Below are 276,799 nucleotides of genomic sequence, written 5' to 3'. Positions count from 1 at the left end.
GTTCTGCATCTTGGGCAGTTGTTTGTTCCACTGGAAAAGAAGGTAGTGTCAACAACCAGACTTACTGTAGATGTCTTTCTGTTGCAGTGAAATGCAAATTTTAGAGATCTTTAGATATATTGGTCATTTAAAACATATCTGTGTAAAATGCTCTTTCTTTCATCTGCTCCTGTTGTTTATTCTCTGGTGAAATCCAGTTATGATGGAGTGAGATCAGTCTTTTAGTAAAGATTCTATTCAATGATTTTCTTTTTGCTGGAAAAGGCAGCAAATGCTGTAGAATACAGTGTACTTTATATTTGTTCTGTAACTACTTTGTTCTGCGCTTGCTTATTACAGTAAAATACTTTATGTAGGCAAGGGGAGTTGTGAGACTGCAGTTTGCCTGCCCCTGGGAGGGTGTTAACTGGGGTGCAGCACCCAGGGAATGTGCCTGTGTGTTTCTAGGGTAGGTTTCCACCAGTTAGCTCAGAGAGCAGCTGGAAGAGCTCGTGTTGTCAGCGCCCACCTGTGCAGCTGTCCCCCAAATGTCACTAGAGATGAGCTTTTCACCTGTATTAAGTGATGTTTAGGTGTGTGTCTCACCAAGTTTATTTGCTTACCATAGTTCCCTTAGTGTGATAGCTGACTGTCTCCTTTTTCCTGTGAATAAACTCCTTGTATCCTGGCTCGGCAGGGAATGGCAGTTTCCCCTCTGGAAGGGTTGGAAGCAGAGGCACAGGCAGCATTAGTCGTGTTTATGCTGTACTGACCACTGCAGGAAATGGAAACTAGTTCTGGACTGATAGTTTGCCCACTGGCTTATTCCTCACACAGTAAACAAGAGTGATCCAGTCTCTTTGGCAGAGAGTTCCCAAACCTGTCCTTTTGCTGTGTGTTTTCACTCTCTCCCTGTGCTCCCCCATGGATGTGAGTGTGCATTTCTGTGTGTCTGGATCTGCATGCAGGAGGAAGCATGTGTCGTCCCACACAGCTCTGGTGGTGGCAGCTTCTCCAGGACAAAGTTGGGGAGTTAGTTTGAACCCTCCTCTTAGCAAGATTTAGCTTGTCAGCTATCCATCGAGGAAATACTCCTGAATATAATGTTCTGGGGAGTAACTGTCTGCTTATGATCAGGAAGAGGAACTGGGTGATCTTAATTAAGCAAATACTAAAAGCAAGCAGAAAATTGTTTGCTTTACAAATGAAGAGCCTTGTTACAAATCCACCTATATAGTAAATACCTGAGAGAAGGTTGGACTGGGGCCAACGCTTTATTGGGAGAAAGAGTATTTACTTGTGGTGGCTGAAACTTCAGCTATGCTGATAATGCTTTTATCCTGTTTTTATAGATTGCTGCTAAAATTGGAGATATTCCTCACTTGAATAATTCTACAACACTTGTGGACCCCTCAGTCTACGGTTATGGAGTGCAGAAACGACCCCTGGATGATGGAGGTAAGCTGGCTGTGATTAGTCAGTCTTGTGGATGCAGCTCCTGAAATTCATCTGTGGAGTCAGTTGTCTATTTTAAGGATGGAAAATGCATCTTTCTGTGTATAGAAATTTTATACAAGGTGCCCTGTGTTGTTTACTCTTACCTAGATAGCACAGTGTTCTTAGGCATTAGTGTTAATGTGAAGCAATTCTTTGTTAGTTCATGACCTTTGGGAAACAGCAAACAGTGTAATTTAAATCTTGGTCTATGGGAGTTGAGGGAGGGAGGAGGATTTGCTTATTGGGCCTGTGCTGGAGCCCACCTACAGAGTACCAGGTGTACACAGTACATGCTCTTCCCTGATGACCCTTCTTTTCTGAGTGCAGGTAATGTGTAGGGACAGTATTACACATGTTCCTTTCCATCTGTGACAACAGTCACAGCCCAGGAGCTGAGTTGCTGTCAAGTTCTGGTTGCTTTGTACATGAGTTCTAAGGAAAAAAGGTACTTATGTAAGATGATGCAAGCTGGAAGGAAACCTCCTGTATTAGATTAGCTTTCTCCATTATTATTTGAGAATTCTAAAATCTCTGAAGAATTTAAAATTGGTCCCAGCCAAAGGATAGTTTATTGCATGGACATAGCTGGTAACTGTCATAAGTCAATATTGTATGAATTGTTACAGTTTTAAAATAAGCCACTAGTTTCTTATCTTTGGTGGGATCAATGAAAATATTAGAACAAGAGTTTTTTAGGTTTTATAAATCTAATGATATGCATTGTTACAAGAAGTGTTTAAACTGTATTATCTGCTGCTCTGTAGATGCAAAGAGCTCACCTTTCTTTGTGAAGAAATAAAAAGCATGTCTATGTCTTCCTTTTGCTATTTCCTCTGGTATTTTTCCTGGCACTCATAGCCCTGCAGGGTGATTCTCTCCCCCATGGATATGTTCAGGAGTACTGAGGAGATAGGCAAAGCTGCTGCCTAGCACTTCATTTTGAAAAGAATTTTTTTCTATCTGATACAAAGGCTGAAAATAACTGCATGTCTGCTTCTCAGTCTGAAAAAACGTGCTGGAGCATGGGGAGAAGTTTCTTTCATGTGGAGCCTCTGGCTTGCTAACATTTACTGTTTTCTGAACACATGCCACCACCCACTTCTGTTCTCTGCTCTTGGCTCTATTTGAGCAACAGGTTGCTGCTGCTCCTTTGGTTTGGGGTTTCAGGAGAGAACGGATTCATCTGGGTGAGCCCCCATGCTTTGTATCTTGGACTGGAGTATCCTTTTGTTGAGAAGCCAGAGGTCTGGCATTGCTGGTGTGTGCTGGTTCTGCAGGAGAAGGTGCTGGGCTGTCACAGGCTTGGCAGTGTTGGGGAATGCTGAACAGCTCTGAGCTGTGCCTGAATAGCTTAGGGACGTGGCTGTGTGTGAAAAAGAATAAAAATAGCCTTCTAGGAACCAGTCATTCACAACATTTGTCCCGCTTGTGTCTTTCATTGATCAGACTGAACTGGGAGAGCTGACCTCTTGACAAAATGGGTTTTAGGAACTTGTAACACGTGAAATGGTCGTAGTGCTGTAGTGACAGGTTAGACTTTGTACTTAAACTTGTACTGACGAGCCCTAGAACTTGGTGAGCCTTGTTTGTGTTGACACAGACCGTGTCAATACAGTAGCAATCTGGGCTATAAACGTGCCTTACTGCTGGTTTCTTGTGCTGTGGTAGATAACTCCATGGAGCGGGTATTGTTCCTGGGAGAGCCTCTCAGAGTGGCTATTCCTGACTCCTGGATCAGCAGTTGTTCTGCTCACCCTATACTCAGCACTGGACCTTGTCTGTAACTGTTTTTAAAGGAGCTCCAATGCTGTGTTTGCCCTTGGGTTGCTCATATACATCTGTATATGACTTTGTCCAGCTCCCTTCCCAGAAATCTGATCTGTGAGATCTTCGAGGAGAAGAGAAGTGACTGAAGTAATATTTTAAAGGGCTGGAATTTGACAAAGAAGCGGGAATTGTCCGGGTAGGGCTAAGGGTTGTAGCACTTCTTTCAGCTTGGGTCATGTTGGGTTTTGTTTCTAATGGTATGAATAAGTCATGTACTGAGATGCAGCTGTGTGATGAGTTCCCTCCTACAAGTGGAATCCTCCTGTGCTGTTCTTTACCTGCAGCCTGGCAGAGCAACTCCTGAAGCTGTGGGTGCTTCTTGCTGTGTATCTCTTTGTGGTGTGATCCATATCTTAGTCTTGGGCTACCTGCTCTTGCTGCCATGTAATTAAATGTCTATAATGCAGCTTTAGCTTTAAACATCTGGAAGATGGAAGTTGCTTTTAATAGGACGCTTTAATTAGGAAAGCACTTCTATTTGGATGATTTTTTTAATTCTCTGTTAGCTGCAAACAAGGGGTGTTGGGATTGCATGCCCACGCTTTTCTCATTTTCTGCTTGTCTGTGAACCACAGTTTGGAGATGTTGTCAAGAAGTGATTGTTACACATGCTCTAGAAATGTTAGTGTGTGGATTTGGATACATTCTGCTGCTCTGGATGAGCTGGAAACAAATCTGGTGGGAAATTTACCCCTGTATACTGCATGCTCACAGCTGAGTGCAGGTCTCACTGCTTCCTTATCCCCATACAGCTCTTAGGAAATTAATGCTGTTCTTAATACTGCTGAAAAAATTGTCTCCAGAGGAAATATTTAAGGTGACAGGAAAACTGTCTGTCTTTCAGGACAATCTAATTCTTCCTGTCTGTTTTTGTAAACAGCTGCTGCTGTGGCTGCCTGATGCCACCTTAGGAAGTGGTCTTAAGACAGGTGTCAGTGCATTGATCCAAACAAATTCAGCAGCTTTTAAAGCATTTCCAGGAAAAACAGATTTGTCGTAGTGTTGGAAACCAGGATGTGTGGGTGCCTTCTGCACTTCCCTTAACATAACCCTCATCTGAACTGTGGAGCAGCGGGATCAACCCTGGTAACCTGGCTCACTGGTGTTAGATGGAGCTTGAGACTGATTATTTCTCTTTTCCCTGGCTTCTTTATTTCCCCTTTCTGGAAACAACTTGGAAGTAATCTTGCAAACAGCTGTAGTGCAGAGAAGAGATCAGGTTTATTTGTACTGCTCCCGGGAAGTCACAGCAGGCATTTCTGTGGCCACTTGCAGGGGTTAATGTTTCTCAGCAAAGGTGAGCAGTAGGGACAGGTGAGTCTGACCTGCAGAGAGACCTGGTGGCACTTTGCCTGTGGCTGCTGCTGAGGACACACCCCAGCCCTCCTGTAAAGGGCCAACTGCTGCCTCTGGCCTCCATTCTAATTAATAGGTCCCTCTAATTACCAGCACAGATTAATAAGTTGGTTTAATGCTAAATAACCTTTAAAGAAGCAGCCTCCTTTTGTTCAAAGGAAGCAGGGATCTAGTCTGCTGCAAAGAGACTGATGGACAGAATGTTACCCTTTGTTTGCCCTGCTTTGGGCTGCTTTAAAGGAGCGTCCTGTTAGATCCATAGGATTAAGCAGCAGCATGGCAGCTGAAGGCTGGGGCATCCTTTGAGTCTGGGAAAACAAAGGTGAGAGACCTTGGAGAAGCCTCATAGCCCTTCATTCCACTCTTCTCCCCAAGCTCCTGTGGTACATCCAGATCTGAAGACGACCCGCTCTGGTGTAATAAAACTTGGTTGTAGTAGAACCAAGGGGCTCAAACACAACGTGATCCTGCTGTACAAAGTACTTTATTCTTCCAGCATGTTTTCAGTGAAAATAGTGGTAGGCAGAAGGGAATTTTATTCCTGTCTTACTGCTGAAGAAAGTCAGTACTGATGCTCTTTGACACATCTGCAGCAGCAGTAGGACCAGGGCAAAAGTCCAGATCTCTTGGCAAAAGATTTAGTTTAATACACAAAATACCACTGTTCAAAATTGTAACTTTATGGATGGCCACTTTTTTAAAAAAGGTGGTTTAAGGGAGGGGAAAAAAACCTCCAAAGATTTACAGTGAAGTCAGCCACAAAAATTATTAGAGTTTGCCTATTTAATTAAAGAAAAACCTAGCAATATTTAACGATGGAGAATTAGGGTAACTATCTTTGCAGCTTTCTAAAATTTATGATGATCCCATTTTGGCTCAAAAGTATGAAAAGCAGCCCTGTTCCACTGCTCTCCAGGAGATGTGTTGCTCTGATTTTATTCTAGCCATGAAGATATTCCTGAAGAGATTGTATATTCCCATCGTGCACATTAATTTAGTGGGAGGCACTGCTCTGTTTTGTGGGGCGGAAGAAAAATCCGCATTTGTTTTGAGTGTCTGTTAGGTAGAATTCAGTTAAGGTGAAGCGTAAAGCAGAATGAAGAGTTATCAACCAGCAGGTGCCATTAATAGGAAATTGTGCTGATTTTATTCAGTATTTTTCCTTATTTGCAGTAAAATGACTGCAGTTACAGTTAAATTGTACTGAATAGATGTAAAAGGGGGAAATACATATGTGGTTTGTCAGAGTTCAGCCCCCTCCTTGGTGTGAAGGGAGACGGTGGGATGGTGCATCAGCTTTCGATATTGTGGCTGCCCCAGCTCTGCCTCTCTATTAGGCCCTGTTTTTCAGAGAAAAATGGGCATGTTGGAGAAGGAATGGACCTTTAGGTTGTTGGAACTGGGAGCCACATCATTTCCCCCCCCACCACCAAAACAGAGAGAAATCATAACTGACTTGAAGTAAATCATTTCCATTTCTCTCCATTTGCTTTTGATCTCAGTTTTTCGAGAAGTTACCTGTAGACTGTGGAAGGAATGGTCTCTCACATAAGTTATTGTGGCATCATTTTTTCATACTAATTAGCATGAATAAATATATAATAAACATGCATTAAGGCTGGTATCTCCCTGTGAGGGTGAATAGCTTACTCTGGTTGGATAGTACTCAGAATGGGTTGGAGAGACATTGTTACCTACATCTAAAGCATTAATTCCTTGACCAATTTAACTTCCTGTGCTTGTACAGGTTTCCCCTCGAAGTTGTCTTTTTCAAGTGTAGGATTGTGTTACAAAATGAAGGCTCTTCCCTTCCTTGCGTGAACTTGGGGAGTTGATTATAGGATGTGTATCTGTCTCATAATTTGTGGGCAGCGGCTGCAGTGGAACAGATTGCTAAGAGAGCTGTTCTGGTGAATTGAAATGCGAAGTGGAGATTTAAATACAGCCTTTGCAGAGTTAAAACCACTCTTTCTGGCATCTTGATAATGAGTGGCCTTGGCTGTGGCAACCCCACACTACACCAATACCACCAGACCTACTGCGTGGAGCTGAAATATTCTGAGTGCAGTTTGGAGCAAGATTCTGAGTTTGGTTGTGTTTGCTCAGCTCTGTGGTAGGAGCTTATCAGCCAGAGCAAATATTCCCCATTACATCACCCACCTTTTTCAACTGCAATATTCATAGTTATCAAATTAGAGCTTTTTATGTTCGGGGTGAGAATATGCAAAGACAAATCTAAGGGAGTCAATAATGCAGGAGTTGTCTTATTGCTGAGCTGGGGAAAGTAATAAAACAGACTGTCGATATTTGGTCCTGAACTATTATGGGGGTATTGACATGCGGCAGAAATACACTGTTGACTCTCTTTGTCTATTTTCTTTGAGTAAAGTGTTTGGCCACAAACTTGATGCATTTTTCTACCGGATTTAGAGAGCGTGGGATGCATCCACTTTCTATCCCTGCCAGCTGATTGCCAATTTATTTCAGGTCAAAGAATGTGCAGTTTGCTGCAAGGTAGTTTGAAACAGCATCTTTATTATCACAGCTCACATATTGGCCAGTTTCATTTGTTTTGTTCCCTGTGCCCTCCAGGCATGCAATATAATCTTTCAGCTGGTTGTTAGCACCAAATGGTCTGGTTTTTAGCTGGTTTGCTGCAGGCAAAGTCCAGTAGGAAGCCCAGCAGGGCTCGTGTTCCCACTTTGCATGAGTTGGTCTAATGATATTTTCCCTATTAACATTTGGAAGAAAGATCTAATCTGTTGGGGTTGGGGCAGAAGTCTGTCTGAGGGTTGTCAGTAGGGAGATAACTTGTAATCATAGATGGACCAGCAGCTAACATGGCAGAAATGCCTGGAATTTGTTCAGGAACATGTGTTTTGTTGGGTTGAAACACTGTTTGGGTGCCACGAGGTTACTTAACAGCCCTATTCCTTTAACAGGTCTCCGTGTAAGTGGGCTCCATGGAGCACAGATCAGAGACACAGAGAGAAGTATGTGCCAGCCGTGTCTGATGCTTGGACTGAGGGAATCTCTGAGGCTGCTTGGCTTTTATTCTTTAATACACACTGGTCTTCGAATTTCTCTCCCTCCTCCTCCCTCCCCGCCTTTTCCCTTTTTTTTTTTTTACTGCTTTGGGCTTAATTTGGGAAGGGGGGAGGTCAGTTGCAGGGATTTGGATTTGGGCAGGCAGGATTTTCTCCCATGACTCTCAGCATGGGGAGACGCAGATCAATTCCCTCTCCTGTGTTCAGCTGGACACTGGGCTATGGTGTGTGTTGATCAAGAAATCCCCTCCTGTTTTGTACCACATAACGCATTCATTTCAGCCACTGAACTTAAATTACTGTTTTGCTTTTCTTTCTTTTTTGATGAAACGGTAAGAACTCTTTTTCTGTAGGGATGAAGTTAGTTTATCCGTGCTAATGCTTTGATTTTTTTCCCTTTTTTCTCTCTCTGCCACAGTAGGTAACCAGTTAGGGGCCCTGGTACATCAAAGGTAAGCAGTGGGTTACGTTTTATTATTTATTGATCAATTCTAATTGTTTATTGATCCACCATCTGTAGTAGTGTTAGGAAGTCAGAGGTTGAGAATGTGGAAAAACTGTCAGCTTGGGTTTTCTCCAGCCTGGGTTGTTTGTTCTGATGAAAAAAAGAGGAGTTTATGTGAAAGTTGGATTTGGTCCCTGCAAATCTGCAGGACTGAAAAAAATAAATTCTCTCTCTTTTTCCTTCCCCTGCCCTGGCAGGGGGCAAGAAAGAAAAAGTAAAAAAGGTCTGGCGTTTTGGCAAAAGGTGGAAGTATCAAACAGACACGTGTTATTGTTGGTGTTATTACTATTTAGTACTGTTGGTGTAATATGACCTGGGATGACACCTTTGTCAAAGATGGTTTGGGAAGACTGAAGCAAGTATGAGTTGTCATCCAGCATGTCTCAGCATCCAATAAAAATGTAAAATTCTCAGTTTTTCTCAAATCCTGATCTTGAGGAGTTGTCTGTGTTGTTTTGAATGGAGGAACATTTCTAAAGCTGAGTTAGCCCAAAGGTGAATAGTAGTGCATTTCCATCCTAACCAGCTGTTTGGGGCCTCAGCAGAAGGGACAAACAATGTGCATGAAGGCTGTAGAACCTGAAATTTTTAATGGTTAAGTTAAAGCTAGTGTCTGACTAGAGCAGCCTAGAAAAGTGTGGGCAGTGCGTGTACTTTATCTGCAACTTAGCTAATCAAGTCTCGTGTATTTTATAGCTTCCCTTACTGATCTTAAGCAAAAAGATGGGAAGATTTTAATATACCTCACCACAAAACCTGCATTGAACTTACTGTGCTGGTGTTTTATTGCTTTTGAGATTGCTGAACAAATTGTATATAATGCATGTTTTCAAATTCTATATTCATGGTGTTGTGTTTTCTACAAAACAGAAACAGCTAAACAAAAAAGCAATCCAAGTTAATTCCTTTCTATTTGGCTATGGTCAGGTCTTAGGAAACTGCTTTGAGTGCTCTGTTTTGGGGCAGGCACATTGAAAATGTCCAAAGAGCAATAGGTATGGAAGTCTTGAGATAATAAGAATTCAGAGAATAATCGAAGACAATTTTTATGAATTCCAAGGAGAAGAATGATAAGGGCAAGCAGGCAAAAAAAGAATCCCAAACACCAAACCTGTGACTGCCAGAAAGGGGTGTTCATGTCAGGACTGGCTTTGGTTGGTGTCTCTTGGGAGGAGAATATCTGGAAGCGTAGACACTGCTGCTTGGGAGGTCCAGGCTCAATGATAAGGAAACTGGTTTGGTTTTTTTTTTTTTGTTAAATCTGTCTGGAGCAAAAATGACAAAAAGAACTTTTTCCATCAGCTTCATTCAAGATACCAGAGGTAGACTGGACATGGATCCAGCATAGGAGGAATTGTGTGACCATGAGAGGTCCCTTCCAAAACAAATGATTTTGACAGTGATGTGCTCTTACTTGTGTTTGCAGAATCCCTGTCCTGAGCCCAGGCTCCATGGCAGGGATGTAGTTTCTTCCAAATTGTTCTTTGTAATGAAAATTTGATGGGGTTTTCTTCCTTTTTTTTTTGTTTTAGGGCTGTAATAACAGAAGAGTTCAAAGTGCCTGATAAAATGGTTGGATTTAGTAAGTACCTTGGATGCTTTTGATGCTTCTCAGTGTGTTTCCTGTGCAGGAATGCTGTTGATTCTGACACAAGTTTTTGTGCTTACTAGCCTTGGATAAGCCTTGTTTAATGCTGTCTTCATGGGGAACAGAGGATCTGTGTTTAAAATCCAGATGCAAACTTCATGGAAAAGCTCAATGTCCCAGTAATAAGAACAAGAATGTCTGCTACAAGTTACTGGGCATTTTAGTGATTTTCTCAAGTCAAAAGTGAATTTATTTCCCTACATTGTAACATTTTACTTTGAGTATGCAAAACTGTGGAAGTTGAGGAAGGAAAACAACATTTAAATGTTAAAATATGAGTTGACTAAAGGCAAGTTAAACAGAATTTTAAATTTCCTATACATTTGCTGCAGGGAAACGCAACCAGACGAGAGTTTTTCCTAGATTTGCATTCCTGGTACTGTTTTCTTTCAAGCTTGATCCTAATTTCTGTCTTCCTCTTAATGATCATTACTCTTGCTTTCAGTGGCACCTCCTGCTGATGTGTTACTGCAGTGATTGCATAGACACTTCTACTGCTGGGTCTCTGTGTATCCCTTCCAATTTGATATATGGAAAGTAAAGAGGAAAATAACAGGCCGTGGTAATTACCCCATAGTGCGCCAAGTTTTGTTCTGACTCTAAAGACACTGCAAGACTGTAACTCAAATTCCTGCAAAGGAAAGGCTCCCTCCTCTCCTGCCAGACCTCTTCATTTACCAGTCCTGGTGCTACACATGGAGGATGTTGGCCCTGGGAGAGGGGAGCTTGCAGGCATCACCTCTGTGTTAAATCTCACCCCGGTTCAGATACAGGGGGATGCCACCCCACAGCTGAGATGCTTCTTTGGGAGCACCCTGAGCCAGGAATACCTGTTTGGCTTTACAGCTTTGCTGTTTTTGCAGTCTGGGAAAGGTAGAAATGGTAATTGGTGTGGTCTGTGCTCTGCATGTCTTGTTGTGAGACAGTGATGTATCAACTCTGAGAGTTAAGGGAGATAGATATTTGTGTTCACTGGGGGTTGATAGAGCATTTCAGGATGTGGCTCTGTCTGAGTGCAGACAGCCAAATAGCATGTCCATTCAAAAATGGCAGTAAAATAGGAATTATAAAGAAACAAGTCTTTGCCTTTTTTAGTACCCAAAATAACTGGTTTATTGGTTCAGGCTGAACAAGGTGTACTTAAATTACTCTCCCAGCATCACCCAGACTAGTGCCTTATTTCTTTCATACTTATTTCTTTCCATTCCACTGCAAGACAGGCTTTTTTGTTTTGTTTTTCTAAGCAAATAGAACAACTTTCCGCAGTATTTCAGTGTTTTTCTGCTATGATAAATTTGGATGCCTCTTCTGCAATCGTGGAGTCAAACTGTTCCTTTATAGACAGCTGCACCAAAGTAAAAGGGGGAAGGTGCTCTGCAGTTTCCAGGAAAAACAGTTTGTTCTGATGCTTGTTGAACTCATTTCAGTAATCGGCAGGGGAGGAGAACAGATCTCACGGATTCAGATAGAGTCTGGCTGCAAAATTCAAATTGCTCCAGGTAAGACTCTCTTTGTGTGGTGGGTGAACAGGTTTTAATGTCAAAGGGTGTTGTGTCCATTAGATCAGGCAATTCCCATGCTCACAGTGTGTTATCACCATTAACATGGATACAGACAGGCATGGGAGAGCTGTTGTTGGACCCACCTCCCAACCAGGGTAGAAAACAGGTCTGTCAGGTGGTTTGGGGAATGGAACATTGAGGGAACTGGCTTTAACCAACAGATGGTTGCAGAGCAAATGGGCAATCTGTGTTGTGCTTGGACCTGAAGCTGTTGAGTTTTCTCACTTTGCTCAGCTCTGTGGTTTGCATCTGACTGGCTTGATCAGCTCCAGCTCCTGGCAGAAGACATTTCAGGAGGGTTGGCAACAGCTCTCCATACAGCTTGCTTTGCATCATAAAAATGAGACCATTCATCCAAATGGGATCATTGGTGCCAGTTTGCTTTGGGGAAGACTGGGCTGCAGTGCTGTACAGGGAACTGTTGATCAATGTTATCTGAGTTTTTACCCCTCCCTTTAATTGGTGGGGAAGGCTTTAAAAGAATGCAGACATCCAGTAAATAATTTAAAATATGTTGATCCTGGATGTCTTTGAATTCTTTAGCATGCTGTGTGCAGGTGGGTGGTGCTTCCATTGGTGCTTCATGGTCACTGAAATAGCTGCCACATTTTTAATTCCATGTGTCACAAGTTTTCTTCTTGTTTCCTTTACAGACAGTGGTGGGATGCCCGAGAGGCCCTGTGTACTCACTGGGACACCAGAGAGCATTGAGTGAGTTCTGATTTAGTTTCTCTCCTTTTTCCTTCTTTCTCTTCTCCCTAATGCTGTGCTCTGTCAGTGGTGCTACTTGGTTATTAGCCACACCAGCAAATGTTGGCCTAGAGAAACTTGAGGGTCTCTGGAGCATAGAACCTCTTGGTCTGATGCTTTAAACTGTGCACCTCAAAGGCTTTTTTTCCACTTGCAGTTTGAATCCTCTGCAGAAATTTCCTTGGAATTCCCCTCCGCAGGGTGAGGTTGCTCTTAGGGCACCTAGGATGCAGTTTTGTAACTGCAGCTTTCCAGGATACTGAGCTAAGCTGTTGAAGGGCACTTCTCTTCTCCCCTTCGCTTCCCTACTCCTATTGAGATGAGCATCCTTCCAGCTGAAGAAGGGCTGCATGAGGCCTCTAAAGCCTGTGGGTGCCACTCCAGGATACCCTGGAGGTGTTGGTGTTGTTGCAGAGCAGCATGAGGCCCACTGGGTGCTTGTCTCTGCATCGCTGCCAACAAGAAGCAAAGGACTGAACCCAAGTCTTGATTCTGCTCCTTGCATGGTAGAGACACTTGGCCAGCCAGCAGGGATTTCTATCTTTAGACCTATAGAAACTTTAGGGACAGTGTTTCCTCCCTCCCCCTTCCCAGGAGCTGAGTTTGAGACTCTCACAAACCAGTTGAGGACCTCCTGCTGGAACTGGATCCAGGATCCTCAGGCTTACAGGAACACACTTAACATATGGAGCTGCTCTTTCTCTCCCCAGCCTTTGGGTAGGTGGGTTTTTTAAAATCCATCTGGAAATCTTTGAGTTGCATTTGAAAATACATGGGTGCAAAGACTGTCTCTCTAAAGAGAAGACACTCATCATTCTTCCATTCCTAAAGAGATCTAAGGGTACTTAAATCTCCTTATTCTACCATAATACTGCAAGCAGTGAGCCAGAATAAATACAATTGGCAAACTCACATTATAGGGCAGGCAGTGTATTCTTGCTGATATTGAAGTGGCTTTCTCCCTTTAGCAAAGGATATTTAAGAACAAGAGCAAAATAGTAAAAAGCTGGGATGCCTCATGAGATCAGTTGGGGGAAAATGGGGGAGAGGTGTAGTTAAGACTTTGTGGTTCTGAAATAAGCAGTTAAATGTACTCGTGTCCAAGGCTGTCTTTAAATAAAATATGAGTAAATTTTAAAAGTGACACTGTTCAGTTTGTGAAACAGAACGTGGACATGGAATTAAGTGAAATTTAATTTACTTTTGTGGTCAAATTCTTGACAAATTGGTTGTTTGAACTGTTCAGGCTACTTGTAGAAAAATAAAATAAAGTCAGGAAACCATTTTAGATGTCAGACTTCTTTGAGAAGGGTTTTGTGAGAAATGTTTTCATTAGTTATATCCAGTGACAAACTAATAGGCTTAATTTCTGAGTGACCCCTTCTCATCTGAAATATGTTGTGTATTAACTGTTGTGGTCTCTATACTGTCACTAAAAGAGCTTTGCACCAAATATGAAGGTAGATGAATAAAACCTTTTAAAACTTTTCCAGAATATTTGAAGCAGGCTTCCAGAAATTCCACCTTTTCCCTTTTGTTGTGAGAAAGTCAAGGGCAAGCAGTGTTCTGCTCTGAGTGCAGCTTCAGAGCACCACCCCCTGAGCTGCCTTGGGGGAATGTCTGCTTCAAGGGATGACTTTGTACTGGTTCTTCAAATCTCTAGAGAGAAGTCAGTTGTCCTTAAGGTGCCTGATGGTGTGAAGTGGAGAGAGGGGAAGATGCTGCATTAGGCTGAACAGGGAACCAGTGAATTTCTTCTGCTTTCAGAAGGGTTGTGGGACAAGGGCAGGAATGGGATGTGCTGGTATAGGAGTCTTCAAGATGAAGGGAAACCCTGTCAGTTACCTCTGACATGCTAAAGATTTTAGAGAAGGGATCTTTAATCTCCCAAATGCTTCTTTGTGTGTCTCTTCTCACCAGGAGTAGAAGAACCCAGTCTTTCACTGGTGGCTGCTGCAGTATCCCTGCCTCGCTTCGCGGTGTAGCTTCAGCACCTACTGCTTGGAGCAGAGGCTGTGTTAGGACAGTGTTCTGGTGCTGCTGGTAAGAGCAGGTAGAGAAGAGCAAAGCAGTTGCCTGTGACTGACCAGAGAATGGTTAATCCATGGGCTGTGTTAGTATCAGAGCAGTGTGTGTTTTTTTGTCTTGACCAAGAAGGAGAACAGAGATTGAGTTTTATTATTGTATATGTGCTAGAAAAGTTAAAACCTAGAGCATCTTCATTCAAAGCACCCCAAATGTAGTTCAACTATTGTCCTTAACTTCCCAAGAGGTCAGAGCATGCTGCTGCTCTTCCTTTTCTCTTCCCCTTTCAAAAATCAAACTGCTTATAAGTAATCATGATAGGGGAAAATAGACATCAAAGAGTTAAAAAAAAAAAAAAAGGCAAACATTGTGCTGACTATGGTTTCCTCCATCTTTCCACTTCTCCTCTCCCCGATCGCTTTCCATTCCGATGGTTCCTGGTCTCTTGGTCACGTGGAGCAATGTTGTCTAATGGTTGTTTCCCTCGATTCTTTTCCAAAGACAAGCAAAACGGCTACTGGGGCAGATTGTAGATCGCTGTCGGAATGGACCTGGTTTTCACAACGATGTTGATGGCAACAGTACCATTCAGGAGATTTTGATCCCGGCATCCAAAGTGGGTCTAGTCATCGGCAAAGGAGGTGAAACAATAAAACAGTTGCAGGTGCGCAAGATGCATTTCCTTTAGGGCTCTCTTCCCTACTGCAGCTTCTCTAGATCCACTGGAACAGGCTGAAGTGGAGAGCCTTGAATGCTCTAACCTTCTCCAGCAGGGACTGCTCTTCTGCCTTTGGAGATTGGACTCAAATCCAATCTTGTGTTACAAAATCAGTGTGGCCCCAGCTACACAAGTAGTGGAGTTTTGCCAGAACAGTGACAGAAACCCATGTGCTGTAGATAACACTTGGTGTGTGCTGTTCAGGAGGGGATCCCTGTAGCCAAGGAAGGGCCACGTCTGCTCTGCTCTGCAGTATTTTTAATGCCAGCCATGCTGTTGTAGAGTGCTCTGCTTCTCTTTTGTTGCTGATCTGTGGTAAAGCTGCCATGTGTCATCTTTTTTTCTCATCCCACCCCTTTCTAATTAAGTGTTGTGTTATGTATAAACTGTGTTCCTGGATGTTCTTTATTCCTCCATCTGGTACAAGTTTTTAAAGAGTAGAGGGTTTTAGCAAAACATCTAGGTTAAAAATGGAGGAGTTTTGAGTGCCCTGATTAGACCTCTGTCACATAGTTTGGAGGCTGGTCACTTAATAACTGTTATGTGCAGACAGCTACAGATTTTGGAGAGGGCTGGAAAGTCAGTTGTCACGGTGGAGAGGGTTTTCCTTGCAAGGATTTCAGCTATTTGAGAACCTCAGGAGCAGCACAATTTCTGGCAGTCCTTTACACTCTAGGACTGTTCCTGAATTTGTGCATTCTGTAACGGTGCTGGTTTGACCTTCATAATGTTTAGTGTCCAAAATACAGTCCCTTGTTTTAGGGACTCTGCTTAGAAAAGTGCTCTGTGCTTTTTCTTCAGGAGCGAACAGGTGTGAAAATGATTATGATCCAAGATGGTCCTTTGCCTACTGGAGCAGATAAACCTCTCCGAATTACTGGAGATGCATTTAAAGTACAGGTATGTAACAAAAGCAAAGTGGTTTCCCAAGAGAACTGAGGAGAAATTTAAACCTGAGTGTATTTGTGAGCATCTAATGGAGTCAAATCTGACTGTAAATGTAATAATCTTTCCCGGTTTTGTTTGTTCTGTAAGGTTGAGTAGAGCAAGTTAAAACACCAGAGTAGTTTGTTTTACAGCATAACTTAGGAGCTGTCACTCCACATAAATATTGCACATGGGTAGGAGTAGAGATGATGAGGAGGGTTCGGAGAAAGTAGCTTTGAAATGCTTTCCAGCCTGTGTGGCAAAACATGAGAGCTCTGTGTCACTCGAGCAAATGGGTTCTTAGTGACTGTCTGAATCACACATCTGAGACAGGGAACCTTTCACAAAACTACCTCAGACAGCCAATCGACGCAGGTAATTAAAAACCAATCCCACAACAACTCCTGAAACCAAGGGGTTTGCTTAATATTGGTACCTCAGTCTCCTTGTGTCAGGGTTCTGCAGATGTGGATGAACCTGCGGTTCGGAGAAAACCCCCCATCAGCTGGAGACTGGGGGATTGCAGCGTGATGGGAGCGCCTGAATTCGAGCATTAAAGTTCAGCCATGGCATGTTCCACTTCTCAGCAAGTGCCTTTCATACCTTGCTAAGTATTAAATCTAGCTTAGCATTCCTGTCTCCAATAAAAGTAGTTCTGTTTCATACGATCTCCCTGTCTTGGGGTGACTTTATGATGTGTATCCCACATCGCTGCCCTATGCCCAGAAATTAATTCTTGTGCCTTTCTATGCCTTTAAACTGAGCCTGAGAGGAGGAAGGAAAAACTGAGCAAAACTTTCTCAAAGCAGGTTGCAGCTTGTTCAGGGTCACACAGAGATAGCAACTTTTTTTTCCAGCCAGCTTTCAGCCAGTTGTTCAGTTTCTTTTCCTCCAGAGAGAGACTGAGAGTTGAACTTTTTTTCCTTCCCTGGAATTTTGGATTTTTTCCCTTTTTCTGTGGATTACTTCAATATCAGAACACATCGGGAGGACTTTCCACTGGGCACAGAGGGCCTGGCCCTGGGCCAAGCCCCAGCTCCAAGGAGACCAAAGGGAGGACTTGAACACTTTCCCAGGTTTTTTCTTCACAGCAAAAGATTTTATTATTTAGCATTATTTTCCTTTTCCCGTGTGTTTGTTAAATAAATAGTTTTTATCTCTTACTTTCCTTCGAGGAAAATTTATTTTTCCTGAACCTGGTGGGGGAGGGGTGGTTGTGCCTTCTCTCAGAGGATATATCTCTAAATTTGACCAAACCAGAACACTCCCTAATCATAAATTGCTGCAACAGCTGATGTTGCTCAGGGATAGTGTTTGGGTTGTATTTTTCAAAAAACTCTTATTGCAAGTTTTAGAGTTAGGGGTTTCCCCCCCCCCCCATTTTTACTGTGGAGGTATAGCTGTGCAAAAGGAGTTTAATGACAGTCTGGCTACTTCTAACCAAATCATACTCTCAGTGCTGCCACTTCCCAGGTGGCTTCTGCCTTGCAAGATTTGCTGTTGTCACGTCTTCCATTCAAGGAAATATGGAGACTGCACAGGCTGGAAGATCTTTGAGTCACTTAAAGCTGAGCACACTTAGGAAGCGTTTTAAGAAGTGTGATGAATCCTTGGGTTTGGTGGGATTCTGTGGATGCTGCTCTTAACTCCCTCAAATCCCCATGAAATCTCTCCATCACCCTTATTTCTGTCTTGGCATCTCTGAAATGTCTTTGAGTTGTTTCTTTCCATTAAAAATACCTTGAGGACATGGAAAATATGTAAAAATGAAAGGAGAGAGATTCACCACCACCCTCAAGCTTGGAAATATAACCAAAAGCTTGACTGGTAGTAGAGAGAAAAAAATGCTTGGGTTTGCCATGTAGGCTTTTTTTATTTTGTTGGTGACTACTGTTGGCTAATTTCCAGGGTATACTTTCACTAGCTGGGCTACATGCAGGCTTGTGCATGGCCTTGAGTGCTGCCAGTAGGTAGGAGAAATATTCATTTGTCTCAGAAAATGTCTTGCTGGATTGCTGCAGACTTGGGCTTAACTTCTGAGAGTCAGTAAGCTCAGTGCTGCCCAGCACCTCCTTGGTATGTGCTCTGTAGCTCTTAGTGGACATGATCTCTGCCATGCTACCAACAGCTTCTACCTTACTGTATTGATTTCAGTTCTATCCAGTAGGGAAGGGTCTTCACTTCCTTTAATTCCAAAAAAAAAAGAAAAGATATTTTAAAAGTTAAAGGGCCTTTTTGAAAGACTGGAGGAAGCAATTGCACCCGAGAAACTGCCACCTTGTGCACCTGGCAGGTTTTGGCAGACATGGAAGATGCCATCAAGAACAGGCTGTGGTAAAAGAAATCCTAAATCAGACCGCTGTTCGCGTTCAGCAGGTGGAGATCCCTCTGCCTGAAGCCTGAGCGTTACCCGCTGTTGAGGCCCTAACACCAGGAGGGCAAGCAGAATAATTTGAAGCTAACTGTAACTTCTTTCCCCATGTAGCAAGCGAGGGAAATGGTACTGGAGATCATCCGAGAGAAAGATCAGGCAGACTTCCGAGGCGTACGCAGTGATTTCAGTGCTAGAATGGGAGGAGGCAGCATAGAGGTACGTTTCCTTCACAGTACTCTGCTAACCTCCCTGTGGGATGGGTAGTGGGGGGAGTCATCCAATTGCACTTGTAACCTGTAAGCTGCTTTTTAAATGCATTGTGTTCTTTTGCCAGAAGAATTGAGTCTGGCTCTGCAAAGAGGAGGAGTTCTCCTGGACTCCCAGATGGCACTTTATAATTGTCTTTTTTAAGCTGCATTCTTGTAGTGCAGAGTTCATTTAGTGGGGAAGGAATTTGTGGCCACTTGTTTGTTTTTCTCAAACAATGCTGTTCTATAGCCTGGAGCTGCCTAACATGGCCCGTCCTCAACGTTAAGAGCATCTCCTTGTAAAATCAGAGTCATTCAGTCTAGTTCTCTGCACTTTCATACTCCTTTGCCTTTCCCATCAGGTCTCTGTGCCCAGGTTTGCTGTTGGAATTGTGATAGGAAGAAATGGAGAAATGATCAAAAAGATTCAGAATGATGCTGGAGTTAGGATTCAATTTAAACCAGGTTTGTGTGAGGATGGAGAGCTGTTGCTTTCTGACCAGTGTTCCACTTTTGGGTTCCAGCAGCCAGGCTTTCCTCATTTACAGGTGCATTGTGTCTCTTTCTGAAACCCATTTAAATATGATGTGCTGCCTCCTCATGCACTTCCTGGTTTTCAGAGAGTAAGATTATATACAGCTCATTTGCAAACATTAGATGTCACAACAGTCATGTCTTGAGTGGTAATTACAGATAAATAAAATAACAGAAATCTTTTATTTCCTGTTAAAGAATTCTCCTTCAGGACATTAAAGCCTTTGGGGATCAGGAGTTGATTAATTCTGAGTAACTTTCTCTGGGTCCTTGGCTGTCTGATCACCTATCAAAGCTGCCTTTTTCCTCTTAAAATTATATCAGTCTCTTTCATGGATTTTTGACATTTGAAAGTGTTTCCTTTTGAGTGTCATTCCCTCTGCAGTGTGGGCTGGGTTTTGCCTTCTTTCAGTCCAGGGAAGAGGGGCTGAAGGTGGAGGGAAGCGGTAGCTCCTGGGATAGTTCTGTGGTGTGAAAACGCTGCCAGCAGTGGCGGTGCTGGAAGGAAGCTCTTGTTGGCGAGTGGATGTTTTCTGCTTTTAATTTAGTCTTTGCCACCTCTCTCCACAGATGATGGGATTAGCTCTGAAAGAGTCGCACAGGTCATGGGGCTCCCCGATCGGTGTCAGCACGCAGCACACATCATCAGTGAGCTCATCCTCACGGCACAGGTGGGTTCTGGAAGTGCTTTTTGGGAATGCAGGCTGCATGCAGGCAGCTGGATGGAGGGATGGAGCCATCTTCTGAAAAGCAGCAGTGTTCAATTTTCCCCTGGTAGGCCACACATGCTGCTGCCCAGAGCTGCTAGATTTGAGGTTTGTTTGTTTATGGTGGAAAGTTCTTTTAATGTAATGTCAACTAACTGAGCTGTGGGAAGGTCTTCTATTCCCAGGCCTATGAGGCCTCATTACAGCTCCACATCTATCTGCTCTTTAGTTGTTGTTGTTTGGAAACAGTGATGTGATGGAATGGAGTCCATCAGCATCAGTGACTGGAGGCTCTGCTTAGACAGCAGAGCATTGCCAGCGCTCAGTGGTGCCTCTTCTTCAGACTCCAGTCCTCTGGTCTGGTGGAGGCACAGGAAGGTGATGAGTGCTCAGGCATTGTGTCACTGTGCTCTTAAGACACACCAACATACTGCATTACACAAGAGCAGGAAGTACAAAGCTGAAGTACTAGGGCAGGCTCTGGAAGGAGGTTGTATATTCCCTTTGTAGTATGAGAAATGAAAACTTTAGGCCATTTCAGAAACCTGAATGTAATTTGTCCAATGAGGTCCATAATTTGTCCATCTTGATATCTCTTCTTGCCCCAATACCTGGTTTGAAAACTTGATTTCATAATTTGCTGTAATAATTTACTTAAATGTGATAGCCTCTGACTGCCCATGGCATTTGGAGAAATCACTTAGTTAAAGGACATACCTATTTTGGGTGTCTTTGAACTTAAAAGCTTCCTTTGGACGTTTTGGAAAATGTGCATTTCTGCTGAATAATTCCAGCAGGAGGACACTTGAAAGGGTTTGAAAGCAACTTTCCTGTCTGTCAGTGCCAAGATACATTGTTTGCTCTAAAGAGAGCCCCCATCACAAACTGAAAGTTCTTTAGTCCTTTAGATGCTTATTTATAGGTTTATTTCAGCAGATGTAAAGGCATGCATTTAAAAATACAAATATCTTCCTGAATCAGGAAGGCAGCTGTAACCTACATTACTTCAAAACCTTGAATATGAAACTGAGGTTCAGGAATATCTCAATTCAATGCCATTGATTATGAGGCAGTTTAACTTACCTTGCTTTATTTTGTTTTTAATGTGCATTGGGGCCAGCACAAAAATACTGATACACATGTTTTGCCTTCTAAGGAACGAGATGGCTTTGGAAGCTTGGCTGTTGCCCGAGGAAGAGGTCGTGGCCGTGGAGACTGGAGTGTTGGAACACCTGGGGGCATGCAGGAAATCACCTACACTGTTCCAGCTGACAAGTGTGGCCTTGTTATAGGCAAAGGTGGGTTTGGTGACTCCAAATATCACAGCTTGCAATCCTCCTATCTCAGGATGGTCATGTTCTTGCTGCTTTACAGTGAGCTTTGGGGTTTTCTGTGATTGTAGGTGTTTAGTGCCCGGTGAATGCAGCATAGGAATAAGCTGTAAGCGCTTGTGGTTGTTTTCTTTGTGGTGTTCTCACTCATAATTGTACTCTCCAGGCCGTTGTTCACAAGCTGTAAGAGAGGCTCTTAATGCAGAGCTGTCAAATAAGCTTGTTATAACAAGCAGCTGGCTGAGAAAAGGCAGGTTCGTTTGTGGATTCTTTTTACAGAGAATTCGTTTGAAGGATGGTGTATCGGGGACAAGCAGAACAGTCATTTCATCGTGCTGGATTTCTGTGAGTGCTGTGTGAGGAAATGGAAGGTCTCTGAGTGTGGTAATAACAGTAGGTGCTTCCAACCACGTACCTGAAGTGTGTGATGAAGGAAGTAGGAGGATTTGTCTGTCTCTGTGCTGGCACCTGACCTGGCACAGCAGCCTGGTGCACCTTGTGCCACTTGGCTGAGTATGTTCACTGCCATGGAGGCCCCTTGGCTGCCTGGCCAGTGGGGATCTCTCCATGCTAAGGAGATTGATGAGGAGTCATCCTCTCAACCAGGACAACCCCATGATGGTTATGAAACTGAGCATCAGCAGCAGACTCAGTTTGTCAGAGAGCAGGAGCTGCTCGTGGGGCTGTGGTAGGACTTTGGGTAGAGCCGGGAGCAGACAAGCTCTCTAGCTCTGAACTGCTGCGATGTGTCTGAGCTAATGCACTGACCTATCAAAGGTGGTGCTTCATTTTTCTATCTGCTTATTTCAGAATGAATGACATATGCCTGGACCAGTATTTAAGTAATCACAGTTGGCTTTCAGCCTCAGCAGAGAATAGACAAGGAATAGATAAGCTACAGCAGAAAAGGAGGCAGAGACCTGAGGGCATTGGGCCAAGTTTCAGTGGCTTTGAGTGTTCCGGGCAGGAGGGAGCTTGTGGTGAGACTTGTTGTGGCCTCTTTCCCTGCTGCACATCCCTGCTGTTCCCTGCCATGTGCCTGTCCCCACAGCACCCTGACCTCCTGCCCAGGGACCCGGGCAGGTCAGCCCTGCATCTGCAATTGTTTTCAGATGTTGTTTTTTGCCACAAGCCTGTTCACAAACCTGACAACTTATTTCAGTATGAAAAACCACCTGCTTTCCCCATTATGCAGAAATTGCAATGATTATGCTTGTCCTCACTGAACAGTCCAGTTGGCCAAAAGATCAAGCAAAGTAAATTTTAAGCCCACGAGTGAGACTTATATGTACAGAAAAATCAAATTATAATGAAACTTTATTGCTGTATCCATTAGTCATCTTTATTAAAGGATCAGAAAAGGTCACTTGTTGTTCAGCAGTGCACTGAAGTGGAGCATTTGTGACTACAGAGAGCACTGTGTGCTGAAAAGATAAATGCAGGTAGTGGAGTGAATGTCCCAGCATTCAAGTGCAGGGCCTGGCACAGCCTCACTGGGGGGTGAAGGGTGGCTTTTTACCTTTGTTTCCACAACAGCAAAATCGGGATTCTTACTTGGCCAGATCAGAAGCTTTCTGGAGTGACTAATTACTAGTTGTATGGTGATTTGAGTGCTGTAGCATTGTAATACCACCTTGTAATCGGTGTTCTCACAGTGCCTGTGCTCTTAGGCTGTTGCAGCCTTCACTTTTGTCAAGTGAGTGATGGCTGTAGCATTGCCTTTTGGGGTCTGGACCAGCATGGATGTGCTACACTCTCCACACACTGATTCAAGACAGGCAGTTCTTGTTATTTCCTCCCCCTCATGGGACACTGCAGGGCAGAGGGGATCTTAGTGGGGTTTTCTTAACAGTGACCAGTTACAAAACCTTTGCTCTCCCTGACAGTTTCTGAGCAGTTTCCAGCTGTTGGGTGTTTTTCCTTGCTGTGATACAGGATGGGGCTGTTGGCCTTCCCTGTAAAATTTGGCTGAGGCCTCTGGGCCATCAGCTTGGTCTTGAGATCAGCACCCAAGCAAAGGGTGCTGACCCAAGTGCCTTGGGCACCCAGATGTGGTGTGTGTGATCTGACCTGGTAACTGCTGCTGTGCTCGCAGCTTCTCATGACCACTCAAGAAGCAGGAAAAAGAGGGAGGCTGGGAAGTTTCTCAGCTCAATTTCTGCAGCATACGTGATTGAAGATCTAGTGCCCTTTTCTTGTGGACATCGCAGCTTGGGAGCATGAGCTTTTAGGAGCCGGTGGGGCTCCCTGCGGATCCTGCGCGTGGCTTTTTCCTCTAGAGGGTGGGTAGGTGCAGCTTTTCTTTCCCAAAGGCCCTGAGGAAGGGTGGAGGCGAGCGCCATACACATGTCAAACTCTGTCTGTGTTTGGTGGTGCTTGGAAACAGCCGCCGCCTCCCTGGGCCCCCCTGGATTTCCATGATAAATACGGCAATCCTGACAGATACCGCGGCCGGCCTGGCTCTTGTCAGCTCGGCCTTTGAGCAGGTTTGATTAATTGCTTTAGGATTTCACGTCCAGCCGGGAGGCCACTCCTGGATCGCTCCTGCCCCCCATCAGGTGGAATAATGGAGCGGGATGAATGCTCTATAGACAGCCACCATGTGCTGAGCGGGTCACCTCACCGTGGGGAAGAGAACTCCTTCCGGCACCGGCGGCTGCGTCACGGCATTTGCATGCTCTGGAGGCTGGGTTGGGGTAGCTTGGGTGGGAGGGAGCACTTTGACATGTACCAGGCTGCAGGGTGAAGAGGACAAGGGCACTGAGTCCTTCTGGTGTGGGGGTAGGAGCTTGCAGTCTCCCACCAAACCTGGAGAGGCAGCTGACTTAATTCTGCCGTGTGGGGTAGGAGGGACCTGCTGTAGAAGCAGGCCTAACAACCACAGGCTTGGTGCTGAATGCTAAATGGGGCAATGATTTGAAATCTGTATTCTCCTTGCTTCCAGTTTGAGAATGCTTCGATTTTTAATCCCCTTTTGGAAGGAGAAACTAGTCTGCAGTGCAAGTAGCAACCTCTGGTTGTGCCTCTGTCACCCAGTAAAGAAGTTGTGCCATTCCTTCAAATTGTGTTGCCTGAAAGGGTCCTCTGTTTTCACAAAGCAGATGAAATGGCTGTTGATTCAGATCTCACCTCGATATGTAAAAACCAGAGCTTCGAACAAATCTGCATCAGACAAAAGCATGACACAAAAAAACCCCCTTGGTTTTGAAACTTCATCTTACTCCTTTCCCATGCTTGACTGAAAGTAAGTGGGTTGGCTTTTGGCTGCACAGTACAATCCCTGTTGTCTGCCCAGGGATGTGACATGATTATCTTTTGTTAAATGCATCTTCAAAAATTCATTTAGAAAGAGTTAATTGCCCTTTGGCAACTTTTCCTCCTCCCTTCCCCAAGAAGGCTTTAAAATGTTAAAAAGGTCATGAGTCCATTACAATGAAATGAACAAGTGTCTGCAACATCCACAGTTTGTTTTGAAGTTGTGCTGGATGTATAGAGATGGAAATGTGAGCAAAATTGAGGCGTTTATTTTTGGAGATTCTTTTTAATGAAAACCAAACAAGAATCTCTGGTTCATTTCCTTTGCTCTCTGTCCTGCTTGCTGTCTATCCTTTGAGCTGGTGATTTTTTGGTTTTAATTTAAAAGTTGTAAAACCCCTTCCTTCCCCACACCCTTTAATTTCTCCAGTTGAGTGGAGCTGGTCTGTAAGTTGTGTGAGCTTCCAAAAGAAGAATTGAACCATTGTAACATTGGCTGAGGCTTTTGTTAAGCAAATTTCATGAAGAGACCGGGACCTAGCAGGTCTTGAGGAAATCAGATCCACTTTGACTGGCCCTGCTGCATCCTGCTGGAAGCACTCCTGTGCTCTTGTGCATCCAGATGGCAAACGAGCCAGACATGTTCACTGCATGCACAGCTAACTCTGAAATAGCAGGAGACAGCCTGGAATCGTGTGCTGCCATGGCTGTGGAGGGATGTGTGGCTGCAGGGTGAATAGGAAGCCTTGTAAGCAGAGGCTGCTTTAAGGCAATAAACCTGATAGGTTTATCAAACAGCACATGTTTGGGAGAAGGCTTGAGCTTTGTTATGTGGCTGGTGGCTTTTTGCCTTAGTGATGGAAAAAAAGAAGAAAAGCCAGCATGTTTAGATTGCAGGTGACCTTCATTTCTTGGAGGATTTGAACAGCTGTGCAAGAACAACAGAATTCAGTCAGTGCAGGTTTTGCATCTGTTTTATCAAAGCGTATCCCAGTCATGCTGCAGCTTGTTGGGAGCCTGGCAGTGGGCACATAGCGGGGCTTGTGTGTTCTTTAAGCAGCATCATCCTTGACCCCGAAAACTCTTACAGTAGCTCAAGGTTTCAGGTTATGTTTGTGAGGTAGATTAAAGGAGCAGCATGAGCTCACGTACTGTGGTTTCTTTTGCTGTTGCCATCCTCAGCCCACCTCTCCCGAGGCACACAGAAGGTAGCTGAAACTGTAACCCATTCCCAGGACCTGACTTTGATATGGTTTTATGGCAAGAGATGCTGAATATCCCTCCTTATGTCTTGGCTTTCTTCTCAGGTGGCGAGAACATCAAAAGCATAAACCAGCAGTCGGGAGCGCACGTGGAGCTGCAGAGAAACCCACCCCCGAACACAGATCCTGGCGTACGAATATTCACAATCAGAGGGGTTCCCCAGCAAATCGAGCTCGCTAGACATCTCATAGATGAGAAAGTTGGTGTAAGTTCCATCTCTGCTCTCTTGCTCTGTCCCTTTTGGTGTAAGTTCCATCTCTGCTCTCCTGCTCCGTCCCTCTCAGACGTGCTGTTGTCACTCTTGGGTACGTGTAGGCCTGGACTCACAGGATGGCACAGAACATGCGTGTTTGCATTATTCAGCTTCAAAACCATTTGCCTCTTATCAGCTGGCTTGAGCTTGATGGCCCTCCAGCATCCATTGGGCTAATTTTTGCTGTGGTCCCAGAAGGATTTGACTGTTGACATAATGCTGGGTAGTGTATACAGCTATATGAGAGGGAAGAACAGCAATATAAGGTATGAAAAGGCTGTCAAAGGAGATTTTTGAAAGGAAGACAATAGTGTCGCTGTGTGAGAATAACCCAGTCCTGGCAGCATTGTCCTGAAAGTAAAACGCTCGACTCCTTGTTCAGTAAGTTCAGGATGACTTATCTTACACTTAACACAGTGCTGTGGTATTGAAGCTTAATAATGTCAGGCTGCAGTACTTACTACTGAATGGGGAAGAGTTTGGTAAAAAAGTATGGAAAATACTGAACTGGGGCATGGCAAAGCTGCCTTTGTGCTGAATTGCTTGAGAGGAGAAGGCTTGATACCAGCTTCAGGATCCATGTGTCCCAGGCTGTCTTCTCTCCTTTCTTACTACTCGTAGTAGCTGCCTCCACCCTGTACTTGGAGCTAGCATTAAATATTTGTGGATTCTGTGACAGGGTACCAGCATGAGTGGACCTGGAGGATTTGGTCAAAGTCCGTTCAGCCAAGCACCTGCTACACCTCATCAAAAGTAAGCTGCTGCACCTCCTCACCCGTGGGCTGGGGGGAATGGCTGGGAGCTAGAAAGTGCTGGGAGAAGGGTGGAGGGCCCTGAAAGGGTGGGGTATGAGTGGAGCCTTTTCAAGATTGAGCACTCAGAAGCAAAAGCAAGTGAGCTCAATCGTTTAAGCTTGACTACAGGAAAGATTTCATCTATTAAATAATAAAGCAGGTAGGTATTGGCATCTCCAAAATTCCTGTCTCTAGTGCAGTGAGAGCATGGGAAGAAGCCTGAGCTGCACAGAGCACAAGGAGTACTGTTCATTGTGATGTATCTTCACCTTGGCTTCATGAACAGACTGATACCAAGGCAGGACATAACAGTTCACACCTGCACAGCTTTCCTTTTGCTCCCGTGTTCACCTCTTTGCTCAGCAGCTGCTGACTATAAGTGACAACTTCTCTTCTCTGGGCAGCTTCATGTCTCTGGCCTGGTAAGTATTTTATTGTCTACTTGAGCATGGCTTTTTGTCCTCTGCAGTGGTCCTCAGGCGTTCATGACGCAGGGCTGGGGCAGTACCTACCAGACATGGCAGCAGCCTGGACAACAAGTCCCAAGTAAGTGCCAGGACCTGGGCTGGAGAAGGGTTGGTGTTCCTGCTGCTTTGTGCCTGCAAAGGGCAAGTTCACCCATGAGACCACGTGTGTGAAAACAGCAGAATGGTTTCCTGAGCAGAAGAGGTGTGTGGAGGCATGTGGTGGTGTTTGAGCTCAGAACAAGCTGAAGGCCTTGGAAAACTTTTGCTTTTTATGTGCTTAACTGCTTATTGCCTCTTTCTGCTCTTTGGGTAGAAACTTGGTCCTTGCTGTCTGTTCCTCTCTAACAAAAGCATTCCTGCCTCCAGCTCTCTTCTCCCAGGATTCTCCAGGCAAGCACTTGCCAACCACACTTCGCCCTAGTAGGCACACTATTGGTGCTGAGCTCTCCCATCTCTTTGTTCTTGACCTTATCACTTATTGCTTATTTTCTTATTTAATTGTTCCTTATGAGCTTTTCTTGCTGTTCAAATTCCAGACTGATGTAATGACTGGGGAAGGGGATGCAGGAAATAGAAGGAAGGTTAGGCAGGGCTCCTGTACTGGTCATTTTTTCCTGAAAGCCTCTTGAGTCAAAATTGAGCAGTTTAGAATGGGGAGTCACCTTTTCAGAATAATTCAAGTAGTAAATGCTGGTGGTGATGGCTGTAGCTGCATCATCCTGTGTCTCCAGCAGCCAGAGGAATGGTTTGCCCTAAACAGAGCAGATTCATGTCTGCTTGGTAATCTCAAAGCTCACATGGTGGTGGTAATGTCCAAAGGACACTTGCAGTCACAATTTTTCAAGAAATATGAATTTTTAAATGGTCTGGTCTCATGAAACTAAAGCTAAGCACCAAAAGGTATGTGGGGGGATAATTTTAAAAGGGGAGTTAATGGCAGATGCTTTTCCCTGCTAAGGCTGATTTAGCAATGAAGTAGATAATGAACTTTGGTATAAATTTCCTCTCTTGGAAGTGCCTGAGGTAGAAGAATCATTGGAGGGACAATGCCTGCAATTGCACTTGTGATTCCCTGTAACACTAATCACCTTTGAGTGTTTATGAAATTGTGAATATGTGAAATTTGGAAATCTCAGTGCTGCTTTGTTAACTTGGTGCACTTCTGAAATGTGTGCTGTGGTGGCACATGGGAAGCTTGCACAGGAAGTGTGTGTTAAACTCTGGATGAGTCCTGCCTCTTAGCAATTCCAGTCTAGAAATGATGAGTTTTCCTTTGAGCGCTAGGGGTCTTGGAGAACGTCAGGAGTTGTTCTGTTTTCAGCGCATTAAAATGCAGTGGTGGGCTTCAATGGACTTTTCTTCTGTACAGGAGTGGAATGGTGTGGTACTGGAGAAGAGTATGTTCTCATTAACTTGTTTTATACAGGAAAAATTGTTATTCTACTCCTTTCCTTTGCACGCCAAGCGCTCTCCTCTTCCCTGAGCTTTGGGAAACAGAGCAGTCAGTGCAGCAGGGAAAGCTCCACAAAAAAAAATTTAACTTTTATCTCCCATGGAGCCTTGGAATAAATGCTTACAAAGCTGCATTGCTCTTTGCCTTGCAAGATGCCTTTAGAAACTCACCTTGGTAACTTAACTTTGTTCTCAGCTTCCTGAAACATCCCCTCATGCTGACTAGCAGTCACTGGGGAAAGAAAAATCTCCCTTCCTGCAGCAGATAATCATGTCTCAGGCTCACCCCTCCTGGCTTTGGAGCCTGGTGTAGGAAGCACAGCCCCCTTGAGCCCCCTGATGAGCAATAATGCAGCTCATACCCCAGTGATGACAGTTTTGCACTGTCAGGTTTCAGCTGGCTCCCAAAAACCCTTGGAGCTTCCTGCCTTGTCATTGTCCTTCCCCTGTGTGGCTTTAGTCCCACACTGCTGTCTTTTGGAGGCAGATGTTTTATTTCTGCTGTTGAGTGTGATGGAGAATATTGGCTCCCTAGTTCCGTGTGTGCTTAGGATGCTCCCTCTTGCTGTTTGTAGCCAGGCACACTGAAGGCAGGCTGGGTGAGGAGAGAGGACACACACATAACGCTTTCAGAACCTTCACCACTCTCCTCGGCTGCAGCGGTGCCCAGGCAGCCCAGGTGGAGCTCACCAAGGCATAGGAGGATTATTGTAAGAAATAGGTAAATACCTGCTTTTGCGCTTCTTAGTTGGAAAACAGCCTTGTGCAGGGTCCCTTGCCCGAGTGCTGCAGCCTGTGTGTGACAGCTCTGTCAGCCCCGTCACAGCGCCGGCGTCCCGGGGACAGCCTCGAGTGCCCTCCTTGTGGGAGGAGGGGCAGACCCCCACCCCCTACACATGTATTTAGATTTTAATTACTTCCCCCATCTTAAATAAATTAACTGGCTGGGGAAACATTTTGCTGTGAAATGCATTTAGCTGCGTGTCCTTTCAGCCTGCTGCGGACTGTAATTCTCCGAGAAGAAAAGGCATTGAAGGAGGTCCTTTGTTGGCATTAGCAGGTGGACAGTTGAGGCAGCCTTGACCTCTGCCAGAAAAGGTCCTGACTTGCAGCGTTGGTCAAGTCTTTTAACCCGCTTTTATGCCCCTGGACAGGACACTGCTGCCCTGTTCCCTCCACCCACTTCACACTTGCAGTGTATTATTTTCCCCCTTCCCCCCACTTCAAAGCCCCCCTTAGGCTGGCGTCGGGGCCAGGCTGCGCATGGAGCTGGGATGGGATGGGAAGAGCTCTGCTCCACGCGTGTCCTCTGTCCTTGCCTGCTCTCCTTGTCTGCAGTGGCTCGTGCTCCCCACTCCTGCTGTGCCTCTCTGCCGTTCCCAGCTGCTGTATTTGCTGCTTGTTTGTCGTGTGTCTCACTGAGGGCTCTGTGCTCCCACTGGGATCCAGGGAAGCGTGGGAAGAGCAGGTATCCTTCCTCTGTCCCGGCTGGCCAGGCTCTCCCTGCAGGAACCCTTAGATGTGCTAGGTTGAAGGTATCTTAGTGCTTCAAAGATGGGGAGTCTGTGCTAGATGGAGCCCGAGGTTTGGGATCTGTGAGCTGACACTGGCACTGCTTCCCTTGGAGCAGCGTAGGAGCCTGGAGATGACACCGCGAGCCAGCCATGGCTGTTTGGGGATGCTGTGGCTGCCTCTCCAGTGATGCCTGGGGTGTGTGCTGCGGGCAATGAGGCTGGCTGTGCCCTGTGCAGGGCTCATGGCACCTTGAGGAGCCGGGAGCAGAGAGGCAGGTCATGCCACTGGAGGCTCGCGTGTGGATGGGCACTGCCCACAGGGGTCCCTCAGCTCTGCTCCACTGAGGAGAGTGGGGGTGAAGGATGCAGTCCCTGACAAACAAGTGAGGTGACTGAAAACACGGCCATCCCCTTGGCAGCTCTGTGGAGGTGACAGGTCTCAGCTGTGTCAGGTGTCCCAGCTCTCCTGCACTCAATGCAAGCAGTCTGAGAGCCCAGGGTGGCTGATTGCAGACTGGGCAGTTCCCAGCCACATGCTTTGGCTTGAGCAGGTCCCAGCAGGGTGACATTTGGCTTCATGCCCTTCAGCAGATGAGGTGAAATCAGGAACTCAAGCTTTTTCTCAGCTTCTCCTGAACTGAAGATGCCCAACACTGTAGAAAGGTGGAAGCTGAAGTGTCAAGTCTGGGCAGCTGGGGTAGACCCAGGGCCTGTCTAGTGGAAAGGTAGATGTCACTGGCTGGAAACTGTCACCTGTTCCATACTGACGTGCCCCTTGTTGTCATCTTTGCACAGGCCAACAGAGCCAGCAGCAGAACAGCCATCCCGATTACAGCAAAGCATGGGAGGAGTATTTCAAAAAACAGAGTGAGTGAAACAGGCGTATTGGAGATGAATCAGCTCTTGTTACAAGGAGTTCACTCTAATCCGATGACTTGCATCTCCATCCCTGCCATTTTTAGTTTCCAGTCCTTTCCAGATCCCCTTTGGTGCTGTCCTGTTGGTGATGGTGCATGTAGTGCTCCCACGGAAAGCTCTCGGTTGTGCTGTCGCGCCTCGGGAGAGCTGCTCCCGCTGAGCCCCGGTCCCCTCGTGCCCACGCTTGCAGCCAGCCTGCCTGGGGAAGCACCGAGCATGCAGGAACTGATGCTGGCAAAATCCAGAAAGCTGGAGCTGGGTTGTGAGAGGAAAGTCACAGGCCTGGCTCTCCCCACTGTGTTACAGGGCGCATGATCCCGACCTCTGGACCTGCTTTGACATGGTGCTGCTGGAGGCTTTGGGCCTTTGAGGATGAGGGGTGTGCAGGCTGTCAGCCTGTCCCTGTAGCTGCAGGAACGCTCTGGGTGCTTTCTGCCTGCTCTTGGCTTGTCCCTCACAGTCCAGCTTGGAGCCCGTCCTGCTGTCCCACGCAGCAGAGCTGGTGTTGCTCTGTCAGGTGTCTGCAGCAGCCGGAATGGGGCTGGCTCTTCTGTAAGCTTGACAAAAGGAGATCCTAAGCCCAGGCTTGGGCTTCTGGAATTGCTTATCTCTGCCTTTTTTCTTCCTTCCCCGCAGGTCATGCTGCCAGTGCTGCTTCTCAGGCAAGTTCTCAGCCGGACTACACGATGGCTTGGGCAGAGTATTACCGACAGCAGGCTGCCTACTACGGGCAGACACTAGGGCAGGCTCAGGCTCACAGCCAGGTCTGTATTCACCTTCCCCGAACCCCTCTGCTCCTTCTCTTGGGGAACTGGGTATATTTGCCTTGCTCTGGTGGGGGACTCTCCTTCAGGTTCACATGGTGAAGCAGAGATGTTTTGTGGCTGAGGAAGTGATCACAGAAGCGTTACCTCAACATCAGTCTTATGTTCCTGTCCAGGGTGGGTGAGGGTTTTTTGGGAGCGGACTGGGAGGTTCTTTGTTTCTTCTGGGAGCCTTTCCTTATAGTTACAGTTATTCCCAGGCAGTTGTTTGACTTGGGGGAATTAAAGTAAAAGGAATGATGAAGCCAAGCTGGTGAGGCAGCACAGCACAGGACTGTGAGCGCAGGCTTTTCCTTTTCTCGTGCTGGGACGGGAGCTGTGTGCTCACCAGCTCCCTGTCCTGAAAGAGACCAAAACTGTTGAAAAATGCTTTGGAGTAAAATCTCCCCTCAGCTGTCGCTCAGCTCACCAGAGAGTTGTGTGAGATCTATCCTGATCACACTTGGTGCTTTCCCGAGCACCGGCTCTGCGGGGCAAACAATGCGGCGAAAGGCAAAGCACCCGGGCACCTTGCTGTGGTCTGACACTTGTCCCCACTGCTCCACATTTAGCTCTGGCTCCCAGGAGCAGAGGCTGCTGTGGATGCTGGCCCCCAGCAGCTGCTCTCGGCTCACACCAGCGAGGTGGAGCCGGGTGCCGGTGCCGGCGCTCGCCGCGGGCGCTGGCCAAGTGTGACCTGGACGCGGTGATAAAAGGGCTTCTCTTCATTCCTCCCCAAGTCTGCTCCGCTGCAAAGAGGGATCTTGTTTGGTGAGGGGCAGGAGAGCTCTGGGACAGCGTTAGGGCAGAGGGCTCCGATGGCAGCTCGGAGCATCCTTTGAGCTCTGTTTCCCACTCCGCTGCAGTGGGGACAGACCTGTGTCGGGGGAGGAGGGCTCGGCAGCTTTGATAATTTGCTGCTGCTCAGTAACTTCTCCTTTTCTCCCCTCTCTCTTTCCAGGAGCAGTAGAACAAGGTCCTCGTGGCAATTTTTTTTCCTTGGAATTGTTGTGGAAGAAAACCTTTTTGTAACAGAGGTTTCTAGATTTGCAACATTTTGATGAAGACTTTTCTGTTTGTGGAACACTAGCTGTAGGATAATCTATACTGAACTTTTCTAAGAATCAGGAACAATTAGTAATGTACTAAACGTATGGACATGCTGGTAATTTTGTTTCCAAATTTATATTAAAACAAAACCTCCGGGATTCTTTTTGGAGAGAAGCCAGAGAATTTGCAGGCACCAAAACGCACCCCAGAGCTGTGACATTTCAATATGTGGGTTTTTTGTGTGGTTTTTTTTTTTTTTCCTTTTAATTTTCGATCTTTTCTGTTGGAACAGAAAGAGTGGCTTGGAAGTCTTAGGTGGTATGTAACAAATCTTAAAAAGAAAAAAAAATTTAAACAGTATTTAAATATTCTTAAATATGTAAATTCATTAAATGTTTTACTTCTAATTTCTTGTATCTTGGCTGTCTTTGATTTTATTGCATTTTTAAAAAACTGAACTATGATATGTATTGTAATTAATGATATGATTTCTGTATTTGAAACAGTTACTGTTTGCAAGTTCGGGGGGGGCATTTTGTAGGGTTTGTATAATTTCTAGAGTCTAAAGGGGTAATATAAAAACGTGTTAATTTTTTTTAGCAATACATTTTTTCATGTCTCCATTGCTAGTTGCATTTATGTATCTAAGACCTCCAAGCTTGTTAAAAAAAAGAAAAAACAAAAAAAAAAAGAAAAAGAAAAGAAAAAAAAACTTCTTCTATGCTCTCAGAAATATAAATACTGTTATTTTTAATATTAAAATGAATCTGCTATTAGTACCTTTAACAAACACTGTGGAACATAAAACCATATAAAAGGTAGTAACTATTTTTTAATTCCAAGGTGTTTTTTGCTTTTTTGTTTCTTTTAAATATTTTCTTATCTAATATTTGTCAAATTACCTAGAGAAATAAATGAATCTAGTATTAACCACAGTATGCGCTAAATAATTTTGATTTAATAAAAGGGATAATATGATTTCTGATGTTTACTGTAGTGTTTCTTGTACAGATAACAGTGTATTTTTAAAGGAAAAACGGAATTGAAGCTATTTTTTCTTGCATTTTTAATTGCCCTGCGGGACATTCCGTTTTTAAATGTACTGAATTTACTGTTCTTGGGTTCTTTCCTTATTTTTCCTTATGCTTGAAATGTCTAACTATAAAGAACCGCGATTGGATAATGTTGAGCATGGTGTTTTAAAAAAAAAAAAAAAGTGTTCTTTTTATTTGACTGACAGTTGCATTTTACACTTCTATATAATAAAATTTCCACAAGGTGTCTTGTGGGTGAAGTATTTCCCGTCTCCTGGACTCCATTGTTCCCTCTCCGCAGATCCCGGCTCCTCGCGCCGCGTCCTGGGGCGTTTGGGGTGATCACTGTGGGCAGCACCAGCCTTAATTCCGGAGAAACCGTGTCACTGTCACATCCTGCTGCTGCTGTGACACCGAGGATCCCCATGGAAGTCTCTGTGCTTGTCGCTGTTTGGGCCAGGAAGATTCGTGTTAACACCGGGAAGTTTCCTCTGCAGCCCTGTAAAGGTTTTATTGCTGAGGAGTTTGCAGCCCCTGGTTTTAATACTCTGGACTTGTTGCTCTTCCCCAGCTTTGTGGCTGAATCCATGCAGGATCCCTCCCTGCAAGGGGGTCACTGGAGCAGCACCCACTGGGAGAGGGATGGGAGGGACGTGGCTCCAGCCATTATCAGATGTGTTAAGGGCATTAACCTTTAGTTGTGCCCAGGCCAAGTTTGCCAATAACTGGAGCCCCTTTCTTGTAAAATGTGGGTTTTGAGCTCCTCCAACCTAAGGCAGCTCCATCCCCTGCTCCCAGGCAGCTGCGGGGGGTTATGACGGGGGAAGGGAGGAAAGAAGATCCCATCTGCAAAGCCAGGAGTGGGAGGCACGTTGAGAGCCGGAAGAAAAGGAGATGTAGCATCTCTAAATATACCTCCAGAGAATCAAGAGAGACATTGAAAGATGGGATAGTAAAAGCCACTTGGAAAGAGGGGAGAGGGGGGAAAAAATGGCTGGAGGAGGGCATAAAGGCTGCTGATGGGAATTGGGAGCGGGCATTACCGAGAAGACTTCCTTCTAATTCATCTTCCAAGCTCTGTGCCAAAACAGCATTTGGCATGGTTCACAGGGAGCAATTGTGTGATAATGAACCCTAAGGTGTCCCTTAATTGAAGACTGAGGATTACAGATTGTGCCAATAGTCGTAAATGGCGCAGGATTGTGGGAGGATGCATTTTCTTAAATGTATCTGTAAGTACAGATGAGTGAGTCTCCCCAGTGAAATGCCCGTACTATAAATTATGGAAATATCTCTTTCTGATGCAACCTTTTATTGAGGGGGTGGGGCAGCAGCACAAGAAATAGTTTGCAAGCCTTTGAAATTTGGCCTGTCATTAAGATGGTGCCTGCAAAGCTGAGGTTTCATCAGCAGTCTGGTGTCCTGGAAGGATGAAGTGCTTGAAACGTTCCCAAGTTCACCAATTTGTTTTCCATTATTGCTGCCTGCTCAGGGCGGAGAGGCCATGGTTGTTGAACTGTTGTGAGTCCATGACGGGCTGGAGAGGGGCAGGGTTTGAGGCAGAGATGCCTCAGCACTTCATGAGGAGCTGGTGGCCCCTGGCCTCCTGGCTCCTCCAGCCCTGCTGCCTTCCTGGTCTCTGTCCATCCAGGCAGTCCTGGGACTGGTCTGATGGTCAGTCCCACCCCAGGGCTGGACAGGCCCCCTCACTTTTCAGTCTGGGGTCTGCAGGCAGCTCCTCGTGTCCCCTGGCTCAGGTGTGTGGTGCAGCCCAGAAGATGCTGTGGTGCCTTCAAAGCCAAGTCCTGGTGTCGAGGAGGGGAACCGAATCTCCTGCTCAGCTCTGGGCAAATTTAACCGCCAGTAATGTGGGTTAAGCCCTGGCTGCACTGGGTTTTGAGGCAGGAAGGGTTTGTCTGTCCCTTTGGCAGGAACTGGACGCTGCATGGAGCAGGAGCAGTCCCTGAGGGCTGTGCAGGAGCTGGCAGGTGGGACATGTTTGGGACCTCAGGGTCCGTGAACGGCGATGGGGATGGTGCAGCCATTTCCTCCTCACACGGAGCCAGAGCCCAGCACGAGGCCGTGCCAGGACAGCATCCTGACGGGCAGTGAGGTGATCCCATGAGAAGACCTTCAGTTTGGGGAAGGCTTGGCCCTCCAGAGTGTGACATTTGGGAAGAGAGAAACTGGAGTCAACGGCCCCGGCAGGAGGTGTCCAGCCCCTGTTCTTCCCTACTTTGACAAAGAGTGCTCCTTCCCTCAGTCACTTTCCGGAGTCCTTGGCTCAGGCACACGATGGCTCTGCTCCCCCCAGAATTAATCCATCTCAGGTCTATCCAGCAGCACAGCTTTGCTGGGTGTGTGTGGGTGTCTGGACCGTGTCCCACAGGACTCCCCAAGCTGGCAGCACCCACCCCCCTCTGCAGGCAGAGCCTGAATCCTGAGCAGACATTTTTGTGGTACTTCTGCAAACCCTTTCTGAGCAGCAGCCCTAAAAACCCCGTTGCTAAAGCATCTCACTGAGTCCAAGATGACCCTGATGCTCTCCCGTGCTCTATATTCAGTGAGCCTGAACAGGTAAGGCTCTTTTAGTAGTGGGAGACTTTGAGATGTCTAAAATACTTTCTTTAATTTTGCATGATTTGAGAACGAACTACATTATGGCCATTACAAGTTAGACTGAAATGACTGTTGAAAGAGACAAGAAGATGTGGGACCATTTTTTTTCCCATTCTCCAAGTATTAAATATTTAATTGCATTAAAGGAATGGTGTGTTTACAGTAATGGGCAGCGTGGTCAGGGCGAGAGCTCCTGGTGTTTAACATGGAGCTTTCCAACGGGATGTGGATGTTCACAAGGTCCCACCTGCACTGCTGCTTCTCCCCTAAACTCACCTGGTTCCTCCCACTCTCAGGGGGATTTTCAGGGCTGTTGGTGTTTGTAGGATTGTGGCACAGGGTGAGGAATTGGGATCTTGCAGTGTCAGTGTGTCCTGTCAAGCAGCACATGGGTGTTTATTCCATGCAGGGAGCTCTTTATCCTTCAATTGGCTGGTTTGGAGGTTTTTTCGCTGGATTTGCTGTGGGTAGCAGCAGCGCAGGGTAGCCATGGCAGACAGTGCTTCTCTGTTCTCATGAGGCTGGAAAAGACACAAAAGAAACTTTCCAGAACTTTTAATGATAGAAATTAGTGTTATGTGATGTTAAGATGAGTTGAAAGAGCCACAGCTCCCTAGTTTAGGGAGTCCTAGGAGGAGATGGTGGACCTCAGAGCTGAGGGCAGTGGGAGGGCAGAGAGCCCCATCCTTGTCTGGGTGGCTCCTCAGTGGGTGCTGGAGATGGAGGAAGATGGCAGAGGGGAACCAGCCATCCCTGCGATGAAGGATTTGCAGCAGTGGATGCCCTAGTCTGCCCTGCCACTTCCCTCCAGGTCTGGGGCACCATATTCAAGGCAGGTGACCCAAAAGAGCATCTCTGGGGGTGATATGGGGGCAGGTACCAACAGCCCCCCAGATTATCTTCCCACCCTGCCCCTTGTCACTTGAGGAAATCCTATTTCAAGGCCGCTCTAATGAAGCCTCTGATCTCTGCAGAGCCCGGCTTGCTCCCCTTTAATCCCGGCCGGGCCGGGGTGCAGGTGCCGCGGTCCCGGGGATTAGACGGTCCCTGCCCTTTATGGGAGCCGTCAGTCAGCGCGGCCGTGCCCGGTGAGCCACACGGGGCTCCTTGCTCGGATCATTCGCCAGGCAATATTAAACTTTGCTGCCGCGGGGTCATTCCACGGGGGAGGCTGGAGCTGCTGCTCTGTTTGTTCTGGGGGAAATAGGGCTGGTGAAGGGCAGGAGCGGCGGGAGGACTCCACAGCCCCGCGCCGGGGTCACCTGTCTGCCGGGCAGCCCCGTTCCCGTCACCCAACCCTGTCCTCCACCTCGCCTGTGGGGCCTCCTCCGGGCTGCCAGGGCTCGTCCGGCCCCGCGGCCCCGGCCCTGGCGACGCTGCCCAGCCGTGGACCGGGGAAGGTGTGGCTGGATGCTGAGATCCTGGTCCTGCCCAGCCTTAGCTGCCATCTCCCGCAGCCGGCTCCTGCAATGCCCCCGCTGCAGCCCGTGGGTTTGGCAGCTGCTGGAGAGGCACGGCCAGCGTGGCCCTGGCTGTGGGGAGCAGAGCAGGGCAGGAGGAGCAGTGGGGCTCACACACCCCCACACACACCCCCCACACAGTCCCCCCTTGGGCACCTCTCCCGGCTGATGTCTCAGCGCAGTCACCACTCCGGGTCACAGCTGGATTGGAGCTGGTGCTGCAGGAGGGACGGGATGTGGGACAGACGCCGGTGGGATGTGACTGTCCCGTCCCCAGGTCACTGACAGCAGGGAGGAAAAGGCGCAGAGATTTTCCTGTCTTTGCAGTCCACATCCCCCCTCTCTCCCTCCGGCCACCCCGTGCCACCTGCCCCTGTAGCCGAGCCGCGGCACCGCGGAGGTGGCCGAGGAGTCGCCACCGCGATTCGCCACAACCGTGTTCCCCTTCGAGGCCGCTCGGACTCAGCTGGGAAGGTGGTTTTCTTCCTCTTGCTCTTACGTGCCGTGACACCCTCGCAGAAATAATCCTGGAAATAAGACTTAACGGGCAGGAAGGGGGGGGAGAAAGGCAAGAAAGCGAGAGAGAGCGGAGGGGAGAGCGCTCAGCATCTCTGCTCGGCTCCGCGGCCTCCCGCAGAGTGAAATGGAGGCAAATAATGCCCTAAAGCTCCTTCCCCGAGCAGTGCAATCAGCCCGCGGCTCCGAGGAGCTGCCGTGCCCAGGGCCGGGAGGGTCACGGCTTCACCGCACCAAACCCTCCCTGCCCGGAGCCGCTGGGCACCGCCGAGGGGCCGGCAGTGCTCGGGGGCACCCGAACCTTCCCCACCGCTCCCGGCGCCCTCGGAGGGCAGCAGGGACACATCAGCAGTGCTCGGTTTGGAGGGAAACAAGGGGCCGTTCAGCTTCATCCATGGATGTGGCACCTTGGGGACGGTCACTCTCTTCCTTTTTGCCCCTGGGGAGGTGGCAGCGCATTCCCCTCACCACGCACCTGCCTGTGCCCTGTGCTGGCACAGGGATGGGGGATGCTGAGGGCCGCCCTGAAGCAAGGGGTGCACACCTCCCCGGTGTCCCAGCCCAGACACGGCCCCTCTAGCCCATGATGAAGCTCCCCGAGTGATGATGCAGGGGTGCTGCATGGGGTGGGTGAAGGCGCAGGTGTTCCCCTATAGAGGGAACATGTGAAGGATCCACCGGACCCCTCAGCCCAGGCTCACCCTGGGCATTGCCTTGTCCTCCTGCACTCCCTGCTCCGCCGGTGGGAGCGTTCCCGGGCGCAGGTAACATTTGGGCACATTCCCATAACCGAGTGTCACCAACTGCTGCGGCGGCAGGGCCGGAGTCCCTCTCCAGTGCTGCTGTTTGCTTTGCAGCCTCCTTAGCCCCCATTGAGGCTTTTCAGCTCCGGCCCCTTCAGGGGGTTTAAGTAGGTAAAACCTGAGGAAGAGGCTATTTTCCTCCCTCCCTTTTGAGCCCTGCCTTGTGCCCAAAAGGCCCCCTTGTTTCACGCGTGCCAGTCACCTGGCTGGGCCCCCAGCCCCTTTCTCTCCCAGCCTCCCTTTTCTTTCTCCTTTCTCTCTTTTGACTTTTCCAGGAGCCCTCGCTCTCCAAACGAGCTTCAGATTGGATCCAGATTGAGGTCCCTTTGTCTTTCAAGGGTTGTACTAAGCTAATTAAATGTGATCCCAACAAATAAACGCAGATCTCCCCATTACATTCAGGCCTGCCTTTCAGGCAGCACCGGGCGGCCCCTCGCCCCCGCCCGCTCTGCGCAGGGTCCCCCTCATTGAGTCCTGGCCATTGAAAGCACTGCCAGGATTTCTTTTGTGCCGGGGGTCTCCGAGCCCTTTTTCCATCAGAAAAGACCCCCAAACAGCAGCTCGGCCTTTGTGAGTTTGCAAGCAAACGCCAAAGAAAAGCCCCCTGAATGCTTTAATAAATGACACATTTAGCAACTTCGGAGGCGCCTGGCTCCTGCGGCAGCCGCAGGGGTGCGATGATCCCTCCTGCCCCGGCTCCCCCGGCTCCCGCAGGGGTGCGATGATCCCTCCTGCCCCCCTTTCCCTCCGGCTCCCGGGGCATTTGCAGCCCGTGGAGGCGCAGGAGTTGCGGCCGGAGCAGCTGACCGCCTCAGCTCCCAGCCCGGCTCTCCGCCGTCCCGCTTTGCCGGCGCTCGGGGGGCGCACGGAGCAGGTGATGGAGTCGGCCGGGCCGCCCTGCGCCGGCACCGGGCACCGGGGCACCGGGCAGCGGGCGGGGCGCGGCGGGGCAGCGGGGGCCAGGCGGCTTTTGAACTCAGACCCCACGGTCCCTTCGCCTCGTATTAGCGCTGGCAAATCCAAAATCGTTTTTAATGACACATACCACCCCCCCCCCCCCACCCCCCCCCCCAACCCACCCCGGACCGGGGGCTGCGCTGGACTTTTCTCAGCTCAACTAATATCTTTTTAATGACTTTGGGAGGGGGCAGAGCCCGGCTCTGCCCTAGAGCCTGGATTGCTCCAAACAGATGTTGGGGCAGAGGGAGGGGGATGCACTTCCCTGCCAGGGACTTTCTTCTAAAGTTCAAACGAGAGGGGAGCTTTCAATCACCGCTAAAAATGTATTTCTCCCCATTGAACAATGGGCTCCTTTCTGCGCCCGGGGGGACTCGGCTGCGATCGCGTTTCTGCTGCCGGAGAGGAGAAACCTCCGGTTTTAGGACAAGAAAAACTCAGCTTCGAAAAGAGCTCTTCCCTGCGCCGGTTATTTTCGTAGCTCTGCATCCCTCCTTCATTCACCCTCTACGGAAAAGAAAATTAAAATATTACAAAATTGTGCTAACGAAGCACTTATCCTCCTTCCGATCTGCAGCCCTTCCCCGCCGCACAGGAGCCGCCGCAGATCTTTGCAGTGAAGCCGGGCAGTGAATGCAGGGTTTGAGGAACGAATCGCGGCTGCACCGGCCCGGGGCAGCGGCGGCTCCATCCCCGCATCCCGGCTCCATCCCCGGCGGCCCCACAAGAGTTAAATTTTAAAGCAAATCAAATTCCCATTGGCCACTGTATATTATCTCAGCAGTCTTCATTTGATACCTCTTTAATACAGAAAGGAGCTTTTCAAACCCCTTTTCTCTCTTTTCTCCCCGCCACTCTTTAATAGCAATAAATGTTCAACTGCAATAACTATAAATCAATCTCCGCTCTGTTCAAATCCTATTCATGCGAAGAGCTGGAAGAGGGGAGAGAGCTCCCCCCCGCCCCCCAAAAAGCAGCTGCTGGGCTCTAATCTCCTTTCTTGCACTGTCATTCACCCTCATTTTTCCTCCATCACCCCATCCCTGCAATCTTTTCTTGTTTTGCTTTTCTTTTCTCTCTTTGCTGCATTATGATCCCATGTCTCCCCTCATCAGACCCCAACCTTGTCCAGATCCTGACCATCCCCTTGTAGGCTGTGAAAGAAAAGAAGAGTCCATGGATGTCAAATTGGTCTCAAAAAGACCATGAAAGATTGATTTGCTCCACTTTTCTTCTGCCTGACATTATTTCTGAGGGTCCTGAATGGGAAACCAGAAAGTCTGGGACTGGAATAAAGATGTTCTCTCTGTAAGGGGGAGACGGGGGGGAAAAATGCCCATTTACTCCTGGCCCATCAACCCTGCAAAACAGAGCAAAAGAAAAGAGGACTGTGGCTATTCAGAGTCAGACCAATATGTACACCTCCCAACAATATGCCAATATACTGAGGGCTTCTCTATTAACACCCATGAATATTAAAGTGCTCACTAAACGCTCAGAAGGAACTTTGGGAATATACACATGAAAATACAAGCAGCATTGTGAGGGGCTCAGAACAATGGGGCGGCGATAATGGCCCTTCTCTATTAACAGCCATGAATATTAAACTTGTTTCCTCTTAAATGTTAAAAAGGAGGGATAGCTGCGATATTAAAAAAGAGAAATGAAGAGCGAGGGGGGGCGGGGGGCACACAGCAAAGCACCTTCCTAGGACCGGGAAGAAGCTTTGGGAAACAGCTGGGGATATTTAAAACCACACAGAAAATGGAAGAATTTTTTTTCCACCTTTTTCTATCACTCCCCCCCGCACCCCCGATCCCCCGCAGCCGGGAGCGAGGTTCAGCGCAGTCCGCACCAGAGCCGCAGGGGGTTCAAGAGCATCTATTATTTTTTGTCCCGGGATAACTTGAAGGTTTTCCTGGGGGGAAAAAAAAAAAAGGCAATCCGAGGGCTGGCTTGCCTCGGCGGCTAAACGGAGCCGGTGTTTGGAACCTTTCCACCTGATGCGTTATGTTTAGCAAGGCTGAAATATTCTGATGGCTCCTCTAGCCAAAGTCCAGAAAAAGAAAATAAACTTATTTTTTACGCTTATTAAACCCCAAACCAATCCCTGGCAGGTTGTTAACCTCCCCTTTCCAGGACAGCGCTGCCTCTCGCCGGGCAAAGATCCGAAGTAAGCGCAGGTTTGGGTGCGTTCCTGATATCTGCGTTGCTTCTTGATTGGATTAATAGAAATAATTGCACATGGGTTGTAACATCATTTCACCCAGGCCAGAAGACACGCCACAGCTTCACCCTATAAGACACCCACCCAGGGGATAGGGTGGGGATTTGGGCTGTGCTTAGCTGCTGCTCCGGGCACGGTGAGACTCGGCGGGGCTTCCCGGGACTCCGGGGTTCGGGAACCGGCCTTTGAGCGCCTGAGGATTTTGGGGGCCCAGCCTTCTTCCCCCAGCCCTTTACAGCCCCTCGTCCCCATGAAAATCAAAAGAACAAGGCTAAGGAGAGGGCTCTAAGCTCCGACACAGCAGGACTGGGTTTAAATCCGGGAAAGATTAACCCTTTGCTGAGCCGGCAAAGCTCGGGTCCGGAGGGAGCGCTGGGTTTGGGGGCACCGCTCTGATGCCACCTTGCTGGGGAGCAGTGGTGGCTGCGGGGCTCCTGGGCTCGTCAAGGCGGGGATGGGCGCCGTGGCTGTCCGGGGAATGTCTTCGGGTGTGGGGACGGGGGCCATGCGGCGGCAGAGCCCCGGAGATACTGCAGCCTGCCCCGGGTTCGGGGTCTGGCCCTGGGGGGGACACGGCACGACATGGTTGCTATTGCAAGTAGACGGGGGATCCACGAGCTGTCCTCGGGCATCCCTGGGCACAATTCTCACAGGGATGTGGGGCTGGGGACCTGCCGGGCTGGCGGCGGCAGCCAGGTGAGCCCTGTCCTGGGGTCAAGCGGGGATCAACCCCAGGAGCGCGTCCCACCCGCCCCATGCTTGGGGACCCTCTCTTGGATTTTGGGGGAGCAGCGCCGGAGCCTCCCGGTGCTGCCGGTCCTGGCCGGGAAAGCCGGGGATGCGAGGGGCAGCGGGGAGCCGAGCACGGTCGGAGCCAACTGCGGGAGCCTCGGCTCGTTCCCCCAGGGCCGCAAGGGCCAAACTCCGGAGAGCACCGGGAGCTGTCGGGCTCGGGGCCGCCGATTTCGTTGTGGTGCTCAACGGCCCTAAAGCGCAGCGTTTCAGCCCCCAAAACGAGCGCGGGGGCCAAGTGGGGAGCGGGACCATGCCCGAGGGTGCGCCTCGTCCGTGGGACACTGGCGGGGGCATTTCTGCCCGTTCCGCTGCTGTTCTGCCGTGCCCGGGGGCAGGTGCCTGGGTTTGGGTTTGGCCGGGCCGGGAGGTGCGGGGGGCCGAGCCGGTGCGTGTATGTTTGTATATGTGTGTGTGTATGTGTGTATACGTGTGTGTGTGTGTGTGCGCTCGCCGTGTCCCTCCCTCTCTCCAGCCACCCCACCCCCGGGAGGGGAGGGAAGGAGGAGATGGTGGGGGGGGCTCCGACGGCTCGCCTCGCTCCGGCAGCCCCAGTCTCTCCGCCAACGTCAGGGAGGTCATTAATAACCAATTAGGAGGGTCAATGAAGCTCATATATAGCCGGGCGGGAGCCGCCGAGCCGAACGGAGCCCAGCCCGCCGCCCACCGCCCGCCGCGCCCGGCCCCGTCGCGCTCGGCCCCGCCGCCTCGCCCCCATGATGGGCTCGGTGCTGCCCGCCGAGGCCCTGGTCCTCAAGCCCGGGCTGAAGCCGCAGGGGCTCTCGCTGGCCGAGGTGATCACCTCCGACATCCTGCACAGCTTCCTCTACGGCCGCTGGAGAAACGTCCTGGGCGAGCAGCTCTTCGAGGAGAAGAACAGCCCCAAGACCGCCTTCACGGCCGAAGTCCTGGCTCAGTCCTTCTCCGGAGGTGAGTGACCCCCCCGGACCCTCCCCGATCCCCCCGGTTTTCCCCATCGGCCCCGGGCCGGCTCCCGGTGCCCGGCGGCGGGATGCGGTCCAGGCGCCCCGCTCGCCCCGGGCGTGGGACTGGGGAAAAAGGGCTTTAAATTCATTTGGTTAACTTGGGCTTGACCTGAGAAAGTTCCCACTTAAACCGCGGGCTGGGGGGGCCGGGGCCGTCCCGCATTCAGCCGCTCGGGACAATATCTTTTCTCTCGCCCCGGCATCGCCGGGGCGTCCCGGCTCCCTTTTCCCCCTCTCGGATTTCTGTTCCTCTCTTAATTTACCATGAAGGCTAATTCCATTTCCATTCACGATATGTCAACCATCTCATCTCCCCATTTTGTAAGAGGAATTCCTGGGCCCTTTTAAACAAGCCCTCGCGCCATTCAGGCACAATGTACCGCTACAGCATTCCTAAAGGACTAATGAATTTAGAATTAGCAATTTCTTTCTAGTTGAGTTTAATGAATGCAGATCACTTTAACAGCATGACAAATTGCTGGATGGGCCGAAATAGACACCATTTAACCTCCTTTCCCAGCCCCGCTCCCTCGCCCAGCCCGGGATGCTTTTCCCAGGTACCTCCTCAATGCCCCGGGGAAACCTTGTACCGCTTTGTGGGAGCCCGGCTGGGCGTTTAAAAGGCTCAGCCCCGGGGTCTGGGCTGGGGCGGGGGTTGGGAGGGGTCCCCGCCGCCCCCGGTCTCCCCCTCTCTCCCCCACCTCGGTCCCTTTCTGAGCCGTCTCCCCCCTCGCAGAGGTGCAGAAGCTCTCCAGCCTGGTGCTGCCGTCGGAAGTGATAATCGCCCAGAGCTCCATCCCCGGGGAAGGGCTCGGCATCTTCTCCAAGACCTGGATCAAGGCTGGCACAGAGATGGGGCCGTTCACGGGCAGGGTCATTTCCCCCGAGCATGTGGACCTGTGCAAGAACAACAACCTCATGTGGGAGGTAACGAGCCCCCTGAACCCCGAGACTGGAGTGGTTTGGCAAAAAGCAGGGACGGGCGCTGGGGATCTGTGCCGTGCTTGTGCACCTTCAGGCACCATCCTTGTGCCTCAGTTTCCCCACTCATGCAAATATCTGGGCAGGTGGGTTTAGGAACCCCTTGCAGGAGAAGGATGAGGTTTCCTCAGACCTCGGGTGCAGCCAGCCTATAGAAGAGCCCCGAAATGCTGTTGTTCATGTCCCATACAGCCGGATCACACCCTGCCCTGCCCATCCCTGTCCGACTGGTTGCTGCCCACACTGGCCACAGTGGGCAAAACCAGCTCTACCCTGTCCCCTGCTCCCTGCTTTGCCCCAGCCCTGGTGAGGTTAACCACGAACAAAACTGTGGGGTTTGGGGGGGGATCTGAGATGCCAGAACGTTGTGCACAGCCAATTTTTTGTTTCCTATTTTTTCGTTTGTTTGACTCAGACTTGCACTTCTTAACTATTTTTAATTACTATTATAATTTCATGCCTAATAGAAACTTGTCTCATCTTTCCTGCCACCCTGCAAAGCATCTTTCCAGGCCTGGCAGGCCCCTCCACCCAAGGCATTGTACCACTCCCAAGGCAGGTGCAGGATGATGAACAGCCCCTTCCTCTGGGGCTGAGTTGCTGGTGGGGCTCTGATGAGAAGGGAGATTGGAAGGGAGCTGGGTTATCCAGGGAGATAGGGGCTGACAGGACCAGCCATGCCAGTGAGAGCAGGGCGCATTTCTCAGCCCCGCTGCAGAATCACAGTCCGGCACCACAAGCAGGAAGGGTTCGGCATCTCCCGGCTGCTGTCAGGGTCTCAGCCCTGAGGCTGTGCTGGCTTTGAGCTTGTCCCTGTCCAGGCTTTATCCCAAAGGCAGGGGGTGGAGGGGCTCAGCCCACTGTGGGCAGCATCACTACCAAGTGCTCTCTCCCTTCGCAGGTGTTCAACGAGGACGGCACGGTGCGGTACTTCATTGACGCCAGCCAGGAGGATCACCGCAGCTGGATGACCTACATCAAATGTGCACGGAACGAGCAGGAGCAGAACCTTGAGGTGGTCCAGATCGGGAACAACATCTTCTACAAGGCCATTGAGGTAAGTGGGGCTGAAGGGCAGCTGGGCATCTGCAATAGAGGAGCAGGGTGGTGGGATCCCTCACCCTACAGACTTTTTCTCCCTTGTTCTTTGGGCTGTTGGTGGAGTGTCTGTGGAAGGACATGGCAGTTTTTCCATCCTTGGCACTCAGATCCATCAGGAGAGGTTGAAACCACAAGGAAGGGCCATTGCACAGGCTTCAGAGAGTAGTAAAGATCCCTTCTCCTCTCTGTTCCCTTTCTGTGGGCTCATGGAGTGATGTGTGTTAAACAGAGGGAGAATAGATCTTCGTTTGGGGTGCAAAGCATGAAAAGAGCTGCAATTCTGGCCCAGATGGGGCTTTGGACAAGGACAGGGGTTAGATGCTCTATTGAAAAAGCACGATCTTGTGCAGAACCTGCTTCTTTATAGCAGGGTAAAGTTTGGGGGGTTCTGTGAAACCCAGGTGCTGAGCACAGGCTGAACCTGACTCTACACTGCTTTGCCTGGACATCACGCTCCGGCTGTGCAGGGAGCAGGGAGCCATGGAGCGGGCAGGGAGTGGTGCTGGTGCAGTTGTGCCTTGGGCTTTACACTGCGGGGAAGGGACTCTTCCTGCCCCCCTTATCCATGTGCTCCTGTATGAAGTGCTGGTTGGTGCTGGCGTGGCACTGGAGCAGGTACAGGGTCCCAGGGATGGCAAGGCTGCCATGCAGCGGGGTGATGGCTGAAGGACGCTCACAGCTCCCTACAGGAGACTCTGGGATGGAGGTGGGTGACTGGCTCCCCAGCATTACTGATGACACGTGCCTACATATTGATGACAGTGCCAGAGCAGGGCGATGGTGGGGACCAGCCCTGCTTGTGTGCAGTGTCCCCATAACCCAATGCTATTGCAGGTGGAGAAAGGTGATGGCTTAGGGAGATGTCCTTGTGTAGCAGCTTTGGCTTTAAGAGTCACAAGAGGGAACATCCCAGACCTGCACTGTGGGATTGTCCCCCTCCAGTATTGGGTTCAGAGTCTCACCGGAGGAGCGTTTGCAGCTGGGAGAGGGTGTCAGCCGGGAACAACCACGAGTGCCTGCTGGTTCCATGGGCACGGGCAGCTCTCTGGATCTATCCAGGTAGTGCTCCTGCACTGGCTTACAGAGCAGCACAAATTCAAATGCTCCATGGCACAGGACCACAACCCAACCTGCACTGAGTGAGCAGGGCTGGGTTAGGGATTGCTGCAGTTGGTTGGGAAAGGTGAATGGGTGGGTAGGAAGAGGATCAGATATTCTCTCCTGCTGCAGGAGGGTCCTGTGTCACCCTTGGGCTCTGCCACCTTTCCCAAGAGCTCCACACACTTCCCTCCTGTTTTCATGCTGATCACCCCTTCAGCTGTTCCCAGTTTAAGACCTGATATTCCTGTGGGCAGCTGTGCCTGTTGTGACAGCACCTTAAGTGGTTTTTATTACTGTTCTTAACTTACGCAAGTAAATAAAATAGTTCCAGGTAGCCGTGGTGTGATTAGGAACACAGCTGTGGATTTTACACCTTGTGCAGGCACAGATGAGGGGGTGAGTGAGTGAATATTTGGGTATAGCCATGATCCATCTGTGGGCTTGTTCCTGAGGCTGAAGCAGCGAGCAGCGGAGCAGGATGAGTTTAATTCCCTTGGCGTAAGCAGTGAATTTGAGATGCTGAGAGTGCTGAACCCCAAATGATGTGTGGGAGGAGGTGGGCATGAAGGATCCCTGCTGTCACACTGCTCCTCAAGCTCAGCAGGGCACGCACACACCGACCTGAACTTAGCACTGCCCTGCTCAGCACCACAGGTGTCCGTGTGCAGCCATTGTCACCCTCCATCCCCTACCAGTCCTGGTGGCTTCCCCACCTCCTGTCCCCCTGTACAGCCTCCTGCCCCTGCCTGCCGTGCCCTGGGCACAGTGGGCACAGTGAGCTCCCTGGTTCCTACTGCTCTGCACCCACCTCTGCTGCACCAGGGCTCCAGCAAAGCATCTCTTTGGATGCCTTTCTCACCTACCTGCCAAAAAAATCAAATTTATTTGGTGCTTTTTTCCCCTATTTGCCTTTAATATTTTAATGTGTTTTGCCTGTTCCTGCCCTTATTTGCTGATTTGTTTTTCCCGTCCTCTTTCTCAGCAATACCAAGTTGCTGCTGCTGGGAAATAAACTGAGGGCAGAAAGTTTTGGCCTTTGATCTGAAGGCCACAAGATTTCTGGGGGGCAATTTGAATTTGCTTTGGGATGTGTGCACATGGGTGATCACCTGCTGCTGATGTGGCTGCAGCAGCTTCAGCAGAATAAAACACACACATATATGCATCCATGCAGATTGTTTTATACTTTCAGCAATATTTTATTTGCTTGTATTAAAAGTGACTAATTTTCTGTTAAGAGCAAATAGCACCAAGAAACAGTGTCATCAATTTGGGATGCAAAAGGATATCAGCTTCCTCTGCCTCCCAAATTCCTCCTCTGCAGCCCCAGTGATGTCTTTATGCAGATGAACAAAGATATGAAGCTAAATTCCTATTAATTTCAGATGCCTAAAATTTAATACATTTTCAGTGTTGAGGTGATTGAACTTCGGATCTGTGTTTCATGTGGATGTTGTTTTACTTGGATCTAGCATGCTTAGTGTACAGAAATGCAGGACATTCCTATTTCTAAATTAGGTTCTTAACAGTAGGGACTGCTAGGGAAAATCCGTATTTTTTTATAAAGTGATGTTGTTATTAGTGTTGTTTGAACTGGTCTGAGAGGATCCATCTTCCCAGCCACGGCTGCTGCAGGAGGGGAGCCTTGAGCGGCGTTTCCTGGTCGCTCACCTCGGCCATGCGGGAACATGACAGAACAGCAGGGACAGGAGAAGTGCCATCGCTTCAGGGAAATGGGAGAGTGGATGATGCAAAACCCCTGCCCTGGTCCTGTAGCTGTCCTTGGGCTCTTGCAGGCACTGCAGCTTTGGTGTGGGATATAAACAGCATTTCACACCTGAGTCATGGTCTCTTATAGCAGCCCCGAGCTCTCCTCTGCTCTGCGGGCTGATGAGCCCTTTGCTGGTGGATCTGCATTTCCATCTTCTAAAATCAGCCCCGGCAGGGGTGGGTGGGAGATGCTGCCTGTGCCCTGCAGCAGGAGGCTGCTGATGGTTCCATCCAAGGACAAAATGCTCTGCTGGAGTCCTGAGCTGGGGCTGCGTGTCCCAGGTCCCTGCTTTGGTCTCTGCCACTCATGCTGGTTGTGGCTCCACAAATAATTTATTTCTCCGTGTCTCTGTGTTCTGCCCTGTCCTGGTCTCCCCAAGCTGCTGGGACCTCTGGGTCCTGCACTCCAGAGACCCCAGATCGGTCCCTGTGCTCTGGAGCTTCATATTTGTCCATCACCCTGTTTGTGTCCCAGCTTGGGGGAGAGCCTGGAGTGGGTTTGTGCTGGTGCTGGGTGGTGTTGAACTGTGCCACCACCTCCCGTGCTGCATGCTGAGCTGTTCTGTGCCTGCGTGGGGGTGTTGAGGACTGCTGGCAGGTCCCAGATGGCAGCAGGGTCTCACAGAAATGGGGCACAGCCAGGGTAGATCTGAATGGATCAGCACAGGAATGGATGTTCATCACCCCCCCAACAACCCTGTCTTTATCTCTCTTTCTAGATGATTCCTCCAGACCAAGAGCTGCTGGTCTGGTACGGGAACTCCCACAACACCTTCCTGGGCATCCCAGGTGTGCCGGGGCTAGAAGAGGAGCAGAAGAAGAACAAACATGGTAGGTAACAAGGGTGCAACATCCCTGCCTGTTCACCCTGTGCCCAGCTCTGAGGCCGTAGGGCGGGCACAAGGCAGGGACATCCCAGGGGTATGTCAGACATCTCAGTTGTCTGTGGACAAGCACAGGGCTATGACATGATCCATACAGCTTGAGCAGGCCCTCAGTAATTCAGGATGATGCCTCCAGGCCAGTTTACCCACGGCTGTTGTTGGTGGGGTGTCTGGCAGTTGCTGCCTGACCCAGCCAGGCAGGGAGGAGCAGCGCAGGGTGTGAATGGAAGGCAGCCCCAACACTCTGTGAAACACCAAGTGGATGCAGCTTCTACATCCCCACTCTGCATTTAAGGGACCTTAACCACCAACACAGGAGGCTTTTCTCTCCTTGGGCCTTCGCTCTCCGCTTGTCTCAGTGACTCCCTGAGGTGCTTCTCTGCGGCACAGCACAGCTCAGGCTGTGTTTGGAGCCACTTCTGTGCTCCCTGACCCTACTCCCCACTCTGAAAGAGCCACGTCTGAGCCCAGCAGAGTGAGGAGAGAAGCTGGGACCAGTGCAGGGGCTGGACAGCATGGTTGGGGGTTCCTGAGAGTGCCTACACCCACCCCCTCCAGCTCTGCTGCAGTCCAGGCAGGAGAAAATTGGTCTTGTGTCCATCTATAAGGGATTCATTCCGCTCAGCTTGAATGCTCCCCTTACCTAAATCTGGGTGAGCCCATTCCTAGCACTGGCTGCATCCCAAAATCCTAAGAGCCAGCCTGGATGTCAGTCTGCTCAAGATAGGTGACCTCAGCAGCAGGGAGCCAGCAGGAAGGCACTGGGGGCTTTCCAGGGCACCCAGCACGCCAGGGCCTTGGGGTGGGGCGAGCTGCTGTGCTGCAGGGCAGTGCCTGACTGTCGCCTATCATCCCCAGAGGATTTCCATGCGGTGGAGACGGGGGCCAGCACGACGGGGCGGATGCGCTGCGTCATCTGCCACCGCGGCTTCAACTCCCGCAGCAACCTGCGCTCCCACATGCGCATCCACACCCTGGACAAGCCCTTCGTGTGCCGCTTCTGCAACCGCCGCTTCAGCCAGTCCTCCACCCTCCGCAACCACGTCCGCTTGCACACGGGCGAGCGGCCCTACAAGTGCCAGGTTTGCCAAAGTGCCTATTCCCAGCTCGCAGGGCTGCGGGCACACCAGAAAAGCGCCCGCCACCGGCCCCCCAACGCCTCCCTGCAGGCCCATTCGCCCGCCCTGCCCGTGCCCCATCCCGCCTCCCTGGCCCATCACATCCCCACCATGGTGCTGTGAAGCCCTGGTGCGGCAGCAGGATTTGGGACAGCAAAGACTGGTGCTGAGACACGCGATGAACTGGCGGGGTGGCCCTTGGCTGAGCTGGGGGGGCAGAGGCAGAGCTGCTTTGTGTCTCGGAGGGGTGTTGGGCTGTTTTTGGGCATCACTGACTGTGCAGGTACAGCAGGAGGGGAACCCCCAGCTCTGCAGTTGAGTCGTGCGGGATCATCCCCAGGGAGATGGGGCACAGGGTGGGCTGGTGGCCCCTGGGGTTGGCAGGGGAAAAGGGACTCAGCGGGATGTCCTGTGTGGGCTTGCCAGTGCACTGGGGAAGGACTGGGGCAGCTGAAAAGCTGGGCCTAGGTGAGTCACATCTGGGTTTTACAGATAAATTGGTGGAAAGAAACATTGCTCTTATCCCTCCTCCTCTGCTCCAGCAGACACATGCCCCATGGAAAAGCTGGCACAGCCCTGATGTGGCCATGCCTGTCATGCCTGTTTGCCCCAGGAGAGGCTTTGGCCCTGGTGGCTCCTTTCAAGGGACACCTTTCCCTCCTTGGGAGCCCCGAGTTAGTGAACATTTGCATTTTCTCCCACCCGAGCCCCCTCTGCCTGGCCTGCTCCAGCCCAAGCCCTGCACTGGGGTCTGTCACCGCTCCAAGCAATGCCGTGGGCAGAGGGGACACAGTGCCAGCTGGGAATAACCATCCACAGGCAGGTTTTGCGGGAATCCTGAGCTCTGCCAGGCTGTGCCTGTTCCAGCCCTGGCAGCATTTCTCCCCATCCCTTTCCCAGCTGTGAAGGAACATTTTGGTTGGAACTGCTACTGCCCTCTGGGGACAGAGAAAACCTGTCCCCGGGCCAGCTCTGTCCCCAAGGACAACTCTAAGCGCCCTCTGGAGTCCCCATACTCCGGAGGAAGGCTGTGTATCATAAATCTTAAAAGAAGGTATTCCAATATTAATTATAAGTCTAAGATGTATAAAGTTCTCACAAACCGTGTTCTACTTCCAGAAGAAAATAAACAAAAACAAAAGAAAAAAACCCCCAAAACTGTCACTTTAACTTTGTAAATATTTATGTAAACATTATTTACAAGACTTTGATATTATATATTATTTGATTGTATATGTACACAGTGTAAATACATTTGTACCTCTCTTGTATTCTAAATAAAAATTACTTGGAACATTTATCATTTAGAAAAGGGAGAGCTTTATATTATGTGCCAGGGGAAGGATGTGGTTATTGGGGTGAGTGAAGGTCTTAATTAACACAATAATCTGTGAGTGAGATGTGGTGTCATCTGCGGGACCAGGAAGTGCATCTGGGAGGGGGAAAAACCCCAGGTTTTGGCTAAAGAAGCCCCTTTTCAGGTCTGAAAGCTGGGGTAAGTGCTGGCTCACTCCGAAGCAGGTGGTATCTACAGATTCCACCCTGCCAGCCCCTACTCTTGTGAACTTGTACAGTCGCTCTTTGAAGCCACAGCTATTGCTATCCTTCGATACATTCCATGAATTAGCGCCCATATTTTGGCTGTGATGGGATACAGGTGCAAGCCCTGCTGGAAGGAAGCGACACATTTGCTGACGGTCATCGCTGACTGCTTTTCCCGTGGTGTTTCCACCGCAGCTCTGGGAGCCGAATCGGTGCTTGAATTAAATGGGTAAAACTTTTCAACGGATTTATCAGCTCCTGCTGGCAAAGCTCCGCCGAGGGGAAGGGGTCAATCCGGAGTCTCGCGGGGATGTTAAAGCCAAGCGTGAGCACCGGCCAGCTGGGGAGGGCAGCAGATGACTGCCCTCAGGGGGACACCTTGTGTGAGGGGCACCCCAAACTGGGGGTGCTGCTCCCCGCCTTGACCCACAGCACTGCAGCCCGGCCCGGGCTGTGGGGCCCGGTGAACCCCGGGGCAGGCCCGCCGGGTCCTCCCGGTTTGCCGGGCGGGGTCTGGGGGAGCGGGTCACCGCCAGCGGCTGCCCGAAGGGTGCTGCACCCTGCCCATACTAAAGATGGCCGAGGTGCCCTTGGGCCCCAACGGGGCGAAGCCCGCGAGTCCCCTCCCTGCCAGGAACAAACATGGCTGCCCAGTCACCGCCCCCCACTGCCCTCACTCAAGATGGCGGCGCCCGAGCCCTCAGGCGCGCTCTCGCCAGCAGCCATCATGGCTGGCGGAAGGCGCGTGCGGCGGGGTCAAGATGGCGGCAGTCACCATGAGGCTGCCGGCCCTCCGCGCGCCCGTGGACTCCGGCGCGCCCCGGGGCGGCGAGAAGCACCTGGTGGCACCGGGGGACACGATCACCACGGACACGGGATATATGAGGTGCGGGCAGCGGCGGAGGGGAGGCGTCGGCGGCGTGGCGCGGCTTCGGGCTGTCCTTAGGTAGCTGCTCTCTCTCCCCAGGGGCCACGGTACTTATGTGGAGGACGACAAGCTGATCGCCTCGGTGGCCGGCGTGGTGGAGAGAGTGAACAAGCTGGTGTGCGTCAGGGCGCTGAAGGCCAGGTGAGCGCGGCCGCGGCGGGTGCGGGCCGGCGGCGTGGCCTGGCTCGGCAGCGTGAGGTGTGTGACCGCCGCTCTCTCTGCCAGGTACAACGGCGAGATCGGCGACATCGTGGTCGGGAGGATTACGGAGGTAAAGCCCGGTGTTTGCCGCGGTGCCGTGGAGGAGGAGGAGAGTGGTCGTGGCTCAGTCCGACCCAAAGAGTTTCCCGGGCTCCTAAAACGCTGATACACATCAGTGTCCCTGCGCAGGGTACTGGGAGCGCGTGGATTTTAACCGCGATGAGGCTGGAAGAAGGCAGCAGAGATGTCCCCTTCTGCAGCTTAGTGAGCTGCAGCTCCCATTCCGTTTTTGAGTGTGTACCAATAGGTTTTGGGGTTTTTTTTCCCCCTTAGGTTCAGCAGAAGCGATGGAAAGTGGAAACGAATTCCAGGCTGGATTCAGTCCTGTTGCTGTCGTCTATAAATTTACCTGGTGGGGAGCTGGTGAGTGTAGCTGGTTGTGTTTTACATGGCATCTTAAGGTCCCCCACAATGAGCTACTGATGGTTGTTTTCTCATTCTGGGCTCCATGTAACTTTTCTTGTGATGTTTCAGAGAAGGAAATCAGCGGAAGATGAGCTTGCGATGAGGGACTACCTGCAGGAAGGGGATCTCATCAGTGTATCCTTCTGCTGCTCCCATTGACAGAACAGCCAAGGGTATGGGAAGAACAGGCAGAGTTTGGCTGGCCTGGCTGGGGGGTGAGAGCTGTGCCAGGGTGGCACTGGGCAGCCTTAGGGACCCTGTTTCCTTAAGTGGCACCAACAGGCAGAGGTCCAGTCTATATTTTCTGATGGGGCTGTATCGCTGCACACCCGGAGCCTGAAATACGGGAAGGTGAGTTGTTCCAAAGCCCTTGATCCTGGGATAATTCTGCACCAGCTGACTTGTATAAGGCCATTTGGAGGCTTTTTAAAGAAAAGAGCTCTCGAGTAGAGCAGGATGTTGCTATAACCCATTCCTGTAGGATAGGAAGACTCTCAGCTCCTATGTGGGAGCACCAAGCAGTTTCCCTGAAGTAGAGGAGGTGTCCTTGTGTTGCCCTTTGAGCCACTGCTCTCCCTGTCCACAGTTCCAGCCTGCTAGTCCTGTTTCCCCCACTAGCCACTTGGGAATTAAATCCTGGGGAGAAATCTCCTCACTCCTCTTCTGCTGGCTGTTGCCCCTGTGACTTGTTCCTCTCCCCAGGGCTCTATTTTAGGCTTTACGCAGTTGGCATTTATCTCTGGTTTTGTGCATTGATATAAGCCAAGGGGCCGTTGGAGCGTAGGCTGCAGTTTGGGATTACCAGACCAAGGGTATTAGCACTTAAAAGATGAAAGGGAAGTGTGCTTATTGCACAGAGGGTGAAGGACAGTGATTGGATTACGAGGGAAAGTGTTCTGCTAAATTGGGCCTCTGACTCCTCATTTTTCTGCAGGGATGGTTGATGTGTAGTTACGATCAAGATATTATGAACATCCGTGCTAAGCACTTAGAGTATTCTTTGTCTTCAAAGGGCTGCACAGGCATTAGCTAATCCTCCCAGCGCTCCCAGAGGCAGGCAGGTTTTATATTCACTGTTTCACAGGAAAAGGTGTTAAAAAAGAGTGGTTCCTAGGCCAGGAATGGAGTGTGTATCAGTGACACGGTGTGGTCTGTTGTGGCTCATGATGTCTCTCATGCTGAGCCTCGTGGTCTCCTCTCCAGCTTGCCCAGGGTGTGCTGGTTCAGGTCTCTCCCTCCCTTGTGAAACGCCAGAAGACTCATTTCCATGACCTGCCCTGTGGTGCATCCGTGATCCTCGGCAACAATGGCTTCATCTGGATCTACCCAACTCCAGAGCAGAAAGATGACGAGGCTGGAGGCTACACCACCAATTTGGAGGTGAGTGTTCAGGGAAGGTGAGCCTTCTCTTACCAGTGATGGTTTTTAGTCTGACATAGTCAGAGGCATATAAGTAAGCTGAGACTTTCAGGATCTTGTGTTAGGTTCACAGCAAGGCTTTTTTACTTGCATTATTTCCCTGTACCTTCATCCTTTTTCCTCTGTCCTTCCTCAGCCAGTTCCCTTGTCTGACCGGGAGGTGATCTCACGGCTCCGAAATTGCATCATGGCTCTGGTCACTCACAAGATGATGCTCTTTGACACCAGCATCCTGTATTGCTATGAAGCATCCCTTCCTCATCAGGTACAGGAACCAGTGGTGTTTATTCCACACTGAGGGGAGGGAACAGAAAGGCTGCATCAATTGCTGCTGAAGTCAGAGTTTCCTTTGAGTTTCCAAAGCATCCTGTAGTAAGTGACAGTATGAGCTCTCCCCTTCTGCATAACATAAATTGCCTTGCACAATTTCAGGGATTGTTTGAAGAGTTCTGCTTCTGGCAGAGTCTAACTATTCCTATAGAGAGATCAGCCCCTTTTTTGATAGATGTTGTGTATCCCTTGCTGGGATTATGGACCCTTTAATTCCTGTGAAAACACTTCTAAATTTAGCATTGTGTCAGGGTACAGTGCATTTTATGAAGCAATGAAAAAGTAAATGTCATGTATTGTACAGAGAGCAGTCTCATGTCTGTATCCATATCCTGCTCTGCTGGAAGGCTGCCTCCATTTGACCTCTTGCTGTACAGCTTTTCACTGTGATTCCTGCCATCACAATCACAGGGAATTCTCTTCCCATAAATAAATGAGATCTGAATTGTCTTCTGCTTTCATTCCCAATGAGGCATTCTTTTGAAGTATAATTGTGTTTAAGTCATCTCTGCCCTTCCCAAATACAGTGTGTGTCCTCTAGGGAAGATAAGGAGGGTTAGTAGCTGCTCCTTTGATTTTCTTTGGTCTCTGTAAGAATTCCCGATTGGCAAAGTTGATTTTGCCTTGGACCCTCTGCCATAGGTCTTTTTTCACCACAACCCTCTAAACTCCCTTGCTGGTCACTGCCGTGTATCAGGGGACTTTTGTCTCCCCACAGAGTGTGCAAAAGTAGTAGTTGCTTCCTGTTGCTAATACTGCTCTTCTTTCCACTGCAGATCAAGGACATTCTCAAACCAGAGGTGACAGAGGAGATCGTTCTGGAAGCTCGACAGAGGTTGCTGGATTTGGAGGGATAGGGCACAAGGCCAGAAGCAGTCATTTGAAATCCCAGCATGGCAGCTTTGATTCTCAGTATTATATGGTTTTTTTCAGTGTTCTAGTCCCCAACATTCATTCCACACTTCAGAAACCACCAAAATTCCTCACTCCTAGGATATCTCCTGTGTCCTTTTAGTACACAGTAGTACTTAAGTACCATAGCCTTTTAGTGCAATGGCTTGAAAAATTGATATCTGGCCTTTAAAAATATGCAGATGCAACTGGGACATGTCTCCTAGCACCTGTTGCTGTGTCTAGTGCCCCAGAACTTTGTGCAGAATAACAGAGAGGAAGGGATACATTTTGTGATGTTTCTCTCTCCCCAAAAGATGATTTGGATTCTAATTTACTTGTGATACAGATCTGCCAGTCTGTCCCCTGACTGAGAGCCCTTGTTTTTAAGAATGTAGATCCAGGCACAGGTGTTTAGAGAACAGGAGTATCCACACCCTTGCTGACCATAGTTTGGGTCTGGCTGTTCATGGCTTGAATGTCTCAGGGGTATGAGATGGGATGTGGCTGTCGCTGTCCATATGATCCAGGAGCTGTGCACAAGCAGTGTCCTGGTTTGTGTGTATCCTGCTGGGGGTTTTTTTATGCCTGATGTGGTGAGCTCCTGAGGAGGCACCAGTATTGTTTTGTATTAAGTATTTTACATTTCAGTAAATTTTTTGAAACAAATCAGTCCTTCAGCAGTGTGTGCATTGGCTTGGTTTTGGTCTAGCTTGAGAGCTATGGTTGGCTCAAATTTCCTTGTGCCAGGACACCTGGAATGGTTATACGGTCTTATCTCCCCTTCAGCTGCTGCCCTTCATTCCAGCAGGACTTGACCGTCCTCTTCAGCCCTTACAGCGTTCCTCTGTAAGGATTGCCTGGTGGTGTTCACAGTGGCTTTCCAAGCATTGCCTCCCTGCAGGATCCCTGGGAGAGGTGAGTCAAGCAGAGGTGACTGGAGGATGACGGGGAGCCCAGTATGACACTGGTGAAGATCTTCAGGCCAGTGTAAGGGATGGACATGTGAACCAGGTGTTGGCAGGCAGTCAGTCACGTTCTCTGTGCAGAATGTGAGGATTTCCCTGAAGCATCCTCTCAGCTCTAGGTGCCATATTAGAGCTGTTGTGTTCTCTATAGTATCTATTTGTATTGCAAATACATCCTTCCACCACAGCACTGTAATTCTTAAAAAGGATGATAAAACTTCTGCCCCAATTGTCCGTGAAAACAACTGCACGTTGCAAATTTGCACTCTTGCCTCAGGCACAAGGGAAAATCCTTTACTCGGTGTTTTCCTGGGAACTAGGAATTCCCTTCGTTGTTGTCCTTCCAGCTCGGGCTGCTTTCCCTGGGGTCCCGAGCAGGCACTAGATGGCACCTTTGGATCGCGTTTGTGGCACTTCCCTTCACCAGCAGCTCCGCCTCGCTGCTCTGCCAAACAGCAGGGCCTGGACGGCTGCCACCAGCGCTGCTGCCCAAATCCTAAAGCATAATGGGGCTAAGGACAAGCAAGGACATGGCTAATCCGTTCTGCTGCTGCACAACTGCCCGTGCTGCCTCTGAAAATAGTACTGAACTTGTTGGGGGTATTGCTGGAATGCTCCACAAAAGACCTGGGAATTGTTATTTTTGCATTTTAAGAGGATTCCCTAATAAGTGTTGCAACAATCACATCCTCAGGATGACTTGGGAAATTTGAAAACCAAAGCTTGGTGGTGACTTTCAGGTCTCCATGAGGCTGCTGGTAGCCACCTAACCTACACCAGCATGGACAAGACTGGTTCAAAAAGGCTAAAAAAGCTTTAACAGTCTGCATCCTTTACTTAGAAAAGTACTTTCCCCCCTCCCCCCACCCCTACCCAATTGCTGTAGTTTAGCAGCTGTTTATCTTATTACCACATGGTAAGATTCACATGGGGAGATTCAGGGATTTCTACTGAAAAACAATTCAAGATTTGGACTGCTTCAGTTCTGAGCTTTCTGATTCCTCCTGCTTGCTGTAGCATTCCTGTTGTTTTGGCATTAATGATGTGTTAAATGGGGGAAGTATGTGACTCATCCAGTTCCCTTATTCCTGAATACCTGGCATTTTTGTTTTTAAACCCAAGAAGAGCACCAGCTGGTGAGGTTTGGTTATGGATCTTTCCTGATGGGCGGGAACCAAAGGTCTCAGTATTTTCCCCCGTGACCATGAAAGGTAATTACTGATCTTTCCACATTCAGCCAGTGCTGTGCCAAGACCTAAATTCTGTAACAAGGCTTCAGCAAGGTCATTGCTGGCAGTTCCTGCAACCCTATCCAGGACAGCTCTGCAAACCAGCAGGTAACAACAAGCCAGCAACAGCAGTGTCCCCTTGAATTCTTGAAATAGTCTGTGGGATTTTGCTGGGCAACTTCTAAGCAGGAAGGGTGAAAATGAAGAAACTATGGCTTCTCTGGTTTGGAAAAAAAAAAAAAAAGTAGTTGAAAGCAGCAGTGGGGAAAACCTAGTAAATGTTCATTTTTATACGGGGAGCTAAAAGGCCCGTGCAGGCATTAAAACAGCTCAGACCAACTTGATTTCTTTATTAAACAGTCTGACACTGTTTGTAAAGCAGCTGTAGCACCTCCTGTGCTGCTTACTCCAGGGTTAACACATGGTGCAGATGTGCTCAGAAGTTGAGTTAGTAGCTAGTTCCCTTGCTGGTGAGTGTTGCCTGTAGGAATGAGAACACAGCATCACTCATCTGCAAAAATAATTTTCTTGTTTCTTGGTGCCAGTGTTCATGTACTAATAGGAAGAATTCCTTTACTCCTAGGAATAACCACTGGGGTTTTAAATTTGTGCTAATGGGTTATTAATCCAATTACTGCTGCTTATTGCATTACTTCTGTCTCATCCGTGCACAGTTTTGCTGTTCAGCTGAGAATGGTACAAATAAAAAGCTTTGAGCAGACCTGAGAAGAGACTGAAATCCCACTGAGATTAGAGACATCTTGAAACGGTTGTCTCAGGTTCCTGAGGACTGTTAATTAACATGCTAAGTTTTATTATTTGGTGAAGAGGTTGAAGCTTTTAAGGTATTGTTATGAAGAAAACGTCACTGCAGCTGCTGGGTGAAGTATACCACACTTAATGGGAGGTAAACAGAAAAAGTACTGAAGTATCTCTTAGGAAAAAAAAATCATACATTGTACACAGGCTTGATTGAAAAAACATTCTGTCGTTTTTTTTATTTATTCTGGATTCACACAACTTTTCTGTCTCTGTCTTCTCTGACAATTTCTGAATCTACTGGGCAACTTCCAAGTTTAACATGAGACAACCATGTTCACAAAAACTGGCAGCAGGGTTGGGGACAGCAAATGTAATACCCTTCAGGAAGGGGAAGAAGGCAGGTATCTTGCTGTGACATTTGGGAGTGACCAGCTGACTCATCTGCCTGCGTATTGTCCCACATTAACTACAGCAGTGCTCTGGGAAACAGGAAATGCTTTTGGAGAAACTGCTGAGTGGAAAGAGGCTGGGAACTGCTGGCAAAGAACCTGCCCCACTTTGCTGCTTATGCTTGCACAGCATCGGAAGGAGTAACTGCCTGCTGGCCTTAATGACAAACTCACCTGGTCTGTTAAATAAAAAGTAAATGCATTCATCTGCACAGATCTCAGGTGAGCCAGGGAAGAGCATAGTTACAGCCTGTACCATCCACAGCACATCCCTGGAGGTGTTCAAGGAGCAACCTGATCTAGTGGAAGATGTCCCTGCCTGTGGCAGGGGGGTGGAACACGATGGCCTTTAGGGTCCTTTCCAACCCAAACAGTTCTGTGATTCTATGAAGTCCAGCATATTTGCAATTACTTTTGCTTAATTTGGTGAAGGTTTTCTGAATATCGTGGACTCATGGTTGTCTTCTGGAGTTTACTCTGCTTCAGCCCTGCCGTGGTAGGAGAGATTATCCAGGATGCTCCAGTCAGACCCAAAAGAGAATAACTTCTTCAGTGAAGAATGGTTGGTACCGGGTTTTGTAACAAATTTCTCTTGTGCTGCTTGGCCTGTGCTGACAGACAACTTCATTTCCTCACTTTACTTCAATCCATGGGAGCTGAGCAGGGGGTTAGATCACCTCGGTGAGAGGCTGATCTCCATTACTGAGATAAACCTGGAGAAATTCTGCGGAGTTCAAGAGATGTGACCCTGGATTTGTCTCAGCACGATGTATCAGAATTTCTCTCTCCTGTGTGTGTGCAGCACAAACAGCCTCAGTACCTGCAAATTGAGCCATTGATGGAGAAATCCAATGGAAATGGTTTGAGCTCAGTCTCCTGACTAAGAATTAGTGATGTAGGAGCAGCCTGGCACAGCAGAGGTGGAAGATCCTGCAGGGCTGTATGAAGTGCTACATTTTGGATGCTATTGTTAGAAGATGAAAAATAAGGTCTGCCAGAGACCTTGAATATGGCGTAGGAGACATGGAGTGTGTTTGGATTTGTCACAAGGGAGGAGTCAGCATAAACAAGCTGCTCTGTGTCCTGATGGTTGCCCTGAGCAGGAGGCTACAGCACAGAATTGCAATTGTGTGTTCTCCTGTTGTCGAGTGGGAGCAACCACAGACCTTTGACCAAAACACCTTGACCTCAAGCTGCTGCCTTGACCCTCTTCTATCCCCAAGGTGAACTGGAGAATGTATGAAAAACTAAATATCTTCAGCACCACCATCTGCTCTTTAGCTTAGGGAACTCTCAGTGCATGCTGAAGGATTCAGGAGTTTACCTCCACCTTTGTACCAAATGGTGCACAAAAATAGGTCAATAAAATATTTTTTTTAATTGTCACATTCACTGGCCTCAATGGCTGGTTTTGGTATCGAGTTCTGCATATGCTGACAGCATTAATAAGGAAGTGAAGTCCTTTGTGCAAGCAGGGTGACAGATTCCTGGCTGTGGGAAAGCTGATGGCTGTGCACAGAGCTGATCCAGTAAGGATCTTTTCTTCCCTGTCCATCTCTGCAAGCATCCAGGGTCCGGAGCTGGCCAGGGGCTGTGAGACGCCTGCAGAGCCAGATCGGTCGGAAAACAACTTGGGTGGCCTTTGTAAAGTGGTAGAGAATTTCACTTGAGCTTTTTGGGGCCTTATCTGGCTTCAATTTTCCTCACCTTCCCCTTCATGCTCTCTCCATCCACCTCTCCTTCCCCTTAGACCCCTGCATGGCACCCTCATGACTTCACTTTGGAAGTCATGAGGGACTTTTATCTCCCCCAGCCCCATTCCCTCATCTCTCCCCTCGCTGCCTCCTCATGGCTCACCTTACCCTCCTCTTCCCCCCCATTTCTCACTGACCCCCAACCCCTGCTCAGTCCCTCACTCCCCTCAGAGGTTTTTTTTCACAAAACCACAGATTAGTTGGGGTTGGAAGGGACCTCTGGAGATCAAGGCAGGGTCATCTGGAGCAGGTGACACAGGAATGTGCCCAGGTGGGTTTGGAATGTCTCCAGAGAGGGGGACTCCACGCCCTCCCCGGGCACCTGTTCCAGAGCTCTGCCACCCTCAACCTAAAGAAGTTCTTCCTCATGTTGAGGGGAAACTTCTCGTGTTTTAGTTTATGGCCATTGCTCCTCATCCTGTCACCAGGCACTACTGAAGAGAGTCTGGCACCATCCTCGGACATGCCGCGGATATTTACATGGATTGATGAGATCCCCTCTCAGTCTTCACTTCTCCAGACTAACCCGGCCCAGCTCTCGCAGTGTCTCCTTATGAGAGAGATGCTCCAGCCCCCAAATCCTCTCTGTGCCCTCCGCAGGACCCTCTCCAGCAGCTCCTTGCCCATCTCGTCCTGAGGCGCCCAGCACTGGGCACAGCACTCCAGATGTGCCTCACCAGGGCCGAGTAAAGGGAGGATCCCCTCCCTCGCCCTGCCGGCCACGCTCCACAGAGGCTTCTCCCCGGGAACCCTCCCCGCTGCCCTTCCCCGCCCGGCCGGTCCCTGGAGCCGGGAGCTGGGCCAGGATCAGGCAGCGCCGGGCGGGAGGCGGGGGCGGTGGAGGAGGAGGGGCCGGAAGGGGATGTGACCGCCCGCCCGCCGGCCCGGGGGTTCCGGGATCTCCCTCGCCGCCTCCGCCGCCCCCCGCCAGTCCCGCAGCCCCGGGGTACCCGCGGCCCTTCGCCCCGCTCCTCCCGCCCGGCCCCGCTCCCGCCGCCGCCCGCCCGCCCGGGGATGCGGCCGGCGAGGTCCCCCCCGCCTGCCCTGGCCCGGCTGCTGGGCAGGAACCGGCCTCCCGGAGCTCCCCGGCCTCGCAGCCCCGCGCCCGGCTCCGCCTGAGGCAGCGGGCACGGGGCGCCGGCCCGGCCGCCCCAGCGCTGCTCCGACGCCGCCATGGCCCCGCCGGGCCCCCCGGCCCCGAGGTAGCGGCGGTGGAAGGAGCCGAAGCCCGGTGACCGAGGAGCCCCCGTCCCATCCCCGCTCACCAGGGAGCGTTCGGAGCCCACCCGGAGCTGCTGCTGCTTCGCCTGGAGAGCTGACATGGTTCCAGCGCACCTGGCCCTGCTGGACTTCAGCGCTACTTGAAGCCAAATCCGTGGCTCTTTGGCCTTTGCTAACTCAATGCTATGCAAAAGAAAAGGAGGAAAAAAAAAGAAACCTTGACACTGGTTGTGGTGGGAATGGCTGTTCCCTGCCCTGGGTGAGCCTATGTGTGGTTTCTTGCTTGTGAGATGAACTAATTCTCCTTTACCCGGTGGAAGATACACTACAGATGGCAACCTGAAACTTTGGTAATGCTTGGTCATTGCTGAGCGGTTGGAACTTTTACTCGGTTTTTTTTGCATAAAGTCACCTAAGGAGCCTTGTTGCTGTCTTCAGGAGCATTGAAGGAATTTGTCTGTCTTAATTCTTCACCTCAAGTGACTTTATCCCACCGTGAGTGCGGCCAGTGCACCCACCTAAATACCTTCTCCTTCAAAATTCCTTCCCAGCCTGGAAGATCAGGGATCACAGACTTCTTCAAAAACTTCTCGTCCTGGGAAAGGCTGCCCAGAGTTACTTTATGGGGCAGCAGCCTGGAAAAGTTCTTGGGGACCAAAGGAGGCCAAGTCTGCCTGCCCTGCACTTCATCAAAGGAGCAGGGAAGAAGGAGTCATCGAGGCATGCGGGCCCACACTGCAACGTCTTCGTGGAACATGGTGAGAAGTTTGAATTGGTATTTGGTTTAATTTGGGTTTGCTGAGCTAGGTACAATACTGATTTATTCAAGACCACAGAGCAGATACAGATGCAGACATGTACTTTATGAAAGTCTTGTTTTCTTTCCCTTCCTGCTTAATGCAACTCTTCTGTGATTGTTTATTAAGAAAATACTTGGGTCAGATTGCCTGAAACCTAAGGTGAGGTTATTGTACAGCTAAAAGTGAAATGCAAGGAAGTAACTTTTTAACGATGTACAAGTATCTCATTTCTGCCTTGGTTATGTCCTGGTTTGCAGTCTGGGAAAGTGTTTGATCCTTTTTGAATTGTCTGTGTCATGGTACAGACCAGTCTCAGCCAGTGGTGATGCTGTGGTCAGTGACAGGTGTTCTTTAATTATCTTTACCGAAGAGACTTTGCTACTTGGAAGGGAAAAAACCCCTTATTTTGGAAAGCTTGTGAACTTACTGCTGTTGTGAAAAGAGTTTCTTGTTGCATTTGGAGCACCTTTGTTTAGTGATTTCTCATAGCTGGTTAAACCTTCATCTGTGCTGTGATGGATTGAAGTGCTAGAGGCCAAAAATTTGGGGTAGAGCAACCCTGTCACTTGCTGCAAAGTATGAGGGGAGTTCAGAATCTTAGAAAAGAAGCCAGATGAAAAACTCAGTGGGACTCAGAGGTATATTTGGTGACTGCATCAAATATTTTCTTCCTTAAACAAACAAACAACAACAACAAAACAAAACAAAAAACCAAAAACACCAACTGCCCCCCAACCCCAAATAACAAAAAACAAACAAAAAACCACCCTGAAAACAAAGAAATTGTAAACTGAAGGGATCTCTACAGAAGTGAGGTGCAGAAATGCATTGTTTTGCTGAAACTCTCTGCAGTAATCCTTGCATTTGCACAACACTTTTTTAATTCTAATGTTCTTGGAGATGATGTGCTGCTGGCCGCTGTCTTTGGCTGGAGAATGTGATTTTGACAAAGCTTCTGCAACAGTTTTGTCCTGCAGAGGAGGTTTATCTGTGAACAAAACAAAACTGCATCTGTAATCTTCATATAACTAAAAATTGAAATATTTGCTGTGTCTGAGAACAGAATCTAGTTACAGGAAAAGTTTTGGTTTGTTCTTACTTTTAAGGGCTTTGCTTTCAAACTTTTTCTCATTCTGTGTTTCTAGAAGGGCCCAAGAAATTCTCTGCAGTGTTCAACAAACACACAGAGATCCCGTGTTTGTACTGCTCTGCTGAAATACTGTTTTGAGTTACTTTAATGTTTTATTTTCCCCCACAATCTCTGTGTGCTGAGGAACTTGAGGTAATTAAGGGAAGGTTAGAGAGTATAAAGGCCGACTTGGCCCTCTGATGTTAAACCTGCTGCTGGATTTTTCCTTGCTTTCAGTCCTGTGATATACCCACTCCTCCACCCCCAGTTCCGTTCCTGCTTTTCCTACTTTGGACAGAGTTTCAAGGTCAGATGAGATACAGCCAGAGCACTAGCTGCAAGCAATACAATATTCTTAGTCCTTTTGGTGTTTTGCTGTAGCAGAAGAGCCAGAAACGCTCCTTTTTGATCATCTAACAGCAATAGGCAGATGGTAACTTCTTGCCAGTGTGACCTGAGGTCAGCAGATCCCAGCACATTCACGAGGAAAAATGGCATCTCTAATGTCCGTGTGCCATATGTCCACGAGAGACCGTGGTGTCTTGATTTAGAAAAGAATAAACTTGAAAGAGGACATCAGGGCTAAGACATCTGTTAAGAGAACTGCAAAAGATCAGCCTCGCTTATACACATGAGGAAAAGTTTCTTCCTTTGAGTGGATGAAAAGGTTCTTCCAAGTCCTGGCAGTAGAAGGCAGTACCACCATTTTTTATTTAGCTCTCTTTTGAATTTGGGCTGCTCCTGTCCTGAAAAATGCTATATTAAAATATCTGGACAAATTAAGAGGGGAAGAAAGTTCATTTTAGGAAGCTCTTCCTTTTCCTCTCAGTAGTTTGTCTTTGAAATACATAGACTGACATACTTTATAATTAATGAACAGATCAGTATTTAATGCCTTCAGTTCTGTTGAGATAATGTGCCATGGGCTGTTGTTCATAAAAATAAAATTGGTGTTTTTTCAGGGCTTAAATATTTGCACGTTTGCCTTTCAGTACTGTCATCACACAGTTTCTTCTAAACACCAGACACTGTATCTGGCCTCTCTGTCACACTGTGAGTACTAGTCTGTCCCAAGAAAATCGTGTTTCTGGCTTTTTGTGACTAAGAAATGCTTAAGGAGAAATTCCATGGTGGGCCACTTAACCCCCTAGAGACAGGTGAATTCTTAAATGTACTTGTCTGAAGTTCTTGTGTATTAAAGCCCATGATAAAACAAACAAAAGAAGTGGAACTTTTGGTGGCAGGGCTCTCCTTTTAGGGTTGTGTTTTTATAAAGGTATTCATGATCCTGTTTTGGTGAGACCACTACCTGCAAAGTCCTAGTGAGGCTCATTCAGCAGGCACTTAGTGGAAGGTCTGGACTGCTTCAGATTTTAGCTGAAAGGGTTAGTGAATATTATCAGGTACTAACTGCGTAAGGCAAAATAACTTTCAGGAAAGTAATTCCATTTCTCGGTCGTCGCACTCTCCGTAGCACCCAAAGCAACACACTGAGAGGCTTCTGAAAAGCCAAGGAGGCAACTGGCCAGAAATCAGCTCTGCTGGTGCTCAAATGCTCTGTGAGAATAATGCAGAAAGGCTCTAAATTTTGTCATGAGCTGACAATTGAGGAGTGCCTTAAGGGGAAAAAAGTAATCTATGGGCAAGTTTTGGTCTTCTCTCTTTGTGCTGTTACTTTCCCCACGGAGGGTGTTTTACAAGCTGGAGTTCATGCTCGTGTCGTTACCCGGGGCAGCAGAGTAGCCCTTGCTGGGATTTTACAAATTTTACCCTGCAGATTACTCCAGCTCACATTTTGCTTGCAAGCTTGAACTTGAGAGGAATTATAAAGGCAAAGTTTGCTTCTTTCTCTCTGCTTTGCTTGGTGAGAAATGAGTTTATAGTCACTGCTTTTTGGGAATATCCAGCTGAAAGAAAAGCTGTGGTCAGTAGAGACAGTTAATGGGAAAGACTTTGTCAGTGCACCTTGAAATTTGCACACTAGTGTATCCTGTGCCTTTCCAGAACGTTAATTTCGGCAAAACTCAAACTTCTGAAAAGAAAGGTGTGTTCCCACAGGGCTCAGCTCTGGTCCCAGAGTAGGCAGGAGTTGACTGGAGTGACTGGCAAACACCACACCTTCTCTGACTGTCATGTGGAGGTGTTGCTGCACTGAATGATGAGCAGATTCCCTGAAGCATCTTGGCTGAACAGTATCTCCAAGCAAAAGCAGCACTTGAAGGCTTAAAAAATGAAGTCTAATCATTACATATGTCATGCTAAGGTGAGGAAGAAACTGATAAAGCACTCAGACAAAAATGGCCTTTTCATAGTCTTTCATAGTGATAAAATGTGGTCTTAGAGTTTCTCTTCCAGCAGGTGAGTGATAGGGAAGCTTAAATGAGCTGTTTACCTCACTGTAAAGAGAGATAAACTGCAGAACTGGGTCCATTTTTTTATACCTTTAGTGCTGAATATAGCTGAAGTCAGCCAACTACAGTCTCTGTCATATTAGATCTGAACTCTTTTTCTTACAAGGGTGCTGAAAGTTTCACTGCTTTAATTAGGAAGCAATTGTGCAAAATGGATCCATAGCACCAGCTTGCCACAGCTGCCAGTTGGAGATGTGCCCTATACAGTTCAGTGTGGGGAAAAACCTCAACAATTAAAAGTACCCTTTCCTACATTATTGATTAAAAGTAAAATTTTAAGGGTCTATGTTTAATAATATATCTTGTTTTATGCTGTTAAATTTCATGTTTCAAGTGTTTGAATTGTGAAAGCAAATAAATTACATTATAATCAGTTCCAACCATATCCTGGGCTCATCCCACAGTGTGGGCAGCAGGGCAAGGGGGGAGATTCTCCCCCCTCTACTCCATTGTGCTGATACTGCACCTGCAGTGCTGTCTCCAGCATGGGAAGGACATGGACCTGTTGGAAAGAGTCCAGAGAAAGCCATGGAGATGCTCCAGGGGTTGGAGCCCCTCTGCTCTGGAGATAGGTGGGAGAGCTGGAGGTGTTCAGAGCCTCAGAGAAGGCTCCAGGAAGACCTTACAGCCCCTTCCAGTGCCTAAACAGGCTCCAAGAGAACTGGAGAGGGACTTTGGACAAGGGCCTGGAGTGACAGGACAAGGGGAAATGGCTTCAAACTGATAGAGGGTAGATTAGATATAGAGAAGAAATTCTGCCCTGTGAGGGTGGGGAGGCCCTGGCACAGGGTGCCCAGAGAAGCTGTGGCTGCCCCTGGATCCCTGGAAGTGTCCAAGGCCAGGATGGATGGGGCTCTGAGCAATCTGGGGTAGTGGAGGGTGTCCCTGCCCATGGCAGGGTTTTGGAACAAGATCATCTTCAAGGTCTGATTTTTGTACTCATTATCCTTTATCCTACAAGCGAGCTCAATATGTATTCGTTATATGCAATATACATTTATTAGATAGTCAATTGCCCATACATGGAAATGATTTAAATGAGATTCCTTCCATACTAGAACTGTTTCTTCAAACCCATGTACTTAAACCCCTCTGCATTTATCTCTTTCCATTGTACCTCAGGGCATTTTTATACTTTGTCTCTGCTTCACCAACTGCAAAACCTGAGACTTCAAAGAAACTGCTTTACTACTGTGGACTCCACTTTAGACCATTCACCTGAAATTGGATTGTTAACACTGGCCTAATTGGAATCCATTTTTTAGAGTCTGCCTTCAGTATTTCAGGTCTTCGTTCTGAACTGACAAAACTTTCTTCATTGTTAGGCTGGAGATTTGGCAGCTCCCAAATTTCAATTTCCATCTCTATTAGGAGAGACTTATCCCTGGCTTTTGGGATCATTGCTTCTGTATCCAACTTCACTGTGCCTCAGTATTAGCCTGGTTAATGCTGACATCTGCTGCATGCCGAATGCAGATTTGTTTATGGCCTCTGACTATATCCCTTTTCATGATAAAAAACGCTTGCTGTATTTTTGACTGCTCCAATTATCAAATACCACTAGGTTTTGCTAAGAAGCTCCTCCACAAAACTTGATCTGTGGTTGGAATATGTTTGGAAAGAGACATAAGACTTTCTAAACTGCTTTTCCACAAACCGAGGTGGATGATGATGATGATGATGGGGAAAGGCTAATCCCTTTCCTGGGCAAAAGCAGTTCTGTTTTGTGCACTGACTAATCTTTGATAACTTGCCATATTTAAGCAGTTGATCTCCTTCATGACAAATAGGTAGCAGTTGCTCATATGCCAGGCTTTCATGAACAGATTATGCTAGTTCTGCTTCTTATTTACAATTTTTAACGGGGAAGGCTATGGTAGGAAATCAGGACAGGGAGGCAAGAGAAAGCTGCAGGGTGTTAGAATAGAAATCTTTCCTTGTAGGTGATCATCTCTTCAGCACACCTCAACATTTACCATCAAGCTCGCAGTATTTTACATTGAAAAGTTTAAATCTTAAGCTTGAAAGTGTGAAGTTGACACAGTCCTGTTGCTGAGAGTTGACAATCCTGAATTTCATCCCTGGTGCTCTCAGGGTCAGGCTCTGTGGCATGTGGCAAATCATGAGGGTGCAGAAAGGTGAAAGTGGCCTTGGAAAGTCCTGTGCTGTTGACTGTCACTTCAAGGTGGGGATGCTGATGGGTTGTGCCTTGGAACAACAGGGATGTGTTTCCAGCTGTGCTTGTAGGGAACTGTGGTAAAGCAGACAAGAAATAATGGGATAGCGTTTTGATAGCCCTGGTATGGATGGGACTGTAACCAGTGCCTTGGCAGGTGCCAGGTGAGGAGTGCTCTTAGCTGACATCAGGCAGGGGTGGTGCAGGGCTGCAGGAGTTAGTCCAGCTCTTAACACCCAGCTGATACCAGTGTTGTGGTCAGTAAAGTTCATAGCACCCTGCCTTGAGTTTTGGGCCCTGTTTGGAGTATTTTAGCATCACCAGGACATTCCTGCAGCTCCCTCAGTGTACTTGATCCACCCTGTAAAGTTTAAAACCTGGATGACCATGGTACTGTGTGGGTGGACATTGGGTGTGTTGCAGGTGCCATCTCTTTCAGCTGTATAAAACACTCTGATTTGCATTTACAGAGACTGAAGGAAGTGTCTGAAATGCTAATGGCCTTCTGGAGTTACTGTTGCAGATGGACTTTGCTTTCTTTTCTTTGTCGGGGGAAGGGGCTGCCTTCTCTCTGCTGTGTCTGTTAAGAGCTGTGTGAGGAGCACCGGTGTCTGCACCCAGCAGCGCTCAGCCATGCTGTGCCATTCTTGTGAGAAGTAGTTAGTCTCCTTAGAAAAGGTCTGTTGTGAATCCCAGAAGTCCATTGCTGTAGGAATATCCAGAGCAGTTCCAGCAGAAGCAAGAGGGACTCTTGTTTCTTTGCTTCTGTGACTCTCTCATCAGTCAGCTCTTACTCTGCTCTATGTTGATTGAAGATCGATCTAAACAATCTGTAGAGGTTATTAATCTGCTTGCCAGAGTGTCCGTTTAATTGGTTTAAGGAGGATTCTTGGGCAAAAAGGTAATGAACATTCAATTTTAGTGAGTAAAGCTGCCTAAGGCAATGTCTTTCCTTAGTTCTTAACTAAATTAGTTCTTACTTAGATCTTAGTTCTTAACTTTGGCCTTTCTTTAAAGTTCTGTGTTTAATGCGAGCATTGCACTTAGATATTAAGTATAAATTTTTGTGAAATGGCTGGAAGTTTCATCATGCTCATGGCAAGATTTGATATAATTCTGCTAAAATGGTGTGTTGTGCTCTGGGAGGAATCCCTTTCCACACATCTCCTTGTAATGCCGGGACAAGTGTGTCCTGAATACCAGCTTGCTTTAGTTTTTGCTTAAGTACTTTCTGAAATTAGTGTTGAAATTAGATTTAGGGGTTTTTTTTGTGTGTGTTGTTTTTCTTTTTTCCCAGCATTTTTTCCTGGCTGTTACCAGCTGGGTTGTGAAAAGCAGGAGCTTGCTTTTATGCAGAGTGATTGCTGCTAATTTACATGGACGTAAGCGAGCTCATCATTCTTTCATGAGTGAGGAGACTGCCTGATTTATGTTGTGTCATCTCTGAGCACTGTTTTTACCTAATGAATAGAGTTTCACAACAGATTATTAATCATTAAGACTTTGGTTTCATTGTGTGTATTAAAGAATCAATATTGCTACACGTCACCTGCCTTGGGAAGCTGCTTATCCATTAGCGACGCTTTTCTAAGGCATTCTGGTGCATTTATCATTTCAGCTGACTTTTCCTACCTTATTCCTGCCACATCTTCCTGGGGCCTGAGCTGTGTCCAGTCTGCCTCTCTGTAGATTCCTCCTTTGAAGTGCTGTCTGAGCAGTAGCAAGTGTTTTTTAGTCCAGTCTCTCCTTAGAGCTCATGAAATAGTAAAAGGCTCAATGTTCCTCTGCTGTGGTTTGCACTCCATATTTGCATCAAAGAGGGAGTGATGGCCTCAGAAACTGGGAATAATGTGGGATGAAGACTTTATTGAATTACATACTCTGCTGCCTGTTAAATGCCTGGGGTTTGGATGGCAAGGCTTGCTGGAGGACAGGATTCCCCCGTTTGCTGACCTGCTGTTTGTTCCCTGTCCAATGTCCATCTCTGCTGGAAGTACAGAGTGACCTGGGCATGTTCCCTGTGTTTCCCGTCACGCTGACGCTGTAGAGGAGGAAATTTCACTTGCTCTGCGCATCCAGAATCTACCAAAACACACACACATGAGCTCTGTCAGGTTTTATAGTGACCCCAGTGAGCTAATCTCCTGCCAATCCACACCTGGGGGAACTGATGGCTATTTCACGGACTTTTTTTGTGTGTGTGTGTTCCCAAAATAAACAAGGTTGTTTTTCCAGAGGCTGAATGTGTGAAATGGTAGTGGGATAAAGACATGGAAACTTTAAATAGGAAATTCTTTGGGCTTTCAGGAAATGTTTGCTATGTCATTCATGTTCAAGTTGCCCAAATTCAAAGGCTGCTTGTTAGGTTCTGCCTCATTTGACATACCTGATGAAGGGCTGTTCCCAAGTTCTCAGTTCCTGGACTGACCACAGAGAGTTATCACAGGGCTGTTATGCAGTAAACACAACTGTTTTCACTTGGATTTTTGTGAATAAAACTATTTAATTAGTTTAAAGTGTTTAAAATTATTTACTTAATTAAAATGTAAGGTTTATTACAAAGGTGTAAAGCAAATGAAATTGTCATTTGGGGCACTGGCCACCAGATGTCTTCTGTGACTCTTCACTAACTTGCTCTGATTAAAACAATCCCTGCAGTGAGAAGCATCTTGGAAATGAGCAAAAGTTTAATGGTGAGCACCAGGGTCAGAAGTGACAACCGTGGGTTTCAGAAATTGTGGCTGTCAAGTCTTTTTAGATACTATTAGAACCTGTAATCTTTGTGTGCTTGCTTGCTGATGAAAAAAAAGGTTGGTAGGTGATGTTTGCTTTCACTGTTAATGGGAAAATCTTGCTCCCTCATCTCCTCAAGCTCCATTTCAGCCCGTTCTTTGTTTCAAAAAAAAAAAAAAAAGAGAAATAGTTTTCAGTTCTGCATTCCTTTTCACTTATTGATATCTTCTGCATTTGATCTAATACCCCTACTTCTTTTGTTATGCTGCACTGACTTTTTTAAAACAGAAATACTTTCCTAATATTAATATTAAATATTAGATTCCTCTTGGTTTAGAAACTGATTTGGTAAATCTTCTTGTAGCATTGAGTTCAGCATTTGTGAACGTGAGCTTTTGCTGGCAAGGATGCTGAGGGAATATCTGGAAACAAATTCAGTCTGTGACAGTTATTTACACAGTTGGTGTTGTCTGAATGTCAGAATTGCTCTCACAGAGCTAATTGTGGAGTTAAATTGTTATGAAGTCTTAACAATGCTTACAAAAGCAAAGCTGTAATCTAGTAATACTCTATTTTACTCAAATCTCTTTTGTGTGGGAGAATTTTATAATAACGAAGATGATTTAGTGTATCTAGCAAAATAGTTTAAGCTATAAATATGTATGTGCAAATTGGGCTTTATTTTTATTATTTTTATTGGCTCTAAGTTCTTTTCATTCCTTATGTAAGTCTGACTACACGTAATGTTCATTTAAAAACGATGTCCCATTTTAGCTTGAATAACTGGAACAGCTATTAGAGCTATTGTTGTCTGGCTACATCTCATGTTTGCAAATAACTTAGGAAAGCTCAAAAGAAAAATTTTGAATGAATGCCAAGCTGTTATTTCTTCTTTAATATATTTAGCTGGATAGATAAGAAGCTGCATTTAAAAGTCTCTGCAGCCAAACCTTTACTTCTTACGAGACTTATTGATGGATTGCACTAAATGTGTTTGCTATATACATTCTTTTTTTTTCTCAATGTGGAGCTATTTAATAGAAAATAGATGTCCTTTACAGGAAATGAACTGGAGGGAAGACAAGGCTCTTCCCATCATTTGATACTGTTGATGTTCATATAGAAGCTGCAATTTCCCTGGGCTCTGCAGATTGTCTGTTGTGTCTAAATAGTGCCTCCCACACTGAGGTTTGGATGTCAAGGTGCTATCATGTTTCAGGTATTAAGTAGTAATTATTGTTATGAGGTGATCACATTAGACAGTGTAAGTGTTGCTCAACCTTTCAAATTCCATGTCATTAGGAAAAAAAAAATGTGTTGGGGAAGCTTCAGTCTAATTTAGCCCTCACTGTGAGAACTGCTGGTGGGTTTTACCTTGCTCTGCTGAAAAGTGGGGGTAGAACAGGCTTTTTATGACCACAGGTACACCACCAGGTGTGGTGTGGGTTGTTGTGCTTGCTAAATACAACTTGGAGACATAATCTGGGAGTTAATTGTGGACTTGCTGCAGCAGTGGGTCTGGAGAGGGCCAAATCCTGAAGGCTGTGGCTGGTTAGCAAAACACTCAGCTACCTCTTAAGCGGGTAATATTTTGAGCCAACCAAAAGGATGAATTAGAATAAGAAAGGTTGGATTTTTGGAGGCAAATGCTAGCTTGAAATGTTAATGTAATCATCTTGGTGACTGCAGTTTTGCCTCTGCAAAGCAAAGGCAGTGCATGACATTTCATTGAAGACCTGCTGCAATGTTGATAAGCTGACCTCTCCTGAGAGGAATTGTGAACTTCACTGAGCAGCAGTGTGACTTTGTAATTGTGGTTAAAAACACAGGATTTGAAAAACATTAAATGAAAATAGATCAGTGCTGCATTTATTATCAGGTAAGGATTCAAAGAACCGTGAAATGTTAACTTGAAATATTTACATTCCATTCATAGGAATAGGTAGCACAAATCCAGTGAAGTGTTTTTGTTCTAATTTGTTAACTTGGGTTACTTTTCCCCAGAAAAGTGAGTATTGCATTGTGTTGGCCATGCCCACATCATTTAGTCCTGCATAACTACAGAGGCATTAAAAACATCGAGGTGAAAGACACAGACCAACAGAGCAGTCGCTTTCCAGCTCAGACATCTATGTCATCTGCAGCGTTCCCAAATTAGGAAGTGGTGGGCTTCAGCAGGACTCTGGAGCAGGATGATGTGGAGCCCCTGGAATGAGACACACTTCATGGCCATGGACAGTCTTGAGTCAGCCGGTGCTGAGGGTGCCTCGTCACCCCGGTGCCCATGAGTCGCGGCGGCGGAACTTTGTCTGCCGGGAGATAAAGGGTGGATGTTGTGGCTGAAATGGGGAGATGGCTGGTGAGCCACTTCTGAAATAACTACATGGTATGGTAGCCACAGTGCTTGGTTGGGCTGAACTATTTTGGCCATTCTACCTTTAAATTGCTCCATGGATGTCACAGCTTTTAAAATTCCAGCTGTAGAAGGACGGCGGCTCTTCTGTGGTTATGAGGCTTTCATCTGCTGAAGTCGTATTTCAGAAAGTTGATGTGCTGCTTGTGAAATGCTCCCCTAAGGCAAACAAGCCCTTTGGGGAGGGGGACTGAGGGCTGGAGTGAATCAGACAGGCATTTTACATTTCAATTATTAATATAGTACTTTTTATGATTCTCAAATTGGAATTGCTAGCAGCTGAATTTTAAAAATGTACTAACTTCTAAAATTTTTAGGAGTAAAACTAACCCTGTGCAAGTAAAGGTGCTGTTTTCTACTCCAAGACCTCTTTACTACAGTCTTACACAATCACACTTGGATTTGAATTCTCTTTGTCTTGCTGCAGTGTGTTCTGCCGGTATCCGTGGTCAGCCATGTGGAGGTGTCAATTTGTGCAGGATCCATAAGGGATGAGTCCAGGGGAGCTCTGCAGCCTCCTCTGGAGAGTAAGGTCTTACCTGACAGGACTCACTCAAAAGGTAATTGCAGGGTGCATTCCTGACTTGTAACCAAATTCTGAATTATTTAAAATGGATCCAGATAAGCAGTGCTATTAAAAATCATCATCACAAGGATGCTGAATGCAAAGCTGAACAAATGGATTTCTTTTGACTGCAACAAACTGGATTTGAGTATATTGGACATTTCTCCTTGTGCCTCTCTCCCCATCAAAAAAAGTGTTTAAAAAAACCAATCTGAGTGCAATACTTCAGGCAAAAAAGGGGTGGAGGAGGAGGTCTGTGGGAGAGCTTTTGCTAAGTTCTGTCAGTGCACCTACACCTTGACTCCAAGGTGGGCCAAGCTGTGTGAATGCAGCTCCTGCCCAAACAAAGCCCTGCTGGAGCCAGGCATGTTGGAATTCACCTCCTCATGCCATGCAGCACTTCCCACTCCTCTGGAGTACGAACCACCCGTCTTGACTCTTGGTTTCAGAGGCTGACATGTCAATCTGAGCATACAAGGTTTGCAGCTGTGGTGAGGGAATTGCTTTTAGCCCGGGATCATACCTGGGATGTTTTATGAAGCTTTGGCTTGAGGAGCTGGCCTTGCCAGGGGTTGGCCTGGGGGTGTTTTATGAGATGCACAAGTAAAAGCAGATAACAGGGATGGGGGAGGAGAGCTATGGAAATGTTCACGGCTTCTCCCGGGCTCTTCTGCCGCTTCCTGCTGCGGGGGTGGCTGCGAGCCAGCCTGGGTGACAGAGCTCCTGTTATTGTGAGACCACAGATAAACCACGACCGGGGCCTTGGATCCTGCTTTCCCTTGTGCCACCTCCACTTTTCCTCCCACATCTGGCTCTTGCACACAGTTGCGGTGTGCTACCAAACGCAGACCAAATAATACAGAAAGAAAAGCAGCTTTTTCTTCTCTCCCAACATCAGTGTTATGTTGCGAAGAATAATTGAGATTTTTTTCAATAATTTCTCCTCAGTGCTGGGATTGTCCTTGGATATATAAAATGTATATTTTCAGGCTGGGTAATTGAGGTTTGTGTAGGGAGTGATTCCAGGGGTGCACAGGTGCTGAGGCAGATGAAATGCTGTGTTATTCCTTGCAGCAGGGAACAGCATCACGGGTAGTTAACAAGTACCTGCTTGGATTGTTCCTAAGTCAAAACCAGATCCTTCATCTTTATGTTCTTTATCATCATAAAGCTGCAACTTCTTGCTCTGTAACCCATATAAACTGGTTGTAAGATTTCTTCGTAGGAGGGGAAGAGGGTTAAAAGTGTGGAAGTGCTTGAAGGTCCTCAGAGGTGGAATAGTTTGTGTTTGCTGGTTTAAATTGGAAGCTCTGCCTTTTGTACAGGTATTGATGCCAAAATAGAATGCTGTGCACGTTTATTTGGCTTTGATTTATTCATTGGAGTGGGGGAAGATTAAACTGTTCCTGGATAATGCTCTCTAGTAGATGCCTATCCTATAGCCACCCAAATTTGATCCTTTTTGATCCTTCAAAAATCTGTGTTGTATATCCCCTGATATTTCACTCATCTTGTAACTGCTCACCTTTTGTCTTCCAGTGTGCTAAAGCTGATTATTTTTATTTGTTTTGATTATTTTGGGGTTGTTTGTTGTTGGTTTTCTTTGTCTCTATCCATTTGTTGCTTTTTCTCTTGGAGAAACAACTGTCCATTTTCAAATTGGATGCTCTTGCAGGTTGAGTGATTCCTTTGTATTGTGTAAGACTATGGAAATCCTGCTGTTGAGCTGAAGCAACTGAAATCCTTGTTTAGAAAAGAAAGTACTAATTTCTTACTGCCTCCTAGAAAAGCTGTTGGCCTGCTCCTGCAGGTGACCTGCCAAGGATTTAACAAAGAAAAACTGGATTTTATCCTTTTTTCCCTGGCTTTAAGATAGTTAAAGCTGGCATGAAAAATGGTGGTTTTCTGAGAGGGGCTTTGTCTTCCCAAAGCAGCAAAAAAGAGCAAACCTAATCTTGTTTTTCTTCTCAGGTCAGCTTTTAAATTCTTGGATATATTAGCTTACTATTGAAAATAGTATTTCTTTTTCTGCCCCCTTAAGTAAAGGGAGATGGCTGCTTTGCCCACTCAAATCGATATTTTGGCATCTTTCTGTACTTATTCCTTCTTGCTGCATTTTGGGAGGATAGTCCTTAGAGATTGGCAGTGTCCTTTTTGGGACAGCTGGACTTGAAAGGCCGGTGGCACTTGGGTAAAGTGTCATCCAGACATCCCTGACATCCCTGCTCTCCTCTCCCACCACAGCCTGTGACCCTTGAGCTATTGATCACTGCTTCTGTAATTATAATTGGTGTAACTCCTGAACAGCCTGATGGTAGAGAACACTTTTGCAGTCTCTAAGGTGCAAAATACCCCTCCAACAGCTCAGTGGAACCAGAAAATCAGACTTGTTCTTGGGAAACTTTTAGCTTTCTTGATGAGATGGATCAAAGTTTTTAGCCAAACTCATCTGTATGACTGGATCCCTCTGTCTGAACGAAGCCTGAAGGATTATGTGGACAGGAGGCTGTTGTGAGTTATAACGAGAAGCTTTGTTTTGAAAACCGGTGTTTTTCTCCTACATTGCAATTACAGGGGATGGGGCTTAGATTTCCACTTTGTTCTCACCAGTTGTTGAGGCCTGACCTGGAGCTTGCCAGGAGGCTGGTGGTGTGATTGCAGCACTTTGGAGCAGGACAGGCACTGGGGACTTCCAGTTCAGACACTTTTTCTCATCCAGCCTGCAGATTTTTATCTCCTTTAACAAACAGACGTAGAAATTGAAGAAACAATGCACAGGTTCATGTCTTGGCAATATCTCTTCTTCCATGAACCCTGACCAACACAGCAACGGGAAAGAAGAAACATAATTGTAGCAAAATGTTACACGTGTCTCCTTCAATCTTCAAAGCCTGTATTTGAGGGAAAATTGTATTTCTGGACTCAATAGTCCAGAAACATTGTCCTTCCATTTCCTCTACATTGTCTCTTTCCTACAAATATTATTTTCATAAGATGCAGTCTGAATTAATGCCTTTTTTTTATATGTCTTTTTTGTGTCATAAAATAACCATTCCAGCTGAGATCGAGTTCATCCTTCAGCATCCATATTCAAAGGAAAAGTCTTAAGGATTATCAAAAAGCTAAAGCTGGAGGAGGCCATCTTGCCTTCATGATCCTTCGGGCTTTGAGATTTTGGTTCGGAGCACTTGGTATTTTTTTTACCTCATGTCTGGGGACATTTTATCATCCTCCTCTTTCCTGTTCCAAGCAATTACCATTTATTTTATCTTCAAGCAGCAGCCTGTGGCAATAAATTTTAGGAAATTCCTTCCCGCCCTTTATTAAGCCCTACATAATAGCTTCCACTACTCACTCATACATTCATTAGGAAGAATTAAACGAGTGCTGGCGCCCATTAGCAGAGCATTTAATAACCTCTCCAAGGGAAGGTGCAGCAGATTGGAATAAATGAACAGGACCAAAAACAAATGAAATAACTTCATAGAATATGCTCAACTAATTCGTTCTTAAAAAAACTGCTTATTTACATGAACGTAGCACTTCAAAAGGTGTCGGTTTGAAACCCCTGGCAGAGGAGTCCCTGAAGATCTACAGGCAGTGACAGTGAGAGCGTGGGTGTGGTGCCTGAGGGAAGGATTCTGGCCATTTTAGGGAGAGAAAGGGCATTTTAGTGTGTCCTGCCCACTTCCCCAGCTGCTGATGCTGTCTGCAAGGCTGATGGCTGTGCTTATTGACTGTATTGACTACATCTGTCCTGTAGGAGCTGGGCCATACCTAATAGCTCATCTCATCTGGTAGCAGCCACACCACACTTCTTGGATGCCTGTGATGGCTGATCCCTGTCAGGATGGGCTATGGGAAAATCAGACCTCGTACCAGTAAGGAAATTACCCTTCCTCCATTGGTGCTTAGCTATTGTTTTAAAGAGGATTCACACTCAGCCGACAGTTGGCATAGGAGAGATCAGAGTCTGAATACCCCTAAGTGGCTTTTCCAGAATAAAGATAATATTGGAGGTATTGCTGTAGGGAATTTCCTTAGGAAATCTCAACTTGAAAAGCACTGGGACTACAGATAGACCTGGAGCTGCACATTACAGGAAGAGTTTTGCTGCTAGTTCTAGTACTTTCCGTTGTTTGACAGTATTTTAATTTTTATGTGTATGGTTTGATCAGTGCAGACGAAGGAAAGTTGCTGGGACTCATGTGGATCCAAGTGTTGTTTTGCTGGATATGCATTTCCTCTTGTCTTGGTGGAAAACAAACAGAGCTTTAAGATCTACTCCTGCGTGTAACTCGTGATAGCTCCGTACCCTGGTGTAAAACAAACACTGTACCCACGGTGGACTCGCAGTGTCACAGTAAATGTCTCTCAGCCATGCTCAGCAGCCTTTCCTCCTCCAGAATCTGATACTGACATGTTGTTTTCACACACTTCAAAGCTTCAGACTGATTTTCTCTTGGAAAAAAAGAAAAATTCTAGTAAATAAACCAAATGAAAATTCTACAGTTGCAGTTTTTATGGCTAACGTTTCTTAACAGCAGTGCTGACAACCTTAATTTCATTTTGCTGTTACCTGTTTTGGAGACAAAAATGTCATTGTTCAAATGTAATTCAGGTCTTGTAGATGACAGATTGTTTTCAGATTTTGTGTTGTTGGATTTTTTTCTGGAGTCATTTCTGGTCTCATTTGAGGAGCTCAACGAGTTGAAAATGGTGACACAGTAATTGCTGTTATTGAACCACAGATGCAGTTTAAGACTTTTACCTGGATCACTACATTTGATTGATATTTTAATTTGGTTTTCTGGCAGATGAAAGATAATGAGAATCAGTTTGCAGTTGGAAATATTTGCACTGGAGAATTCCTAATTTTTTTTTAATTATTGCTTTTTCCCTGCTTATAGTACATGTGCAAGTTTCCTGTTTGAGACCCTTCATTATATTTCAAGCATCAACAGTATCTGAATGGAAGGAATCTGCACAAATCATTTCAATATGCTGCTAATACACTCAGAATATATTTTTCTAGTCTCTGTGCTGGATAATAGCTTGGATAACAGCTTTCAGACACGTAAATAACATTGCAGAGAGATGGTGCAGACTCTTTAATGGATAAACGTATTTATGAACCTGGTTATTTGCATTGCTTTTTAAATGGGCTGATCACACTTCATCTGAGGGAAGAAGTAACTTGGGTAGATTTTGAGCAGATTGGTTTTGGCTCTGTCTCCTGCTGTGATCGGTGGACAATGAAGTGTTACTTAGGGCAGGACTGAGCCTGCAGAAGAGCAGGGCGAAATGCTGCTGATGAGCTGATTTATTCCTGTGGGGTCACTCCCCTGCTAGTAAATAGCAGCGTTGGTAATTCTTGCTATTTTCTTGCAAGTTTGCAGTATTTCCTAGTTGAGCCCTGGCTGCTGGATAGAGGCAGTAAAAGCACTGATCACAACCATCCAGCAGCGCTCCCTCCATCTCCAGCTTTTCCTTCTCCCCCACTGTTTTCCTTGTGGTGCCAGTTGGTGGTACTGGAGGAGATTTCTTTCCATTTTAATTACTCTGGAAGCTTTTGTCCCGGATTTGAGAAACTTTCCTAAAGGCACAATGTAGATTGCAAATGGTTGCCCTCATGCTAATATAAGCTAAAAATTGTAATAATATCTTTATTGCCTTGGAACAATTCCCTGATCCTTCCGTCCTCTCGAGCGACAGAAGCCATTCAGCGCTGTGACATTTGATCAGGAGTTCAGGCGGAGCGGCAGCTTGCTAATGGATTTCTGATTGTTCTCCTGGTCCATTCTCCTGATGAATGGTGCTCTGGAAGTCTGGGGAGCTGATAGAAACGCTCTGCCATCATGTCATTACCTGGGAGAGGACAAGAGCAGGTTTCCTCTCCTGTCCCCATGGCTTGCTCTCCTACTCAATTAGAGAGAGAGAGAGAGAGGAGCCGGCTCCCTGTTCGAAGCTGAAATTAGTTTTACAGCTTATATTAGATCTGGGCAACTGGTGGAATCCCTGTTTGCTCTGGGGAGGCTTGAGCAGGCTTTCCTACGGCTGTTTCACTCTGTGAATGCCTTAAAGCACTGCTGTTGCAGAGCTGCATGATGTAGAGCTGTTTGTGGGAGGTGTGTTTTGGGTTGGGGGGGTTTCTCTGCCTCCTGGACAAAACACCTTTTTATGCCAGACCTCTCCATTTCAGGCCAGGGAAGCCACGTCTGTCTGGGGTCAACGTGCAGGGTCCCTCTGCAGAACTGCCTTCAATAGGGCTTTTATGCAGGGAGTTCTTAAATGTGCTGTGAGTGTTGGTTTAGTAACTCAGGGTATATGGGTTTGGGATGTCTACTTGAGGGCTTGTGGGTGCTAGTGGGAAAATTCAGGGTGATCTCTTTATTCCAGTTGTTACAGGACAGCAAGCATCTTGAAAATAAAATAACAGTGTAGAAAGAAAAGTTTATTCTTAGGAATGATTAATTAAAATGCTCTTATTGAGTTAAAATCAGCATCTGTGGCCCCTTTATCATCCCCAAGAACCTGAACCAGCTCATTCTTTTCCCTTGAAGGATTGATTCCCTTCTGACAACTCCCAGAGAGCCACAAAAGGGAATTTTGGGCTTTGTAATTAAGATATCCTGAGTTATTTCTGATTTGTCAATATGACTGATGAAAGGGGTTGTGCATTTCCTTTCCTTTCACTGATACACTCTTGCACGTGGAGGCATTTTGGGGGTTCTGTGGGCGTCGGTCTGCGGAGTGCCAGTCTACAGACTTTACTGCTGGAGCAGTGGCACAGCTCTGCCTGGGGAGATCCCCTTCAGGCTGTGCACTCACATGTTTTGTTTTCTGGAAAACTCCAGGCTAATTCCGGCTGGGGTGTTGAGCCTGTTGAAGATAGCTGGTGACAAACGGTATTGTAACAGACCTACATAATAAACATTAATAATGCCTTGCAGGATGTTTTATTCCCATGCATCTGAGAAATACCTGCTGAGTGATCTAGCTCATATTTCAGTAGATATTCATCACCCCCCCTGCCCCCACCAGTTTTAGAAAAAGTAACTAATGAACTGTTGGCTTAGCTCAGTTTTGTGGCTTAGAGGTTCAGGCCGTACAATTCTTTCTGTCACAATCTCATTATATCCCACAGCTGCCTCTGGCCTAGTTCAGATGAACAGTATTAGCTTGTATTTAACCCCACACCCTGTGTGCATAGGCTGTGCTGCCTTTGCCTTGCACAGGTGAGTTGTACCAAGGTAAATCCTTTCCCTGCAGGCAGCTGTCCCTAGGGAGAGCTGATGGGCAGTACAGAAGTGACCCATGATCCATGGGTTTTCAGGAGCAATTTTGATTGGACTCATCTTTTTGTGAGGAGAACATAGTTTTCTCAGGACATGCTGTCTTTTCATAGGATTTTGAAATGGTGCTCCCATAGTTCTAAGAAGCTTTTAAGCAAGATCTTCCTACTTCTCTAGGAAGGAGAAGGCCAGTTTATCCTCCTCTCTTTCTATTACTCACTTGTTTTGACTGGTATTATTGCTCTTCCTGATTTTTTTTTTCCTGTTTCCATGATCTTTCTGGCTCTTTGATTTCCTGCAAACTGCTCATGGATCAGTTTCAAAGCCATCAAATACTGACCTCCTGGGCTCCTCACAGGAGAGCCAGTGTTCAGGCCACAATACCTGACGGTGTCACATTGCCCAGTCCTGTTCCTGCTGAGATGTGCAGCTGGAGCTCCCCTCTCTGCCCTTTTGTTTGACTCCTCCATAAAAGCAAGTTGATTATTTCAACTTGTAATAGTTACACCCCTGTCCTGTGGACAGGCTAATACCAGGTATCTGCACAGGCTTCCATTATCACTTCATTCATAGTGCAGAAAATGTGAAGAAATGTGTGGGGGTTTTTTCCTGTCAATCTGTAGTACTTTGGTTTAGTAACTGGTTTGGGGCCTTGTTTGCTGTTTGAACTACTCCATTTGGGTTTTTAGCGTTTTTTGAAAGCGTGCCATCAGAACAGCATAGTCAAATGTTTCAAAACGTTCCCCATTACGTAGAGAATAATCACTGTGCCAGAACCACCAGGAATCTTTCTTATCATACATGTTTTTTTTTCTTTGATTACGGTCTTGCTGAAAGACAGTGTTTAGGCAAACATTCCTCTTTGTGTTCCCTGGGATGGGCTGTCAGTTTGTTAGGCTTCCAGCAGTCCTGTTTATTCACGTGTGCCTTTGGAAGAGTTGCGACACAGCAGGCCCATTTTGCCTTTGTTCAGTGCTAAACAATTAGAAAATAATTTATGGCTTTGCTTTTGCTTTTGAATCTCCTAAGAAAATGATGGCATATTCTTACCCCAAGAGCTACAGTGCTGAGCTCTTTGCATGAGAGAGAAGCTGTTCCTCATCTGTGTTGGCACAGCATTGGGGCACTCTGCTGATGATTGGGCTATTTGGCTGTTACTTAAAATTAAATGAATAATGAATTTTCCCATTCATCCAGAACCGGGTAAGTGTTAGAAGTGATGTATGTGTTAGATCCCTGCCTGGGAGCAGCAGTGTGACTGAAGAATCAAATGCAGTTCGGGGAGGCTGGAGTATCCATGAATGTGTGGGATCATTACTACTTTAGGGTCCATCTGCCCCCCGCTAGCGGGTAGTTGCTGTGTCTAACAAGCAATTGAGGTTTTATCCTAACCCAGTAAAACAATTCTGTTGTGTGTATGGAATTAGCACCTAGGCTTATTGATCATCTAAAAGCATTATCTTGGGCTGTTTAACCTGTTGAAGGTTAATTAAAAATAGGAATGGCCAGCATAGGGACCTGATTGTTAATCTGAGTATGACTGTGCAGAAGTTAGTTCTTTATGCACTGAAATTGGTTTATAAGCCTTTTCTAGATTGCTTTCCCTCCGCCCCCTGCTCTGTGCCTGGCATTTTTTTCCCAGCTTGACATAAATATTTGGCTAAGGCTAAAGGGATGAACAGAATTGCATACTATCAGCAGAATTAGAGGGGGGAAAAAGGTTATTCTGCCGATCAAATCATGCGCTGGGTAGAGCGAAGACTTGACTTAATGCGTCTTATTGTATTTGGCATATGCTAAGCAGGATGAGGATCCAGTGGGTGCAGGTCATCGCCCACTGCCAGTTTCCCAGGCTTTGGGAGAGCCCTCCATCCAGGAGTTTCAGCGAGCTGCGGGCTGGAACGAGCGGCATGTGTCGGTACCCCGCTCTGCAATGTGACCTCTGCTGCATTCCCCAGGCTCATTCCTGGCATAACTTGGCTTCTCCATCCCCACCCCCTGTCCTGGCTGGTTCATGGTCAGGCTGGAGAACCATGGTAACCCCAGAACCAGACTCAAGGCCTGCTTAACTGTGTGCTTGGAGCCTAGAGACCAGCTCAGGGCCTGAGCCCACCACGACACAGCAGGAATGCTGTGTCAGGAGGGGATGGCACCTAGAAAAGACTCATCCTGTGACTGATGTGCTGAACCAGCTAGCCAGCACTGCTGTCCTAGCAACACAGCCTGCCAAGCTTTAGACGTGTGCAGTCTTCACCATGCAAAGATACTTAACCTTGTTAAGGGTAGGGTAACCTCTTCTAAAGTAATTTAAACAGAAAAAGAAACCTGTAATGCTGGAGTAAGTGTAAATTACTGGGTTATGTGTCTGTATGTGTGACCTTTGGATTATAGCAAAGTGTCTAACAGGCAAGACCTTTTGCCTTGGGTTTTCTTCTAGAGTGTGCTCATCAGACTGAGAACAGCTGCTGGTATGAGATATAATTAAGGTTTAATTGGTGATGTCCATTAGGAGAATAGAGTAAGGAACACTGGGAGAAAATAAAGAGAATAAACTGTGAAGGTTGAAAAGAAGAAGAAAGTTTAAAGAATACTAAACTGAGAAATGGGAGCTGATGCAATATTGGTGCAATGGAGGAGCAAAAGAAAGGGCTGAGGAGCCACACTGGAGCCAGAGGGCATTAGAACAGCTGAGCTGGCAGAGCAGATCTCAGAAGTACAATTGCCTGAATTATTCTGGGATGGAAGAGAAGAGGAGCTGAGGAACATCAGGGCATGAATTTGAAGAGCTTGGAAGTGAAAATCAGTGGGTTTTAGATGACAGAAGTATAAATGTTGAAGGGCAAGAGGCCAGTTGGGATGAAGCGATGAAGTGGGAAGGTCTTTTGCTGGAGAGCCCTGCAGTTCTTGGAGAATGGATTGTAATGGTTCTGCCCCAATGGATGGGAGTGGGTGTTGAATTGCTAGCAAAATGCCTTTTCTCCAAAATATCATTGTTAATCTCTTTTAGTGTCAGTGCTGTGTTCAAATAGGAGTTTACAGCCCTTGCTTTTGTCTTGTCAGTGCTTCGGGGGGGAGGGTGGTTGTTTATGTCAAGCACATTTGCAGTGGCACAAGAGAGGTGAATTGCTCTTCCAGTGGTTGGTGCCCCTGCTGCTGCTTGGGGACAAGGCCACCAAACATCACAAATCAAAAGCTCTGCAGCCATTCCAATGCTCCAGAGCCCTGCTTAGCAGACCAGTTTATCCTGGTGGAATTGCAGGGGTGAGAAAACCTGAGGGAGAACTCCCTACCTTCCTTGTGGCTCTGCAGGAACAAAGGCATCAGGAAATGCATTGGATTGTCCTTGGCTGTGTAGGGAGTGGGATGAATTGAAGGCTGATGGCCATTATGGATTGCCTGGGATGTTTTGCCCTATAAATTCTAGCCAAAATGAAAATAGCTCCTTTAAACAAAATAGTCAGGCAGGCTCTAAACATCCCCTTCAGTTTCCTTACTTTTATATTACTTGCCTAAGTAAGTTTGAAATTCTGCTGTTGAAAATGGAAAACTGCACATTGGCAGTTTCCACTGAATTTTCTAATTGTGAGCATGTGCACTCAGTGCCTTCAGATTTTCATCACGCCCTTTAGCAGGGTTGCTTCAAACTCTTTATGGAGGGAAGTGCCTTTTCCTAAGAACAGGGGAATGTTTGAAATGTTGAGAACAGATTTAATATCTTTTGATGAGAAGGTTAGCCTGGTGCTTAGAGCAAAGTCCTGGGAGCTGTAAAAGTGCAGGGCTATTACGCCAGCGGAGCCAACTGACTTTCCTCTCTGTATGACCTCCAGCAAGTCCTCAGACCTCTTTGCATATCATTCAACCCAGCTGGAAAACTTAAGTAAACAGCAGGAACCTTGCTGCAAGCCAGAAGCCTCGACTGACTGAGTTATTCTGGGGAAATGGACTAAATTGTGAATTAGAATCAGGTAAACAACATGTAGATTGAATTGCTTTAAAGAGAAAATAATTTTGTAAATGTCCGAAACTGCTTTAATTTGGCTTAGTTTGAGCGTGTGGAGTGATTGCTTTGTCCTACTTTACAGCAAAGGAAAAAAAACAATCTACTTGCAGTTTCTGTTTTCATCAGACTGTTTACAGAGTCTGTAGAAATAGAGTTAATCAATATTTCTATCAGACACATGCTTGGGCTCTATGCCACACGCACACATTTTTAAACCCTTCAATCTTGTATCATTTATGGAGATGATATTGTCAGAAATAGTACTGTAAATAATTTATTCTGCTGCCAGTGCTTTTTTAAAGGTCTCTAGGCATGAGGCAAGATTTCCTTCAGGAGCTGTAAAGCTTCCAGATCAGTTTGCTATGGCAGGAGGATTTATTTTTTTGAGAGAGACAAGAAGGATGGTGGAAATGATGGGTTATTTCAGGGCGTGGCTGGCGGCTGTTTCTTTTGCATCATTTTTGGGATCTAGAATAGAGCAATTAGTAAAGTGGAATCATTGTTTTGTGGGTTCTGTGGCACGAGTTGGGTTCCTTGGTGCTCCCAGCCTCCTGAATCCACAGATGTCCCTGTCTGTGTCAATGCCCTGGAGTGTGGGTCTGATGGGTTCCCTGTGGCTGTGGCAGCCAACTCCGGTGCTGGAAGCAGCCAAGGGGCAGCTAAACCGACCTGTTTTCAGCCCTGGCATGCAGGTGTGTTGTGCTGTAACAAATACCAGGCTTCATTCAGCCTGGCAGACTGTGTTTTTCACTGCATTGCGCAGCCACAGCAGAAGCACAGAGACTCCAGTTTGCAGATCTGATGTTTTCCTCTCTCAGGTGATGCTGTTTTTAACTACGCTGTCAGTTGCAGAAGAAATGTGGCACCATCTTCTCTTTGTTCAGAGCAATTCCTTTGTGGGCGGCTGGTGAATCCAGCAGCTGGTGAATCCTTTGCAGCTGGGCCTGCCAGCCTGGAACAGAAGATGGAAATCTGTCAAACTTCTGTAACTTCTGAGAGACGGGAAACTTTGTTGATTGAAGAGAAAACCCTATAGCGGGCCTAAATAAACATCAGCTTTGTGCTGGGAGGCTTGCAAGAAAGTCACTACCTCCAATTTACTCTTGAAGGTCTTCCCAGATCTTTAACACTGTTTTGGATTTCTGGGTAACGAATAGAGAGTGCAGAGAAAATTCCATGTTAACTCAGTTTACTCCCCAAATAAACTAGAAGGTAAGTTTCTAACAGGAAAGCAGGCACAGGTAGCCTAAATTATCTCCAAGCTTCAGGACTTGATGACCCTTATGGGTCCCTTCCAACTCAGAGTATTCTGTGATTCTGTTATTTGCTGCAAGTTTAGACCCAGAGAGCTGATGTAGCTTTAATGATGGTGCATCAAAGCTCTTTCTAAAGCACTGGCAGCAGTTGTCAAGAGACTACTTGGGTATCATGTGCTCCATCAGTGTGCTCTGATGGTCTCTGTTCTCTGGATATAGTCTGTATATAAGCAGTAACCCATGAAAATTGGTTGTTGTTGATGTAAATCTTGGTGGTTCTTGGCAATGCCCTTCCCTGTCTTTATTCACCTTCAGTTACATGTAGAGAGATCACAACTTCAAATGAATTAAGATCATAAGCAACTTAAAAGAGAAACAGTGGCGTTTTTGCTGGGAGGAGTAACAAAAAGCACAGCCTGGCTACTGTTTTAGTGCAGATGGCTACTTACAGGTATGGGATGAAACAAATCGATCCTGTACTTCCTATACGGATCACAGTGTGCCTGATGCAGCTGAGGAGTCTTCCATCCCTGTGGGCACAATGGTTTTGCCAGCAGCTTCACCAGCCAGGCTCCAGCTTGATTAATAGATGAATCCTCAAATGCCTGCTTTGCGTAGATGTATGTACTCTTAAAAATTGCCTTTTGTAGTGCTTTGGGAAAACACTAAGTATAATAGTTAAAAATAACTTGTATCACTTCATGTCAGGTATAAAACATTGCATTTTGACTCAAACTGCAGATTAAAGTGGGAGGCTGTGTCTTTCCTTCTTTTTGTTTTACAGCCCCCAGGGTGGCTGTTTCACATGAAACAGTGTCATCAGGCTTTGTTGTCAGTGATTTTTGTGCTTCAAAGGAAAGGATCAGAAACTGAATCTACCAGTTTTTATACTGAATGAACAAACCTCGCAGTATTTGAAGTTTCCTTCCGAGATAATTTTTTTTTTTCCATGGCTTATTTTGGTTTAGTTGCACGACCTATCCTGACATTTCCCTCAGTGTGCTGAGATGTCTTGGGACAGTGGATTTTTGGTTGTCTTGCTCCAGCTGATGGTGTGTTTGCAGCTCTGCTGACCTTGTGCAGCCGTTCGGAGCTCTGCCACTTGGTGACAGTCTTTTAAAATAAAATCATCACCACTAAAGGAAGGTTTGAGCTCAACTGACCAGTGTGTGTTTCTCCACAGCAAATCTCAGAGTAAAGGAGGATGCAGTTCAGGGATTTGTTTGCATGTGAAATAGAGTGCAGGGGTTCAGCTCCTCAATGCCAGTTTACTCTAAATACCATGTTATCAGTTCTCATTAAATCACTCCCTGGAATATCATGTGCTGGTGGGACTTTTTTGTGGAGCAGTCAAACGCGGTAAATGGCAGGTCTCCATCACTGCAATGTGTCTCAGGTTGTCACCAGGGGTGACACATATCCACACGTTCACACCTTGTGAGCAGTGTCTTAAAGGCTGTTCAGGCCATGCTGCTCATCTTTCCATGCAAAGGCACAATCCTGGTGCTGGTGAGGTTTTTGCTAATTTATTCTAGACAGTGAATTTGTTAGCTGGCCTTTTTTCAAGTGAAGAAAATATGTTTCAGGCAGGTTTCCTGGGTAGTGTCTGCATGGTAGCTGGTCCACACCTAATAACTGATAGCCAAATTTAACCCAGGAATAGAGGGAGAAGCAGGGAAAGCTCATCTGTCAATCTTCCTGCACAGTAGAAGCTGGTGAGACCAGCATATATACTGTACCGGACTAATCACAGAATATCTTCATTGAATCATTCCACTTTATCTTCTCTTTCCATTCAAATCTGGCAAAATTCTCCCAGAATGTCAGAGCAGTAGAATAAAATAAAAAATTAAGTTTGCTCTTTTTGTGCTGCTCTACGGCAACACTTTGCCTGTTGAAACATTCATGAACCCATCCAGTATTAAGTTATTTTAGTGGATTTCATGCTGCTGGTGCCAGGAGAACCTTTCTAGCAGCGATAGTCCTGAAGCAAATCAGTAATCTCAAGAATTTTGGATCAATTTTCTTGGGTTCTGAAATCTGGTGTGCTGCAAAGTGAGATAATTTGTGTTGTGTTCAGTTCAGAGCAGAATTGCAGAGGTGCCCAGTAAAGTCAAAGCGCTAGTGATTTTCACAGAATTATGGAATTGCTGAGGTTGGAAAAGCCCTCCAGGATCAAGTGCAACCATTAACCCTGCACTGCCAAGGCCACAACTGTCCCTTTTAGTGGTTCTTTCATTAATTTGCAGCTCTATTGCAGGATTATAAAACAGACAGAAAGAAAACCTGGTAAAGGCTAGTTTCCTCTAGAATAAACCAGCTTAATGGGATTGCTGAAGGCAACAGAGAGATTTTGATGTTGGGCCTGCTCCTCACCTAATGCAACCTTCGATTAAAACATTACAGTGTTTTGATTAAACATTACAGTGGAAGTTTCCTTGTTGCATTTTGCTTGTTTCTTAAATTCCCAGGGCAGGAACATTGGTGTTGTAGAAAATGATTTTCCATTTTCAGCATCATGATACCTCAGAGCTGTTTCTGAGCTCGGGGAGTACAGGTACCTGCACAGCACTGGCTCGGATGAGCGAGATTTCCCTGAGCTGAGGGCTGGACACAGGTGAGCAGGGGAAATCTGGCTTCTGGAACCACGACAGCAGTCCTCTTATGTTTCCATCTTGCTCAGTTCCAGGCAAAAAGTCATTCCCAAGACAAACTCTGAGGGATACTTGTTTTTGTGCAACCTGAGCTGCAGCAGCCTGTCCTGGTGGTGTGGGTGTCTGCTGTCTGTCTCTGACACCGGACAGCAGTCTCTCTAAGCCGTCTTTCTGTCTCCAGCAGCAGTAGATCCTCTGTCTGGGCAGAGGATCCTATCTGCAGTGCTGCCTCAGCTGCTGCTTTCAAACAGTGTCAGATCTCGCCTTCTGATTCTTAATGGTCTGGAGAGGATGGAAGGGGGAGGAGAGGGCAGAAATCTTCCATATTCCTGATTTTGACATGGCAGCAGTGGTAGAGCTTGGTTTTCATGCTCTGTGTTTAAGGCAGGGTGTGGTTCCCTTCTGTAAATTCTCTGATGCAAAGAGAAACACTCAGAAAATACATCTTTATTACTGCAGGTGTAGGATGCTTTAGGGTTACCTTGTCAAGCTCCAAGTTTCCAGCATAATACAGTGTATTTCTCAGAGCTGTGGATCAGCAGCACCAAGGGTCTGACCCTCTTTCAGTAGGCTGGTACCTAGTTTTGGATTGTGTAAGTCATTAGTTTGGAACACGTGGCACAGAACTATAGCCAGAGGACAATATACTGGATTATTTAGATAGCTTGATGTGCCAGGGAGATGAATTTTGACTCCATTCCTTTCAATCTTGCTCATACACTGAAGGAGCAGGGGAGCAGCTTCAGCAGCTCAAAGCTGGCCTGCTCCAGCTGCCCCAGAAGAGCTCTTGGTTGTGTCAACACCAGAGACTCAGCTCTCTTGGAACCCAGGTCACGAAGGATAGCATGAGGCCATTTTTTCTGAGTTCTTCCCCTTTTCTGCAATTCCTGAAACATTAATCAGCCTTTTTGAAATAACTGCCATCGTTTTCCAACCAGGGGTGTCCATGAAGCAGCGCTCCGTCGCTGGCCACGATGACACTGCTTGGCACGAGTGGCTGCCAGGTGAGTGAAAGTTGATCTGGAGCTGTGGAGTGAGTGGAAATAATGTGGCCTGGGACATGTGTATGCAATTTGTGCAGATGATTCAAGTGAGAGCCATGGCAACTGAGATAAACAGAGGGAAAGATAGTGGAAAACCAGCAGTGGTTTCATTTTAATAGCACAGCCTTGATTCCAGAGAGCTCAGATGTTTACTAGAAGAGCTCCATCTTCCTGCATCTCTTCCTTCCCACCACCCCCATTGCTCTGCATGCACTTAGTCATGAGATCAGATGGCTGCTTGGATGAAGCACTGCAGGCCAAATTCCACTGATCCTACTTGAGCAAAAAGCCATCACCTGTCTTCAAATACAGGCTGCAGAATTTCTCTCCCTGTTGGCACACCTGTGATTCAAAGGACCCTCATAAAAATGCATCTCAGAGCTTCCCATGAAACAAAACGCACTTTCTGAAAGTGTTGCAGATTATTTGACCTAGTACTGAGCTTGGGATGTGCTTTTCTTAGAGGTAAAACTATTGGGCAAAATCAAAGCCTCTGCTGTGCAAAGGTAATGTCTAGAATGGAAAGAGTGGAGTGGAGCACACCAGGATTAAAGCACACCACTGCTGCTCTTCCCATGTGAAGTCAGAGTGAAGCTGGCTGATCTGGGGCTGTTGAATAACAAACAGCTCTTGAGAAGATCAAGTCCAACTTCCATGCCAGGCCTCCATCGCGTGCTTGGCAGCGGGGCCGTGCTAGTGTGTGGGCTTTGGGCAAGAGAAACCTCAGGCTGCAAGTGGAAACAACCCAGCGAGAGCAGCAGGCGCCTTGTGCTGTTCCGCCGGGAGAGGATTGGGAACGAGGACCTGAGTTCTGTCTCCAAGTAAATGATCCTGTGCTTGCTGCCCGCGGTTGTGTAATCTGGCATAGGGCTGCATTTTGGGTATGCTTATCCCAAATCCACCCCCCAGGGGAGCTGCTGGTGATTCACCTCTCTGAATCATAATTCCTGACACTTTTCTAATTGCTGTCCTTAGTGCGTCCTTGGTTCATGGGCTGCCAATCCAGTCTGATTGGAAGAAAAGAGCTTTCAAGCAGTTTAAAAGTTTGCCAAATTCCTACACCAATGCATTAATCCCACATCAGGACTCTGTGGCTCATTTCTCTGTTGCTTTGAGTGAACCAGGAGACGCAAAAAAATTAGAAAAAAAAATTTAGTTAGCTGTAGAAATGTGATAAATGACCAGTAACTTGATAGTGAGCAAAAGCATTCCTTGTGTGCAGTTTTCAGTTCACAGTTTGTAAAACCGAGTGTGTTTTTCTGATAGAAAATCTGCTCTTTTTGTTAAGAACTGGCAGGATCCTCACTCCTCTGTCTTTCCAAGATAGTGCAAATACTAATTTAAAAATCTATATCTAAATAAAGTTGTTTGCATATATTAACACTAGATATCTTTTTCACATGTGGTTCAACATAAAGCTCCCAATGTCTGTACAGAGAATGCAAAGCTCTGTGTGCTTTTTTTTTTTAACGAATGACTGAAAATAAGGATTAAAGCAAGTTTTGCAGGTACCCTCCAAGTCCTCGTTTTGCAGTAGTAATGGAGCCAGGGCTGTGGTTTCTGAACTCTTGGCCCACGTGAAGCCATCCTGCACTTCTTAGCACGTACATGTTCTGGTCCTGCTGCCTGCTCTTCTCCTGGCGTCTCCAAGCTCCTCATCTGCTCCATATTCTTAGGCTCAGATATTGCAGTGTTTGTGATAACACGTGTTACTCTGCAGTGTGAGGAAATGAATGGCAGGTGCTCCCTGCAAGGCAGGAATCAGGAACCCTCTGGTAGGGAAAGGCTTTTCACATTCTGCTCTAGAGAGTGAAGTGTGAACAGGTTTGTCTTAGACATTTATCTTCCTTAACTTGGCTTGAATGGAATGAGCAGGCTCTCCAGCAAGAAGGCCTTTTCTCTAAGATGTGTGTTACCGATGTTAGTGGAGATGATAAAACAAGACACCCATCTTTCTCTCTAAATTTGTTCTCCACTTCATTATCCAGTTTTACATTTTTATGTCACTTCCAGTTCTCTTATCATGGTGAAATCTTTCACAGTGGATAAAAGCCGAAGGCTACAAGCAAGAAACCAGAATTTTTCAGCTGCCTTTGCTATCAAGCTGCAAACATCAGTCAGAAGTCCAGTGTTTATTTTGCTTTTGTTACCATTCCTGTATAAAAAAAAAATGTACATAAAAGGGCTGTTTGCTGACTTGCAGTGACTGGGAGAACACAAAGAGCTGAGTGAAGGGATTCAGAAGGAAGAGAAACAGAGTTCAGTCTTGAGTCATGGAAAATGCTTTTCCCAATCCAGTGTTTTTTGCATGCATCTCTCCCCATGGTGGTTTCAGGTCTCTTCACAGAGTCCACCCAAAAGCACGTATGCTTAACCTGTTGGAGTGTTCCCTAAACATTCCCTTCTGGAATAGATTTTCTTTTCTTTTACCTGCCTGCCCTTGCTGGGAAGATAGAACTGCAAAGGTGGGAATCAGCTTGGAAAATTTAAGTGTCATTTTAAATTTTCAGGGTGCTTTGAAAGGGTGCAGCTTGAGAGCAGAAGTTTGCACTCAATAATAGAGCTAGAACTACAAGCCCATGGGAGTAGGGGCAGAGCTAGATGGGTCAGAGGAAGTGGTGAACCAGTGCTTGTAGGTGTTCTGTCAGGACCAAAATATTTTCCACAGGATTCAGAGTGGAAACTTAAGCTTTCCTAGAAGTATTCCCAGGGAGAAGTGCCAGTGATTAATCCATTTGCAATAAGGATAGGAACCGAAGTTTGCCCCCTGCTTCGTGAGGTGATGCCTGCTCAGGAAGAACACCTAATTTTCATGGTTCTTTGGTGGCCACTTTCTGCCTGGAAATGTTTGGAGCCTGTTTTGAAGCCGTGCAGAAGAGCATGCTTGCGTCATCCCGAAAATGCAGTGAGTCAGTGGAGTCCTGAGGGAGCTGTAACAGCTCGAACAGAAACTTGGAAAACGAAATGGGGATGGATTTAAAGATACAGCATTTGTGGCTGCTGCTCTCTTCAGAGATGGTCTGCACTCATTGAAGGCATTGGTGAGGAAGGGGTTCAGGTTTGCTGCTGTAAAATACAAGTGGAGCTTTATGAGTGATCCACCCGGGACAGGGTGTGGAACTGGAAGAGGGTGTTAAGCAAGTTCTCCTTGCCATTATACTCAGTAATTTGGTATTCAGGGAATCTCCATGAATTCTTCATTGATATGTGTATTTTGGTATGTTAATGAATAACTTATGGGGAGGGACAGGAAGGAAGGTGGGGGCAGCCTCTTGGTTTGGCCCCCACTCATCCTTTTCCTTAACGTTTTCAACCGCCTTCAGATTTGGGATGGTTTCCACAGCATTACGAGCTGCGTGTTGCTGCAGTGCAGCTGTGTTGGGATTGCTCTTGGCCCAGCTCATCTGGCCCAGGAGATGCCCCAGGTCCTGTCAGAGAACCCTGCGTGGTTTGTAAGGATGTACCCAGGTCCTTGCTGAGCTGTGTCACCACCATGGGGAAGTTTGCTGTCAGTGGATGCTGCTCTTTCTCTGTGTCCACCCCCAGCTAGACAAAGGAGACATGGTATACCTCCTTCCTTCAAACCCAATAGTGATCCACAGCAGGACATTTCAGGGATTAGGTGTACCCTCCTTAAAGTGCTTTCAGTTCCTGCTGTAGATAAAACAGCCAAGGTCTGTCATGACCATGTTGGTGTGCTGGTTGTTTTATTTGAAAGCTTTCAGGGGTGTGAACCACTGTAGTGTTTGGGTGCCTCAAACCCAAAGTTGAATTAATCTTTATGGTCTGTTTCTGGAGGGAAAAAATACAAAGAAAAGAGGGAAAATGGCCTAGCATGGAAGTCAAAGACAGTGTCTTATGCTTCATATATTTCCTATTGGTTCTGCTTCAGAATTGAGAGCCCGTTTTCCTCATTTATCAGGCCAGCAGAACAAAGCTGTTCCTCCCAGCAGAGGTAGTAGAACACAGTAAAAAGTCCTGAAAAATCTCCCCTCCAGGTAGGCTCTTTCCCTGCTGGGACAGAGTAACTTCAGGTGCTGAAGTTTGTTGGTTTATCTGAGCAGGGCAGGGTAGGAGGCATCAAAGCAAGCAGGCCCTTTACAGGCAAGATGAACTTCCAGAGTGACTTTTCTGTAAATAAAAGAATGAGCTTCTGGAGAGGATGAAGAAAAATGAGAAAACCTGGCTTTTGCCATTCATTTGGGTTTTTTTGAGCAGGAGCAGCTCAGTCGCTGGGCTCCCTCAGAGCTATTCTGACACTTTATTATCAAGAACATAAAAGCATTTTGTGACTGTGATGTGTATGCGATGTGTATGCACCTCAGCACTACAGTTTAGCTGTTTTATTCAGACCAGGAAAGCTTCATTAGTTCGTGTTGATTGAAGAGTGATACGGTTCCCAGCCATCCTAATGCAAATCGATGACTCATTTATATCTTAGAGTTGAATTTAAATTTCTATAAAATATTAGGCTTAGGCAAGTAATTGCATTACAGTTTTGCAACTTCTGTGGAAAATCTATTTTTTTTTTTTACACCTGAGGCCATATTTCAAACCTGTGACCTCATTCTCATAAAGCAAAGCTATTTCATTACATCATAGCTGTGCAATTTGACTTCTGATAACTGGCATATACATTTATGTTGGATCCATTAAATACTTGTCCACTTAAAGAGCTGGCAGGCATTAACATGTTAGCATGTAAATATTAATTTAAAAAAATTAGAAATTGGTATTCTTTTGGCCTTCTTGCTAGCAGTTTTGTTGAAAACAAATGAATGTTAGTTTTCCCTTCCATCATCATCCTTCTTGGTTTCCAGAAAAAATGATTAATGAGCTTTTGCCTTTGCAGCTGCAACATTTGATTGCAGTCTGACTTCACTAGTGATGAATACGGAAATATTTCTGCAGTTAATTGGATGTTATCAAATCCACAGCAGGTGACTAAGGCCATACTCAGATGTAGTTGTTGCAATAAGCAGGATCTTTGAGGGCAGGTTTCCCTCCATGGCACTTTCCCCCTTTGAACAGTGATACCAGTTCACACTTTATATTAAATAAATACTTGATGAGGAGCTTAGTGTCCAAGATCTGCTCCGTTCCCTTTGCTTTGAGGCACCGAGGTTCCCCAGCTGCTCTGATTAAAGTTCAGGTAAGTTGGATGGATTTAGGGTGGGAAAGGATCAACATGTATTTGAAACAGTACAATGTGTCAGTCTCATACAAGATGCCCATTTATAGGCTCCACATAAATGTCGAATATTTTAGTTTAGTATTTATCCTTAGCAATGGCCAACCGTCTTTGAATCCCCCTGAGTTCCAGCACTAGTGCTTCCTGCTGAAACGACTTAAAACACATCTTTGGTGCCTCTGCAGCTTTAAATTGCCTTTTTTTTTTTTTTTTCCTTCTCTGAGCCTCTTCTGTCACCTCTGTTTTGCCAGCAAGTCTTGTGAAAGCAGCATCCCTTGTGATTCAGATCAAATGACTGTCTGGCAGCTGGATGAGGACCCTTCTGTGGGGAGCAATCCAGGGCCATGGATGGCCAGACCCCCACCCTGGACCCCTCACTGCTTGGGGAGAGGATGCTCTGTACATGGGATTCAGCAAACCTTTCTCCCAGCATGTTGGGAGAGGGTAGCACCAAGATTAACAGGAATAATTTCTTGGCACCGTCAGCTTGGGAGCTGCGGAGTTAAATTCCTTCCTCAAGCTTTGACCCCGTGGTAACACCTCCACCACACTGATTATTCATGTTAAAAACAAAAACAACAAAGGGATAATTGCCCAAATTTTGTAAAATGGCTATTTCTGCACATTCAGCCTCAGATGGCGTTTGACCCTTAATACAGATGGTTTCACTTAATGTATTTTGTTTAAACAATCCCTGTTCCTGGAAGTGGTTTCAGAATAGGCTGTTCCTCATTGCTGTTCATGTTTGCTTTTTCTTATGATATTATAAGAAGCTGGAAGAGAGTGGATTCAGAAAAGGGCAATAATCAGTGTTCACAGGCATTTGTGGAAGCCTTTGTATTTTCCAATTAACATGATGTTGACTCCTCAAGCTTTCAAGACTGAAGTGGTTTGGAGCACTTTTGTCCTCAGGCTGTCGAGCTCACTGTGCTTCTGTTACTCCTCTGTCTGTGCTAGGAGACCCCAGGGAGGCCCAGCACATTTATGTGGAACAGCTTGTCACCTGGGATACCTGGTTTTCCTCTCAGGATAGGCTTCTTGGTGCTCCAACACATGAAAACCTCCTTTCTCTTGGATGCAAACAAAGTGTTTCTCTGCAAGGGGAGAAAAAATGGTCTGTTGTGCTTGGAACTATCTCCTTTTCATGTCTGCTGGAATTTCTACATGTGCAGACATTTCGCAGGTGGTGCGGGGTGTGTTGGTGATGCCGAGCACGCCCTGGGTGAGCTGTGAAAAGCCTCCCTCAAGTTCAACGTCAGGAATCTTAAAATCCTGCCCTGTGCCACAGCCACGAGGCAGCCCCACTTGATGGAAAGAATGTGAGTGCCCTTGAAGTACATGAGAAGTGTGGTTTATAAGCTGGAAGTTGGTGTATTGGGTGTGTTACTGAATGTTTCACATTCATGCAGTACCTTCTAACAGTGGCTCCTGAGGCTGGGACTTGATTTGTAGTTTGTAGATTTGTAGTAGTTACATTTGGAAAAAAAATAGAGATGCAAGTCAGGTAATTGTTTATCCACAGTGATAGGAGAAATCTAAAGAAGAGTTGGAACTAAAATCATAGCATGTCTATTCATAGCATGAAGCAGAATAGTTAATTTTCCCTTATTTTATTTCTTTATTTTTCCTAAAAGTATTTTTTTCTTAAAATCCAGGCCCTGCTTGAGGGGTTGACAGTGTAAGCAAAAGGGACCCAAGCCATCATCAGGTCTTTCCAAAACAATAACCTGCTAATCCTCCCAGTGACCTTGTGATGTCCTTTATAAACACTTCAGGCAGAATTAAAAAATGAGAGATCACATGGTCTCTGGGGTTTTTCCATTTTATAAATGGTGTGTTACATGGCTTAAAATCCTTTTATGTCACCTCCTCAATATCCTCTACTGTCCATGCAGTGCCTTTGCTTCATCCCCCTTGACTCCAAAGCTGCTGAAGATTTCTGGTCCTGATTCTTTCTATGAATGTTCCTCTGCTTTGAGATTAATTTTAAAATAGGTTCTCCTGGCACCCTGACTGCTGTGCATGTGGGAGGGAGGGATTAGAGGAACACAGCAGCTCTTTCACCATCTGAAAATCCTCTGGTCACTCTGGACTTGCAAAGACTGAGCTGAACCAAGGAAAGGAGGAAATCAGGATGTGTGGCCTAACAAAAACCAGTTTGTTGACTTTTGCTCTGGGTATTCTCACCTGATGTCAGTTCAAGCCAAGAGCCTTCCTTCTCCTATATGTTCCAGGCTGCTTTTGCTAGTTCACTAATTTTTAGTCTTTATTCTTGTAATAACTCAGTATGACATCTCTAACTTGGCTGGGCAGGCAGAGGAACTTGCATATCACTGGCATCAGACCTCAGTATGGACTGGCAATCAATGAGAAATAGGAAAAGTCATGAATTAAACTACAGAGTTGTGGTGTCTTCTATCTAGAACTTTATGGAACAACCCCTGAATCAGGAGAGGCTTAGAGTGGAGCTGCAGAGGACACTTCTTACTCCAGAGGGCTTCTCACCAAGCTGTGTTTTCAAGGACTGTTGTCTGTATTGCAGCACTGCTGCATATCTGGGTATCTGTCAGCTCTCTAGGAATTTGAGGCACTGCATTCCCTAGATCCAGGCTGGAGTGCAGCCAGTTACTCAAGGCTGGATGAAAAACTTCCATTTCAGGTGGAAGCACATCTCCCAGCACTGAATAACTGTGGTCTATTTGAGGGTCTCTGAATGATTGATGAAGTCTATCTATAGCTGGTCCAGTTCTATATTCACATTTATTTCTTTGGGATTTGTTTGTAGCTCTCTCAGTAGGAAAGGTTGCTATGATTAAGCTGTTTATACAACTTGTCAATACAGATGGTTTACTCAGCATTTTGAATTAAGGAACAGCTTTGCTGGCCCCCTCATGATGCCAGCACTGTTACTTGTGTGAACATACACTGATGAGAGTCTTCACATTCTTGAACTGGGTCACCACATGGTTGTGTGAGCAGCAGTGCCAGCAAAAGGGAGAAGATGGGAAAGGTGGGACCGAGGCACTCTGTGTTTAGCTGGGGTTAACTGGCTGAGGACCCTCACTCTGTGTCAGCAGGATTTCTTCCCAGCTCGTCTCAGTGTTTGTAGCACTTGCCTGCTTCCTGCCCTGCTGCTCCATTGTGCAAGTTTTCAGAGCACTCACAGGTATTTTAGTTTTGTGTTTGTTTGTTTAAATATTTGTGGACATCCTCAAGATCCTCTTCTTTCCCTGAACAGTGAAGTGACTCAGCTGAGCCTGACATCAGAGAAGTGTCTAGCTCACCCTTTGGAGCGTGGTGGGATGGCTTGGAGGGTGCCAGTGGTTGTTATTCCTTGATACTTGGCACTTCTCCCTATTTTCTGTCTGGTATGTGGGTAGACAGAATCAGCTGGAAACCTCAGGCTACATGTAACATACCTGCTCTGGCAATGGCTGTGATTAATGATGGGCAGGTAAAGAGGGAGTGAATAGAAAGGAACTTTGGGGGTTACTGGAGACCAGTAGCACTGATTTCTTTTTTACACCTTCCTTTATCTTTCCACTTTTGCCTGGAAAGGCAGAAAACATACAGAGGTAGTGCACAGTCCCATGTCATTTTCTAAATCTCTATTCAGTTATGACAAGCATGATTAAGCATACCAAAAAACCTCATCCTGAAAGGGCTCAGCTTAATAACTTTTGCCCCTTATGAATTCAGCATCAGTCTTTTGCTTTGTCTTAATGGTGCAACCTAGGGAGAATGTTCCCTAGCTCTTCCAAAAAAATCCAAATTAAAGTGCTTCTTTCAATGTGTTTTTATGTTTGGGAATTGGAAAAGAGCATTCAACCTTTGTGAGAGTTCAGCACTTGAACTGCATCCATTTATGCTCACCAGTGCATGAGCAAATTAGAGACCTCTTCCTGCATCCCTGCTCCAGTTCGACCAGGACAGAAGTGTATATATACATTTTACTTTTGTCTTTCCTCATGGTGAAGTAGCTCATTTCTGTCTGAAGTTTCTTCCTGTCGGCCCCAGCCTTCTCAGGAAAAAATATGGTCCTGCCTTTACGTCAAAGTCCCAGCAGGATTCTTAAAACTTCTTATATTGTGTCCTGACAACAAAATAAAATGCTGAACTGTTTGGAGAGAACCATTGCTGCAGGCAGTTCTAATTAACTGGAAGCTTTTCCTTTCTGGGAGTATATATTTAATTTCTTACTCTGGGAATAATAAGCAATTAGTGCTATGGAGCACTAGGCACTTACCTGCACATCTGAGGGAGGCTGAGAGTAGATCCTGAGGGTGGATAAATAGTGTAATTCAAATCAAGTGACTGTAGATGGCTTTATATAGTGGGTTTTATGCTTATATGGATGCTTTTTTATTTCTATAGTTATAAAGGGTTTCTACTACTTTCTCAAAATAATATGTATTCTCCTGTGGATGAATTAGTGACACCTGGAATTCCTGAACAGAAGGCACTGGCATTTGGGGATTTGGGTTGGGTTTCTGAGGGTTTTTCCTTGGTTTAAAAAAAAATTTAAAAGAAGAGAAAAAAGCACACTCATTGCAGTGTCAAAATATCTGTACATTGTAAAGGTTTCTGCCCATTGATATTGATAGTGTTCAAAGGCACTTACTGTCTAGGATTAGATCCCTAGAGAAAAATGATCTCTGCAATTGAATTTATCCTATTCTCCTGTTGCTGTGTGCGTGTGTTACTTGAAATTTTCTGCAATTCACTAAATTATGATAATCTTTGCTGAATTCAGTGCTGGAAAAGCTTAGCTGAGTGAGGACAGAAATGATGTGTGGCTGGGAAGGGAACCTTCACCTGCCCTGAAATGGCTGTGGAAATGTTAATACTGCTGTGAGACCTCCTTTGTGCGATCAACTTCAAGGCAAAGGAGTTGAATTGCTACGAGGTTTGATGGACTATTTGTTTATTTGTGCATTATTATTTCCTCTGCGTGGCTTTTAGCCCTTTGCTTTTCAAGTACTTTGGTGATTCCCACACTTGTGGCAGCGGCAAAGCGTGCAGGCCACGTCCATAGATCTGTGCCCCAGCCTAAACTCTCCAGCTGGGAGAGAAAATGCAGCACAACCACTTTGCCTGGGTGGGGAGAGCCAGCAGGAGAAAGGAGTTCCAGCTGGTCCCATCACTGGAATTCAACAGCTGATGCACAGAAGGTTTTCCACGTTGGCCCGTGCTCAGGGGCTCAGGACAGGTCAGTGTTCCCGCAGTGGGAATGGCGAGGTGCGGGCATGGATCAGGCGTGTGTTTACAGCCAGCCCTGGATAAACCTCTCCTCCTTCATGTTCCTCCTAATCCCCGCTGGGTCTCATGCGGCAGTGGTTCAGTAATACTTGTTTTCTTTTCTTCTTCTCCCCTTCCACCCCCTCCTCATGTGTAATTTGATCTCCGAGGCCTGCTCTTCTGCTTTGGCAGATTTTTCAGCTCTTGAATGGAAGAAATTAACCACTTAGTTACTGCCAGGACTAACCCCTGTTCACTGGTCTGTTCACTGGTCCCTCTGGCTCTTCCTGCGGATGTACTTGGACTTACACAAGAAAAGCCCACAAAGTCATCAGCCCTGAGCTCCCCATTTTAACCTCTTCTTTCACCTTTACTTTTTCATCTGCATTTCCTTGCCTTTTCATTTACAAGAGATACGGAAATGCTCCCACTCAAGATCTGAGTCAGTATTTGGCAAAGATATTTCTCTAAAATTTATTTGCTGATCCTTTCCAAGCATGTATGTTTTCTGATTGTGTCCTGGCTGTCTGTGATCTCTCTCTTCCCTGGGCTGGCAGAAAATACTGAACTTCAGCAGGATCCCTAAACTGATGGAATTCTACCTATTGCACAGGAACTTCCAGTCCCTGCTCACTCTTTTGCAACCTTAATAAACTGCCTGGACAATGGCAGTTCAGTCATTATAGTCAGTAGGCATTTATGCAATTTTTGTATCTTTAAGGCACGCTGCTATTTTTTTCAGATCTGAAAAGTGCAAGAAGCTTCTTTTTTTCTCTTTTCTTGCAGATGTTTCAAAAAACATTCAGTGGAAGAGGCCCAAAACTTTTTCAGTGATGTGTGATGAGCCTCTTTGGACTTGAATTTAACCTTGCAGGCTTCCAATGCTAATACTCCAAGCAATTCCCAGCGGAGCTCATGACCCGTCTTGTGTTTTCACATGAGTACAGTGAATACAGATCACCATTGCAGGAATTTAATAGTTTGTGAAGACAGATCACCACTGAAGGAATTTAGTAGTACCTTCTGCCTTGTTACTACCTTAAAAAAATAAGGATTCTGCTCTGTTGCTTGAAAGGAATTTCAAACAGTTGAACATCCCATCTCTGAAATCCCACCACTTCCCAGCCGCCTCCTTCGCTCATGAAAATTGCAAATAACAAACATCTGTTAAATCAAGGAGAAAAACCAACAAATGCACATGTTTTATTGCAAAATCCTTGGCCTTTCTGTTGATGTGTACAGTGGACTTTTTGTAACCTGGCTTTTCTTGGTTTTTCTGAAGTTTCTACTTATGAGAGTGGGACTTCGTAAGTCCAAGTACCAGAAGTGTTTAATATCTCCCTGTACGTGCAGATACCTCTCTGTGCTCTTGCAGGGCCTTTCATGCTGTTCTGAACGGTGACCGAAAGAAGAAAAACACTCTTTGCCCTCAGGTGTTAACTTGCCTTTGTTCAAATCCATGTGTGGGGTTTTTTTATTTTATTTACAATAATACCTATTGTAGAATGGTCAGAGTAGTAGCAAGAGGCTTTTGTTTTTAACATGCTGTTTTAACTAGCTGTTGTAAACATGTCAGCTGGATCTCGAGAAGAGCTTAAACAGGAAGGTAGAACAGCAGTCTGTAAAAATGTTTTGTGTGTGAATTGGAAAAGGAGAGACCAAGGTTTCTACATAAAAAGCTGGAAGAGAGATGCTGGCAGCACTGGTGGAGTGGTTCTGAGTTAGGGCAGTGGTAGAGAAAGGCTGGCATTTACACACATCTCTGGCACAAAGGTTCATCTGGGCAGAGTGGTTTTTCTGGGTGTGCATTCCTAATGCCAGTGGTATTATGGATTCCTAGAGCTCACCAAGTAAGTGGTAGTTGGAGATCCCTCAGTATTGTGGTCACTTGGGCTTTCTCTTGAGGTGTGTGTGGACACACTTGGAGAGTTTTACTGGGCTGATGTAGAGCACATTCTGTGTGAAAACACCAGCAAGGACTTTTCTCACCCTCTGCTCATTACGTGGCAGATATTACAAATAAATCCCAAATGTCATTGCCTTCTTGGGTAGTTTGTTTGCTGTCATAGCCCAGCAAGTGAAGAATTTTGGAGTATCCTGGAAGACTTGTTTTCACTTGTCCTTTGGCGTAGCTACAAGGTGTCTGAACAATCAGTTAAGACTAAGAGGTGACTGACTCAGGAGACAGTTGCTTAAATCTGAGGTGGTTTTTAACTGGCTGGGTGTGGGATGTGCACTCACCTCTAAGCCTGTCAATCTTGGACTCACCTTCTGCTGTGCTTTCTTTGGCAGAAGGAATTTCTCTACCATAACAAAGCTCTCACAACTCAACGTGCTCGACTCACTGAAGTTGTTGCATTCACTGCAAACAGCTCTACAAGACTCCACCAGAGTTTTTGTGCTGCACATGCCAAAAAGGTAGAGTTTCGTAGCCAGGATTTTAAAGCTGCTAGTCCTCTCTATCTGACAACACTATCTTCCCAAGCCTTTGGCACTTCGTGTCTAAGAGCGGATGAAGCTGTTTAATGGTAGAGGATCTGAAAACCCAAAGGAAAACTGGAACCTGTCAGACAAAGCAGGACTAGCCCCCAGGAAAACAGGCAATGTTGCTGTCGGATCAAAGCCCAGCTTTGTTACAGCCTCATCTGTAGCACGTGCTGCGGTCATTCATGGATTTCAACATAGGCTTCTTTGATCATTTGCATATACACATGCACATATTTTTTATCAGGTAATGGTGTGAGGATGTGTTATTCCACTATGTGAAAAATGCCATCAGAAGAGAGCTGTGTAGCATGGGAGCGTTCTGTGGCATGGACCTATTTTTAATCCTAAAGAAAGTGACCTATGAATGCCCCAAATCACATGTAGTCTTACCACTTACTACGAAAAATGCATCTCATAAATTATGTGATTTGACTTTTTTTTTGCTCCAGAGACAAAAGAACTGTTTTACAGCTGACACTGAGTTAGTCTTTATGACCTGTGGGGAAATTCTCAACTGCATTTATAGAAGAGAAAGATAAGGACAGGTAACTTAATTGTAAGCAAAAATTTGCTCTTTTTATGGCATGCTCCTTTACTCCTTTGCTTTAACCACTGGTTTGCGATATTTCTATTTCAAGTGACTTTTTCCATCCCAAATCAGCTGAATGTGCCTATCAAAAAATGCCCAGCCTTTGGGACTTGAAACTCTGTTAACTTTCCATGTTTCAGAAAAGAATTTGAAAACAAAATTAAGCTCAGATTTTAAATGGGTGACGAACACTCAAGCTGTTTTTAATGGTATCGCAACAAAATTCACTCCAGCTGCTAACACGTGGGATCATGCCAAAACTCACTTTCTGTTCATGGAGTCCAGTCCTTTCGCTGCTGCTGTCGTGTGTGTGTGATCATTCTCTTTTGGAAAAAAATCTGTCCTCAAATTCTGGGTAGCATTAAGAACGTAAAGAATAAAATATCTGCCTGCTAGAAGCAGCTCAAACAAAGGCCATTGGCTAAATAGGTTTATGCTCTTGTAGGAGCATGAACAATAAAGGCTAATGGATACTGGATTGCATTAGTGAGAGCAGAGCCAGCAGGTCGAGGGAAGTGATTATTTCCCTCTTTTTGGCTCTTGTGAAGCCACATCTGGAGCTCCTTCCCCTGTAGCAGATGCCGAGACCCTGGAGGGGAGCCTGGCAGGGGCTGGAGCCGGCGGTGCCCCCCGGGTCTGAGGGAGCTGCCTTGGCCTGGTCGGGAGAGAGGGGATGGAAGGGGTCCCAGTGCTTTCATAAGCACCCAACTGGTGGCTAGGAAGACTCTTCTCAGAGGTGCACACAGCAAGAGGAGGAGAAGCAACAATTAAAACTAGCAACAAGGCAAAGCTTGGTAGGAATGAGAGGATAAGAAGTGTTTAACTGCCGAGCAGATTCGGTTAAAGTTTAGCTGCATAGAGCCTGGAAAATCCTGATGTAGAGAGATAGCCTCCCTCTGAGCAGGAGCTGGAACTGGAGACTTTCTGAGCCTTCTCCCAACCAAATTGTTTTGCCATTCTGCAGCAGAGAGCCTGAGTCAAAGGTTTCATCAGTCGCCGTAGTCCAGAAATCTGCACACGTTTCACGACTGATCTTATTCTAAGATGTGTATATGACAAACAAATGTGAGAGGGATTAATAGCTGGCAGCAGTAAGAGTGGCAGATGTTGTGTGACACTACCAATACGGCTTTTATTTCTGTATCACCAGTTAATTTCATGGCATTCAGGAAAGGCAGAGGGTATTTGCTCAAAGTATTTACAGCTCAGTTTGCCATGACACAAAAGAGGAAACGTTGAAGGATGATGTTTGTAGCACAGGGACCACACAAGCGTGCCTGCCTGGAAGCATAAAGGGAATTAACTTGTTTATCTATAGAGGAAGTTATCTCGGATAGCTCTTTGTGTTTAACTCCCCAAGTGGATGTGTTTCTCCTACACTGAGGTTCTTCTGCAAGTGGGTTAATTTAATTTGAGATGAGGCATTCTTCTTCAGGAATAAGAACCCCAGGAGTTCATCACAAATGTAATCCGCATTAATTCTGCTGGCACTCATTGTATTAACCTTAATTATAATGGGTGGGTGGTGTTCATGGGGGGCAGCCTTTGTACTGCCAGGGAATGCTTTGGGGATTCTGTGTTCCTACAGCTGCAGGAGAAGTGGGATAGGGATGGGGATGCTCGTCACGTGGAAAAGAAGTTGCGTCCAAGATGCTTGGTCTGCTCTTAAAACCTCATTTCATCCCAGTTCCCTAAACATGACACTGGGCTGAAGCACGTGAGGACCGAGATCCTCCGGTGATTTGTGTAACCTTTCTCCTCCAAATCTGTGTTTAACTCCTCCTTTTTTTCTTTCTGTTTTTTTTCCCTCCCCCAGTACAGTTGCACACAAGTTCCCTGTTAGGCTGGCAAGGAACAAGTCGATAGGTGTTGGTTTCTCTTAAAACTCTGGTGCTTCCATAAAACAGAAATTCTCCAGAAGTGGGGAGAGGGTGGGGAGAACTGTATTGTTGTCTTCCCAATGTCCATGCAGGCTGCCAGCAGTGGGGATGGGATCTGGAGCCTCAGCTCTTTGCTGAACTGTCTGAATTGAGGAAATGTTGAAGTTCTCTACCTGCTTTCTGGTGTATTGAATGGGAATATTCATGTTTTCTGAGAAAAGTGTGAAAGCACTTTGAACATCATGCTGTCATTACTGTTATTTCTTTGCTAGAAATGTGACTTGTGGTATTAAAAAAAAAAAAAAAAAAGCAAATGCTCTTATTGCAGTTCAATATGGGTTGAGAGATCAAGGATTTTTTTCCCAGCTGTCTTTCATGTTTTCATCCCATGGATCAGAAGACTGAGGCAAAATGATGCTGTAAAATAATGTTTAAAAAGTCTGAGCAATGTTTGCTGTTTCGGAGGCACAGACCTCAGATGCTGGAAGCATGCAGAGTTTCCCCTAAAGTATTCAATGTTTGAAAATGTTGGAGGGCAAAAGACCATGAGCACTAGTCAGTAACCTTGCCAAAATAAACTGTCAGATGTGAAGGCAAGTTTTCAGGGACAAAAACGAAGATTTGGTGCTCTGTTGACTCTGTGTGTGACACACCAGGGACTCCACACGTCGCGGTGTGGTTTGTGCTGGGATCAGCTTCCCAGGCCGTTTTCCCCAGGCTCTATGTTTTGTGCCCGTAATGAGCTCTGCACCCTTGAGCACCTCTTGCTCCAAGTAGCAAAAGCACCCCAAGCTTTGGGAGGTAAAAGAGGATTTTTGAGTGGAAAGAATGCAGTTGTATACATACCCAACATGCTATCTCCTTTAGAGAGAGACAGATGGATGGATAGATGGATAGATGGATTATATATATAACAAAAATGATGGTTGTTTTAAACAGGCACACACAATAATGCCAGAAAACAATCTATAAAAAATGCATAACCAGAGAGCATTAACTGGCGTGTAGTCTTGAGAAACATGCAGGGGAAGGGCACAGTTTGTAGGGGAAAAGAAGAGTTGGTAGTGGGAGAGCGAGAACTTCTGGGCCCGTGTGCCAGAGGAGCAGCGTCCTCCGTGTGTAACCGCATGAGCCGAAACCTGAATCCCTGTGCCTGTAATTAGCGCAGAGATGCTAAGACAGGATCCCTGGGAAGGAGCTGCATCTCCCCCGCCGTTTTTGAGCCGGGCTACAAATGGGCATCGCTCTCGGGTTGCCTCTCCCCGCTGCAGGCGCGGTGTTTGAACAGCCCCTTAATGGGCTGTGAAATGACGCGCTTTGAAGACTTCGCCGAGCGCCCGCGGTTCCTTGGGCGGCACGGCCGCGCACAAAGCGCCAGCGCGGCGGCGTCGCGCCTCCATCCCGCCTTTTCCGCGCTTTCCCGAACCTGTTGGTTCCCCCCTCGGCCTCCGCGGCGCTGGGAGAGGCGCAGGCAGGAGGAGGTTAAGGAGCGAGGGCGTTGCTGGCTGCCTGATGTCATGGAGGCCGGCGGCGGCTGAGGGGCCCTTTGTTGGCAGCGGAGCCCCAGCAGCGCCCGGCGGCTGCCGCGCACGGCCGGCACCACTGACTCTGCCCAACTTGGTTGGCTTCGCTTTTTCCCTTCTTTCTGCTTTTATTCTTTTTTCTTTTATTTTTTTTCCCCCTCCCTTCCTCTCTCTCCCGCCAAAAGAGTTGGGAAGGAGGGAAGATGGCTGGAGTTAACTCCCCGGGAGAGGAGGTGCGGGGCCCCTGGATTTTCCGCCTCTCGGGCTCGCCCTTGTAATGCTTTGCGGAGCGCTGGATTTCGTCGAATATTCCTGGATATTTTGTTTTAGGCTTCTCCTGGATATGTTTTAGACTTCTCCTGGACTTTTTAGACTTTTACCGGATCTTTTTAGATTTTTTTTTTTTAAATTTAGACTTCCAACGGATAATTCCACACAGAAGAAGCTGAAGGAGGGGGGGAAGGGAAACCAGACAGCCGAAGCCAAACTCTAACAAATGAAAATGTTGGAGATTTGCTTGAAATTGGTGGGTTGCAAATCGAAGAAGGGGCTTTCCTCCTCCTCTAGCTGCTACCTGGAAGGTGAGTACCCACAGGGGCCGGGGTTGGGACGTGCTCCCGGGGGCACAACCCGATCACATCACCACCATCCCGGACACGAGTTTTATCCCTCGACTGCAAGCTGGGGCCAGGTTTGGGGGGATGTTTGGAACTGGCCAGGTTCAGGCTGGGCTTTCCCGTGCGGGGGTGAAAAACCGAGCGGTGTCGGCGGCGTGCGGACCCAGGTGCCTTTCATTAATGCAGTTACAGAGGGAGCGCGGCTCTACCATTTATGGTTGTAAAATGTCAAGTGATCTTATTGCCGAGCCCATAAACAAATCCCTATCTTCAGGCCTCAGCTTTATTTTTTTTTTTTTTTTTTCTGGGGGGGGGTGGGGTGGGGTGGGGGAATCGTCCTTATTTTGGACGTGAAAAAACCCAACTCCATACTCAAGAAGAAAATTTAGATGAGTCCATCGGTAAAATATTTTCAGCGTGCGTTAATACGTAGTGCCTTGGTCCATTTTGGATATCCCCCTTCTTAGTGTGCTTTCCACAGGCATTTATTTGACCAAATTTTCTTGCATGTTTGCTTTTAAAAAGTGATTTTTGAGTCACACCCGTGGTTACTTGTAGACGCTATGATGTTAAACATATGGGCTCAGCTGGTTTGGATGGAAAGCCTGGGCGACAGAGGCACCGCGCTGGGCGAGGGGACTTGGGGCTGAGGTCTTGCTTGGCGTGACCTCAGGCAAGATCTTCACCCTGACGTGGCTTCATACCCTGCCTGTGGAACAGCGTTGTGGTCCCTCTGTTCAGCCCCTTTGCAGCATTCCCAGGGCTGTGTCCATCCCACTGGTCCGGGCTCCTTCAACTCCTTTTGTGTTGCTGGATGTTGTTTCAGTAAAAATAATCCTCTTGCCAGGAGGACCGTGCTAACTCATCAAATCAGAGGCACGAAAGGCAGCAGCTGATTTCCAGGGGCCTATCGCAAGTTGCTGTTGCTCGACTCTCAAATACTCAGTGCAGAAACGGCCCTCGGAAATTCAGTAAGTTAGGAATCTCAAAATCTACAAATGGCTGCTCATGGCAAACTCACTTGAAGAAGTTTTGGATCAAGAGTCTGTATTTATTGGATACATTCAGTGACTCTGAGGAATTTTATGTTCTCTAAAATCAAAGAACAGTTTCCAGAGGACTTTTTCTGCTTACTTAAAGTTTCAGAAACCAAATGGTGGGCAGATGCATGAGTAATTTTGATGTTTTTATATGACTGAATTCTTCTGTGATCTTTTGAGTGTACAAAACCTCTGTCTGTGTCCCCTGCCTCTGGTATTGCTCAGGCTGTGTGTTGAGAAGGAGCTCCAAGCTGTTCTGGGCCTCCTGTCTGTGCTGCTGGATCTTTCAACACAGCCCTGGGAGAACAGGCAGAGCATCTGGGGCCTCATTTCCCTCTGCAGAAATGAATGTTAAAGGATGATGTTACAAGGGTGTTGCCCTGACTCTTTTTGCAAGTTTTCTCTTTTGTGTTCATTACAACCACTCCCCCCCATCCCAATTTGCAATGCAGTTGCATAATAGGATTAGAGCATGGTTTGACTTGGCCGTATAGGCAGTATGAGTTAAGAACGTTGGACACAATTAATATTGTAGTATTTCCACCTTTTGCTTCCCTGAGACTGTGGTTGCATTTTTTTTTTTTATGATGGAATGGGAAATGCACGTTGAAACCACTTTTAAACGATCTCTCGAAGTAGCTCAGTCTCACTTCTCAGCTCAGCATGGGGCAAACCGAAAGGCAGTGTCAAGAGTGGGTGTTAAAAGTGTACAAATGTGGCAACTGCAAATTTAATGTGGCAGTCAGGTCATAGACAGCCCAGAACCCCCATAACTGATTGGTGAACTCCTGGAGAGTATCTGAGAGAGATACTCATCTGAGAAAAAAGAAGTTTAAAAAAGTAGGATTTTCTGTTACTCCTTTCTAAAGCTGAATGTATTCTTAGGCCACTTTCTTATAAATATTACTATGAAGTTGAAATCGTTGTTGAGGACTCCTCCAAAAGAATGGTGGTGGCTTGTCCCAAACTTCTGAATTCCAAAAGCACAAGTGAAATCCATTTGCTTGTGTTGCCCTTAAGAATGTAACAAGTTTTGACATACGGATTTGTTATTTTAAGCTTGGCAGATCATGAGAAGGGGACAGGGTTGTGTCAAGGGTCAGAAACTCCAGATCATTGCTCCTGGATCCCTGTGAACAGCCTGTGATGGCCAGTTCATTTCCATGCACATCACTCAGCCTCTGTGAAGCTTCTGAAAGAATTAATGAGATGGTGGTGATATCATTGGAGGATTTAACTCTGCTGTTGTTATCTTAATTGTATGGAAAGCTGTAAGTTTCTTTACTATAATAGATCAGGAAACCTTAAACATAATGGCTTAAAGGCTGAAAGGTCCATTAGGTGCTTGGAAAACCAGTTGCAGCCAGGGGAATAGCTGAAATTTTACTTAATTCCTTATTTTTGTGTTTATATGTTAACAAAAACAATTCAGTTCTTGATTCTTGATTGATGAATAGCATGGGATATAGCAAAATCAAGTCTATTTGTTGTGTTTTTAAACACACTTTTTGAGACTACTGTTCTGAGTCTGGATTTGGTGTAAGGCACATGTGTAGGTGTACATGTCCTTTGACCAGGTAATCAGAAATGTGGTTTTTCTTTTCATGGTGGTCCCTTCTGAAAGGCTTTTATGCTCTGTTAGTTTGCAGGAACGAGGGTTGTTGGGAGATGCTCTGTGTGTGGTGTGGAGGGCTGGCAGGTGCTATGGCCCGTAGCCATGTGCTGCTGTGCAAGGGCAGACTGTCTTGCTCCCTGAAAAGGCTGAAATCTTCTCTTAAGTTGATCAAAAATAAGTTCAAACTGCTTCTTACAATGACTGAGTTTTCATATGGGTGTTTGAGCTGGGCATTTCTTTGCCCTCATTTCTATTCCCACTAGTAAATATTATTTTAAAATGTGACAGATCTGAATTTCTCTCATCTGCCTTCTCCTTTCTGCCTTTGCCAAAGTGAATAATTCCTCACCCACTTCACACCAAGAAAGGGTAAAGAGTAGAAGGGAAGAGGCAGAGCGAGTACTGCTGCCAATCTGATCAGGAAAACAGAACGTGTCCATGTCCCAAATAGGGGCTGAAATAGTCTTGCTGCCTTTTTGGGCTTGGCTCTATCACTGAAAGGCAAAAGCTTTGTTTAAAACCTGTCAGTGTTCTCTGTGAAGTTTAAAAAAAAAACATTTTGGGTACACTAGTAAAGTCCTTTTGTTTTCTCACTGAAAAGACTCCTGTCCTGCCAGCTGTCAGACTGGCTTTCCTTTTTTTTTAATTTGGTTTTTTTAGCATGTCTTCTTACAGCTAGAGTACACAAGCCTGGGGAGGAGCAGCAACCTGTAGCCATTTCCCTGTTCCTGGAGAGGGATTTTTGTAATGCATTTGGGCACATATTAAGCCAGACCTAAATCAGCAGCACAGCAACTCATCTGCCCCAGTGTCACTGGGATCAGCAGGCAGGGCTTTGGTCACCCTGTTAGGGAGAGAAAATGCATAAACCTGGAGTTGCTGCCTCCCTTCTGTTTGTTTCCTCTCTTCCTTGACTGTTTTCTGCTCCTCACCTCATGGCCTCTCATCTACCACCACTCAGTAGAATTCTTGCTATTATACACATTTCTGGCTTCGTAGTGGCTTCTTAGTTCTGTGCTTGTTCCAGTGTTTTTTATTTGTTCCATCGTTACTAAAAAATCTGGCTGATGGTGCTTGCTATGGTTTCCCATGGGATGTGGTTAGGAAAGGATTATCATTTCACAGGAAAAGTTGTAACTGTTTTCAGACCTAAAACAGATCATCCACAGTCATGTCAGTCTTCCCTGAGCAGTCTGTGGGGCTGCTTTGTAAAAGAAGGGAATATAACAGTAAATCTTGATGATTCTTGCTTGGTGCTTTCCCTGCCCAGGGCTCAGAATTGGGCACACTTCCCTACTTCTGCTGCTTTAGTAAGGAAACAAAACCAAAAGCTATAAAAGTGAAGTTGTCAGAAATACTGACGTGTCACTGAAGTTCACTTGAATCTGATTACTCTTCTCCCTTCCTCTCCCAGAGGTTATTGTCTAAGGTCAGGCAGAACTTAGTGGCAGATCTAGGAAGAAAGTTCAAATTTCTGCCATTCCAGTCCATCCATCTACAACTGTGATTAGCTGGCTGGAGAAAGTGGAGAAACACTAAGGGGTTATAAATGGAACAAACTCAGTGAATAAGCTCAGGTAGAGCTTGCAGGTCTGTGTAAGAGTGAACTTGCAGAAGAATCCAACAAAACAACCTGCAAACAAGCCAACAAAACAAAAAACAACAGTAAAACCTCTGAGATGATGGAATCATCATTTGGAGGAGTGGGAGATGCCACATCACCAGGGGTGCTCAGACAAGATTCAACACTGCAGTTGGCTTGTGAGGGTCTGTTTGAGCCTGGACAATCCAGCAGGAGCCATGAGTGCCCTTGTTCTCTCACGCTGGCATTCAGCAGTCTTGGTGTTTGGTACTTGGAACACTGGAAATTCCTGGTGTCCATGTGGAGGGAGCACAGCCTGTCTGCAGGAGGAAGGTGCCTCGCTTGCAGGAGGGGGAAAAGGGCAGCACAGCTGGGGAGACTGGCCCAGCTCAGGGGAATGGGGTTGGTTGGAAGAGGCTGGATCAGTTTCTGCACTACTTAATCTCTATATATAAATACTCAATGTTTAAAAAGTGGTGTTTATCCTCATGCTGGCTCTAAGAAGGTGGACTTTACAAGTGTCAGCCAATAGCAGGAAAACCAGCAATTGCCATTGTTGCAGAAGGGTCTGTGGCCTGGGCTGTGCAGTGGGTGATGGGAGAGGCTGAGCCTGATCTCACAAAAGGGATGGATCTGAAATAAATCACAAAACCTTGCTTCTTTTGGAAAGATCTGGTTTACAGGTTCTTTAATTTTATTTTTAAATCCATATTCCATCAGTCATAGGGAATCCGTGAGGGCCACTAAGGAAAAATACTGGAACAGAGAGGCAGCTGCTCCATCCTATATGCTCAGAGTCAGGAACATTTGGAAGTATTAAATCTGCATTGCTATTTGCCATTTATCATAATTTCTTCTGGGGGAAAAGAATAGTAGAGGGACTGTAGAGGAAGGAGAAGGCTTAGGTGGCATGTGCTGTGCTTCCAAAGAGATTACTGGATGTGTTCTGCACTCCCTTGCTCTACAAACCTTGTGGAAAAAATGCCAGCACAGTTTGTAAGCCCACAGGATGTTTGTTTTGTAGGGAGACAGGAGGTCTCCTCAATTCCCTCGGGACTGCCTCACAGTCAGCTATGGAGTGGCCCAGTGTAATTCTGTACTCCTGCCTGTTTTCCAACCCTTCCCTTACGTTGTGAAGGAAATCTGCTTGCGTTGATCTAGACCAGAATTGTTCATATCTGAGAACTTCTCGCACAGCTCCTAACAATGATTCATGGCTTTGTATGAACAGTAATGAGCAGGAGATAGTTACACTTACGAAACCTTCTAGTGTATAAACATAAATACCTTCCAGTAAAAACTTAATTTGGGGGGGAAATGATGACATTCTTATGGCTAATGCCTCAAAATACAAGCTGCTGTTGTTTTATATCAAATTCCGCACTGCTTTAATTAAGAGTCATCATTTAGTTGGTGTTAGTGGAGAACTGAATTACAGTGCTGCTTTAGGACTCCTATCAGGAACCCAGGTGTCATCCAGAGCACGGCATGATCAGAGTAATAAATTGCAGCCTTGCTGGGTTGCAGCACAAGACAAAGTGGATGTGTGGAAGGAACGACAGCTCAGCGATAACAGATTGAATTACGCTCGCTTCCTGCCCCATCGCCGTGCCAGGATGGCCTCCTGTAGGTACAGCAGCCAGGCTGATTTATTAGGAGGAATCTGGCCCACTGAAGATCTCAGCAGTGCTGTAAAATTGTAGTTAAAACCAGCAGTAGGAGGTGAAGAAGCTGCGTGTTGAAAAAGACCCTCAATATGTAGGAATAGCAACGTCTAATTCCTGCTCTGAAGGACTGGAATGTCTGGGCAGATTTGCTGGAGAATCGCTCAGAGGGATAAACGCTGCTGACAGCCGGCTGTACGTGGCTCCCAGATGGATATGTCCTGTCTGCTTCTCTCGCTTCATGGTTTTGTGTCCTCAGTCTGCTGACAGTCTCCTCTTGGGGCCCAGACCTTTAAAAGTGTGTTTTGTCACGGTCTATCAAGCTTCTGCTGCACTTGGGTCACCACAATTCTGCTCTTTCCTTTACGCTCTGCTCCGTGTTGACTCAGGGCCTCGTCCTCCCTTTCTGGACACTCCTCAAGCGTCATTCACCACCTTCCCCACCCCAGTTCTTAACTTGGGGTTCCTGCCTTCTGGAAAAACCAGCCCCACTCAGCCCAAGAGTTGTGTTTGGCATCTCCCCATCGTGCTCTCCTGCATGGCACGTTCACACACAGTGTGCACCTCTGTTGGGATACCTGTGGCTGCACGGGAGGGTCAGACTGGGAGAGACAGAGGGTATAAGCATCTTCTGATTTCACTGGAGGACCAGTGTGGTTTTCCAGCTTAGCAAGTTGTCATTTGTGTATTTAACAGCCCTTGCTCTTGCCGGTCCTTGGTTTTGCAGGTGTTGCCACTGAGTCAGTGTCTGTAGGAATGTCATCGAGCAAAACCAGCCTTCCCTGACTCCTGTACTGCAGCTCGTGGGTGTTGTTGGCGGCTGGCACGGTGTTGTCTCACAGCTGAATCGAAGCACATACCTTGGCATCCGTGTGTAATGAGTCAGTCCCAGCCTCGCCGCAGCCTGGGCATGAGAGAGGGATTCTTGTGGAGTGCTTGGCTTTGCTCCCACATCCCCATCCCTGTCTGTGCCTGAGCCATCCTCTGCTGGGCTGCAATCACACTGGAGTTGGAGGGGAGCCTTCCTTGGATTTCCTGCCTTCCTGTAGAATCAGTGCCCTGTGTGGGAGTCACTTTCCTTTCTATCGGAGGTTACGGTCCATCCCACGGAGCAGCGAGTGCTGGTTTGTCCTGTATTTGGGGGAGAGCATCACAGCATTGCTCCTTGCTGGGGTTGTGTATCTGCCACTTGCAGCTCTGCTGTCTGTTCGTTCCAGGTGTTCACTGATGGTGTAACTCCTTGGAGTATCTCCAGTCACTGCAGTGCCCTGTGTTTGATAAGGGAGCTTAATGGGCTTGACAGGATCAAAGCGTTTTCATGGTAAAATGATTATAGCTTAATTTCTGAAAGTGGATTTTCTGTTTCTTTTCTCATTGTCACTCTTGAGGGAAACCCAGGCTATTAAAATACATTCTTCTGCAGGACACAGGAAGAGGAAGCCAGGATGAAGGTGCTTCAAAATAACCACCCAACACACCACAACTTTTTCTGATTGTGGAATCATTTAGAAAGTGGAATACTTAACTGCCCTGATTCACTATGGAAATATATCTCCCTACAGTTACAGTTTAGCTAGGAAAACAGCCCCAGCAGTGTCTGTATGTGCTATTTTGCTCACATTTGTCATATATATTTTCCAAAGAATACAGTAGTACTCACGTACATAAATAACCACCCAGAGAGCCTTTACCAGTAGTCACCTGACCAACACATTGAGGATGCCAGATTGTCTTTGGGTAAATAGTGGCCACCACTACTATTTGCACTTTCACTATCAACGATAATAGATAATATTAGAAAATAATGTGTATTGTTAGGATTTGTAGGGTTGAATTTGGGGGGGTTGGTGGCGTTTTTTTTTTGGCATTTCTCCATTAGGAACTTTGGACACATCCACACTAAACTTCCATGCCTTTTCTGGTGTCACTTGCATCAGTTCTTCACTGGTTTACTGGCACAGCTTATACTGGATTTCCAGGCCAAACAAACAGTAGCATTAAAACCATATTTTGATGGGATTGCATCTGTATAGCAGCACAGTGCTACTGAGTATTGCAGGTATAAAAAGAGTACTGTGCTCCCAGGTGACCTGACAGTGTAGGAAACACTTGGCATGGGATTTCTCTGTCCAGAGCCCTGTTGGGAGAGGAGGGATTCAGCAGATGGGGGCTGATGCTGTATAATGGAGGGCAGTCTGTGGCACAAGGGGCTGGTGTGACAGTGCCGTGTTTCCTGTCCCCAGAGCCGTGCTGACGCAATGGTTTGTGTGCAACACTGTGACCTCACTCAACAAACTCATCCAGATGGAGAATGACCCTTCAAAATACAAGTTTCACAACTTATTGTCCTGGCTCTGTGCCAGCACAGTCAGGCATGGTGCTGCTAGCACATCTGGGGGTGGCGTGTATCTGGAGCATTTCTGCTCCAAACTCTAGAATCATGCTCCAAAGGGAAGGACTTGCAGGAACAACTGTAGTAAAATTCCCTGATGTATTTGGACTTGCCTGATACTTACTGAATGTTACATGCCTAATGTGCTCCAGTATACAAAAAACCTTGGAGGTTGGTTTTTACTCACCTGTAAAGCTCAGTTTTCAGGAATCTCTGTCTTTGGAGGTATCTCAGGGTTCTTAAAAATGTAGAAGTATGCTCAACACTGCTCTGGTTTGAGAGTGATGGGCAGGAGAGAGGGCAACAAAAAAGACACTGCCTTGTCCTCAAATAAGAGAAATGATTAAAAATACTATGAAGAACAGAAAGACCTAACTCCTTCTTAAATACCATGTCTTACAAATCTCACTCTGCTTGGCTCCATCTGCTGCACATTCTGGCCATTTCATTTATAGGATAATTAAGGGATTTACCTTTTAAAGGTCCTGGGTTTGTTTTCAAATCTAACCATTCCAGCAGTTAGGTGTGAGCCAAAGGATTTACAGGCAGCAAACAGCCTACGTGAGCTGCATTGACTGGAGGGATGGAGAGGGGCTTTCCTTCTCCTGCATGTCCTGGGAGGCAGGAGCTGGGGGCTCTGGCAAGGCTGGGGACAGCTCTGGAACTAGAGCATCCTGCCTGTGTGGCAGGAGATCTGCATTAAGGCACTGTCCATATCTCTCCTCTGACGCACGAGGAGCACACGTGTCATGAAACAATGCAACTTAGAAAGTCAGAGTGCGTGGGTTGGCCAGATGGCTTTTATCAGCCAAAATGAACCTGCTTTTTCCTTTCTCTCCCTCTTTCTCCTCCAGAAGCCCTTCAGAGACCGGTAGTGTCAGACTTTGAGCCGCAGGGTCTGAGCGAAGCAGCTCGCTGGAACTCCAAGGAAAACCTTCTGTCCTGCCCTAGTGAGAATGACCCCCATCTCTTTGTTGCACTGTATGATTTTGTGGCGAGTGGGGACAACACTCTCAGCATAACTAAAGGTAAGGTCACTGGCCAGAATTCCACGGGGAGTGTGGGAGAAGGTGTAGGAAGGAGAGTCGCTGTGAAATAATTAAGTTTTACACCAAACCCCGTGGAATTTTTTTTACTATGGGAAATCATCTTAAACAAATACAAATATTTCACAAAGTTGTAACCTTTTTAAAGGTTATAACTGTCTCTTTTTATTGCATTGGGCAAAAAACTGTCTGTCAAAACTAAAGTCTCCATTTGGAGCAAAAATTTGAACTGAGAAAGTAACCTAAGCTGACTTTGGAGGCTGGCCTCTTATTTTCACAGTTCTCCAAAACACAGTCCCTGTATGAAAAATGGCTGTACAGATATAAGGACCAGAAGGATTGAGTAAGAAAACACTGTATGTACGCCAAGTCACATCTACTTACCTTCCTAATTGAAATTATTTTTTTATTGTTTATCCACTCCAGTTCTTTCCTAGCTCCAACAAGCCAACTCAATTCAAACAAAATTTGCTTGATTCATTTTTTAAACTTGAGCAGTATTGGAGCTGGTGCAGAACTGCAGGAGAGCCTAAAAATCTGAAGTGTGTGACTTTATTTGGCTTGGAGAGGTCCACTCAAGCTTGAAGAGAAACACATGCTCCCTGCTGAGTCAGATACCTATTCTTATAGGAGATTATTTACGCAGAAAGAACCTATCTTTGTCCTCAGCTCCTGGCCTTGCCATGCCTAAACACATTTTCTTTTTCTCAAGGTGAAAAGCTCCGTGTGCTGGGCTACAACCACAATGGGGAGTGGTGCGAGGCACAGACCAAGAACGGGCAGGGCTGGGTCCCCAGCAACTACATCACCCCGGTGAACAGCTTGGAGAAGCACTCCTGGTATCACGGGCCGGTGTCACGGAACGCTGCCGAGTACCTCCTGAGCAGCGGCATCAACGGCAGCTTCCTGGTGCGGGAGAGCGAGAGCAGCCCCGGCCAGAGATCCATCTCCCTGCGCTACGAGGGAAGGGTCTACCACTACAGGATCAACACTGCCTCCGACGGCAAGGTAGGCTCCAGGCTGTGCAAACCTTGCTGGGGTACTTGGCCTGCACCAGGTCAAGCAGTAGCAATCGAACTGAGTGGTTTTGAACTCTGGTCACGGGGCTCGTCATCTCTAGTTACAGTAGACTGTGAGATTCCGACGTGGCTGGGGCAAAGCAGTTGTATTCCTTTAGCAAACTGTGTAATACAGAGTAGTAGTAAAGCACTTTCAGGGAGAAAATAGTAGAGTTAAATTAGAGCAGAATCTAATAGATCACTAATAAGAGATTCTGGGAATTCTTGTCTCCTGTGTTCAAAAGATAATCTCTTTGACTGCCAAATCAGAAAAGCCAGCACCTGTTGCTAATAATCCTGTAAATATTAGGGACAAAATGCTTTCTGAGCTATTCTGCAGTATTTTTAACTACTGTTTTGATTTCTCTACAGTATTTCAGCGTGATCATTGGAGACGGGTAGGCACTTTCACTTTTATATGGGCTTTGTCCCCAGTTCCTTCATTTTTTCCCTAGATTGTTGTGTGCTGTAGCAGTGTGGCAATGCTGTGCTTTGTGGATGCTGCAGAGAAATGTTAGCATAAAAGTGTAGTTTTCCACAGATTTTTGTTTTAATTTCATGGAAACATTTCTACTGGCATTGGATTTCGGAAAACGTTGTTTTTTAACAAATCTATTTTAAGCAGTGTCTCTTTAGATCCTGTGCAGAAGTTGACGTGTGGGTCTGGAGCATGGCTGCTGAGGCTCTTCTTGCCAGCATCTAATAGATGACAGATTCTGTGCCATTACATTTCTTCAAAAGAAAAAAATAAAAGTAATCAAGTATAGTAGCAGCCCACTGTGCCCAATTTTCCCTTGTCCTATGAGAGCTTTACTCTTCTTACAGCAATGCTGACAGCAGGATCTTTAGTATGAAAATACGGAGAACCAGTACACCGTGTTTCCTGTTTATCAGACTCAGCACTCTAAGACCTCCAATGAGATAACCAGATTTTATTCAGTGATGAAATACTTTTTGTCTGCTTTAGCAAATGGATTGTAACTGAGACAATTCTGACCATGTTATTTAAGGCAACATATTTCCAACTTAGGGTGCTTTGATTCTTCCTTTTCCCTCCCATGTAGACACTCTCTGTGGTCAGCATCAGATCTGTGAAGTGCTGACATGCAGCATACTTGAAGGACTGCATGGCAATCTAGAATATTATTCCTCCTCCTGTCTGTGTAGTGGATATTCCTTCTATTCCCATAGATGCTGGCAGATGAGCAGTGCTCACATGTGAACGTTTTGAACTGAAGGCTCCTTGGGTTGGTGTAAATAAGCATGTGTCCGTGAGGAGATAGCACATGTTCTCCATTTGAGCTGTAACAGGGTTTGGCATATGAAGGCTTTCATCCCAGCAGAGCTGTTTTTATCCCAGAAAAACAGTTCTGCAGAGCTCCAGTAATCCATTCAGGCCTGTGTTAGCCAGGTTAACTGTTCATTTTCCACAAAGTTGCTTGCATTAGTGTTTTTGAGAAAAAGTGCAGGTTGGAACAATTCACTAAAGCAGATCTGCAGCTCATGGTAGTTGGAAATACAAAATTGAGCAGCAGGGGTGACCGAGACCTGTGGCTTTTGGGCATTGCAGGATCAAGCAAAGGGGTAGCCACAGTCTTGCTGATGCTGTGCCAAGTGCCAGCATCCCTGCAGAAGGGGCAGTTTGCCACGTCCATGCATCATGTGCTGCAGTTCTCAGCCTGGCGTGTTAAACCTCATCGGTTTCAATTTGCGTTAACGAGCAGGGCAGGGAATTGCGACATCTTAGCAGCAGATGTGTGGCTGGGCTGGGGACTCTGTGCTCTTCCAGCACCCTGTCCCTGGCTGTCAAAGCTGAGGAGCTGGGAAGAGAAACAGCCAATATCCCTGTTTGTCCCTCTGCGGAATGGAGGCTGCTGGAGCTGGTCCTGCGCTGAGCTGCTCGTGTCGCACTCTGTTTATTATCGGCTTCGCAGCAGATCATGGCTGTGCTGGGGGAGAGCTCTTACCTTCACTGCCCTGAGCACCTGGGGCCCTCCCAGCCTGCTGTATCATTAGTCAGCCTGTCCAGGGAATTTAATATCTCCCTGTGCTGCAGTAAGGATGAATGGCTTTGGTGGGATCATATCCTGTGCCTGGCAGAACACGCTTCGGGAGAAAGAGGTATTAGAGAAACATGGAGAGCAGCTGCTGCTCGGTATGGTGGTGTGTCCTGCATTGCAAAGCCTTACCCAGACTTTTTCCTGGGGGAAGATTGAAGGGACTAGAAACAGAGCAGAGGTTTGTACATCTTAATTTTAGTACAAATTATACTGAATGCATTGGTGTTCAACAACTTAAAAAAATTCCTCTGGGAATTTTTTCTCTATTTCCCACTTTAATGGGTCATATTTTTCTGGACCACCCTCTAATGTTTTGTTTTGTTGGTTGGGGTTTTTTTAAGGAAGGTATTAAAAGTGACCTTTCTCGATTTGGCTGGCACACTACAGCCAGTCATCTGGTAAACCACTTCCGTGGTACAGAGGACTTGGTTTTCCTGACTTGACAGTACTTGAGGCAAAGCCTTCTATTGAGTAACCCAATTGAATAAACAGCCAGTTTTTCAAATCCTGCTGTCCTTAGCATGAAGGAAGCAGGACTGGGGTCCTGTTTGAGTCTCTTGGATCCTCCAGTGGCCGAATTGGATGCAGACTTGAATCTTCGTTTTTTGGTGTGGATGTTCAGTTTCGTCTGCTGAGTGAGGAGAGGGAGTGCCATTGGATTCAGGATGTACTGAGGCTAGCATGGGCCAGTTTAACCACCTGTATAAAATACTCCAGCCAGGAAAAAGAGATGTGGTCTGGTGGCAGAAGTGCAGATGAGCAGCCCATTTGTGCAAGCAGAGCCCCTTGGAACAGGACTGGTGTTTATGGTTTGTTTGATACACAAAAATTGACCAAATAATGTCTCAACAGTGTAGCCAGGAAGCAAACTGTGAGTCCCTACAAAACTCAGGTGCTGGGTCTGTCACCTGTGTAAGAGTACAAGTCAGCAGCACCACATGGTTTTCTGCTTGGATATCATCAGTGAGAGGTTAGAAAAAACCTGCCTACAGAATAAACATGTTTACTGGTGGAAGTTTTTCTTAATGTAAATGGAAAACTTTCTGAGTGTTAAGGCATAGAGTGTTGTTCTTGTGGCCTGTTCTTGTGAGTCCTGTCCTCATTCTGCTACAGGTTTTCTCTGAAACCTTTAGCCATTTAATTAGCTTCTTTCTCCTTCTATAACAGGATCATACAATCTGTCACATTAAATACAGATGTCTCTAATTTTCCTGAGATGTAAGTTGTCATAAAACCATGGGGGAGCTTCCTTCTCCATGCCTCTCTAATACTTCCAAGTAATCCTGGAGTTCAGCTTTTTCTACATCCATATTATTAGATTTTAATTCTCAGTGTAACATGGGAACTGCTCATACCACTGCAAGTACTTCAAGTCGTTCCCCAACAGGCGTGGCTTGTTTTAAATTGTGGTTGTACTGGCTAATGCTTGGTCACTCACACCAAGCAGCTGTAAAAGCCTCTTATGTTGTCACTTTTCTGTTCTCAGAACACCTGGTTTTAACGTGATTTCATGTCTTTGACCATGAAAAGCGTTGTAGGTTTTTGTAGGGGGTTTTGAGGGGATTTTTTAAGCCATAATGTTGAAATGAGATTTGCTCCAGTTCTTTACCAAAAGAGTATCTGACTCATTTTGGTAGAGAGCTGTGTACATGCTCCCCAGGAGGTTGCCATTATTTTCCAGAGTAAAAAGGCTTTAATCAACTTTGAGGGTGGTTTTGTCCCCTCCTGCAATCATTTTTTTTCTCTTGCAAATGCAGCTCCCTTTTTTGTTGGACATAACTCTCTTATTGCTGGAACTTCACAGATGCATTTTCATTTTCCATCCAAAAATTCTGTGTAGGTGAAAGAAGCAGAATTTGACCCTCAGTCTTGGGATTTTTGGATGCCTGGCATCCCCATCAACTTCCCAGCCTGAAATCCCAAACAGATGGCCAGTGCACATGCAGAAACTGTTGAGTGTACATCCAGCGTGTCAGAAGCATTTAGGAAATTTGATCATAGCTGTTGGCATGTGATGTGAGCAGTAGGACTAGTGTGTGGACTGGACAGGAATTTGGGTGGCCAACATAGTGCTGCTCTTCCTGCGAGCTTGTCCCTTGCCAGACCTTGGTCCTTTGTGAGAAATTGAGTTCTTCCATCTTCTATGTTGTAGGCTAGACTATGATGCAAAATGCACTTTGATGCAAAGATTTTTCCCTTTCCTTCAGGTGTAACCAGCACTTTTCACATAATTAAATTTCTAGCTTTTTTCACCTTGCCTGGCAGAAGACTGGGCTTGAGGATGAAAACTGGAAACACACAGCTCTGGTGGGAGGGAGTCAGTTGTCTGTTATCTTTAGCAGGATTTTAGGCTTAAAATGGATCTTCTGTATAAATGTTAAGGAGGTAACAAATATGGGTTATCACGCCTCGCAGCAGGTTTTCATTCAGTGGTAATGATTTTCCTTCTGTGCTATTGATCAGTGCCCGTCACAGGAATGGAGCAGACCAGCTCCCTGACTTCATGCTAAACCTCTGCAGAAGCTCAGGCCTAAAGCAGGGAAAACTCTGGTTTGCCAGTGACACTTCAAAGAGAATTTAGACAGGTGAAAATGTCATAACCCAAATAGTAATAGTGAAATAGAGACACTGAGGCTGACAACCCTCCCATACTCTCCAGGAAATGTCCCACAATCTCTACCGACCAGCTTTTTGAAAAAAGGCATCTCAAGCAACAGCATGCCAGTCTAGTGCAATTTGCAGCCGTCTCTGCCCTGTTGTTTTGGCAAAGTGCATGTATTTTCTCCTGAATCCATGCCTTTCCCATGTAAGCATTGACTGTTCGGGGCTCTGGAGCTGGTTACAGAGCTTCTGGAGCTCACAGTTCCACGGCTCAAGTCGAAGCAATGGCACACTTTGCTTTCTCAATTTTATGATGCCGTTCCTGTGTACGAGCTCTCTGACGGAGCGGCATTACCTGAACGAGCTTTTCCCTTCCCCTTTGGTTCTCAGCTCTATGTGTCTTCAGAGAGCCGCTTCAACACCTTGGCAGAGCTGGTCCATCACCACTCCACCGTGGCAGATGGGCTCATCACCACGCTGCACTACCCGGCGCCCAAGCGCAACAAGCCCACCATCTACGGCGTGTCCCCCAACTACGACAAGTGGGAGATCGAGCGCACCGACATCACCATGAAGCACAAGCTGGGTGGAGGCCAGTATGGAGAGGTGTATGAAGGGGTCTGGAAGAAGTACAACCTGACAGTGGCTGTGAAGACTCTCAAGGTAGGGCTCAATCTCGGAGCATTCCCCATCCAGCAGGAAGCAAGTCCAAGCTAGCTGCCTGCCCGCAGTTCTGGTTAGGTATTTGTGTTGATGGTGGCCCTCCCTTTGTGTGCTGTAGGCTGGAAATAGAGTATTTTTGAAAGAGCTTGATCCTCTTACGGTTTATATGATACCTCTAACACTCGTATCTAAACAAAGGAGGATGTTAACAGCACAATTTTTACTGGAGAAAGGATGAAACCTTAGAAAAGTAAGTAGTGCTGCAATGTCTCGCATTCAGGGTGTGGTAAAGGTGAGCTGTTCACGGATGAACACACCAGCACAAGCTGGTGTATTAAGAAAAATTGTGGATTGTGAGTCAGTCAACATAAAATTCAAAGGCTGTGCTTCAGGGAGGCTTTACATGTTTTGATTTTCTGTCTTATGTGGCATCTTTCCCAAAAGACAAGCTCCCTGTATTCCTGAAGTCTTAAGCAACTGTTCACAGCTGCTTCTTATCAAAAGACACAAGAGGAGGAAAAAGGGTATGCAAGCTAAGGTATATTAAAATTCATAAGTGGCTTTAATGAAGAACTGGATAATCAGTTCTGTTTCTGGCTCTGCTCCCTGATTTCTGCATCTTGGTTTCCTTGTCTCTTGAAATGCAAATAGTGCTCTGTGAGTTCATAAGGTCATTGCTTAATTCATCTATGTTTATAAAACTGTCTTGAGATCTTCTGGCACCATCTGCACGCATTGCATTTGATTGCTTAATAGGAGTTTATGCGAACTTGACACCATGTTCTCTCTCCTCGAATGGGGACATGGTATGGTCTTGCAGAAACAAACAGAACCAAGGGTTTCGTTTGTTTCTTTTCAGTTTTTTTGCAATGGAAATTTTGAAGTGGAGAGAACTGTGTAGACTCTTCAGTGTCAGGGGAAGAACCTTCCCTTGATTTGGGGAAAATACTTCTTCCTTGCTCTCCGAGCAGCGGCTGCCTCAGTACTTCTGGGTTGCCATGGCTGCACAAAGTATTTTCACTTTGGCCTTTTCTGTACTCTGGAGGTTCCTGCTGCTGCTCCCAGCGGGGGAGTCCAAGTGCCGCTTGCACAGGGAGCGAGTGACATCTAGTGTTGTCCCTGCTCGGGATCGCTCGGAGCCTCGCGGTGCAGGTGAGCTGGGACGTGACCAGGATTAGCAAAACACCTGCTCATACTGAGGAGAGCTCAGCTCTTTCCCGGAGCACTGCTTGCAGTAACATCTTCCTGCTGCTGGTTGCAGTGTGAGGATTCCTGACGCTTTCAGACTTCTCATCTTGCTCCAAACTGAAGTTGTTGCTTTCGTTCTCTTCTCCCTAAAACCCATCAACAAAGACAAATTACATGTTATCCCATCAAATCTGTTTGTGCGAAGGAGAAGCCTTAATACAGACCGTGGCTGTTTCAAATATATCAAATAAATATTTAATGAAACACGACTAAAATGGTTCATAATGTAGTATGGAGCAGCATGTTCCACTGGGGAGTGTAAGAACAACCAAGAAGAGAGTTGAGAAACACTTCAACCTGCAATTATGCACGCTAAAACCATCCTTAAAAGCAAATTTATAATCCACCTTTTTTAAATCCATTAGTCTACTGCCTGACAGGTGGGATTATAGCTTTCTTCAAAGTTTTGGGAAACATTTTAAAATCACATTTATATCCCGGTTTTACTGGGAAAAACAAGCCTTTTGCAGCTTCTTCCCAAATCTGCAGATGACTCATTTTATTTTCCTTTGAGAGAATGTTTTTCAAAACTTTGTATGATTCTTCTTGCTCCTTCCCCATCTACCTCAGATATCTCTATACAAAAGATAAAGGAGAGCGAAGACTAAAAGAGAGAGGGGGAGAAAAGTCCTTCCAGCATCTTTTTGAATAATGATGCTTACGAACACCCATTTGTTGTTCAGTTTTCTTTCAAATGTCTAAACATAGCTCATGGCTGGCACAGAGCTGGAGAAGGAGCGATCGAAGCAGCTCGTGCTGTTCCTCAGTGTTTAACTGGAGAGGGCAAGACCATGTTTTGGCGCTGAGATGTTGCCTATTAAAACTCATCCCTGGCAGCTCTGTGAGTTGTACAGGACACATCAGTATTTATCAGGGTCTGTTATAACAGGACACACTCTGAATTTGTGTTTTTACCCCCAAATTGGACAGGAGCAAAAGGCAGTGGCTGTGGTCACAGGGAGCTCTGTGACCTGCACTGGACCAAGCGCAGCTGATCTTGACTGTGGCCACAGCAGGTTCTCCTGAGGGCCATTTAATGGCTGAGCTGCTGTGAGCTGGTCAGCTCAGCACATTTCTTACTGCTCACCTCAGCTCTGCTGCCACTAGGACTGCCTCTGCTTTTTATTTGGATGTTTTTTTCTCTGTTCTTTATTTTTTCCCCAGCAGAGTAGCCTGCGTTTTAAATTAGGCAACATGTAACCCTGGTGTCCCTTAATGCCATGGCATGGCCCTGTGCTGTGCTGGGAAAATGCTGTACAGCCAGAACTGTTCTATTTCTGCCATGGTTTAGTACAGTGGGAGCTGGAAGCCGGTTAAGCTTGGTCCTTTGCATGAGATCAGGTTTTCAGAGAGATCATTGCTACAGTGGTTCTCTGTATGTGTCCTTCCTATTAATATGGTCACTGAGACGTAAGAAATTTCAAACTGTGGAGCAGCTATGCAGAGGACAAACCTTCCACGGTTTGTGTAGCATGAATAAGAGAAAGGCGTATTTAGGATAATTTTGCAACCTGGATTATTAACCCAATTTCCTTTGCCAAAGGGAACAGTTTAAGGTTCTGCTCACAAGGACCTTTGGACTATTAGTTTTGACAGTGTGTTGGGCAAATCACAGCTGTCAATCAAGCTAATTGGCAATGAATAGTAAATGATTGAATGGAAGTGTTGGAAAAATGTTCTCAGTGCTAAGTGCAGAGCAGGGAGCTGGCTGGATCTCACAGTGGCAGCCCACTGTTATCGTTCTCACCAGCAGCAGTAAATCCTTTCCAATCCTTCCTTAAAACACTTTGTCCATGTAGCCTGTCAACATTAATCCATCAATGAAAAAAAAATGGATATAGAAAGAAACATTGCTTTAGGAATAGATCTGTATTTTTGCACCACTTTGAAATGACCTTCCGGCCATTTGGGGTGTATTTGCTTCAGAAAAATACGTCTTTTGAGCAAGGTAGTATCTTCCTTGGTTCTGTGCTGTGCCAAGTAACTTCATGGCACCCAACAAATTGGTAGTGACACGTCTGCCCAGAACGGATATGTCATGGGTCAGGCTCTAAATGCCAGAAATGAATCTGTGAAACCTTGGGCTTTCAGTCACACAGTGGCTGCCATCGGTCGTGCCTCCCTGACTGAGAGAGGGGATTTCTTGTTCCTGCCCAGTGAACCCAAGGGCCTGCATTTCAGCAGCCTCTCAAGCATTTGATTGTGGTGTATCCTTTCTTTTGTGTTCGTTCTTGTTCCTTTTCTGTACTTTTTATTTCATGTTATCTTTTTTTTTTTTTCCCTGTTAGGAACAAGCTTGTTTTTCCTTTTCAGCTCGTGAGTGATCTGTGAGAGTCCCTTCACAAAAGGGATATGGATTTTCTTGCCCCAGAAAGCTCAGCTAGTATAAGAATTACAAATTTTTTTTTTTTTTAAATCATACCAAAAAATTAATGTTTTTAACTCCCTGGCTTTGTGTTGTGGCTACAGGGAAAAATTACCTTGCAAGAACTGTGGCTTATGTTGTCAGTTTGTAGTTCTTTTTGTGTCCTCATGCAAAAATCTGTTCCTCCTTTGTGTACACTGCCTTTGCCAAAGCTTTGCCATTGTTCTGCAGGAGGATACCATGGAAGTGGAAGAGTTCTTGAAAGAAGCCGCAGTAATGAAGGAGATCAAGCATCCGAACTTGGTGCAATTATTAGGTAAGTGATAAATACCAAGCAGAGGGATTTGAGCTAAACCCTTGTGCAGTGATATGGATGTTAAGGAGCAGATAAGCTGCTTACCATACCAAGGCTTTAAATACAGACACTTATTGTCTGGCAAAATTCACAATTTGTACCACTAATACATGATTTTTAATGATCTCGTCTTCCTAATGTTTAATTTGCCAGAGCCTGAAGCAGAAAATTAAACCCCTCTATTAACCACTTTCAAGCAGAATCCATTCTTTCCATGAGCCCCATTTTTCTGCCTTCTGGAGGTATAAATTGCCCTGGAGGACAAAACCTGAAGATTCACTGATACTCTCCAACATTCACCGTCAGCTTTATGTTGTTCCCCAGGGGTGTGCACACGGGAACCTCCTTTCTACATCATCACGGAGTTCATGACATATGGGAACCTGCTGGATTACCTGCGTGAGTGTAACAGGCAGGAGGTGAATGCTGTGGTGCTGCTGTACATGGCAACTCAGATCTCCTCTGCCATGGAGTACCTGGAGAAGAAAAACTTCATCCACAGGTAGGAAAGACAGTGAGCACCCTTGAATCTCGAGCACAGAGCACCCCATGATGTATTTTCCTGCCTTTCAGGCTATCACAGCATTGATTGGTGTCATATATTTAACACGCTAGTGCATATCTGACACAGTCTATTAACCTGTCCAAAGGATGGGTTTTCTCTCAGGGCTTTTCTCTTGCCTTTGGAGAAAAGGGCAAGATGCAGGTGAAAGACACATCAGTACTTACCTATTTTGGGCAAGGCCTTAAATGTAAATTTAAGCCCAAAGTAATGGACTTTTAATGAACCAGACAAGCCACTTCCTTGTTTCTAACAGCCTTTCAAACCATCTGCAGTTGGTGATGCTGGGTATGTGCAGGTCCTTGCAGCAGAATCACCCTCAGAGCGCCACCTCAGCCCCTGTTCTTTCTGGTTTGGTTCGCTTTGTTTTCCGCTGCAGGGATTGTTCCCTGCTATTGTCCAGATTGTGTATTCACTTTAATAAGCATGTCTGCTGTCTTAAAAGTCTCAGGGACTCTGACCTTTAAAGTGTGCTGCAATTATGGCTGGAGCTTTGCGTTCCTCGTCTGCAGAAATGGGCTCCTGGCAATGTAATGACACATCCTGCAGCAGGGCTGGAGAGTGGCTGAGCTTTGTACAAGATGCTCTCGGTGTCGTAGCATGACCTTTCCTGCCCAATTAACTGGAATATGAAATTAGCACGTGGTTTTTTTTCATAGAGACAAATATGAAGATCGTGTGTAAAGTTCTAGGTGCTCCTCTAAGCGATGAGTTGCCTTTGCTGCTTGAAAGGCCTGGTTAAGTGCTGCTATCAGTCAATAAATTGAACAGTGATGCTGCCAATTAAAATTTCCAGCCTTTGATTTGCTTTGTTGAAAGGATTTTGTCCCTTCAGCCCACAGGAAGTAAACTTTAAAAACTCCTTTGTGTGAATCTCATTTGTCTTCTCTGCCATTCATTTCATTTCCTCTTACTTCTGATGACCCATTTATCTAAAATAAATAGTAGCGTTTTTCCTTATCAGCCAGCCCCATAACCACCTACCCAATTATTTGAAGAGAGTTGTCACAATTCACATCCATGGATTCAAATGCTGGGCTCTGACCTCATTTAATGAATCAGGAAGAAGGAAGAATTTGATTATGGAGAGGAGCTTTTATTTAGATACACATTGTAGTAATCAGCATTGATAAGAAGGTACATTCAAAAACACCGTGAAATTTAAATGGGCATCTAGTAAGATGTACTTTTTTCTGGTTTTTAATTTATTCCGATTGAGCAGAACAAGCAACAGAAACAGCAGTGTCTGCCTCATATCTAAAGATCTCACAGGAGCTTCCTGGTACAATCAATTTTTAGTTCAATGTGACATAATCTGGAAAAGTGTTTTTAACAAAACCTAATATTAGGAGAAACGTGCTTCTGTGCTTTACATTTTTATCCTCCTGAAGCATTTCCAAGAATGCAAACAGCATGTACAAGCCAGGGAGGTGGTAAATGCAATGTGCACATCTCTCCCCTGCCAGGGTGGAGCCAGTGGTGGAAAAAAAGTGGAGAAAAAGTTAAATTTGCTTATTGCCCAGTTCTTTGAAAATGCCAGCACTGATAGCAGAGGCTACAGCAGGTTTGCAAGGCCAAATGCTGACTGTGAACAAGTTGTGTGGTAAATGGTGGTACACCAGGGAGAAGGAAGTGCAGACCTAACTCTGGTGCTTGAGCAAGGACTGGAAAAGGAGTTCTGGAGAATGACTGGTGTTGACTGGGGTGCCTGAAGCACTACAGAGGTGGGCAAGAAGTGAGGAATTGAAACTCGGTTTATTCAGTGCTCATCCCCAGCTATTGATAACTTGAGCACTGACATTTCTTTGAAATATTTTTATCCTGAGGGTGGCAGCTTTTATTGAAAGTGAGGGGGCTTCTTGAAGCTCTCATTTCAAATTAGAAAAAAAAAAAAAAAGTTCGAATGACAGTCTTACGAAGACGGAATGGAAAATAACTTTCCCTCTTGTGTGTGTGCATGTAACTCCAGAATTTCTGTGTAATATTTGGATCAAAATAATCACACAGGCCCAGGTTTCTTTGGGAACAGCAGGCTTCCTTGCTATCGCTAAAAGTGAGATGGTAAAGACTTCTCATTGCCTATTTTTGGTCTTCTTTTTAGGGACCTTGCTGCCAGGAACTGCCTTGTAGGGGAGAACCACTTGGTGAAGGTGGCAGACTTTGGCCTGAGCAGGTTAATGACGGGTGACACCTACACAGCCCACGCCGGAGCAAAATTCCCCATCAAGTGGACTGCACCAGAAAGCCTGGCCTACAACAAGTTCTCCATTAAATCCGACGTCTGGGGTAAGAATTTGCATGGACAGATGAATGCAGATGATAGTCTTCTTTTCCAGGGCTGTGAAATTAGGCCGTTGTGGAGCATTTCAGGAGGGAGCAGCAGGTTTCCTGGTTTGAGCCACGCTGTTCTATGAGCTTGTCAGAGTGCAGGACCTAATCTCTGCTTGAGCAGTCTCAGAGCAGAGCACAGAGAATGCCGACCTGATTTTAGATATATCCGAGTTGTTGGCAAATATGAAAGTAAAGGATACTGTGGTGTTGGTAGAAATGTATGAGATAGGGCTGGAGGGCGCCAGTGCTACTGCCTTGATGGAGTCCTGGCACAAGACTATGAAGTGATACATTGTTATAAAGCCAAAAACTTTATAACTACTTCAAGGAGGAGGGAATCTGGTTCGTTTTATGTTAAAAAAAATAATTATGTGTGTATCTGTCTAGTGATAGCTCCAAGCTCATCTTTCTGCGTTGTAAAAGAATAATCTTTGGAATGAGATGAGGAGAAGCAGAGGGAAAATTTGATGACAAATGGTTATTGAAGAGCCCTGAAGTGCTGGTGATAAGAGTAGGCTTAGCTAAATGGAGCTGTATTGTGTCAAATCTGACCACAGAAAATCTCATTGTACTTTTATCAGCCTGTCTTTGGGTTTTGTATCTCTGCCGTAGCTATTGGTCAAATTCTCGGAAGTGCCCAGTGACATGAGATAGAAGTTTGTGGAATGTGGTCCCAAAGGCACTTGGCAAATGATATCCTGAGCATCTTCTATATATAAACCAACAGACAATAGTGAAGCAGAGATGAAGTTTTCTGCAGTTTGGGGGAAAATGTGCAGAGAAAGGCTTCATGTTGAAGAAACTTTTAGGTAGATGGCTGATGTAAAATGTTTTGTAGATGAGGGAGGAAAACTCAAAATAGCCTCCCAAGGAGTATGTGCTTGCTGACCAAGGTGTTTCTGCTGCTTTGTGTTTCCATGTGGTGTTGGCTGCGGAGTATCTGCCACAGCCTTGGGATGTTGCTGTACTGCTGTGGTGGCTGCAGGATCCCTGTTGCATTTCAATAGCAGAGTACTTAGGGGAGGAAAGATCCCAAAGGAATATGGGGTATCTTTAGTTAGGGTTAATGTAACCCTGGGAAGCAGAGTTGGGGCAGGGGACTTTGTGATCTCATCAGAGATCAGCTGTCCCCGGAGGCCAGGGCTGCTGCTGGGCACGCCAGGGTTTAGATGTTTTCACCTCACTGCCTCAAGACAGCAATCAAAGAAAATTGTGCACAGAAATGTCTAATGTAAATTACCCTTGGTGGCGTTGCCATGTAATGTGATGTGATTTCCTTACTTATGCAGAATTGTAATCGCTTTCTCTTCAGGTTAAGAAGAGAATAGGGTGACTGAACTAATTACATGCAGGTTGTTGAACTGGTGTTGGGTTTACTCTGTGTGCCTGACTCCTGGGTTAGCTGCCTGACCCCGCTGCTGACCTGCATCCCCACTGACTGCTGCCACTTGAATGCCTCGCCTGTTCCAAGACCCTTTTTGTGCTCTCCCCTTCCTGTTCAGCTTTCCCTGGGACCAAAATGTCTCACCCTCTCTGTATCTTGTTGGTAGCAACTGCTGAAACTTTCCTCTCACTGCTGCCTCCCAGATTGCCCATCTAGACCACGCTACAACTAAACAAGGGCACCCCAAAAACACTGAGCTATTAAAATGTGCGAGTCCTCCGGGGAGAGGTTGCAAATGAGAGGAGCTGTCACACTGAGGGAGCGACTGCAGTGCAGCAGTGAAGCGGTTTCAGCTAATCCACTGTGAAGTCTCTTAATTGTGCCTCTAATAGGACTTGAAGGATCTCAAGGCGTTCAGGTTTGAGACAACTGATACATTGAAAATTAGTCTAATTCTACCCTGTCATATCGCAGGAGACTTGTCTGTGCTGATGGAGAGGCTTGTTACGCTTCTTTAACATTTAAGCTGCTGCTGAGCATGGGATCTGAGCCATCCAGAGCTGGTCTAAGTGTGCAGCATTGTGTAGTGACTACTTCCACTAAACATCCTCTCAAATTCAAGATGAAAACAAAGCTTATTGATTTTTTTCCTCCCTTTTTTTTTTTTCTTCCCTCTTGTTCTCTACTGCAGCCTTTGGTGTTCTGCTCTGGGAAATTGCAACCTACGGTATGTCCCCTTACCCTGGGATTGACCTGTCTCAAGTCTATGAGCTGTTGGAGAAGGACTATCGTATGGAGCGTCCTGAAGGCTGTCCTGAGAAAGTTTATGAGCTCATGAGAGCATGTAAGTGTTTCTTAGCCCTGCTAATGCTGCTTTTTAGGTCTGCAGAGGTGCAGTAAAAGTGCAAGGATCTGGCTATGTACAGCAAGGCACGAGAACTCCCTGCCTGTTGCAGGGAAGGTGCAGTGCTGTGTGGAAGTGTTTGGTTAAAACTGTGTTCCCTGGAGGATGAACACACTATGAAACCAGCTGTTCATCTCCACTGGGAGCCCACAGGCTCGGAGAGGAGATTTGTTGTGGATCTCAATGCTTCCTTTGTCTCCTTTTTCCTGACAACTTAAAGAAAAGCTTGTGCTCCAAGGATGAAGCAGGAGCATCATTTGGCTTCTTGCAGGACTGACTGTGACTCTTCACTGTGGCTTTTTGGTACGTGACTCAGTGCCCTGCACTTTACCCCAGCAGTGCTCAGCACCTACTGTCACACACTGACACCAAAACCTGATTTAGGGAGTGCTGGGTGTCTGCAGCTGTCACTGAGCCAAAGTGGTTGCAGACACCCAGCACCCTGTAAATCAGATTTTCATGTCAGTATTTTATCTCAGTGTATTGGAAGGGAACTGTGATTTCTGGCTCCTCCTGGTGCAGGGTTCTGAGTGTCTGCTGCTGGAGGGAAGTTTTGAGTGGTGGTGTGGTTTTTTTCAGGCTGGCAGTGGAGTCCTTCTGATAGACCATCCTTTGCTGAGATCCATCAGGCCTTTGAAACGATGTTTCAGGAATCCAGCATATCAGATGGTAGGTCTGGGTCCCTGTTGGGGTGGGGAAAGGGCTGACTGCATCCTGAACTCTGCCCGTTATTCATAGACTGCTTTGCAATGAAACTCAGTCCTGTGTTATACAACCTGGTGTAAATGATGTAGAAAGCAGTTACTTGTTTACATGTGGGGTTTTTTTTCCTGGGCAAACATCTCATTTTAAAGGGCCAAATGGCTGAATAACCCCAAGGAACCCCTGTTTCATGTTGTTTCCTTTTCTTTTGAGCTATTAATTCCAAACAGAGCAATAGTTTTTTATCTTCAGTTGATTGCAATGATTGCTTTTCTTCTGTGCATTGCAGAGGTGGAGAAGGAATTGGGAAAGAAGGGCATGAGGAGCGTAGTGAGCAATTTCCTCCAAGCCCCAGAGTTGCCAACCAAAACGCGAACATCGAGGAGAGCTGCTGAAAGCAAAGATGCCAACGAGGGCTTGGAGACTGCACATGCTCGAGGCCAGGGGGAATGTGGTAGGTTTTAATTAAAGTCATTATTCCTTCAGGAAATACAGGGGGAAACAAAATGCACATCTAGCTCCAGGCCCTCACGTAGGCAAAGCTGTGCCTAATAACAGGTGCCATCTCTCTGTACCAGCGCCGTGTTTCTGGGTGACAGGCTGCTGAGTTTGCTGTCCTGGGTCCAGAACTGCTTTTATTAGTTTTTTGGAAAGGTAGGTTGTTAATTCTGGGGCCAGATACACACAGCAGCTGGGAGTGTGACTCCTTAACTGGCTGAGGGACTGATGCTCTCCCTGCCTTTGCTTAGAGAAGCCCTTGGAGTTTTTTTAGCTTAATGGCTGTTGCCTGCAGCTCCCTAAAGACCAGACCCTGAGCACGGAGCTCTCTGATCATATCCTCTTCCCATTCCCTGGCAGGAGCTATCAGTGGGATCTCCCACTGCATCTGAGTGCTGGGTAATCTGCTGTGTTCAAGCCACTTTACACTACCACACTGCATAATTTAAAGCAAGGTGATAGCTAGGGTTTAGCAAGCCCCATCAGGGAGGTTTCTTCACTGTTCCATCCTACCAGATTTGTGCTTGCAGCACAGAAGAGTATTACTCTTGGCAGGCACCAAATATAATTTCAGCAAGGGACAAAGAGGTATTTACAGACTCTTCCATAAAATTAAACTTCCAATCAGTTTCTTCAGGCACTTACCTTCCATTCCAAGGTAATAAAAGCAGTGGTAAACAGCTGAATGAGTACAGGAGATTTGTATCTAGCTCTGTGTTTGACAAACAAGAATGTAAAATGAAATACAGTGGGGTTTTTTCCAACTCCTGTTGAGGTTGCCTCTTCTGACCGTTCTTGTGACTGAACTTTTCTGTGTAATGTCAGATTCACCCAGTAGTACATGTCTCAGTAACCAATGTCCACCTAGACAAAGGGGGGGCAGAAAAAAGAGGGTATTTAAAATGTTGGATAAAGAAGTATCAGTGACTCGGGAAGGAAAGTTACTTACCATATATAGGAAATATAATTGCCTATTATTACAAGCTTTTGAAGTAAAATAATTTCATTTAAATACTTGAGGGCTTTGAGAAATTCAGGTACAGCAGGCATAATATGATTTTAACATTATGCTGGGAATCATTTCACTCTTTACTGTGAAAGAATTTTTTTCACAATAAAGTTTTATTGCAGTTTCCCTTCCAATTGTCAGTGTTTCCATAGCAAGTCCAGCAGCTGGAAGCTGATCCTCAGTGCTAGCTGCTAGTTTTCTCTGGATTTCTGCAGCTCCACTGTGTCTGTACTCAGTAATGCCACAGCCTGGCTCTTCTGGCTGTCCAGGTCCCCCTGAGTCCTGTGGGAATGGTGTAACTGCAGAGTTCCTGTGCAAACATGTTGTCTTCTCAAAGCACACAACTATTTCTTTTCGAATTCTCTCCCCTCAGCCAAAATCCATTCCTCAGCCAAAATCCTACCCATAGCATGATGATCACCAGTTTGTGACTAAGAAGCATCCTTCCTTATGACTCTGCTTCATCTCCCTTCTTGCTGCCTAGTCAAGCTGTAAATGTATATGCTGCCCTGCAGGCATTCCTCCTTTGGATTAGAATGCCATTGGAGTGCCTGGCCTAGGAACGAGCCCCTCTGTCAGTCAGACACAGAGACCTTCAGGACTCTGTATGAATTTATTATAAACCATTATTCATTTTTAAGTACTGCTTGTAAGTGGAGAGAGGGTCACCCCATTGCTTCCCTCTGCTGCAGTGCTGCTGAAGGAGGCTGGTACTGCCCCTTTTCTGTTCCGGTACAAAGCTGAGCATCTTCGCAGTGGTATGACCTGAAGTGTCATATTTTGATCTCGATTTCTGCTCATGAAACAGTTATTTCCATTCCCCACAAAGGATGACATCAGGAAAATGAACGAGGAGCCTGGGGATGGAGGTGGGTTACAGAGGTGCCTTATTAATTCAGAGGGTCAGTGATTCAAAAGACAGCAATAGCACAGGGACTAAAGCAAAGGCCTCTTCGTATTTATCTTCTTCACAATGTCAAGTTAAGACAAGTCTCCAGATGCGAGGATGGGAATCTGAACACAAACATGTAGTGTTTGTATGTCACTCTTCCAGTCAGAAACCCACAGGGAAAGTAGTTTGGCAAGCCACCTCAGGAATGAATGGATGCAGCAGGATCACAGACCATGTTCAGTCTAGGAGTGAGTGTGGCTGCACTTAGCTTTATTTCTGCTCTGAAGTTGTGTCTGTTTAGAAAACCTGCACCTTTTGGAGGTGCTTGCAGTGGTTTGATCCTGTAAGAAAATGGGTTATTCTGGCTCTTGGACCAATGCTCAAAACCTCTGTCCTTTTCCCATGCAGACCCCTTGGATCATGAACCTGCTATTTCTCCCTTGCTCCCACGAAAGGAGAGGGTGGCCCTGGAGAGCAGTTTGAATGAAGATGAGCGGCTGCTTCCAAAAGACAAAAAACACAACCTCTTCAGTGCCCTGATCAAGAAGAAGAAGAAAACCGCCCCTACCCCTCCGAAACGGAGCAGCTCCTTCAGGGAGATGGACGGACACTCGGAGCGCAGGGCGGGCGGGGAGGAGGAGTGCAGGGATGCTGGCAATGGAGCTTTCATTGCCCCCGCTGCAGACACAGCTGACCTCTCCAAGTTCCAGAGCCCAAGCAATGGGGCCGGTGTCACCAACGGGGTTGTGGCAGGGAACTCTGGGTTCTTATCTCCCCACCTACGGAAGAAGTCCAGCACGATGAGCAGCAGTCGAGGGGTGGCTGGTGAGGAGGAGAGCAGTTCCAACTCCAGCAAGCGTTTCCTAAGGTCCTGCTCAGCCTCCTGTGTGCCCCATGGAGCAAAGGACACAGAGTGGAAATCCGTGACTCTGCCTCGGGATTTGCAGTCCACGGGACGCCAGTTTGATTCCTCCACTTTTGGAGGGCACAAAAGTGAAAAGCCAGCACTGCCTCGGAAGCGGGCGAATGAGGCCAAGACTGACATTGCTGTCAGGGGAACAGTGACCCCTCCTCCACGGCTGCTTAAGAAGAATGAAGAGACCACTGATGACGTGTTCAAAGATGCAGAGTCGAGCCCTGGTTCCAGCCCTCCCACCCTGACGCCAAAACTTGGCCGTAGGCAACCTGCTGCGCCTCCTTCCTCCAGTGGGCTCCACAAGGACGATGGAGTCAAATCCAGTGCCTTAGGTACCACTGTGACGATGGACCAAGGTTCTGCTGCCAAACCCAACCTTGCTGGGTTCGTGGGGGCCAGCAGGGCTTCCTCTGAGGAGCCACGCCTGAGGAGGCTCAAGCAGACCTCGGAGTCGGCAGGGAAGGACAAAGGGAAGTTATCGAAGCTGAAACCAGCCCCTCCGCTCCCACTGTCTTCATCCTCCGTTGCCAAGCCTGGGAAGGTTTCTCACAGTCCCAGCCATGAAGCAGCAGCAGATGTGGTGTCTGGGCCGAAATCCAAACAGTTGACTCAGGTTGGAGAGGCTGCAGGCAGTGATGCTGTCAAGCCAAACCAGTCAGGGGAAGGTGTGAAAAAGCTGGGGATCCCCTCTGTACCAAAGCCACAGTCCTCTACAAAGCTGCTGCTGAGCACGGCAACCCCAGCTGCCTCTTCCTCATCCGTACCCTCTGCCCCAGGTGGGGACCAGGCGTCATCCACAGCCTTCATCCCCCTCATATCCACCAGGGTCTCTCTGCGGAAAACCCGGCAGCCCCCAGAGAGGATTGCCAGTGGCACCATCACCAAAGGGGTGGTGCTGGAAAGCACCGAGGCTCTACGGCTCGCCATCAGCAAGAACTCTGAGCAAATGGCCAGCCACAGCGCCGTCCTGGAGGCTGGCAAGAACCTCTACACCTTCTGCGTGAGCTACGTGGACTCCATTCAGCAGATGAGGAACAAATTTGCCTTTCGGGAGGCCATCAATAAGCTGGAGAACAACCTACGGGAGCTTCAGATCTGCCCAGCGACCGCTGGCAGCGGCCCTGCGGCCACCCAGGACTTTAGCAAACTGCTCAGCTCAGTGAAAGAAATCAGCGACATTGTTCAGAGGTAGCAAGAAACCAGGTTGAAAAACAAAACAAGTGAATCAATCAATTGTAATGGGCCAAAGCCGACTGTGGAGAGAGTAACGTGTGGACTGACAAAGGAGCAGGGCGTTCAGGTTAGGGCTGTGCCAGGGACACAGACTGTGAATGGACACCCCAGCTCCCAAGGGCAGGGCTGTGTTCAGGAGGCATTTCCCACCCTCTGAACTCAGATTCCCTGTGTTTCATATAATTGTAATCGTCTTATCTGTGGAGTTCTTGCCTTGTGGACTACGAGTCTAAATGCTGATGTCACATCATGCCTTTTTATTAATATTTTATTGTTCTGGACAGACCGTTAAGACTGAAGCCAGACTGGTGGACACTGAGATGCCATCCTCCTCAGGAGGACTTTGTACTGCTTTTTTGTCCCCTCCTTCTGCCCCCCTATACATGAGGATGAGTGTTTGGATAACAATATACCCACTGTATTTCTTGGGAGAGTTTGCCCAGCACATGGCCCTGGCCCGAGTCTGACATTTGCCTGACACTAATGCAACAGATTTGGTGCTTGGGAGGGAAGGGGGAAAAATTATTAATGTAAGGTTTTTTTAATGACAGAATGCTACAAGTGATGATTGCCCAAATTCTTCCTCTGATTCCACCTGCTACCCTTCATTTCTGTGTTTTCAGTAGTTTCTCAATGTTCTTCAGCTCCAGTGGATTGCTTGGGCTCACAGTGTTGGATGCCACAGCCCAGGAGCCTGTTTGCAGAGCTCCCTCGGCAGCAGAACAGGCCTGGAGAAGGCCTGGAGGAGGATGTGCTGTGGCACTCTCGTGATGTCTGACACTGATGGGGCTGGTGTTTGGGGTGGGGGTGCAGAGCTTGGGCAGCTGGGAGGGTGGCAGTGGGAAGGGATGGGTTGGGCTCTGTTGGAGCACACAGCTGTGCCTCCAGCAGCTGTTCTGGCTAAGCCTGCACATCACAGTGGGTGAGAACTGCTGTGTCTCCGGTTGAATTTCCAACTTTTTGTTTTGTGAAGGGAGATGGAGCCTGGCCTCAGCCCTCCTGCAGAGCCCTGTGCTTTGAGGGGTTGTGGTACCTGCCTTTCTGTGCCACTGGAACCCCCCCGGGAGGAGCTCCAGTGCCAGTACTTGGGTTAAAAGCATTTCTACCTTCATGCCAGCATGGTTCCATCCAGCATCAAAAAAGGATCTGTGAAGACTGCAGACACTTCTCTGGGGTGCATCTCCCAAGGAAACTGCCACAACATGCTGACAGCAAGACTCCTGGCCTTCCTTGCCAAGGTCTTGTGACCTTCCCAATTAATGCTGGGAACTAACTGTGACTCATGACAATAGTGAAAGAACAAGGTTTAGGGCTATTAACAGTGCAATTTAACTCCTCTTAACAGTTCCAAACATGAGAAAAACACATTTTCCATTTTCTGTTCCCCTGTAACTTGTGACCCCTCTTGTGTATCTTAAACACTAATTGCCTTCAATTGTATTTTATGCTGTTCTCTTTGGAACTGTTTGTTTTGTATATGATTTCTAGTAGTTCACTCGTGTGTGTTCACGCCACTTCTCGCCCTCACAAACAGCCATGACATGACATGTGACAAATGTTCAAAAGAAAATACACACTTCTGCCACAGGCTGCCTTTAAAAACGTAAGAAAAAACCCAACCCTTGAATTGTCTCTTTCCTGGAGGTACTGTTTTACTTTGATAACATATTGTGCCACTATATTATACATTTGTATCTCGTTATTACACACTTTTGTAGACTTGTCTTTTTTACAGTGTGTAAATAGCTCTGTCCTTCATCTCTGTGATACTTAAGGGGGTCGTTTCCCCTTTAATTTAGTCCAGTACAGATTGTTTCTGTACACGACTTCAATTCTTTCTTCTCTCTTTCTCTATTTTCCATTTTTTTTTGATTTGTTTTTTATTCCAGTCTCTCTTGCGTAGTATATTTAAAAATAAATCAATGTTGAAGAAGACTTGTGTTTGTCTGTTAGTGAGACTTTCCCAACCCAGCTGACTTCCCTTAGACTTTGCCTCCAAAACCAGGAGTTCCCTGATTGGGGGGTTCAGCCCAGTGGGATGGTCAGAGCCAGGCCAGCAGCCCTTTTCCATGTTCTTTTGATCTGGCTCTGAAAAGTCAGGAGAGAAAAGAGATGCACAGAGTAAAGACTGTGTCATCACCTCTTTGAATCAAAGACTTTGCTGTTGTCTTCAAGGAGATTTAAATCAAGAGATTTGGTGGAACTTTTCCTCTGTTAATGGTTTGTATTCTGCAATTCAGCTGCTGTTGTGTTTACCTCTTCCTCTGCTATGAAATGACCCATGAGTTTCTCTCCTCATACAGTTCCCTCCCTCATGTCTGGTTGCCCATTCTTATTTTCTGTTTCCTTTCAGCCTTTCTGGCTGAAGGCTCTAAATTATGAAGGAGGGATGTTTCCAAGTACTGAGCAGCCTCTAAAATGAGCTACTGCCTTGATTAATGAAGATGCTAAAGACTAAAGAAAGGATGAGAAGGAAACAACGGCGGGTGACAGTGCATGGTGTGCCCGAGGTCCCACCATTCCACAGTGATGTTTTAGGGTTATAACCCAGTTCTTCCCATTTCTAATTCCCTCAGTAAGTCTATGGTGCAATCTGTGGGGCCTGGCACTGGGATCTGCTCACTCCTGGGCTGGGGGAACAATGCTCATGAGAAACCCTGGCCTCCTGTGACAGCAACTGCATTGGGCTGCTTTTGGTGAGGCTGAAGAAGGTGAAGGAGAAGCATGAGGGTGCACTGGTGAGTATAAACACCATTCATGGCCTGCACTTGGCAAGGTGCAGGCACAGCAAAGGGGTCTGCAGGGAGCGGAGCCGCAGCACTGCAAGGTCTGGGTGGGATGGTGACCAACACCCTGGCAAAGGTCAGTGTCCAAACTTCAATGTGGTGAGCAGCTGTGGGCTGAGGTAAGATGGAGAAGCTTAACCTGCCCCTAAGTGCAACCACTCCTGATGATCTGCATCTCTGCTGGCTTAGGGGCTGGTGCACGGTGTCGTGGGAAGGCAGAGGCCGGTTGACCTGGCTGCGGAAAGCCCCCAGATCTGTGGTGTTGGGAGTAAGAGACGGGGGATTAAAGGCTAAATTTAGCTGAGTACAGTAGGAGTTGATTTAACAGATCGATGCATTTAACAGTTTGATTGCTCCAATTTTCAAGGCTATTGAGCTTGAAAGTGAGAGTGCTCTGAGGGAAAAATAGCTGTGTTTGTGGTTTTGTTTTGGGTTTTGTGTCGTTGAAATTACAATGTTCACTGTTTTACGTTTTCCTTTAGTGTCATCTTGCCTTTTGTTGAGAAGTTGTTTGTCACAAGGTGTAAAATTTGGTCAGTGTTTTATGCTCACTCTTCTTACAACCCCATGTTTTTATGGTCAGGCTGGCATGGCAGCCTGGCTGGGCCAGTGGTGTGTTCAGATGTGCCAGACCACTGCCTGTCACCTGGGATGGCCAGGGACAGCCCACAGCCTCTTCCTTGGCTCACATTCATCCTTCCACAATTGAAAAGAGAGGAAAATACACCTAAGCACAGTGTCATCTCTGAGGAGAGGGCTCCTGTCATCACCTGTGCATCTAAAAAGGGACTGGCAGCACAGTGGGACACACTCCTTGCTGAGGATGAGACCTGGCCTGGGTGGGCTGCTGAGAATGATGCTCCTGGATCGATTCCTGGTCAGTCCTGATGCCTTGGCTGTGCCAGTGCTCCTAACATTGTGAGTGAGGGACAGCCCTCAGTCATTTCAGTGTTGAGGCCGGGCTCAGAGCTGTCCTGCCTGGCAGTGCTGCTCAGTGGTAGATCCAGCTCAGCAGAAAGCTGACCTGCAAACCAGGCCATGCTGAATGTTTTCCCAGCGATCGCCCCCCTGTTGAGGGTTCTTTCTTTGTCCTACTATCAATTCTGCTGGTAAAGGTCCCACCTGTGCTCCTGGAGCCTGCATGACCCAGTTATGATACACAGAGCCTCTTCATGAGTCCCTTGGACACAATTAAACCGGGCTCTTCTTCTGCAGAGCATCCTTTGGGTTTCTGAGATTCGCTGTTCCCGTTGTGTGTGTTTGTAGTGCTGCAGGTCTGCCCGGGGGGAGGAAAGGGGAGAGGCAGCCCACGGGAGCGGAACAGATGAGCAGAGGCCAGGGCAGGGCTGAGGGCTGTGCCTGGGCAGGGAAGGTTAGCGGGGTGTTTCGTGGAGAGTCCCAGCAGTGATAGCAGTGTCTGCATCGGCTCCCGCTGTCTCGGTGCACTGGCCACGTGTAGAGGAATCCAGGGCCTGGTTGATCCAGCTCCTTAGGGGTTGGTGTGAGGGCTGGTTGTGAGCTCTCTGCCTCTCAAAGGTGTTCAGGGTCCCCTCGGGAGCTGCTCCCTTCCTCAGGAGGAGAGGAACTGGGAAGGGGTGTAGCTTCCTGTGGGAGCTGGGTGGCAGATACCGTGGCCAGTGTGCAGGGGTTCTTGGCATGTTCCCCCTCCTTCCTCCCAGACACACCCCCAGGCTCCAGGCTGTTATTTTCCATTCATTTTTACTTCCCCTCCCCACTATTAATCACCAAGGAGCAGGGATCAAGAGCCTGGAATGCTGCCTCTTCCCAGGCACCCTAAGGTGTGCTCAGGGGAGTTCAGGGATGCCATGGCCCCTCACCTGCCCCACGTCACAGCCTGGCAGGAGCCCCTTTCCAGACAGAGGGTGCAGAGGGTGATGGCACTGCCCTGGTGGCATCAAGGAGCCCTGAGGCGTGGGGGCTGAGCCCAACTGTCCCACCTACCAGGTAAGTGCTCCAATTTTCAGTGAGTTCTACCGACGTTATTGCACATCAATCAAAGCCTCCTTATGTGTGTGCTTTTATGAGGCTCTTCTGAGCCTGTTCCTCTCCCGGACTTGAGTGCAAGAGCCCAGGCATCCCCGCAGCCACAGCATTGCCCAGCAGGTTTCCTTTCCCTTTCTGCAGCAGTCAGAGCCACTCTCCCCTGCAATGATCCATCACAGCAAAGCCAGGGATTTACCAGCCCTCACTGACCCAGAGTTACTCCAAAACTCTTCCCCCTTCCTCCCTTCCAGCCCTCCCCCCGACTCCAGCGCAGGGTAAAATTGATCAGTGCGTGTTTATTGATGGTTTGAACACTCAAAAGAAAGGGGGGTGGGGGGAAGCCGTTGCCGTAGAAACATCGATGAAGCTCCGTCTCCGCTGTGTGATGCGAGCGCGGCGCCTGCGTCCCGATCCAAACAGGGGGCCTTCGGTGGGGCGGGAATTGAGAGGGATGCAGGTGGGTTCGGGGGTGCCTGGGGTGGGGGCTGGCGTGGGCTCAGCCACCCTGAGTGCCGTCGGTCGCTGCTGTGCTCCCCAGTGTGAGACGGTCAGGGCAGCAGGGATGCAGGGGCAGGAAATGCCCTTCCTCACCTTCGCAGCCGGCGCCGTCCTCGTGTGAGGGCCAAATCCTGCCACTGTCTGTGTCCCTGCAAACCTGGAGTCCCTCCCGTTCTGCACGGCTCTGATGAGCCTGGTCCTGTGCATCCATCGCTCCTCCCTGGACCTGCTGCCCCACAACTGTTTTCCCCTGGGTCCCAGCTCCTCCGTTCAGCCTCAGTCACTGCTCCTGCTGCCAGAACAACTCACGCAGCACTGCATTAAGTGGTCTGTCTGCTTGATGGATATTACAATGCACCTCTTGCAGCCTGATTTAAGGGGTTTTTTTATCTTTTTACTCCCCCAACCAAATCCTGCCACGGTCTCTGATTTTTGAGGGTGCAATTTAGCGCTTGCAAATCATCTCCTGGCTCATTTTTGTGCCTGCAATGAAATACCAGCAGTGGCTCAGTGTGTAAGTTGCCATTAGTGCCTGCAGCAGGTAGTTAGAGCTCTAACTGCTGGTACCTCTGGCAGGCACAGAGAAAACACCGGCATTGGCAGAGCTAAATCTGCCCAAAGGAGGGGAAGGCAGCGGCTGGGCAGTGGGGCTCTTCTGTGCTACTGTGACTGTGCTGGCTTTTGGGGCTAATGATTCCCAAAGCTGCACCACTGGTGACTGGACACCCACCGAGCACCTCTCAGTGGCCCCAGTAGGTGCAGAAGTCCTTGTTTCAGTCCTTCTGAAGTTCTACTACTGAAGGTCAGTCCTACTTCAAGTTCTGCAGTAGCTACAGCTGGGAATAGGTGGTAATGAGACCAGGAAGGCATTAGGAAGGGCCAGGCTGTCAGGCAGGAGCCGGGGTGATGTGACAAGGACGTTGAAGGCTGGCCATCACTGTCTCACCCGGGTGAGGAGTTTGGGGCTCGGGGCATGAGCAGGGAGGTGGGGCTGTGGCAGGACTGGCGATGCCAGGGCAGCTTTCTGTGCGTGCATCAGGGGTTGTTAAGGACAAGATTTTCTCGAACCCCACTGCTCTGCCCTGGTTTTGCAGGCAGGAGCTGCCTCGTGTAAGAGGCATTTGACACTAAGCAGAATTTGCTGCTGGAGGGACTTTTCCTTAATAGGCAGGAGAGCAGCCACTCGGTGGAGAGCTCTGAGGGACCCTCTCCTCCCTGACAGCTGGCCCTGGACTACAGGCACTCCCTGGGGACTGTCACCACCAGGACTATCCTGCTGTAACCCTCCAGCCTTGCTGCCTGGCCCTACTGCCCATCCCGTTGTGCCACCCTCCTCTGCCCATGCCCGTGTGCCATCCCTGCTCTCTGCCAGCTCTGCAGCACTGGAGACCCAGCACTGGGCCCTTTCCCTGTGCCCCAACAAGAGCTGTGTGTGACCAGGGAAGGGATTTGGTGATTTCTCTTTAAGGCACCCTCGTCTTCCTCCATTGCATCGGTTGGGAACAGGGATGGGAGACCTAGAGCAGAGCTGGGAGTGGAGCAAACGCAGCGTCCCCCCTCCCCAAGGCAACCCCAGCAGCAAAGCCCCCCGATATCCTTTTGTCCGAGCAAACCTAGGTGAGACGGAAGGGAAGGACGGGACGGGGTGACCCGCAGGACGTGGGGAATCGAGTCCAAGCTCTCATCTCCCGAAGCGGAAGGTGAAGCCCCCTTTTTTCCTGTTGTAGCCGTTGATCTCCTCGGCCAGGTTCCCCAGGGTGCCGCTGCGCTTCTCCCCTCCGACGGGCAGCAGCTCGGGGTCCCCCCGCCTGCCCGGCCGCTGCCCGGCCCCGGCCGTGCCGTATCCCCGCAGCTCCCCGGCGATGCTCAGCAGCGCGTCCAGCTCCTCGCTTCGCCTCCGCTTTGCCCCTGCCCTCCAGCCGGGACCCCGGCCCTCCGCCGCCGTTTGCCAGCCGGGACCGAGCAGAGCCCCTTCCCCGGGGTCTCCCGGCTCCCACCGCTCGCCGGGAGGGAAGCAGGCTCCCAGGCTCAGGAGGAAGAGGCAGGACAGCGAGTAGGGCGCTCTCATCTGGGGGAAGCACAGGAAGGGGAAGGAATGTCAGTGAAGCACCGAACATCCTCGGGCAGCGGCTGAGGCCGCAGCACGGGCTGCCCTCGGCAGTTCCCCATCCCTGCTGCGGCACCCCCAAACCAGCCCTGCCGCCCCTGCCAGAGCCCCCCAGGCACCCACTGCTCCTTCTGCAGCCTCCACACCAGCACCCAGCACCAGCGGGGCTGCTGGGGGCCTGAGCTCCCCCCTGCCTCCTGGACCCCCGCTGCCCGACATCGGCAGCAAGTCCGTGCTCACACGCTCCAGCCTTGCAGCTGCTCCGCTGGTTCGCTGCCGAGCGCTGGGCTGGGGGCTGAGGGGGCTGAGAGCCGGGCAGGGCGATGGGCTCCGGAGCTGCCCGCTCCGCTTGGAGGCACCGCGGGAGCATCGCCCTGATCGTCCCCACGAGCGGGTCCTGCCCGGGTGACGCAGGGGAAGAGGAAGGTGCTCGACATCCCTCTGCTTTATGGGGCTCGGAGCTGCCCTGGCAGAGGGGTCTGAGCAGAGCAGAAGGGAGTGAAGTCCTGAGCCTCGTGCAGTGCCACAGGCGGGGGTGACCTTCAGCAGGGGGAGGGCTGCTCTGCCTCCCTTCCTCCTCCCACAAAGGCTCAGAAAGAGGAAACGGGTTGTATTATTATTATTATTATTATTATTATTATTATTACTACTACTATTATCTGGAGGTATTGCCTTAAAAGCTGCTGCAGGTGCTGGGGGCCAGGGTGTTTGCTCTATGCTGGCTTGAGGGGGCTGTTTCTCTCTCCTGCACCAGACCCAGGCGCACTCAAGCCCCTGCCTGCCCTTCCCAACACCCCTGAGCCTGGAGGCTTCGCTTTGGGCTTCACTCCCCACCTTTTTCACACCTTGCCTCTGTTCTGCTCTCTCCTTTTTGCACCCCTTTGCCCGTCGTGGAGCCAAATTGCTGAGTCCCGTCCTGGGGTCTGGGGGTGCCAGTGGGTCCCCAGCTGCTTCCCACCAGCCTTTGCCTCCTCCTGGCTGTGCTGCCCATCGAGGCAGGGGTGTAAAGCAGGGACAGACAGACAGACAGACACACGGTCACCGGTCACTCACCTCTGCTCCTCCGCACTGGCTGGTGCTGCCAGCCCTGGCACCTCTCTGTCCACCCTGCGTCCAGATGAGTGGCCAGCCCACCTTGGGCCATTAAATAGTCACCAGCGCTGATTGCCATGTCACCCCTTGGACGTGTGGCCACAGGGAGAAGAGGGTGGGATCCTCGGGGAGGGGGCTGAAGAGGGGGATGGAGGGGGCAGGGGCTGGTGGAGCTGCCACAATGGGAGTGCAGCAACGCCACTCATTAACGCGCCGCCTTCGTTTGCTGCCTCATTTGGAGGAGCAGCTGGGAGCTGGCCTTGTGTCCCTGGCAGTTGTCAGGGATGCTGCCGGGAGGGAGGGTCTCGTCTGGGGGCCCAAGTGTGTCCCCCTCATCTGGCTGATGTGTCCTTGTGTGCGGCTGTTGGGGGTCCCACACATAAGTGTGTGTGATGGGTGCATAGGCACCACTGGAGACCCCTGCACCCCCAAACCCACCCAGAGCCTGGCCCCACATGGACATGCCCAAGTGCTCCCACCCTCTCTGGTCAACGCATGCAGCCACCAGTGCTGGGACATGGTCCCCAATGCACCTTGCTGTCCCCTCCAGGTCTGTCCTGGGCTGTGGCAGAGTGGGATGTGACACCCTCTGTCAGGAAAGGGGCTCCTGCCAGGCTGTGACGTGGGGCAGGTGAGGGGCCATGGCATCCCTGAACTCCCCTGAGCACACCTTAGGGTGCCTGGGGTGCCTGGAAAGAGGCAGCATTCCAGGCCCTTCATTCCTGCTCCTTGGTGATTAATGCTGTGGAGGGGAGGTAAAACTGAATGGAAAATAACAGCCTGGAGCCGGGGCAGCTGGAAGGGCCTGGGGGCATCTCTCGGTGCTCTGTCCACTGGAGCAAGGAGCAGGTCCCCTTGGCACAGACACCTGCCACCCTCCCAGTCCCAGCCCTAGGGCCACCCCGAGGTCTCGCAGGGCCTGGGTTTGGGCTGGAGCCCTGAGAAGCCTCCTCTGCTCCCTGGGTCTCCCCAGCTCTTGTTTTGCAGAGCGGTTTCAGCATGGTGGGCAAGTTCCCAGGGATGCCATGCCATGAGCCTGGCACGGGGAAGGAGCCATCACCCAGCGCAGCGAGGAGCTGCAGTGACCCGCTGTCACTCCCTTTGCTGTCACCACAGCAGGTCCCTCTGGCCGTGTCCCCACGCTGTGCCGTGGGCACGGCTGTCACACGGTGGATAACGATGAGATCCTTTTATTAAGGAGTTTAGAAAGTCCACATGTACAGCGTTGGACACACTCACACATAACCTAGACTTCACAGCACTGCTACACACCACAGCCTGGCCCAGGGCTTCTCTGGGAAGGTTCATGGCCATATCCCAGACCCCCGGTCACCCCTGCCCACCCCTTTCCAGGGAGGTGTCACCACGGATGGGTTTAACCTAATTTGGGGCCATGGAGCAATGTGTGAGCTCTTGGGAATAATCCTGGGAAATCCTGCATCTTGGCATGGATCAAATACCTCTCGTGCAAGTCAAAACAAAGTCTCTGGGGGTCCCGGGTGACACGGGCAGTTACACAAGGGTGTGCTACCAACAAACCAACATACAATGTTCCCTCCCTGGCACGGCAGAACACCACGGAGGGGTCTGGGGAGGGGATGAGCCTTCCCACCCGGCACATGGCTCCGTGTGCACTCCTGCCCAAAGCATCAGAAAAACCAGTTACAGCTAATCCACCAAAATAACTGATCGCAAAGTAAAGATGGGTGCAGGCAGGACCCTTTCCTGAGAGGTCCAGTGGAACGCAGGAAGCTCCTTGGAAGCTGTCAGAGCTCCTGCTGTTGTGCTGAGAAATGCCACTGCTGAGTTCCCCCAATTCCCATCGCTCCAGAAAGCCAGCCTGGCCAGCTACTCCGGGCGTGGATGGAGTGGGTAAAGCTGGTGCCTTCACTCAGAGCTCATCCTCACCTGAGGGCTCTGAAAAATCTCTCTGGCAGAGTAAAAAGCTGTGGTGATCCCATTGCATCACTTGTCCCTGTTTCCCTGTCAGGGCAGACAGACAGGGACTCACCCAGTAGGTGAGAGAGCTTGTCCAGCACAAGATCCAAGCTGGGGAAGGCTTAAAAAAAAGAAGAATCACAGAGGGAAGTAGAAACCTGGCACAGTCGGGAAGCTGAGCCTTTGATCTCCCCATGCTTTAAGCCCCCCTGGAAATGGGGACAGCGGGAGTTTTCCTCCCCTCCTCAGTCCTTCTGCCTGTCCGATGGTGTTTCTTGAGGCCAGGGCTCTGCTGTAGCACAGGCAGAAAATGATGTAAAGGGTGGCAGGGTTCCATCTGTCCCCTACCCTCCCTGTTCAGAGTCTGCTCACATTTGGTTCTCGTTTTTTTTTTTGGACAAAATCCCCCATTTGAGTCCTTCCAGGGAGCCAGCAGGAGACATCAGTCCCGCACCCCATAGCAGCTCCTGCTTGGGCCAGCTGGTGCTGCCGCCTGGTTATCAGGGGCCTGCAGATGCTAAGCCCCACTCGGGGCTTCTTTTTTGCAAAACCTTAACGGGATTTGAGGAAATGAAAGGCTTTGGTTATCTGCAGGTGCCGAGCCAGCACCGCGGCTCAGCCGGGGTGAAGAGGAATGCAGGTGCCCAGGCCAGCAGCGAGCTGAGGGGGCTCACAGGGAGATGTGGCTGTGCTGCCTGAAGGGTTTGGAGAAAGGTCACAGCTTTTGGACGACGAAAGTTCAACATGAATCCAAATGGGTCTGGTTGGGAGGGAAGGGCTGTGAAATGCAGGCAGAGCTGTGGTGGGAAGTGAGCCTTTCTCGCCTCCTCCTCTTCCTTGTTGTGCTCCCTGTTTCCCCAGCACTGCCAAAACAGCTCTGTGCCGTGCTTGGTTCTGGGTGTGCGTCCTTGCAGCACTGTGCTGGCTCACTTTGGGGTGTTCTGACCTGCTGGGAGGCTCCAGGAGTCAGGACAGGGACAACAGGGACTAATGAGCTGGTGGTCATCCCTCCCCAGCTGCGTTGCTCTAGCAGGGGTAGAGGAGAGCATCCCGCAGTCCGGAGAGGGAATCGCTGGCACAGTCAGGCTGGCCCAGCTGAGCCCTCCCCATCACCAGTAGCACCATGGGGGGAGCTGGAGCTGTGGAGCAGCAGCCTCATTCCAGTCCTGCGGGTTTGGGGGACCTGGGGTTCCCCATGGCAAGTGCCCCCATTCCCTTGCCAGCTTGGCAAGCCCACTGCCTGGTGTCAGTGCCTGGAGCAGAGGCGACCAGAGGTGCTCAGCCTCCTTGGGCTGCTGCATCCCTCCCTCCTTCCCTCCAGGCAGCCCCTTCCCTTCCTTGCAGGACCCTGCTGGGCACCTCCCTGCATCCTCTCTGCCCCAGCCATGAGCACAGGCCGTGGGTCACACTCTGGCCAGGACACCCATTCTGGCTGCAGGGGAGCCGTGGCAGTGGGAAGCAAAGGTCTGGCAATGTCTGTGGGTGCCCAGGAGCTAAAGTCACCCTCGCTGGCAGCAGGTGCTCCCTAGGGGCCCCTCAGAGGTGGGCAAGCCTTCAGAGAGGATGGCAGCTGAGGGAATGGGTCTGCAGGGCGGTGGGGAAGGGCAGGGGACTGGGCACGGTGCGGGGGGCTCATGCCATCAGCTAATTCTCCTCCCGGATGGGCCGGATCTTCATCTCGGTGAACTTGAGGGAATACTGCCAGCCGGTCCAGGAGGACCACTCGATGCCGTCGGCGTAGGAGCTGTGGTGGCCCTTGAGGTACTGCCCGTTGAGGTTGGAGGTGTGGCAGTTGCGGTACCACCAGGCGCCGTGGTAGAAAGCGGCGCAGTTGTTCTCCGAGTGGTCGTTGTCCAGGTCCTTGGTGGTGAACTTCATCCCGTTGTGCTTCAGGAAGGAGTCACCTGTCCCAGGGAAAAGGAGTCCTGATGGGCACTTCCTGCCCTTGGACTAGGTCCCTGCCCCATGGGACTTCCCTGGGTACCCCAGTGAGGCTCCTCCAACAGGGCTCCTCCAGCAGATGCCCAACCGCAGCCCTGCTCGTGCCTGCAGCTCCCTGAGGCCGCAGGGATGCAGCCGCTGCTGCTGCCAGAGGACACTGGAGCACCCCAGCAAAGGGGTTTTGTGGCTGTGGGCTCCCCCTGCCCATGGGCCCACGTGTGCCCCCCCATCCTGCTGCCCTACCTGCTGTCCCTGAGTAGTCAGCGATGCTGATGGGGTACCCGTCCTCCTCGGGGTCGACGGAGAAGAGCCCCACCCCGAAGCTGCCGTAGTGGGCGAAGGCGGTGCCATTGTCAAAGTCCTCCAGGTCAATGCGGAGCTCGTAGCTGCCCTGAACCGTCAGCAGATGGATCCTCTTCAGCCCTGGCAGAGGGAGAGGGGTGAGTGTGGGGACCCCGTGGGGATGGGGTGGCCAGGAGTCCCCGGGGAGGGGGTGCCGGGTGGGACAGGGAGCAGTTCGCACTTTCCACCCCTCGCTCTGTGGACGTGCTCAGCTCGGGGGCAAACAGCCCCATGGCATCCTTGCCCTCTGCAGCCACCCCATCCCCTCCGTGTCTGCCCAGCCCATCACTCCCAGGACATGGGTGCTGTCCAGGGGGGTCTCAGTGTCCCTTCCATCACAAAGGAAACCCCAGACCTCCGCAGGGGAGCCCAGACTTTGCCAGCCTGCCCAGGATCGAGCACAGCCAACCCCACACACCTAACCAGTGCTCTCCTGTCAGCTTCCCGAAGCCGTCCCTGTAGGCTTCCCAGCCACGGAAAAAGTTCACAGAGCCATCCTCCCGCCGCTGAAACACCTGGGGAGACAAAAAGGCCAAACAAAAAGTTGTGGGGCTGCTCCCAGCCTGCGTACCCCAGGCAACCCCTCTGCTCCCCACCGTGCTGCCCACCTCCCCCTGCCACCGCCTAATTAGACACAGGCACAAATTAAACCCTGTCGGCTCAGTGATTACTCAGGGATGCTGGGGAGAGGTCCCCGGGGAAATGCTGGATCATTGCCTGCCGGCTCCCAGGGGTGGGTGAGTCGGTTCAGATAAAACCGATCCTTCAGCAGATCCTGTCTGGAAATGTGAGTAGAGCTCAGGGAACCTGCAGCTCCTTGGGAAGTCGTTGGGTGTCCCTGGCGTGGTGGACACCCTGCACCTGCCTCTAAACAGCCCGGCTCTGCTACCGCACATGGGAGCAGAGACACGGACGGCAGACCCCCAGGCTGGAGCTCCGCTGCCAGCAGTGGCTGCTCAGGACTGTGTAAGAACCCAGCAGCTGATTTCTTCCTCCTGGATCTCCTTGCTCTCCTGGGCAGGCACCCCATCATAAAGCATCATCTCTGTGACAGCCTCATTAGTCTCCCAGAGAAATTAACTGTGGGGCACTGACCGCCCCAAGCCCTGCAGAGTCCCCAGATCCCAGCCAGATCCCGGGGCTCAGCGCAGCTTTTCTGCTCGGAGCCTTTCCCTTTTCCTCTCCCATCTGCTCATCGGCGTGTGTGCTCTGTGACTTTCATCCCCTTTTATCCATAGTTTTGGTTTGATTTATTGACAGCGATCCAGGAAATGCTGCTTCGTGCCCGACCATTTGAACTTAATTAAGCCTCCAGCCCTGGATTAATTGCATTAAAGTTGGCTGAGCAAGCCTGCCCCACTCCCACCGATCTCCACACTCCCGAGGCCGTGGTGAGGACAGCTGGGACACTCGGAGCCATCCCATGCTCTGGCAGCCCAGGGGCCAGAGGACCCCATCTTCAGAGCTCGGCTGCACTGCCGAGCTGAGCTTCCAGCATCCCAGGACTGGGGAATGCGGATGAGCCCCGAAGACAGCTGGGAAGCCACCATGCTTTGCTCCCCCTGGCTGCTCCTGCCCTCCTGCACATGCCGGGTTTCATCCTGGCATGTGAAGCAGAAGGACCTTGTGAACCTCTCACTGGTTTGCCCCTCCCCAGATGGGCATTTTTGGGGCTGCGTGTGCCGGCTGAGGCTCCGGCACACTCCTCGGCATGGCACGGCTCTGATCCTGCTGTACTTACCTTCTAGAATTAGAGCCTTAATTTTTATCCCTGTGCTGAGCACTTGAGAAGCTGTGGTTAAGCCCTTTTAAAGGGGCTTTCTTCAGGCTTGCTGGGAAAGGGGGACGGTGTGGCTGGACAGGAGCCTGAAGCTGATTTTCCCTGGCCAGCGTCGGCTCCAGCACTGCTGTGTGGGGAAGGCGGTGGACGCAGCAGCAGCGCTCCCTCTTAATCGGCTTTGACCCACGGTTGTAAATAGGCCAATTGCCTGAGTGGTGCCCAGGGAAGCATGAGGGACAGGGCCCCGTTGGCTGAGCCTTGACACAGCTCAGGAATCGCCCTGGAGGAGCCCTCGGTGCCGCACTGCCCACCAGGCTCAGCCCCAAGGGGGTTGAAACCAGGCTGGTTGCTGAAACCTGGTGAGTGCTGGAGGTTCTGTGTCCTCCTGAGTCTTCTGCTCCATCCTCATCATCTCCCATGCACAGTCCCTTCCGTGCTTCTTTTGTGCACCCACCACGTGCAGGCAGGGATGTGGGAGCCTCCTGCTCACCCCCTGCACCAGGATGCTGGGAAGGCTGGGGTGACCCACAGGCTCATCGTGCTCCCAGCCCTGCCTCGCTGCTTTTTTCCTCCTCATCAAATATGCATCACCCCCTCTTAAGCAAAAAGGATTTCCCTCCCTTCTTTAAGGGCAAGGCTGAAATATTTATCTCCCTCATTCTCTGCCTCCTCCAGTTGTGCCCATGGGGAAGGGACAGGCTCCTACAAAGCTGCCAGCCCAGAAAAATGGGTTAAAAGCAGAGAAAATCGGGAGCACCTGCCATGGCACTGGCAGCCTCCTCTCCCTCAGCTCCACCAAACTCCTGGTGGGCTTGAAACTCCCCAGCTGGGGACATGCTCAGCCATCACTTCACCACCACTGCAGTGCTCAGGCTCCTGGTCCAGTTTTGGCATCCATGGTGCAGATCCCACAGCCCTGTCCCCAAGGTGTCCTCTGAGCCCTGTCACAGCAGGGAGACCATCTTTGGGCTCAGCCAGGGAGAAGAGCCAGTCTCCAGGAAGTGCCGATCCTGTGGGACAGCCTGTGAGCACCACAGCTGGCAGCACTGCCCATCCCAGGAACTGCTCCTGCCTGGCCCTGCCAGCACAATTGTCTCGTCCCCGTTTGTGGTGACACATAAACCACATCCTCTGGAAACAGCACGTGTTTCTCCAGGCTCCTCTCACCCCCTGCCTTCGGTTTACCCCAGCCCAGTGTCAGTGCACCGGTGTCTGCTCAGCCCCCATCCCTCTCCAGGCCCTCTCCACTGGGGGATGACCAGGCTGGTGAAGCTCTCCCCACCAGTGTCCCAGCACAGCAGGTGCCCCTGAAGCTGGAAGCTGTCACTTAATGTTACCACAGCCCTCGTCCTGCTGGCACAGCCTTTTCTTCTGCATCCTTCAGCTTTCCCACCATTTCCCAATACGTGCTGTGTGTGGAAATGATGCTGAGGCACACAGAGCACCGTTGCTTATGGAACTGAGATGCTGATCCCAGGGGATTTCGCCCCAGATGAGCAGTAATGGAGGCTCAGGGGCACTGGGAGGAGTGTGGGGCATTTGCAAAGACATTCTGAAGACAACATCACCTGAAAAGGCAACTTTTTGAGGCCTCCTGGGATGCTGAGCCTCCCCATACCTCTGTCATCCCGTTATTACTAATAAAGTGCCAGGGGTGAGTGTCAAGGGGGGAGCTGGGCTGGGCAGTCCCAGGGCAGTCACTGCAATCACAGTCAGTGCTGGGCACAGGATTTGGATGCTCCCATCAGCACCGGTGGGCACTGACCCAGATCCACATCCCCACCAGCTGCAATCGGGGCCCTGCTGCTGGTGGGCAGGACCGAGGGGGCACAAACCAGCTGTGCCTTGCTCAGCCTTCCCGAGGACGGGGACAGGGAGCAACCAGGACCCTGCCTCTGTGGATCATGCCATGGGGACAGTGAGGTGCTGTGCTCTTCCCCCTGCCCCACTCCCCGTGGCCTCTGAGCTGTCCAGGCAGGCTAAAGCTGAGCTCAGCAGCTCCCAAGCTCCCGAGTCAAAATTGATTCAGCTGCTGCCATCACTTCCACCCACCCACCCACATGCAAATAAGCCCAAATGTCAGGAGTAATCGCTCTGGAGAGGAGGAGGAGGAGGAAGAGGAGAGGAGGAGAGGAGGAGAGGAGGAGAGGAGGAGAGGAGGAGAGGAGGAGAGGAGAGAAGGGAAGGGAAAGGAAAGGAAGGGAAATTTCCCAGGCTCTGCACCACGGCACCCAGCCGTGCCATGGCTTACCTGGAGCCTGGATCAGCCAGATCCCCACACCCCCGGCCCCTGGGAGATGGCTGAGACAATCCCTGCACCCAAGGGGCTGGAGGCACGTTTGGGACCCTCTACTGCAGAGCAGCCCCAAGAAACAGGAGCCTGGGGTGTGCACCCTCAACCTTGCTCTGGCTGTCTTCTGCACCACTGGGATTCAGCCCCTGGTTTGGCTTCTTGCCTCATCAAGGCACGGCTGAGCCGAGGTGTTTGTGCCACTCCATGCCCAGACCCCCCGGTGCTGCCGAGCTTAGAATCACTCGCTGTGCCCCCTGCCCAGCCCAGCCCGAGCCCTCCCGCCTGCAGCAGCTTTAAATAAGCCTCTGAGTGTCTCGCTAATCACCTTGGGCTGCTCTTCAGGCATGGCTGGGGCTGGTGGAGGCTGTGCAGACTGCGCACGGGGTTTGCAAGGACCCTCCGCACCCCGAGGAACCAGAAACGTCCCCCCTTTTCCCTCTGTGAGCCCCCAAGAGCTGAGGTCCCGGGGCTGTGCTGTGCCTCAGTTTCCCCACTGGAGCTGCTGGTAAGACCCAGACACCACAGGTTCCTCCAGCCCGGGGTGGGCTCTGGGAGGTCGAAGGCTCATCAGTGCCTGAGGGCAGGGGGGCTAAGCTCCCTCCTGGTGCTGCTCAAAGCTGCTTAGGGGAATCAGATCGTGGGGATTTGTTTCCTAGAGCACCCAGCTGGAGGGGTGCTGTCCAGCTCGGCTCATGCAGCGTGTCCTCAGGGCAGAGGCTGCCTGCCCACCCCTCCTGCTGAGACCCCACCACCTCCTGGGACCCCCTCTCTGTCCTACTGGCCCACCGAGCGATGTCCTCCAGGGCAGAGAGGCTGCTCGCACCCAAGTGGTGCCTGGGGCAATGGGGGGCTCCAGGCTTGGGGCTGGCAGTGCCATGTCCCCCCATCCCCCTGCTCCCTGCCCCCATTACTGTGATTACAGGGCCAGTGCAGCTGCCGTGGCAAAGTGAATCGGACAGGGAGTGAATCAGCGCAGCATCCGAGGCGCCCCGGGCACCCCGGCCTTAGACGAGGCCAAACGTGCCAGGTTTGGGGTCTGCCCTGAGCCCCAGCACCGGCTCACTGGGTCCATGAGGATGGGGCAAAGCACAGCCACATGCCCCATGGCACAGCCACAGCCACACTGTGCCCCAAACATGCCCCAGTCCTGCTGAGAAGGACAAATTCCAGTGGTGGCATCCAACTCCCTGCCTGAAACCCCCCTCCAGCTCCAGCCAAGCTCCCCAGTCCAGGGCAGGGACTGGCCTCAGCTCAGGGCTCTGGTGGTGCCGCTGGGAAGCTCTGGGTGCACAGTCAGGCCCCCTTGACATTTATTGCCCGTCCTGATGACACATCCACGTGTCAGAAGTGACATCTCCCACCCCCAGTGCCCTGGCGCAGGGCCAGCCCGTGGCTGGCGGTGGCATCACTCAGTGTCCCCAGCATGGTGGCAGCTCACCGTCCAGCCGCCCCCGTCCGTCGTCATGTCACAGTAGACCTGGAAGCCGTCGGGATAGTGTGTGGGGAAGATGGAGTAAATCCCATCCTCTTGCTGTCCACTCGCATAGATGTCAAAGCAGTCTCGGGGCCGGGAGCCTGCAGCGTGGCATTGGGATGGGGTGGGACGAGGGGAAAGCTGGTTAATTAATGATCTAATTTAATGTCTTGCCATTTCTCCCAGGCTCTCAACCTTGCTACCAGCTCTAGTTGGCAGCTTGGTGCTTTGCTCTTTCCCTCTCTTCTCCTCTGACGCTCAGGGCCAGCAGTGCCCAGGGGGACGTAGCCACCATGGGGACCCCCCAGGAGCTGGTAGGGACTGACCCCATGTCCCTGGTGATGGCAAGGGCAAGATGGGGCCCAGACAGGGACAAGGGAGAGTCGATGCCCAGGGAGGCTGTGGGCACATGCTCCCAGCTCCAGGACAGACTCACTCAGCTGCATCTCAACCCAATGCTGAGGAATGTGACTGTTTATGCCGAGCCCGTGCAGGGCCACCCTCCACACCTGATGGAGGTGAACAGTGGCTCCTTGCTCTGCCTCTGCCCCTGCTATGCTCTGTTGGGAGCAGATGGGTTTGCAGGGGTGTGAAGGGGCTTTTGTTCTGGTTTATGGACATCTGGGGGCTGCACAGTGAGAACCTCCCCTTCCAGAACACACTTTCCCATCTCCCTCCTTCTCCACCTCCTTGCCAGCCCCTGAACTGTATTAAATCCCTTCTCCAGGATGGTTTGCCCCATCCCTGGGTGGTTTTCTCCCTCCCACGGCAGCTGCAGGCACATCCCTCTTCCCAGGGACTGGCAGGGATGCAGGCTCACCGTTGGAGCAGCCCCGGGGCCGCGCTCCCCTGGCCGGCGCTCGCTGCAGGTCAGCCTTGAGCCGGGGCCGGGCCCCGCCGCGCTCCTTCTGCAGCGTGTCCAGAACGTCACTGACGGAGCTCACCAGCCGAGCCATGTTGGTCTGGCTCTCCGAGAGCAGCTGTGTGACACATGGAGGGGCACAGAATTGTGGCTAAATTGGTAAATCCCTTCCACATCCCAGCCCCTTGACCACTCTGCCTGCTCCCACCGCTCAGCAATGCCAGGGTAAGGGCTGGTGGGGGCATAAATCCACAGCAGATCCCATAAAACATCTCTGTTGCTTTTTGGCAGGGGCCAGGGTCCAGGTAAGCACCTATTGCCACCAGAGAGGAGAAATCCCCAAACCTGGGTGCATTGGTGCTGCCACCCCATGGGATAAAGAGCATCTCTCGGCAAAGGACAGGATGACGGAGGCGGCAGGAATAGCCGTGTCCTGAGGCAGCTGCCAGCTCTTCATCGTCCCCTGAGGTGACCCAGGCTGGGAGAGTGACACGGGGTGGCCGTGGCACGGCAGGAGGATGAGGAGCGAAGTGGAGCACCGAGAAACAAGCAGCTCTGGACAGAGGCAGCTGAGTACCAGGAGGTACTGGAGCATCCAGCCATGCCTGGATCTTGCTGCACCACCTGGCAGACCCCTGGCATACTCAGGTAAGCTTTCAACACAGCTCACTGGCTGGGAAATTTTGGGGACTGTGAAAAGGGGGGGCTGACTGCTGCATGAACTGCCCTTGAGAAGGTTCTGTGCTGTGCTTGGCTCTGACTGGAGCCCTCAAACTCGACCTGGATCTCGGAGGCCCCAGCGTGGGAAGCTGCACACCATGCTCACTGGCACTGCCCCAGGCTTGGCAGGGAGACACTTCCCGACTTCCAGTTCCCAAGCACCTGCCTTCAACCTCAGCTCCTTCTCCTGGAGCTCTCCCCTGGATACTGTGGGCAGGGGCTGCAAGCAGCCATACTCCCGGGGACATTGGGACAGGGTTTTCTATCCCCAGGGAGCCCTGCCTGGCACTGCCAGCCCCGGCTCACCTGGATGAGCCTGCCCTGCTCTCCCTGCAGGGCGCTGAGCTCCTGCCCCATGGCGCTGTGCCCCTTCTTGAGGCCGTCGCAGTCGGCGCGCAGCTGCACGGCGTGGGTCAGCAGCTTGGCCACCTCATCTGCCACTGTGACCAGCAGGGCCTTCTGCTGGCTCTTGGTGGCCTTGGCCTCGGCATCGTGGTCGGTGACGGCGCGCAGCAGGGAGGTCTGCAGCCCCTCCATGCGGCCCAGCGTGCCGGCAGCGCTGGGGCAGTTGGGGTCGATGAAGATGTTGATGCGGGAGCTGTCGGCTTTCTCGATGGTCACCAGCGCGTTGGCTTCCTCGGGGTTGGTGCTGATCACGGGGGGCGACTCGGTGACGGGCGTGTGGTAGTGGTTCATGAAGAGGATGGCCCCCGTGACTGTCACCGCCAGGAGGACGGCCACCGACAGCAGGACGGTGCACAGGATGTACCCACAGCTCATCCTCTGTAGGCAGAGACACAGACACACCATCAGCACCCCTCTGGACAGACACATCCCGCGCCCCTTCATCCCAGAGGTAGGGTCAAACCCGCACGGGCTTTGGGGGGTCCGGCAATGACGTTGGGGCAGAGGAGGGAGGGTGGGGACCCCAGGGAGCCCTGAGGCTCTGCCAGGGATGTGGAGGCCACAGGCAAACACCGAGTGAGCAGAGCAGCTAAACCCACCTGGGAGTGGGGTATGAAATAATAACGAGAGCGAAGGCACAGCAGCCGCCAGCTCCCGCTGGCATGTTTTATTTACGGCGGTGATCCTCGGCTGGAGCAGCCCTGGCTCCCCGGGAGATGCGTGTGGGGCTCCCTGCTGCCTTGAGCACAAATATGGGGAGAAAAGGGGAAAACACCTCGTGTCCCTCACAGCAGGGACCGCAGGGAAAGCAACAAAGGGAGGCTGTGGGTCAGTGCTGGGGTCACGTTGCCCTGAGCATCGTGGGGACCTGCTCTCCACGTGGCATCTCCCAGCTATGGCAGGCCACATATCTCCGTCCCGCTTGTCACCTCATTTCCTGCTGGAGGGGGACAGAGTTGCTCCCAGAGCCTTTGGATCAGTCCCAGAGCCTCCCAGCAAGGGGGAGTTGCTGTGGAAAAGGTCTCTGACCCCCCCAGCCCCTCTGGCAGCTCTGCTGCTGTTCAGACCCATTGGCTCAGCCCGTGGGAGCTGCTCCATGCCCACCAAGAGCCTTTTTCACCTGCAAAGCCTGAAGTGCCAGCGCAGGCAGTGCAGAGCGAGTCAGCTGCCACCTGATCCCGTCAGCTCCCAGTCCCCTTCCACCTCCCCTCCTCATTACACCTGCAGGACAGAGGCTGTGATTTTCCCCTGACCCTGGCCACGGCTGTCACAAGGAATTGCAGGGCTGGCAGCAAACTGCAGATTCAGAGAGACAAAGACTACTTTCCCCAGAAACGAGGGGAAAATTGCTGCATCTGCAAAGATTTCCCAGGCCCTGTCCCCTCCCGTGCACATCTATCTGGAGTGACACCTTCCTTCAAGCACCCTTCATTCCATTCACGCTCACGCAATCATTTGCATTAAGGTGACCCCAGCGGCAGCGGGGCTGGCTGGGGGGCCAAGGATGCACCACCAGCCCCAGGGTATGCCCCAGGTTTCTCGCCCACTCCCCCACTCTGCAGGAGTGAGGCTGCAGCACTGAATGGGAACCCACCTGCAGGGATCTCTGTGAGGAGAGAGGCCCAGGCTCAGCCCCTCGGTGCACATTAAAAGGAGATGTCAAAGGCAATAAGGGAAGTTTAGGGCAAGCAAGGGGCTGAGGAGTTTGTCTGGTGTGTGTAGATATGGAGCCCTGGCTTGGGGGCACAGGGGACACCCAGGAGCAGCAGGATGGTGGCAGACAGGGGTGGGAGATGCTCATTGCTGAGATCCTTGTGTGGACACCCAGGACCTGGGCTCAGCTGGGCCACTCAGCAGCCTGCAAGCACAGAAGTGACAGGAGGGGTGGCTGCTGACCAAAGACCACTGTCAGGTGGTTTGGGATCTACAGGTTGAGCAGGGACCATGTCCCTGTGGTGGTCCTGGCTGTGACAGCACCCTCATCTCCAGGACTTTGTGCCCTCCCATCCTGCTGCTGCTGCTCCCAACACTGCTGCCTTCCCCATCTTGAGGGGCACATGGATGGGCTGCAAAGGCCAAGGGTTCCCTCTGAGCAGTAAGAGTTCCCAGAGCAGAGCCATGAACAGATGATGTTCTGCTTCCCACAGCCACACAAATCCCAACTGGGCTGTAACACACCAAAATCTCGCAGCTCTGCCCGGATGTACCACCACACTGGAAGCTGTATCCAGCTGTTTTCCAGCCTTCAAGCCCCAGAACCACTGCCTTCCCACCGGCAACAGGAATTGGGGGCCAATCCCCTTCCAAAATGATCCCCTCTGCTTGCAACTGCAAGATCCTAAGTGGCGGCAGCTTCATGAGTCCCACGCATTTTGCTGGCAGGTTGTGTTACCTGGCAACCTGCAGTGGGGAGAGGAGGGAAACTCAGCCAGTGGCACCAGTAACACTCCAAACTGGAGTGGGGGTCCCCCCAAGCCCCTCCAGCACAGCAACACTGCAGCAGCATGCCCAGCTGCTGGCATGGGACCCTGCAGATACCCCTGCCACACGCTCCTGCCTCACCATGACCACAGCTCTCACGATCCCTAGGATTCCTGCTGTCTGTTCCATGGCCTTGGAATTCTCGCCAAGACTTTTGGACAGCTATAGGACATCCCCCTTCCCTGGTTACTGATGTTCTCCTGGGGACATCCACTGGGCTGGAGGTCCCAGTATCTTCAAATCACTCCTTCCTAAGGAGACCAGAAGCTGTGAGACTGAGTGGTGCTTGGGATGAGCAGATCTTCACTTGCAAACCTGCTCTGGAGCCTGGGAGGGAGCCCCAGGCAGGATCTGAGGGATGGTTGTGTCCTCAGTGCAAAGCTGAGCTGGGCTCTCCGTGCTCTGCACTGGCACAGGCAGTAGATCTATGCTTGGTCACCCATGGGGGCTGGGTCCTTGGTGACCCAGCCACATTTCATGAGCAGCTCTGGACCCCATCAGGCCCCTCAAAGCATCCCCCAGCCTACTCAGCCAGCGCTGGGGATGGAGACAAGCAGCTCCAGCACGTGCAGCCTGTGGGAAGGGAACGACAAAAGCTGGCTTGTCCCCTGAGCACCCGGACGTGGCCGGTCCCTGGAGGGCATGGATGGAGAGTGGTGGCAGGAGAGGCTGAGCTTTGCCCTGGGAGATGCTCTAAGATGAGGAGGTCCCATTTGCTCCTGCCAAAATCCCTGCTCCTCCCCAGCTCACCAGACAAGCGCTGCTGTGGGACGGCAGGCAGCAGTCCAGCAGCCTGGCTGCTCTCCCTCTGGGCTGTGCCCTCAGCCAGGTACGAACCAGAACCAGAACCAGAACCTGTGTCCTGCTTCCGAGGCAAGTGGACACTGTGGTTTGCATTGCCCAGGCTCAGCTGCTGGTGCAAACTTCAGTCCAGGTACCCCCACCTTCCTGCCGGGGTCCACCCAGCGCTAAAGGCGCCCCAGGGCAGCAAGGGTCAGTCCCTCATCCCGAACCTATCGCTCATCCAGAGCTGCCCGAGCAGAGCAGCTCATTTTGCATCATTTTTCTCCACTACTCCGTCCCTCTCGACCCTCCCTGCCCATCCCGCCCTGCTGCTCCGCCTGGCGCAGGGCTGCAGCCCCCGTCCCCTCGCCCTGGGCCCGGGCTGTGTCCCGGCCGCCCTCCCGGAGCCCAGCGCCGCGCTCCGCCGGCTCCCCGCGGGCACGGAGCAGGTGAACTGAATCCCGCTCCCCTTTTCCTACTCTCCCTCCGTCACCCAGAGCCTGCCTGCGACCGCTCCCACGGCACGCCACACTCTGCGGATCGGGAAGAGGAGAGAAGGGAAGGATGGCGAGCGCGCTGGAGCCGGCTCTGTGGGTGAGCATGCGGGCGGGCTGCGATGGGATTGCACCGGAGCTTGCGGGAGCTGGGATCGCAGCTCCGGCTGCACGGCAAACTCTGTACATCCTTTGCAACCCACCCTGAACCATCAAGCCCCGCGCTGGGTTGTCCAGCCCCGCACGGGTGGTGGGGCTGGATCCATCCTGCCCGGCTCACCCTCGGGGCCGCGGGGGGCACAAAGCCGGGGATGGCAGCTCCAAACGGATGGCGCTGCTCGAATCCCTGCGGGCAGGGGCTGCGCACAGGGAGGCAGCTCTGCCAGGGAGAGGAGGGCAGGGTGGTTTCTCTCTCGGGGGCTCAGAAGTCTCCCGGGGTGCGCAGCCCCTCTCCAGAGAGGCGCGCAAGCTACTCGGCATGGAGGGGCTGTCCGGGGAGATGAGGGCGCAGGGAAGGGTGTGCAGAAGGAAGAAGTCAGGCAGAAGCCCCTTTCTCGCCTTGCTGCGGGTGTCAGGGGACAGGGAAGTGGCGGACCTGGGGTGGAGCGTGTCTCAAGTCTGCTCCCCCCATCCTTGCCCAGCTCCTGGGTGCCGAGGAAGGGCAGCACTGCCAGCTCTTGGCTCCTTCCCTCCACTCACAGGCTCGCCGGAGATTCGCTGTCCTCCAGCTCTTCCCAGACACGTTTGCCCATACTCCGCGCTCCTTCTTCCCACCCTGCCTGCACTCAGCGTGCAGCCATGCCTGTGCCTATCCCTAGAAGTGTCCAAAGCCAGGCTGGATGGGGATTTGAGCAACCTGGTCTAGTGGAAGGTGTCCCTGCCCATGGCAGGGGGGTTGGAACTGGGTGATCTTTAACGTCCCTTCCAAGCCGAACCATGCTGGGCTTCCCGGACTCCCTACCTGCTCGGCCGTGCTCGGTGGCTGGTGGCCGGCCACGCCGGGCTGGCGGAGCTGGCACACGTGCAGCGGGATGTGCAAACAGGCTCCGGCACGTGCCGGATCCCCCGCGTGTCACCGCAGGCTCTGCCGCCGCTCCACCGCACCCCGCCGCAGCGCCGGCCTCCCCCCAAAAACCAGCGGGGCTCCTGGAGGTTAAGAGCGGGTCGGGCGGCCGGGAGCCCCCGAACCGGGAGGGATGACTCCGGCTGCGGCGCGGAGCTGAGATGCCAAATCCCTTTTAAAGGGTTATTTAAGCAGTTCAGAGCATGTAGCGGTTCAGCAGAGGCGTGTGGCAGCCCCGGAGCATCGCCCGCTGCCCGGCCGGGGCAGCCCCGGGGCTGGGAGGGAGCCCTGGCTCCAGGTTAATAAACACATTGATTGGAGGGGGTGAGGAGGTGCAGCCCGGGGGGCTTCGCACGGGGGGGACTGGGGTGCAGCTCGCCACGCTGGGGTGCGCCGGGAGAAAAGCTCGCTGGGGACGCTGGGGGGTCGCTGAGACCCCCGGGCTGGCTGACCCCCCCTTGCCCCCGCCGCCCCCCGCCCCGTACCTGTGATTTCTCCTGCTGCCCATCCTCAAGTTGCGAGGCTCCTCCCACGGTTTTCCAACGCTCGTTCCCCATCGCGCCGCCAACTTCCAGCCTAAGTAAGTGCCCGGACCCCCCCAGACCCCCCCAAACCTCCTCCCCGGCGGCGCAGCCCCCGGCCCGCCCGCGCTGCCCGGCTGGCCGCGGCAGAGGACGGGCGGCGGCGGCGGCGGCGGCGGCGGCGGCGGAGGAGGAGGAGGGAGGGAGGAAGAGGAGGGAGGGAGGACACGGGCACGGACACGGGGGTGGATCTTCCCTCCCTGCCCGCCCCGATCCCCCCCGGGGCTCCCCCGGTCCCTCTTCGGGCACCCCGCCCGGTGATGCCCCGGGGGATCTCCCCGCCCCCCCCAGCACCGCCCGCGGCCCCCCGGCCGCCCCAATCATTCCGGACCCGGACCCGGACCCCCCTCCAGCCCCGGGCTCCGCAGCTGCCCAGATGTGGCAGCACAGCTGGAGGAGCGGCAGCAGGTAAGGCGGGGGCTGGTACGAGCGGGATCGGGGGTGCTACAGGGGACCGGGGGGAGAGGGGGGAATGGCCCCGGAACCCGCTCACCCCCTTTCCAAAGATACGCCCCTACATCCTCCCGTGGAACACCCCGAGCTGGTGGGGCTCAGTCCCGTCGGTGGGCAGGGATGGGCAGGGTGCTGGGCGGGGGTGGGGGGTTGGCATTGGCATTGCCACCCCCCCAAACCTTTGTGCCCAAGGGTAGCCAAAGTGCTGGGAGGCTCTGAGCAAAGCCCAGCGCACTGTGGGAAGCTGGTCTGGCGGGGGGAGGCAGCAGCCGCCCCCCACCCCCTCCAGGGTCACAGCGATTCCCAAACCCCGGTGTTCCCAGCCCAAAGCCCTGCGTGCCAGGGCTCCCTCCCGGCCTGATGTGCCGCCACTCCCGTGTGGATGTGGTTTTCCTTCCCATAGCTTTGCCGCACCTCCCGTAAATCTTTTATTTGCCACTTGTCTGACCTGCGGGCAGGAGCGTTGCTGAGAGGTTCAGAGGAGCATCGTGAGAGCAGCGATGGCTCAGCGCTGCTTCAATCCGGCTGGGGGGAGGCTGAGCTCTCTCTCCATGCTAAGAATCCGCTGGGAAACCTCCTGGGCAGCCCTGCAGCCCCTTGTCCTACAGCATGAGGCTGTCCCCTGGGCAGGCGGCACAGTGGCTCCTCCAAATCCCCCTGGGTCTCTGTTCCCTGGAGCTCAGCCCCAGTCAGGACCTCCCAGCAGCTCCCATGCAGCCTCACTGGGGTGGGGGCTGCCTCCCTGTGGGGGCAGGTGTGGCACAGGGGTGGCAGGTGGTATGTGTGGGGGACGAGGGGTCCAAGCAGCTTCTCTCCAGGACACACACCCTATTTTTGGAAGAGCTGGATGCGTGCTGGGCTGGCAAATATTCCCAAAGAGCTGTCTGGGGCGGGGAGGGAAGCGCAGGCGTTGCCTCAAGCAGTCGGTACCCGTGTGTGTGTGGTGTGGGGGGTGTGTGTGTGTGTTGTCTCCTGGCCAGGTGCAAATCCTGCCTTTGGCTGCAGAGATGTTTTGGGTGGATTTACCGGGCGATGCTCGTGGCTGGCAGCCCAGCTCCTTCCCCATGGACGGTTTTCAAGGACTTCCCTTTACAGCTGAGACTGGCCAACTCGTGCCACTGGTGCTCGGTGCGCCCACACCAGCCGGGCTCGGCTCCCTGCTCCACTCGGCCGTGCTGGAAGCAGGAGGCGCTGCCCCCCGGGAAGCTGTTTAAGCCGAACTCCAAACAATAAAAACTTATCATTAAAAAGAAATGCATCTTGGCTTCATGTGGCCTGGCAGCGCGGGGAGGAGTGATTCAGTGGCTTGTCAGCCCTGGGCGTTAGGCACGCCGAGCTGCACAACTGGACACTCTCCAAGTCCAGCAACTCATTTTCTGCAGATGGAGCCGGGACCGTGCAGCGGGCTGACGGTTAATTTGCAATCCAACATACCTTGACATTACCCACAGCCGAATCATGGAGGTGGTGCAGGATGGGATGCTTGGGAGCCTGCTGGCCGGGGTGTGCCAGCAGGGCTGGCCCCTCGCAGCCCTGCCGTGTGTGGGGTGTCCCCACTGCACCCTGACACGGGTGCCTGCGAGGGTGCAGGTGCAGGGTGCGGCTCGCCCGGGTCGCAGTGCCGTTCCCAGCTGCCCGTCTCTAAGCAGTGAGGTGAGCGGGATGGAGGCCGCCTGCCTGGCGGAGGGGGCCGTGTTTTTGGGAGCTTGAGAGATGAGCCCTGCCAGGGCTAAGGGCCAGCAGGAACACTGGCCTGGCTCGTCACTGATTTACGCCGAGCCGCGTCACCTCCTGTTGCCTGTCATAGGGTCCGGCTGTAGCTGTGGAACTGGGGACGTGATGGGTAGGGGCGTCCATGGCCAGCTGAGACCCACGGCCCCACAGCCCTGGATCCGCTCCATAGGCTGTGTCGGGAGGGACTGGGTGCTCAGGGTGCACCCTGACTTGGGCACACGGCGGCGGCTCGGCACCGATGGGCACGGACCCTTCCCCCCGGGGGCTGGCGGGGGAGGGGGTGAGGAGGGGGTTCTGTCAGCAGCCCAGCCCGGATCGATAGGCATCGGAGAGGATGATTCATGTCTCAGGCTGTGGCCCGAGGGCAAAAACGGGAGAGAGGTTTGATGTGAGGATGCCGGGAGGCTGCGAGTCCTGCTGGGAGTTGCGGCTCCTGGCAGCGTTTCCCCTCTCGAAGCCGGCTCTGCCCGCACTGCCCCGGGGTCCCGGCTTGGCCTGGGGGAAGAAAATGACTGAAGCAACACAGGATCAGACCCAAGCTCTAAACCGAGTCTTTTTTAAACATTTCAGACTCTGTCTTCAACGTTGTGGTCGGTCAAAGACAGCGAGCAGAGTTGCAGAGGGGCTGGCGGGCAGGGGCTGGGCTCGGGTCATCTCTGTGCCCGCCGTGGGGACAGGACACTCCAGAGAGCGGGACACCACAAGACGGGGCCCAGTGGCACTTTCCCCTCTTTGTTGTGCTCAGCCACACTTGGTCTGCATCCCCAGGGTGCCAGGGGCCAGAGCTGGTGAGAGCACCGATGTCCCGTGGGTCCAGCCCAGAGAGGGGCTGTGCAGGGCAGGACTGTCCGAGACACGGAGCAGTGCCGGGGCTGGGGAAAGGCTGGGGGGGGACACCGAGCCCTCCTCCAGGAACAGCGTGTGCTTTCCTTGGCAGGGAGCCACGGGAGGCAGAGCCGTCGCTGCACACGCACGGCGTCAGACATCATCATCATATTAATAATGAAAGGGCAGCTCCTTCAAAGCTCTTCGTCCCCGCGCCGGCGAGAGCGCAGAATGCAGAGGAGACGCGTGAGCCTCATCCCAAGCAGCCGCGGGGAGAGCGCCGCGGTGCCCGGATGGTCCTTCGCCGGTCCTTCACCAGGCCGCTGACCTGGAATGACAAAAGGCTGCCAGGTCCCCGCTGGGTGCTCTCCCTGCTGCGAGTTTGGCTGCTGGGGGGGTCCCTGCATAGGAGCGGGGCAGCCCACGGTGTCCCCAGCTCCTGTTCCCAGCAGTGCCCTGTGCAGGCTCCCCTCGTTCAGCAGGAAAGGCCGTTTTGGCTGCCGGGGAAGGAGCTTCTCTCCCGAGGGCTGAGTGCTCTGTCCATCACTGAGTGACACGGCAGGACACCGCTCGCTGTGTCACGGCCTTTTTCTTCCGCGGGAGGAATCGATGGCTCAGACAATGAGACAAACCACCCACAAAGAGGTCTTGGGCTGCAGCCAGCACGGGGTCAGTGGCAGCAGCTCCTGGGGCATCACTTCTGCTCTTCTCCCTGCAAGATACCTGGGTTTCCAAAACCCCTCCTTTAACACCCCTGTTTTGTCAAGAGCGTCTCCAAGCCTGCTTGTACTTTGTGAGGGTCTCAGCGGGACCAGACCAGAGGCTGAGCACCTTTTCTCCTCTCTCTCCTCTGCCAAATCCTTTCCTCCACCTTTTGCCCCTCTTGGGGGGCCAGAGCCAGGAGGGCTTTGCTGCAGGTGCCATGGTCTGGGGAGGAAAGAATCAAACTCTCTGTGCCACTGGATCACCCCATGCCCACCCTGTACCCATCCCATCCTCACTCCATGCCCATGTGCTCTCCTTGGCACCCCGAGTGTTTCAGAGAGTCCCACCCTACAGCAGTGTCCCAGACGGGTGGGGGCTGCTCTGTCCCCATCCCCAGCCCTTCCTTCCCAGCCCTTTCTCAAGCTTTGTTTTCCTCCTCCCTCCAAACACAACAAAAGCCCCAAATCCCCCACAAATGAGAAACCTCTTTTTGTTCCTCTTTTCCCTTTGCTTTCTGCCACGGCAAAGTATTGATTGGAGCTGATGTGCTGTAATCCAGTGCTTCTGTGAAAAGTTGGCATCCCAGAGTCCCTGGAGAGGCCGGATCCTGCCCCGATGTGGGTCTTGCTCCTCTGCCAGGCTTGTGGATAGAAGGAAGGTTGCATGCCTCCCCATCCCATCCCATCCCATCCCATCCCATCCCATCCCATCCCACCAAAACCAGGGGCTATACACTTGGTGAGGGCATCACCATGAGCAGCTGATGGGTGGGAAAAGGCACTGGTTTGGAGCAGAGCCACATCAGATCCCACTGGGATGGAAATCCAGAGTGCTGGGCTTCTGAAGGAGCTCTCCTGCCCTTTTGGGAGGGCAGGGGATGATGACAGGGGGGAGAGGGGCTGGTTGGGGGTGGTCAGCAGGGTTCTCCAGAGAGGAACAATTCCATTTCCTGACAGCCAAGGAGGGCTGTGGAGAGATAGGGCTGACCCCAGCCTGAGAGGGGCTCATTGTGGGGTGCACGCCTGCCTCTGTGGGTCTGGGCCCTGGCTGGAGACCCCCCTGTGCCCACCCAGCCACCCAGCTCCACCGTGCTGGCACTCCGTCTATACTTAATGATGGCAAATGGGCCGGAGAGCCGGAAAGTGAGGGGAAAGAAACCCAGCCAAAACTCGCCAAAAAACACAGGGAAGATTTTAATTTAAAACCTTTTCCCACATGGAGAGCAGCAGCCTGGGCCATCTGGAGGAGCATATGCAGGTGAGGGGGGGCAGTGGTGCCTCCTCCAGCTCCCTCGCTCTCAGCAGCCCCCAGAAAGGGCTTTGGGCTGGTGAAAACTAACCCAGGGGGGGGCCTGGGTACCCCAATCCCAAACACCAGCCTGGGGGAACCCAGCTTTCCCTCCTGAGCTACCAAGACCGCTCTGTTTAATTGCTGTATTTGCTGCAAAAGTGGTGATGAATCCCAAAGCAAACTACAATAGCAGCTGAGTTTATTGCGAGAGATTAATTCAGTGCCTTAATTGAAACCACAGGAGCAGGATGGGAAAGCATCACTGTGGGGCTGGGAGGAGGGGGTCGGGGTCAGCTCTGCTCAGCACCCACATCCACCCCTAGCCCTGGCAGTCAATGACGCCCAAATTAGCAGATTTACTCCTCAGAGGACTCCTCCATTGGCTGAGCATCACATCCAGCATCCCAAAGCCCCAAGTTTCCTAGCAACTCCCCAGCGCTGCCTCTGCCCACCCATTAACCCCTTCCCAAGCCCCCCACACTCCGTGTGGAACACCCGGTGCTTTGAAGGCGTGGCTGCCACACTGGGTGGGAGCAGGGATTTATGCAGCAAATAAATCTGCAGGATGCTGGAAGGAAGCTCAGGATGCTCAGCTGGGTGGGAGAACCGAGCCGGGCTGGTTGGCCAAGACTCAGAGTGTTTGATTCCAGGCGGCACAGAGAAACCCTCAGGTTTATGTATTGATGGTTTGGTTTCTAAATGTCACGTTAGCTTTGAAGGTTTTATCCTCCTGACTCGTGGAGATGCCAGGAAAAGGTCAGGGAACCCCCAAATCGTGGCCAGCCCATGCAGCTCCCAGCTGACATTGGCACCAGGAGAGGCAGAGCTCGAGCCAAGCTCTCCCTCCAATTTCAACAGCAAATCAATGACATAGTTTCTTTGGGAATAGGATGGAAGGGAAATTTTCAAGGAAAATGGCCTTGAAAGTGTAAAATCACAGCAGGACATGGTGTGATGGCCAGGCCTGGGCTGAAGGAAGTGGGGTTGCTCCATGACGGTTTTTTCAGATGGGCTGTACAATCCTTCCCTGGTTTTGCCTTTAGAGATCAGAAAGCAGGAAGCAAGGGTTGGAAAAAATAGTGGGGTTTATGGTTGAAAAATAACAGTTGACAGGGAAAAGAAGCAAACAAGTTTGTTTGGGTTTTTTTTTTTCCAACTGTCTTAATATATATAGACTGGGAAATGTGTCCAAAGATCATGTGCCACTGAAAAGGATAAATCACTTCTCTCACTTTAATGTGCTTTGTTGGGTTTTATCAGAAACATTGTCATAAAATTACCAAATTGAAATTTTAAATGGGGGGAGAGAGGGAATATCTGGAGGGTTTGTTCTTGCTTCTCTTTTCTTATTGCCAAATAAAATACAATTAAAGCAACATTTTCTATGCCAGCCAGCATAGCTAACATCGCTTTTCTGACTGCACTTTTTTCTGTCAGCCAATGAAAATAAATGATGCAGGATTACGAGGGAGCATCCAGCCTTCGTGGCTGGAGGGGGATGTGGAGCAGCAGGCATTCCAGTTCGAAACAGAAGGATTTTATTCCCGCGGTAAGTGGAAATCTCCAGGGATGTTTCCCACAGAGCTCTCTGCCGCCGCCTGGAGCGAGGCTTCGCCGTTCCTTTGCTCTCCCAGTTCCCACCAGTGCTTCCCAGTCTAACCCAGTCCTTGCCACAGCCGCTCTCTGGGGGTGCCAAATTAACTTGGGTCCCCCTGCAGCACTTCTGGGGTAACCCCAGTGAGGTCACCCGGGGCCTGGTCGCCCGTGGGGCTCATTCCCATGCTGGGGGCTACCGGCGGCTCAGCTGCTGCCTGCACTGAAATCCCCGTGGTAATTGGATGAGGGCACTATTTCCATGAGAATATTAAATCAGAGCCCCAGCCCCGATCCGGGGAGACACGCTTGGGAATATAAAGACACGGTAGATCACGTTACAGAGGAGTCATTTCTCCTACTTTAAAGTCAAAGGTATCACAACAACTTCTTATCTGTCACAGAGCGTATTGGGGCATCTCCGACTGATGGGGGCGGGAGGGAGGGGGGAGGCAGCCCCCGGCAGAGGGGCTGAGCACTCACCGCTCATCACAGCGATGGGCTCTGGGGGGCTTTGGGAAAGGAGGCTCAAGAAGTGCTTAAGTGCTTTGTGAGCCTGATCTTCCAAAGCCCCTGAGAACCCATCACTGGGATGAGATGTGAGTGCTCAGCCACTCTCAGGGCTGTGACTGTGGCCACAAACCGTTGTGACAGTGCCAGTGCAGGCGTCCCACTGCTTGAGGCTTTGTGGGCAGCAGCTCAGTGCCACCATCCAGCATCCCGAGCTCACTCCCCTTGGGACCAGTACAGGAGTCACTTAGCAAATGAGGGGCTCCAGTGTCCTCCCAGTTACCGGTTTAGCCGGGTGTCTCATTGTGGTGACCATCTGGTGGCATCTGCTGCTGCTCAGCTGTCACCCACCCTCCTGGAGAAGGGGAAATCCGGACACCTCGTGGATGGGGTACACAGGGGACATGTCCAGGGATCCAGCAGAGGGTTAGGGGCAGCCATGGCAGGAACATCCCATGGCTCCTGCCACCTTGGAGATGGATGGATGGATGGATGGATGGATGGATGGATGGATGGATGGATGGATGGATGGATGGATGGATGGATGGATGGATGGACATCTCCCCACCCACAGCATGGAGGCAGGGGGGAGGGCAGACAGACAGATGTGCCTCGTTAGCCAATGGGGTGGCCTCAGGTGATGCTGACAAGCCCATTAAAGGGGTTTATCAAGGGGAGCGGGGCTGGCAGGAGGCTGCTGGTTTTATCTGAGATGCTGCTTTTGGGTTGGGAGAGCCTAAGCCTCTGCTCGTTAATTAGAAAGGCTTCAAGGAGGTTGGTACTGGTTGGCCTCACTTGTGAGCAGCCATAATATGATGAGCGATTAGGGACTCTGAAGCTTTTTAGCCAGTGTCATTAAGCTGCTGATGAGCTCAGGCGAGGAAAGGTCCTTTTTGGCTGTGCCTGAAACTGGCTGGTCCTGCTCTGACCTGGTGCTTCCTCCTGTTGTGGTCCCCGACCTCCTGAGTCCCATGGGATGGGTGAAATGTGTGTCCTGGGGACGGTGATGGCTTGGCTGTCACCCTGTGTCCTTGAGCTGGGTCAGATCTGGTGTTGTTCAGCTCATCAGTGAGACGATGAGCTTCTGGTCATGCACGAGTGAAGCTGAGATGTTCCTATTTTCACTGTCTGCCAGGTATTGAGAGAATTTGGGGACGATTATCTCTGAAAAGGTGACTTTAGACCATTTGTGCATCAGGGAAGAGGACGGTGATGTGTGGCCCAACAATTGCTTTGGGAGAGCTTTCCCTGTTATGGGGCTTCCCCACTCGTCTGGGCACTGATGGTGAAGCCTTCTTGCTCAGGGCATATCCTGACAGTGTCACTGTCCCATCTTCCCCTCACACCTTGAAGCCCCCCAAGTGTTGTGGCAAAACAGGGAGCAAAATCTGCTGGATTTTCTCTGCCCTCCCTCATCTTCTCCCATCTGCCTCGGCAAAACTTCTGCAGCTCAGCAGCACCGTGGTCTGCCTGGCACCGCTAGTGCCGTATTTACAGCAGTGTTAATTAAATACTTTCCGCAATCAGCGCCACGCATGACCCCGCTCCCCGAGCCGGGCTGGGCTGTAATGTGCCATCATCGAGTGAGAACATGACTGCTGCCATCCCAGGGAATTTCTAATAGAGATTTACTCATCCCAGGCCTCTCGTTTCTCCATTTTGTGACATTTTGCAAAGTTCAGGTTTACAAAATAAGCCAGTGCACACGAGAGATGCTCCAGCCATCATTTACACTGCGTGTGCAGTTTTCTGCTGCTCTGAAGGTGGGGTCTTCACCCTGTGGTCACCAGAGTTGGGGGGTGTGCTGGCAGCTGCCCTTTCCTCCTCTGTGCCCAAGGGGCTGCTGTTTTTGACAAAGAGCACCCCATCACCCCGGCTGTCCCCCCTCACAGGGCTGTGCGTGCCAGGAGAGCGGCAGAGTGTTGTCTGTGCTCATTGAAATGCTCCTGGCATCCTGCAGCTCAACCTGCCTGCAACCCCTGTCCCAGTCCCAGGGTGAGGGATGGGGTGGGAGAGGGAACGGGCTACAGTGTCAGGGAGGGTCAGGTAGGGCTGCTGTGGTTTTGGGCTGTGATTTGGGATGCTCAACTGCTCTGCTTTTAAAAATAAGCCTGTGCTGAAAGCTGGAGGAGAGCACGGAGGCAGCAGGCTGCCAGCAGAATCCTGTTCCTGTGCCACAGCCTCCAGGTCTCAGCTCCAGGCAGAAAAGCCATTTTTGGCAAATCACTGGTGGTAGGAGCTGCCCGCTCCAGGAAGGTGAGGCAGCGTGTGTGCTGAAACACAGGCAGGTGTCCATCCCAGAGGCTTGTCCCTCCATGGCACAAGGTGGTGGTCAGTGCCTTTCTGACCCTCTCCCATTTAACCTGTGGCCAGCTCCTGTCGGTGGTGGGACCTGGGGCAAACCACCAAGCTGGGTGACCAAACCTCCTTCTCCTCTTCTTCCTCAGGGTGGAGCTGGCCATCCTGTCTTCCCCTTTCTCCAGCAAGGTCAGCTCATCCCTTCTGGAGAAGGTGCTGCTGGAAACTAAGGGCTGCCCATCTCACAGTACCACCCCAGCTCCACCCCAGTGGAGCCAGGGGCAGTGACCCAGCTCTCATCCCAGTTCCAGGGGATGGATGGGGCCACCCTCAGCCTCATGGGTGCTGGAGGCAGGTAAGTGGCACCCAGTCCCACGCACCCTGTCAAAACCTGGCCGAGCTGCCAGCCTGGAGCTGGGCTGTGGAACATGAGGGGCTGTGGGATCCGGCACACCTCGCTCCTGCCCCGCGCCTGCCTTGTCAGGTCTGATCAGGAGGAGGATCAGTCGGCCCTGTTCCTCGCTCTCCAGATTTAATTAACGGGCCTTTCATCTCTACCCTGAAGGAATCTGCTATCTTCTGTCTTCTTAATTAACGTTCATTAAGCAAATCAGAAGAAAATTTTCTCCTCTCCGCCTCCACAGCTTTTAACCCTTGTGGGGTTCCAGGTCTGTGTTGGGCCAGAAGGTGGCTCCTGGACAGGTTGGTGTCGTCACACAGCCTTGGTCACTACATCCCCAAAGTGCTTGGACCAAAGACCTGGAGCAGTGGGTGAAGTCTCTCCAGGTACAGAGGACTTCAGGTGAGGTTGGGGCTTTGTTGTACCAGTGGAAATTGTACAGCAAGTGTAGGGCAGCTCCTTGGGCTAATTCAACATCTGTACTCAAATACAGGCAACCCCCCCCAATCATTCAGTTGTCAATTCTCTCTGCAGCCAGTATTACTGCCCACCACCCAGCAGGAGCCTGGTGAGGGGCTCATCCAGTGTGGGATACAGCTGGAACCGGCTGGGAATGTGCAGTTCATGCTCCAGCTGCAGCATCCCCACTGCTGAGCACAGCAGCGTCACCACCAATTCCCATCAAGCTCTGGCCCTGTGGGCCATCCCCCCACGCCCAGTGGGCTGTGCTGGAGGAGGAGGTGAGATTGGGATACTCATCAGCTTTGCATCCTGAGCCCTGGCTGTGTGGTCTCATCACTCTCTAACGTGGACCCCTCTGCAACAGGGGCAGGGAAATCATCTCATGGATGTGTGTTACATCCCAAGGAGGAGGAGGCAAACCCATGACACAAAAGATTTGGTGTTAATAGTGCCAGGGTCACAGGTTCAATCCCCATATGGGTCATTCACTTAAGGGTTGGGCTCAATGATCCTTTTGGGTCCCTTCCAACTCAGAGTATTTCATGATTCTATCTCCTGCCCAGAGCTTACAGCCTCAGTACCAAGACGAAAGCAAAACACCTGGAAAACCTCATCTCTGCAGGATGCAAATCCCCTTAAAACTGGTGGTGGAAACACGTGGGGCAATTATTGAGCTGAAAACCCTTCTCTATCTCCCTGGAGGCTGACAGTGGGTTTGCCACTGGCCGCCTACTCCCAGGCAGCTGCTGCACAGCTCCTCAATGCTGGGAAATTCACCCTTCCCAGCGGAGCTGGCTCTGGCTGTCAGAGCCTGGGTCAATATATGATAATGGGGCTTTGAAACGGCGCTGCTGCGGGAGCCGCTGCCCAGGACTCTGATTCACAGCTCCCCTCTGGTGCTTTCTCCCGCAGTGTGTACAGGGAAGGAGAATAAAATAAATAAGAGTAGAAGGGAAGGGGAGGAAGGGAGCTTAAATTATAAATGAGGACTAAGTTTCCAGGGCCCCCGTGGGCAGCTCAGTGAAGCGGCGTGGGGGTTAGGGGCAGAGTTCCCCTGTGCATCCCGCTTTTGCAGAGTCCTGTGGGGTCAGGGTTTGCCCAGGGGCATGGCACCGTGCCAGGCTGCCTCTCTCCCTGTTTGCTGTCGCCGTCCTGCCCCCATGGGCCAAATCTGGAGGGTGCCGTGGTCCCCAGAGGGATTTCCCTGAGAACGACTATAATTAGCATTAGCTGAGAGCTGCTAATGAGGTCTGGTGGTGATGTGGTTTTGCCACCCCATGGAGATGCCTCCACAGGAATGTGCCCTCGCTTGGGTCCAGGCGACTGGGCTGGCTCACGGCAACAGGCAGGGATGGGACCCCCACTCGAGGGTGCTGGTGTGGAGGCACTGGGGGTGTCACAGACCCACAACCCAGGCAGGTTGGTGTGAGTGGGAGGGCAATCAATGCCCCATAAATCAGTGTGGGGGAGAAGAGGGTGCCGAATCCTTTCAAAGCCTTTCCCTAATCCCCTCTTCATTTTGGGGCTGCAAGAAAAGTGGTGACCCCCATCAATTTAAGGAAAAAGCCTTACGTGAGGTATGTTCGCCACCACAAGCTCATTCCCAGGGCTGAGAAATGGAGGAGCTCAGCTACATCCACGCAGCTGAACATGCAAATCCCCAATCCACAAAGTAAAGGAGATGCTTTGGAGATGGAGCACTGGATGGTCCCATCCCCACGGCCTGGCGACTGGGATGGCCTGCGGGGATCCCGAACTCCACAGCTCTGGCTCACGTACGAATATTCCGACATTCCCAGCAGCTTCCACAAGATGGACCTCGGAGCGAGAGGAGGTGCCGGGTACAGGGACCCGTCCCGTCCCATCCCACCCCATCCCGTCCCGCCTGCTGCCGCCCTGCCGTCCAGAGGAGGCTCAGAGTCCAGCCAGGAGAGCTCCGGCATGGCACGGCCTCCCGGGCTCTGCCTGCTGGCCCTGCTGGGGCTGGGGCTGGGGGCGGGGGGCTCGTCCCCCTGCTGGGACCCCCGGGGGCAGCCCCGGCGCTGCATGCCCGTCTTCGAGAACGCCGCCTTCGGCCGGGCCGCCCGGGCCACCAACACGTGCGGGTCGCCCCCGGAGGACTATTGCCTGCACATGGGCACCCACCACGCCAGCGCCCTGTGCCACCGCTGCGACGCCAGCGACCCCCGGCGCCACCACAACGCCTCCTTCCTCACCGACTTCCACAGCCAGGAGGAGAGCACCTGGTGGCAGAGCCAGTCCATGGCCTTTGGCATCCAGTACCCCAACTCTGTCAACATCACCCTGCACCTGGGTAAGTACCAGCAGGAGCCCTGGCGGGGTCGGTGGAGGGCACCGGCTGTGGGTGCATCGAGATCAGGGTGCAGAGATGGGGGTGGATGCTCCTGAATCCTGTAGCTCTTGCTGCCAGTGCTGGATTAAGGACAGGATCCTCCCCAGGGCTTTTTAGGGGGTGTATGGAGGGAGCTGCCCTCTGCAAAGCCCTGAAAGCACTCGGGGAGGGTCTGCCCTGTCCATCAGCCCCAGGATGCCAGAAGCTGTGCCTGTCTGTGCTTCCCAGGCAGCCATGCCCGGAGTGCCTGCTCTCCCCTTCACTCCAGGCTGCTTTTTACTGATTTTGGAAGCCTGCAGAGCAGGAGGCAGATGGTTCCTACCCTGGGGAGAGCCTTGCCCGGGGAGGGTGACTACCATGGGTGCCAAGCCCCTCCTGTTTCACCCCCGTGCGTTGCTCAGGGTGCCTGGGATGTTTCAGCGTGCAGAGCTCCAGACACATCGTGCAACCCCCAGTAGGTTTCCCCAGCTGGCATCCGACCCTCTGTGTTTTAAATACTGTGCAAGCCGCCCACTTGGAGGGTACTTAAACCCAAGGGGCATGCCTGGCATTTTAAAAAGGTTTTATAACATTTTCCTGCCATCTAAACTCTGCTGGCTGTTGGCCAGCGCTGTAAAATCTTCATTCTCTGCAGTCTCCTGCCATCTGCATGCCGAAGGCGGGTAGTGGAGGGGCTGCGGCTGGAGCTGGTGAGGGGACAGCCGAGTGTCGGTGTGGCACGGAGCCGTGCTGGTGGGACCCAGCGGGGTCGGGGTGACGGTGGAGGGTCCGTGTCTGCCCCGGCAGTGACGCGGGAGCTGCCCGGCTGGGTGGAGGTCGCTGCTTTCCCAGCCCCCTGCGAGCGAGCGGACATCTGGTCCTGTCCCCGGGCTGGGGCTGGGCTCCCCGCCGGGCACGGAGGAGCGGTGCCGGAGGAGCCTGCCATCCTCACTCCCTGCTCCTGCCAGCCCTGACAGGGAGGATTTGCCGGCCTGTTGTCCACCTAACTCGGGCTTTCAGATTGTCCCGAATCCGTTCGGGTGTGACCCGGGGCACAGACCACCCGAATGCAGCCTGTGTGGCTGAGCCAGCTGCCGCCGGGCAACTTTGTGGCCACCAGTCCCAGCTCGGCACAGCGACATGTGCGGGTTCTGCAAGCCCCGCGGCTTCCTTCCCAGTCTCTGTCCTTATTCCAGCTCTTCCCTGGCTCCTCTGTGGTCCCTCTTGGACCCCACACTCGGGTTTCTGTGGAATCCAGTCCCTGTGGCCGCCCTGCTGTGTCTGTCTCTGTTAACAGAGCCAAGGCTATAGCATTGCACCGAGCTCATCCTCCAGCCTCTCCCTATAGCCCTTCGTGAGCTGGAGCATCTCCTGCAGTTGTACCCTTCTTCCTGCATGGCTCCTATATCTTGCCATGCTAAAAAGTACCATTCTGGTGCTTGGCACATCATTGTCTGACCTTTCCCACAGTTGCTGGGCCCTGTTCTTGTCCCAGCCACAGACTTTTTTATTGCTGCCCCAATGCTTTCACTTGGGTTAAGCAGGAAAAGCCCAACTGGCCCCCGCAGTCCCCCAGAATGCGGCCTGGGCTGAGTCCTTGCTCTGGAGCTCCACCGAGTAATTGGGTGTTTCAACCCATGTAGTGTGTCCCTCCAGCCTGTCTGTCTTGCTCACTCACACCTCTTGTGTGTTCTCCAGCGTGGTTACCTGGGGAGCTTATTAAATAAGACATGGGATGACTTGGACAAGACCCGTGTTTACCTGTGTGTTGTTGATTGGCGTTAATTAGATTATGCTCCTTTAAATCTCTCCTCCCCGTGAGGTTCCAGCCATGCTGTTATGGTGCATTGGGCTTGCAGCTGGTCGATTATCCCAAGTGTCCACAGCTCTTGCATTTGCCCTGTCAGACGTCAGGAAGGAACCCAAAATATCCGCGGCTTGCAAAGGCAACAGGCACCAGGGCTCCTCAGGAAGCAATCTGAATGCCAATGGCTCATTTTGGAGTGTCTAGATCAGGCAGTATCTGTGTCTGTGACTCTGACTCGGATTTTCCTGTGGGATGAGAGCCCGGAGCTGAGGTTTGGCAGGGCTAGAGATGACAGGACATGTAGGTGACATGACTGTCCCACATACTCGTTTTCTCCTCTCCAAAATCCTCTTATTGGAGCCTCAGAGCAGCAGAAGCTGCAGTTTGGGCTCTGGGGGAGGCAGGTGCACATTTTGTTTAGGTGACAGCACAGCTGGGAGAGCACCCAGGGGTCCTGGTCCTGCCTGTGCACCCTTCCCAGCATCACTGCCCTGCAGCACATCTTGCTTTAGGACATGTCACACCTGAGCAGCAAAGAGGAGACAACCAGCCTGGGTTATTTTCTGCATCTTTTTTTTTCTTGAGGAAAAATTGGCTGATTAAAAAGCATGTCTGGGAAAAGCACACGCTCCTTCATAACAATTCCTCAGAAAAGCAAATCTCCTCCATCCTAGCTGGGGGCACCAAAATGGGGCTCCCCCAGCCTGGCCGTCCCCTCCCCTCGTGCGGGGCCGCTTGGGGCAGGGGCGGTTTATTGACACAGCACTGCGTTCCCTTCCTCTCCCAGAGGAAACTGCTCCGGGAGGTGACGGCCCCGACCTCGCTGTTTTGGTAGACATCCCCCTTGGGACCACGCTGTCTGGGAACCGGCGCCTGCCAGGCGTCCCCCCTGCTCGGGGTGCAGGACAGGGGCACTCCCGCTGTCACCAGCCCGGAGCGGTGCCAGAGGGAAGGGAGAGGCACAAGCCGGGGGTGGGACAGCCCAGCTGCAGCTCCTTCTTGGCCCTCATCACCTCCGGGTGGGCTGGGAGTGGGTCAGTTCCCCTCTCCAGGCACTCTGCCGGGCACTTCCCGCATCCCTGATGGGATGCAGCTGCTTTTCCCAGTGCTGGTAGCCGGCTGCCTCGGCTCCCCCGCAGCAAAGTCGCAGCACATACGCGACAGTATTCATATGGGCCCAATTAAAGGCTTGTTTTGCTAGTCCCGGAATAACCCCTCTAACATTCCCAACTCATTATCTTTTCAAATAAAGCCAAAACCTTGCAGCTAATTGTTTTGTGCTGTCAGGAGTGGTGCTGTTATGGAGCAATCCGGGCTTTGAGCTGGTCCTTCATCTCTGGAAATTAAGCGGGTCTGATGTTCACTTTGGTGTTTTCTCTTTTCCTTTCTGCTAATTCTTTCAAGCTCTTTCAGAGCTCGCTGGATGCCCCAGGGATTGGTGGCCTCTCTTTGTCTTCAGCCCAGCAAAGATGGAAGTGAGGCCGGGTCCTGGCATGCAGCTCCCTGGGAAGGGATTGGCCTTGACCCTTTCCAACTCTCCACCCCTGCAGCACCACTGCCCTGGGGCTGCTCTCAGTGCTGTGTGCCTAACTCTGCCCCACAGCTGCTGGATAGAGCCTGGATTTGGAACTGCTCCTCACCCATGCAACCCACCCAGTGTACCCACACAAGGGGTGGGCACTGCATTGGGGTGAGAGCCAGTTTGGATCTGGACAAGGTTTGGGCTGCACCAAGGAGGAGGTGGTTAAGGACAGCTGGGTGGTGATTTCTCTGTTTATAGCTGTGGTGGGTGCCACAGGATGCTGCTGGGATAATTCAGGCTGTGGTGCCCATCAGGTGGCAGGCAGAGGATCACAGCATGATGGGTCTGTCCCCAGGCAAAGCCTACGAGATCACCTACGTGCGGCTGAAGTTCCACACCAGCCGCCCCGAGAGCTTCGCCATCTACAAGCGCAGCCACACTGAGGGGCCCTGGGTGCCCTTCCAGTTCTACAGCGCATCCTGCCAGAAGACCTACGGGAAGCGGCCGCGGCAGTACCTGCGGCCGGGCGAGGACGAGCAGGTGGCCTTCTGCAGCGACGAGTTCAGTGACATCTCCCCGCTGAGCGGGGGCAATGTGGCCTTCTCCACCCTGGAGGGACGGCCCAGCGCCTACAATTTTGATGGAAGCCCCGCGCTGCAGGTATCACCGGAGCGGGAGGGGGGGTGGGGTATGGACCCTTGGGATCAAGGGCATTATTACACCCACCCGGGTTAAAAGCGCTGGTGATGTGCTGCATTCCTGCTTGAAAAGGTGCAGGATGTGTCCCGGTTGGGGTGGGAGCTGGTGGCCCAGACCTCTCCACCAAGGGGCCTTCCCCATGTCCCCTGCAGGAGTGGGTGACAGTCACTGACCTGCTCATCTCCTTGAACCGGCTCAACACATTTGGGGACGACATCTTCAAGGACCCCAAGGTGCTGCAGTCGTACTACTATGCCATATCCGACTTCTCTGTTGGTGGCAGGTGAGGGGCAGCCAGGCAGGAGTATGGAGACCTTCTTGGGGCTGTAGGACTGGGGCAGCTGCTCCCCACCTCAGTCTTGTCTGAATTGTGATTTTGGGGCAAGCTGCCCAGATGTGGCTTCTGCCATGTGTACACGGGAGCTGGAAGTGCAGAGATGGGTGATTAAACCTGGGCCCCTCACAGCTGTGCAGAAAGGTTGTCTTTTCCCCACTAGCCCACTCTGTGTGCCACCAGCTCTATTTGCTTTGTTCCCTCCCAGCCCAATGGCTTTTAATGGCATTGCGGCTCGTGTTGCTCCTCCTGTGACCCTGCTGGTCCGTGGGCACTGCAGATGGGGAGTCCTGGGGTTCTAGTGGAAAGATGACCTGAAGCTGCAGAGGCTGGTGGAGGAGCTTGGAGTCAGCATGGCCACAGGCAGAGAAGCTGGAACAGCTGCCAGTGGGAAAGGGCAGCAGATGTGGGATAGAGATGCAGGTGGCACCCACTTGGTGCTGCCCATGGGCTGTGCTGCACATGTCCTTCTCCAGCTGGGAGAAGTGGAAAATTTCCCCATCCCTGAGAGCGCTGTCTGCCCCAGGCAGCGGGGCTGGGACAGCTCCCAGCCGGCCGGCAGACCTGGAGCTCTTGTCCCACCTCCGGGGTCAGCAGCTGGAGCTGGTCAGCGGGGACCACCCTCGGCGTATGACCTCCTGACTGGCCAGGCTGGGAGCGCCTCAAGGCCACCACAGCCTGAGCAGCTTTCACCCCCCAGCCAGCCCGGTAGCAGGGTCACACACTGCACAGCCTGGGCACCGCCCCACTGCTGCTGCTGCCCACACGGGTGCTCAGAGCGGCTCCCCCGCGCCGGGGTCTCGCCGCAGGTGCAAATGCAATGGCCACGCCAGCGAGTGCGCGCCGGACGAGGCCGGGCAGCTGCTCTGTGTGTGCCAGCACCACACGGCCGGCACCGACTGCGAGCGCTGCCAGCCCTTCTACCAGGACCGGCCCTGGGCGCGGGGCACGGCCGAGGCTGCCAACGAGTGCCTCCGTGAGTATCCCCCGGGCTGGCTCCGTGGCCGCAGCAGCGGCTGGCCCTGATGGGCTGCGCTGGTGCTGCATCGGCTCACCTGGCACCTCCTGCCCTTCCTGCACCTGCTCCATTTTGGGAGGGAGGGAGGATTTGTACCCCAGGCATCCCCTTCACAGCAGCACCCCGAGTGCTCCCCATTCCCTTTACCCCACGAGTGCAGCCATCTGCTCCGGGCAGGGCGGTGCACCCACCTCTGCTTCCAAGCGCAGAAGCATTGCCGAAAGCTCTCACTGCTGAGCCAAGGGGTCCCTCTGGCAAATCCGACCCCACAGGAGGTTGCCGTAACCTCCAGTGCCCGCCAGGTCCTCACCCATCCTCCTGCCTCTCCCCCAGCCTGCAACTGCAGCGGCCGCTCCGAGGAGTGCTTCTATGACCCGGAGCTGTTCCGGCGCAGCGGGCACGGGGGACACTGCCGCAACTGCCGCGACAACACGGCCGGGCCTCACTGCGAGAGCTGCAGGCAAAACTACTACCGCTGGGAGCCGCAGGGAGCCTGCCAGCCCTGCCACTGCCACCCCGCAGGTGCGTGGGGCTGCTCCCAGCCGGCCTCCGGCCGCAAAACTACTGCCCCAGCTGGAGTTTGCTGGGAGGGATGGTTTTGGTGGGTTCTCCCTTGCTCGGGATTCCCCCATCTTCCCCGTCCTGTGTCTCTCCCCTGCTGGGGTTGAGCTTCAGGGCTGGCCGGGGCCCCCATAGGCTCCCTGCAGCCCCAGTGCGACAACTCGGGAACCTGCCTCTGCAAAGCCAACGTGACGGGCTGGAAGTGTGAGCGCTGCAAGGACGGCTACCATAGCCTGAGCGAAGGTGGCTGCAGGTGAGGAGGAGCCCGGCCCTGGGCAGAAGCAGCGGGATGGGAGAGGAGCTCACCTCCTGCCTTCATCTCACCCCATCCAGACCCTGCACCTGTGACCCCGCAGGCAGCGTGGGCACCTGCGATCCCAACACGGGGCACTGCACCTGCAAGGAGAGGGTGGAGGGGCACTTGTGCAACAGGTAAGCACCATGGCCCTGGCATGGGGACAGGAACACTGTCCCTCTCCAGTCTTGGAGCAATGCTAGGATTTGGTGGCAGGGTTGTGGGGCCGCATTCCTGTGGACCTCTGGGACCGGGCTTACAAGGAGCTGTCACTAGTGTCCCACCCCGGGACACTGCCGTGGTTCCCCGCAGCTCTGCCTGCCCTGTGCCACATACTCCTCCCTGTGCCCAGGTGCCAGCCGGGCTGGTTTAACCTGCAGCCCCACAACCCCGTCGGCTGCACCAGCTGCTTCTGCTATGGCCACTCCAGAGCCTGCAGGGCGGCAGATGGCTACCAGGAGACTCACATCCGCTCCGACTTCAGCCAAGGTACTGCCCCCGCAGACCCGGGGCACAGCCCTGCCAATTTCAGCCAAAAAAGTTTGGGAAGGATGTGGCTGAATGTCCTTCTTTGCGGCTGAGCATCCCCCTTTGGAGCTAACTGGTGGTGATGGGTGGAGAGGGTTTTCTCTGGCTTGCCCCTGTTTCACTGTTAAACATCTGCTTCTGGCCCCAGCTCCGTGGGGACAGGCTCTCCGTGACTCCCCGTGGCATCCCTCCATGCCAGCCGGCTCCTGGGGCTGTGCATGGCTCAGGGAGGGCTGCGGGGCCAGGCATGGACATTCTGCCACACCAGGGACTGCAGGGCACTAAAAATCAGCCCGGAAAGATATAAAATAATAGGATGGAGCCTGCTGGGAACATTCCCAATTATTCTCTTTTCTTCCCATCCTCGGCTGGGATGTGACAGTGCGGCTGGGAGAGCGGGGTGGGATGCTTTTGCCCGGCTGCTGGCAGGGCTGCGCTGGCAGGGCTGGATGCGTGCGGGATGCTCGGGGAAACCCTGCCATCTGCCGCGCATCCCGGCGTGTGCAGCCCCGCCGCGGGGACGCCGCAGCCTCCCCCCGCCGCGCCCCGCAGGGACGGGCACCCACGGCACGCACCCCGCTCTGCCTCGCCTGTTCCCAGATGGATGCGAATGCGCCAGGCACGGGTGGATCCTAATTGATGTTAAACCACGCTGCCAATTGCTGTGCTGCTGGAATGTCTTCCACGGCCTTGAGACCGAGCCAGGCTTTAAACCGAGTCTTTTTTTCCACCCTCCACGCAGCCAATTTGGGGCTGCTCCTTTGGGGACTGGTTTGGCAGTCTCTGAGCTGAGATGCAACCACGGCACCCTCCTAAAGCCCCGCTCCCCAAAACACTTCCCAGTCCACAGTGGAGGTGGAGCAGATGGAATTATCTTATATTGGGTGAAAGAGTCCAAATTGGGGATGATTTAATAACAGAGCACAACCCACTTGAGAGATTTCCAAGTGTTTGTCCTGCAGGGCTGGAATAAATAACTAACCCTGGGGAGTGGGGGGGAGTTTAACTGGTTTCTTAAGGAAACCAACTTAATGCAATTATACCCCATCTCTTCTGGGCTTCTCCAGCATCTCTCCTCAGGCTTCCTGTGCTCGCCAGGCCACAGTAATGTTAGAATGGCAGCACAGGCAGGGGGGCAAATGTTTAAAGATAATAATTTCCTCCAAATCTAAGAAAATAAACTGATGAGGGGTGATTAAGTCCACCTTATAGTGCATGAGAGCACAGACCCCAAGTGGAGCAGGGTGTTACTAAGTGCTGGCCCCTTCCAAGGCTCGAGAGAGTGTTGGGAGGAGGGACAGAGCCCCTGAAAGCAGCTCCCCGCTGGTGCTGCGCTGGTGGGGACTCACTGCTCCCTTAGCTGTGCACTGTCACTGTGTGCTGTCACACAGGGCTGGAGGGCTGGGCTGCCACAACTCCAGGCACCACAGACCTGCCTCTGCGCTGGGCTGGCGGGGAGATCATCACTGAGTGGGATGGAGAGGAGCCAGTGGATTTTCTTGCACCAGGTATTGTGTGTGCTGGGTCCCTGGGGGGCTGCTCTGCTGTGAGGATCCCCTGGTGCTCTCATCCTGCTGCTACACTGGTGCAGGAGGCGCTGGGTTCCATTCCAGAGCTGAGCATGTTTCTATAGCAGAAGACAGTGGGGGGTATTGGAACGGTGGACCAGGATCCCAGGAGGGCAGGCTGGAGCTGGGACCACTCCAGGAGGGTGACTGTGGCTCCTGATGATGCTGGTGGGAATAGGACTGCACTGGCAGAGCTGGTGCCTCCATGTCCTACAGGCTTTGCTCCTCTCTCCCCTCACAGAGAAGTTTCTGCAGAACCAGCGCCTCAGTTATGGGCAGCTCCTGTCCCTGCTGCTGGGAGTGGAGGAGAATGGGACACGAACAGAAACCAGGGTGCCCCTGCTCCAGGTCCAGCTGGTGCTGGAGGGTGAGGGGATGGAGATCACCATGTCCAGCAGCAAGAGCCAGCCCCAGCATGGAAAGCAGGCTGTCTCCTTCAGGTACCCATCACAGCGTTTTGGGACGCGTCAGTGGGGTCTAGGGCGCAGTGTCTGATTTGTCTGGGCTGCCCCACTGGTTCAGCCCCACTCTCTGTCCCCCTCGGGGGGGTCCCAGTCAGGGGCCAAGCTGTCCTGCAGCACCTGGCTCAGGCTGGCCCTGTCGTGCCTCCCACACTCCCTCTCCAACAGGCTGCACGAGGCAGAGGAGGGTGCGGAGCCTTTTCTGTCAGCCTTCAGCTTCCAGCGCCTGCTCTCCAACCTGACTGCCCTCCGCCTCCGCATGAGCCGCGGCCCTGGGAGAGGTGGGTGGCTCCACAAAACATCCCATGGGGACCAAACTGGGGGGGGACTAAAGACACCGAAGCAGCATCAGGCTCTCGGGGACGAGAGGGATTGTAGGCAGTGTTTTGAGACAGGGGCTGCCTCCTCTCTGTGAACGCCCCCGGGCTCTCAAGGATGTATTTTGGGGTCTCCTGTGCCTGTCTGCAGCGTTTCAGAACAAGCAGGGGATGCAGCATCCCATTCCCACACCGCTCTCCCCTCTCGCAGGCAGGTTGTTCCTGAGCGAGGTCCAGCTCACGTCTGCTCACCCCGGGCCGGGCACACGGGCAGGCTGGGTGGAGGAATGCACGTGTCCCATGGGATACACCGGGCAGTTCTGCCAGTCCTGTGCACCTGGATTCAAGAGGGAGATCCCGTTTGGCGGGTCCTTCGTCAGCTGCGTGCCCTGCACCTGCAACCAGCATGGGGACTGTCACCCCCTCACAGGTGTGCACCCCACGGCCCCTCCACTCACCTGCCCCTCCATGCATGGGTGACAAATCCATGTCTTTGCTTGTTCTGAGGCAAGCTGGAAACCCTTGGTGAGGCTGTGGTTCCCAAAATTTGCAAACTGAATTGCTTGGGTGGTTGTAGGGACAGGGTTCGTAACTGCAAAGACAGAGAAAATTAATGAAGTGCAATAACGGTGGTAATTTATAATTAGAGGAGCATTTTTCATAATGCTTTATGACCTTTAAGGAGGAGAAGGGAAGGGTGCTGGTCCTCAGAGGAGTGGGGGAGCAGGGGTCAGGGCAGCAGAGAGGGTTTTGCTCGGCTGGTCTCACAGACAGCCCGATGAGAGGAGCAGGACTGGGCATAGCTCTGGAATCTGCAAACTGAGGGTGCACCTGAGCAGACAAACAAGGAAAAAAGCAGGAAAACAGCGGTGCCGGGCTTGAGGGAAGACACCAGAGGAGCCAGCTCCTGTGTGCTGCCAGCCCAAGCCGTCGGTGGCTGGTTCTCCTCAGTGCGGAGCAGCAATGATGTACGGCCGGGATGGAGGGCTGAAGGAGGCAGAGTGCTCGGCGAATGCCCTTGCCCTGCCCGCGGAAGCACGGCGGCAGCTCTGCAAACCCGCCCTCATCCCGCAGAGCCGGGGCTGGCGCTGCCGACCGCACAATCCCCAGGGATGGGGCCAGGCTTTTGATGTTCCGGCCTGGGCGCTGCCAGCCCGCGCACTTCCTTTAGTTTATTTTTCCACTTCTTCCTGCCACCCGTTTTTTCTTTCTTTTCCATCGTCTGACTCTGCCTGGATGTGGGGAAAATGAAATAACACCCCCTCCCGCGCAGCCTTCCTGGTATGACCCGACCCCACAAAACATGGGGGAAAATCCTCCCCCGGCTCCTCTCTCTCCAGCGAAGCAGAGCATCTGCCTGGAGGTGGGGGGTTCTTTGCGCACTCTTCCTCCTCTTCCTCCCTCTCCTCCTCCCAGCCGATTTCGGAAGGCTGACTCACCGGCTCGGCTCGCTCTGGAGGAGCTGCTCCCCGGTGGGTGCCGGGCCGGCTCCTTGTGTTTTCCAAGACAGGCTGGAAAGGACGCGCCTCGACGCTGAGAAATGTGTTGAGGATTACGGCAGGCGCCGGCAGCCTCCGCACACATTGACGGTGCTGCCTGTGCCAGCGCTGCCTCGCCCCTGCGTCGCTGCGGCCCCGTGTCCCCTCCAAAACCTTCTCCCTTGAGCAAAGACAGGGCAGGGAGGGAAAACGTCCTGATTACTGGCTGGAGATGTGCAACCCCTTGGCTGGAGCTGCACATCCCTCTTGCCGTGCTCAGAGCTGGGCTCTCTACCCCTCCCGCAGTCCCTGCTGTTATCCGGGGTTGGGTTTTCACAGACCCTCAGCTCCGTTTTCCTCCCCGCAGGCCACTGCCAGTGCTTGCACAACACAGAGGGTCCCTCCTGCGAGCGCTGCAGCCCCGGGTTTTATGGCAACCCCTTCCGAGGGCGCTTTGATGACTGCAAGCCCTGCCCCTGCCCCGGCCGCTCGCCCTGCACCGAGGTGCCCGGCACTGGGGAGGTGGTCTGCACCCACTGCCCCCCGGGGCAGAGAGGTGAGGCTGGGGGTGGGCGGGCACAGGGGCTGTGGGCAGCGTCGGCACGGCTGGATCCTCCCCACCTTTTTACCCTCCCTAGGAAAACGCTGTGAGCTCTGTGATGACGGGTTTTTCGGGGACCCCCTGGGGCAGAAAGGGCCCGTGCATCCCTGTGAGCCCTGCCAGTGTCACGGGAACGTGGATCTCAATGCCGTGGGGAACTGTGACCCCGTGTCTGGCCGATGCCTGCGCTGCCTGTACAACACAATGGGCGACCACTGCGAGAGGTGTCGGCCGGGCTTCTACGGGGATGCGCTGGCTCCCAGCCCTGCTGGGAAGTGTGCACGTACGTACAGCCCCCGGGGAGAGCTCACTTGCAGCCAAAAATCCTCCCAGCAGTGAAGGCAGAGGGTGGAAGGGGATGCCCAGCAGGTTTAGGGGTGATGGATGGTTCAGGTTATCCCCAAGTGTTCCAGAATGTCCTTTGCCCTCTTGCTCCACTGCCATCCTTCCCCAGAGATACTCTGGCCTGCAGGGGCTCATTCTCTTGGAGTCCTGTTTGATGGGGGAACGTGGCTGTCCACGTTGTCAGGAGCTCAGCCTCAGTGCCCCCATTCCTGCAGTCCTATCCACCAGCCCCGTGCAGGGATTTAAGAGCTGTTTTGTCTCCCATAGCTTGTGATTGCAACCCCAACGGCTCAGACCCGAGGCTGGAGGGCTGCGATCCTGGCACAGGCCAGTGCCACTGCCTCCCACATGTGACAGGCAGATCCTGTGGGCAGTGCCAGCCTGGCTACTACGGCCTGGAGCCCGCCGTGGGGTGCAAGAGGTATGTGGGGCACGGCATGGGACTACCAGGTGACAGCAGTGGCTCCATGCTCCCAGCTCTGGTCTCTGCATTGATTGCCTGCTCACAACCCTCCACTTCTCATGCCAGCTGTGAGTGCCACCCAACAGGGGCACGGGAGAGTGGATGCCACGTGCTGACAGGGCAGTGCTCCTGCCAACCGGGTGTCACGGGGAAGAAATGTGACCGATGCCAGCATGGCTTCTTTGGCTTCTCTGCCAGGGGCTGCCGAGGTAATGGGGATGGGGACTGCATCTTTGTCCCTAAAGCAGGGCTGGCAGCCACAGCATGACGCCTTTCTGCCACCACTGCAGCCTGCAACTGCTCCCCGCTGGGCTCCGTCACCCCTCAGTGCCACGAGAACAGCACCTGCCTCTGCCACCCCGGCTTTGTGGGCTACAAGTGTGACCGGTGCGAGGTCAACTTCTTCCTTGACCCGCTGAGCTCCCGCTGCCAGCAGTGTCCTGCCTGCTACGGGCTGGTGAAGGACGAGGTACAGCCTGTGCAGTGCTGAGGCAGGCACAGCACCCCACCCCTGCATCGCCCCACTGTCCCCACATGTCCCCCTGTGTTGTGCCTGCAGGCTGACCAGCTGAAGGCCAAGCTGCAGGAGATGGAGGAATGGCTGCAGAAACCAGGCTGTGACACCCACCCCGGCCAGTCTGCCATGCTGGGAGATGCGCCCCGGGGAGATGGGCTGCCCAGCCTACACCTCCTGAGAGGTACAGGGGACTCTCCTTCCTTCCACCCATTTCACCCCTCTGGGGTCCCTCTGCTCCCTCAGGGTGTTGTGACATGCTGGGTGGGTGCAAGGAGGTCCCTGGTGAGTGCTGGGCTCAGTGTGGGTGATGGGGTGACTTGGGGGGAGGGCAGTGGAGGGGACATACCTTTTTGGGAAGACAGAGCACTGCAGGGATGCTCACACCCCTAAGGTCTTGGAGTAGGCAGTGATGGGCATTATTGGGGGCTGAGCACACACACATGGGTGCCCTTTGGGTGCTGAATTCCTGAACACCCAGAGGGACTGTATTCCCCTCTCATTAGTAGGTGTGAGGCAGGGGCTGGGGCATGGGGCAGCCCTACAGGGAAGCAGGGAGCCCCAAGCAACCCCAATGGGCAACGAGCTGCTTGTGCTGCCCACAGGTGCCTGGGCCACCCTCTTGGTACAGGTGAGGCAGCTGGCAGGGGCACTGGACATTGCACAAGGCCGTCTAACCAATGCCAGCCGGGCCACCAGCTGCTCTGATCACGGAGCCCCCAAGACCTGCACCCTGCTGTCGGAGATCGGGGCCATGCTGCAGTCGGCACAGCAGGAAATCCTGCATGCTGCGGACACCCTGGCTACCACGGTGGGGGCTCTCAGCAGCCCTGGGCTCCTGAGGAGGCTGGTGGCAATGCTGGAGGGCAGTGGGATGTGCCCCCCAGGGACTGTTGGGGTGGGATGTGACCAGTAGAGTGGGTGAGCGGGAAAGCTTGGGGCCCGTGTGGGTATAGCCCTCCTTGCAGCGGAGTCAAGAGGAGATATTTTCCTTGCTCCACCCCTTTGGGAGGTTCTTGGTGGTGCTGGGCTGGAGGTGCCTGCTCCCTGCCAGGGTCTCAGTGCTGCTGTTTGCATTCCAAGGAGATTCCCCAGGAAATCCCACAGCAGCCCACAAACTGGAGCCGCTGGGCACTGGAGGCTCGGGCTCTGTCTCAGAGGTAAGACTTGAACAGGCAGAGGAGGCTGCCGGCCCAGCCGGGGGTGCAGGGGGGCCACTCCTTTGCCAGGAGGCCAATCTTGATTTCCTCTCTTGGGTGTCCTTGTCCCTGCAGCCACAAGGACTCTATGGCACAGGTGGAGGCAGTGGTCAGGAGAGCACTGCGTGCCTCCAACGCCAGCTCTGAGCTCCTGCAGAACCTGCTGGAGGGGAACGCGCCGCGGGATGCGCAGCGCAAGCTGGAGGCTGGGTGAGGGGCTGGCAGCAAGGAGGGCTGGCAGGCCACCACAGCCCTTTCCTCTGGCAAGGTCCCTGTTACAGGACTCGGTCATGGGGATTTGGCACCTGCCCAACAGGCATGTGCTGAGCACCTTCAAACTCATTGCACCACAGTGCTGTAAAGCAGAGGGACAGGCCTCTGCATGCTGGGGGGTTTCAGGAAAAGCCCCCAGAATTTCCTGCTACATCCATGTCCAGGGCCAGGCCTCAAGTTGTCCTGTCCATCCTTCGAGGGACCAGAGGGCCCTGGCCAACAGCAGTGTCCTGTCCACGTAGGTATGAGGAAATCCAGCAGGCACAGGAGGAGCTGGGTGCTGGCATGGCAGAGGCCAGGAGAGCTTTGACAGCCGTGGAACAGGCACATGCTGACCTGGCCAACAGACTTTTGCAGGTGGCTGCTCTGAGGCAGGTGAGCAGTGCCCAAGCTACAGCTCCTGCTGGCATCCCTGCCTCCTGCTTTACTACTGCTGCCTCCCGAGCTGGGAGATGATCTCATTGGCATTCCTGACCCTGCAGCAGGTGCTGCCAATGCAGGCTGGAGACCTGGCACAGGACCTGGCAGTGCTGGAGCAGGCAGCAGCGGCCCAGGAGCCATTGGCTCAGCAGGCTGTGGAGGCATCCCGCACCCTGGCAGCTGGATTGCACCTGGAGCTGCAGAGGACTCGTGACTTTGAGCGGGTAATTGCTGCTCACCTGAATGGGGAGCCCCATCCCTGCTGTTCCAGCAACTGGAGGGACCATGCGTGCAGTCAGGGAGCTGGGAGAGGATGTTTTGGGATACATCATCCCTTGGGCTCCCACATGTCCCTAGGAGCTCGCCTGCCAAACAGGAGCAGGCTGAGTCCCACATTTCCCTGCTGGGTGCAGCTCTTCACCCACTCCCCAGTCTCGCTCCTCCTCTCCTCTCCCAGCTGCGGGACCAGGCTGGCTCTGCCCATGGCATGGCCACCATGGCTGTCTCTCGAGGAAAAGCTGTGCTCTCCGATGCTGAGTCCCTCCTGGCCGGCTTGGAAGGTAAAAGGCACCAGTCAGAGCATCTCCAGCCACAACCTGGCCCTCACCAGGTGACAAGGGGAGAAGTGGGCAGTTTGGTGATGGCCAGGTTGTTCCCATAGGCATGAGGAAGGTGCTGGGGCATCGGAAGGGTCAGGCTGCCCTGAGGAGGAGGATGGCCACTGTGCGGGACAGAGTGATGGTTGATGCTCAGAGGAAGATTAAACAGGCAAAGAAGACACTGGGAAACTCCCTGTCCATTTCCACCACAGCCCAGAGGACAGCTGGGGAGGCTAAGCACATCTCTGAGGAGAGCGCCAAGGTCCGAGCTGAGGGATGTGGGCTGGAGCTGCTGGGCATGGCCAGGCTGGCAGCCATCACCTACAGAGGCCAGGCTGCTGCAGGCAGGGCTGTGTGTCCCCAGGTGACTGTTCCCATCTCCATTCCTTTGCAGAGGGCACAGGCTGTGCTGCAGGAGAGCAAACAGGCCCTCAAACATGCCAGCCAGCTTGCCACACATGCCAGTGAGACCCAATGGGAGCTCTCCCAGCAGGAGTACGTGGCTGAGAAGCTCAGGGGGGACCTGGAGGAGGCACACCAGGTCAGTTGGGTCCCCTTGGGCAGGCTGTGTCCTCCAGAGCCTGGAAGCAGCTTTGCCCACAGCCCAAAGCATAGGGAACAACCCAGCTTGTGAGCTCCACTGTAGGGACAATGCCTCGGGGATGTTCCTGGGATCTCCTCTGCCATCCAGCCAAAGGTCAATGGTGTCCCTGATCTGGGTGTCTGTCTCTGTTGGAAGGTGGAGTCAGAGGTGAGTGAGATGGCAAAAAGTCTCCAGGAAGCTCGGGGCTCACTCATCTCAGACATCGAGACCCTGAATGACCTGCTGAACAGCCTAGGTGAGACCTGGGGGGAAATGGGGTGCAGGTTGCAGAGAAAGGGCTGGGCTCTCGGGGGCCAGGGCTCTCCTGCTCACTGGTACTCCTGCTTGATGGCCATCCAGGCTGAGCTGGGTGCCCTTTGGCTGAGATCACCCATGGTCTCAGCAAAGCTTCTTTAAGGCTCACGTCTTGAGGAAAACTCTCAAGAAGAATGAATTGAGGCTTGCTGAATGTGTGTGGTCATATCTGGTCTGGGTACACTGATCTCCCTTGGGATCCTCAGGGAGAGCAGGGCTGGCAAAGTCCCTTTGGAGCTGAGGGCTGTGCTAGACTGAGTATGCTCCTTGTTGCTGGTTGGTCTTGCTCCAGCCCCTCCTGTTTTGATCATCTGGGTATATTTCTGAGCATTCCAGGACTCTTGCATCCAAGAAATTTTGCAAAAGGGTGAAAATCATGATCCATTTTTAAGAGAGAGAAGTGCCCAGGCCCTGCCTGGAGCCACAGTTCTGTTTGCTTATCTCTGATCACTGAGAAGCTGCAAAGCCTCCATGCCCTGCTGCACCCACTCCCTATCTCCCTATAGTTTGTCTGGTGCCATGGAGTACATCCAGAACCTCTCCTGTCCAGCTCTCTGCTCTCATCCATGTCCTCTCCCCCCTTGCCCAGGTAACCTGGAGCCGGACGCAGAGGTGGACGCAGTGCTGAGCGCCGGGAGGCTGCAGCTGGAGCAGCTATGGCTGCGCCTGGCCACGCCGGGACCCCTGGCCGGCCAGCTCAGCCGGCTGCAGCAGGAGGCAGAGAGGCAGCAGGAGAAGATCCAAGCATTTGAGAGCGACCTGGCTGAGATCCGGGCTGACAAGCAGAACTTGGAGGACATTTTGCGGAGCCTCCCTGAGAGCTGCTCAAAGTGACAGGTCACTGGCTGCTGCCACACCCCCTCTGTGACCCCCCTGCACAGGGAATGGCAGAGGGAAGGACACTCTATATTCACCACCATCAATCCCTCCCACTGCTCCTTACACTGCCCTCCGTACAGTATCACACCCCAGGTCCTTTTCCACACCTGGTCAGGCTCCACATCCTGAGCACTCTGCAGCGTGACTCCAGCCACCACCTCTGTCCTCGGCATGGGGGGACACCCACCTACCATCAGTGGGGCCATCAATGTTTCTGTGCAGGATATGGAGCCATCCCAGGGTTGATCTCTCACTGCAGAGTGAACAAAGAATCCTCCATCCCTTCTTTCCCAGTGCAGCACTGTGCACTGGGTAGGGACAGCTTACCAAGTATGTAATGTACCCAAGCTGTACTGCCCGGCAATCCCTCCTGCCCCAGGAGATAAGAGAGGCTCTCACACACGTGCTGGAAGCTGGTCTGGCTGCAAAGCACCCTGCAGTGTCACGCTCATGGGCTGTGGTCACAGAGGTGCAGAGAGGAATCCCAGTGAAGCCAGGCAGAGCTGCTCACCGGAGGGCATACAGCTCGCCTGCTTCCCAAGGGAAGGGAGTTCACTAAATTAAAGGGAGGGATAAATTAACGAGCAGAAACAAAGCAGAGGCAAAGATGGATCCTCACCCAGCTCCTGGAAGGGAGGTGGGGCATCCTCAGCTTGCTTCACTATGAGAGGAGCTCAGGTCTTGCTGTTCCCCTGCTCCAGGGTAACACAAGGCCACAAAGCCAGCTCTGCTTGGCTTACTGAATAGCAGCAGACATGGCTATAAACCAGCCAACTGCCACCAGTTCCAGGGGCTGGGTGGCATGGACACAGGGAAGGGAGGTGTGAGAGCAGCAGCACCCACAGCTCCACATTAGCACATGTGCCCCACTGGAGAGGAGCTGGCTGGTGGCACCAGCCTGTGCAGCCAGTGTGGACTGGATGGGGAACAGCTGGACACCCGCTCCTGCCTGTGTCACTCCCATGGGGTGGCAGAGGTCAGTGGCTGTATTGCCTTTAAAGGAAAGGCATTTATGTTCCCCTGTGCTCCCATGTGGGCTGGGCCACAGGACAAGCCAGGTCCTGGCTCAGCCCATCTTGTGCTGGCTATGCTGTGACTCCAGGTAGCTGAAGTTGTTCCCATTAGACCAGAAATGAGTCCCCAGGCTGGAGTTTGCTTCATTTTTTAACCGGTTTTACCTATGTTTTTCTGCTCACAGTGCTGCAAATCAGGTTTGCTAAAGTCTTGTGTAATTTATGTAAAATTGCTGCCATCGATGTTGAATTTCCCCAGCAACATCTCTGCTGGGTCCAGTGGCCTGGAAGGAACACAGGAGTTTGGTACCGAGAACAAAGCCATTGCCCTTCTAATTCTGCACAAAAGCTGCCCAAGGAGCGGGGTGCCAGAGCTGCGGGGGTGTAATAGCAGGGACTCCCCCTGCTGCTACCCAAGGACAGTTCTGGGAAAGCAAAACCATGGAGCAGTGAGAGCACAGCGTGATCCGGCTCGGCCAGAGGCAGGGAGTCATGGCCACTTACTGTCTCTCTGGGAGGACAATTATACATCCCCAGTGAACACACAAATTTGCTGCTCTTACAGAAATGTCAAGCCTCTGCTGTGTGCCTGCTGCTGAAGATGTGGTTCACGCGGCCTCCTGCTCTCCCTGGAACTCTGTGTTTTTAGCTGGTGCCACCCGCCTAGAGCTGTATCCATTAAAATTCTTAATATAACACACAGCTGCCCATCCAGGGTGTGTGGCGGCAGGGGAGCACACTGCACCTGCGCTTGCTGCTTTTAAAGAGCAGCGGTTGAAATACGGCTGCATTTCGGGTGGTGAGGGGCAAACGTCTGACAATTCTCACTAAACTCCACGTTAGTACATGTTTTTAACATAAGGTGTCAGGCTGAGACCGCGGGGGCGTGCGACCCTGGCCGGGACACGCAATGGCCGGGACACGCATCACCTCGGCCGTGGCTGTCCCTCGGCCCATCCCTTTTCCCGCTGCTCGCGCTCCAGGGTTTATCCAGCGCCTGGAAGCGGCTGTGCCGTACCACCCCCGTCCCTCTGCCGCCGGTACGGCCGCGGCGGTGCCGCTGCCGGGGCAGCTCCGGAGCGATCCTCGGTGTCCCGGAGCCGCGTCCGGCGGGCGGTGCGGGCAGAGGGAGCCGGTCCCTTCCCTCCTGCGGGAAGCCCAGAGGCGGCGGTGCCTCCGCCCCGTGCTTGGGCACCTCGAGCCCGCCGCGGGTGCCACGCTGCCCTCCCGGAGCAGAGCGATGCGGGCTCCGGCGCCGGGCGGGGAAAGGGTTAAGGGCGGGGGGCGGAGGGCCCGGCCCGGCCCGGCCCTGCCCGCCCCTATTTAAGGCGGCGGCGGGCACGGGGCGGCTCGGTGCGATGGCGGCTCCGCGCCGGCCGAGCGGCGGGGGGCTGCGGAGGGCCCCGCAGGACGGGCGGCTGGACGAGATCAACAAGGTGGGGCTGGGGCCGCCTCCCGACCCGACCCCCGTGAGGAGGGGGCTGCGGCGGGGCCGGGCGGGGCAAGAGGAGGAGGAGGAGGAGGGGGGCGGTGGGTGCAGGAAGAGCTGCCGACCCCTCTGCCCAAGCCCCTTTGGAGAGGGGATCCGGCCGGAGGAGGAAGCGGGGTTTCTACGGGGATCGCTTTCTGTCCCCTCCGCTCCTGGCGTTGCCCTCTCGGGCGGCTCTTTCCTCGCCGTGCACCGCACATCGGCGGGTCCGAGCGGGCTGGTAGGCGCCCGGGGGCTGGCTGCTTCCCTTTGGGAACGTGCTCCAGCAGGAATGGGGGCTATTGTTCTCCTGGAGCACTTCAACCTCCCCTCTGCTGTATTGAGCACTTCAACTTTTTCTTCCCGGAGTGAGAAGTTGCTGCTGCTTAGAGCTGACTCCAGCCTTCCTAGCTTTTCATTACAGCGGGTGAATGTGTATCCCAGGATGGCTGGACGTCCCACAAGCCCTGGGCAGGGGGAGCGGCACCTCCTGGATTAGTGCAAAGTGCACTGGGCTTTGTGCCCTTTACGCCAGGGTCAGGCAAGGTCCTCTCCCCCGAGCTTCAGGCTTGCCCCGTCCCTTCCTTGGCATGGCTGTGGGGGGCAGTTCTGTTGGCATCCCTCCCGGCTAAGAGTGGTTCTGAGGGTGAAAAGAAGGTTTTAACCTTGAAGCAAACAGTGCTGGGATTTCTAGCACTTCTAGGTGCTCCTTTAGTCAGTTGCACCTTGGTGTTACAAGTGCAGAAATCAAATTGCTGTACAAGATGAGAGCCCAGAGGAGATGGTTTCCCCTTGCCCTCACACTGACTAAGCTATGAAAAGTGCCAATATGTTCCACCAGACAGCAGTGAGACAGTAGAGGTGAAGTTTAGGTCACTGGAGAGGGAATTAAGTCATTAGAAATTACTCAACTAATTAGAAATTAGGACGTGCTGCGGAACAAGAGTGGGAAAAGAGGTGTCACGGCATAAGGTGTAGAATAAGAGTACTCAGTTAAAAAGGAGCCTTTGTAACCTGCTGCTGGAAGGCAGATACAGCACACCCTGCATCAAGAAGGTGTGTAGGTGGGTCTTACATATCTCCCCTAGACAAGATGGTGTTGACCCCTAGGCTGAGGATGAAGGACTGTGTTGTACCTACTGCTGCAGTTTCTGCTTCTCCAGAGCCATCCTCCAGCATCACTCAGGCACAAGGTGGATACACAATCCTTAAGCTGGTAGGAGCTGTAGGACTGAGTCTGGGAAGCTGTGCTTCCTGGGATGCTGCTGGTGTGCCACTGCTGTGTGCCAGGGTTTGGGGCTGTTCCTCTTCCCATGCAGGGGATAGGTTCCTGTCTCTCCCCTAAGCTGCCACCACTTCTGTTTTTTCTTTGGGTGAGGTTTGGATGATAAAAATGGAACAAGTGACTTCCCGCTGACAGAGCTGCTTGTTTGCATCCTTGCTGCCCTGTGTGCTGGCTCAGTGCTACGAGACAGGGTTTGAGCAGCTCAGAACCAAGCTGCAGATAGCATGGGTGGCAGATGCCCATGGATCCTCAGAAGCCGTTGTGCTCTGGGCAGCAACCCCCACGCTGCTCTGCTTTGCCAGCTCTATGTGGCAGTGGGGGAGTGCAGCAAACAGCCTTGCAGCTCCCTGACACAGATCTGATACAGAAACTTGGGCTGATACTGTGGCTAGAGCCAGGGAGGGGGTTTCCCGAGCACTGAAGAGCCCTAAGGCTGTAAAACAATCAAGTGCTCCTAATAAAACCTATCAGGCCGAATTCCTATCAGGCTTAATCTCATTGTCTCATCCTAACACTTAGCTCCCTCCAGCCCTGTTTTCCTGGCTGGTTTCTACTCCACAGCTCTGCTGGGATACGGGTCTGGCAGGCAGTGTACTGAGTGCACATGTGCTGCTGAAGGATAGCCGAGTCCTAGTGCTGACTTCTCTCTTCCAGCCTGAAACACTCCTCTGGGCTTCCCTCTTGGTTGTTCCCCTCTTTTCGGGCAACTCAATCACATTGTCCAGCCTCGTGCATCAAGGTGGCAGGCCTAATCCAGCACAGATTAGTTTCAACCTAGTTTTACCTTCTAATGCGCTGGGCTGCGGGGAAGGAATTCAGCCTTGCTAGAGAGCAGGTGCCTGCTTCTCCCATCCAGGGCAGGCACCAGCATCCCTCAGCCCCTTCCCAGCCCCAGCAGGCAGGGTGGCTGGCATTGAGCACTTAAACATCCCAGTGAGAGCTTGGCCTGCCAGCTGGAGTCACCTTTTTGGGGAGCAAGGAAGGATCTGGCTTTGCTCAGGTTGTTCTGCAGGTACCTGGGACTTGTGTGGCTGAGTTTATTGGCTTAGAAAAGTCTCTCAGCAGCTCAAGAAAGGCTGTTCAGGGCAGGAGCAGGGGAGAGGCTTTTAAAGCAGTTCTTATTTATAGAACATGTCCCTTAAAATGGGAACTTTAGCAAAGGGCTCTAGGAGGAACTTCAGCCACTCTGAGTTTGAGTCACAGGCCCTGGGGACTGAATTCCTGTGTGCCATTGTGAGTGTTGCCTTATCGCAGTTACAGCCCAGCTCACACACAATGTGGAGGGTGGAATGCCTTTCAAATACACGCCCTTGTTGCTTCCTTGCACCTGGAGCAAAAATGTGTTGCTGGTGGGCTATCCAGTCCCCCTCCAGTTGAAACACAAAGGAACTGAGTCCTAGTCCTGTGTGCAGTGTCACTTGTATCATGCTGCCAGGGGCTGGTGGGCTCCTGGGCACGTGTCCCTCAGCCATCAGGTATGGATGCATTCCCTTCAGTCTTCACCATTTCTGTGCTGCTTCTTGCTCTCGAGAGACACTGTGCTCTGCCCTCACGTCCCCTGTTCTGCTGGGAGGTGGAAGCTGCTTGCTGCTCCTGCAGGGCAGGAATGAAGCTGTGACCTGGTGGCCAGGAGGTGTTTTGGCCCTGTTTTGGTTTTTGGTGATGTTTGCCTTCTCCAGAGGCTATTCAGTGGCAATGGCAGTGGGTAACACTACCCTGGTCTCTGGTGACTCCTAATGCTGCTTGAGCCCAGGTCTAGAAGCTGAATTGGGCCCTTTGTGTTGGGCTGGTAAATGATACCCCTGGGTAGAAATAACTGAGATAAATGAAACTGAGTTGGCAAAGAACCGTAAAAGAAGGAACGGGGAATGTTGCTTTTCACCACAGCTCTCAATTTGAGTTGGTGACCATGGTGATGAGGGAAGTCAGTGTCACACTGCTTTGGTGGCCACGGTCTCTGGTGTCCCATCTGGAGATTCTAGGGTGGGAGGAGGGGATGGCAGTCACTTCTGCCCTAGTGGGTGTCCTGAATGAGTGTGCTTGAGATCGCTCAAAAAATGCAGCCTGTGGGCTTCCTGCAAAACCCTAGTTCAGCTGCAGATAAAAGACTTGCCATAGCAGTGGTTAGCTGGCACTGAAGGCTTGAGGGCTCCCTGAGCAGGTCCAAGCTCCCTTGTCACAGTGAGGAAGGAGGGAGCAGCTTGTGGAGTGCAGGCTTGAGGGACCCAGGAGCAGGATTAGGATGACCAACAGTGATGGGCACACAAGGCTCTTAGTGACCCCCTCCTGCCTTCCACGTGAGCATGGGGAGCAGTAGTGAGGAACTCATGCCCAGAGTAGGAAACAGCCTCAGCCCTTCATCCATTAACCCCTCAAGGGGTTTGTCCTGGACAGGCCCTGCATAAGCAGTGCAGATGTTAATGATTTCTCCACTGAAGAATGTGGTGTTGTTGCTGAACACAGATCGAGTCATTAAGCTGGGCTGGGCTGGAGCTGGGCGGTGTGAGAGGGCAGGGACAGGAGCAAGACCCTGCTGCTCACAGCTGCGGGGAGTGTTGCTGGCAGGGCACAGCAGAAGAGCTGGCTGTGCAAGTTGTGGTCTGCCCTTTTGGGTATCTGGAGGTTTTTGAGGTGGGGCTAGGGACAAGTGACTAGAAGTGACCCAGGGTTTCCTTTCCAGCCTGAGCAGTGTAGGGGGAGAAAATGGATATTCAGTATGAGAGAGTTCCTAAGCCCAAAATACCCGTCCTCTTGGGCATATGACGTTCTGCAAACTTTGCCTGCTCTATTTGCAAGCCCTCTGAGTTTATCTAAGAGTTTGAAATCTGAGATAAGAGTGCTTTTTGCAAGGACTAGGAGCCCTTGCTGGAAATAAGTGCCCAATCCACATGCTAAGTGTGCTTAAGGAGAGATGTGGGGAGCTGAAACCTTGGGTGAGCAAGATGAGGGGGTTTCATGCAGTTATTCCAAAAGCAGGTGGGGTCCAGTCCTCCTTCAAGCTGCTGGTGAGAAATCTGAGACATCAGAGGGATTCCCCTTGCGCTGGAATGTTAATGACAAGGTATGGAGGGATTCAGCCCATTTTCAACTCTCCTGATGCTGTTGCTCAGCTGTGACTCTCTGGGAATTGTGTGGGTCTTCTGGGTAATGGTGTCTTTGCAGGTGCCTTCTAGGGTGTTTTCCTTTGCTTCTTTAACCTTGGGGATATTTTTTTCCTGTTTTAGGAATTTCTCTGTGACCCAAAGTTCAGTGATGAAAAAGACCTGGAGGAGAAGTTGGCAGTGTTTAAAGGTGAGAACTAGAGGGTTTCCCTGTCCTTTGAGCCTTACTGTTTGCTCTGAACCAGATTATTTTCCTCAGCACTTGGATTTTACCGGCCTGAGATTCTCTGCCAAATACAAGTGACTGAGCTAGGATGGATGCCTTTCCCCTTGCTTGTGGGACTTGGTGAAACTCCCTGGAGAGGTGTTTTCCACACAAGCCTTTGTGCTTCTCCCACTTGCAGAGCAGGGACATGTCACCCTACAGACATCCTGCCTGACAGCTGCTGTTACTGCAAAACCTGCTGTGTGGGCAAAACCCTGGGGAGCAGCAAAGGAGGATGGTTTCTGTCTAGTTACCCAGCCAACTGACTGGCATAATGGACCATCCAATAGCTGGACTCTTTTTTTTTTTTTTTTTTTTTTTTTTTTAAATAAGTAGGAGGACTTCATTCCACAGAGCAGAAGCGTCAGCTGCTTTCTGGAGGAGTTGGGGACTTTCTCTCTCCAAAAGTTTCTTTAGTCCTTTCCCAGGCCCTTGACACCAGCACTGATATGTCTAGTCTTGGCCAAAGCCTGACCAGTGTGCCAGCAGATCTAGGGCTTAGGTTTGTGCCTTTTGGGGATAGAGAAACAGACCAAAAGCCTGGAGTCCTCTGGAGCTTGTCCCCAGACTGGTTACAGGACAAGATCTGGCAGGGTTATTCTGGTGTACCCACTTTCTTTCCAAGCAGTGGCTGAAGGCAGTTGAGAAAACATGCCTGCGTCACATTGCCCCGAGGTTTGTCCTTAGCCTGGCTCTAACCAAATAAAACCTGACCTTGCTTCCATTTCAGACATTGTCTACTATTTCCTTTTGAATTTTGGCTTTGCAATCTAGCAAGGAAGAAGCTGGCTGGCATTTTGTGATCCCTTACACCGCTGGGCACAGAGGAGCCTCCTGTGCTCCCCGATCTCTTTGTGTCGCCTTTCGTGTGGCTTTGGCTTTTGGCTGCAGCCCCACATTATTTTTTCCCATCACAATTGGGGCTCTTTAAACATTGCAACTGTAGGTCACAGGCGCAGAATTCCCTGTAACGAGAGCCTTTGGCATCTCCTCCTGCTGCCTTGTGAGTTTGTCTCCGTGGCCTGTCCAGCTCTCCAATGCCTCCTCCAGCTCCCCCAACAATCGGCTCATTGTGTGATGATGGGGGGAATATTTCTTCTCTGCAGTCCTTCCCACTGCCACCCCCCACGCCCCTCCCAGCCTGGGGGAGGCAAAGATGGAGCCCTCATGCAGTGTTTGTGTAAATGTATTTGTGGGTGAGGGACCACGCATGGTTTTTGCCCCAGTATATCCCCGCTGCTGGGGTGGGAGCGAAACTTGAATGTGTGAGCTGAGGCTGATGTAAAGCTGCCTCTGTTCTCTGTACTTTTGGCTAAGTGTCAGCTCAGAAGAAAAGAAAACATGTGCTGGGTATGGACATGGCAGAGCAGGGTTTGTGTGCCCAGGCATATGCAGGGGGGCCTGACCCCAGCCAGGGAGGTGGCACTTCATATGCACAAGGTCATTCTGGTGAGGCAGAGTGTGGGGAGAGGCAGTCCCACATCAAGCATCACTCTGGCCCCTAAGCATGTGTGTTACAGCTCCGATTTCTTCTAGGATTGGTTGCTTGATGCTTGAAGGGAGACATTTACTCCTGCCTGAAGCATGAGCAGCTTTGGTTTGTACACGGTATTTCCGTAGGTCTGTCCTGGTCAGCTCATAGCAGCAGTAATCCGTGGGCTGAGACCCAGGTGAAGACATGCCAAGCCATTCCTCTCCCTCCTGCCCATCAGCCCAGTTAACCCAACACTTTCCTTTGGAAGCACAGATCCTGGGAAGACTCTGATGTGTGAAATAACCACTCTTCCCTTTGGCTCCTTAAATTAGCCTGCCACTTCTCTGTTCATGCTCATACGCTTGCTGGTGTCCCTGGAGCAGAGGCAAAAGGTCTTTTCCATTTTCCTTCCTGGGGCAAAGGAGCAGCCTGGAAGGGCTTGGTTAATTTGAGTCCTCCGAGGCTGTTGTGGGGAGCGAGTGCTCACTGCAGGGTGATTTCTCCAGCTCAGCATGGATGGATGGTGCCAGCAGGCATCTTGCTCTTTCCATTTAGCAGAGCTGAGGTGATGGGGGGTCCCCTGCAGCGCTGGGAGCTGTAAGCTCTTGCCTGAAGAGCTTAAAGTCTAAATGGGGAACAGCTAGCAAGGGGTGGGGGGTGTGTAGGAAGCTCAGGTGTGCCTCTTCAAAGGGCAGGAACTGCACAGGACTGAATTCCTGAATTTTTTACCTCAAATCAGTGCTCTGCCTGTTACAGCATGCGAGTTTTTGTCCTGCAAAGCTAACCAGACCTTCTGGAGCATGCCTCCCCTTGAGAATGCTGGATTTGCTCAAGTCAGCAGTGTTTGACAGAAGGCTGGAAGGGCAAACAACCTGCTCCAGCATCACTGTGCCCAGGCATGTTCTTGGCTTCGCCTTCTTGATGTGGTCCTTGAGCATCTCTCCTGGCAGGTGCTGCTCTGGGAGTGAGCACAGCAATGGGAGCACTGTGGAGTCTGTCCCTCGTTATTGCAGGCAACTGCGTCATTTAATCCCCCTTCTAATCCGATCAAGCTTCATCTCGGGAGTGCTCCTGGGTTTGTTTTCCTTGCTACTCCTTCTGGGAGGCTGTTCCAGAGCTTTGTTTTTCTGGCTGGAAACCTTTTAACGCTGTTCATAGCCAGCTGATACCTTGTTCTCATGCCAGTGTTTTCCTTCAGCTTAAACGAAAAGCAGCCACAATTACAGAGCACTCAACTCTAGAGCCCTAGAGTTGAGATAATGATTCTAAAACCAGGCATCGAGATGGTCTCCCCTTCTGAACTTTGCATTCAGCAGTATATCAATCTTATCCCCAAATGCTTTATTTCATTGCTGTCAGCAGGCAGTGCTCCAAAGCCCTGTGCACCCCCTGCTCTAGAGTCCTGCTGACTTAATTCTGTGTCTCTTCCAGAGAAATACATGGAGTTTGACCTGAACAACCAAGGCGAGATTGGTGAGTGACTCTGAGGGATGCTGGGCTGGAACAGCAACAGCCTGTCTGCTGCTGAATCTGCTTCTTCCCTCTGCATTGATGGTGTTAAGGAGGAAAACTTGTGGGCTTTTCCCATGTCTAGCCTTCCTTGGATCTTGATTGCCAGCCAGGGGCTTCTTTGGCTCCCCAGCCCCTGCCTTTCAGCTTCCTCAGTCTCTCCTTGCCTATTTCAAGATCTAAGCTCTTCTCAGTGCTGTTCTCCTGAAATTCTGTTTATCTCCTCCACTTCTTCCTGCTCGAAATGCTTTTTTTTCTTCTCTCTTTTTCTCCACTGAGGCCTTCTTCTCAGTCCTCTGCTGGGAAGCTGGGAATTTGGAGCTGGGAAGCTGCAGGACTTTGACAATCCTAGGGCTTGCCTGTCTTGAGGCAGGAGCTGTATAAATCCATGAGCACTTCTGGTGCAGAGAGGCTCTTTGCTTTGCAAGGAGGGGAGCGGAGGGAAGGAAAGAACTTGGGTGTGAGTCTGGCTCAGCTGAGCAGCCCTGCTTTGGGTCCAGAAAGCACCAGTTACGTAAAGTTCCAGCCTCCTGCAGTCCTGGAGCTGACACTGAAGTGTAACCACTTGTGTACTGCGCTTTTCCAGGAGGCTGCTGCCTCGTTCCCCTCCTCCACAAGTCTTCCAGCTGAAGTGAAGCCTGTGGGGAGCTGGAAGAGGCCTGACTTAGGGCTTCCGGGAGGGAAGGGGCCCGCAGGTCTCAGCAGGCAGCAATGCAATGGGAGGAAATGGCCTGTGGCGATGGGCAGGGGCGTCTGCTCCCCACAGCTTGCTTGTCTCCAGCTTTAACCCCGGTGTTGCTTCCCTCCTCCTCATCCTTGTGATTCTTGGCACCACACTCCGAGCTAGACAGCACTGTCCCCATGTGTCTCTGGAGCACTTGGAAAGTTGTCCCTCTTCTCTGAGTGTGTGGTACTTTTATCTTGAGCTGCACAACTGGGAAGTGATGCTCTGTACCGGGCAGAGTGGCAGTGAGCTGTACTGGAAGGCTTCTTGTGGCTTTTGGCAACAGCTTAATGCTGTCAGCCACAGAGTCCGCAGGTGAGGTGGTCTCAGGTGGGAACTCATGGCTCTGTCCCTATGGTTGGTCTGTGGGGTCACCTTTGACTGCAGCAATTGCCTTGCTCTTGTAGATTTGATGTCTGTCAAAAGGATGATGGAGAAGTTGGGGGCTCCGAAGACCCACCTAGAACTGAAGAAGATGATCTCTGAGGTGACTGGAGGGGTCAGTGACACCATCTCGTACCAGGATTTTGTCAACGTGATGCTTGGGAAACGCTCTGCTGTGCTGAAACTGTGAGTGTCCCGGGATGGAGGCAGGGAGAGCAGCAGGGCACGAGCTGCTGTGTTGGGAAGCTGGGAAGCACAAGCTGTTCTGTCTGGTGGAGCTGGAGCTGTGCACACTCGGTGTTCACAGAGGGAGACGAGGCTCCTCATGCAGGGCAGTCTGCAGGGTGCCATGAGAGGGTGTATAAGCCCATGTCCAGGCTGAGCAGTGGCGAGTGCTCCCAGCAGAGCCGCCTGCTGTGTGGTAGCACAGGCTTCCTCCCATGTGCTCCACGGCAGCCATCCCCCTCCTTTCCAAGGGTGTGCAGGCATTCAGCACTGCAGGACCTCTTCCCGTCTCTTCCAGGAGGATCCTGCTGGCTTTGGGGAACACAGGCTTCCCCTGTGGATGGTGGCAGGATCTGAGTGGTGAATGATGGTCCTGCCAGCACCAGTAGTACTGGCTTCTGTTTCCCACAGGATGCTCTATCCTTGCCTGATTTTGGAGAGACGGGCAGTAGATGGAGATGGGACACATGCTTGAAACAGCTGGCTCGTGCTGGGAGAGGCTTTCTGTGGTACAGGCTGCCAGCACTAGCCTCCCACGGCCCCCTCTGCCCTCTCAACAGGGCTCTGAAAGTGCTGCTCTAACAAATGGCTTCCAAACACTTGCTTGGCTCCATCTCCATCCCATTGAAGCCTGGCGTTTCCTTTCACAGCTCAGAGGCTAGCCCTGCTTTTGTGTTTGAAACCACCATGAATAGGAGCTGATCCTCTCCATCCTCCTTACCCCTTTTTGAAGGCAGCTTTAGAAACACAGCCAGCTTTCCAGGCAGGTTGGGAGGAAGGATCTTGCACCCACTCTCACATGGTTTCTCTAAGCTGGGACGTGCTTGCTGGCAGAGTCTTCCCACTGTGTGCTGTGTCTGTGTTGGGATGCTCCTCTTCCAAGCACACGCAGACTTCTGACATCCCTGCTCCTCCTTTCTCTCTGCAGAACCAGACTGAGCCTGCAGCCTGTCCTGTATCTTCCATCCCTCCTCCCAACTGCAGCAGCTTTCACAAACAGGTCCTTTCTCTTGCTAACAGACACCCCATTGTCTGTTGGACTCTGTAGAGCAGGAGCAGAAATGTAAAACTCGTCCTAAGAGCAGTGCAGTCCTTTGATCCATCGAGGCAGCTGGCGTTCCCAGCGTAGCTGCAGTCCTCAGGGAGGAAGACAGTGCTAGTGGTTGCAAAATGCTTGAGATTCCTACAGCCAGTGCCTTGCTCCTTGTTTTTGCTCTCTCCCCTGGCTGTAACTGCTGTTGCTTGCTCAGTGTTGGCTTCTAAATGTTCTGCTCTGTGGTTATGTGCAAGGTGGGCCAGGAGTGGTATTTGCTTTTACGCATCAGGAGCACTTGGCATGCAGTGTGTGCCCGGGGGATTTCGGAAGTGGCTGTCTAAATAAAATGTGCTAATCCTCTGGGCTCTGAGAGGAAAACCAGCAGAGACTTTGGGAACCCACTCCTGGTAGCTGCTGGAAAAGCCAGCCTGGCAGCACTGCCCTCTGTTGGCTTTCCCTGCTTTGTTAATTATCGAGTGCCCTTTGTAGGGGAGCCAGATGCTCTTTTTCAGCAGATAATGCCACCCCCAATGATGGATAAAGATGCATTTGCTTTTTTTTTTTTTTTTAATTGGCAATATCTGTTGTGTTTTGCAGGGTCATGATGTTTGAAGGAAAAGCCAATGAAAGCAACCCAAAACCTTCTGGTCCACCTCCAGAGAGAGACATAGCCAGCCTCCCTTGAAGAGGACAGGCTGTAAAATGGGCACTGTTTGCTTTGCTGGCCTGTAACAGAGGTTACCTGTGCTTTGTTACTCTTTACTATGGACAGTCCTAGTTTTCAACTAACCTGCCTTAGAGGAACAGCAAGGGAAGCTGGAGACCCCCAGCTCGTGTCTTTCTGCTGCATCCCTTAGCCAACTTGATCTGTTAGACAGGAGCTGTAGCACCAAGCGTAACGTGAGACCAAAAAGAACAAAAAATATCCTGTGATTTTACTCTTTCCTCTGCCCTTCCTGCATTTCTCAGACAAGGAGCTACTTTGTTCCCAGCATACAGCTTCAGAGCTGTGCTTGTCACCACAGGTTCCTAATGGTCCTTGCTGCCAGACATGGACAAAGCCCCTGAGGGCGGCTTCATGGGTGCAAAGAAATAAGTGCCTTCTCTGCTCCATCCTTCCGTTCCTACTTTGGACTTAGTTCTTCCCCTCCTGACCTCCCCCAAATGCAAATCAGGCTCCCATGTCTGTCTGATCATAAGGGGAATGTGGGAATGTGCTTGGACACAGAGATCTGCCTTGTGCAGCCTTTTGGAGTGGGCACAGCTGCCTGCAGGGACAGCTTCTGTCTGCTCTGGGGGCTCATCCTGCAGGCAGATCTCAGGGTCCAACACCAGGCACTGCAGGTGAGGATGGTTGAAGCCACCTTGGGGACCCCCTTCCTGATAAATTTAGACTTGGGTACAACCAGGAGCATAACCTCTGAACAGGTGATTCTGTCCCATCCATGGAGTCCAGAAACAAGCTGTGATGCCTTTGCAGCCCCACAGGATGCCTGGGGCAAGTGAAACCTCCAGGTGAAAGGAAGCTGAGTGACCAAACTGAGCCCTGCCAGACCAGTTGCAGACGAGGATCTGTCCTCAGGCAGCTGCTCTGTCCCTCTGATTTTTGCAGACCTCCCTGTATGTGTTTCAGCTTGGTCCCCTGGGATTATCCATTTCCCTGATGGATAAGCCCTCAAGTCTGCAAAATAAGAACAGCTGTAAGTATGGAATATGAGCTGGGACTGTGCTATCCATGCTCTGGTTACTGTGGTGATTCTTGTTCCATACACAGTTTTTGGAATCCAGGTGTTTGCTCTTTGCCCTTTCCCTACTCTTTTCTTTAATGTTCTTGACAGCTTTTAACTTTTTTAAAATCATGGTTTAGTAAGTACATTTTTAAAAAAGAAATACAGATGATTAACTCTACTAGGCTGATTGTTCCTGCCAAAGGCTGCACTTTTAAATAATTAAAAAAACAACAAAAACATTCCCACTACTGTTTGTGTGAAAACCAAAAGTGTAATGGAGAGAAAAATTATGAGCAAAAGCAGCACCAGTCTACTTCAAGGACTGAAAATAAATCTTCTGAAGCTCCACTGTGTGTTAGTGTGTATTGTTATCTCCTCTGAAGCTTGGTCCCTGGTTCCTATGATTGGTTGCAGATTAAGGGAGCTGGTTTCCAAGTCTGTTAATATAAACCCTTAAACAGATCCTGGAGATAGGTTTGGACTGTCTTGATCTGATCTTTATCTGTAATAACTGACTGAAAGCCATGGAATTTGTGTGATGAAATGCAGAGGCCACCTCTTGAAAGCTGGTGCTTTTTTCTGACTTACTGAAAAAGAGCAGGTGCCAGTGCTTATTTTAAGGAATAACTTATTTATTGAGAGCAGACACTTGCAATGCTTCTCTTGAAGGAGGGGGTTTTTTTTATTCTCTCTGCTCTTGAAGCAATTGCCCAAGGTTCTTGTCTGATGTGAACTATCAAAAGGGGAGACCAGGTTTCCTGGGGAATGACTGGGTGCACTTTTTCCATGTTTCTCAAAAGGACAGAATTTCCCTGAGATCACAGCCCCATGTCTGCTTTCTGTAGCCTCTGGGAATGCACCTGCTTTTCTTGGCTGTGTGTATTGAAGCTATTGTTCAGTTAGAAAATAGGAAAGCATGTTACACAAGGGAAACTTGGATGTGGTTTGCCACAGTTCAGGTCACTGCCCAAAGCCATCACTACTTGTCTCTGTGGAAATCCTTGTCCTTTTTGGTCCTGGAAAAGAGCTGGAAATAGCCCTTCTCAAAGTGTCCCCGTAGGAGTCTGAGTGGGAGCTGAACCCCTCAAAACTTGAGGAGCAAGTGAAGAAATCGAGGACCTGGTGTGATCAAGTCCCCACATGCGGCTTTCGTGTGGTCCTGGAGCACAATAAGGTTATTCCAGCTCACAGCGTTTCTGTGTTTCCAGCTCAGCCACCCCCCACTGGAGCTGTACAGGGGCTGAGCCAGAGCATCCCTGCGCTCCCACTGCAGCCCATGCCAGGGGAGCAGGATTTTGCCTGAGGGAAAGGCACAAAACTGTCAGGGGAGGGTTAGGCTGGAATTAGGAAAACATTCTTCCCCCAGAGGGTGGTGGGCACTGAACAGGCTCTCCAGGAAATGAGCACGGCCGCAAGGCTGCCAGAGCTCCAGGAGTGTTTGGACAGTGCTCTCAGGGCCATGGTGGGGTTGTTGGGGCGTCCGTGCAGGGCCAGGAGTTGGATCTAATGATCCTTGAGCGTCCCTTCCAATTCGGGAGTTTCCGTGATTCCTTAGACCTGAAGCAACACTGCGTCTCTGATACGGGAAAAACATCAAAGCCCCTCACCAAGGGCTGGTGGCCGGGTCGGAGCAGCCGCCTGCCAGGCTCCACCGTGGCTTGGCAGGGACAGCCAGAGCCCATCCCCGGGGCCAGCGGGGGCTGTCCCTGCGGGGCTGCTCCAGCGGGCCGAGTCCCCTCGGGACGGAGCAGGGCACGGGCGTCCTGCGGCTTCCATCGCCTCAGAACGTGTGGGGAAATCTGGGTGAAAGCACACAGCCTTAAGCTGCGCCAGGGGAGGTTCAGGTTGGAGACTGGGAGGAATTTCTTCACAGAAAGAGTGATTAGACGTTGGAACGGGCTGCCCAGGGAGGTGGAGGAGTCACCGTCCCTGGAGGTGTTCAAGGAGCGACTGGACGTGGCAGTCAGTGCTCTGGGCTGGGTGACAAGGTGGTGTTCGGCCATAGGTTGGACTCGATGACTTCAGAGATGTTTTGCAACCTGACTCTGTGCAAAAAGGGTTTATTAAGCACAGCTGTTGTGGGGGAGGACCCGGTGGGAGGACCCGGAGCACCGAGAGCCGCGGCCAGAGCGGCCCCGCCGGAAGCGGAAGCAGCGCGGGACTCTCCCGGCGGGGCGCGGGCGGCGGGACCGCGGCCGCGGGGCCGCCATGGGGGACGACATGGACGTGATCCCCGAGCGGGAGATGAAGGTAAGGCACGGGGAGAGCGGGGGCTGTGAGGGGCAGCCCACCGGGGGGGAAGGGTTGACAGGCTGTTTAACCCGGGCCGGGGGGCCTTGGCTTGGAGCCGGAGGGGAACGGGGCTTGGAGAAGGTTCGGCCTGGGCTGCGAGAAGTGGTGGGTTCTGGGGGAGGCTTGGTTGGGACCGTGGGGCTGACAAAGTGGGGGGGTCGTGGCGGGGCTTTTTCAGACATCCTTGCAGTGTTAGTGAAACAGAATCCCAGGATGGGTCAGGCTGGAAGGGACCACAGTGGGTCATCTGGTCAAACTTCCCTGCTCGGGCCGAGTCGACCCAGAGCATATGGCACAGGATTGTGTCCAGAAGGGTCTGGAATATCTCTAGGGAGGGACACTCCACACCCTTTCTGGGCAATCTTGAGAACTTTCCAATACTCGAGGACTTTCCAGCATAGTGTGGTACAAGCCTGTGGGGTGGAAAAGGGAAGGCTGGCATGGCCTTGGTATAGAGGGGTGTTTAATGTCTGGGGAAGGAATCACAGAATGGTTTGTGTTTGAATGAACCGTAAAGCTCATCTCGTTCCAACCTCTGCCACGAGCAGGGACACCTTCCACCAGACCAGATTGCTCCAAGCCTCATCCAGCCTGGCCTCGAGCAGTTTCAGGGATGAGGGAGAGTTGTAGGAACCTTGTTTTGGAAGAAGAGTGATGCGTTTCTAAATCCTCCTGTCAGCATGCCTTGTGCTGGGAGTCTCCTGGTTTGGGGAGCAGCATGTGTGGCTGTGGGGCAGTGTGAGCTGGAGTCTTGCTGTGTGGTGCCAGCCTAGCCTGTCCTGTGTCACTCAGTGTTACTGTGAGGCTGAGTAAAAAGGGACACCGGGGAACAGATTCGTGGTGCAATTGTGGTCTTTGTGCAGCTGCTTTCTGGTCTCAGAAACAGGGTAGTTGGGCTGTTTGTTTTGCAGAAGTTTCCGAGTTCCTACATCCTCCTCAGATTGCAGGAATGTACTTATTAGTGGCAGTAATTTGGGAATAACTCAGGTGCTTGACTGGAGTTACTGGCATAATCAAGTATGTTAGCAAATGTACCTTGTAGCAACAAGATCTGTTCAGTGCTGTTCTATCTTTATTCCCTTCTCTTTTCCTCTGTGTCCCTTGGCTGGTTCTGGTGTGCTCCTGAGAAGGCCAGGTGTCCCAGGCAGATTTAGCTCCTGCAGATATTATGAACACAGGCACTGGGTACAAGAGAGATTTAACCAATGGTAAAAAAATGTGGTGTGATCTCAGTCTTTCATAGATGAGACAGAAAATGTGATGGAGTGGCCAGAGACTGCCTGGGTGTGTGGCAGGGATTTGCAGCTCTCATGGAGAGGCTTCTGCACTTGCCGTCTTAGAGAAGCCAAAGTAAACTGTTCCTCTTGGGCAGCATGTGAACAGCTCCTTCCCAACTGTCTCAAACAGGATTTTCAGTTCAGAGCACTGAAGAAGGTTCGCATCTTTGATGCTCCTGATGATCTTCCCAAAGAGCGTTCCAGCCTCCTCGCAGTGTCCAACAAATATGGGCTGGTCTTTGCTGGTGGAGGGACCAGCCTGCAGATCTTCCACACCAGGGATCTTCTCATGCAGAAACAGCTGGGAGAAGATCCCAATAAAATTGGTAAGACACACTTAAATCTCATGGTTTTGACAGTGACAGGTTTATATGGAATTTATGACATGGAGTTTTTGGCTTCTGATACATATTACAGCCTTTGTCATTCTCTGTCAGGCATCTGAATTGCCACAGTTTCTTGTGTGGGAAGGCAGGAACAAAGTTGGTAGCCATTCTTTGCTGGGTTGGTAGCCATTCTTTGAGCTCTGAGCCTGTGCATGTGTCAGGGATGTGTGTGAGTGGAGGGACAGAGTTCTCACACTGAGTTACCCACTCTGACTAAACAACTGTCCAGGAGAGGGGAAGAAACCACTGTTCCACCACCTGACTGCAAAATGGTTTTCATTCTCCTTAATAACTGTTCCACTCTGTGCATACATCAATAAAGCCAAAAATCTTACCACTTGCTATTACTCAGGTTACTGAGGAAGGAAAGTGGCGTTTTCTTTTCTTAGGAATTTGGCAACTCTCAAGATTGTATTGATAGAGATGAAGGGATTTGCTTTCATTCAGTTTTTCTACATGTTACCTTTGATAGGTGCTGTTAATGGGACTGAGGATTTTTGCATAAATTTGTTGTATTGTTTTACAAGAACAAATCTTGCTATTTAAATTTGTCCCCTTTGTTCTATCTTCCTTTCCTTTTGTGTTTTAAGAGGAGAATATTCAGAGTACTGTGGTTCCCATGAAGTTTCCTGTGCAGCACCTGGCTCTGAGCTGTGACAATCTCACCCTGTCTGTCTGTATGATGTCCAGCGAGATCAGGTCCTTCATCAGCTTTTTTGATGTCCGCACATTCCTAAATCAGGTACAGCATGTGCCAAGTGGGATTGGCTTTGGTTTGGGGTTTTTTTCCAAATAACAGCAGAGGAGAGGTGTAGCTGGAGTGGGATCTTCTGTCTCTATGAGGGTTGTCTTGTAAAGGGGTTCAGTAAATTCAAAATCTGCTTGTTTTTATCAGTCATTAATTTATAGGCAGGTTAAAACTGCTTTGAACTATGACTTCAGGAGAGTTTGGTTTTGTGCTCCGCTTTGACTGTCTTGTGTATTTGTCTTTCCTAAAAGGCAAAGCAGCAGAAACATGCTTTTGCTTGTCACAAACTGGCCAAGGACTCGGGAAGCACAGCCATGGTCAGTGACCTGAAGTGGAACCCTGCCAATCCCACCATGGTGGCCATCTGCCTGTCCGATGGCAGCATCTCTGTCCTGCAGGTCACAGACTCTGTGAAGGTCTATGCCACCCTCCCATCCTCTGCTGCTGTCACATGTGGTGAGTGGCAGCCTTAGAGGGCACTCAGAATGTTGGGCACTGAAGGACAGATGCAGATTGAGAGGTGTATAAACACAGGCTGCTTGGCTCAGGAGGAGGTCTCCTAAAATTCTTCACAAAAAGGAAGGGTTTAAACTCGGTGAGACTCAGAAAATGTGTTGCAATGGAATAACTCTTTCCCAGCTGATTGCAGCAGCTGAGTCTTGTGAGTTATCAATTATGCCCACCTGTGGTTTGCGCTGTCTCAGGCTTGACTCATTTCCAGGAAAACATGCAAATAAGCATCATCACCTGTTGGTTTTTGAGCTGTGTAGTCTTGCTTTCTCTGTGACTGGATGACTCCTTGTTTGACTCAGATTCATGATTTTTTTGCAGTGGAAAAAAATAGCAATTTTAATTTACTGCTCCTGTTTTTGTGGGGTCTTGTAACTCTCCAGGTCCTTAATGCTAATGAAATTCTCCTCTTTTTTTTTTTTGCCTAGTGTGTTGGAGCCCAAAGGGAAAACAACTGGCTGCAGGGAGGCAAAATGGCACCGTGGTGCAATATCTGCCTGTAAGTGTTGGTGGTATTAAGGCCTTATGTCTTTTCAGAAGTTTAAAATATGATGGTTTGGGTTTGTTTTTTTTTTGTTTTTTTGTTTGTTTGTTTTTTTTTTGTTTTGTTTTTGTTTTTGTTTTTTGTTTTTGTTTTTTTTTTTTTGTTTGTTTTTTTTTTTTTTTTTTTTTTCATTTGGTTGGTTGGTTCTTGCATCACAGACTGCAGAATTTGGTTAGGTGGCACATGGTGTGAGCCATGTGATGCTGCCCAAGTGACTCAATAATACTCAAGTGTCTTAGGCCAATATTTGATTTAGTTTAGGGTTTGCACTGGTCACTGAAAAGTCGAAATTTCAAAGTGGCCCATGATGAGTGTTAAAACATGGGTGAGTTGCTCTAAACCAGTTCTCTGGGCTTTCTGCAAAACTTGCAGCTGTCTTGTTTGTTGCCTTTTCTATGTATTTAAGAGTTGTTTTATTTGCAGAATCTGCAGGAGAAGAAAGTAATCCCTTGTCCTCCCTTTTATGATTCGGACAATCCCGTTAAAGGTACATCTTTTTATTACTTTTTAACTTGTTTTCTCTTTAAAAGTGTTTTATTCATTCTTCCCCCTGTTGTCTTTGGTTATAGCAGCTACATTGCACTGGTTATGTAGTTACAGTGTGATTTTCTGTGATTCTTAAGCTTGGTAGTTCAGGAGTTAGTTGCCATTTGTTTGTCATTTCCTTTTGTGTGCTGTGCACAGTTAAAATCAACAAGGAAGTACTATTATAAAGTGTTTCTGGCTGAGGTATTTGCTTTCTCTTTCAGTTTTGGATGTACTTTGGATTGGCACATATGTCTTTAGCATTGTGTATGCAGAGGCTGATGGGACCCTGGAAATGTCTCCACAAGTGGTCATTGCCATATTGCCTGTAAGTGCCAGCAGTCACAAAGACACAAGTGTCTGTTGCTTGTTCATTACAATGGCAAGTTGCTTTTCTTATTGACACTGACACCACTTAGAATCTGAGTTTGGTACTGCTGTAAATTGTGGGTTTGAGGTTGGGGAGATTGAGTGGAGGAAGTAGGATCCACCTGAAAATCCATGAGTAACCTGTTCTCTGCTGAGATCAAGTTATGACATTGTTGGTGTGCCCTGATGCTGTCAGATTTAAGGGAGATGGCTTGGTTTCTGCATGGGAAAATAAGTTATCAATGTTGATCTTACAGAAAAAGGAAGAGAAGCGACCAGAGAAGTTTGTGAATTTCATGGAGCCGTGCTACACGAGCTGCACTGAGAGACAGCATCATTACTTCCTCAATTTTGTTGAGGAATGGTGAGTGGCAGGAGTCATGGCAAGGTCTTTCCCTTGATATGCATGTCTGAATGGTCAGTGCTTTTCCATAGATTGTGTTCCTCCTTTTTGTAGACCTTGCAGTGGACTGTCATGTTAATTTTAACCTGTTTGTGTCCATGCCTACAGGGATCTAGTTCTGGCAGCTTCAGCAGCTTCCACAGAAGTCAGCATTCTTGCCAGGCAGGGAGATCAGGTAATATTTTTATTCCATTTGTGGAATATATTTTGTGTTGCATTTGTGCAAATGTACATTTTCTTTCCCTAAGTATAACCTGTATAAGACCTGGAATATAATGAGATGATGAATTTTTAAGACATCCCAAAACTAAACAAGCTTCTAAATTGTATGGAATCTTAAGATAATTCTTAGATGAGCAAGTGATGTGTGTTGTGAACCAAGTACCGGAAGTCTGTTCATGATGATTCACTTGGCAGTCTCAAAATTTGGTCAAACTCACTATAACAAAGTGATTGATGTGAGGTCATCAGTTGAAGTTAAGCATTAGAAATGTCTGACCTGACGTGCAGTTATACATGAGAAGTCACACGCAAATCTGTGAAGGACCCTGATCTTTCTGGCATTTGTTAATCTGACAAATGTAAGTAGATACTCTCTAGCTGGTGTTTCAGCTGTTGTAGGCTGGAGTGCTGAAGAAGGCTGGTCACAGGAAAGGAGCAGTCAATATAATAATAATTTTACTTTTTGCAGAACTGGGAATTGTGGGTTTTGGAGGACTCCAGCAGAGCAGAACTTCCTGTGACAGATAAAAGTGATGACACTCTGCCCGTTGGTGTTGCTGTAGATTACACCAGTAACATGCCCATCATGATCAGTAAGTCTTGTTAGTCTTTCTTGTGGAGTAGTCCAAAAATCTCAGTACATTTGATATTTTTGAGGGGCAGCCTTGTGCCCAGAGTTCTGGGAGATCATTCTGAAAGGGAGACCAACACACCTCCTGCTGTTTTTATATCAAACCCATAGCACATGGCTTTACTTGTGTGTGAAGATTCAGTGGCAAAGTGTTAAATACAGTTCTTTCCTGGAGCTTTCAGCATCCTGGGGTATGACACCAACAGACATGGCAAAGAAAGCTCCTGAGTTACATCTGTGTTCCCCAGAACTGAGATTACAGTGAGTTTAAAGGAGTCGTGTTCTAACGCTGGGGATTTCAGGCTGCTTGTGAGGTGTTCTTTATTCTTGTCACTTACGTCCTTTTGCAGAACTGTTTTATATCAAGTACATTTGCATGGATCTAAAGGAAAAGTGGGTTAGTTTCAAAGCCAGAAACAGCAAAGATCGCTGAGGTGAATGTGTAGGTTTTCATTCTGCATTAAAGCACAGGGTCTTTACTGCCTAAACCCTGCTGTGCTCTACATCTACTCAGCTGCATTATTGCTGTACCTTCTGTGCTGCCTGAAGGCTCTTCAAAGTACCTTGTCAAAGTCTGAAGCTACATCTGAGCTATTGTGTTGTATCTTAGTGAATTCTATGAATTCTTCCTTGAAGCCCAGAGACAGATTGAAATAGAGATGCCTTCAGGCAGGGTGGAAGGTACTGCAGTCAGGAGTTCCTTAGGGGCACAGGAGGGTGCCAGTTAACTGAGAACTTCACCTGAAAGAAAACCTACAGTAGGGAATTGAGGTCAAACTTTGTACTTGAATGCCAAATTGAATTTGAAGCCTTTTCTCTGTTAATCTATACAGTTACTGGATTAAGAAATCTGTCAGGACAGATTTTTTTAAGCCTGTGTTGTGCTGCCTCAGAGTTTTTAGAAAGGTTTTTTGGAGAAGCTTTTTGCTAACACTTTGTCTGTGTTCTGACACGAGTTTGGCTGCACATTAATTGGCTTTGCAGTTCACAGCAAGTGTAGGTTGCAGAGAAACCTCTTTTGTCCTGGAGCTTGTTCCCATGTGGAAACTGCCCTTCCCTAGCATGCTCTTCCTGAAGAACCAATAATAAAGAAACATGGCCATCCACTGCACTGCCTGACAAACAAAGCACCATGATTATAGCAGATTTTTCCTGCACTCTAGATGTGTTGGGTTGGGGTTTTTTGTTTAATTAAGCACAGTTAAACCTTGACAGAATGTTTTTAGAAATACGGAGAGTGTTCTGGGGCCTTTAACTGTGCTGAGAATTTTTGTACTGAAGCAGACTCACAAAGCAGCTGCATAAAACACAAGTACTTTATATCTATGGTTCAGATCACAAGAATATTTGTTTGATGTTGGCTTTCTTTAAAGTTAAAAAGCTTCCTATGTAGCAATTCCGTTTTGTAGTTTATGCATATGAATGTTAATGAGGTGGCAGGGCCCAGTGGAATGTGGGGATTGCTGAAAGGAATTGAAGGAGGGAGCAGAGTATCAGTGAGGAAAAAGGACCACTTCAAAAATCTGAAAAAGCTTGGCACAGGAATTCACAGGTGAAAGTTGGGCTTTGTCATTCAGGAGATGACATTCAATTGTCAAAATAACCCTTTTATGAAACATGAAGTCAGGAACGGAAAGGAATGCAAAAGGCAAGAGAAAGAGAGCTGAGCATTGACAAGGATGCAAGGGAACAAAGATGCAAATGAAAGCAAGAAGGGAGAAATGAAAGAAATGTTGTGTGAAGAAAGTCACATGAAGGTGGCAATTCCAGCAGGAACAGAATAGGAAGCTTTGACTGCAGGACTTATATGTGTGGTCTCTGGCAGGTGATGAGAAGATCCTTGCTCCAGCTCCAGTTCTGATCCTGCTCTCTACGGATGGTGTGCTCTGCCCGTTTTACATGATCAACCAAAACCCAGGGGTCAGGTCACTTATTGTGACCCCAGAGCCTCTGCAGCTGGTGGGGGAGAGAGTTCCAAAGTCAACAGGTAAGTGCTCCAGTGGGTTAGGGAACACTTGGATCTTTGTCATACTGATCTGCCAGTTCAGTAGTCAGACACACGTGTCACAGAAAACATATTTTTTCTTTATAATGATAGTGGAGGGCAGTTCTTGGGTGTTTTGAGCTCCCAAGACTGTTCTCTGTCTTTTGTGCATCAGTGTGAAATTATCTAGTCCTGTGCATGAAATCACAGAATCATTTAGTTTGGAAAAGACCTCTAAGATCATTGAGTCCAGTCTTTAAACCTGTTTGTTTGTGAGATCTCAAGCACTTTGCAGGCTGTGCATTTAGACTTTCCTGTGCAATCAGCCTTTGGAGAATAGGGCCAAAGCAGTTTTGGGAGGCTCTTTGCCCAGCTTTGAGCATGGCCTGCACACTTCAGAGAGGTGATGGTTTTCCTCCATAGTTTTGCCACAGGAGGTCATGATATGAACTAAGGTGTTTGGCTGCAGCAAAATCCTATTTAAACAAAATCCTATTTAAGGCTTTCCTCAGCACTGTGAAAATTGTGTTAGCAGGTGAAGAGGAGTAGTTTTGTTTGAGTTATAGATGTGTTGCCCTGTATTGTGTGATGTAGGCAGGTAAGATGATTATTTTGCTTGTTTTCATGCATGTAGGAATAATTGCAAATGCACCATTTTCTTCCCTGCGCCCAAATTTGCTTCTCCTTCCCCAGCCAGAATGCTGTTGTTTGGCAGCCTGCTTCCCTGCAGTGCTGGCTAACTTGTGTGCCAACTGCCTATTTTATTTGAGATGGCAGGAACCCCATCAAAATCAATGGAGGAAGGTGAAGCCCTTTCACAGGAAACTGCTGACAACATTAACCTGGACAGATTGTTGTAGTGATCATGACTTTGTACAGTTTCTGTATCACTTGCTGGGTTTGGGGACTGCAAGCCCAGCTCTGCCATCTCTCTTCCTCACTGTCCAGTGAGAGAAGCAGTGCTGAGCTGTCCCCATCAACTAGATTTGGCCTTGCAATACCTTCTGCCATTAGTCAGTGCAGCCAAATGAGCGTCCTCCTTTCCCATTTGTCTTTCTGCAGGAAGTACTGCCACAAGTCCAACCACTCCTCCAACTTCTCTAAAGCCTGACACAGTGCCAGGTGTTGCTCCCACTGTGCCCACCTCAAGTCAGCCTCCAGCAGGGAGTGGAGCAGCTCTTTTTTCCTTCATGCCTTCAGCTGCGAAGACTCCTGGCTCCACGGGCAGTGATCCTCCACCGTATTCCTTTGCCACCGATGCCTCCAAGCAAGCCCAGACTCCTGCTCTGACTGGAGCAGCAACATTCTCCTTCTCCTCTGCTTCTTCCAAGGCATCCATGACTCCTGCTTCTGTAGGCACCACAACAGCTACTGCCACCTCCTTTCCTTTTGGGTCCATGAACTTTAAACCAGCTGCAGACAGCTCGTCTGGGCCATCGCTCTCCACAGCACCTGCTGCACAGAAGTCATCTTTTGCACCTTCAGCTTCTTCAGTCAAAGTGAACCTCAGTGAGAAGTAAATAGATTCAGTAGTGAATGCAGGGGCTGGATACTTGTGAAATTGCTGCAGGCGTGGATAATGTATGGTAGTTCTGAAGATGGTCTCTGGCTTTTTGCCCTGACAACTGTTCCCCATGTTCCCGGGAAAGCACTGAGGAAACCCCTCTTTATCCAAGACTGTCTTGGCTGGGAAGACCCTCAGTGCTTCCCGTGCCAGAGGTTGTGTTCATGGGCATGGTACTAGTCAAGGGACAATGCCAAAAATTTAGACTGATAAGTTGCCAGAGAGTTAGGGGTTTTTTTAATCTTTGTTTCATAGGCATCAAACGATGATTCTTTGCTTTGGTTTGATGCAAATCATGGCTAAAGACTGCTGGGAAATCCCTTCCATCTGGGACTGGTTTAGTGGGGTGATGACAGCACAAGTTTCTCTGTTGAGCGTTCCTTACCCCCAGCTTGGGAGGAAGCTGGAGCCACAGCTGATGGATTGCTTTGCCACTCTGTGTTCAGCAGAGAAGGTGCCAGACCTTTTGGTTCTGTTCTTAAATGGACACTTGCTCACTGAGCACAGGATCTGGAATCTTCAAAGCTTGTTTGCACCAACTGAAAAAAACTAATATTGATTAGAAACTATGCAAAATGGGTTTGAGTGAGTGTTTTCAGATGTCATGTACTCACTCTTCCCTCCAACTCCTGAGACTTGCTCTCTATTTTTAGAAAAAGTGGTTTAAAACACAGAGCTGTGGTAATTGGAGCTCCCTTTGAAGGAGACGAACTTTCATGTAAATGCATCATAAGAAATTTCTGATGGTTCACATGATTATTTTTTAATTAGAAAAATCTTTACTACACCAGGATCTGATGGGAGCTCTTAGGGCTTTTTATATTTTGTGTATAAAGCAAATGATACGCCAGTGAATTGGCTGAATATTTAAATTGGCTGCCTCGAGGAGCTGAGTTTGCAAATGAATAGAAATTCATATTTTCTTGCAGAATTTCTGTTTGAGCCTTACTCTGAGGATGACACTGAGGGGCAGCTCAGATTTGCTGTAGTTGGAACAAAATGATGAGGTGCATTTGAAGCAGGGTAGTACTTTTTGCTGGCACTTACCTTTTGCTCCTGGCTGGATCTAAGATGGAAGTCTTCATGGTTTCATGTATTCGGAAATTATCCTGAATGGCTCCTTCCCACTATCTCCAGAAGCTACACTCGTGATTTTTGTATCTGGAGCTTGAGTTGTTGCTGATCCCAGGGGATGCTCATTCATTTATTCATTCAGTCATTCTTTTATTCATTCTGTTGCAGGTTCAGTGCTGTAGACACCTCTTCTCCCACGAGCAGCAGTGGTCAATGCACTTCCACGATGTTTTCCTTCTCAACCAGTTCCAAAACTGCTCCTGGAGGTTCTCTGAGCCAGTCCACGCCCATCACAGCCCCTCCTACCACACCACTGAAGACTTCATCTCCTGTGCCTGCCACAGGTAGGAGTCTGATCCTGATTGTTGGGAATAATGCATTATAAAAAATGTTCTAAAAGTTGTAGGACACAGTGAGCTTCATTTGGCTTCTTTCTTGCTTTTCCTGCTGTAGAAGCCCTCCTGATTGGCACACCATCGTGATGTGAATCACTTACTCTTCAAACTGAGCAATTTTCCATTTGTGCTCTTTATTCCTCAGAGAACCATATGTGAAATAATTATATTCAGCTGCTTAAGTTCCCCCAGAAGTTCTGGCATTTTCAGTGCTCTGATAATGAATGTTTCTGGGCAGTCACACAAATCAGTGCCTTACCTTCCATCTGCATTGACTAGAGTTCAAAGTAGTCACAGAGAAGTTGGATGGAAGTGAAAAGGCATCTGAGGAAGGTGTGTTCTTGTATTGAGGCCCATAGCACTACTGCTATGATTTGATAGTGGTGATTGTTTCTGATCCCAGCCTGTTTTTCAAGCTTTGTATGACTTCATAAATTACTGTTGTTCTTACTAAATTCCAGTGGCACGTCCTGCTCAAAATGCTCCTTCAGCTTCGTTGGTACAGAAGACACCCAAAATCACCCCCTCAGCAGCAAAGCCAAGCTCTGCTCAGGTAACAGGACTTGACTGGGTTCTTTGGAGGATGAATATTGTGCATGGCCCACAATTTGCTTAGAATTCCTTGGACTGAACTAGTGTTCTTAGGTCAAAGAATTAGCTAACTTTTGACTTTGAAATAGTAGCAAATCTGTGGTTCTAAACCAACGTTCTCTGCATGTCTTTAGAGAGCTGTGTTTTGCCCTATGTTGTTATAATCAGTGTCTGAATGGACTTTCTAACATCAGGCCTTATTTGATATTTTAAGTTCCCTGTTGCAATGGATAGATCATTCATATTGATTTTGGCTTTGTCTTTTTTTTTGTTTTTCTCCCCAGGGCAAATCAGCACTCCCCAGCACAGCTTTAGAGAAACAGACCCACCAGTGGAAGGAGTCAGACCCTGTCATAGCAGGAATCAGGGAGGAGGTGAGATTTTCAAGCAGTTTTCTTCATAATGCCACACAGACACTTCAGTTCAGCTGTGTTCTGATGGTGTCTGTAAGTAGTTTAGGAATGAGAATGGAAATTTTTCCTAAGATAATCAGCCTGGTTTGTAGTTGCTATTTGTGTGTCCTGTTCAGTCATCCTCAGTCACTGTGCTGAGAAGATGGAGTATTCTTTCCTGTTAATGTTCAAGAAGAATTTCCTGCTTTGGCTGCAAAGTGACTGGTGTTTATGGTGTAACTGAGGCATGATCCAAGAGCTGTGACATTTGTTCCAAACCCTGCTGTGTTTTCAGTGCCTGCCCTTTCTTTGGCTTGACTTTGCAGATTGCACATTTTCAAAAGGAGATGGAGGAGCTGAAGGCCCGGACTTCCAAAGCCTGTTTCCAAGTTGGAACTCCAGAGGAAATGAAGATGTTGCGAACTGAGTCAGATGATCTTCACACCTTCCTCTTGGAAATTAAAGAGACAACAGAGGTGAGCAGAATATCTTCTGTGAACCAGCAGTGACTCTTCCTCACCTGATGTTCCTCCTTAACCTTCTACAGCTGAACTATAGATGGACCACTGGACTCTGCTGCCTGAATGCTGGGGTGGCATTTGCCTGTGTGCTTTCAGGCACATGCTTGCAGAAGCCCTTGTGCTAGGGATGGCAATGGAAAATGTTACTTTGAACCTTGTCCCATCTGTTCTATTTCTCTTTGCAGTCACTTCATGGAGATATCAGTATTCTGAAGACAACCTTGCTGGAGGGATTTGCAGGGGTAGAAGAGGCTAAAGAACAGAACGAACAGAATCGTAGCTTGGGGTATTTACACTTGCTCTATAAGAAACCTTTGGATCCCAAGAGTGAAGCACAGCTTCAGGTATGAATCATGTCAGCCAGCTTCTGATAGAGAGTTTTAAATAAAATAAAACATAGGCTTGCATGTGCAAGTGCCCAGCATTGTTGTTCTGCCCTAAGTATTTGCTGTTTCAGTATAGTCCAGTAAATGTGTGGTGAGCTTTGTTTTCCATGGGTTTGCAAGAGGTGCTGAAAATCCTCTCCTGAAGCTCCTCTCTGTTGTTGCCGTTTGCAGTGATGATTCAAAACTCCTTCTGAAGGGATGTAGTTCACCTGTGATCCAAGTCTATTCTAATCTTAGAATGTGCCTCTTGACATCCTGTTCCTTCTCAGCCTGTAGTGTTTGCTCAGGGATTTCAGTTCAAAGAATGTTGGGGTTTTCTTCTACACTTTATAGAAGAGTTCTTGGAATTATTTTTATCTTCAGCAAGTGCCTTATGGAACAATTTGATGATTTATTATGACTTACAGAATTGTGTGGTTAATTTCATGGATGGTGGAGCATAAAGCTTAATGATATTTTAAAAGCTGGGACACAAAGGAAAATAACCTGCAGTACATAAGGAGGCTTTCAAAGACAAGAAAGAAAGAAAGTAGGGGTGAAGCACTTTTTATTACAGCTCTGGTGGTGAGGGCTGTTTAACCCTAAGCAAAATAGAGTAAATGTGCCCTTACAAATGATACTTGATCTTTTATACACGGATAAGTTCCCCTCAGGAGGTTTGACTGGCAGGCTGAAGGCATAATTAGATGTCATCTTGGTGGCAGTAGGTATCAAGACCATGCATGCAGTTATTAGAACTCAGCTGACACAAAGTAATTTCTTTTAGGTCTGATCTCTAATCTTCACCTGGATTCTGTTGATTGATTCACAGTCTTAATTGCATGCCTGCTTTGATGTCCAGCATGTCTCTGTGACATTTAAAGCTTATGCTTGTGACTTCAGAGAGATGATAATCTTGAAGTATGTGTTTCACTGCATAGAGGAAGGACCATGAGGAAAGAATAACACAGTGGGAGAGAAGTGGAAGTGGATTGGAATGAAAGGAGAGAACTTTTGGTTCAACTTTGTGAAAGTTTGCTTTGAGAAAGCTCTGTCTTGACTCTTAAATTTTTCTCAGTGTCCATCATCCCCATTCTCTTGGGTGAGAAAAGCTCCCTTAGTCAGCTTCGTGTCTTAGTTTTCAATGAAGTTTTCAAGACCCTGAGACTTTTCTGATGTGCAGCTGTATAGTTTTGGTATCCAGAGAGTTGTTGCTATATAGGTGCTGGAGAGAGGAAACCTGGGCTTGGCAGTGTTTAGCACTAAGCCCACAGCAGGACTGGATTTGCTTTCAGGTTGGGGATGTCTCTAGAATTTTATGCTGTATCTTGAAAGCATTTGCAGTGGAATTCTTCCCAAGCTGTGTTACTTGGCTGCTTTATTGTATTTAGGTGAACATTGTGTTGAGATGAGCTGAAACCAACTGCAGTTTGCATTTCTGTTTTACAAGGTTGGAGTTCAAGCCATGCCATGCCATGGAGTTCAAGCCATGCCAGGCAGGAGGGATCACAGGAATGGGACTGAGCTCTGGGTTTGTTTAGGGAGCAGGGCTTGCTGGCTTAGCTGCTGCAGTTGTGCAACTGTGTGGTCATGGATAAGTCACTTTATTCTCTGTCCTTGCTTTTAATTTATTTTCCTACCTATAAAAGTCAAATTCATTCCTTGCCTTAATGTGGGAGGTGTGATCATTCGTGAGTGCTTCCATGAATCACAGTCTGTGAATGCTAATATTCTAGAGTCGTGTGAGTAGCCTGCAAAGCTTTGATCACTTATAATTGTTATAAGTTTCAATGTTGTAAGATGGGAGCAAATGACTCATGTTCTGGAAGTGGCATTTGAAATAAGGATTGTTTTGTATAATGCCTGATGTTTGTAAAATCCTTTTTGTAAAGACCAGGCAGTGTTTTGCAAATATTATGGACAGTATTATTTTTAGTTGAGAGTTGAGGTAAAAAGTCCAGGCCAAAGCCTGTGTGTACCCCATTGATTGTTACGTAAATTTTCACCATGTTGGGTTCTGTTGTGCTGGTAAAACTTTCCAGGCAGAAATACGGGCAAGTGCTCTATGGCTTGGACTGAATGAGCCCAAAGATTCTTCATCTTCTTCAACTGAAACTGAGATTTCTGAAGCGAATTAAAAACTCACTTTATTTTGCATGGCAGGAAATCCGGCGCTTGCACCAGTACGTGAAGTTTGCTGTTCAGGACGTGAATGACGTTCTGGATTTGGAGTGGGATCGGCACCTGGAACAGAAGAGAAAGCAGAAGTAAGTAATTGAAACTGGAGTACAGAACTACTGCAAAGAACACATCAGTGAATTGGGAATTAGTCTGTAATCAACAGAGACCTTTTCCTGTTTAACAGTACAATCCTTTTTGAGGGGTCTGGGAGTAACTCTTGGCTCAGACACCTAATGGGAGCCATAGGTTCAAACCCTCTGGCTTCATACAAGTTACAAGCTTGTTGTGTCTCTGTGTACAGTGCAAATAGTGCTTATAGAAAAAAACCGTAAGCTTTGTAGAAATTCATTGATGGCAGCTAATGAAACCTCCCTAACAGATAAAACATCTTGAAGCAAATGAGCTAAATGAATAAACTGGCAGCATATTCAAAGGAGAAGTATGTATTTGAGATGAACTGAACTGCTTTGGTGTTCAAACCATACCATGTTTGACCTCCTCAAGTTTCAGTAGCCAGAACCACTAAACCACTGGTGTTTGCTTGCCTGCCTGTGACCCAGATGCACAGAATGGTCCTTATCCCTGTCTCTTGATCTGATCTCTGCAGGCGTCTGATAGTCCCTGAGCGAGAGACTTTGTTCAACGCCCTGGCAAACAACCGGGAAATTATCAACCAGCAGAGGAAGAGACTGAACCACCTGGTGAACAGCCTGCAGCAGCTCCGCCTCTACAACCAGACATCTCAGTGGAGTGTTCCCAGTGATACATCTCCAAACAGTGCTCAGAGGTATGTGAAACATGAATTCCTCCTTCCCTCTTGCCCCCAGCAATGTACGAGGGTGCATCCTCCAGAGAATGATGTTTTGTGGTCATGCTATGGGAAGACAGGATGTCCTAAAAATTATACTAAACTGTGCCCAGGTAATACAGAAGCTCATTGGTTGTGTTCTGGGGGACGCTGTTTGATGCTTAGCCAAAATTTCCCCTAAAAGTTAAAGGGTTTATATTAAATGGGATAATAGAGCCTCCAGGCTGAGATACTACTGGTTGTCTGTCTTGACTTCAGAGGAAGAAGTGAATGGCCCTTGAAGTTTCCAAAATAGTTAAAAGATCCATCACACAGTATCTAGAAGAGCCAATTGCTCTTCCAGATATGCCAATGGTTCTAGTGGCTACTTTGGCCCGATTTTGTTCCTGCTTTGGTTGGTTTCTTTCTGCTGATGATGTTTTTTCACTGCTCTGCCTTGTCCCAGTTTTGACAGTGACCTTGAAAGCCTGCGCAACGATTTGATGAAAACTACTTTGAAATCACAGGCCAAACCTCTGCCCAAAGTACCTGGTAATTTATTCTTTTGTCCTGGCATTCACACCGTAAATGTGAATTACCTTTTTTTGATTTGCAGTTTGATTATAGACTAATAACTCTCTTCTGTTTTCCAGCTAAGTTATCCCCAGTGAAGCAGGCACAGTTGAGAAATTTTCTAGCCAAGAGGAAAACTCCACCAATTAGGTCTACAGCTCCAGGTAAACCTTTAGTGACCATAGAAGTCTGAAATGCTTTCCAGGAGGGTTACTTACCTGCTGTGGGACTGAGACCTGAAATTAGCTTTTGAGTTCTCAACCCCTACTTCTCCTTTCCTGTTCCCCCATCTGCTCTCAGGAGGACTTGCCTTTAGCTGCTGTCTGGTTGAAGGCTGCCTTTCCAGGCAGTTAAGAAGTCAAATCCTATCAATGCAGGAGTAAAACAAGCCAACAGGCAACCATCCTAAAATAGGGTGCATTTGTCATGGCTGTTACACTGGATGGTTCCCTAACTTAATACTGAATTTTGGTTTTGATGTTGCAGCAAGTTTGTCCCGATCTGCCTTCTTGTCCACGAGATATTATGAAGATTTGGATGAAGTCAGCTCAACATCCTCAGTTTCCCAGTCACTGGAGAATGATGATTCACAAGCAGTGGATCAGGAAGAAGAGGCAGCCCCAGTCCAAGTCCCTCGTCATGCTCCTGTGGTCCGAACTCCCTCAATCCAGCCTGGCTTGATGGCTCAGCCTCCGTCCTTTGGGAAACAGCACCTCTCCCTGGGTACTCTGTGTGAGTAGTGTTTGCAGTATCTCTTCTCACTGTGGTCTTGTGGGTAGCTTTAACCACTGTATCCATTGCCAGTACTTCAGGCCCTGGAGGAATGAGATTGCAGGATACAGATTTTGCCAAGTTCTCAGGAGCAGTAACAGAGTGGCTTTGTAACCTCATGAGCTTGAGCTAAAAGCACTAGAACGCCTTGACTCACTGATTGTGTTTTTGTGATAGCCTGGTTCTTTCAGATTGCAGTGACCTAAAATAGTGCCCAAAGACTAAGAAACTGGAGTACTACTGCATTTGGTTGATGTGGCCAAGGTTAGGAGTTCTGAGCCCAGCAAGTCTCAGTAAGAACTGCATTTGCATACACTCGGTTTTCCTTGTGCAAGAGAGGTTTCTTTAATCTCTGCAGCCAGAGAGAAAAATAAGGTGTCAGCAGAAGTGTCTGTAACAGCAAGCTGAAAGTCCTCTAATGCACTGAAATGACATCTATTGAGACTTAGTAAATTCCTTGGGATATACCAAAACTGCCAGGGACAGATTGTGTTGATTGTTTGAATGGCTTGCGCATCAGTCCTGTCAGAAGGAAGCTGTGTACTTAGAGGAACTGCAGTTCAGCAAAGGCTTTCAAAGGCTCCCTGTTTTGTAGAGAAACAGTCAACTAATACTTTTGTTAATTTGTTTCTTTAGTGCCTACATCTTCAAACAGAATCATCCCACAAGGGGCAGACAGTACCATGCTTGCAACAAAGACTGTGAAACACGGGGCCCCTGCTCCCACTGTCACTGTTCCAGCACCACAAGCAGCTGCTGCTGCAGCTCTGCAGAGGCAGATGGCTGCTAACCAGTCCCCAGGTAAAAGGATGGCTAATTGCCCAAGTGACCTCTGAACAGCTGAATGTGGCTTTCACAGGGATTTAGTGCTCTCAGAGGGAGGAGATCATCAAACAAAATGTGGTGCACATCTGTAGTTGTTGCACCTCTGAGCTATCCAGTGTCCTTTTGTCTTCCTTTTTCCTGTAAGCTGCCAGTACAAAATACCTGAGAAAATCCCATTTCCGTTAACTGAAGATGTTACAATGTAGGTAAGAGAGAGTTCATAAGAATAATTACATTTGGTCAGCAATCAACAAAAAATGTACCAACTATATAGATTGCTGCCCACTTTTCTTGTCCTTAATGAAGTCTCACGTTCCAAATGTTTCAGGCCAGGTATACTATATATGTTCTAGAATCTTGGCTGGATCTTTTTGGAATTATTCAGGCCATATGGAATGAAATGAAATGCTTAATATGGAGTTTGTCTTTACATCTTTTTTTTTTTCCTCTGTTTTTTTCTGTTCCTTAAAGCTGTGAGCACTTCCTTGACTGAATCAACTCTGAAGAACGTTCCTCAGGTGGTGAATGTTCGAGAACTCAAGTCTGGTGCATTGACTCCAGCAGTCTCTGCAGTGATAGGGTGAGTGCTGCCCATCTTTCTGGTGGTCTTTGGTAGCATTTGCACTGGAGTACATCTGCCAGTGGGGAGCAGTAGCAGTGTTTTACTGAGTGTGGCTGTGTAAGACCTAAAGTGAGTGCATTTACAGAAGAGTATTGGGTTTGTGGATTTAAAGAAAGAAAGCTCTTTCCAGGTCATTTAAGGGTTTGCTAATGTCTTGTCCTGAGCAAATGACGAGACCAGTATTAACCTCCTTCTCCATTTGTCTGTGAAATGCATTTATGTGCATCCTCTCCTTTTGGGCTTCAGTGGTTTTACTGCTAATACGAAATTTGGACCTGGTATCTCTCCAATCACTCCCTCTGTTCTACCTCTTTCAGTGAGGGAAGTGAAGCTCTCTGTCACTGACTGTGGTCTGTGACTTTAGGCTGTCCAGATGTTTTCCTTCTACTTTGTCATCCTTTGCAGAGAAAACCTTCTCTGGAGTTATGCCTCTTCTGTCTGTTCCCAGATTCACCCCGAGGGAGGGAGAACTGTGCTCTTGCTTTTCTGGAAACTTGTCTCAAATGTTTTGACATCAGAATTTTGACTGAAGGGTTGGGTGTCACTAGGGGTCAGTCACTTTGGAACACTACCAAGCTGCAAGGCTCTTCCTCATGAGTAAACTATGAATGTTGACTTCTGGCATTTAACCTTGAATTTGTTACCATTTCTTGTGAATTAGCTCTAACACTTGGCATCCCTACTCTGCATCCTGCAGACAACAGCCGGCTCAGCTCATTCCAGACATTTCTGTCTTATCACCAGGCTCTGTCACCAGCCTAGGACTAGGCCTTTTCCCTGTTGTTGTAATGACCTTGAAACTGTCTTTTCGTGAAGTTCCTGCTGTTGCTTAAGACCAGGGCAGTGCATGGCCAGTTCTGGGCTGGGGAGGCAAGGGCACTACTGAAAAGTTTGTGCAAAGTTGGGCTTACTGCATGAAGAGGGATAAATTCACCGTGTACCTCTGATTATAAGTTCATATGGAGTTGGAAATGCTTTATCCATATAACTGTGAGCTGTTCATGCAGCTCCTGGAACAACTGCTGTTGTTGCATCACGACTGGCTTTCACACATTTGTGTGTACTCTTCACTGTCAAAGAAAAAAGGTGAAATTCCTTTGATGCAGCTTTTCAAAAAGGGAGCAGTCTCACAGTAGTGGTACTCAACTGCTCACCTTGACATTTACTTCATGGTTTCTTTTGCATTTTAATTGTGGAACAATTGTGCACGTTTTGCTATTTTATTTCTTCTTAAAAGTGATAAACGGGGATGGGGAGGGGAATTGCTACATCTTTTGAAAGTCAAATTTGTGGACAGCTCTACGTGGGAATTTTTTGGCTAAAAGTAGTCTTGTGACCAGGAAGAGTTTTCTGCCCTCAGTTTCATCAGAACTATGATGAAAAAAGTAGGAAGTACTGGCTGTGCGTGGAGAAGGTTATGAGTGAGCAATATGTAATGAGATTGGTTTTCACTTGAACTGTAGTTAAAGACCTGTCTTACTTTCAAGTAGTTTTAGACTGGCAGTATTGATTGATCTCTCTAATTTATAGAGCACCAGCTAGCTTGATATCTTGGAGGCTTTCTTGTGCCTTACTTTATAGCTGACCTCATAAAAATGTACTTTCTAAAAATTCTACCCAAATGAACCATGCTTGCCAGTCAGATTCAGCACTAAAATGAAGAGCATTCACCCAGCAAAGTTAATTCACCAGTTTTTGCTACTTCAGACATCCTGGCTCCCTTTTGCTGCCACAGCACACTCTTCGGTTGTTAAGCAGGAATGATTTTTCAGTTGTTACCAGTTGTTCAATGGCCTGTGACTGGGTGTGTTGGTGGTCCCAGTCTACCAACTAATACATAGGGGTTTTTTTTTTTTTCACTGAAAACTTTCTCCACAACTGAAGTCAAACCCAGCATTTTCGCAGCACTGTCAAGTGATGTTGAGATCAAGTCCCACCCTCTCATGAATTTCACAGACTTTTCGTTGTTTTCTTCTTTGTTCGGTATAAACTTGAAATCTACAGCAGCACCATCCCAACACCAACTTTTTCCAGTGTTAATCTTGAAGTTTTCATTGTTTGCTGTACTTCTGCTTTGGGCAGAGGGCAGATCCAGGCCATGCAATGTAGAGAGGGAATATTCCTTGCTAGAAGGAAGGACTTTCTAGTAAAGCAAAGCTGTTTAAGGCACAAAACCTTATGCAAGATCAAATGGCCATGCAAAATGTTGCACGTATGTATCCTCTTCCTTTGGAATATGGTAGACAATTGCTGTGAATTGGCCTGCAGTTGGCCAAACAGTAAATGCAGTTTGGGAATCCTTATGCTTAGGAGGCAGGCAACTTTGGATGCCCAAATTTGCTCACAGTCTGGGATTTGCAGCCTCAGCCAGAGATTGTTATTGCCTTAGGGAACTTCCTGTCTCTGTCAAGATGGAGAGCACCTGCCTGGGTAAGAAAGTTGGGCTTTGCCACCAGGAGAATGCAATCACGGTTGAATTTAAGCTTCTGAAATCTTCTGGTATTGTCCAGTGAAGCTTCTCAACCTGGTGGGCCACAGACTTGAGGAGATGCTAAAACTGGTTGGCTGTTCCCAAGTGGCAGTGATTTGGTGTGTTAATGCCCCACAGTGCCAAGGGCAGATGCTGCACCCCATGAGATGCTGCCATTCTGCAGCAGTTGTCTGGGGGTTTTTATTTCATGGTCAAAAATACCAAACCTATAATGTAGAATACAGGTTAATTTTATCATAGTTCGTGCCATGACTTTGTCAATGTTTATAGTACATTTCAAAGACAGGAAATGCTCCCTCCACCCCCTCCCAACTTTGTCTCCTTACTCAGCATTTCTAAGCATTGCATGTACATGTCTGGACTCCACATTATAAAGGAAGCTGCTTAAATTTGTTATCCACTAGGCATAAAATTGTAATCCCCTTACCTGCTGATTTTTCATCAGCTCCCTGTAAAATAGAAAGCCCTGACTCTCTTCAGAGACAGGAGTGTCTAGAGAAGACTTGATCGTTTAAGTCTAGAGGTTTAAACACATTTACAGACTTCCTTTGTTAAATGTGGCTGATTCATTTAAGAGGTTTATTCTCTAATCAGATTTGTTCCTTTGGAGTTGTGTGTGGAATCTTTAATAGCGGCTGTTGTTCAAGGCTTCTGGAAGCTGCGCTTTTTGAGAGGAGAGGAAATCCTCTTTCAGACTAGTTATTCATATCATTGTTTAATTCTTCTTTTTAAGATCATCTGTGCCTCACTCTGCAGCCCAGGCGGTCCATCAAGTTTTGGCAACTGTTGCTACAAATCAAGCTAAACAGGTATCTTGATATAGAACCCTTTCCTTGTGGAACACTCCACCTGGGCATGTTCAGCAGAGTTTGGGGGTTTAATTTTCATAGCTTGGCCTCCATTCTTGACAAACCATTTCTGTATCTGTGACCTCAGCAGTGTGATGCTAGACATATCTATGTTATGTCTTGCCTTTTCTCACTTCTGGAGACATGCAGCTTTCTAATGGCCCCAGCCTTGCTGCAGTGAGGGTTGCAGCTAAGAGCAAAGGAAGCTGTATTAGGTAGATACAGCTAAATTTCACACTAAAAGAATAAAAGTGATAGGCAATCAAGGAAAAGAGTTCTTTAGTTACCCTGTTATTCTACTGAGAACATTGCTTAATGGTTGACAAGCTGCTGGGTTTTATATGTGTGCTTCAAAAAACCAATGCAGCAGTCTTTGTTCTCTGGAATCATTGAGCTGCTGCCCATGGAGTCTTGCTGACCTGTTGAAAAGGTTGAGGACTGACCCTATATTTAAGTGTCGAGACATAATGAGCCCAAGATTGCAGATCTCTTCTGAGTGCTTCGACCACCTACCTCTATTTTATTCTTAAGTCACTGCATGACATTAATAATACCAATCCAATGTCAGAAGGCCCTTTGTTAATGGACAGACTGCACTGACCTGAAGTGGTGCTGTGTTTTTAGACACCTCTGACAAGCTCGATGAAGGGCCAGGCTCCACCTTCCTCTGTGTGTGCTCCCTCTCCTATGGCATCCACAGCTGGTCCAGCATCGTCTGGCAACAAGGTCTCAGGTAAGTTGTCTTTAGTGGAGATGGAAATAAGGTCTGGATGTCTCTTGCCACGTGTCAGGGTGCACAGTCAGAGAATGAGGATACTGAGGAAAAAAGATTTGCCTCCACTGAGAGGTTGCTGTGCCAGTCTTGAGGGGGAGAATTTGAAAAGCGAAGGTACAGAAGTGCAGGAGAGTTGTTTTCTGTACTCTCTGTGTTCCTTCTGTTCCTGCATCTAGAATTCAGTGACACAATTCCTTGTTCAGAGTGGACTCAGGACTTGTAACTCTTATCAGGAAATGCTGAAAGCACATCTTCCACAAGGCTACTGCGATTTGACAGCAAATTAAAAGCAGCTCTTTTGTTTTTAAAACATGAGAAGTGTGCTGGTTTTAAACATTTTAAATGTGCTGATTTGATTTCTAGGCACACAGCATTATAGAATACCTGAACAAGCTTGAAGTGAACTGAGTCCTGTGCAGGATCTATTGAGCATTGAGCTGCAGGACCAACTTCAGAGCCAGTTCAGACACAGTGATCAGTCTCATAGAGCTGGGAAGTTTCTAAAGAAAGGAATGCTCAGTTTACAACTTAACAGGGAAAGAGAAAACATATGGGGAAGGAAGCAATTGATTTTTAATGTGTATTAGATAATAATGCTTGCATTGGACATGGTTTTATAAGCCTCTTGCATAAATGTCTGAAATCCATCTCTGTTGGTCTTTTGCCTTTAATCCGTGCATGTAGGTTGCCTCTTAGCCAGGGGTAAGAAGCAGTAAAAATAGCTAGGAATTATATTTGACTTGCCAAATGCTTCTTAAATTTTGGTTTATTGAAGATGGCAGCTCCTGAATTTGATAGCACTTCCTTTTCATTTGAAATTTATTAAATTACAGACTGTGTGTGCAAGCTAATCCCTTATTTTCTGATAAATGGATGACAGCATGCTTTGGGTTTTTTTTTTTTTATTTGTAGATATCTTTTAAAAGCATATTTATTTGTTGTTCTTGTAACTTACAGGACAAGGGACAGTAAAAACAGTTACAGCTGTTTCTTCTACTGTGACATCAGTACAAGCAACAACTTCACAGCCTAACAAAACGTTCTCGTTTTCTTCTGCGGGGTCTGTATGAACATTAAGATTTCTTTGTAGTTGACATTAAATATGAGTATTGGCTGTTACAGCAGGTGTTGCCTACAGGCTGTGCAATACTGTAAAATGGCACCTGCAGATGTTAGACTGGGAGGGCAGGGGTTGTACCAGAGTCCTTTGAAGACCTTGTTTGTGGAAGCCTGAGTGAGGTCTGAAGGTCTGTGAGACTTTGACACAATATCATGTTGCTTTGAGATAACTAATCAAGAGTAAAGGATGACTGGCTTGCTTTTGGGGTTTATTTACAGTGGACTGTTGGAACAAGTTCCCAGTTATGACTTAAAATATGTACTGATGGTTACACCCCCTGAATACTTTAATACAGCAGAAAAAATTTTGTGTTTTGGCTTGAAAAGTAATCAGTTCATGAAGGTGACAAGAGGGGCCCCAAGCCATCTGGTGATATCTGTTACATAACAATAACACAAAGCAAGGCACATGTTATGAACATACAGTTACTCTGAAATCTCTCTTATGGAATGTTATTTCAGGGATGGCAAAAATAATTATTTGATTATATCTTATGTTTAGGGGAGAGGGATAATACCTTAGGAATGATTGTTTGAAATTCTGCATGTTTACTGCTCTAACACTCAAGTGAATTTCTCTATGAAGTGGCAACATTAAGAATTTCAGAACACACGCACTTTCAAATGGCTCGTTTCTTTCAGTCTTACCCATTTCTCTGCACGTTTGTTAAGTGGATGCTACCCAAATGCCTTGCTGGGCTCTTAAGAGGGCTAAAAGAATCCTTTTGAGTGATGGAAATTCAGATTCAAAAAGCAAACAACCCTGCCTTTGTCCCATGTGCAGTGCCTCAGTGTGTAAACCATATGCTAAATACAGTGCTGTTGTCAGTGATGTCTTAGTCCCATGGCCTGACTTCTGTATCAGCAGCTGGTCTTTGAGAATCAGAGAAAGCTTAAAAAGCCCCAGGGAATGAAGATCTCTGCAAGACTCATAATGAAAGATCGTAGTACTTTTGCAAGACAAAATATTGTTAGTGTAAAATAGTAATGATAACTTTTCATTTCTGTCTTGCTGTGAGTGATCTCCTTTTTGGTGGATGGTAGTATTCAGTTATTCCCTTCTGCACATGCACTGACTCTTCCCTTTTAGCCCTTTTAAACTCTAGTTGCCCCTGTGGTTTTTCCTCTCACCAGTCTCCCCAAGTCCATCAGGTTTTGGTGCATGTTGTTCAGTGATAGAGCTGCATGGGGAAGAAATACACAGCAGAAAGGAAAGAACATGGGAGGATAAGGGGTGGTCAAAAGAACTTTGAGCTCTGACTCTCTTTAACCCTCTAGAAGCCTTTTCAGAGAGGAAACAAATGGAGCACTGTGTGTCTATGTGTGTGTGTGTGTGTGCTTCTCTCTTCCTGTTTAGTCCTTGGAGAAACTGCCTGTGTGCCTGGCTTTGTGCAAGTCTGAGTCTCAGAGTTGTGCTCATCATATGGTTGGAAGTTTCAACACTTTGAGCTAAGTCACTCTTTCCCTTTCTCCTCTTTCCTCCTAGGTCTGTATTTAATTTTAGTGGTGTCACATCAGCTGCTTCATCACAGACACTGCCCAGCCTTGCTCCCTCACAAGGTTAGTTTGGGAGAGGGTGCAAACAGCATCTCTTCCCTTCTGAGAGAATGTTTACTCTTCCTAATTTGTGTGGTTCTTGTTCTGTGTTGCAGTTTTATTACTAAAATTGCAGTAACATTTCATACGTATGCTGGGTTCTGCCCTGTAATACACAGAAATCCGGGCCACCCACCTTTCAATTAAGAGTAAGCAAAATATTTGTTGCCAGGAACATTTCGTTTATTTAGAGGGTAACATCTGTAGTCATTTTCTCTGCTGTCTTTAATCTGTAGATTTAAAGTTGCTGAGGTGGACTGACACAGAACTGTCATCCAGTGAGCATTTAGTAATCAGAGGGAAATGCTTGGAATGGCTTTGTGTTGCTTCTAAAATTGAAGTGACAATAGTGGCTGCCTTTCCATGTCATAGGTAGATCCTATTTGCCCAGTCTGGTAAGAAGGAACTGATAAAATCTGCTTTGTAATAGTTTCGAAGCTTTCTGCCTTTAATTTCAGTCTTGCAGATGAGGTCATATTGTCAAAAATTTGCTCCCAGTGTTATTGGTTCCTCTGATAAAAGATAGCACCTCTTCATACAAATCTTGGCTTGTTTCTATCCTTAGACCACCACAGCCACGTTAATGCTACTGATACTCTTGTTGTTAAGCAGAGAGAATGAACTGGGTTTAAAATTTGAAGATTAACATAAAAGCTTAGGTAAATAACACAGATAAAGCAGGAGTGGGAGGTGCAGGAGACAGACTTGTAAACCACAGCACTGTGTGAGGGCAGGTACTTCACACTGCTCTGTGAACTGGTAGGAGCACCCTTGTAACTGGTGGTGGAAGAACTACAGAATGTCATTTCAGGGCCTCAGGAGGAAAAAAAAAGCTGCATTATTGAGTGTCAGTTACTTAATATAGGGGAAAACATAAGGATAATACCAGCTCTGCTAAGAAGATTTTGCTCTTTGTTGTTTGATCTCCATGCAGATTTCCTATATTTTGCCCAAACGCCAATGTGGTGTTTTCAAGTCAGAATTTGTGTTTGGTGCTCAGAAATGAAATGATAGTACATTAAATAAAACTAGCCCAGACTCCCTTAAAACTTGAACAGTTTCCCACTGTTGTACAGAGTTTATGTTAGAAGTGGAGCTGCTTTGGCAATTACATTTGAGAGTTTTTCTCTAGTTTTTCAGAGCTGAAAACAGGCTGTATAGAAACTGGTTGGTGGTCTATAAATAGCTGAATTTGTTAAGAAAGATTTGATTTTGTAGAAGACTCTTCAAGTGCCAGAAAGTATTTTTATGACCTAAACTGTTCTGAGCCATTGGTTTAAAAGCAAAGTGCTGTAGTAAATGTCAGGAATTTTTTACCTGAACCAAGTAAGAAGGGGTGAAAGTGGTGTCAATAGAAAATTATCTGTAATAACCAGGTCTTTTATGTTTTTATCAAACTGCTGAAAAAGAAATAGGAGCCAAAGGCTGGAGTTGTCTCTACTTAAAGAGAAGGATGCTTAAGTGGAGGCTATGATGTGACAGTAACAGTGTTTGTTGCTGCCACCCTGGCCATAAAGGCTTCAGGTGTCACTGTTGTGTCCTGAATGGATGTGAAGGTTGCAGTCACCTGATGGACAGAGGCTTTATAGCTTTGAGGCAAGAGCACTGACAGTCTGTGAAGCACTAAACCAGACCATTATTCTAAGAATGATAAATGAGCTTTGCATACCCTAACTTGATTTGTTACTTCTGTCTCTCTCACTGACAGCCCCTGCAAAAGAGTCTGCCCAGCCGGATTCATTTCTGTTTGCTGGGAGTTCCAAACTTGGAACAATTCCCGAGGCCTCCTTTGCTTTTGGGTCCCACAAGTCAGCAGGTGCTCCAGGAGGTGTAGTAGGAGGTAGCTCCTCAGCAGATGGCACCCAGTCAAACAAAGCTGCTGCAACATCTTCTGCTCTCCCCACAACCTCTGGCAAGTTGGATATTACTCCATCCAAACCAGGAGATCACTTGTTTCAGGGCAGTCTAGCTGGGGAAACTCTTGGGAGCTTCTCAGGACTACGGGTTGGTCAAGTAGATGATAATGCCAAGACCACCACTAAAGCACCATCTACCAGTGTTGCAGGAACACAGTCAACTAAAGTGTCTACGATACCTTCTGGGTTTAATTTTGCTGCTCCCCTGGCATTAGGAAAAGCTGGAGAAGCTGCTTCAACGTCAGTCACGTCAGCTGGCACAGCATCCCTGTCCATCAGCACTAGTGCCACAGGCAGTCTCTTTGGCAATGTCCAGTTAACCAACACAGGGTCTTCTGGGGTGTTTAATCTTGGAGGTTCTGGTGGCAACAAACCTGCCTTTTCATTTGGTATTCAGCAAGCAAACAGTTTGAGCACATCCACCTCTACCCCTTCTACTCTCCCTGCTTCAACGTCCCTCTCGTTTGGAGGTTTCTCAAGTTCATCACAAACTGCTGTCCCTGCTGCAACTTCCAGTAAGTCTGCAGGGGATGCCAAATTACCACCTGGGTCAGAAAAACTATCTGAAAATGAAGCCGTAGCAGCTGGGTCTTCACCTCCAGTGCCACAGCCTCAGGCACAGCTCTCAGAGCCACTTAAAGAACCCACCTTACCCCAGGCCACAGCTGGGGACTCTGTCCCGGAGGGCTCTGGGACCACAGTGGCACCACCTCCCCCTGACCCCATGGCTGCTCCCACCTCCACCAGCGATCTGAAGGCCCTGGTGCCTCCTGCTGTCTCTGCAGCCACCCCACCAGATCAGAATGTCTCAGCAACAACCTCCACAGCAAGTGTTGCCTCTGCTGCAGAAGCCACAAGTGCTCTGGCTGCTACCTCTGATGTTACTACAGGTGTGCAGAGTCCAGCTGTTGGTGCCTCTGTGTTTCCTCCCACTTCTGCAGGCTCCTCGGTGTTCTCTCAGCCACCAAGTTCCAGCTCTTCTGGCTCAGCATTTACCCAGCCTGCTGGGGAAACAGCTGCCACTCCTTCCACACCACCTGTTTTTGGACAGCTCCCAGCAGGTACCACAGCATCCTCTCCATTCGGGCAGCTCACCACCAGCACTCTGTCCACAGCCACTGCCACCACCCAGGCTGCCACCTCAGGCTTTGGTACTTCTGCTTTTGGCACCACCACGACAGGGGGCTTTGGCCAGCCAGCCTTTGGGCAAGCACCAATCTTTGGGCAACCTGCAAGCAGTTCTTCAAGTGGCTTTACCTTCAGCCACTCTGGGTTTGGGACAATGCCAGCCTTTGGCCAGCCAGCAGCTTCCACAGCAGCCTCAAGCAGTGGGAATGTTTTTGGAGCCCCAGCCAGCACCAACAGCACCAGCTCCTTCTCCTTCGGCCAGCCAGCCAGCACGGGAGGGGTGCTCTTTGGGCAGAGCAGCCCTCCTGTGTTTGGGCAGAGCACTGGCTTTGGGCAAGGGGCATCTGTGTTCGGTGGCACCGCCGCTGTCACCACCACCACGTCCTCTGCTGGGTTCAGCTTCTGCCAGGCCTCAGGTAAGAGCAGGGCGCTGTCCCAGTGGCACTGTCTGGCTTGGAGTGTATCACTGGGGAAAGTAGGATGGGATTATTGCCTTTTTTTCCTCTATGGCACCCGATGGTTTTCATTTCTTTGGTTTGGTTTGGTTTTGTTTTGAATTAGTAAGAACAAGAGCTGCAGCACTGGAGACCAAAGCAGCTTTTGCTCTGCTTCACTGTTCATCAGCAGGCCTCTGAATGTAGCCTTGTCATCCAATCCTGCCTTTGTTTTATACTTAAGAGTCTACCTTGATTTAATTTTGCATTACATACTGTCCTGCCTGTTGCACAGTAACTGGAAATGTTGTAAATGGTTGCACCAAAGGGGCAGAGCAGCTCGGAGACCATAACCAAGGCAATGAATAAATACAGATGCAACACTTCCTTCAGTGGCCTGCACTGAACACGTGCAACAGTGGCTGTACAGCCAGGTGTAATACCATGTCATCAGATAGAATGGCCAAAAATAATTTAAACCCTCAAAGTGATGGATTTGCAGGGAATAACCTGTTAAATCTGCTGCTGCATTTGGAAACAGTTCAAAATTAAATACGACAGTAACATGAGCATCAGCTACCTGTCCACATAGTTAAATTGGATTCTTGCACGGACCAAACCTCCTTGGTCAGTCCCTTTTTGTTCTCCACATGCTCAGTATATTGTTGAGGTTTTTCCAAAGGTTTCTCTGTACAATCTTCAGAGAGCTCCCAGGGAAAAGTGGCAAGTACATAGTAATAATAGAGAGCATGTATTTCCAAGGAAGAAAAACTAATTAGGTTCAGTTAATTAAAAATTATTGCACTGCAGGCAACTTCTTGCTCATTTTAACTACAGTAGCAGAGAATAGTTAAATTGGGGGAAGTGAACTCTGCTTGAGAAAGGTGTTCCTAATTATAGAAATGCAAGTTTTATTACAAAAGGCACATTTAAGTGAACTGGGAAATGGAAAGGGGAGTTCTTTTTTTAGTCAAAACATTTCATTATCTTTAACAGGAGTCCTCAGGTAACAAAACTCAGATTCTCTTTACACAAGGACAGTCAGAATGCTCCAGTGCTTGTGCACGACTTGCAGTATTATTGTAGCCATGTTAACAGGAATCCAATTCTCTTAGTGTTAGCAACAATCCCACAAGTGAAACGGCCTTCTATTGTCTGTTTTTAAGTTGGCTGAAGAGAGAATGAGAATGACTTTCAAATAAACTTCCAATGTCACTTATTATTTGTGTGTTGGCACATGCTTTGTATTTGTCCAGCCTAGATAGGTTTGGTAACATCATTCATATCCCTGTGTTCTGGCATGGAAGAGCTGTCCTTTCCCTGTCCTGGTCTAGTGTCACCTCCCTGAATGTCTTACACTCTAATAATAGTTCTTGTGGTTAATTTTTCTTTTTTTCTCTTAGGTTTTGGTTCTAGTAACACAGGTTCTGTGTTTGGGCAAGCAGCAAATACTGGAGGCACTGTCTTTGGCCAGGCAAGTATTTATGGCTTTTTGTAGAAACAAAGGGCTGTTACCTGTGAGGGACTTGGTCAGGGTTCCCTATTTCTGATATATTTTTAAAAATACAATTTGATGTGTTTAATAAAATGTGTCCCAGTCTGTACTGGAGATATTTGCTGTTGTGGTGAGCACCAAAGCATCATCTGCATGAGTACTCCAGGGGGTATGGAGACACAAATATTTTATCACATGCAAGATAAGATAGATGCAGTAAGTCTCCTGCCTTGATTCCATGCTAAGTGGAAAGTAGGGCAAGTGTAGGGCAAGTCTCAAAGGCATTATTCTGTGCTGTGGACAAGATTTAAGACAGACTTAAATAAAATTTCATGGTGTTCCATTTTGGAAGGTGATTTCTGGCTGGTTTGTCAGCTCCTTCAGACATCCAGAGAAACAGCCCAGGCAGAGCAGCCTTGGGGGGAACACATGCTGCTTTGACTTTGCTTAAATCCCTTTCTTGTCCTTTTTGTGTTCTAGCAGCCATCTTCTTCCAGTGCAGGCTTGTTTGGAGCTGGAAGTGGTGGGAGAGGTGGAGGCTTCTTCAGTGGTTTGGGAGGAAAGCCAAGTCAGGATGCAGCCAATAAGAATCCCTTCAGTTCCTCCAGTGGAGGATTTGGATCTGCAGCTTCCCAGAGTAAGTGAATTGAACAAGAATACAAAATGTGATTTCCATCTGCTTTTGTGATCCCATCTGATTTTCTGCTGCTAATTGTTTTTGAGTAAATTCTGTGTTAATATGAAAGGCTTTGGGGGGTAACCCAGAGTATGTGTGATGTGTAATCCAGAATTTTTCTTCTAGGTTTATGGAAAACAAGTAGGGAAGCCATTGAAATAAACAAGCAGATGCAAGAAGAGTGAATAACATCTATATTCTGTAGAGAATTCTTGGCCAAGTCCTTCATTAAAATGGAATACTCCAAATTCTTGTCATTGAGTTTCTGCCTCCAACTTGGTTGGAAGTTAGAAAGCTTTAATCCTCTCTCATTGCCCTAAGACTGTAAAAATTGCCAAGAATCAATATGTGAGGTGTAATAATATGTGAGGTATAGAATTTTTGTTACCCTCTGCCAAAAAATTAATATCATTATGCAGCACATGCAGCATACTTCATCAAAATTTGCTGTGACATATGGATAGATAGAAAGCACAAAGAAGGGGAAGCAGTGGCTAAGCATGAAAGTTGGGAAACAAAGGAAAGCTTTAAAATTAGTGCTGCAAGTGGTTAGAAGTAGCACTTCAAGCCCTAAGACAGAAAATCCATTTATTTTATTACATCTTTAATGATCCATTGGGATTAATGGTTGAGGTCAGTTTTCTAACCTTGCTAATTTAATCATTTAATGCAGTTCTGGGTTTTGTGATGAAACAAAACAGATGGTTCACCATAGAAAAGCTTTGGTTGTTCTGTGTCCTGCCTCTAGATGCAAAAACTCCCTGTAGGCTTATGAAGGGTGAAAAAATGAGTTAATTTCTCAGTAAGGCTGGAAAAGTTTGGCTCCTACTTTAAGGTCCTGTTAGATAATCTTGTGTAGAAATACTGAGCATTGCCAAAACAGCTGAGAATCTTTAATTTGTGGTTTGCTGATATTTGTGTTGTCTGGAGAGACTGATTGTAGCTGCTGGCATTTCTCACTTGAGGAATTGTCTTTTACTGACTGGGGCACAGGATGCATCTAAACAAATCATCCCTCCTGGTGATTTACTAGATTGCAGCAATAAAGGGTTGCTACTGGTCCATCAGATCCAGAATGGATCTTGGTGGAACTACAAAGTCCCGTAGGAATAAAGGAAACCTTGGCTTCTCCCTGTGTTGTTTTCAGTGTGATGTTCAGTGTGTGCTTGGGGGCTGGGGAAAGAAAAGTGATTTTCCCTTCTCCTGCTTCAGCTAATGAAGTGCAGTGTAGAACATAGTCTGCTATGAGTATTGGCTGTTTATAAATATTCTTCATCTCCCCAGATTCTTCGAGCTTATTTGGGAACAGCGGAGCGAAGACTTTTGGATTTGGCAGCTCCTCCTTTGGAGAGCAGAAGCCTACGGGCACTTTCAGCTCCGGTGGTGGAAGTGTGGCCTCCCAAGGCTTTGGGTTCTCCAGTCCAAACAAAGCAGGTACTTTGGGAATCCACCCACTGGGACAACCCACATTGTCTGGGAGATATTTGCTGTTCTGCCACTTAGCTGTCCACAGCCTGGACTCGGTGCATGGACAAGAACTGTCTCTGAACAGTAAATAAAAAATAACTGAATGGAGCTTTAACTGGTGGGTCTAAGGCAGATTATTACTCTCTCTTATGCAGCATCCAGTAAACTACATGCTCAGGTGTTCATTTCAAAAATTCCCATTGCAATTTAAGAGCTGAGAGCTGTGTAATTTAGTTCTGGTCTTATGTTCTGTACAATCGAGAGTACAGAACATGGAACTGAATACATTTTTCCTATTTTAGATACTTCCTTGGAATATTATTTTACAAACTTCACCCTGGGTTTTGTAACCTCTTCTATTCTCATTTCACTACTTAAAAATAGTGGGAAAAGGAAAGTGAAACATGTTAATATTGTGAAAGTGAGTGTTTGCCAAGCAAAGCTTCACCCCCTGGGATAAATGTTCTTAACTTCCTAGAGATAGAGGTAACAAAATATCTGATCTGTGTTTAAATAATTCAGGCCTAGCATTTATTTTTTTTTTCCAGACCTTTTGTGTTTACAGCCAAACAGTATCCATTACCTTGGCATGGACTGGAATTTCACCCTGGGTATTAAAATGTGCTGTGGTGTCCTATCCTCATCCCTGGTCAAATAAAAGAGCAGGTGAAGGACTTCACGTTCCACAGTGTCAATTAGAAATGGGCCAATAATATCAGCAGACGAACATAGAATAAAATAATCTGGGTAGAAATCCATTCAGAGCTGCAGGAGGCAGCTAAACCCTGAACAGAAAATGCCAAGAGCAGAGATAAGTTCTTGATTCCCTGCAGGCACTTCCACTGACCTGGCATTTAATCCTTCCATTTTAGTTTCCACCACTTAAACCAGGATTAGATCATCCCCTACCTCCTGAATCTTCGCATCACTGAAGCACCTAAAACCCAAGTTTGCTTCTACTCTCTGATCTTAAGAGATGGGGAAGACTTGCCAGTTGCAGTTTTCTTTCATGCATTCAGGCACTTCTTATCCATATCTTTTGCAATAAAACACCCTGCAGACTGGAATTAATCCTATAAATACTTTGGTGTCCATATGATAAGATGAACGGCCCCATTATCTACTTGGAAATCTGCTCTTTGTTTTCTCTCTCTGCGTTATCGTTTATGTGATGTTCTTGTCCCCTTTTTTGCCTCTGTTTTGCTCAGGTGGCTTCGGTGCTGCTCCAGTGTTTGGCAGCCCTCCCACTTTTGGGGGATCCCCTGGGTTTGGAGGGGTGCCAGCATTCGGTTCAGCCCCAACCTTTTCAAGCCCTCTGGGCTCAACGGGAGGCAAAGTGTTCGGCGAGGGGACAGCAGCAGCCAGCGCTGGAGGATTTGGGTAAGCCAGGGAAAACAACCTTCTTGCATGACAAGATTGTGCTTGGTTACTTCTGCTTTAACATAACGAATATATTCAGTCATTGATTGGTCAGCTCAAAGTGTCCTTGGTTTGTTTGTTTAAAAGAAAAAAACAATTAAGGTGTAAAACTAAAACTTGTACCCCAAAGGAAGTAATGTGTGGGATCATTTTAATGCTGATACTCTTGTGTTGAACCTTTAGCTTTAGAGATGTCAGCTTGCAACTGTGTGAGGAAATGCAGGGGTATTTTCTCTGAGTGCATTTAATGAGTGCAAACCTAGGACTACAAACTATGCCTAGCAAAGAAAATAACAATATTGTTATTTGTGACTCTGTCCAGACACTTTATCCTCTGGTTACATTTGGGCTAGAGATGCTAATGAGAATTCAGGCTGTTCTCTCACCTGTGGGATGAGGCACTTGTAACAGCCTGTGCTCCCAGAGCACTTCATGTTTATCCCTCACTGATTGTTTTTACCTGTTCCTGTACCCCCTAAGCCTGTGCTTGGCACCAGAGCAGACAGCACATTATTCCTCGCTTTGTTCAGCAAATAAAAAATTCCAAACCTCGTCAAGCAGCTTCTGCAGTCGGCAGCAAATGCAGTTCTTCAGCACTGTGCTAGCAGCCAGCAGCACTCCTTCCTGTCCTGCACTTACAGTCAGACTGCACAGAGCCAATTCAAAAGAGAAAAACTTCCAGTGAGGAGAGGAAACCAGACGTCTTCCCAGTCTTGGTGTTTATTTATTTCACAAGTGTTTGTCTCTTTGTCTGGTTTCAGGAGGAGCTGCCTTTGCATAAGGCACAGGGGGACATCCACAAGTGTGACTTGTTAATTCCCTGTGTGAGGTGTGGGCAGGTACCCTGGAGCTGGGGGAAGCTTCAGCCAGGTGCTCCTGCTGTCCAGAATGTGCAGCAAATTGAGGAGTCCCTTTGGAAAGGGTGAAAATGCAGGCAGCTTAATTAAATCTCCACAAACAAGGATGTGTTTGTAGGGATGACGTAGCTTAAATCAACTGGTAGTTTGTTCAGTTCCAGCATCCAGCCTTTGTGCTGCAGGATTTTGTACTGAGACTTGATATGCTCTGTGACAACATGGAGAGCTTAAAGATAAAATGGGATTCAGAACAAGCAGCATGTTGATGGAAAAGAGGTCTTGCATAAGCAGTCTGCAGACTCAAGAAAGATAATTCAGTGACTTAACTTGTGGGAAGCTTTGACAATTTTTTCTCTACTAGAAAGGTACAGACTCAGTCTGGTATTTTCAGAGTTCCCTGAGGATGTTGATTTTTAGAACTTTAAAAGAGTGTGCAGAATTCCCAGGCAGCTTTACAAAAATCCAAATCTCACCACAAAATGTTGAGCAATAGTTTAATTCTGCAGTATAATGTAGAATCTGTGCAGGACTTCCTTTCTGCCTTTCTCTTGAAGTGAAACTTTAAAAATCCCAATTCCAAAGAAGCCACTTGCAAGTACATGGTGTTGTATTAGCTCCAAGTTCCTGAGAATATTCTGCTGACTTAAATACTTGTGATTCATACTGCTTCAACTCTGAAAAATCTGCATCACTCAATAAATGACTGGGGTGTCAGAAACCACTACTTCAGAGCCTGCAGTTCCAACTGTTGGTGGGCAAATAATGTTTTGCTTTTATAAACTAACCTCAAGTGCATCTCAATTGTGTTTTGCACAGCAGCTTTAAAAAAGGACTGGAAATCTGAGCAAGATAGGTTGGATTAAATTGTTACTAGGCAATGACTGCATGTCATGTCTTTTATATGTCTCAAAGAAAATCTGTCCATATTAAGCTGTTTCTTACTTACACTGTGTGCAGCCCTTATGACAGGCCTCTCCTGGTTGCAACCAAAAGGAGCAGTTTGAACCACAGGTTTCCTTGTCACCATTTTCACCTCCTCTTCCTTACACCAGATAGACAGGATTTGTGTGTTGTGGCATGCTCCTGAGAAGATGGAGCACTCTAAAACCTCTTGTTCTAAACACATCACCCAATCTTGCTTCCTTTTAAAAAGAACTAAAAAACCTGTTCTGCTTTTCCTGAGAAAAGCACATTTGTGGTTCTGAGCTGGTGCTGCCTGCAAGTACAGGGGTGAGGAGATGTAAAGTCACTGAACTGCCCCTGGTATCTACTGCTGTCTGTGGAAGCATTGTGCACACGTGGCAGTGGCTGGGAGAGGAGAGGTGATGTCCTTTACCAGGTGAATTGCTTGTCACACTGCTACAAGGGCTGTCTTTTATCTGGAGAGATAGCTTTTGATGTGGGTTTGTGTTTTGGGTTTTTAAAAGTCTCCTAGATGTGGATGGATGGAGAGGTGGGTTAACGTGCTGTCAGGTTGTATTTTAAGTGAGAAATGACAGGAGCTTGTGTGAGGCACAGCCTTGCAGAGCTGGCACACTGTGACTTGTCCAGCTCTGCTCAGGCTGCTGCTGGGTTTTAGGATTGTTGTTCACTTGCAGAGCTTTAGCAGAGCTTGTCATTTGGAAATGTTGTGTCTGCCTTTTTTCCAGTTTAACTTAAACTTGAGGGTCGTTTTTTGAGAGCATTTCTTACATTCAGAATGGGGAGAAGTGTAGAGGGGGCACAGAAGCATATTGTATGTCATGGTCTTATTAGTTGTGTCACACTGAGAGCTCTGTGCTGCCTGGTTGGACAGAGTGGGTGGAGAAAGACACATTTCCGTATATAAAAGTGTTTCTTATTTCAGTCCCCAAAAGCAATTAGGAAGTGATTAGTTAGAGGTGGTGGGGAGAAGTGCCAGGTAGGTGCAGATCTTCAAGGAAACACTGGAACCTTGTGTGGTTCAAAATGGGCTGGGGAGAGAAAGGAATTGAGAAATTCGCTGATGGTTGCGTGGGCAGTGGGGAAGGTACCCCCTGAAATTTGGGAATCTGGGTTCTGTATCTGGGCCCTGCTTTGTGCTCTGGCTTTGAGCAGCTCGCACCAATTCTCGGTTTGCTGCCCTCTTTGTGAAACGAAATGATGCTGTACTTTTGGTGAAAACCATGCACAGAGGTGAATTAAAATGTTCCATTTGATAGCTGGAGTTGGTATTTCCAAGCACTTGAAAACATACCCTGTGTAAGCATGAACATATTTGCCTTCCTGCCCAGCATGTGTCAAGAATGGGAGCTGAACAGACCTTTCTATGTACAATAGTCTCTCCCAAACCAGGAAATCTCTTTCCAAAATGAACAATTATTCGTATCAGCTGATCTCACCTTTTGATGTATCCTCATGTAAGGAGTGCACAGTTATCATGGGTATGGGGACAAACTTCCAGTGTAAGTGAGAAGATGTTTGCAAACTCAGAATTTCTCTTCAAAACCTGCAGGTTTGGTGGTACCAGTAACAACACGGCGTCGTTTGGCACCTTGGCAAACCAAAACACCCCCACGTTTGGCTCCCTGTCCCAGCAGGGCAGCGGCTTTGGCACACAAAGCAGCGGATTCTCAGCTTTTGGGACAGGTGGAGGAGGTAGGAGAGGCTAAAATATAATCACCCTAACAGCCCCCATGTCTCTGGTTTTCCCTGGAAATTGGGTGTGACTCCTCAGCTCCCTGCCAAATATCTGCCTGGTCCTTGGTGGTGCTGTAGGGAAGGCACCGTGTCCAGGAGAACTGAGGTGCAGGGTGGGGTGTAGCACCTTCTCAGCCTTCAGCTCCTAATTCCATCACTGATCTGCTGTGTGCAATGTCAGCACATCACTCTTCTCTGCACACCTCCTCAGATTATTGCTTTTCACCCGTTTTTGTGGAGTTGCTCTTTCTCCTCAAAGGCAAATATTGAGAAATAAGGAGTATCTCTTCAGTGCCATGTGCTTGGGTATCTGTGGTGTAAGTACTCAGTGTCAGAGTAATATGCACTGCAAAATCGAACTGAAACACCAACAGCCAAATGTTTTTCTGCTGCAATTCAGTGAAGCCACAGTGATTTAGCCAGAGCTCAGAGCAGAGCCCGTGCAAGGCCATGTTCCATGGTGGCTGCCTGACACCAGGGGCCTGCATTAAGCACAAACCACCTCCAGAAAGCAACTCAGAGAGAGAGAGGAACAAACAGGCAGATTGTCTGCAGGGCTGCTAATGAATGACCTGGCTGATGAGCAGTGAAAGCCAAGCTCTCTTAGGAGCCAGGCAAGTCACTTCTCTTCTAGATGGAGATTTGACTTCCATTGTTTGCCCATCGCTTTTTTCCTGGCCTAAGGCAGGAAAGAAGTATTTTTCAATCTGTGTGTGGGAGGGGACATTTACTACAAATCCTACGCATTTATTTTCCCCTTTACCAACTATTTTTCTATCTTGCTTTTCTTTCAGGGTTTGGTTTTGGATCACCTAACACGTAAGTACCATTTTGTGTCTTAACTCTTCATTAAAAATAAGAATCGAATCAGAATAAAGAGTGGAATGGTTTGCAAGAACAAACTCTGAAAATAGCATTTAAATACTCGTTCTGATTTCCATTTTGGTGGTACTGCAGAGCTCCAAGTCCAGGCTCTGGATGTGTGCTTTCCAGTGAGGTTTATCTGTCTCTTAAGAGAGAATTTCCACTTGGATCATGCTCCTTCTCCACCTCTCAAGGACATGATGTACGTGCTCAAGCTGTGTGTGTGAATCAGGAGTCTGCTCCATTTATCAGGTTGAAACAAGGAATGAAGAAATAAATTGGTACTTTTGTGGCTGAAGTGAGATGATGATTTACAGTTAAAGGTTAATTCTGTCATCTGCTCTGCCTCTGCCTGGCTGGATCCCTTCCAGCAAGTTTCTTAAACTTTGTTTCCCTGTCAAATAGAGAGAGCGTGGATCTCTGCAGATGGCAGGCTCTAGAATAAGCACAATTATATCGAGTCAGTGTGTGTTGCTGCAGGCTCAGGTAAAAGAGGCTGGAAATACTCGTGAGTTCTCATAAAAAGCTTCTGGTACTAGGGAGACTGGAGGTTTGACTGAGAGATCTGCTGAATTAATGCTGCTGGAAGGAGGCTCTAGCACTGATTGCTGTGGTTTTCTTTTTATCTTGCTCCACAGATCTTCCTCTGGATTTAGTGGATGGAGAAGCTAGGAACATCCTGAACTCTTCCTGTAGCTCCTGCATTCATGAGTCACCCACATGATCGATACCCAACCAGCTTTTCTTCTAAATACGAGTTCTCAGACTTTTTTTTTTAAGAAAAAGATTTTGCTTATTTTTATGCAATACTTCTTCTCGCTCTATATTAAACTATTTTATCTGGCTTGATGTTTTTTGTGGTGGAAGGGTTTATCTCCCTGCATCAAGAGGAGATGGGTGTATGCTGGGCTTACCAGCTCTGTGCTGGGCTCAGCTTTCTCTTGTCCATCCCTTGCCTACACAAGGGAGGAGCTCCAGTTGGTTGCTGACATAAACCAGCACATTTTTCATTAATAGAATGCCTGATTATCCCAGGCTCTGAAGAAGGGGCTGAGGTTTGCCCTGCTAATTTTAAGTCTAGGCTGGGGCACATGCTTATCTCAGTGAAGCGCTAAAACTGAGTCATGTGTGAGCCAGAGGCTTAGTGGAGAAATAGGAAATTATCTGGGAAGAAGCTGGCAGCGTGCAGAGCACGTTCCCATGGCAGTAACATTCAGCAAAGAGGTGGGAAGTAAAAGCTCTCCTATTTTTACCTTTCTGTAAATCTTACAGAACTCAAAAAATGGAACTCAGGTTCTGGGGAAAACTTCTGGTCCTGGAAGCAGACACGTGACCTCCATCCAGAGGCATTAGTGATTTGCTTTTTTTGGCTTTGGCTTTTGGATTCTACTGTTGGATACATTTTTTTTCTGACAGGGATGAGATTGTGCTTTTTCCCCTGTAGCTTTTGGCTTTAGTCAATATCATTTGTGAAATTCTCCTGTGTTTATACTCGAACATGCTAAACAAATGTTGTAAAGAATGCCCCAAAGGCGTTCTGGCCAAACACTTTTTCTATTTGATGCAGCTGACCTCCATGAAACCTCCAGATGATGTAATCAGGTTTTGTTGCTCTGTGAATAACACATTTGAAATAGCAGCTCGTGTGTTAGCTGAGTACATGCAGATTGGATGGGCTTTTCTTCTTGGTCCTCTTAGGATGTTTTGAGAAATTCTGCTTTTTCTGTTTTCACTAGAAACATTCTAATGTTTCTTTTTTTCCTTTTTTTTACTATCACATGATATGACGACAGGTGACATTTTCTGGTTTGGTGGGCATGTGATCATTTTGGGGAATTGTAAATAACTGATAACTTCTTGTTTTCATATCCATTATAAACTACTTATATTTGTCAACAGTTCCTGAAGAAAGTGCTTTTTTCAAGTCAGCCTAAAAAATGTTTTCCTAACTCCTGTCCCACCTTGTGCCAGGTGTCCTTCCTGTCTCTGCACCTGGGAATGATGTTGGACAGGTTTCCTTGAAAAATGAAGAAATGTGGGACATTCAGTGTACAAGGAGGACTTAGTTTTAGCTGTGAAGAGGCTTTGCAAGGCCATGGGCTCCAAGGCTTTTCCATATGCCCTGGATTTCCGGACCCTGGTGTGCATTGGGTCATGTTAGAGGCAGCACTGTTGGGGTTTGGGTTTAACCTCCCAGTCCCTTTGGTGGAAGAGGGAGAGTTCTGGCGATCCAGGGACCACAGCACTGGGACAGAGGAGAGAATACTCCCAAACTGGCTGGTTTGGAGGTGAAGAAAAGCTGAAGATGGATTAAGGTGTGCCCCTCCCAGTGTGTTCTCCTTGACAAGACATTTCTTAAGGCCTAGAGGTGAAACTGCTGTTCTGCTTTCCTTCCTCTTTATAAATAGCAGCTGGCCCAAACCATTGACCTTAAATTCTTTGCATTAATCTCCCCTCACTGTGGCATGTGACACCTCCTCGGAGGCCATATCAGCTGTGCTCCCCCAGATAGCTCAGAAGCCTCTTGCTATGGAGAAGATTGGCTTGGTAAGAATGTGGTGTTGGCACGCTGAGCCATTTAAAGTTCCTCTTTTGGAATGATGGGAGCAGTTGGGGGTGTCCCTGCTCTGCTGCTTGGTACCTGTTTAACTCCTGGCAGGTGAAGTGCCTTTAGAATTATCCCAGACCCAGACTGAACACCCATTTTCTTGCAATGCTTCCCAAATCCTGGCTGAACCAGCCCAACCCCCTGAACTACCTGCCCTTGAGAAACAGGTGCTGCTCCCTGTTTCCATAGTAGCTGCTGGAGGAGCTGAGCAGCGCAGAGAGGCTGATCGTGACCACAAGCCCACAGGAATACGCACAAAACCCAGCAGCGTCGGCTTTGGAAAATCTGCATTTTCATTAGATGACTCAAGGACTTGGCAAGTGCGTGTGGCAGTGGCTTGGTGGCTGCCAGAAGCTGTCACGGGCTGTGTCACCTGTGCTAAGTGGCCTCTGATCGTGAGGCCTCTGTCCAGTGCTCTGTGGGTGGACATCCACCAAAGAGTAAAGCTGCTAATGCAGAAACCCCCAGTCTTGGCAGTGCTGGGGAAGAATTCAAGGAGTAACCAGGCTTGGAGTCTCACTCAGTGGTTTGTCCGTGCTGGCTCATCCTTGGATAACCAACAGCCCTCACTCCACTGTTCTGGAGGAGCCTTGCCTGTGCTGAGGTGGCTGTGCCTCTTTTTTCCTGCTGTTTCAGTATGAGCAGAAATCTTCCAAGGCTTTTATCAAAGGCAAGGTCTTAATTATTTCTAATGAAAGCACACATACTTTCCCCTCCCCTGAGACCACGCTGTGGCCTCAAGGCAGCGGGAAGCCGAGTGCTGGCAGGGCTCTGCTATGGCAGAGCACTAGGGATGGTGTCACTGGTGGGCAGAGGCGAGCCTCAGGCACAGAGAGGATCTCCCCAAACCTGTGGGGAGACCAAAACAGGGATTTCTGCTTCCTTGAAGGCTAAAAGAGCAACAAAGAAAAGAGCTTCTTCTGGGAAAAAAAAAAAAGGCAAACCCATAGCTTTGTCACAGAGGCAGAAAAAAAATTACTTAAATCTCATGTTCGAAAGGTTTTTGCTGTATAATGCTTGGTATTTAAAAATATGGTCTTGGCTGTATCCCTCTGTCTGGTTCTGTGGCCTGGGAAGGGAAGGACATCATTCCTTTGACCCTTCTGTGCCACAGTGTGGAGGCGACCAGAGGACAAACGCCGGTGGCTTCCTGCTGCTGTCAAGCTGGGACGGGATGGCAGAGCTGGAGTTCATCCTGTGCTGCTGGGTTATATCCCTTGGCTTGCCTGTCCCTCGTGGCCACCTTCCTGCCACGGGCAGGGCTCACGTGTCCCTGGCCAAAATCCTGGCGATGCTCTGTGGGGGAAACCAGAGCATGCTCCTGCCACGACCGTCCTGCGCAGGAAGGGCTGCTCAGCCCTGACCGGGAGCTGCCGTGGTGTGCTCAGGTGTGGGAGGGATGAATCTCAGGGATGAGTAGGATCCCTGTGAGAGATGGAGGTTGGAAAAGTGGTGTGGAACATTCCCTTGCTCCAGATGCTGGGAGTAGGGAGCAAGGCTGTGGAAAGGTGAAGGCAGGTGGTGGCACTGCCTCTCCTGCCACTCCTTTGCCCAGGAATCGGGGCACTGGTCTCTGTCCCTGGCAGCATTGTGGAGCAGAGCTCCCTTCTCCCCTCAGCCATGTACGTGTCCAGGCTTGGAGGCTGAAGTGACATTTTATTTATCCCTTCTTAGTTTTCATGTGTCCCTCATGCATTGCTTCCAGCATTGCTTACAAGGGAAAATAATCCTGCATGAGGCTTTGGCATGAGCGAGTCTGGGAGTGCCAGGGAAGGTTTTGTTCCTAGATAAATGTCGTGTGGAGCCCCAGGGGCTGGGGAGAGGCGCCTGTGGCTCACAGGGATGAGCAGCCCTCAGTCAGCAGTGAGTCCATCCCTGTCCTCCCTCTCGCAGCCACGAGGCTCTGGGCTCTTGCAGCCATGGAGAACAGGCACTCAGTGCTCTGGTTTAGTTGACACGGGAGTGTTTAATCAAAGGTTGGATTCCGTGACCTTGGAGGTCTTTTCCAACCTTTGTGACCCCATGACTCTTCCTCTCCCAGGGATGAGCTTGGATGTGTCGATACATCTTCCAGCTCTGCACACCTCCTGTGTCCGTGGGCTCAACTCCCCAGGGGCTCTGTGGTCACGCTCAGCACATTCCTCACCTCACCCCATCCCCACCTCCTTTTCCTGCAGCTCCCAGTAGGTCACAAAGCTCCTTCTCTGCCAACGTGTGTCTGTCCCTGCTGCAGAGCCAGGACTTCCCCTGCCTGCCCTTATCTCATGCAGGCTCTGTGCTGCCAGTGCCTGTTTCAGGACTTGTGTGTTCCCTGCACAGGAGATAAGCCCAAGTGCTGGGGCTCCACTCCTGCTGCTCCAGCCTGGGCTGCAGTCCTGCCTCCTCACGGACCCATCCCAGCATGGACAGGAGCAGTGAACCCCCCTGCATCACCCTCTCTCAGAGCAGGGTGCTGCAGTCGCTCTCGCTCAGGGCTCCTCATAGAACCTCTCTTCAGGTGAGAGGGAAATGTGGGACAACCCCAAAGTTATGAATCATGGTTGAGTCAGACCTGACTCCAGTGCTGCTCTCCCATGTTTGGGTTCTTCATAGAATCATGGGATGGTTTGGGGGGGAAGGGACCTTAAAGCCCATCTCATTCCACCCCCTGCCACGCAGGGACATCTTCCACTGATCCCAGGTTGCTCCAAGCCCCGTCCAACCTGGCCTTGGACACTTCCAGGGATGGGGCAGCCACAGCTGCTCTGGGCACCCTGTGCCAGGGCCTCACCACCCCCCCAGGAAATCCTTTTTGCCAGGACTCTGTAACCAAAAGCTTTGTGGAGACCAGTTTACAAAAGTTACTAAAGGCAGCCCCAGGAATCTCAATGCAGGTTCTTTGAGGAGCTCTGTTATAAAATCAGGTGTCAGCTCATGACACTGTATTTTTATTTTATTTTTAATAGGTGCTTCAAGGTTCTTCAGGGCATTGCTAAAAATGTTTTGCTTTAAAACTTGAAAACATGAAGGAATGAAAGGAGTATTGCAGCTGCTGCGCATGAACAGCTTAAGGAGATGTGAGAGAAGAAATAGGGAACAAAACCTGATTTGCATCAGCAGAGGAAAGTCCCTGCAGAGTTTCAAGCAGGAACTGTGGAGGTCAGAGGATTTCTTCAAATTAAGGAACTGTTGCCTCAGTCTGCTTAGAACTGAGGTTAGAAAATTACAAAGCCAAGGGACAAAACTTGTAGAAAGGTGAAGTTTGAGATGTGCTGCAGTCAAGGATTGGTGTTACCTGAAGCACCAGAACGGGGCTCCAGCAGCCCATGACCTTCCCTCTGTCCTTCTCATCCCTCGCAGGGGCTTTCCCAGTGTCCCTGTGCAGAGAGAAGTGACCGGGTGCTTTCGGCTTTTTCAGGATCTCACCAAAGCAGCTGTGAGTTGGCTGGTGTCCCCTCGCCACCCCTCCCTCCCTCCAAAACTGGGGCATCCAAATTTAACCTGCTATCAACAGATGAGGCTGGAGTGTTTCCACTGTGGAAAGGAATCCCACTCAGAATCTGTCCTCTCCCCTGCTCAGGCTCCATCCCTGCACATTCCTTTTCTCGAGCCGGGAGTTTCCTTCCTCCTCTTCCCCTCCTGCACTTGGGTGTGTGTCACTGCCACAGCACTGGTACCACAGCAGACGGAGCAGGTCTTTGCTCTGGTGCTTTTTGGAGAAGCTTTGATGCTGCTTTGCCGGCTGGATCAGAGAGCAGCAGAACTTCTGAAAGAGCAAAAAAATGTCAAAAGGAGAAACCTGTGTCTTGCTTGGGCACAGCCGGTGGGACGGGAGCCTGCAGTGGGGTCGGGCTGTGGCAGGAGGAGCTGGAGCACAGAGCTGGAAGGTGCCAGTGGGGCCCTGTGGATTTAAGGGATCAGCACTGGAGCTGTGCTGGCCGCTTGGCCAGGAACCCCCCGCTCTCCAGAACTCATGTCAGCACTTTTCTTTACTGGAAAGCAAACAAAACCTAAACGTGAAAATTTTCGGAGGCGGGCAGTGAATAATGGAATGAATACAGGTGGTGTTTGAAAACCAGTCAGGGACTACAGCAGCTTTCACGCTCTCCTCTGCCCAGGGCTCTGCGCTGCTGCCGCTCTCCAGATGTGGTATTTTCAGCGAACATCTGACCCGGCTTTTGCTAAATAAGCAAACGGCGTCAGGAAACCAAAATGTGCGGAAGTTGAGCCGCCGACCGGCCCGGCTCCGGCCGCCCGAGATGCGCAGCAGCCTGCGGATGAAAAGTGCAGGATGTTGGTGGTGTTTTTACCATAAACCTCCAGGGTCTGTCTGCTGCAGCCTAAGAGCTGACACGGAGGGAGAACTGGTGGTAAATAGGGTGCTTATCGCTGCCTCGAAACGCGAGCGCAGAGCCATTCGTTTAAAAACAGCCACCGCCCAAACGACTCCAGGCAGACGCGTTTGAAAACTTCACTTTATTTCTCTGTCTGTTATAAAAGCAGGGTTTTGTTTTTTACATCTCTGTAAGTGTCCAGACTCGGTACATCTTGGTTTTGTTTTCACAGTATCTCTGCAAGACCAAGGACGATTCTTATTGCTGCGCCGGGAGCCAGGGCAGGAGGGACGGCGGTGCCCTCGCCTTCCCCCCGGGCTGGACCCCGCCTGGCGCCGGCTCGGCAGGTCTCTACCCCTCCCCAGGGCTGCTGAGGGTCTGCACTGGCTCCCCGAGGGGCTGCCCCTCTCTTCCCACGCTCATCTCGGTGTCAAGGGTAGGGAAGGAGAGCCACGAGGTCCGCGGCCCGCTCACTGCCTTGGCTGTGCTCGGCAGCCCCTGCCCGGCCCTGGGTGCAGGTGAGGCTCTGGGCCAGGGCTGCTTCCCACCCTGGGCCACGACGGGGCTTTGACGGGGATGGCCAGGCTGCACTCTGAGCCCCTGTGGGGATCCGGGTCTACAAAGAGCTGAGAGCATCGCTGATGGGAAGGGTGAGGCAGAGACACCCTCACGCTCATCCGTGTATCCCGTGTCGGTGCCCCAACACCTTCCCAGCGTATCCTTTGTGTATTCCTGGTTCTGCAAAAAGCTGCCGGAGAAGCTTGATTTACCTCTGCTCATTTACCACTCTGCCCTGGGTCCCCAGACATTTAAGTCCCCACTGGGACCCTGTCAATCCCTGTTCTAACCACGTGGCCAGTAACCAGCCATAGCAACAGTGGTGTCTAGAGCCCCTGTTACTTCCAGCCATCCTTCCTGTTATAGACAATCTGTCCCCATCAGTTTTGTAATGAAGCAGCATTGGAAAAACATCACTTTCAATCGCAACGCATGAAATCTCAAAAGAGGCAGCATCACTTTCTATGCCATGTCTGGTGATGCAAATGGAGGTGAAGGGGCACATTTCGACCTAGGCACGGGATAAAGGCATTCTTTGGGAAGGGAGGAGTCCATGCAAAGCCGACCCCAACATGAAATTTGAATTTTGTATTTACTGCTTAGCTGGGTCCGTTCAGTGCAACAGGACAAATTAGCCAGGAGGTTACTATCAAATTGCATGGATGTATCCAGTCCACCAGGTAGAGGGAATAGGAGGAACCAGATTTACTTAATGCACTGGGAGACTAAGTCCAACACAAAGCTAAGTGGAAAAGGACGTAGGTGTTCCCTGAATGTGGTTTTTGGTGACTGAGAAGAAATCTTTCCTTGGAATTCCTTCGTGCAGCTAATTAAGACAACTGGGTCCAATTCCTTTGACCCATGCTGACATCAGTGAGAACTGTAAGTACTCAGCACCTGGAGACAAAGTGAATACCAGACACAAATCCCCCTTCTGCTCCCACCCATGGGACTCAGCAGCAGCCGAGATGCATGAGAGCATGATCAGCTATTCACCCACAGCTCACCATTTGTCCTCTTCTGCATGTATTGCCTCGGAGAAAATACAGACAAGTCCCAAAGGGCTGTGCCAGTAGAGCTATAGTTGGATCTGAATCCAGATAAGAAAACGGAGTTTAACATAGAGAGTGACTGTGCAAGTCCAAGTCTCCCTAGCTTCATCCTTTATAGTCCCAAAGCCGAGATTTAGGCACCCTTTGGCTCGTGGATTTGGGTTTGATCCAGTCCAGTCATTTGCAAGCTGGACCTCCACCTCGGAGCTCTGCCTGTGGAAAGGAGCAGCTCCATGGCTGAGCATCTCTGAAAGCCGGTGGATGGAGGAGGTTGGGCTCCCCTGGAGACAGGGGAATGGCTGCAGGGCCCCAGGATCCTTGTTTGCTGGTTTGAGGCTGTCTTGGTGGGGGACACAACTTCTGGGCGTGCGTTTCCTGGGCAGGGGCTGATGTTGAACCTGTTGCCAAAGGAGGTGGTGTGGCTGTGGGGAAGTGAGGAAGGAGAATTTCTTGCTGGTAACGTCCCGTGTGGAAGATGAGGATGGGAATAGCAGCTAATTGGTGCCTCTCCGAGGGGAGAGCCTTTTGAGCAGCGTGTGTGGGGTTGTGAGACCTGTTCAGACCAGCTCAGCAGGGCCAGACTTGTACCTGGCATGCAGAACTCTCCTTAGCGCCAGCTCTTGAGGCAAGTCGTTAACAGAGGAAGAAATGTTTTCTGGGGGAAGGAGCTGCAGAGGGAAGTGATCTGCCTCGGGCCACGTGCTGGAGCAGGGCAGATCCTCCACTCCCCATCCTGTGCCCTGGCCTCCAGATGCCACCTCTACCACAGAACTTCCTCTGCCTTCAAACCCTCCCATTCAAACGGCTCTTCTGCTTCACCCTCCTCTGCAGAAGAGCATCTGGTTATCTCAGAAGCCATCTGGTCCTCATTAAAACCTACAGATTTCACCTCCTCCTCCAAATGCTCCTTCCTCACTGAGGATCCACACCCAAGGCTCAGGTGTTGCCCTGCCTGCACCTTCTCGTGCGTTACCCTTTGCTACAATGGATGTTTGTGCCATGACAGACAGGGACGGTGTCAAGGTCCTGTCTGTACCTCATTCCTGACAGTCAGGTAGATTGTGAGGTCATTGGCAAGAAAATTATCTACTGATCCCAATGTGATTCATTACCACAGAAGGAAGAGTTTTCCACAGCTGTCGCTGCTGTGTTTGCCGGGAATGGGTGCTGTTACTTCCAGACGCGGCTGCTCCTGAGCTACAGATCTTGCTGGGTAGACTCGGTAGGTAAGATCTGCCCTCACTGACACCTGTGTGTCTCCAGTGGCCTCAGAAGGATCCTTTTTACATCCTGCTCTTCGTACAGCACCATCATTGGGATTTCACGGGCAAATGGGGCAACAGGGCTTCACCCAACAACAGCAGGCACACGAGCCCTTGGCTCTTACCCATGAGAAGGTGGGACTGTGGGCTAGCTGGGAAAACAACTGTGTGTCCTAAAGACAAACCCAGTGGGACATCCCCCCCCCCCATTGGTGTTGACTCCCAGGGCCACAATTCCAGCTGTGAGGTTATTCCATATTAAACTGCTAACGGGAGGCTGCAATCACCACGGGTGAACAGCAACGAGGAGCTTCCCACCCCTCCTGCAAAGCAGGGAGATGGCCTGGGAGCTCCCCCTCAAGAGCCACCCGACAGCAGGTTTGTTATTTGCATTGCTTTGAAACTGAGATTATTTCCGTGCTTCCTTGTTCCAGGTTTTGAAAAGAGGAAGATTTTCTGGCTTCTTCCAATTTCATGCCCTTTTCATCCATCAGCCCATGCTGACAATCTATTCCTTGTTCCAAAACTTTTTCTCCAAAATTCTGTAGAAAGGACATTCTGCCTGGCGGTGTTGTTGTTGGTTTTTTTCAAACATAGCTTTAAGGCAAAAGTTTGGCAATGCAAAGCAAAGTCTACATAAGGCCGCATGACTTGGATTTGCAACTCAGAACCTTACAGCTTAAAAAAAAATACCTCATCTTAAATAGTCAACTTTTTGCTCCAGGAACTTGTTTCGTTCTCAACCAAAAAGAAAAAAAAAATAATTCTTAAAATCCCAAATAAAATGTTCTTATTGTTCTGGGCAGTTCTGGACAAGCTAATGAGACTGAAGTTCAAACGGGAACTAAAGTAGGGAAGAAAAAAAAAGCTATAGGATAGACATCAGTGTTAGTTTCTTCCCTTAGGAATCCAGTGATGAGACAGACCCAGTCCAAGGTCTCCTCTTTAGCTTTAGCACAGTGAAATCCGTCCCAATGGGAGAAGGTAGAATGGTTGCATTTGTTGAATGAATAAAAAGTGCATTTTGATTTTGCTCAGATTATACGTGTGTATCCTAATACCTAAGTGATTGTTTTGCTTCGGGTTTCGTTTTCTCCCTTCCGGTGCCGGGACGCCAGGTGTGTATTATCGATGTTTTGGGGGTATCACCACAAGTGGTGGTCCATCCTTTGGCCTCCACATGAGTACCTGAGCATCATTGGCATTGGGTTTGACAAGGGCACTGGGTGGTATTGGCTCATTCTTGCTAAGGACCTGGGGCTGCTCTTGAGCAGAGGGCTCCTGCAGCTTGGCACGCTGCCCCAGGGGCCTGCTGGGGTTCACCTCGATGCCCAGCCTCATGCGCCATTTGATAGTCTGCAAGGTCACCATCTCATTGGTGGCCGTGTTGGTTGCCACCAGCCAGGTGGTGAAGCTCTGATCCCGGTGGATGCTCGTGAGCTTGGCCACGTTGCTCTCGCTGACGGGCACCGCCCACGTCACGCTCGGGTAGAAGTTGTCGTTCATGCTGATGTTGAACTTGGACTCCTTCTTGGTGGGACCCACGATGGTGCAGGTTTCTGTGGTGTTCCCATACCAGGGATAGTTCACTCCATCTGAGTCACTGATGGCCTGGATTTTACCATCCAGTAGATCTGGAAGCTCCCAACTTGACCTGCCATGATCAATAGCAAATTATGGACAATGCATTAATTAATTAGTTTAGAAACATGCCAGACTTTAGACAGGAGACAGAAGAGCTGTGGATGCATTCTCTCTCCAGCTTTTACTGGAATTTGTGCCCTTCGTGCCATCCTGCTCAAAGAGCTCATCCCTGCCATTAAAAGCATCCTTCTCATCAGGCTTGCTCTCAATCCATTCATCCCCTAAATTTCTCTCTGGATGAGCCACTGTCCCTCCCCGCTGTCTGCCTGGCACTGTAAGTGTAACCCATCCTCCTCCAGCCCTTGGAAGGACCCAGCTTGAGGGCTGCACAGCAGGCTCTGGGCTGGGGATGGTGTTACAGTAATCAGAGAGCCCGAGGTCGAGCTGCTGGTGAAACTGCCCACGCCGGTCACCTGCGAGAGGGACAGAAAGGTCAGTGTTTCTAGCAAGAATGTAAGTGAAAACAGTTCCCTGTCACCTTGTACTGCTGATGCACAACTTGGAGTGGGTTTTTTCATTAAATTCTAATTTAATTTTTAAGATTAGATTTGCCAATAGAAGGAAACTGCAGTAAATGTCTCAAAAGAAGGGTTGGATGTTTGCTCGGAGACAGCACAACCACAGATCACTTGCGCAGTGCACACCAGCTGTTCTAAGGACAGTCTTTCACAAACCAGGCTGGCAGAGGTGGCTCTCATGTACCTTCTCCCTCTTGCTCATGAATCAGCACTCCCCACCACCCAGGGATGATGTCCCAGCCATCAAGGTGGCAGAAGGGATGGGGTGGCAGCAGCAGTGGCGTTTGCACCTGACCCCGCCATGGGACTGGCTGTGCTCCAGTCCCCCAAGCCTTGTGGCTCCCTGCTGCAGGCTGGGACATGGGAAATTATTTATCTTGGAGAGACACAGAGGGGACGCCCTGAGGCTCGTCAGGGACAGGGTGACTGTCCAAGCCTTTCATAAGTCTGGTGCTGCAGCTTAAAATAGCCCCTTGATTGCAGAGGAGGCTGTGGCTGGGGGTACTCGTTGGCCTGGCTGGCTCTTACACAGCTTTGGGATGAGCTGCTCTGGCCAGGACTGATGTGACTGTCTCATAAGGCTGTTTTGACTGTTAATTAGTTAATGACCGTGAAGTGCCTCCATGTTTGTACCCGCTGGATCGTTCAGCACTTAGCTGTGTCTAGCTCTGGCTAGAGGATACCGTGGGGGATTTAAAGGTTTCATTTATATTTTTTCTATGCAAGCAGGGGGTCCTGGCAAACACCTCCCCAGTGGGAGATGAAGTGCAAGACAGGACGTGGGGTGCCCCGGGGGCTGCAGGGATGCTGGGAGCGTCAGGACCGGGGGATGCAGGGATGCTCTGAGCCGCAGGAGCAGGGGTTATGCAAGCACAACATCTCCCTGCACAGATTTACAGGCTGCTGTCCGCTACGGCACCGCAGCTGCAGCAATCCCTTCCTCCCGAGCTCATCGCCAGCAGGCAGAGGGAGTCCTTTCCCTGGAAGAAAATTTTTAGTGAAGGCAGCCAAAAGGAGATCCCTGAGCAGTCCTGCCAGGACCCTTGTGCACTGCAGAGATGTTTATACACTCTGCTCTGCAAACCGGAGTCATCCTGGCTCCCCACCCCTTGCGCCCTTCAGGCGGAGCTGAGCAGGGGAAGGCCCCGGGAAGGCTCCAGAAGGCTCTGGGGATGTTGGGTGACCCAGCCCTCGCTGATGGATGAGTGGAGGTCGCGCTCTGCAGCCCCCACCCCTTCCCACTGCATAACCCAGCTCTGAAACCCCATCTGGGGGCTCTTCTCTCCCTTTCAGGAGCTGGTTTAGGATTACTTTCCATTCAGACAGTGGCCAGTCCTCAGCTTGGCTGTCACCCAGGGATGAGATGTGACAGTGTCCCAGAGGTTGACTCTGAGGTGACAGGAGTGGTGCAGCCACAGCATCTCTGCAGGTACAGAGGTGCCAAACCAGAGGGAGCTGAGATGCTACAGAGGGTGATAATCCTCCTGGGCTGCTCCAGCTAAATCAGATCAGAGCTGGTGGGTGAATGGCAGGAGAATCTGGTAGAGTATGCTCAGTCCTCTAAGACCTGCTTGTCCCCATCTTCATTCCCAGTGCCCCAGGTCAGTATGGATTTGCCCAGGGTTTAAGCAAGAGCACCAAGGTGGAGCTGTGTCTGGGGCCTGGGCAGGATGCTGAAAGCAGGATGGTGCCTGCAGAGCCTGCAGCATCCCAGGAGAAAGATGAGCATGGCTGGGCTCAGGGTGGTCCAGGAGGGCACCCAGCTTGAGGAAAGGCGTGGGCAGGAACACGGAAGGAGAAACCAGCCTGTGTTTCATCACAGAGCACGCTGTGCCTAATTCTAGCCAGTGTGGTTAACCCCAGGGTTTCAAAACAATCATGCCTGAGCTGCACAGCTTGGAATGAGCAGAAAAACGAGGCCTCGTGATGATCCATGAGCGGAGCAGAGGCTGCATGGTGGTTGCTGCTGGCGGTTGCCCCTTGCCTGGTGCTACAGCAAAGCCTCTGTGCCAGCCAGGCTGGCAGCCTCTGCTTGCAGAGCATGTCCACGTTGAATAATATGCCAACAACTGGATGATTTTGGAAAGAATGCTGTGGAATGATCTTTGGCTGCATCAGCATCTTTCTCTGGTAGTGTCGAGCCAAGGAGAGACCAGAAAGTGCCCAGTAAACACTTTGCTGACAATAGCAGGAAAGAGGCATGAAAAGAGACCAAGCTATCTGGTTTCGTGGATTCACTGATCAGCTCCAAGATCAGTAGGTTCTGGCTTATAACAGTGACAAGCCTGTTTCTGCCTCTTCTGAAACCTCCAGAGTCAGTTTGGGCATTGCCAGAGACTGGAGCTGCCAAGAAACCTCTCTTAACAAATGTCTTCTTGCTACCAGAAGGAACTTTGAGCTATTTCTTGTGGTACAACCGGAGCCCTGCTGCTGACAGCCAAGCAGCTTTATGTAGGTTTTAGCTTCCCAGTCCTCATTCAGACACTTCTTTCCTGTTCTGTCACACAGAACGAATCCCCCAGCTCATCCTGAGCTCCCAGATGTCTGTCCCACAGCACCCACCAGGGCAGTGACAGCAAACCCAGCACAGCAGCCTCCAGCCCTGGGCAGCCAGCAGTGTGGATACATCCAGTTAACCTTTTCAGACAGGCACCAGGTACTATTGCATCCTCAGCTCTAATTGCTTAAAGGCAGCTCCTAATTAGTCACAGGCCAGATGGACTTGCATAACCTTGTGCTTTCCAACACCTTCCTCTCCAGCAGCTCCCTAAATAAGAGCAGCCCCTCTGGGACACAGCCCCTGCTTGGTGCAGGGACCAGGGCCATGTGTGGGTGCAGTAAAACTCAGGCATTTCACATCCCTGCTCCTGCCTCCCTCCACCACTGGCCTGCACTGGGGACTCACTGAGAGAAAGAAAACCTGATAGCCAGAACTGCTTAATTTTAAATTCTCCTTTACAGTGCCTCTCTCACCTACTCCAGCACGTCAGGCAAGTCAAGGCAGGGTTAGAAGGAAGAACAGGAAGGAAATTTAAGATGCTGTTCCCCAGCTGACAGAGCTGTGCTGTTGTGGTCCCTCTTCCTCCCACCCTCCAGCTGCGTGTTCCTGCATCTCTTGAACCAGCAGCAGCGTTTGATGGCTGGGTCAGGGAGTAAAACTAGCACAAAACTGGCATTAGGAAAAAGGGAACAATTTCTGCTGGTTTAGGGGAGCAGACTCAAGTCCAACTGGACAGCCTGTGTAACTGGGCTACACTGGGTGCTCACAGCACAGGTGAGAGCCAGGGGCCATTCCAGGGCAGCAAAGCCTTTTCCTCTAAATCCCTTGAGGGGTAAATTCCCACAGTGAACTGACCTCCCTTCACTTCCTTTGGAAGAGATACCCTTGTGAGTTTTTTGGTGAATTTTGATTTTGTCCTCCCTCCTGGGGACTGGGGGTTTATTCTCTTGACAAGTTGAGTTCATTGTGTCCCTGCTGCAGGGCATGGAAGATTTAATCTCACCAGGGAGAGATGCCTGGTAAGATGAAGTGATGGTGTAATGATGCAAGTGCTCCACTGGGCCTTCCAGGGGGAGAAACATCCACATGAAACTTCTCCAGATTCTTGCCTGATCATATTCCAACTCCAATTTATTTATCTCTCTCTTTTGCGTATCTCCATCTGCACCGCTTCTTGCACATCTCCATGGAGATGAAGGAGCTGGATAATGCCATTCCAGCATGGCCCAGCCGCTGACACAGGTGCAGAATCCAGCACCCACCCTGGGAGATGCCAGCAGGGACCTGGTCCAACTGCTCCTGCACAGGTCACGGCTCTGGCCTGATCCTGATGTCTCCCTCTGCAAAGCAGCATTGTTCTCTAAGGACAAGGGTAAAATCCTGCATGGGAGGAGCAGCAATACCAGCCACGGGGTGAACAGGAGTTTGCCCCAGTCCTGCACAGAGAGGGGTCAGAAAGCACATCCACCTCCTCATCCTGGGGGTCTTAATGTTCCCTGCAGCATCTACCGACTCACATGTAAAGTAATGCCAGCATTTATGGGTTATCTGAGCTTTAATTCTTTCCCTTTACATTTAAAAATGCTGCATTTAGCCCCCAAATTGTCAGTGCCACTTTAAACGTGCGTGTCTAAATTATCCCCTCCGTAGCTCCCATCCCTATAGCAGCATTATGCACAGCTCCATCTGCTCCAGTATTTCTCAGCTGTTTCCATCCTCAATGTAATGGCCAGCTTATGCACAGCTAACAACTTCCCAGCAGAGGAGTGAAAAATTAATCCAAAGCCTGCTGTAAGTATTGGTGCTTCAGTTGGCTGACTGATTTTTGATTATTTGGAGTTTTTTGTTTGCCGGTCACCACAGGGATTAAAAACATAGATGTGGCAGTAGCCTCTCCTGAATTATGGAAAGTTGGGACTCTGTTGGCATCTATTGATGCAGCTCTGTGGAGGTCAGTGGGATTACATCCAGTTACACCAGCTAAAGCCTTGGCCCATCCTTTCTCTTAGGTTTGTGTCCTCTCTCTCTCTGTAAAGGTCTTCCAAGCCCATGTTTCAATGGCATTGAAGAGGCCTTTCCTCCTAAATGCCTTTATTTATAGCCTTCAGATGGCAATGAGTCTATAGAAAGAGAGTGCAGGAACAGACCAATTCCCGCTTGTGTTTGGGTAACTTTTTATTTTGGTATCAGTTAAATGTCAATGAACCTCCTAGGGAAAAATCTTTGTTTCCATGATTTTCTGGCTAAAAGCTCTCATACATAGCTGCAGTGTTTAATTCTACCTGTTTACAGCAGCAGCTACTAGATACTCCTTTTTTGGTTTTTTGTCCCAAAACATTCCAGCAAGGGCAGACTGTACCAAGTTCTCATTTTAAGCACAGGGAAACTCAGGTGCAGGGAAATGAAAGGCCACACAGAGGTTTGCAGCCCACAGCAGCACAGGCAGCATCACTCTGTGCCCAGTCCTCTCTATTTCAGTGCATCTGAGCTGTATTTATACAAAGTGCACTTTTCTATTTTCCTTTGCAGCTGGTCACTAAAGACAGGATTCCTAAATGAGCCTGAGAATTACACATGCAAATCCCAAAGGCCTGGAATTGGGAACATCTGAGCAACAAATTGTCCTTGCTAAAGATGCTTTCGGAGCCAAAAAGCCTACAGATTTCGGGCCTGCTGTAAGTACATTTAAAATCAGGATCAGCCGGTCTGCACTGCTGGTGTTTGCCAGGTGCCAGTTCGCTTCTCAAGGCACTTTCTGCTTGAGCAGAGAGGCGACACGGGGACAGGAGGGGGGCAGCCTGTCGCTTCGGGCTGCTCCTCCCGTGCCCTTCCCTCTGGTCCACATCTTGCAGCCTATCCGTGTGATGCCGAGCTGCTGAACCCGTGTCCTCGGCGGGGCTTAGAGGCAGCGGGGAGGGAAGGAGGGCCGGGCTGTGCGTGCAGATGTTCGGGCCGTCAGGAAGGCGCTGCATTAAGTCAGAGCTTGTCCTGCTCCCCAGCCCCCCGTGTCCCCCTCCTCCCTCAGCACTCCTCATTCAGGGATTTTTTAAGCCGCCCAGACTGACCCTCAGGGGCTGAGCCAGCATCCCCCTGACTCGGAGCACTCAGGATGAGCAGGGAGAGGATTGCTCAGACCTGACCTTCTCGTCCTTCCTCCCTCACCCCCAGAGGCTGGGCAGCATCAGCACCTCCAGCCACTGACCCATCTGCCAGCACTGGCTCTGCGGTCAGGTTCTGTCCCCGTGGCTGGACAGACACATTTCTGCTGCGCCAGGAGGCTGCACCTGGTGCTGCCCAGCACCGTGAGTTGCAGAATTGCTGTTCTGTGCAGGCATTTGGGGATCAGGTGCTGGGGCTGCCTTAGCTGTGGGCCAAAGCCTGCAATGTTTGGAGAACAATCTGGTGGGGGACTGGGGAGAGATGACTTTTCCTGGCAGGGAGGTGACATTCTGATTTGACTCATTCCTGTCTCACTATGACTGTCTGACCTGTAACGTGGGGATTTTTGGTGTGCAAACAGCCCCTGGATTCCTCCCACCTCTCACATATACCTATATATTCCCTTTCACATTACCCATAAGGAGGGTAACGTGAAATTTGCGCCCTGCTCCAAGGTGATGCAGATAGTTTAATTACCAATGGGTTAAATCCAGCTTGTGCTTTCCCTGTGGGCTGCCTGCTACCGTGGGCAAAGCAAGCAGGATTCCTCCCGTGACGTTAAATGTGCTCCCAAAGCTGGTGGGCTACTGAGCTCCCAGCCACAGCTCACTGCAGCAGCAGCAGCACAGCACTCCAGGGACGGCTCCGTGCCACAAGTGGCAGCCCTTGGCTCTCCTTGGGGCTCCTCAATGCGCAGTTTTGGGATGGGGAGGGATGCAGGCAAGAGGAGCTGGAGGTCAGGAGAACCACTCGTGTCAAACACGTATCAAAGCAGGGGTGCCTGTCATGGCAGGGCTGCCCCCAGGGTTTCAGGATCCCCTGTGCAGCCCAAAAGCTGTTGTGAAATAGTGTTGCTTTTGGGTTCCTACCAGAACAAGTGGGGTTTTGCTGGGGCTTGGGCAAATTCCCACTACTCCTTTAAAAGGGCAGGGACAAGCTCTCCTGTATTTTAATCACACGAGAAAGTCCTGTTAAGTTTCAGAGGGGCTGGGTTTTCAAATATGGATTATAATTTTTGGCTTAATCCACTATTTCCCAAGCAGGCCATGGTCCTCCCGCTCCCTCTTCCCTCTAGGCAAACGCACCGCACACGCTCTTGGAAATACTTACATTCCCTGTTCCCCGTAGTGATTGTAAAATTCCATGTGGCTGCAAGCCTGGATCCAGCCCACGATCCAGGTCTCCTTCTTGGGAAGAGGGGGCACCAACACTTGCGCAGAGGCTCGGAAGTGAGGGGTCCGGTAGCGCAGGACCACGCTGGAGGACTCGTCAATGCTGGTGGGAATGGGATCAATGGAGGCTTTGACTTCAATCACCGAAATACTTTCCCGGAAAACTTTGGATTTGCAGCTAATACTCTGAATACAGCCCATGGCATACCCCGAGTACAGTCTGACGCAGCTCCTAGGGTACTCCAGCAATCCTGGGGAATATTAGGCATTGAAATTATCTGGTGCTAGATCAATTACAGATCTTCTTGGTTTGTAATTTCAAAACTGATATCCATAGGATAGAAAATTCATCATGTAAAGCCTTAATTTGAATATCTGTCTTACAAGTACTGCTTCTATTTTTGAGGTTAGCTGCGCTTCAGAAGCAAAAGGGCCTTTAAATTTTTTTCCCCTTTTAATGACCCATTAAATCTCTTGCTCAAACAGCCTTTGGGTTAAAAAAAAAGTCTCTTGAGTTCAATAAATAACGGTGGTGTTCTTAGCTGATATATTTAGTCCTTTCTTTTGCTCAGATGCAGTCTGTCATTCACCGTCAAACATAGGACCAGCCGGTATTTCCCTTTATTCTTTGGATGAAAAGCAGAATGTTGATAGACACATCTATATAAATAATGAAATAGTTTTTAGCTCCAGCTTGTCACAACCGGTGTGGATTTCCACTTCCTGACTTGCAGTTGTTCATAACTTCCTTTCGCGCAAAATTACAATAATAACAGAAAGAAACGACGGCTGGAAAATGCAAAAAGTCGCCAAATCTCCGATTCTGGAGGCTCCTCTGCCAGCGATGTCTGGGCTTTGGGGATTAATTTTTTTTTTTTTTTTTCTTCCCCTTAGAAATAGCCGGACGCAGAGGGAACCGACCGCGGTGCCGGTGGGGCCGGCGGCTCCGGGAGCGCAGCGGGGCAGGCGGCGATGGAGCCTCCCCCGCGCCCGCCGGGGCCGCGCCGCTCCGCGCCCGCTCAGCGCCGCGGAACCGCCGCCCGTGACATCCCCCGCCACGCACCGGCCCGGGGGGCGCCGTCCCCGCCGCTCCCCTTCCTCCTCCTCCTCCTCCTCCTTCTCCTCCTCGGCGAGCAGCTCTCCGCAGGGGTGTCCGATCTTCCTCCTCCTCTCCCTCCTCCTCCTCCTCCTGCCGCCGCTGCTGCCGCCGCTCCCGGGCGAGCCGGCTGTGGCTCAGCCGGCGGGGCTCATGGGCGGGCGGCGGGGCTGCCCCGCACACGCGTGGGCCCCGCAGGGCGTCACAGCATCCCGGGGAGCCGCGCCGAGCCCCGGCCGCGCCGCCGAGCCCCGGCTCCTGCGCTGCGGGGGCGAGCAGCGGCGCGGGGCGGGGGGAAGGCTCCTTCTCTCGCTGGGTTTTTTTTTCCCTTCGCCTCTTTGCTGGCTGCCCGGGGAGGTGAGCGGAGCAGGGTCGGTGCCTCCGCCTCCCGGCTGCCGCAGGCTTCCTCTCCCGCAATACATTCACGCACCCGGGGACGGCGCCGGCCCCGGGTCTCAGCCTCGCCGGGGGAGTGGGGGGGCGCGGGGGGGCTCCCGCTCCGCTCGCCGCCGCAGCATCAAAAAGGCAACGGGGTCAAACTTTGCAGAAACTCCCTCGCAGCCCCTCGCTGCCCCCGGGCGTGCGCGGCCGCTGCCGCCGGCTGCCCGGGCAGGGAGCGCCGCATGCCCGTGGCTCCCGTGGCTCCCGTGGCTCCCGCGGCCCCAGCGGCACCGGCTGCGGGTCCGGGCCCCCCCGCGCCCCCCGCCGCCCTGTCCTCCCTCCTTCTCCCAGTCCCATCCCTCCCCCTGTATTTCGCTTTTAAACTGCAGCTGTTGAAGCTAAACCTCCTTTGCAAAAAAACAGCATTTCCTCCCACACGTCCGTGAATTGTGGGTAATGTAGTTTTTTATTTTAGAAACGCCCCCCCCCCCCCCTATTATTATTATTTTTTAATTTAGCTGCAATGTGTTTTTTCTTGGGGTTTCGGATTAAGATTTTCCTCTCCCGGCTGGAGCCTGCTGGGTAGATTTGGTACCAACCAAAGGGCACCAGAGGGGATGGTCTCCTTATTTGCAGAACCTGTAGCCCCAGGTTGGATGTGATTCCAGCAACGAATAATGTAAAGCTCTCCGTAGCAGCAGTGGGACTGAGGAGTAGCTGGAGCAGGGAGTGAGAAGCGTCTGAGGCAGCAGTGGCCTGTGGGAAAGTTGTAAACTTCTATTACAGGCAGTTTTAGGAGTAATGCTGCCTGCTGGTCCTCAGCTGGCTGAGGATCTGAGCACCAGGTGAGGTGAAATTGTTTGGCTTTTCAGCAATAGCTGATGGACATTGGGCATTTGGTGGGTGTGTCCTCTGTCACTTGTTTCTAAATGGGAAACTTGGGAAAATGAGAGGTAAAAATCTCTTTGCCGGTGCTGCTTGTGGTGTGGCACAGCAGCGCAGAGCTGCTGTAAATGTCTTTTAGTCCTTCCCACCTGGCACTCTCAGCAGGCTGGATTAGCCCTTAGCAGGTAGGACAGACCGGAGCTGCCAGGTGATCCTAACAAGTGAATGTCACAGGAGGAGGGGAGGCAGATTTGCTCCTTTCCACCCACAGCAGGTAGAAAAACCACCGTATATTGTCATGTTTTTCCTCCTTGTGTGTTTCTCAAAGCATTGAAAAGTATTTATTTTAAACTTCCCAGTTGCTGTGAAAGGCACAAGTTAGACACTAGTCCTGTGACAGAGAAACACTAAGAACGTGCTCAAGTTACAAGCCACTTACTATCATGTAGTACAAGGAAGACTGAAATTAGCATCTTCCAAATGAAATATCCAGCAGCCTCCAGAAGGTGCTGAAATCCTTTGACATTTCCAAGACTCTTTCACACTTTTCAAACAAGCTTGTCACAGTTTCCCAGAGCATCATGAGTCTGGTGAAACTGCATATTCTGCGACTCTAGTTTCACTGAAGCTTCAGCCAGGTCTTGCTTCAACTTGGCTGTCTCTGGTGCTCTGGTCAACTAGGAAATTGCATTATCTCATTCTAATTAAATCAGCTTTTCATCTTCAGCTGGAGTTTTCGTTGGGTTTTGGTCATGCCCGTTTCCATCCCGCTGCTGTGAGTGATTAAAGCATTAGCACATCCCACCCCAGAGCGGCTGCTTTAGGCCATGTGCAGAAGGGCTCCTGTGCCTGAGCTCGTGGTTCTCTCTGATGGCATTGCTGGATATGCGAGGCCAGGCTGTGATAAATAAGAATTAGGAGTGGCTGGTGATGCTGTGAGTTGTGTTTCCTTCTGCTGCTCATTTGATGAACCTGACCGTGTCTCCTTGTAGCCCGGCCATGCTCCATTCCTGCAGCCACTCCCCCTGGCATCATGGCCTGCGCTGTGCCTCCGTGTCTTTCCAGCATGTTTTCCAGGTTTATAAAGGACAGGCTCTCCCCTCACTAGCCCACCAGAGACTGCATGCTGTAAATACTGCAGGATATTATATTTTATTTTGGCCAAGCTTTCTTTTTTGTCCCTAGAAGAATCCCACCTGGGAACTCTGCAGGTTTGCTGGATACACTTTGGTTGCAAGTGCTGCTTCTCGGCCAGCTGCTGCCAGAGGCTGGGATGCACCAACACTGCCAGTGAATTGCAGAGAAAGGGGATGGGGCTGTCACTCCTGTCCCACCCACATTCCAGCGCGGTTTGCCTGGCCATGCTGGCCACTGACACCGCGTGTGGCCAGGGCTGTGCAGGGAATTGTGGCCAGCAGCCCTGCAGGCGGGGTGGGCAGGACAGCGGGGAGCACAGCCAGGGCTGAGCAGACTGGGCACAGAGAGCATGCCGGATTTGTATGTCTGGGCATTCTCCCAGGTGCCCGATGGCCCCTATGGATCATGTGTCAGGACTGGAATAGCCCCACCGGAGCAGGGAGCCTGTCTACAGGGATATTTATAAACCCCTGGGTTAGTGGCTGTTTTGCAGGATGGGGCTCGTCATGGCCCCAGTGCAATCAGGGATTTTTCCCTCCGAGCTCAGCTTCTCCAGCTGGGACTGTCAGTGACAGCCCATCTGGCTGCAGGAGAGACCAGACAATTTTCCTTTTCCACTCCACCACTGACAGGCGTTTTGCTGGCACTGCATCCGTCCCACGCTGCCCTTCCTCCTCCAGCCCCTTCCTGCTCGGGACTCCTGCTGGAGTGCAAGGCTGGAGTCTCATGGGGAGGCTGGGGCAGAGAAATTCCCTCATATCAGTGTTAGCAGAAGAGACAGGCACCAGATTAAATTCACTCCCAGGGCTTTCAAGGTATTTTTTAACCCATGACAGCTCCTGAGGAACATGTTAAGTTGTAGCTCAGCAACCCCAGCACCAGACTGGGCAGGAGTCTCCCTGTTTCTGTGGGGTCCTGGCCACCAGTGCCCTCATCCCTCTGCCCACTGATATTTGCAGAGCCCCACAGAGCAGCAGCCTTGCACAGAGTGGGAAAACCCAGGAGGCCACCCACTGGGGAGGTGATGGCTATAGCCAAGTGGTGCAGTGGTGACAGTTCTCCCCCTGGCTGATGTCAGGTAGGCTGAGGTTTTCCACACGCCTGGCAGCCGAGCAGTGGGATGAAGGCAGGCGGATAGGGATGGGGTGCTGACTGCCCCGATAGCGTGAGAATGTGGCTGTGCAGACGGGGATCAAGCAGGAGCTGGTGGGTGTTGGTGATGTGGCAGCTCCTGTGCAACCCCAGGGTTGCCACAGCCCCATGTGGTACCTGAGCCGGGAGAGTTGTGTTTTATGGGCTGGGTAAGGGTGCCTGAGAAGGGAACGAGCTCTTCCTCCAGCTGGGATCATAGAATCACATGGTCTGGGTTGGAAGGGACCTTTAAAGGTCACTTATTCCAACACCCTGTCATTGGCAGGAACACCTTCCACTATCCCAGGTTGCTCCAAGCCCTCTCCAACACGTCCTTGGACACTTCCAGGGATGGGGCAGCCACAGCTTCTCTGGGCACCCTGTGCCAGGGCCCCCCCACCCTCATTGTACAAAATGTCTTTCCAACATCCCATCTAATCCTGCTCTCTGTCAGTGTGAAGCTATTCCCCCTTGTCCTGTCACTCCATTTCCAGCTCTCCTGGAGCCCCTTTAGGCCCTGGAAGGGGCTCTGAGGTCTCCCGGGAGCCTTCTCTTCTCCAGGTGAACACCCCCAGCTCTCCCAGCCTGGCTCCAGAGCAGAGGGGCTCCAGCCCTTGGAGCATCTCCATGGCCTCCTGTGGACTTGCTCCAACAGGTCCATGTCTCCCCTGTGCTGGGGATCCCAGAGCTGGATGCAGTGCTCCAGGTGGGGTCTCGCCAGAGCAGAGTAGAAAGGCAGAATCACCTCCCTTGACTAGGGATAAGTTCTTGGAGGGTATGAATCAGAAATAAATTGATGTATATTATTTTCCCTGGAGAGAGGAAAATATGAACAAAGCCCAGGAGCAAGGGCTCCTCAGGATCTCAGATGCTTGTCCAAGCACTGCTGTCACCTGGATGGTTTGTCAGTCAGATGGGCACAGCCCGGATGCACAGTTCTGAGAGAACTTTGGAGAGCTACGTAAAAAAGTGCAAAGAAGATGTAAAAATTTTGTTATTATCTTTGGAAGCCAAAGAATCACCTTCCATTTAGCACTTAAACTCCCCAGTGCATTTCAGATAAGACCTTTAAAGACACGTGGGCGCCCTGTTCCCAGGGTTACCTGTACTACCACTGACCTCTGTAAACTGGACAGTTGTGTAGGCAAATGTCACTGGCTCCAAGAGATGTGGCTGTTCTGCTCCTCACTGTAATATCCCTCTTCTCCAATTCTCCATCCACGGGGGATTTCCAGCCTATTTGCATAGGAATAATCGTGTTCCTGGGACCCGTGGGTGGTGTGGAGAGCCCATTGTCCGGGGAAGGTGATGGCAGTGCAGGTGACCTAGCTCAGAGGTTGCTGCAGCTGGGCTGTCACCCTTCAAGCAGGAGGAGCCGAGATGGATGGTCTCTCCCAGAGGTGCTGGAGGCTCAGATCCACACAGCTGCGGTTCAAGGACTGTAGCATGATTATTTAGACCTGTGAACTGGAGCTGCAGGCTCCGATGGGATGTTCCCAGGGGCTGCTCAGCGCTGGGAGATGTCTCAGGGGGGATTCGCCCCAGCTGCGGCGGGGAGGTGGGAGGCTGACAACGATGGAGCACAAGGTGTGTGGCAGGAGGGACAGCAGGTATTCCCTGTCCTCCTTGGGGCCTGGCGCAGCCTTCCTCCTCCCCGTGCCGCGATGCCCACGCTGCACAGTGCCCGTGCTGCTGTCGGGGGACACAGGCGCCGGTGTCACCTGCGTTAGCACGGGCTGCGCGGTGCTGGGACACGGCAGGGACACGGCACGGACACGGCAGGAACACGGCACGGACACGGCAGGAACACGGCAGGGACACGGCAGGGACACGGCACGGACACTGCACGGACACGGCAGGGACACGGCAGGGACACTGCACGGACACGGCACGGACACGGCACGGACACGGCAGGGACACGGCACGGACACGGCAGGGACACTGCACGGACACGGCAGGGACACTGCACGGACACGGCACGGACACTGTACGGACACGGCAGGGACACGGCACGGACACGGCAGGGACACGGCACGGACACTGTACGGACACGGCAGGGACACTGCACGGACACGGCAGGGACACTGTACGGACACGGCACGGACACTGTACGGACACGGCAGGGATACGGCACGGACACGGCAGGGATACGGCACGGACACTGCACGGACACTGTACGGACACGGCAGGGACACTGTACGGACATTGCACGGACACTGTACGGACACGGCAGGGATACGGCACGGACACTGCACGGACACTGTACGGACACGGCAGGGACACGGCAGGGACACGGCACGGACACTGTACGGACACGGCAGGGACACGGCACGGACACTGCACGGACACGGCACGGACACTGCATGGACACGGCAGGGACACGGCAGGGACACGGCACGGACACTGCATGGACACGGCACGGACACGGCAGGGACACTGCATGGACACGGCACGGACACTGCACGGACACGGCAGGGACACGGCACGGACACTGCATGGACACGGCACGGACACTGCACGGACACGGCAGGGACACGGCACGGACACTGCACGGCCACGGCACGGACACGGCAGGAACACGGCACGGACACTGCATGGACACGGCAGGGACACGGCACGGACACGGACACGCGCGGTATCGAGGCCACGCGCAGCGCCGCGGGCAGGAGGACGGGAATTCATTAGCGGCTCCTTCGCGTGTAATCAGGAGGCAGGTGATGCTTCTCCTGCGTCCAGGAACGGGGTGAGTGATGGAAGGCGCTCCAGGGGCGCATCCTGAGCGGGGAGGGAGGGTGGGGTTAGAGGTGCTTGAAAGGTATCCATGGCAGGATGGGAGGGGGTATTTAGGGTGCCCAGGCAGGGGGGCAGAAGTTGCAGGACAGATTAATCAGGAAGATTTGGGGGAGAGCCCCTTGAGGGGAAGCTCCTGAGCAACACCTGGTCTTGGTGCTGCAAAGCCAGGCAGCACAGCCCCCCACGAGGTGCCCTGGGGAAGGGGATGTCATCATCCCCAGCTCTGGCTCTAGTACTGAAATGTGAATTGCAGCACAAAAAGAACTACGTTTCCCAGTTTCCCTTGCAGCCCAGGGGAATAAGCAATTGGAAGATTTAAATAGACCAGGCCAGAAGCAACCAACCTTTGGCACAATGTTTTTCCCTCCTCTTCTTCATATCTATTGGCTGTCCAACCTTTTTCCCTGGCACTGGAGTGGCTGCCAAGCCTGGCATTAATTTTCCTTCCAAGCTTGCTAGGCCCATGAAGTAAACAGCCATGTGCATTCCTTACTCTATATTTAACAGCTGCAGTCTGTGCTGGGGGCAACTGCAACAGAGGGGAACCTTTGTAGCTTCCCAAATTCACAGCTTGTGAGGGTGGGAGTGGGGGAAGCTTTCTGCAGGGACAAGAGGGATTTCTCTCCTTCCCGGTATTTGCAAAGCAGGTTGCGTTAAAGAGAGACTGCAATGCCAGCATCCCAGCCACGGTCCAGGGCCAGAGACAGGAACAATGTCCTCAACAGGGCTGAGTTCCTCTCCCTGAATCAGCCCTTGAAGGGGAACCAGGAGAACAGGAGCTCCAGCAGGAAGCAGAGCGGCCAGGCCGGGGCAGCCGGTGCCCAGAACACCAACCCCAAGGAGCGGAGGCAGTCGCAGCAGCTGCCCGAGGAGGATTGCATGCAGCTCAACCCCTCCTTCAAGGGAATCGCCTTCAACTCGCTGCTGGCCATCGATATCTGCATGTCCAAGAGGCTGGGAGTGTGTGCCAACAGAGCCTCCTCCTGGGGAGGTGCCCGCTCCATGATCAACCTCCTGGGGATAACGGGGCACGGGATCCCCTGGATTGCGGGTACGCTCATCTGCCTGGTGAAGAGCAGCACACTGGCAGGCCAAGAGGTCCTCATGAACCTGCTGCTAGGTGAGTGGCAAACCTCCCTCCCTGCCGGGAAAGCCCAGCCCTGGTCACAACGGACAGCAGCACTGGGACTCCTCCTCTGGCTGTTCCCAGCATCAGATGTGGTTGGGAAGCAGGGAGGGACCTTTAGGGTAAATGTTGCGCTTATTGGCCCTCTTAGTCCCAGGTACTGTGGGTGGTGGATGTCACAAGAAGTTGTCTAAGAGGGATGGAGTAATGGTGGTAGGTGGGGACACCCATGGAGCAGGGACAGGCCTCTGGTCCTGCATGGGGCAGGGTTGTCCAGTCAGACCAAGGGAGTGTCCGTGGTGGGAGGGTGGATACCAGCAGTGATGTCTTTTATTTAATCTGTGGTCATCTGCCTTGGTGTTTGATAGGTGAGGAAAACATAAAGATATTAGTCTTCGATATCTGGATCAATTCCTGAGGATGTTATTTCCATCCCCTTGCCACCTTCTTGACCAGACCCTGGCTCCACGTGATGGAGTCCTGTCACCTTCCCTGCTG

The 276,799-nt window shown here is 49.7% G+C and overlaps 11 protein-coding genes and 2 long non-coding RNA genes across 24 annotated transcripts in view; 10 read left to right on the top strand and 3 right to left on the bottom strand.

The window, feature by feature from the left end:
- The window catches only part of FUBP3 (far upstream element binding protein 3), a 40,219-nt gene extending 6,116 nt beyond the window's left edge, over nt 1-34,103 (top strand). Inside the window, exons 2-19 of one of the 6 annotated variants that reach the window (XM_048325414.1) lie at nt 1,332-1,437; nt 7,602-7,652; nt 8,128-8,158; nt 9,744-9,793; nt 11,287-11,358; nt 12,075-12,132; nt 14,698-14,860; nt 15,716-15,814; nt 18,327-18,431; nt 18,826-18,928; nt 19,568-19,668; nt 20,861-21,002; nt 25,598-25,758; nt 26,486-26,559; nt 27,070-27,146; nt 30,829-30,900; nt 31,588-31,715; nt 32,716-34,103. In XM_048325414.1, coding sequence (XP_048181371.1) covers nt 1,332-1,437; nt 7,602-7,652; nt 8,128-8,158; nt 9,744-9,793; nt 11,287-11,358; nt 12,075-12,132; nt 14,698-14,860; nt 15,716-15,814; nt 18,327-18,431; nt 18,826-18,928; nt 19,568-19,668; nt 20,861-21,002; nt 25,598-25,758; nt 26,486-26,559; nt 27,070-27,146; nt 30,829-30,900; nt 31,588-31,715; nt 32,716-32,724 — 1,602 coding nt within the window. In that variant the 3' untranslated portion in view covers nt 32,725-34,103. Of the gene's footprint in view, nt 1-1,331; nt 1,438-7,601; nt 7,653-8,124; nt 8,159-9,743; nt 9,794-11,286; nt 11,359-12,074; nt 12,133-14,697; nt 14,861-15,715; nt 15,815-18,326; nt 18,432-18,825; nt 18,929-19,567; nt 19,669-20,860; nt 21,003-25,597; nt 25,759-26,485; nt 26,560-27,069; nt 27,147-29,094; nt 30,901-31,587; nt 31,716-32,715 lie in introns of those variants that run through there. The other 5 variants (XM_048325413.1, XM_048325415.1, XM_048325416.1 and 2 more) reach the window with 5 other exon arrangements.
- Nucleotides 34,104-43,905: 9,802 nt separating this feature from the next.
- On the top strand, nt 43,906-52,442 carry PRDM12 (PR/SET domain 12). Its single transcript, XM_048325702.1, has 5 exons — nt 43,906-44,142; nt 44,935-45,125; nt 46,081-46,236; nt 49,871-49,982; nt 50,894-52,442. Exons 1-5 carry the CDS (start codon nt 43,929-43,931, stop codon nt 51,274-51,276), a joined length of 1,056 nt encoding a protein of 351 aa, XP_048181659.1. The 5' UTR covers nt 43,906-43,928; the 3' UTR covers nt 51,277-52,442.
- A 979-nt stretch (nt 52,443-53,421) lies between these two features.
- Nucleotides 53,422-57,601, top strand: EXOSC2 (exosome component 2). Its single transcript, XM_048325900.1, has 9 exons — nt 53,422-53,581; nt 53,663-53,764; nt 53,849-53,894; nt 54,158-54,247; nt 54,359-54,424; nt 54,572-54,640; nt 55,493-55,669; nt 55,845-55,973; nt 56,815-57,601. The coding sequence occupies exons 1-9, from the start codon at nt 53,457-53,459 to the stop codon at nt 56,893-56,895; spliced, it is 885 nt and encodes a 294-aa protein (XP_048181857.1). The 5' UTR covers nt 53,422-53,456; the 3' UTR covers nt 56,896-57,601.
- Nucleotides 57,602-63,137: 5,536 nt separating this feature from the next.
- ABL1 (ABL proto-oncogene 1, non-receptor tyrosine kinase) lies at nt 63,138-140,913 on the top strand. Of its 3 annotated transcripts, XM_048325430.1 has the most exons (12): nt 63,138-64,070; nt 91,683-91,748; nt 118,460-118,633; nt 119,364-119,659; nt 124,761-125,033; nt 128,878-128,962; nt 129,326-129,503; nt 131,665-131,849; nt 133,970-134,122; nt 134,762-134,851; nt 135,174-135,338; nt 137,692-140,913. In XM_048325430.1, the coding sequence occupies exons 1-12, from the start codon at nt 63,935-63,937 to the stop codon at nt 139,389-139,391; spliced, it is 3,501 nt and encodes a 1,166-aa protein (XP_048181387.1). In that variant the 5' UTR covers nt 63,138-63,934; the 3' UTR covers nt 139,392-140,913. The 3 variants fall into 3 exon arrangements, with proteins under 3 accessions (XP_048181387.1, XP_048181388.1, XP_048181389.1); XM_048325431.1 differs by lacking the exon at nt 91,683-91,748 and having other exon boundaries at nt 63,141-64,070; XM_048325432.1 differs by lacking the exons at nt 63,138-64,070; nt 91,683-91,748 and adding an exon at nt 108,711-109,276.
- A 5,488-nt stretch (nt 140,914-146,401) lies between these two features.
- On the bottom strand, nt 146,402-147,992 carry LOC125336527 (pyroglutamylated RFamide peptide). Its single transcript, XM_048325066.1, has 2 exons — nt 147,881-147,992; nt 146,402-146,788 (listed from the first exon to the last, which is right to left on the bottom strand). The coding sequence occupies exon 2, from the start codon at nt 146,786-146,788 to the stop codon at nt 146,402-146,404; it is 387 nt and encodes a 128-aa protein (XP_048181023.1). The 5' UTR covers nt 147,881-147,992.
- A 1,101-nt stretch (nt 147,993-149,093) lies between these two features.
- On the bottom strand, nt 149,094-165,064 carry FIBCD1 (fibrinogen C domain containing 1). The gene is made up of 7 exons (XM_048325086.1): nt 164,981-165,064; nt 159,576-160,052; nt 158,508-158,667; nt 157,652-157,788; nt 152,559-152,655; nt 152,042-152,221; nt 149,094-151,761 (listed from the first exon to the last, which is right to left on the bottom strand). The coding sequence occupies exons 1-7, from the start codon at nt 165,050-165,052 to the stop codon at nt 151,502-151,504; spliced, it is 1,383 nt and encodes a 460-aa protein (XP_048181043.1). The 5' UTR covers nt 165,053-165,064; the 3' UTR covers nt 149,094-151,501.
- On the top strand, nt 158,631-164,987 carry LOC125336542. Its single transcript, XR_007207796.1, has 5 exons — nt 158,631-158,708; nt 158,841-159,197; nt 159,606-160,125; nt 163,436-163,532; nt 164,134-164,987. It is a non-coding gene; the product is annotated as an uncharacterized LOC125336542 (long non-coding RNA).
- A 180-nt stretch (nt 165,065-165,244) lies between the features above and the next one.
- Nucleotides 165,245-166,783, top strand: LOC125336543. Its single transcript, XR_007207797.1, has 2 exons — nt 165,245-165,484; nt 166,535-166,783. It is a non-coding gene; the product is annotated as an uncharacterized LOC125336543 (long non-coding RNA).
- Nucleotides 166,784-175,130: 8,347 nt separating this feature from the next.
- Nucleotides 175,131-196,170, top strand: LAMC3 (laminin subunit gamma 3). 4 transcript variants are annotated; one of them, XM_048325082.1, is made up of 29 exons: nt 175,131-175,286; nt 175,910-177,660; nt 181,363-181,667; nt 181,859-181,989; nt 182,850-183,016; nt 183,392-183,580; nt 183,755-183,872; nt 183,953-184,051; nt 184,267-184,403; nt 185,834-185,950; nt 186,252-186,450; nt 186,640-186,752; nt 187,000-187,218; nt 188,634-188,822; nt 188,905-189,150; nt 189,480-189,633; nt 189,742-189,884; nt 189,966-190,144; nt 190,235-190,373; nt 190,795-191,000; nt 191,273-191,349; nt 191,464-191,598; nt 191,904-192,036; nt 192,144-192,305; nt 192,539-192,641; nt 192,743-192,942; nt 193,075-193,221; nt 193,420-193,519; nt 194,168-196,170. In XM_048325082.1, exons 2-29 carry the CDS (start codon nt 176,997-176,999, stop codon nt 194,410-194,412), a joined length of 5,016 nt encoding a protein of 1,671 aa, XP_048181039.1. In that variant the 5' UTR covers nt 175,131-175,286; nt 175,910-176,996; the 3' UTR covers nt 194,413-196,170. The 4 variants fall into 4 exon arrangements, with proteins under 4 accessions (XP_048181039.1, XP_048181042.1, XP_048181041.1 ...); XM_048325085.1 differs by lacking the exon at nt 175,131-175,286 and having other exon boundaries at nt 175,881-177,660; nt 192,147-192,305; XM_048325084.1 differs by lacking the exon at nt 175,131-175,286 and having other exon boundaries at nt 175,884-177,660; nt 191,276-191,349.
- Nucleotides 196,171-196,810: 640 nt separating this feature from the next.
- Nucleotides 196,811-209,019, top strand: AIF1L (allograft inflammatory factor 1 like). Its single transcript, XM_048325087.1, has 5 exons — nt 196,811-196,906; nt 201,448-201,514; nt 204,495-204,536; nt 205,704-205,866; nt 207,539-209,019. Exons 1-5 carry the CDS (start codon nt 196,829-196,831, stop codon nt 207,624-207,626), a joined length of 438 nt encoding a protein of 145 aa, XP_048181044.1. The 5' UTR covers nt 196,811-196,828; the 3' UTR covers nt 207,627-209,019.
- A 1,797-nt stretch (nt 209,020-210,816) lies between these two features.
- Nucleotides 210,817-249,815, top strand: NUP214 (nucleoporin 214). Of its 2 annotated transcripts, none has more exons than XM_048325535.1 (36): nt 210,817-210,921; nt 212,371-212,566; nt 213,217-213,368; nt 213,626-213,830; nt 214,313-214,383; nt 214,852-214,915; nt 215,178-215,281; nt 215,580-215,686; nt 215,834-215,900; nt 216,417-216,540; nt 218,404-218,565; nt 219,625-220,078; nt 221,369-221,544; nt 222,057-222,148; nt 222,471-222,560; nt 222,905-223,054; nt 223,285-223,443; nt 225,628-225,731; nt 226,253-226,432; nt 226,899-226,984; nt 227,086-227,169; nt 227,492-227,737; nt 228,413-228,577; nt 229,073-229,181; nt 232,448-232,523; nt 233,187-233,295; nt 234,295-234,397; nt 235,943-236,016; nt 237,761-239,512; nt 240,934-241,004; nt 241,509-241,662; nt 242,986-243,135; nt 244,377-244,548; nt 247,918-248,060; nt 248,897-248,921; nt 249,605-249,815. In XM_048325535.1, the coding sequence occupies exons 1-36, from the start codon at nt 210,880-210,882 to the stop codon at nt 249,636-249,638; spliced, it is 6,252 nt and encodes a 2,083-aa protein (XP_048181492.1). In that variant the 5' UTR covers nt 210,817-210,879; the 3' UTR covers nt 249,639-249,815. The 2 variants fall into 2 exon arrangements, with proteins under 2 accessions (XP_048181492.1, XP_048181491.1); XM_048325534.1 differs by having other exon boundaries at nt 241,506-241,662.
- Nucleotides 249,816-256,010: 6,195 nt separating this feature from the next.
- On the bottom strand, nt 256,011-268,685 carry FAM78A (family with sequence similarity 78 member A). The gene is made up of 2 exons (XM_048325628.1): nt 267,691-268,685; nt 256,011-260,413 (listed from the first exon to the last, which is right to left on the bottom strand). Exons 1-2 carry the CDS (start codon nt 267,951-267,953, stop codon nt 259,885-259,887), a joined length of 792 nt encoding a protein of 263 aa, XP_048181585.1. The 5' UTR covers nt 267,954-268,685; the 3' UTR covers nt 256,011-259,884.
- A 6,605-nt stretch (nt 268,686-275,290) lies between these two features.
- PLPP7 (phospholipid phosphatase 7 (inactive)) overlaps nt 275,291-276,799 on the top strand; it is a 13,809-nt gene continuing 12,300 nt past the window's right edge. The window contains exon 1 of the mRNA XM_048325627.1: nt 275,291-276,295. Within this exon, the coding sequence (XP_048181584.1) occupies nt 275,845-276,295 (451 nt within the window). The 5' untranslated portion in view covers nt 275,291-275,844. The remainder of the gene's footprint in view (nt 276,296-276,799) is intronic.

Source organism: Corvus hawaiiensis, chromosome 21 (assembly GCF_020740725.1).
Source record: "Corvus hawaiiensis isolate bCorHaw1 chromosome 21, bCorHaw1.pri.cur, whole genome shotgun sequence".
NCBI classification, from domain to species: domain Eukaryota; kingdom Metazoa; phylum Chordata; class Aves; order Passeriformes; family Corvidae; genus Corvus; species Corvus hawaiiensis.
This window is presented reverse-complemented; position numbering and strand designations above follow the sequence as displayed.

Excerpts from the sequence above, each read along its gene's own strand:
- PRDM12 (XM_048325702.1), top strand. The coding sequence starts at position 43,929 with ATGATGGGCTCGGTGCTGCCCGCCGAGGCCCTGGTCCTCAAGCCCGGG. Across the intron at positions 46,237-49,870 it reads TCTTCTACAAGGCCATTGAG|ATGATTCCTCCAGACCAAGA; the intron begins GTAAGTGGGGCT and ends CTCTCTTTCTAG. Across the intron at positions 49,983-50,893 it reads GCAGAAGAAGAACAAACATG|AGGATTTCCATGCGGTGGAG; the intron begins GTAGGTAACAAG and ends TATCATCCCCAG.
- EXOSC2 (XM_048325900.1), top strand. The coding sequence starts at position 53,457 with ATGGCGGCAGTCACCATGAGGCTGCCGGCCCTCCGCGCGCCCGTGGAC. Across the intron at positions 53,895-54,157 it reads TGGTCGGGAGGATTACGGAG|GTTCAGCAGAAGCGATGGAA; the intron begins GTAAAGCCCGGT and ends TTTCCCCCTTAG. Across the intron at positions 55,670-55,844 it reads GCTACACCACCAATTTGGAG|CCAGTTCCCTTGTCTGACCG; the intron begins GTGAGTGTTCAG and ends GTCCTTCCTCAG.
- ABL1 (XM_048325430.1), top strand. The coding sequence starts at position 63,935 with ATGGGGCAGCAGCCTGGAAAAGTTCTTGGGGACCAAAGGAGGCCAAGT. Across the intron at positions 119,660-124,760 it reads ACACTGCCTCCGACGGCAAG|CTCTATGTGTCTTCAGAGAG; the intron begins GTAGGCTCCAGG and ends TTTGGTTCTCAG. Across the intron at positions 129,504-131,664 it reads AAGAAAAACTTCATCCACAG|GGACCTTGCTGCCAGGAACT; the intron begins GTAGGAAAGACA and ends TCTTCTTTTTAG.
- LOC125336527 (XM_048325066.1), bottom strand. The coding sequence starts at position 146,788 with ATGAGAGCGCCCTACTCGCTGTCCTGCCTCTTCCTCCTGAGCCTGGGA.
- FIBCD1 (XM_048325086.1), bottom strand. The coding sequence starts at position 165,052 with ATGGGGAACGAGCGTTGGAAAACCGTGGGAGGAGCCTCGCAACTTGAG. Across the intron at positions 160,053-164,980 it reads GGCAGCAGGAGAAATCACAG|AGGATGAGCTGTGGGTACAT; the intron begins GTACGGGGCGGG and ends CTCTGCCTACAG. Across the intron at positions 158,668-159,575 it reads AGCAGGGCAGGCTCATCCAG|CTGCTCTCGGAGAGCCAGAC; the intron begins GTGAGCCGGGGC and ends TGTGTCACACAG.
- LAMC3 (XM_048325082.1), top strand. The coding sequence starts at position 176,997 with ATGCAAATCCCCAATCCACAAAGTAAAGGAGATGCTTTGGAGATGGAG. Across the intron at positions 183,017-183,391 it reads GGCTGCCAACGAGTGCCTCC|CCTGCAACTGCAGCGGCCGC; the intron begins GTGAGTATCCCC and ends CCTCTCCCCCAG. Across the intron at positions 191,001-191,272 it reads CGGACACCCTGGCTACCACG|GAGATTCCCCAGGAAATCCC; the intron begins GTGGGGGCTCTC and ends TTGCATTCCAAG.
- AIF1L (XM_048325087.1), top strand. The coding sequence starts at position 196,829 with ATGGCGGCTCCGCGCCGGCCGAGCGGCGGGGGGCTGCGGAGGGCCCCG. Across the intron at positions 196,907-201,447 it reads GGCTGGACGAGATCAACAAG|GAATTTCTCTGTGACCCAAA; the intron begins GTGGGGCTGGGG and ends TTCCTGTTTTAG. Across the intron at positions 204,537-205,703 it reads GAACAACCAAGGCGAGATTG|ATTTGATGTCTGTCAAAAGG; the intron begins GTGAGTGACTCT and ends TTGCTCTTGTAG.
- NUP214 (XM_048325534.1), top strand. The coding sequence starts at position 210,880 with ATGGGGGACGACATGGACGTGATCCCCGAGCGGGAGATGAAG. Across the intron at positions 213,831-214,312 it reads CTCTGCTGCTGTCACATGTG|TGTGTTGGAGCCCAAAGGGA; the intron begins GTGAGTGGCAGC and ends TTTTTTGCCTAG. Across the intron at positions 227,738-228,412 it reads CCTCTCCCTGGGTACTCTGT|TGCCTACATCTTCAAACAGA; the intron begins GTGAGTAGTGTT and ends TTGTTTCTTTAG.
- FAM78A (XM_048325628.1), bottom strand. The coding sequence starts at position 267,953 with ATGGGCTGTATTCAGAGTATTAGCTGCAAATCCAAAGTTTTCCGGGAA. Across the intron at positions 260,414-267,690 it reads CACTACGGGGAACAGGGAAT|GTCAAGTTGGGAGCTTCCAG; the intron begins GTAAGTATTTCC and ends TGATCATGGCAG.